A 247,041-nucleotide genomic window follows, 5' to 3' on the forward strand; every position below is an offset into this window, starting at 1 on the left:
ATGGAGGTGTCCGCAGGAGCTCTGCCTCTCCTTCCCTGACTGCTGGTATCTTCACGTGTTCTGTTCATGCGTTCTGAATAGTAGATGTGCAGATGGATAAATAAGAAGAGAAAAAGAACAGTGTGCTTCTGGCCAACATTCACTTCTCACTAGTAAGAATTATGGGAAAAGAATGGAGGCACAAAGGATGAGTAAGTGCGTTAGCGACCCTCACTAGAGGCTATGTTGAAAGTGAACTCTGCAGCTTGTGGTGGGGAGGATGGAAAGGAAAAACTGAGAGAGAGTGAGGGAAGGGGTGACACTGATCCAAAAGAAATGTACCCATTACCTGACTTACATAACTGTAACTTCTCTTTATATCACCTTTGTGTGTGTGTGTGAGAGAGTTATGGGGCTTGAACTCAGCCTGAGTGTTGTCCCTGAGCTCTTCAGCTCAAGGCTACTGCCCTACCTTTGAGTCAAGCCCCACTTCCCCTTTTCTAGAGGTTAATTGGAGATAAGAGTCTCAGGTCCTTTTGTGCCCAGGCTGGCTTTGAACCTCGATCCTCAGATTTCAGCCTCCTGAGTTGCTAGGATTATGGGCATGAGCCACTGTACTTGGTGCGTGAATAATTTAAAAATAATAATTGAAAATACAATTTGTGTTTTTAACCTAGTCTTGGAGCAACGGTCAACCATGGGGACACTGGTCAGAGAGGTAGTGACCACTTTGTATGTTCCTAATGACATCCTACAAGGAGAGCTGAGAAGCCTTGGCAATCAGAAGTGAGTTTAAGCCAGCTGCCTGTGGCTCATGCCTATAATCCTAACTACACAAGAGGCTGAGATCTGAGGATCACAGGTCATCCTGGGTGGGAGAATCCATGAGGCTCTTCGTTACAATTGATTACCAAAAATCTGGAAGTGGAGCTATGGCTCAAGTGGTAGAGTACTGGTCTTGAGCAAAAGAAGCTCAAGGGTGGCCCCTAGGCCCTGAGTTCAAGCCCCAGACCAGCAACACATAAATAAATAAATAAAGTGAGTTCAGTGACATTTATTTTCTCTCTTGTAAGATGGAGGAGAATTTTCCTGACTGTCTTGCTCTAGCCTGCTCGCTTTACCCTGTCTTTTGTCATGTCCAGAGACAGCTCAGCACTCCTCAGATGGAAAGACCCTGGGGTGCTCTTGGCAAAATGAAAGCTGGAAGTAAACCAGTGAGTGGACCATGTCCAGCCAGCGTGTGGGGACAGAGACCCAGCACCTGCTTTTCCTCCCAGCCTCCCAGCAGATACCTTTCAGATATCAGGGTGTTGCTGGAAACTACACCCCCAACCCCCAAAGTGGGCACTGTCTAGATGAGAGGCAGATGCTGTGCCACACTGTAGATACACCAACTTGGAAGCCTAGTGTCATCTAAATGCATGCTTTTGCTCAGAAATCAAATGATCCGGGCACTGGAGGCTGTAATCTTAGCTACTTAGGAGGCTGAGATCAGAGGATCATGATTTGAAGCCAACCCGGGCAGAAAAGTCCATGAGAATTTTATCTCCAATTAACCACCCCAAAACTGGAAGTCAATCTGTGGTTCAAGTGGTAAAGTGCCAGCCTTAAGCAAAGAAAGTTAAGCAAGAGAGAGAGGCACTGAATTCTAGCCCCAGTACTAACAAAGAAAACAAACAACAAAAAAAAAGTGATGTCTTTGGGATGTGACAAGAGGTAGAAGAAAATAGAGCTCCTATTGTCCTTTTCTCTGCAATAACAAGCAAACAAATCCTGTTCTGTGGGGATCTATAAATTCTGAAGGGTTCTCACAGTCCTTTTCCTAAGGGAATCATCGTGAGGAGTGGTAACGTGCACCTGGTTAATTCTGGTTCTTCCATTTGGCAGCTCAGGACACTGACACCCTGGGGTCTACTTATTATTTTTTTAATTTTATATTTTTGCCAGTCCTGGGGCTTGTACTTAGGGCTTGGGCACTGTCCTTGAGCGTTCTCAAGGCTAGTGCTCTACCACTTGAGCCATAGCACCACTTGCAGGCTTTTCTTTGTATGTGGTACCGAGGAATTGAACCCAGGGCTTCATGCATGCTAGGCAACCACTCTACCACTCAGCCATGCTCCTGGCTCCTGGGGTCTGCTTATTGTCTACAGAAGCCAGTTCTCTTGATTCTTGTATTGGTCCTTATCTATTGGAGAGGCAAAGCTCAAAATAAATTTCAAGACCACTATGCACTTGCCCTCACCGTTCACTTCTAAAATGTGTCTTTCCCCAGTGTTCACAAATGTGCGGGCCTTGGTTCCAGTGTCACCTCATACTCATTTCTGTTGACTGCTGTCTGTTGCTGATGTGGTGTCTCTTTCAGAGACAGTGAATTCTTCCAGAACAAACACTGAGTTGCTATGCCTCTGTCTAACGTACTAAGTGACTCAGATACGTGTTTTTTTTTTCCCCCAAAGGGTAGCATAATGAAGACATCAGAGTTACACTTGTCTGTACTATAGGGTGAATGATTGTGTGCCTGAAAATCCGGTGATTGCTTGCGTTGGAGAGGTTGTTGCCCTTGGGGAAGTCACATGTTCCCCAAGATTGGTGACTGGATTTCCCCATGAGCAGTTTTGTGATTGGCATTATTTGGCTCTTGTCATTTCCTTGTTTGAGTTTTAAGGATTTTTCTTGGCAAAATCCTTGAAGGAATTTAGGTCTGCAGTTGGTTTATATCGCACACACACACACACACACACACACACACACAATTGTCTTGAAAGTTTGTTTCATAGGTCTGCAGTTGGTCTGTAGATCTGCAGTTGGTTTATAACACACACACACACACACACACACACACACACACACACACACACAATTGTCTTGAAAGTTTGTTTCATAGATAAAGGCTGAACAAGAAAAAACCCAAATACCAAACCACTAGGGCTTTCTCAAAACTAAACATAAAGTAAAAATAGAGAACAAAACAGGAAATAGTGGTTTGCTAAAAAAGAAAAGCAATACTTGTAGTTGCCCAGCAAAGTCTTTTTCCCTGCTTGGCAGAAGGCAAGTTCAGAGATGTCCCTGTCAGCCTGCCCTGCTGCTGCTACAATGATTCCTTTTTTCCTCTCTTTTATTCTGGCCGGCCCTTGGCCTTGAACTCAGAGCCTGGGCTCTGTCTTTGAGCTTCTTTTGCTCCAGACTAGTGCTCTACCACTGGAGCCACAGTGCCACTTCTCCCATTTTCAGAGACGTTTGTTGGAGAATGGTCTCGTGGATTTTCCTTCCCCGCCCTGACTCTGAATTGCGGTCCTCGGGTCTCAGCCTCCTGAACTGCTAGGATTAAGCACGAGCCACTGGCACCCAGCCTGCATGGATTCTTAACAGTAAACATTTGCCTCGCTTCTGGAGGCCATTGCACTATCCAGGCATCTCACACTCATTCCATGTCAGTGCACTTAGCAGCAGCACCATCTCTTTGCAGCCACCAGAGCTGTGGAGATGTGTGGCCTTTGAAGTCATGTTTCCTTTCTTCCCCAAATCAGCTCCACTGCCAGCTCTCTGCTTTTCTTCTGGCAACCCAGGATGAAATCTTAGGGGTTTATGCAAAGAACCCTGGGGTGCTATCTGCACTCAGCCCACTAATAAGTGATCTCATATAACTCTTCTTGGTCTGCCCCTCCCCATCCAAGGCCAGCTGTGCTCATTTCAGAACCATTGTGAAAAGTATAAGAGGTAGAGTCAGTGAATTTTGGCAGACTTCTTTGGTTTCATGTGATGCCCTCATGTCCACCTTTTTGGAAAGTGGCTACTGACCCATAGATCGAAACATAGATGAAGTTGGATGTGGTGGCTCATACCTATAATCCCAGCTATTTGGAAAGTGATATTGGGAGGATGACAATCCAGGTAAAGATAGGGAAAAGGTTAGGAGATAGGCTAACAACCAGTAAGCTGGGTGTGGCTCCAGCCACACAGGAGGTATAGGTAGGAAGACCACCATCTGAAGTCAGCCTCTGGCAAAAGACATGAGATCCTACTTAGTAAATAACTAAAGGGGAAAAGGCAAAAAAGATGTCACAACAGTTTATAACCCAGCCACAGAGACAGGATGAGTTTGGGTGAATGGCTGTGGATTTATGACCATTTAAAAATAATCCGAAGTTAAACTGACTCCCTGAGTTGCAGACAGCATCATCTTGTGGTTGGGAATGTTGTCACTTGTGTTTGGAGCCAGGATTCCATTGTCTTTTCTGCTGTTCCCTCCTGGTCATTTCATTGTCCTTGAAATGGCACCGGAGTCAGGATAGAGCCTCAATGCCTGGTAAATGCCCTCAAGTGCCCTCCCAACTGCTCCTCAGATAAATGCTCTGGTTTTTGTTTTGTTTTGTGTCAGGACTAATTGTTAGCCTCTCTTCTGCCTGTGAGCGATTTGCCATCTCATTCCGTAAGACTGGCACCTGCCGAGATGCAGACCCCCAGGCCCCCGGGGAAGCGAGGCCGACCCCCACTACACGCCACACCTGGGAAGATGGCTGTTCACAACCGTTATTCAGCTCCCACTGTTCCTTCACCAGCCCTGAAGACCACGAAGAAAAGAGGGCGGAAACCCGGGTACAAGGTACGACTCCATCATCTCCTTCTCCAAAGTGGCACAGGGCTGGGTTTCCCAGGGACTTGGGCAGAATTGCACTACAAACTGCCACGAAGGAGAAGATGGTAAACTCAGAATAATAAAGAAGACTGTCTCCGTAAAGCATAGGACAGACAAGGCCTCACAGTTAGCACAGTGCAAGCTCGTGTGTGTGTGTGTGTGTGTGTGTGTGTGTGTGTGTGTGTGTTGATAAGAGGAGAACGCAAATTAGCCAGCTGGGGAGTTAGGAGAGCAGATTTTAGGGTAACAGTTAGATGCATGTGTCAGACCATGAGCTGTTCCCTGTTTTCACTGGAGTGTTTCTTGGAGCCACTTTCCAGTACTCATTCACCATTTATTTTAGTACAAGCAGATGATGTTCCTGAGACATTAAAATGAATGCTGTGAGCGAACCAGTATCAAAGGATGTAGAAAAGTCTTCAGGGGAGTCAGTCATGAGAAGAATGCCCAGTGTTAATCTGACTTTCCTGCTTATAAATTGGTGTTGATGTCACATTTGGCTACAAAGAGGCATATGAGGCAAGATTTAAATCTTATGACTTTTTTTTTTTGGGCCAGGCCTGGGCCTTAAACTCATGGCCAGAGCACTGTCCTTGGGTTTTCTCAAGGCTAGAGCTCTAGCACTTGAGCCACAGCATCACTTCTGGCTTATTTCTATGTATGTGGTACCGAAGAATCAAACCCGTCTTCGTGCATGCTAGGCAAGCACTCTACCACTAGGCCAAACTCACGCCAAATCTTATGTCTTTAAAAAAAATCTTTTTGTGCTGGCGCTGGAGGTTGAATGAGGGGCTCTATGCTGGCGTTTGGCGTTACTCACTTGAGCCATAGCTCTACTTCCAATATTTTGCCTGTTAATTGGAAATTAAGATTCTTTTTTTGGGGGGGGGTGGGTCATGGGACTTGAACTCTGGGCCTGTGCATTGTCCCTGAGCTCTTCAGTGCAAATGGAAATTTGCACATGGAAATTAAGATTCTTGAGGACTTTTCTCCCCTGAGATTGTGGCTTCAAATCAGGATTCTCAGATCTCAGCCTCCTGAGTGGCTTGAATTACAGGTGTGAGCCACCTGTGCCTTGCTCTGCTAGCCATTTTAAGAATGAATGATTTGGAGAATAAGTAAAGATATGGGTACATAAGCTAACAGGAACCAAGAGCATGACTCCTCCCCGCCCGTTCTGTTTTTTTTTTCCCCCCAGTTCTGGGGCTTTTACTCAGGGCTTGAGCACTGTCCTTGGATACTTTTTGCTCAAGGCTGGCACTCTGCCATTTGATCTACTTCTTGCTTTTTCTGAGAATATGGTACCAAGGAATCGAACCCAGGGCTTCATGCATGCTAGGAGATAACTCTACCACTAGGCTATGCTCCCAGCCCGCTCTTTTTTGTGTGTGCTGGTACTGAGGCTGGAACACAGGGGCTAGGCACCTTTTCTATTCTTTCTTTCTGTTTGTTTTTTGCCAGTCTTGGGGCTCAAACTCAGGGCCTGGGCACTGTCCCTGGTCACTTTTTGCACAAAGCTAGTGCTCTGCCACTTGAGCCACAGAGTCACTTCCAGCTTTTTCTGTGTATGTGGTATACAGAGGGCTTAGTGCATGCCAGGTGAGCATTCTACCACTAGGCTACACTCTTTTGGGCACTTTTTACTGGGCTTCTCTCATTTTTTTGAAGTTCTTACTGGAGAAGAAAGAACACTAAGCATGGCTTCCATGAGCCTTTCAAGTATTAGAAAATGAGTTTTAGACATTTCTTTCCATTTGTTCTTCTTGAAATCAAGGCTGTGTTCCTATCTTGGGACCTGAATACTAAAACCAAATGCAAATTGGCAATTAACTGTCATATATTTAGAAAAATGTATGGAAATTATTTCCAGGTCCGCAAGAAGAACTTCTGGAAGAATTGGTAATGAGTTCAACCTTTTTTCCTTCCATTCTCCCAGTCCTTTCAAATGTTGAAGAAGAAAAGTAGTAGGTGGGGGGGAGGTAGTGGGTTATCCCAAGTTATTTTGGGGTTATTAATTTTAGTTTAGTTTTTTAATGTCTTTATTTGTCTATCCCCCCAAAAAATAATGTTTTCTTCACTGGTTACTTTTCTAAAAAAGGAACCTCCTTTGTAGATGATACCCATCCTTCAGCTTTAGATTGTAATTGTATCTCTCACTGAAGCTGGCCCAGGCAGGTGTCATCCACTTGGGTACCATGCTCTTCCCAACATCTGGGAATTACATCTGGTGGACTGGAGCAGGGAAGCCTTTCTGTTTATAGAGCCAGGGAGCAAGTCCAGTCCCTGAAGAAAACACATTGAAATCTTCCCTCTCCTGCTTGGCTTTCTTCCTGATCCCTGGGGGTCTATGACCCAAGAATGAGAATTAACAACAGACCTAGCATTGCTGGGGCCAGGATGGATGGAAATTCATTCCACGGAAGGAACCTGATTTTGCAATTTTCCTGTCGCCTCAGATGGGCAGTTTTCTTGACATTCAGAACAAAAGCTTTGGGACTGGCTGTCCAATGGTGTGGATCCCTTGTCACACAGAAATGTCTGAGCTTTTTAAGTCCACTTCCCAAATAATTAGGGAAATGTATGGAAATCACTTCAGTCGGAGAGTTCCCCACAGCTTCTCAAGCCATGAGCTTAGTGTTCTAGAACAGTTCCAAACCAGTGCCTATCTGTGACAGCATTCCTGCTATCACAGGGACCACGGGGACAGATGCATAAAAATAAAGGGATTCCACTTAAAACATCACTCATTATTCTCAAGTCTAATTTATTAGCATGCATGAGTCATCCAATTAGGGTTTCCCTGTAACATTTCCCCGGGTGTAAACACCATATCCCCATCAACTTCACGGCTGCTACGACCCTCAACGTGTTTTACTGTTCCATTTTCATAGATGCAAATAACAGACCATATTCATCCCCACTTCTGTTAGCCCCTCCCCACTTTGATACCCAATTCATCTCAGGAGTACTCAGACTCAGTTCTAGGAGTCTGGGGACACCTTTGTGCACATTGTGTCTTGCTGTGTGGCATTTGTTACCTCTGTCTGGTCCAAGAATGGACCCAGACTTCTTCTTTCCAGACCAGACCCAAGCAATGAGCAGCCGTGGCCTCGAGCTGTTTCTTAGTATGGAGGATGGCACGGGTGAATTGCAGACAGTAAAAGAAGGTCAGAGCTGCAGCAAGATGTCAGGCCCTGGAGTTCAGAGGTCAGGCCCCTCCCTGGGACATCTGTGTACCACATTTCAGAGGGGGTTCACTGCTGTGAGGATGACATATTTTATGGCCTCGTTGGCCTTTTGTTACCCTCCACAAAGGAAACAAAACCCTCTGAATCATACTTTCTACCAAGAGTTGCTCCCCCATTCCAGGAGCACTCTTTATTTTCAAATAGAGCCCTTACCAGCCAGCAGTGTGTGTTAGGTCATTAGCTAAGAAACTCTCCAGAGAGATCAAAAGGGAACTTTTCCTTGCATCTCCTGATTGAAGAGCCCACCAAGATGTTTTTTTTTTTTTGCCAGTCCTGGGCTTGAGCTCAGGGCCTGAGCACTGTCCTTGGACTTTCTCAAGGCTAGAGCTCTACCACTTGAGCCTCAGCACCACTTCCGGCTTTTTTTCTATATGTGGTACCGAGGAATCGAACCCGGGTCTTCATGCATGCTAGGCAAGCACTTTAACCACTAGGCCAAACTCCCAGCCCCAAGATTTTTTTTTTAAGAAGACCAAAAGGGTCTTCACCAAAGGCTTTACCCTGGTTTTTATACAGTATGTGCTATAGGTTCAAATAGCTTCCAATGGTGGGATTTCAATCTTTGTGTATGTGTGTGCATGCACCTGTATGCCTGTTCATGTCCATGTGTGTGTGTGTGGGGGGGGGTGCGCGTGCGCGCGTGCGTGTGCCAGTGCTGTGGTTTGAATGGGCATTGTTCCTTAGCTTTTTCACTCAAGACTGGTGCTTCACTATTTGAACCACAGCTCCATTTCTGACTTTTTAGTGGTCAACTGGAGATAAAAGTCCCACAGACTTTCTTATCCTGGCTGGCTTCAAACATTCTCAGATTTCAGCTTCTTGAGTAGCTAAAATGAAAGGCATGAGCCTCTGGCATCTGCCTGGGGCTTTAATCTTGTTTGCCAAGGCTATGAACTGAAGAACAGTTTTTGAAGAAAACAAAAGAGAATTTTGGTTTCTTAGTGCACATACTGGATCTACAAGTGGAAAAGAAAGGTGAGTTGGTCCTGGAGAACCAGCCCCTTTGTTAATCACTCCAGCTGTGGTCCTGACACTGCCTTCTTCTGCCATTTTCCCACCGTGTCTCTTTCAGAAGGCCCACCATCATCCCAGCCATGACCAGGCTGAAGAGTCCCGTACCTGTTTGGGATTTTGAATTTCAGGTGAAAGTTCTCACTGTGCCCATTTGTCTAGGGCTATTGGTTTTGAAGGCTCCTGTATGATACTGCAAGGCATTCTGGACAGCAAGTCTTTCCATCTGGGGCAGCCAAGAAAATGCCTCTTTGTACTTGTCTAATTCATCTCGACAGTTCTTGCTCTTAGTATTTTACACATAAACTCTACTTTAGGCTAGTTGTAGATTCACAGAAGAGTTGCAGAGATAGAGCAAGAATTCTATACTCTCTGACCCCCAGTGTCCCATTGCTAGCATTTTATACCACCAGGTACATTTTTTTTACCTATAACCATGAACCAATGATCGTGTATTAGATTAAATGAAGTTTGTGTTTTATTCAGCTTATTTTAGATATTCTCTTTTCTTTTCCAGGATCCTTTCCAGGATGCCACATTACATTTAGTCATTATGTTTTTCTTGATCCCAAGGCCTCTCCTTACATTATTTCCTAAATTTATTACAATCAGGAATGACCCTATCTTAAGATTTCAACCCAAAGTACAACTCCTCAATTGTCCTCCTCAGGTCTCTTCCTTCTCTACTTTCACTGTAAACTCTTACCTCCTAACATTGCGTCCTTATTTGTTATCAGTCTCCTCCTCACCATTAGAATGCCAGTCCCATGAAGGTTCTGTTTTCTTTTTATTTCAATGTCATAACTTTTCTTGTTAAGTTGCTAATTCTTTTTTTTACCAGTCCTGGTCTTGAGCTCAGTGCCTGAGCACTGTCCTTGAACTTTCTCAAGGCTAGAGCTCTACTACTTGAGCCTTAGCATCACTTTTGGCTTTTTTCTATGTACGTGGTACTGAGGTCTTTGTGCATGCTAGGCAAGCACTCTACCACTAGGCAAAACTCCCGGCCCAAGTTGCTAATTCTTTATCATCATCATCATCATTGCTTCTGATGGACTGAACTGGGAACTGAGGCTCATGTATGCTAGGCAAGTGCTGTGTCGCTTGAGTCACTTCCCCACAGTCAGACAACTTGCTATATCTAATAGCCAATTCAGGCTTCTGTGATCAGAGCATTGGATATGGCTGACACTGTCTCCTCCTGAAACACTTTTTTATATTTGGTTCCCACAATGCACTGCTCTTCTAGTTTCCATTCTTCCCCACTGGACACTGTCTCCTGGCTCATCTGGCTGCTCCTCCTCATTGCTCCAGCTTCTTATGTTGGAGTCTTGCAGGGCTTAATGCTAGGCTCACCACTCTCCAGTTGTCTTAAATATCACCTCTACACTGATGATTCCCAAATACCGATCTCCATTTGGACTGCCTCTAGATCTTCACACTCAACTATTTATTTCACATCTTGATCCAAACTATCCTCATCTTCTCCACCCCACTCCACTTTGCTGCCCCTACCCTTAAGAAGCCTTACTCCCTGTTTGGGTCAACTGTAGCTTCTTTCTCCCATGCCCCATATCCATTGTGTTGGTAAATCCCATTGGTCCCGCCTTCAGCTTCCACCCAGAATCCATGTACCTCCCATCACCCTCATGCGCTCTACATCAGTGGTCCTCCCACTTCATCTTTTCCAGCCTCTTCTCGACATAGGAATCTGAGATTTTGTTGATTTGTTCCTTTACACCTTTGCACAAAATGAACTCAAGACACCCTCTCTTAAAATACCACTCTTAGGCTCCCAGGCCCCTAGGTCCTCTTCATTCCATCATTAGCACTTATTAGCACACCGACACTGATTCGTTCTATTTGCTCTCTGTCTCCCCCTAATAGAATTTCAGTTCTATCAGGATGAAGATACATTTGTTTTGTATTCCTAGCAGCTTGAAGAGTATCAGGCATGAAACAGGCTCACACTACATGTTTTCTGAGTGAATAAACAAATACTAAATGATTGGATAACTAGCAGTGAGGAGATGGTATAATACAGTATCATTTAAATACTGTTTTATCATATAGTTATTTTTATTCTATCCTTAAATCCCAGGAAGAAAAGAAGGTTAGGAGATGGATGGGAGCTTCCTCTCTCTCTCTCTCTCTCTCTCTCTCTCTCTCTCTCTCTCTCTCTCTCTCTCTCTCTCTCTTTCTCCCCCCCTCTCTCTCTCTCATACACACACACACACACACACACACACGTGTGTGCATGTATATGTATGCATGTATGTTAACCATGGAATACACACAAACTTGTTGCTCAGATGTGGGCCTTGAACCAGCAGTCTTAGTCCCTCTTGGGGGCAAATGGGAAATACAGTACTCTGGGTCCCATATAGAACTCCTAGAATTTAATGAAGTCCCCAGAAGGCTGCTCACAAAAGTTAAGAAGCACTGATGTTGAACAGTAGTATTTGCCTTTAATTGTGTGTTATAACCAGTGTATCTTCAGAAAATTCTGGTGCCTGGGTCTCACAGACTGACCCCTCACTTATCTGGAATATGTTCAGATGTCGCAGTGGTGGCATATGTATTCCTTACCCGTGGGGCAGAGAGCTTGTCCCTGTACCAAGCGCGGTGCAGAGTGACTTGTTCATGCTGATAACATCTAGGCGTCAATTCCATCTCAAGCCCAAAAGAGCTCTTTTCAACTTGTTGACTGTGACTGTGCTATAGAAAACACATACCCCGCCCCCTCTTGCCCCCAGGTCCAGCAGGACCAAGTGATCTCTGTGAGCCAAAAGCCTTGCAGAGTGAGGAAGGTTCAGGGTCAGTCTCCAAGCGGATATGGAGAAAGCCTTGTGGATGGGGTTCTGGGGAGCACAGGCAGGCAGGGAGAAAGGATTCTGCTTCAGAGGGCAGAGGAGTTTCAACTCTTGACATCTCCACACCTTCTGCCCCCACTGCCTGCCACTGTCATTCCTGGATGTCTCTGCTGTAAGGAAGTGCCTCCGAGCTGACCTCTGAATGTAACCCCAAATCTGATTCTTGAACATGACCTTGAATTGGAAGATTGTCAAAGCTTCAACATTAGAAAGACATGGAAGCATCGTTCCACTGGTGTAAGTAAAGACTCTGAGACAGGTGTGACTTTCACTGACTACATGGGATCTCTTGCAGCTCAAGCCTCCAGTTCTCATGACTCCGTTAGCCCTCTCGCCTCCCAGGAGCACCCCAGAGCCAGACCTCAGCTCCATCCCCCAGGATGCAGCCACCATACCCAATTTGGTGGTCCCACAGGCTCTCACAGGTAGGTAGGGGAACAGGTAAACAGATGGCCTAGCCTCTGACAGCTGCTGTGTGAGCTGAAGAAGTGCTACTGGGATCTCAAGGGAAAGATGCTCAGCGATCACTCTGTCTTGTAGTTTACATTACTTGAAATTTGGTTTGCAATGCATTTTTGGTTCGGTGGATTGCTTTGGGCTAGGACAAGAGTCTGATTATAAGAGTGATCAGATTGTTTTTTTGTTTTTCAGGGCCAGATTTCTATGGTAACAAGTATGAGCTTGCTGCTTCTGTTCCTGTGTTGTACTTTCAGATTTCCAAAGATTACTGCTGTCTCTGAGTTGTGCCCTAGTAGCTTCCAATCTGGTCAGGGTAGTAAGCAGCTCAAACTGCCTCTTCCAGACAGAGTCCACTCTCCCTCGTCAATCATTTTATCCTAGTGGTAACAGCCACATAACTGCCGGCTATATGCTGAGTACACACACACTGAATGCCCCCCCCCCATCTCAACCCTACTCTTTAGTCTGTTGTGTTTAAGCAAAATCAAACCCATTAATATGGTGGACAGGGCTCTGCAGGCTCCATTCTCCCAGGACCCCTCCGACTGCTCTATTGTCAGTTTCCAGGGCTGGTCAGTGGGTCTCAGCACAGGCTCCTCCTCCATCTAGAATGACTTCTTCTTCTGCTCATCATATCCTTGCATTTCATCTCAGCTCAGGCATTCTACCCTCCAGAAACTGCTCTCTGTCCTCTCTGCCAAGCCACACTCCCCAGAGCTTCCAAGCTGCTTCCTGTGTCTCTCAGTCCCAGCACCTCTGCTCTGTTATCCTGTTACCACACAACTGCATTAGTGCCCCATGCTGGCTCCAAAAGGGAGGAGGACTCTGCCTGGCCATTGGGTACCAAATTCTTTTTCTTTTCTTTCTTTTTTTTAAAAAAAAAAATCAGTCATGGAGATTGAACTCAGGGCCTGGGCACTGGCTCTGAGCATTTTTGCTCAAGGCTAGTACTCTATCACTTGGAACCACAGTGCCATTTCTGATTTTCTGGTGGTTAATTGGAGATAAGAATTTCATAGACTTTCCTCCTTGGGCTAGCTTTGAACCTAGGTCCTCAGAGCTCAGCCTCCTGAGTAGCTAGGATTACAGGTCTGAGCTACTTGTGCCTGGCTTTGAATTCTTGATGTAGTCACAAAAAGGAGTGGTGGTGGGGATTTTAGGATTCATTCAGGTTGAAGCCAAGAGACTTTATTAGCAAAGGACAGTAAAAGAATGCTAGAGAAAGCACAGGCCAGACACAGGTATGGGCACATCTGATCACAGGTGCAAAGTGTACTTCCCAGGCAGGAGTATTTCCACTGGTGAGGAAGCAAGCAGCTTGAGGTTTGGCTCAAAGTCACTGTAGGGTAAGTGTCTCCCTTTGTTCTGACATTTGGTAATAGTCATTCTTGTTGTCACACTGTCTTATCCTTGGGGCTGAGAGACTTCAAGGGTTAGCCTGTTCACTAACCTTGGGTCCCTGATGTCTGGCTTATGCCACATCATCCTTTCAGAACAGGTATCTATCCTTGAGATAAGTATTTTCAAACACAGTTTGTGCCAACAAGAAACATTTTTCCCCTAAGTGGTTTGTATTTTTGTTTTTCGAAGACAAGTTTGTATAAAATATCTTCACTCAGTTCTCAGGGACAGTGATTTTTATTCAGGGAAGCAGATAAGATCAGATGACAAGGTCAGAAGAAGAGAGATGCCTTTCTTCCATTTTTTTTTCTTTTTACTGAACATGGTGGATTATGACTGAGTGTAAGTCTGAAAAGAAAAAAAATAGTGCCTATATGCTTTTATTTTTTTCATATATTTTTATTGTAATTAATAGAAGGGTTACATTATATTTGCCAGATAGAAGGTGCATTAATTCACATACATTGATACCCTTTCTCATGTCTTGGTCCTCATTTCCCTCCCCCGCAAGCCTGCATGCTTTTAGTCAAGCTATTTGTTCCACAGTGTCTCTGAATTCTTGGTTGCTCTCTCCCATGCTTCATTTTCCTCAATCTGACCTGCCTCCTCCCCCAACCCCAACCCCCAGAAGCTGCATCTTCTGCTCCTGTTTTCTCATGACTTACATAAACGTTTTGTGCTTGGAAAAGTAGTTTTGTAGACTTTCTAACATTTTCCTGTGGACTTACATGACAGAAATTTGATCCCTTCCTGTACATATACACAATGCATTAATATAGCAGAAAAGGAAAATATTCCATAAACAAACACAATTTGAGGATATATGCTCAAAACATGTTTATGGAGGAAAACATATTACCTTGAATGTACGGGAACTATTGAATGGGCTCAGCTACATGACTTCTTGAACATTTATTTCCTCTGAGATTCTATTCTCCTTAGAATCTCATTGGGTATCTAGTCTCTTGAGTGGCAAGCATCAGGTCTGTTTTAAAAAGCATTGGTGGGGGCCGGGAGTTTGGCCTAGTGGTTAAAGTGCTTGCCTAGCATGCACGAAGACCCGGGTTCGATTCCTCGGTACCACATACATAGAAAAAAGCCGGAAGTGGTGCTGAGGCTCAAGTGGTAAAGCTCTAACCTTGAGAAAGTCCAAGGACAGTGCTCAGGCCCTGAGCTCAAGCCCAGGACTGGCAAAAAAATAATAATAAAAAATAAAAAGCATTGGTGATACTAGGCTTTGAACTTAGCACTTTATACTTGCTAGGCAGACGCTTTACTGCAGACTGAGCCTTGCCTGCTGCCCTCAATTTATTTATTTATTTATTTATTTTTGGTGAGGGGAGGGGAACAAAGTCTCACCATATAGCCTGGAACTTACTATGTAGTTGGGGCTACACTTAAACTTGATCCTCTTGCCTCTGCCTCCCAAGTGCCAGAAGTACAGGTGTACACCGCTGTTCTAGCCCGCATGTCAAGTTTTTATTCATGGAAGTTTCACAAAGAAATGGCAATCTTTATGTTTCTTTAGAGGGGGAAGAAAAGATTTCCAGCATGGAAATCCAAGTTTGATTCTTTTACCTCTTCTGGCGTCTGAGGTTGGGAAAATTCAGCCTCATATGATCCTAAGGCCAGGATGCCAGGGGCAGGGGGCCGTCTGTGGCATGTTCACTCAGTGTAGGCTTTGTGCTTTCTGTCCTACAGTCTGCCTATACGTCAACAAGCAGGCCAACCCAGGGCCATACCTGGACAGAAGGAAGCTGCAGCAGCTCTCGGAGCGCTTCGGACCCGAGAGGCCGGCGGCTGTGCTGCAGCAGGCCGTCCAGGCGTGCATTGACTGCGCCCACCAACAGAAGCTGGTCTTCTCTCTGATCAAGCAGGGCTACAGCGGGGAGCTGGTGGCAGGTGAGGCCGGGGAAGCTTGGGCCAGCAGGACTACGTGGGGTGTCTGAAGAGGAGAGCAGGGAGAATATTGGGTGCAGGCAGGGCTGTGCTCCATCTATTGGGCTCTGAGGACCTTTGTGGAATCACTGCCTGGAATTTGTTTCTCAGGACTCCAGAATTTGCTTCCAGATTTGGGCAGGAAGACTGGATACTTGGGTGCCCCCCACCCCTTTGAGTCTTCCTGCCTCCTATCCCCCACTTACAACCTCCTTCAGCAAAAGAATCCAGCCACTTTCACCATCTACAACAACCACAGTTTCTCTTTGGAGACTCAAAATTCCAGCATGCCTTTCCAGTGGCTCCCTACATCATCCTGAGTAGAAGCCCTTGGCCTTACATGGGCCCACAGACCTATGTGAGTTGTCCCTGGATGCCTGTTTTGGCTCCAGGTTCACTCTCTTTCATCCCCATCTGTTCTCCTGCCTCAGGGCCTTTGCACCTGTCTTGAAGGCACAGAAAGAGAAGGAGGAAAGGTTAAAGAGTAGTCCAGGGACCGGGAGTTTGGCCTAGTGGTTAAAGTGCTTGCCTAGCATGCATGAAGACCCGGGTTCGATTCCTCGGTACCACATATATAGAAAAAAGCCGGAAGTGGTGCTGAGGCTCAAGTGGTAGAGCTCTAGCCTTGAGAAAGTCCAAGGACAGTGCTCAGGCCCTGAGCTCAAGCCCAGGACTGGCAAAAAAAAAAAAAAAAAAAAGAGTAGTCCAAGTGGACACAGAGGCATGAATCAGGCTGAGGTCCAATCTAATAAATGACTACCAAGTGAGCCTCAGGTTCCTGTAGAGAGAGCCATACAGGTGAGCTAGACCCCTCAGAGGTGCTCTGCTGGACATCTGCCCTTGGGAATTAAAGTGAGATCCATTGCCCCTGCCTGGGTTGTTCATAACACAGCCACCTTTAGAGGCCCCTGATCCCCTGACCCTTTCTGAGCTAGCCAGCAGAGCCACCTGCATGGCACTGTTCGCAGGGTGGGGGAGCGGCCGTGCTGAGTGGCGTCTCTGCCTTTCCAGTGTCTGCGTCCTTTGACGGGAAGCAGCACGTGAGGAGCGTGCAGGTGGTGGACAGCATGCGCTACGTCCTCCGCTTCCTGGCCAAGCTGTGCCGCAGCCTGCGGTGTGACAGCCTCTTCTGCCACCAGCCCTTCCCCGGGAGCCCCGGGGCCTGTGAGAAGGCCCAGGACAGAGAGGACGCCAGGACAGACTCGGGTAGGTCCCCATGACTCACGCCCCCCCCCCCCAATCCAGGCTGGCAAGTGCAGGGCAGCGGCTGTGGGAGGAGCTGGAGAGTCCCTGGAGGCTTGTCTCGGCCTCTCTGAGGACTTGAGAGCTACCTTCTAGCTCTGAGGAGCTATCACCACCCGTGAGTGCCTGTTCTCATTCAGCAACAGAATGGAGACCTCAGCAAGAATCCAGGACTGAAGACTAGATGACGTGAGTGACATTGTCACATCCCTCCCCACGTGAAGAAGCTGGAGGACCCATGTCTGGGAGAGGACACCCATTGGGTTGGGTATCCAGTCAGTCCTCAGTCAAGCGCTGGGGTCTCTCTCTTGGCATGTGAGAGTCAAGCTACTTTTGACAGAAGCCTTGGCAGCACTGAGGATGGAAGGAGGCTGTTGGAACCCAGATGGACAAAGTTTTTCCCCGGGGCTCTGTGCTAACAGGAGGTGCTTCCTCCTGCTTAGAGCCCCGGTCAGCGGAGCATAGAAACTTCCGCCTGTTTTCCTTTCTCTGGAAGCAGAGTTTCTCAATGAAAAGCTCATGGACAGTGGAACTGGGATGGAGTCCTTGCACTCCTCTGTAAATAGTTGTCAAATCTTGTGTGGCGCGCATTGTGAGAAACTCAGTCTTGCATTAGACAAATGCAGGTACATAGGAATGTTTTTTGAAGAATACAGTGATGTTGACAAAGGTTGGGCAGGTCTGTGCTCACAGGGAGCTTAAAACATTAAACAAAAGGATACTCACTGTACAACAAATGGCCTCTGTACAGGCATGGTAGGTAGTACATGCCTTTAACCCCAGCACTAGGGAAGATTGCTAGTATAAAATAGCCAAGCTGGGCTCCTTGGTGAGACGGCTGGGTGGTCAGGGAGCGTGGTTGTAGCCCAGGAGGATGGCAAAGAAGGATCACTTTAGATCCTCATCATAGATTCTCTTGGACACCATCAAAGCTGTGTTTATAATATTGCTCTCATCCCTCTGAGACCTTGGAAACAGAATATTAGTCCTTTGCAAAGGAAGGAGCCTAACTGATAAGGGTTAGAGAACAGACGCTGGATACATCCACCACTCCCTCCAGGTCTGTGCATAAGCTAGACGTCTTCTTTTGCTCAAGCTTAGTGCTCTACCATTTGAGTCATAGAACTACTTGCAACTCTTTTTTGTTTGTTTACGTGGTACTGAGAAATCAAACCCAGGACTTCATGGATGCTAGGCAAACACTCTACCACTAAGCCACATTCCTAGCCCTTCTTCTTGGTCTTGAACATACAATTTTCTCATGTCATCCTTCCAAGCTCCCAAGGGCTGGGATTATATGTCACCATACCTGGCCTTGGAATACACACACACACACACACACACACACACACACACACACATCTATTTTGGCAGAACTGAGGTTTGAACTCAGAACCTCGAGCATGCTAGCTACACTTTGAGCTATGCTTCCCAGAGAAATTTCTTTCTTTCTTTCTTTCTTTCTTTCTTTCTTTCTTTCTTTCTTTCTTTCTTTCTTCCTTTCTCTTTTTGCCAGTCCTGGGGCTTGAACTCAGGTCTTAGGCACTGTCCTTGAGTTTTCTCAAAGCCACTGAGCCACAATACCATTTCAGCTTTTTCTGTATGTGGTATCAAAGAATTGAACCCAGGGCTTCTATATGCTAGGCAAGCACTGTACCAGTAGGACATACTCCCTACCCAAGAAACATATTCCTAAGTGAATTGCTTTTCTAGTAAATCTGACAATGAGACTAGCAAAACAATGTGATTCCACTTCTCAAACCCTTGCCTCGTGTGTAGTTCACACAAGCAGGACAGGACCATACAAACACATAACTCATGTGTCCTTTCAGTAAATTGTGTGGGATTGGTGCTTTGCTGGCTGGGGATGAAATTTAGGATACATCTGGTGATTTTTTTTTTCTGGTGTTCTTTCACATTATGAAATGCAGTCAAAATCAAATCCGCCAGGTCGGTGTGAGGACTGAGGGAGAAATCTCATGGAATTTCCCCTCCCATCTCCCTTGTGCCATTCAGGCCCCTGCCCAAGAGCATGGTGGGCTTGGTCTGTCACCATCCTGTGGGTCCTACCTTCATCTTAATTTCAGAACCAGCGGGTGTGTGTGTGTGTGTGTGTGTGTGTGTGTGTGTAGGGGAAGTCTCACTTGGCAGTCCAGGTATGATTTGGCATCACACTTCCTGATTCGGGCAAGTGTCTTCAGCTGATTGCCTCTGCTGTCTGCTCTCGGCATGCATCTTCTAGCCTACCTGTTTCTCCACCTGCAAAAGCCCGTGCGGACAGGTGCTAGAGGTAGGAGGTCATCTACTGGCACCCACTTGGCTGTCCATCCTTCTTCTTGCTGGGCCTTCATGGTGGTCACTTTGGTATGTATGTGTTGTCGATTGTCACACAGCTGCAGCCAAAACCAAAATGAAGAACTTGAGGCTAACATCTATCCCCCAGAGAATGGCAGCAATGTCTCCAAGCTGCTATGTCCAGCTTGGAGATGAAAAGTAGCTCCCCTTAGAAGCTGCTCTTTCCTGGGAGCCAGGACTCGTTCAGGGCCCCTTCCAGAGGATCTTTATCGCATGTGCTGAGAACACCAGGCTTTGGCTCACCTCGGCTACCTGGAAGCCAGTGTTCTTGGCTTGAGTCCCTTCCCTCCACGTCTGTTTATTGATCTTCAAACACAGCTTGTGAGCTAGAGGGGCCTTCTGACATATGAGAAGAATGGATGCAGACTGATGGATTGGCAATATTGGTCAAAATTCACAAGGTGATTCTGGGGAAAATGATGTGTTACCCTTTGAGTAAGTCTCCATTATAAATATGCGTTAGCTGGTGCTTCCCAAAGAGGAATGTGTACAGGAGCAACCTGGTACCATTCAGGGTCTGCTTCAGCAGGGTTTGGGGGACCTGGGAACCTGCCTTCCCAACAGACTCCAACATGGGTCCTGGCACCACTGGCTGGGCTACACTCTGAGGGGCCAACAGAGTCCAGCTCACACAGGGAAGTCCATTTCAGTTTTTCAGTGTGTCTGCACTGGGGCACTTCCTCATCCTGTGTGCTGGGACAGGGGAAGAGCAGAGTGGCTGAATTGGGTGACACAGGTTTAAACCCAGGTGAGAAACACTTTTGCAGATTCAGGAAGAAGGAAAGAATGATGGCAAATTCCTCAGTGTGACTAACAGCGATGCCCAGTGGGGTCTCTGGTGCCCGTCACCTATCCAGAGCCCCAATCAGATGTCCATCTATTCTCCAATGTGTGTGCCAGTCCTGGGAATTGAACTCAGGGACTGGGTGCTACCCCTGAGCTTTTGTGCTCAAGGCTATCACTCTACTACTTGGGCCACAGATCCAATTGGAGATAAGAGTCTCAGGGACTTTCCTGAGTGGCTGACTTTAAAACATAATCCTCAGCTCTCAGACTCCTGAGGAGCTAGGATTACAGGTGTGAGCCATCAGCTCCCCCTTTAGTCTTGACATATATGTCAGAACTCTGGGTTTATGGCTCCTTCACTCTGCTAGATCCACAGGGAGCCAATCACAGCAGCTTGCTTCACCAGAGTGGCAACGAAGCAGGCTCCCTACCTTATCCACAGGTCTACTTTCCATCCTTCCAGTAATTCAGGCTCAACCATAATCTAAAAATAGTAAATGAGAAATTCCAGAAATAAAGAATTCCGGTGTTTTTATTTGCATATCGCTCTAAGTAGTATGATGAAATCTCACACTGTCCCACTGGGCCTCATTTGGCTCAGTGCATCCACACTGGGCACACAACCTTCTCTTTGGTCACTTAGGAGCCATGTAAGTCATCAGATTCACTGTTGCAGGGTTGCAGGACTGTGTTGTAGAAACCCTTACTTAAGAGCCTACCCTCCATCATAACACCTAGGCCATTCACATACTTCATTGCCCGTTCACATAACCATCAGTACTGTGCAGAGTTTTAAATTTGGGGCAGGTCCTGGGGCTTGAACTCAGGGCATGGGCACTGTCCCTGAGCTTTTTTGCATAAGGCTAAAGCTCTATTACTTGTATCACAATTCCATTTCTGGATTTTTGGTGGTTAATTGGAGATAAGAGCCTTGTAGACTTTCCTGCCCAGGTTGGTTTTGAACTGTGATCTTTGAATCTCAGACTCCTGAGTAGCTAGAATTACAGGTGTGAATCATGGGCACTTGATTCTATTTTTATTATCTGCTACCATGAATTGATTACTACACCTCATTCATAAAGTTTATCACAGGTATGCGTTTGTAGGAAAACATGGTGTGTATAGAACATAGCACCATCCACAATTTCAGGCATCCCCTGGGGATCCTAGGATCAGTGTCTCATTAATAAGAGAAATTACTGTTCTAGAAAGTTCTGTAGGTCTCCCTCCAAGTGAAGATGTCCACTTAGAACTAAAATTTACAAAGTAGTCTCTATTCCAGGGATTCCCAATTTTTTTTGATTGAGGACACTTTTAATTTCCCCAGTTTATGAAAGATGAAAGGACATAGAGGTCATGGAGACAACAGAGGCTTGATGGCAGCAGCTCACCCGCCTTCCCCTTCCTGCAGGCCTGGGGGTAGAGACTGGCAAAGCTACCACTTCATATGGAAGATGGCTATGGAGGACGCTCTCCTCTTGCATTTACTATTTCAAACAGCTGACTTTAGTCAAAATTGTCTTTGGTCCAAGTTTCCAGTGGAGGAAAACCCACTGATGGCTTAGAACAAAGTCTTAGGCAAATCAGAAACACCCGGGACAACGAAGGAAGTTCAGGTGTCAGGCATTAAAAATATGGTTGGTTTCTGTACATACATCTCATTAGGGGAAGAAAAAAAAAGGAACCAGAGGGAAGTCGACATTGATCCTAAAGGCTGAGTGATCCAAGCTAGAGACAGGTTTAAAGAGAAAAATCCATACTGGCCAGAGACCAAGTTAATGGAAAATTTAATTGAAAAGAATGAAATGCTGGCCTCCTCGTTGGTGCAGGCCTGGTGCCCTTTGAACCAGGGAGGCTGGGCCACCGGGCCCCAAGGGCCCTGAGGGAAAACGCCATGGCTTATCAGCAGTGAGCACAGGGGGCGGGGCTGAGCCCCACAGCAGAAAAATCTGCCAGCCTCCACCACAGCCTCCCTGAAAGGCCACAGAGGAAGAAGGAAATCTTCTGTCACCACGAAGTCCCTTGCAGGTCTGCGGCAGGCCCGGGCTCTGTGGCTCAAGCACGTCAGTCTCATGCTGGGACCCAGCAGCTGCCTGAGGAGCTAGCGTGGGTGAGACTGTCTAGTGACAGGGACACCAGAACCCAGGTAGGACATGCGACACTTCATCTGGGCTGCACAGAGAGAGGTGCAGTGCCCCAGGATGCCAGCTCCTGGCTGTCCATTCCTCCTGAACTGCCTCCTGCTTCTTGAAGGACTCCCAGCCTCCATCTGGGAGGGGGCACCTGCCTGAGCTTTGGTGGGCATTCCACAGCTCTCAGGACCTGCCTTTGCCCTCCGCCGCCCGCCCCGTGGGCTTCAGGGCTGAGGCAGGTCAGAAGGACTGCCGCCTCTTGAAGTGGTTGAGCCGGTTGCACTGGAGTTCTCTAGATACTGCCTGGAACCTCGGGGCCTGGTGCTGGCTGGGTAAGCTGACCTGTCAAGGGACAGGCCAGGGATTTTGAGAAAGGCCCTGGCTCCCAGCCTGGGGTAGGTGGCACCGATGGTTCTAGAAAGGGTTTACTCTATGCAGCTGCTCCCTCAACTGGGAAGTAGGGACTGGTGTGGAGGAATAAGGTGGGGTTGAGCTTGTGTGTGTGTGTGTGTGTGTGTGTGTGTGTGTGTGTGTGTGTGTGTGTGTGTGTGTGTGCATGTGCGTGCACGCACGCGCATGCGCATGTGTGCATCTGTCTGTCTGTCTGTGTGGTGTGTGTATATGTGGGGGAAGGAAGTAGATGTCTTAAAGATGGAGAGATGGCATCTACATCTGGAATGTGTGGTGATGGTGGTCTAAATCGGTTTGGGATGAGGATAATCAGGCAGCAGTTATTACTGAGCTCCAGGCTGTTCTTTGGCTAGGAATACTAACAAACCAAATGGCAGTCAAACCAAATGAAATCAATAGTCCCAGCTCCCATAGGTGTGAGTGCCGAGTGCAGAGAGCTAGGCTTGGGTGGGGTATGTCGTTGTACCTCAGCCCTCTCCCCGCCTTGGGACTTTCTCTTCCTCTCCTTGGCTTTTGGCTTTCGCCTTCCTGCCTCTCTTCCTCCTTCCACTTCTCTCTTTGGTGGTTCCCTGAATTCCCGGGGCTCTCCTGTCCTCCACCATCTAGGAGCTCAGCAGGAATAGGTTGGCCCATAGAGGCCCCAGTGCCTATTCCAGGCCCTGGCGGGAAGGAGCAGTGCGTCATGCTTTCCAGGTTTGAGTGGGCTTGAGTGATTTTCTGGATGTGCTCTGCACACACCAATGGGCAGCTTTCTGTGCAGCAGCAGTGGTAAACAGATTAGCAATGCTAAGAGAGAAATGCCAGATGCCCTTCCAAGTTCCTAAGATACCAACCCCTGAAATGGGACCCATGTCTAAGCCTGTGCTTTGGTGTGTTTACCTGTGTCATTTAAGTATGTGGTTGTGATTATTAAGGAAGGAAGGAAGGAAGGAAGGAAGGAAGGAAGGAAGGAAGGAAGAATTCTTTTCCATTTGCTAGAGGAAACGCAATGATTTACCAAGTGTCCTCAGACTTCTCATTCGCCCTGCTTTGCTCAACTGGAAAACAAACCTGTGGTGGATTCGAGGGGCCCGGGTGCAGGCAACTGCTTGCTCAGGGGAAGGAGTTTTGTGAGGGGCCACAAGGTCATGACCTGGAGCAGAGCGCCCCTGTCTGCCAGCCCACGTGGATGCAGGCATCTCCCAAGGGCCCTGGCTCTGGTGCTTCCAGGTCTTCTGGCCCCACCTGCTGTTCACTCGCTAGGCAGCCCCAGAGCCACCTGGGAGGTATGATTGTCTCTCCAAATAAAAAAGTGATTTCTTTGTTTTCGCCAATTTTTCAACAATGGATTTAGATACTAAATTTGTCACAGTGTAATGAAGTTCTTAAGCTACTAGAAATTCTGTTCATCTACCCATGTCAAATAACTCACTGTTGTTGTTTTGAGGATTTAAAAAAATTTTTTTGGTGAGGGTGTGATAAATTGTGCTTGTGGCAAATGCCTTAAAGTGGCTATATCACTCCTTTCTTACTCCATTTTCTAACCATTACACACTGCTTGCGAATGAAAACAGTACTGTCACATATGTTTTTGAATAGCATCAAGAATATGTATCCAACAGTGATCTTTTAAGGAGATATTAGAATTCGATATAAGGGAGAGCTTCCAGGCAGTAAGATTTATTGTGCAATGGCTTAACTGTAAAGGAGGGCAAATCTCTTTAGGAAGCTTTTAAATAAGGCCTGCTGGGCACTGCTAGCTCATGCCTATAACCCTAGCTACTCAGGAGGCTCAGATCTGAGGCTTACAGTTTGAAGCCAGTCTAAACAGGCAAGTCTATCAGATGTTTTTGTCTCTAATGAACCACCAGAAAACTGGAAGTGGTGCTGTGGCTCAAAGTGGTAGAGTGCCAGTCTTGAGCGAAGAAAGCTCAGGGACAATGCCCAGGTCCTGAGTGCAAGCCCCACAACAGACAAAAATAAAATAAAATAAAAAGAATACGAACCTTAGTTTCCCTTGTAGATACCACCCTGCCCTAATGACAAAGTTGGGTCCAGCGCAGTGCACTCTAAATGTTGGTGTGCCTCTTTTACTCTGTCTTGGAACAGTTCCATCAGTGGAACCGTTTACTCAGTGGATTTGACTGTTTACTCCTTTTCCTTTCTTTTTGATTGAACAATGAACTAGGATCTCACACCTGCTGGTCAGACTCTCTACTACGTGAGTTTTTACAACTCAAGCCTTTTTTGACTTAGTTATTTTTCAGATAGGATCTCACACCTTTTATCCAGGCTGGCCTGGATTGTGATATTCAGCTGGAACAACTTTTAACATACTTTACATAGAAATCTCTTATCAGATACATGATTTGTAAATATTGCCTTCTGCTTTGTGAGCTGCCTTCATTCACTGTCTTGTTGATGTTTTGTGCCTTGAGGCACAAAAGGTTTTTTTGTTTTTGTTTTTTCACTTTTGATGAAGTCCAGTTTATTTTCTTTTTCTATTGCTATCTGTGTCTCTGGTATCAAATTGAAGAATACTTCCCCAAATCCAGGGTCATGATGATTCATATCCCAATGGCTGCCTTTCATGTCTTCTGGATGTTTTATAATGGTTCAAGAGACTGCTATGCCAGGTGCTGGTGGCTCACACCTGTAATCCTAGCTACTGAAGAGGGTGAGCTCTGATTTGAAGCCAGCCTGGGCAGGAAAGTTCATGAGACTCTTAGCTCTAATAAAATACTCAGAAAAAGACATAAGTGGTGCTGTGGCTCAAGTGTTAGAGCACAAAGAAGCTCAGGGACAGTACCCAGGCGCTGAGTTCAAGCCCCACGACTGACAAAACAAAATAAAATGAAACAAGTCTCCCTGTGTGTGGGGGGGTTATTTCCAAGTCACCAATAGCAGAGAGAGGCCTGACTGCCAGGTCCTGCAGAGGGAGCAACACCTCAGCCTGCCACCAGTGTTATTCTGGAGCCATGTTGGGTCCTTCCTCCTCCTCTTCCAGCCTCACTAGTAGGTCTGACTGTGTGATCAGTGAATAGTTTGCTGAGAATGGAGCTCAGATCGCTTCCCAAACTGCTGACTGATCTCAGCTTCTCTGCACCCTCTTTCCCGCTTAGCCAAGACAGTAACCACGGAAGAGTGCCTGGCAAGCCCTTTGGGCATGAACCGCTACAGCGTGGACCCCACCACCTCCGCCTTTACCCACCGGGCCTCCCTGACCACCTCCTCCATCTATTGCAAGAGACTGACCTCGGGAGATGGCCGCCTGGGGGGAGGCCCAGCCACCACGTGCAGCGGTCCCCGGGCCAGCCCTGTGTCCTCGGGAGGTCCATCCACACTGCGGCCCCTGGCCTCCAGCCCCAAGCGAAGTGGGACCTCTCTGGAAGGAAACAGATGTGGTAATGTAATGCATGCCAGCCCCTCCCTCACCTACCTGCCCGCCTCTGTCCAGCTGTGTGTCCTCAGGAGGGCCAGCCAATGTCTCTGCGCCCCAGGGATTGCTCCATACCGTGCAGAAACCGCTTCCCAAGAGAAATCCATTGACATCAAGAAACCAAATCTCTTTCAGAGGATGTGACTCACGTCATAATCCCTGGAAGAGACCTAGAAATGGATTTTCTCCCTATGATGCTAATCAAAATAGTGTAAAACCACAGAAGCCAGAGCACACATGAGGCTGCAGCAGGAGAGTAGGGGTGGACCACATGGCGGAACTCCCAGCCTCCTTCCTGCTCATGTGCACACTTACCCAAGGTACAATTACCAAGAGCTTTAAAGAGGTATCGGAAAATGAAGCGTCCAGATTTTGTCTTTAAAATAGAGCATTCCCTAGCACAAGTAAGTTCAAGATTCATGATGAAGAAACAAAAGTAATCTGCCATTGTTATCTCACTGCAAACGATAGATACTTGGATTAAAAAAGACGTACAACGGTCAGTGTCAGGAAGGCTGGGTGTGCAGAGGCAGAGGAAGGGCTTCAGCACTCTGGGAACAAAAGAGGGTCTGCAGAGAAGTAAGGAAAATTTGGGGCCAGTGTCAGAAAGACTCAGCTTTCCTCTGTAATAATTGCAAACCCTCTGCTTCTGGAGAAAGGCACCATTGATGGCTGTGAAATCCAGGAAGACAAAACTTACTGGCCATTTCTGGAATTACATATAAGAAGACGAATAATCACTAGCTTTCCATTAATTTAGTGTTGAATGATTTGCAACAGTAGTCCACTTCATCTACCAGGCAGCCAACCTGGCATTGGTTTTCACGGGAGCTGAAGTCACCCTAGCCAGCCAATGCTTGGGAACACACCAGGCTGGGGGTGTGTTTCAGATCTGAGGGTGGAGGGTGCACCAGGCAGATGTGGGCCCTGTGCTCAGACTGTAACTCCAGGCAGATGTTTGCAAATAGGTGCATATATTTTGTCCCAACTGTCCTTACTGCTAGGGGTGAAAGGTGGGGCATCTGGGAGAGCCTCGGATGGAGAATGGGCTGTGGGGCCTTGGGTGGGAGTCAGGTGAGGCTTCCCACAGAAGGGACAGGGAGCTTCCGGGATGCACAGCAGGAGCTGCTATGGAAAGGAGGGGTGGGTGGAGACTGTGCAGAAGTCATGTTATTTGTCTTTGAGTTTGCTTCCAGCTGAGAAGAAATGTAGCTCAGCTCAGCCTGCCTTTGAGCCCGGGGTCTCTCCTGGTGTCTGGAGCCATGTTCCATCCTTACAGGGCAACTGGGCTTAAATCTAAGGAGTCACCAGGTTTTCTTCTCTTTCTGGTCCCTCTCACCTCGTCGTGAGAGAAATAGTGAGAATAGAAAAAAAATCCAGCACGGTTTTGTAACATCTGATCTCATCCAGATGGTGGGCTAGACTAGGAAAGATGCACTTTACCAGGACCAGGTTTCTCAAGTGAACGTAGATCAGGCCAGCCCTTCCTTCTACCACCCTGTCCCCGTCCAGCCTGCACCAGCTGCCGGAGAGCCTGGGAGGGATTCGGGGCACGAAGCAGACAGAGGAAAGGCACAGAAGGCTCTAGTTGGCCTTTCTGGGCCTCTCTTCAAGGTGCTTCTTGTCAGGCTCCAGCCCTGAGCTGCAGGTTCACCTGAGAAACCATACATGATGTTCACAGTGTCTAGACAAAGGAACAGAAGCCCATAGAGAATGATGGGAACTAGGAAGGAGCTCCAAGCCTGGCTGTGTCTCTTCAACACTGTGCCTTACCGGAACACATGAACCAGGCTTCCAGAGGTGTGACCACAGGAAACTGAGGGGGGGGGTGAGAAAGAAGATATTTCTGACTCCATGCTCATCACCAGCTCCACTCTCCCACACAACTCCATTGTTAGCTACAATTTCCCCTGAATTATGAATGAGCACAAGGCAATTATGGGCGTTCTCCGGGGAATGTGGAAGACAGAGAGAGCTTTGCAGACATGGCACAAGTACCTGTGCTATGGAAGGGGCTGGGCTTGCTTTTCAACTCTTGACTCCCAGCTATTCTATTTCTGCTCAGTGGGAGTTGGGCTGTAGGAACAAGATTTAATTATCCATCCATTTACCACGAGGTTTAGCTTTGCCATGCCTGCCAGCCCCCCGGGGAGGGACAGGACCAAGCCCCGGGATTCCTGCTCAGGACAGCACTGCTGTCTCCTTAGGCAAGCCAGTGCTTTGCCTGTAGTGTCCACATAGGAGTGAGATTTGTTCCATCCATCACAGCTTAGTGTTGACCTGTCACATCTGCCTGCCCTGGTCACGTCAGGCTCAACCCATCCATCTTCCTTTGCCACAGCTGAGGAGTGGGGGTGTTTTATTTTGTCCGTGAGCACAGACTGCAGCAGGCAACCGCTTTGCAAACTTGCTGCTGCTGCTGCCAGAGAGCTCCATTTTTCTTTCTTCCACAGTGAGTGTTATGTGCTTTGGATCAGGTGCCAGTCCTGAGGTATGACACGGGCTTTCTTTATGGCTAGGAGGCCCGGCAGAAAGCCTCCTGAGCCAGCCTGGTTGCTTGCCATCCTGGAAAAGTGAAAAATGCCCACAGCAAGCATGGCGTCCCAGGCACGGGCCCACCTGCCTGTGTGATGCCTCTTGTCCTCCACAGGCAGCTCCTCTTAGGACACCCAGCCCCCTCTGCAAGGCCCACAACAGCTGGTAGGAAACCCTCCCCATGAACTGGCCTGGGGTTTCCCTTTTCCTGCAAACACAGGAAATTAGATTTGACCTCTGCTCTCATCACTCTAAAATCAGTCTTGGACTGAAGACTTCCTGCCTTTGTAGTCAGATTGTCTCCTGCCACCCTGATGAGCGTCTGGGTCCCAGGGGGAGCTCCAAAGACTAATGCATGTTTGGTGACCGGCTCATCCCCATGTTGAATGCAGATGTCCCCAAATAGATTGAAATCATCTTTTCACAAGCACCCTTGAGTGTTCTGATGACTCTGAGGGTGCCCTTGCAGTTTCCTAGCGAGATGTCCCTGGCCAGACCTCCTTTCCAGGTCCAACAAGGAAAAGGCAGGGAACAATCTCAACAGCAGTCCAGTGTTCAAGGAGACCATCACATAGTTACGACGGGCTCAGAAATGCGAGGCTGTGTTGTTTTTTTTTTTCTCAGCACAAAGTGTGCACTGGCTCTTTTCAGGCACACTAAAAAGGTGCAGAGAAAAAGAGAGAGGGAAACTGCAGAAAGCCACAGGCTTCTCCACTGGTAACTTAGCATTCCTCTGCAGGGAGGCTGGCTCTGTGTGTGGCGCTTCGGCCTTTTTCTAGCCTTGAAGTAAGATTAAGGATTGCCATGCAAGGCTTCTGTGTAAATGACCTCAACTGCTTCTGCAGAGTCTATCGATTCATTTCACAGTTAACGATCCCACCTTCCAAGTATATTTACTCCACGAAGAGCCATGACGGGTCAATGTAATGTGTGACCCCTGTAATGAAAGGAACACATTTGGATTTTTCACCAAATACCTGGGATCTAGGACAAAGAAGATATGCTGTATGTGTTTGTGGGATGAACAGGGAAGTCCTTGAGGAATTAAAATCTAACCGGAGGCTGCACGACTAATTGGGTTACAAGGCAGAATGCAGAGATATCCTTGGAGAACAAAGAAAGGTCTGGAGTGAAAGAGAGAGGCAGGTGGCAGCTGAGATGGCAGGAAGGTCAGCAGTGCCTTCCTCAAGGCCTCGTGTGTTCCCGGGGCTTTGATGGATGGTGGGAAGGAGAGAAGAAAGCATAGAGCCAAGAGTGGAGAAAGAAAAGAAAGGAAATTGTGGCCATAATTGGCCCAGGTGAATGCACAGTGTGCAGAGAGCCTTCTAAGGTGGAAAAACTCACAGGGGTCTTGCACTAGCACTTTTCGGTCCCTAGGTCTCTCTACCACCAAAACTCAATTCTGCTCTTCACCACTGAGGCTGAAGACAGGCCCTGGCCTTGAGCTCCAGGGTGTAGGCCAAGGTCTACAGGGGAGTCAGCCCCGGAACTGGGCAGTCAGAGCTGAGACCCAGGGACAGTGGGAGAGAGTGTGCGCTCAAGGGGAGCACGAGGGAATCACTGCAGGGCTCCCCCAGGTGTTCTCCCTCACGCTCAACATCCAGCAGGATTGAAAAGAAAGACTAGGGGGAGAGGGTCCTCCCAAAGGGTAGGTAGTGAAGAAGTAAGGAGGTAGAAGTGGGGAAGCTAGGACAAGAAGCTGCTCTAGAAAAAGAAGATGATCTGGTTTTAGTCATATGTTAAAAAAAGAAAAAAAAGTCGGGGCCAAGAGTTTGGCCTAGTGGTAGAGTGCTTGCCTAGCATGCACACAGACACAGACCCGGGTTCAATTCTTCGGTACCACATACATAGTAAAAAGCCAGAAGTGGTGCTGTGGCGCAAGTGGTAGAGCTCTAGCCTTGAGAAAGCCCAAGGACAGTGCCAGGCCCTGAGTTCAAGGCCTAGGACTGGCAAAAAAGAAAAAAAAGAAAGAAATCAACTGCTACTGGGCCTGGTGTGCTGGGTTATGCTTGTAATCCCAACTACTAGACAGGCAGAGACAGTAGGATCAAGGGTCAGGGCAAACTTGGAAAAAGCAGAAGACTCCCTGAAAGACTAAGGCAAAAAATGGGGTCATGGCTTAGCTGTAAAGCACAGGCCTAAGCAAGGTCCTGAGTTCAAATCCAGTACTAGCACAAAGTCAGTCCCTAAATATTTCCAGGCATTGGACCTGTGACTTCCTCCTTCACCCATGGTGATCACTTTCATGGGAAATTGCCGCCAAGGAGTTATCTACCAAGGACCAGTCAGAGGCCGCATGAGAGTAGGCAGTTGGATGGGGAAGGTCAGTGTGCATGCTCTGACAGCCTTGAGGGTGGAGAAGGTGTTCCGTGTTTACCTGGGCAGCCAGCACAGGGACTCTGTCTTTCCGCAGAATCAGGGCTTCTGAGGAGGAGATAGGTGTTAGCCCTTCCACAGAGACCAAGAACAAAGATCCAAATGCACTTCCTTCTGGCACATCTTCATGATCTCAGGGAAGGCTGGTAGAAGCAGAAAGGGCCTCACACCATTTGCCTCCCAGCCCTGCAAAAGCCCTCCTGGCCACTCATCTTGACCTCTCAGCCTGCTTACCCGAGTGTAAGTCAGCAGAGGCCTCAGGCCACTGAGAGAGAACTCAGCAGAGGGGTCTAGAAAACTGTCACATCAATCTGAATTCAGCCTGTTGAAGGAAACATCTTTTCTGCTGCTCCTGTCCCTGGGAGAGCAGAGTTTCCGCAGAGATAGGGCGATCAAGGCTTTGCCCTGCGCCTTTTGGGGCTACTCACTGCCTTTCCCTGTAGAGAAGGTCATGGACCCACCTCAGCCTCTAGAGCACCGAGAGCCCTTCCAGGGTGACAGCATCAGATGGCACTGAGGCTGGCCTGACTCAGTGGCTCATGATCTCATCTCTCACCCCTCCCAGCCTCCAAGCCTTCTGCAGATGCACGAGATGCCAGGAGACCTCGGAGTCGAAACCCTTCCAGCTGGACAGTGGAGGACGTGGTGTGGTTCGTGAAAGATGCAGATCCACACGCCCTGGGGCCTCATGTGGAGCTCTTCCGAAAGCATGTACGCCATGGAGGGCCTGGGGGGAGGGCTGGGGTGGGGACGTGCCAGGACTTCCTAGATGTTGAGGGACTGCATTAAGCTCCACAAGGCCCCAAAGGGAGCCAGCTCTGAGAGGGACAGATGCAACCACAGGCGTCTCAGCAGCACTGGGCCACTTGGTTTTGTTGTTAAGGGATATTTTTCCCATCTGCTGCCTTGTGTTAGCCGCCATGAGGAATGTCTGCTTTCCTGCCCCTCCATCCATCCTTTGGTGTCTTCAACACTCATTTCAAGACCCCCACATCATGCCAGGCAAACTGACTGTGTTAATTTCTAAACTGCTTTGAGCATAAAATGAGAAGTCTTAGCATAGTGCCTGGATCCTAGTCTTCATTGAACAGATAGTATTCCAATTATGTAGCTCACTCTAAAAAGAGAGCAAGTGAAAAAAATGTTAACAAAATGACTGCTTTACCAAGCTACCTCTGTTTGGGATTACTACTACAACAAAAAGACACAAATATGATGGCTTAAAGCATTGCACATTTCTTATTTTACTCTTCAGGAGGTCAGGAGTCTGACCCTGGGCTGTTTTCCTTTCTGCATGGTCTCCTGAGACCATGCATTTTATCATATTTACTTGTCTTTTCCAGCTTCTAGATCCACTATTGCCCTTTACTATCTCCATCTTTAGAGCCAGTAACATGGAGCAGAAGCCTTTTGTGCTTGTCTGTGGTCCTCCCTTCTAATTCCTTCTTCCACTTTTTTTTTTTTTTTTTTTTTTGGTGCCAGTCCTGTAACTTGAACTCTGGGCTCGCACACTGTCCCTAAGCTGTTTTTCCTCAAGGCTAGTGTTCTACCACTTTGAGCCACAGAAAACCACCTCTGGTTTTCTGGAGGGAGGGGGGTTAATTTGAGGTCAGCATCTCATGGACTTTCCTACCTAGGCCAACTTTGAATCAGGATTCTCAGATCTCAGACCAAAAAAATAAAAATGACTTCTAATTATCACTCTTGAGGTATCACACCTGCAGCAGTCATTCCCCCACCACTCCCCTAACGTGTTGGCCGATTTCTAGGATTGAGATCCTGATGTCTTGCAGAGAGGGGAGACCACATACTTTCCTTTCCTTCCTGTCTCTCACCTCACCTGGGGATTCTGTGAGGAAGCCAGGCTCTCAAACGGGGAGTTCACCCCTAAATCAACACCTGCATTTATTAGGCATATAATATTTGGTTTGTGGCTGTGTCTAAACAGATTTGGGCAGGGGGAGTTGAGGGGAAGAGTTTGGCTCTCTTTCGGTGGTCAGAAATAATGAGAGTCTAATAGGTGGGGTAAAGAAGGAAGATTAGGAAATAAGGCTGCTGGAGGGCTACAGAGAAGCCTTGTCCACTCTGATTTTACCAGGACGTGGAGAGTGAATGAGTGCTCTAGTTGTGTTCATTTTCCCCACCTGAGTGCTTGTGGTAAAGTGCAGCCCGGGTCTTTGTGCATGCTAGGTAATACTCTACCACCAGGCCAAACTTCCAGCCTGGAGTTTACATTTTTTTATTGTAATTAATAAAAGGGTTACATGATATTTGCCAGATAGAAGGTGCATTAATTCACATATATTGATACCCTTTCACATGTCTTGGTCCCCATTACCCTCCCCTCCATGGATTTTACATTTTTATTGTTGTGTTTTTGTGGGCACTGTTCTTGAGCATTTTTTGCTCAAGATTAGTGCTCTAACACTCCATCCACACCTCTACTTCAGGCATTATTATTATTTTTTTTTTCTGGTGGTAAGAATCTTTTGGACTTTCCTTCCTGGTCTGGCTTCAAAACATGATCCTCAGATCTCAGCCTCTTGAATAGTTAGGATTATAGGCGCAAGATACTCAGAACTGAGTTCATTTCACTTTTTGTTTCATTTTCCCTTGGTTGGATGATAAATACCACATGTGGATATTAGTTACATAGGTGGGGATGATATTTCATTTGTTCATTCAGAAATACAAAAGATCCACAGAGAAAATAGGAAGAGGAACATAGATTTCTTTAATTCCGTGTGTGTGTGTGTGTGTGTGTGTGTGTGTGTGTGCACACGCGCGTGCGTGCGTGCCTCTACTGGGACTTGAACACAGGCCCTTGGCTCTTGCTTTGTTTTTCTTTCAAAGCTAGCACTTTACCATTTGAGCCACAACTCCACTTCTGGCATTTTGCTAGTTAATTGGAGATAAGTCTTTTGGACTTTTGTGCCTGGGCTGGCTTTGAACCATGATCTTCAGATTCTGCATCTTGGGTAGCTAGTATTACAGACATGAGCCATAAGTGCTCGGCTTTTCAGTTGAACCCTGGGACGGAGGGAATGTGTCCTTCAAGTAACTCTGTAGGGCTTCTGCATATCCAGCTTTACCTGAATAAAATTGGATCACTCTAACCATTTTCTTGGTTTCCCTCCCTCCCTCCCTCCCTCCCTCCCTCCCTCCCTCCCTCCCTCCCTCCCTCCCTCCCTCCTTCCTGCCTTCCCTCCCTCCTACCTTTCCTGATTCTGTTCCACCAGGAGATTGATGGGAATGCTCTGTTGTTGCTGAGAAGTGATATGATGATGAAGTACTTGGGTCTGAAGCTGGGACCCGCGCTGAAACTCTGCTACCACATCGACAAACTAAAGCAAGCCAAGTTCTAATGTTCTTCAAAAGATAGTAACAAAGTCCAGCACCGCACACCTCACTTAGTCTTCTGCCTTACCAACATCCAGCTGACAACATGAAATAGATTCTCCTCCTCAGATTAACTGGGTCTTAAAAAAAATCATACTATCCGTCTTTGCCTTTAGAACCAATTCAGCATGGCTCTTTTTGACAGAATTGTCTGTGTTAATTGCTTACCAAAAAGTTACAAAAAGATTGTTATTTTTTAACATTCTCGGTATCTTGGTTGCTGTTGGTATGGGTGCCATTTGTATAATGGGAGAGTGGGGAAACGAATGATGTCACCTACACCTACCACCCACTTCCACTCTGACCCAGAACTATTTGCCGGGCCCTGCCAGATTCCACTGGAAGCTGTCTTTTACAAGATGATGGCCTCACCTTGCACTACCTGGGAAACTTGAATTCTTTTTGTTCTCCAGGATTTTTTCTAGTCCTACCTATCTGAAGTTCTGTGTATCGCCGCTAGGGGGCAGACTGCTAATGAAATTTCAGGTCCTGGGAAGGAAGTCAAAATTCAGAGTGCAGAGGTTTTCTGTACAAGCTCTAGCCTGTATAGAAAATAGAGGATTCATTCTATGGTCGGCAACACAGATTGCAACTTGGGAAGAAATAATCATCTAGAGAGTTCTAGTTGCATATCCAGTGTCCTGACTGATGCCCAAGCAGCAAAGACATGAATCTGGAAGTGCACTGAGACCAGATGGGGCCTTCCCTCTGAAGTACTCACCCAAGTGTTGATGTGCTGGCATGCTGACATTTAGCCATGGTGTTTCTTGAAAAAAAAGAAAGAAAAAATAAGGGACAAGAAAGACGTCTCAACAGAGCCTTGCAATGGGAGATGTTGATTTCTAGTTCCACGGCTGCATTCTGTAGTTGTATCTGTGGCTAATTTTTCTAGTCCTCAACAAATACACAGACATGCTATTACTGGGTTTAATTTAATTTACAAATAGGTTCTCTTTCCCACGTCGTGAAGTAATAGAAAAAAATTGATTTTCTACTGCTTTGCAGCTGTGTCTAGAAAAGGACGATGAATCTACTTGCCAAGGAGGGGTGACCCCTTCTCCATGTTCTTTGCACCCTTCTCCTTTCTCTCTCTTTCCCTCTCCTTGTTTTCCTTCTTTTGCTCATGGGACAGGAAATATATCGTTCACACAAAGCCACTTTGGCAAAGGCAAATGCTCTTCCTTGAAGGACCGTCTTTAGAGCTGAAGATGAGGGGAGACTCCGGGGATGGCGAGGGTGGAGAGCTCAGGTCTCCCTTGGCCCAGGATGGATTAGAAAGGGACATGGCCTGTGCAGGTCTCAGCTGGTGTGTGGGGCTGGGTGCGATCTTGTCCCCTGGGCTGAACCACGACCCCCACTGCTCCGGGACAGCCATGGTTAGTCTTTCTGGCGACACCCCGTGCATCAGTTTAGGTGAGGAAATATTCCATGCCGTGCTCTGGCGCTCATTTTCATCATCTGCATTTTAAAAAGCATGCCACAGCCAAAGCCTTTGTTACATACACAGATGGTGGCTGGACACAGTGCGCCCATGCAGATGCTCTCCAACCCCGCCGCTGCCGCTCCCCGTGAAGCCCAGCAGGCCAGCTAAAAAGCCAAAAGTGAAGTTGTGACTCAAGTGCTAAAGCACTAGTCTTAAGCGAAAAGACTAAAGGATAGCACCAAGGCCCCGAGTTTAAGCCCCAGGACCAGCAACTATGCACGCGTGCACACACACACACACACACACACACCTCCATGCTACAAAACTGGGGAGATGTTTTAAATCAAGTAGATGTAAGGATATCAGGAAACAGAGAACCACAGTCTCTCTCACACACACACACACACACACACACACACACAGGCATACAAGCCTCACTATTCCTAAAATGAATGCTGCCAGAGAAAATAAGTTGGGGACCAAGTTCCTCTTGCCTGTTTTTGCACTGAAATGCAGTTAGCAGACCAAGTTATTGGAACAATACTGCAATTAATTTTTCTCCCTTTCAGAAAGCTTGTCAAGCCAGGCAGGTAAATAGCTTCCCAGATGCACAATGCCCGGACCATTTCCCCAAACAGATCTAATAGGGTCAGGCCAGAGACATCAGTCTGCCCTCCTGGAGAGCTGCTAGTGGGGGCGGGACTAGATGTGTATTCGTTATTTTACAGAGATAGCTTTGTTTCAGGTTAGTGTGAATAAGGATATAGCTTCTCATAATTCCAAATTAAAGAGTGTGTGTTTCTGTTCATGTTCTAGCCATTTCCAATTACACTCGTCTGTTAAACACTTGAAAAAAAATCAAGAGATAATTGTTTTACCTAAGGCATCTTTGATATAATTCTGAAGCACATACTTTGCAGAGTGTAGTAGAAGACATGGTGTGTGTGTGTGTGTGTGTGTGTGTGTGTGTGTGTGTGACTGTCTGTGGTTCTCTGTTTCCTGACATTATATCTACTTGATTTAAAATATCTCCCCAGTTTTGTAGCATGGAGGCATACCCCACTCCAGTCCACCTTAAATGCCACTTTTACACTAGCAGGATGTGTCCTAGAAGTAGCTGGCAACCCAGGATGGTTCCAGGGTTCTCTGCCTGGCTCTGCTAGCTAACTGGACATAAAAACCTAGGGTCTTGGAAACTAAGGAGAAGCCTTATGAGGAGTCACAGCTGGGGAACAGGTGTGCCTGGGCCTGGTTTGGTCCCAGCAGAGGCCACATTGGGTTACCTGTGTTCTCTTCCTCCAGGCTGCCAGCCAGTTTCACGGTCTGCAGCAAAGATTCAGAGGAAAACTCAGAAGGGTGTCTGAGATCAACTGGCTAAGTTGGTTTGCTTGAGACAGGAACCATACATTTCCTGGGAAAATAGAAACAGTCTTTGCCCATGATGCACAAGAATTTATTTTTGTATGTATGTGCTATATGGAAGATTTCTTTTGATTAAAATTATTTTTAACATTGTTTTAGCAGACTTCTGTCAAATCTCTGAAAGAAAGTAGATATGTCCAAGGAGTGAGCAGGGACTGGGATTTAGGTGTTGTCTGAAGGTCTTGAAAGATGAAAGTATCGGATTTCTTTCTAAAGAAAGGGATCTTGGTATGCATGAAGAGCAGGTGAGCACCGAAGAGATCTTTTCCAACTTGCCCACTGGGGTGGAACTCACATTTTTAAAATTTAATCCTCAGGTAATAAGGAGGGGATTGTGAGGAATAGAAGATTTGGGTGGGGCAGGGTGGGGGAAGTCAGTAATGGAGTTTGAACTCAGGACCTCGTGGTTGGTAGGCAGGCGCTGCCATTTAAGCTACACATGCTTCCTAAACCTCTTTTGCTTTATTTTTTCAGGTAGGGTCTTAAATATTTGCCCAGGGCTAGTCTCAGACTGTGATCCACTACTTACACTTCCTACATAGTAAATCCAGCTTATGATAGAGATAAAGGGGAATCTCACTAATTCTTTTACCCAGGCTGGCCTTCCACTGTGATCCTTCATATTTCTACTTCCCAAATATCTTACATTACAAGCAGAGCCACTTCACCTGACCACACACACACACACACACACACACACACACACACACACACACGCACATATATATATATATATATATATATATATACATATATATATGCCCTGTACCATTGCAATGTGTTAAGAAGGGATGCAAATCTGTTGGTCTGATTGTCTTTTTTTTTTTTTTAATTTAATATACTGTTAAGAACTGAGCACTTGGTGTGGCTCTCCTGTTGTCTTGCCATGGGCTTAGAGCCCCTGTGACATTCAGAGGACCACACTAAGGGCTTCTGGAGGGTTGGGGGGGGGGCAGAAATCCATCAGATGGTGAGACCTCCAGAGGCATAGGCATCCCCGTTTTCAGTTTGTCATGTTAAACCCTTCAGTAGCACCTGCCCAGCTACCCGCTCCTAGGCCTGCAGCCCCTGCGAGCCTCAAGCCCCGCTCCCTGCTCCCCGCCTGGCCTCACCCAAGAGCAGCCCTTCACAGACAATTGGAAGCTGCAGTTTTTGGCCATGTAGCATTTACTTGAAAGAAACTTGCTTCTTATTTATTTCCACTAGCTGAAGATTATGGAGACAAGTCTGCTAACAATTTGCTTTGTGTAATTTGTCCTAATGCTAATAAGCAACAGCTGGGACACTTCCTGTGGTAAATTCCTCTGTGGTTTGGTTACAGTGGTATCATCCCCTCCAACTCCACCAAAACTCTGTGTGGACAAGAGCTCTAACCGGGGTGCTCCCGGGCTTCAGGAAATTTCCCTCCCCACCCGCTAGAGGATTTGCTCTCCTAAACCTGGACTGCTGACCATGTACTGCATATGAATAGCACGAGCTTTGATTTCCTCCAGGGAAAGGACCCTGGCAGGAAGAGGTTAAGGACACGTGCCCACAGGGGTCCCGCACAGGAATTGACTCTGGGAGGATGAGGCTGGAGGATGGGATTGACTGAGAGGGTGAGGCTGGGAGAATGGGAGCAGAGACATATCCCAGAGCTAAGAGGCCACGAGCTAAGAGGCTAAGAGGCAGTCATCAGATAGATCACTCTTGCTAGATGGCAGAGTCTACGTGTACCACTTGCTGTTCCTGTCATCCTTCCAGGCTCTGCTCCACAGCTCAGCCACATGGACTGTGCCTTAGTCTACGCTTTGCCCAGGATGCTCTCAAATCCTCGCTTCTCCTAGCAGCTAACTTGAATAGAACACCTTGCCAGATGTCATTTGCAAATGACATCCTTCCTTCCCTCCCTCCCTCCCTCCTTCTTCTTTCTCTCTCTTCTTTCCTTCATTCCTTTCTTTGTTCCTTCTCTTCTTCTACTTCTGCCTCACTTCTCTTCCCCTCCCCTCTTCTTCCCTCCTCTCCCCTCTCCTCTCCTTTCCTCCCCCCTCCCCTCAGCTCCTCTGCCAGTGCTCGCTCTCTCTCTCTCTCTCTCTCTCTCTCTCTCTCTCTCTCTCTCTCTCTCTCTCTCTCTCTCTCTCTCTGTCCCTCTCTCACTTGCTTTGTCAATCTTGGGATTTGAACTCAGGGTCTAGGCACTGAGTCACAGCTCCACTTCTGCTTTTGTTTGTTTGTTCATTTGGTTTTTTGACTACTTTATTGGAGATAAGAGTCTCACAGCTCCTGGCCTGGGCTAGTTTTGAACTGAAATTCTCAGCCTCCTGAGTCTTTAGGATTACAGGCATGAGCCAGCAGCACCTGCCCCAAAGGCCACTTTTATCAGCAAGGCAGTGTCCTCAAGTCTCACAAGGCCTACAGCTCCCCACCCAAAGCTGGGTGACTGCCATGCCTGTGGGGAGCTCCTTCCCTTAGGGAGTGGCTGGCTTGCATGGCTCAGCGTCCCTGAGAGGCACAGATGAATCAGATGCAGACATCTGAGATGATGTCAGTTTGGAAATCTTTCTCCTTTCCGTAGAGGTCATCCTGCACTTACCAAACCCCATGGTCCAGACTGATTCTGGCCAGTGGTTCCGGCATTCGTCCCCTGCGTCTTGACGGAGCAGGGCCTGGCTGCTCCGTGTTCAGGTGGAACTCAGGATCACATCCCTCACGCTTGTGATTTTTTTTTCTAATCTCACTCAAAGCCAAGATGGCGGGGAGGGGGGGTGAATGGAAGGATTGTCCGTGCTGTTGTTAATTTGGGTGTGATCCCCTATGCACATGAGCTACGAAAGCTCAGGGGATGAATGGAGAGCATGAACAACTTGGAAAGAAAACCAAGTACTGGGAAGCTGAGCCCTGGCGCCTTCACCATGTAGCTGTGCACTGGTGACAAAGGAAGCTGGGCAGCTCACAAAGCCAAGTCCTGATTCAAGACAGCAAAGCAAAGCAACACGGTCTACTGCGAATTCATGGGAGGGACACGGGCCGAAGCCCTCACCCATGTTAGGCCTGGTGCCCCTGGTGTGGGCCAGCAAACATGTGTATGTGATTACCGAAATGGAGGCGAGAACTGGGGATGGTTAGAGCTGATTGAGCAGGGATGCTTACTTGCTGGAGTGCAGCCTTCCATGAAGAAGAGCTATCTGCTGGGGAACGCTCCCTACTCAGGAGGCTGCGATCTGACAATCATGGTTTGAAGTCAGTCCAAGTAGTCAGTTCAAGGGCCTCTAACTCCAATTAACCAGCTGCAAAGCCAGCCTAGAGATATTGCTCCAGTGATAGAGCGCCAACAACCTCTGAGTTCAAACTCTGGCTCAGGAACATAAAAATTTTTTTAAAACTTTTAAAAAGAAGGAAGGAAGGAATCTATCTAGTCTAAGGCCAGATGTGGTGGCTCAACTCCCATCTCTGATCCAGCTACTTGTGAGTCAAGATAGGAGTGGTTTGAGCCCAATCCAGGCAAAATCTTTTTTTTATTTTATTTTATTGTTGGGTGATGTCCAGAGGGGTTGCAGTTACATTCATTAGGTAGTGGGTGCATTGCTTCTTGAACACTGTTACCCCTTCCCCTGTTCTCTCCCACTTCTCTACCCCCCACACCTCCCACTCATTTTGTGTTTCCTTTTCCTTCCCCTTTTCAAATATACAAAAAATGTATATGCAATACACCAATTACCGAAGTCAGATACAGTAACCACATGAGATAAACTTTAAAGAGAAAAGAAGAAAAATGAAGTAGCTTCACATAGTACACTGAGAACAACAATCACAGAGATAAACCTCCTGTTTCCACATCCTGGAGTTCATTTTGTTTAGCCTCATCCTATACGGACATAGGTACATAGCTTTTGAGCTATTATGAACCTTTGTTAGGAGAATCCTAAACGTATATTTATTGTTACAAATGAGGGAAACTATGGAGTCTATGTTTCTTTGGGTCTGGCTTACTTCATTTAATATGATTTTTTCCAAGTCTTTCCATTTCCTTACAAATGGGGCGATGTCATTCTTTCTGATGGCAGCATAGAATTCTATTGTCTATAAATACCACATCTTCTTGATTCAGTCATCTACTGAGGGGCATCTGGGTTGGTTCCATATCTTCACTATGGTAAATAATGCTGGAATGAACATCATTGTGCTAGTGGATTTAGTATGTCCTTGTTTCTGGATGGTTGGGTAAATGCCCAGGAGTGGGATTGCTGGGTCATAGGGGAGCTCTATGTTTAGTCTTTTGAGGAATCGCCATACTGCTTTCCATAGTGGTTGAACAAGTTTGCACTCCTACTGACAGTGTAGTAGCATTTCTTTTTGGCTACATTCCCACCAGCATTTGTTGATATTAGATTTCTTTCTTTCTTTCTTTCTTTCTTTCTTTCTTTCTTTCTTTCTTTCTTTCTTCCTACTTTCCTTTCTTCCTTCCTTCCTTCCCTCCCTCTTTCTTTCTTTCTTTCTTTCTTTCTTTCTTTCTTTCTTTCTTTCTTTCTTTCTTTCTTTCTTTCTTTCTTTCTTTCTTTCTTTCTTTTTTGTGGGTCCTGGGGCTTGAAAGCCTGGACACTGTCCCTGAGCTCTTCAGCTCAAGGCCATCTACCACCCTGCCCTTGAGTCAAGCCCCACTTCCCATTTTCTAGATCTTAATTGGAGATAAGAGTCTCGGGTCCCTTTGTGCGCCTGCTGGCTTTGAACCTTGATTCTCAGATCTCAGCCTCCTGAGTAGCTAGGATTACAAGCGTGAGCCACAGAGGCCCCACTAGATTCTTGATAATGGCCATTCTAACTGGAGTGAGGTGGAAGATCAAAGTTGTTTTGATTTGCATGGCCAGAGATGTTGAGCATTTCTTCATGTGTCTATAGGCCATTTTAATTTCCTATTCAGAGAAGTCTCTCTTTAAGTCTTTAGCCCATCTTTTAATGGAATGGTTGTTTCTTTGAGGGTTTGTGTTTTGAAGATTTCTTGAGCTTTAGGTATATTTTAAAACTTTTTTTTTTGTCAGTTGTGGGGCTTGAACTCTGGGCCTGGGAGCTGTCCCTGAGCTCTTCAGCTCAAAGAGCTGTAGGTATATTTTAGATATAAGACCCTTGTCTGTTGTATGGCAAGTGAAGATCTTCTCCCACCCTGTGGGCTTTCTATTTATCTTGCTGGCTATGTCCTTTGCTATACAGAAACTCTGCAGTTTACTGCAGTCCCATTTGTTCAAACTTACTTTTATCTGTTGTGTTTCTGGGCCTTTATTAAGAAAGTTTCTACCTGTGCCAAGGAGCCCAAGAGTGTCTCCTATTTCTTTTAAAATTTTCAGGGTATCTGCTTTTCCCTCAAGGTCTTTGATCCATCTGGAGCTGATTCTGGTGCAGAGAGACAGATAAGGATCCAAGTTTAGTTTTCTACATGTGTTTAGCCAGTTCTGCCAGCACCATTTGGTGAAGAACCTGTCTTTCTTCCAGCCATTATTCTTGACTCCTTTATCAGAGATTAGGCGGCCATAGGTCTGTGGGTTGATTTCTGGGTCTTCAATTCTATTCCATTGGTCCTCAGGCCTGTTCTTGCAGGCAAAAGCTTAGTAAGACACTATCTGAAAATACAAACCAGTGGTGGTGGCAACATCTGTGATCCTGGTCACTCAGGAGGCAGATGTAAGAGCCTGGAAAAAAATCATGAGATCCTAGCTGTTTGAAAAATGAATAAAGCAAAAAGGTCTGGAGGCCTGGCTCAAGTGGTACAGACCTTGGATACAGAAGATACTTCACTTCTTCTTCTTCCTCCTCCTCCTTCTTCCTCTTCTTCTTCACAAGCTAGGCCATTGAAGGCCCCTGGGATCTCATCTGGTGAACAGCAGAGACATTACACTGAAGTGTAAAATGCCATGCCTTTATACTCATGTGCAGCTTTTTCTTGGGTGCTTCCTTACTTGGTCCCACGCTCGACATTGACAGCTGCCATTCACTTGTTAACTCTAACAGGTTTCCCACATGCAGCGCTAGGGTGTAGAGGTTACTGGACTGGGCGGTGGTACTTAGACATGTGACACTTAGCACATTTGCTGTGAAGTACTCTCATGGCTCTGTGTGTGGCGCAGTAAACTCAGGAGAATACAGCGATTAGTCCATCTCTCTGAGCCACACAAACCCAGAGCTGGGCAGAAGAAACTTTGGGGAGCGTGTTGTGGATCCTCTCTAGGGTAGAAAATTGGGGAGAGTGGGCCTTTCTCCAACCATTCTCAGAAGTTCCCTGTTCTTCTTTGCGTATGTGGGGTGTGGGGGAGGCGAGCAGGGACAGCATGGGACACAGCAAGTGAAAATCTGTCCAAATCACATCCCCTACCTTCTCTGGGCCCACATAGGACGGGTTGGGTCGCTGGGGGTGATTTTTAAAAGCACTGCTAGTTCCTTTCCTGTCGGTAGAGGCGATGCAGCTTTGCTGTCGCAGCACGTTCTTCTGGTTTAGGATTCTTAACTTCTGTCTGATCCTCGGCTCTCACAAACCCACAGTTCTTCCTCAGAGTCAATCAACACCTCATCCTCATCCTTCCCCTTTAACATTTGCTCTCCAGTTCCTCCTTCTGCCCTCCATGTTTCTCTCTTTTCCCTTCATTATTTTCCTCCATTCAACCAGTCTCCCCTCCCTGGCTCAGCTCATTCCTGTCTGGCATCCATCAAACCCATGGTCATCTTCTCCCAGCATGCCTTGGCTCTCCTCTGCTTCTTGTCCAGTCTCCACTTGCCCTTTCCCTCCTGTACTCCATGCTAAGATCTGAACAAGCACTCTTGCCTTTTGAATGTCCCATTCTGGGACTCACTCTGAGGTCTCACATCAAGCACAAAGCCCAGCCCACTGGGTGTCTCTCCTATCTCAGCCCTGAAGGTCAAGTACCAAAGGCTGGATGAGTTTCTTCATTAGTCTGCAAGGACCCCAGAATCCAGCAGGATTGTGGGACGCCTTTAATTCTATACAGAATACACAAGGCCAGCCCCACTCAGCACTCTGAAATGTCATTTCCACAGCACTTTCTAGAGTAGAAGACAGACTAGCACCTCAGAGTTGGAAAGGAGGGTCCAATATTTGGCTGTCCCAAATACCATGCTAAGTGTGTACAGCATGTTTAGTGTTTAGTGCTGCTACAATTCCTTGCATCTTTAACATTGGTGTGGCAGTTTCAAGCCCAGATTGTAATCTTTAGAGGGGTCCATCTTAACTGGATTGTGCAAACACTGTGACACAGACTCTGAATATCTTTGGTTATTTTTAAAGACTCAAGATTTGTGGATTAAATTTAATGATGGGTACTTTCTTAAGTGAACATTGGCCTAGATTAAGCCAGAAAAAGAGAGGAAGGGAAGGGAGGGAAAGGGAGGGGAGGGGAAAGGAGAAACTTAGGTCATGCCCAAAACATGGGGCAATGACCTAACATCAGAAGTATTCCAGGGTGAGGTTCTGGTTTTAGACATTGACTAGTCTCTTGAGATTGTGAGGTGTTAAGTGGCTTATGTCTGAAGATGATGAGAAAGTTCCCAAAGGGAAATGTGGTTTGGAGGAGGAAGAAAGGCAAAAAAATTGCGGAAAAGGAAGTTGCATTTCTGTTCCTCACCCAACACAATCACCCACCCTAAAGATCTTTCTAGAAGTCAAACTTGTCCTTTCTCAGTACCTCAACGTTTTTCTGTTCAAGTGTGGGAGATTGGGGGATTTTAATTTCCTTTCCTATTCATTGTGTCCTAAGACACAATATTTAATTTTCAGACAATATCCAGTCTTAACTTGGTGACTTGAGGATTTTTTTTTAAAAAATGAATTCTTCTCAGCCTCAAGAAAATTTAAACTATTACTTGCTTTATACAGCAAACATTTCTATTTTATAGTCATTGGTTGATATGATATTTTAAAAAACTATCTCCCTATACCTACCTGGATGTGATTTTATAGTAATAAAATTAACTGATAAAGATTTTCTACTTTAAATGCATTTGAGGATAAACTTACTCTTTATTTTTTTATAAATAAGAAAACCAAATAAATGGATCCAATAAAATCTTTTCATCCATAGTCATCTTTGGTGGCAATTGCTTTTGTTTCACTAACAGTGCAACTCAGATTATTAAATGCCATTGTAACATCCCCAAAGCTTCAGGATGTTGGAAGATGTTTCACTAGTTCTATGATGCGTGTCTGTGACAAGCCTCTGGCTAAACCATGAGCCACGTGAGCAAGTGAAAAGGAGCTGTCCATGCCATGAGTGCAGGGATTGTGACAGAAATGCCAGGTATTTTGTTGGGTAACTTGCAGGGGTTTATTTGTAGATGCTTTCTTCCAACTTAGCCTTAAATTAATCTCTTCTTTATTCCACCTCATCTGCCTCTGTGCCCACTTGCGAAGCTTCCTGATCTCAGGCCCTGGAAGACACAGCTGGTCTGTGGCTTCTTTCATCCTGGAGTGGCCAGAAACCACTGGGACAGAGAGCTCAGGTCTGCCTCTGTCAGAGGGAAACTAGGTTCATTCCATTCCCTTTTTCTACCTACATCGTCATTCCTCTCTTTTAATTAAAGTCTTGAAAAGCGTGTGTGTGTGTGTGTGTGTGTGTGTGTGTGTGTGTGCGCGCGCGCATCTGCATCTGCACATACCTCCGATATACAGCAGACAAAGTTCATCCAACAATGTCATTTAGTTGTGCTGGGCATGCGTGTGTGCAGAGCCATTGCATAGACTGTCACTGCGAGTTCACTTTGCACAGACACAGTGGGATCCTGGAGCCGTAATTCAAATGACATGTTTTTTATTTAGAACCACTTGGGGGAGAGTAGAACTCTTCCATTAGGAAATGATGTGGTTTTAGGTACTAAATGTTTGCTTTTTAATATTAATACATCTAAATTGCAATATAGACAGCAGGGAATCGTTCTCATAATCATGAGCAGTAATTAAAAATTTTATTTTTTTGTGCCCTTACTGAATTCAGGGCCTGGATGCTGTCCCTGAGCTTCTTTGTTCAGGGCTACACTCGGCCACTTGAGCCACAGCTCTACTTCCAGCTTTTTGATAGCTAATTGGAGATAAGACTCTTACAGACTTCCCTGCTCCGGCTGGCTTTGAACCTTCATTCTCAAATCTTACCTTCCTGAGTAGCTAGAACTACAGGCACAAGCCACCGGCAAGTAGCAAGTGATTTTCACTGGAGAGAAAGCGCAGCAAAGCCTGTCACCTGGGGAAAGAGCCTCTGCTTAATTTTTTCTCTTTGCAAGCATTATGCAATCAGTGTTTCTTAATACTAGGACAAACCGCTCACCTTGTGCTGTTCCTATGTAATTGTGTCACATAATGGGAAATTGTAATAGGCAATTTGGTTTTGTAATTCGGTTTGCAAGGCATGCAAACATAAGGTAACTAGGTTAAATGCAAATGGGCATTACACAAAGGTAGAGAAAGCAAGAGGGAAAAGAGATGGTGTCCAAACTCAGAAACAACATGAGAATTCTAGTCCTCCTGTGCCTCAAAATACAAAGTTTATTAAAGTTATTTGTTCTGTATTTTAATTTCATCCTATATCGTCCCTGCAGAAATTTTCATCTGTGTATGAACACGTGTATCGTCAGTGCATATGTTTACAAATTTCTCATTTGTGATAAGCAAGCTGTAAATACACTTGTCCTTTAGGAGTTCTTTATGGACTTGCTTGTTTCTATAACATATAGTGTTTTGGTATAGAGGCTCTGATCAAAAGACACCACATCAAAATGTGCTTTGAATTTTTCTAACCTTGTTGTTCTAGTCTTTTCCTTTAGGCAAATTCATTCATTATTTAGGAATCTGTTTTTGTGAGTTTGGGTGTTTTTATTGGGGGGGAGCATTTTCTTAGACAGTGACTAGTAGGTATGCCACAGTTAGATGTGCAGAATATAATCAAATAAATACTAATCCTAATTTTAATAGCTTAGCGGAGGTTTTTTTGTTTTTGTTTTTTGTTTTTTTTTGCAGGGGGAGTGGTTGTGGGGCTTGAACTCCAGGCCTGGGTGTTGTCCCAGAGCTTTTTCCTCAAAGGTAGCACTCTACCACGTGTGTGTGTGTGTGTGTGTGTGTGTGTGTGTGTGTGTGTGTGTGTGTGTGTATGTGTGTATGTGTGTGAGGGTCAAGGGACTTGAACTCAGCCTGGGCATTGTTCCTGAGCTCTTAGCCCAAGGCTTCCACCTTACCCTTGAGCCAAGCCCCACTTCCTATTTTCTAGAGGTTAACTGGAGGTAAGAGTCTCAGATCCTTTTGTGCCCAGGCTGGCTTTGAACCTTGATCCTCAGGTCTCAGGCTCCTGAGTAGCTAGGATTACAGGCATGAGCCACCTCGCCCTGCAGCGCTCTACCACTTTAAGCCACAACCCCACTGTTGGTTTTCTGGTGGCTAATAAGAGTGACCTGCTTTTTCTGGGTTTGAACTGAAATCTTTAACCTCTGGAGTAGCTAGGATTACAGGCGTGAGCCACCAGCACCCAGATTACTTTTTTTTTTGGTCAGTCTTGGGCTTGAGCTCAGGGCCTGAGCACTGTCCTTGGGCTTTCTCAAGGCTAGCACTCTACCACTTATGCCACATTCCCACTTCTGGCTTTTTTTGTGTATGTGGTACCAAAGAATTGAACCCTGGTCTTTGTGCATGCTAGGCAAGCATCTACCACTAGGCAAAACTCCTTCCCCCCACCTTTTTTTTTTAAATAATGCTTTTTAGTACAATATTGAAGGGCATGGATGTGGCTCAATGTCACAAAAATCTTAAGATTTCAAGATGATGGGTTTTTCCCCTACTTATGCAAAGTATTTCTATGTTTTAAATAATGAATAGTATCTACATGAGCTAGTGTACGTTTTATCTGGTCAATTTCCTGGGTCTCTGCAAACTGGGAGGCTGCTTTACTGGCTGTCTGCTGCTAGAGGCACCAATACTGGCTCACATACAAGCTCCAACCAGCCGGAGGTCTGCTGTGGCATGTCTGTCCTCTGATGCTGACAGGCCCCTTGCAGCCTATGGCCACTTGAGGGCAGCACTACGTAGGGAAGGAAAGTGAAATTTGACTTGGGGGAAGAAGGGGGGACAGGGGAGAGTCAAACATCATTTGGAACTAGTCACCCTTCCAGGATCAGTAATCAAAGGCAAGAAGGCTTCCCTGTGTTCTGGTGAGAAGCTTACAGTGAATTACAGTGCTTGTCACGGTCCTTTGATAACCCATGGACGATAGAATCCTCATCATGTTATTCCACGGTCCTGTAGTTTGGGGTTCATGGTTGCGCAGGTTTTCGATCCAGTGCTAACCTCAACCTGCCAGACTCCTCTTTCCTCTCCCTTGAGCTTAAGCAGTGATCCCGGAGAAGGAAATCCAACGCTCAATGACACATCAGTGGGGGAGGAGAAATCTGCCTCAGCCAGGCCAGTGTTCTCACAGCTGAGGACTGCTGGCAGACAGGCTTAGGGACAGCTCTTGGGGAGCACTGAGGTACAGACCTCAAACCCCCAGACACTCTGCCCTTGGTTTACTTCAAAATTAATCCTGCCGGGAGTTTGGCCTAGCATGAGTCAAGACCCAGGTTCCATTCCTCTGCACCACATACATAGGAAAAAAAGCCAGAAGTGGTGCTGTGGCTCAAGTGGTAGAGCACTAAGCCTGGAGGAAAGCCCAAGGACAGAGCTTAGACCCTGAGTTCAAGTCCCAGGGATGGCAAAAAAAAAAAATCAATCCCTAAAAATATGAGTATTACTACTAGAACTCTACCTCCAACCAAACCATTTCCAAATTTATGTTCTTCCTCTTCCCCCCAGCACAGACCCAACCCAGACAGGTGGCCTTTCTAGTGTATCCACCCCATTACAGGGGACAAACCCCAGGAAAGTCTGCCTGCTGGTGTCCTCTCACTCCAAGCTAACATGCCCTGTCCCAGAGCCTGCTCCCCTTTGGGGCCCACAGCTCGGCAAACCCAGCTTCCATCCATGCAAATGGTAGTTCCCAGCTTACGAAGGAAAAGTTGGGAGGTAACCCCAAAGGTTGCATTTCCTAATATCCTTTTTAATGTCAAATCTGAATGTGATTTGGTTCCCAGAGGTCCTTGAACTCTTGCGGCCTGGAAAGGAAAGAGGATGCTTGATGAAGCAGGGAGGCAGCCTGTTGTGGGAAGAATTGTGAAAGTTGGTGGCTCATGCCTGTGATCCTAGCTATTCAGGAGGTTGAGGTCTGAGGATTGTGGTTCAAAGCCAGCCTGGGCAGGAAAGACCTATGAGATTCTTATTTCCAATTAACCACCAGAAAACCAGCTGTGGAGCTGTGGTTCAAAGTGGTAGAGCCTTGGCTTTGAGTACTAAAACTCAGGGATAGCGCCCAGGCCCTGAGTTCAAGCCCCAGGACTGGTACAATGACAAAAACAACAATTGTAAAGTGTCACTGAAAGAGCTTGGGTTTCCCACTGGCCTTGGGGACTTCACTGATAGAGAGTAGTTAGGCCTTTCCCAAGAAATTGGACTAGACAAAGATCATATTTTCCCAACACTATCTTAGCCCACTCCCAAATCCCCTGGGGCAATGACTTAGCAGCAGAATGGACCATTTCTGAGTAGATGTCCTTTTCATGATCTTAGGAGTCCAGGCAGTAAGATTCACCCTGCCTCTGAAGGGAAGACAGGCACCAGAGCAGAGACTATACCCGATAGCATGCTACAGAGGCCTCTGTCCCAAGAATCTAAGCAGGAGAGTGTTCTTAAGAGCAGAATGGGGTTGATTTTCTTGGATAAGTTACCAAAAAAGAGAATTTCCTGTCTACCATATGAGTGAGTCACTGTGAAAACGCTGTAGCTGCAGTCCAAGGAGTGAATGCCAGCACACACAGCCAGCACGGATGGGTCTTGCCTTCCCATCTCTGCGAACTTCCATTCATTTCAGTGCTCAATGAACTCTCACATTTTCCCATTATGCGTTCATAAAAAAATCATTTTTTAAGTAGAATTGCCTTTCCCCTTGAACTCTTCACCAAGGTCGCTCCACTATCTGCCTAGGAACAGCTCCTTATTGTCAACCTATTAGTGGAAGCAGTCAAAAAAATACTTGAAAGATGAAGGCTATTTGAATGAAAAAGAAATCCCTCTGTCAAATCTCTTGGCTTTGGGGGAGCTGAGGGAGGGCCTGACAGTTGCTCTTTTGCCACTCTGGGAGTCAAGTTTAGCAACCATGTTTTGTTAGCAGCAGTTAATCAGTGAATCCTATTACTTAATAAGGTTATCGCTCTTAGCAAAAGCTGCAAATTACAGTTTCATTCTCTCCAGGCTGAAGATAACATCCTTAACATTTTGCATCTGCAAGTAATATCTCATTAGCAGAAACTGGGTGAGAAGAAGCTGCACGCTGAACACGCCATCCACGCAGCTCACGCTGATGCTTTTAATCTCCAAATCTTGGAATTGTGTTAGCTTGCTCCTTCCTTCCCATCAGTTGGTGCTGGTTTGGACTCTGAGTGAAAAAGGGGAAGGAAGAAGGAGCCAGGTCCACCTGGAGAGCGTTTATATTTACCCAGTCACTCGCCACTCCAGTCCCCTCCACTCCTTGGCCTTGGAACTGACCCTGAAACTAGTTTCAATAAAGCCACTTCCATTCATCCACCCTTATGACTCTTACTGGCCATTTTATTATAGGGCTGGGCACGCCAACGCCAGTGTGTCCCCACCCTCTCCTCTCCTCTCCCCTTCCCATGACTTTGCTGGCCGGTGTGTGAATTCTGTGGCCTCCTGGGCCAGGAGTCTGCCCGTGTCCACGCTCCCCTGCTTGTACTTGTACCATTCACAGGCCTTGCTCTTCCCCAGCGACAGTGGAGCAAGCAGACCCCCCAGAGAAGGACCAGGGGGTGCTAAACTCCACGTGGATGGTGAGCACTGGATGGATGCTGTTGGGAGATAGAGTTCTGAGAACCTGGAGCCCATGTAGAGGCTGAGCTCCCCGGCAGCCGCTGGAGCACAGTCCTTCATGATTTTCGTTGTCTTTCTTTTTCTTTTTTGGCTTGTGCATTTGACACGTTCCCCCTGTGGTGTTTGTGGTGCACATGTGTGAATGCCTTACCTTACCCAAGCTGTGCGTGCAACATTCCCTGCTTGCTGGCCCTCCAGGCCCTTCCCAGGCTGCCTGCTCCTGTCCCCAGCATGCGGGAGTAGGGACACGGTGTTTCGGCCATGTTCCACCGTGCACGCAAGTGTCCAGTGGAGTCCTTTCGCCATCCTCCTTGCTTCCCTCAGCTTGTGAAGCACTTTGTCCCCGTGTTTGTATTTCCTCCTCTTGCCTTCCACTCACACAGAGATGTGAGAACATCTCTGTTCATGGCTTACAGCCTACATTTTCCACCAGAAAACACATTCCGCAGGGCCGGAGTGCCTTGTGAAAATTCCTTCCAAACCTGTCTCTTGGAAACAGGGTGGCAGATGAAAGATTTCCTCCTTAAAATGAAACACTTTAAAGAGGCGTCCAGTAAATGCTCTGGGAAGCCTCGGTGCGCCTCCGCCCGCACCCCAGGGTAGGAGGCTGTGGGGACAGGCTCTGGGCTCAGGGAAAGGGGGAAAGTATAGGACATTGGAAGGTGTGAGGTGAGGGGAATGGCTTGCTGAGAGGTTGCTAGAGGCAGCTGTGTGGGGTGCGCGAGGCTCCCCCCAAACCTGTCATTCTCAGAGAACAGAATTTGATTTATGACTCCAGAAACTGGTCAGGACTCTGGGTGTAAATTCCAAGCTGTGATTTCTCCTCTGGATTCCTGGCGTTTGATTATACAGCTGGGCCATGTCCCTTCTCAAAGCAACTGCATCGCCCTGAGCCAGGGTTAACTGGACTCCCTGAGCACGGTGGAGGCTGGAGGAGACTCCTGGGCAGACCTGGAGAGAAACAGGCCTGGAGCTGGGAGGAGGCAGCAGAACAGAGGCCTGCGGGGAGGGAGCGGGCCTGAGACAAGGCGCCTGCTAACTCCTCACAGACCCTCTGGGGGCTTGGGAAAAAGAGGGCTGGCAGTGGAGGGCGGCTCTGATGGGTCGCAGGGCAAACCAGGGCCACCTGAGGCCCGGTCTGTGAGGCATGTGGTGAACCCGATGACAAAAGGACAGGTTGTCTGGTCTTGGGAGAGGACCGGACTCCTCTCTGTGCAGACATCCTCTGTTCCTGCCTTCACCTTGAGAGCCTGGGGCTGAGGGCATGGCTCTCTCCCATGGCTGTGAGCCAGGCCCGACCCTCCCTAGCACACAGTAGAGCGGTACTAAGGGTGACAGCAGTATGACCTGCATTCCTTCAAGAATCGCACCTCACTCGGCTGGGGAGGTGGCTTAGTGGTAGAGTGCTTGCCTCACATGCACGAAGCCCTGGGTTCTGTTCCTCAGTATCACATAACAGAAAAGGCCCCAGTGGTGCTGTGGCTTGAGTAGTAGAGTGCTAGCCTTGAGAAAAAGAAGCGCAGGGACAGTGCCCAAGCCCTGAGTTTAAGCCCCAGGACTGGCACACACACATATACAAAAGAATTACACCCCAAAGAAGAGTAGCCATCTAACAAAGTCCTCTCACAAACCTCCCTCCCCCTCCTCTGCCCAGTTTTTGAGGCTTTTGTGGAGTCAGTTCACTCACTGGGCTGCCTTCTTCATTTGCAGATGGAATGCACTCTTCAAGACATGTCCTCATGGTAGAGTGGGGTGACAGGCAGGACCCCAGACTCCAGCTTCCTCTTCTCCTGGATCTCCTTATTTTATCCATATTGTGGGAGGTTGCAGACTTCTCTTCTGGAGGTGCCATGACTGAGTCTGCTAAAATACATGGATAAGAAGTTCACAGGAGAAAAGGTGGATGCACTGTTGTGCAGCTTCACAGGCACAACACAAGACAGGAAATGGGCGAAAGGCTCGATGGTTGAGGCTTAGGACAGAAGGGAATAGACAGGGCGCTGCAGCAGCTTTTAGAGACAAAGGTCTGATTTGTGCAGGAGATGGGAGTGTCCAAAGAGCAGACAGTACTTGGGATAAGGCTTGCCTAGGTCTGGAGCTGCTTTTATTCTAGTCTGTGGATGACACACTTCAGTTCCCAGAGGCAGGGGAGCTCTCGGGAAACAGGATTTACAAGGATTTTCTGGAAGGTGTGTCTAGTCTAGCAGAGTGTCAGAGGAAGTCCTTCCCTTTGATTTGGGACAAAAGAGGGTCAAGAAACAGGGTCTTGGGACAGTCAGACACCATCAGCCTGCTTCTCCAGCCTAGTACAGCAGAGAGCCGTGCTTTCATATGTTTGAGTATCTCTGTGTATTTGAAGAAAATGCCTTACTGTTTAGAACTCAGATTTATCATTCTGTCTTTTCAATAATCACATGCTACCTACAAAAAGTATCACTATGGTGATGAGTCATCACCACCACCACCATCATCACTATCATCACCATTATCACCACCACCACCATATCAGCAGTAGCTAAACTTATATTTTATCCAATGAGTTTAGGGAAAGCGAGTATAGAATTATCCAGAACCCTCCTACTCTGTACTTGGAGCACATAGGGAAGGGTCTGAAGGCTGGAGATACAACTCTATCTTAAATCATAAATTATAAATGTTATAAAGTATCTATATATTTATAAAATATATAAATTTTAAATAATCTCAATCTCAAATTATAAATTACATTTATTATAAACTATATATAAAATAGAATCATATATGTCCCAATAATTTGTATATAATGCACAATTATTTATATCTTTTCTATATCCTAATGATGCACACACACACTACTCTTTATCCTTAGCAACAAGAATCTTCAAGCAGACTAAGCTCCAACGTCTAGGAAAACCTTCTATGTGGAGCCCAATGCACCCCTTTCTCATTAATCACCTTCACAGGCGTTCCTCGGGCTCCCTGAAGTGGTCAACCGCATTTTTCACTGTTATCCACAGAAGGCAAATCTTTACCTTTCTAGGCAACACTCAGATCCTCACGAAGAAATGACTTGCCCTCGAACAATGAAGAAGTACGAAGGGCCCCCGATGTCAAATAAACGTCCTGGTGAATGATGTGTTATCATTCTAGGATTCAATGAGTTTACCAGTGACTGGGGAGGTGTGGAGTGATCACTAGAGGCCTTGTGGGTCCCACTGGGGGAGTCCTGGATGAAAGGATCGGCTTTCAGAGCCCATCGTCGCCAAGCCCAGTGGCTTGGCACCAGTGGCAGCCTCACTAATAAGCTTCAGCCTTTTCACCTCCCATGTGAGCATGATGAAGAGGGAGAGTTAGGAAGATAACAGACCCAGCTTCCTGCGCACCCCCAGGCTCCCAGAGGACTCACAGCACCAAGGTCTGAGCTGCGGGCGAAACCAGAAGCCTTTCTGAAAGCCTGTGACCCTGTACAAGTTCCCAGCAAGGAAGTGGGGAGCCACCTGGGAAGGGCTTCCTCCTCGGAATAAAGCTTCAGGCTCTTTTGCTCCTCTGAGCTAGTCCTTGCTGGTTACCCAGGTAACTTCCTGCTTGGTGTGCTCAGACTCAGTGTTATTTCTGGTCTGGATATGAGTTTCCAGAGGAGATTAGCATTTTCGCCAGAGTATAAAAGATGACTGTCTTCATTGTGAAAGGCCGTGATCTAATCTTTTGATGATCTGGTAGCACTCCCCCTCCTCTTTCTCTCTCGCTCTGTGTGTGTGTGTGCCTGAGCTGGCTTTGAACGGTGATCCTCAGATCTTCAGCCTCCTGAGCATCGAGGATGACAGGTGTGAGCCACCAGTGACCCAGCTAGAGCTATTCTACTTTCCTAGTGGGGTTACGAAGAAAGGTTCAGCAAAGGCAGTGCTAGGAGAATCTGTGACACCAGAGGAGCAACTCTGAAAAAGGAGCAAGTAGGTTGCCACATGAGGGATGGGAAGGTGGGCTGGGAACAGCAGTCAATCAGTCAATGTCTCCAGTGGGGGGTGGCATACAGGCCCTTTCTCTCCCTCCACCCAGTCTCCTGAGAAGCATGGCGGCATCTCCAGTGAAGTGTGTCCTCCCGGGTGCAGTGCTTAGATGTGGGAACAGCCCCTCCTCCCTTTCCTCCTCTCCTCCCAGCACCTATTCCTCTCCTTGTTTCTCTCTTCATTTACTCTTTCTTCCTAAAGGCAACAGCTTTCATGCTTCTACATTCTTTAGCAGTAATTTAAAATATGTTCCTTTCTTCTTAAGAACAAATCTTTGCATTTCAAGGACGGAAGGACAACAAATGACAGACAAAATAAGCATGTACTTATAGGCATGTACACAAAAATTCAAGATAAACAATAGCAAACAGAATCTGGCTAAGTACTGGGTTGCTGACATTTGATGTTTTTTACCTACAAGAACACAGTAATTTTATATATTTCAATCTAATTAAGATATGTTATTACCAAATGGGACTTACCCTAGAGAAATAAAGATAGTTTAACATTTTGTATTATCATGTTAACATTTCATGTTAATGTCTCAGTAGATGATAAACTATAATTTGATAATTCAAGATTAAGTTTTTCAACAAATTAGGAATAGAAGGATATGTCATTAAACTGATAACAGATACTTCATCCAAGACTGGGTATGGTGGCTCTTGCCCGTATCCCAATGACATGAAAGGGAGAGGCAGGAAGATCCAAGACTTGGCAGGCAAAGTATGAGACCCTATCTGACCCTATCCTATGAGACCCAGAGAACAGCAGGCTAAGAGTGTGGCCTGTGTGGTAGGACACTTACTTAGCAACCCTAAATCCTTGAGTTCAAATCCCAGTATCACAAAAAAGAGAATGTTTTATCAAACTTAAATAATAGAACAGTAAAACTATTCTTTTAGTAAGTCATTTACGGATGGCAGAAACTACGTTTCTCTCATGAAGGGAGAAGGAAATTGCAGTTAATGGAGGGAAAGCCCAGAATGAGCTATGCAGTTTACATAGCTGAATTGCAATCAGATAGCCATGAAGCAATGGGCGCGATGCATGCACCTAGTGGCCTGGGACTACGTATATTTCTGGCTGTGATTGTGAAGCGGCTTAGAAGCATCCCAGTTCTAATGTCACATACATTACCCAGATTTCTAACTTTCCATTCTTCAATAAAGAGAAGTGGAGCTCTTTGAAAAATGGATTCTCCTGATTTTAAAAGCAGTACAGAAAAAAAATGCAGAAGACCATAGGACATGTTATATGTATAAGGTAAGAAAATGCAAGGGGAAAAAAAAAAGGACAAGAGTACATCAAAGTACAAAAATCAACCTGAAAAAGTGCTAACAGCCAAGATGGACAATTCCAACAAACTTATAAATAATGTAGTACAACCTAAGTGCAAAAAAACACACAAGTCTATGCTGAATAAAGAAATTATTAGTTAGGTGCTGGTGGATCCTGCCTGTAATCCTAGCTTTTCAGGAGGCTGAGATCCAAAGCCAACTCAGGCCGAAAATCCCCAAGAAGCTCTTATCTCCACTCAAAATGGAGAGCACTAGCCTTGGGCAAAAGAGCTCAGGGAGAATGCCCAGGTCCTGAGTGCAAGCCCCATGATAGACAAAGAAAGAAGAAAGAAAGAAGACATTATTTGATAAAAACAAAAAATAGGAAAGAGAGGTCATCTTTAAAGAAGTATTTTAGATAATATATGTAACTGTTCTGCTTTGTAAGAGGTAGAACATGATCCTCTCTCCACCCCTTCATCACACACACACACACACACACACACACACACACACACACACACACACACACGATGGGAAAGAGGAAGCTCTTAAGGAGATAACTCCTAGCAAGCATTGCCTTAAGTGACCAAGGGTAACTTCCTGGGCAGTATGTCATGGTGAGGGATAGGAACCCCTCCCCCACCCCACTCCCAACCCGATGTGGTACCACGAGAGGCCATGTCACCTGCCTGTTAATCTTCTGAAAAACCCATAACCCCAATCTATTTACAAAGGAAACCCAAGTAAGGGACAGTCTACAGAATAGCTTTTTCCTCAGAACGGTCAAGGTCACAGGACAGTGGAGAGACATGATGAAGAAATCCATCCCAGTATGGCATCTTGGGTTAAATCCTGGGGCAGAGAAAGGACATTGGTGGAGAAATGGTGAAATCAGAATAAAGTTTAGTTTCACTAATATTGATATACCAAGGAGGGACGGCTTAAGTTTTTTTTTTTTTTTTTTTTTTTGAGTCATGGAGCTTGAACTCCGCCTGGGCACTGTCCTTGAGCTCTTCAGCTCAAGGCTACCACCCTACCCCTGGGCTTGGACATTGTCTCTGAGCTCTTCAGCTCAAGGCTATGGCCCTACCCTTGAGCCAAGCCCCATTTCTCCTTTTCTAGAGGTTAATTGGAGATAAGACTCCCAGGTCCTGGGCCCGGAGGTTGGCCTAATGGTATAGTGCTTGAAAAGCATGCATGAAGACCCGGGTTCAATTCCTTGGTACCATTTACATAGAAAAAAAGCTGGAAGTGGTGCTGAGGCTCAAATGGTAGAGCTCCAGCCTTGAGAAAGTCCAAGGACAGTGCTCAGGCCCTGAGCTCAAGCCCGGGATTGGCAAAAAAAAAAAAAAAAAAGTCTCAGGTCCTTTTGTGCCCAGGCTGGTTTTGAACCTTTATCCTCAGATCTCAGCCTCCTAAGTAGCTAGGATTACAAGTGTGAGCCACTGTGCCCAGCTCAGCTGGCTTAGTTTTAATACAGGTACTATGTTATATATGATGATAAAAATGGGGAAACTGAGCAAGGAATAAATGGAAATTCTGCATCCTGTCTTTGTAACTTTTTAGAAAGTCTAAAATTATTCCAAAACAAAACATGTATGCATAAAGCAAATCTTTAAAATTAGGAATGCGGGATGGCGCATGTCTGTAATCCTAGCTGCTCAGGAGGCTGAGATCTGAGGATTAAGGTTCAAAGCCAGCCCAGGCAAAAAGGACTTGAGACTCTTATCTCCAATTAACCTCTAGAAAATGGGAAGTGGGGCTTGGCTCAAGGGTAGGGTGGTAGTCTTGAGCTGAAGAGCGCAGGGACAGTGCCCAGGCTGAGTTCAAGCCCCATGACCCACAGAAAGAAAAATTAGGAAAAGTAGAAGGGTGACCTCAAGATGCTAATCAGAACTTCAAGGGAAAAAGCACTGTGTCGGGATCAAAAACAGAAAAACTAAAATGAACATGAATTGGTAAGAGATGATTATTTACAATAAAACCTCAGAATAATAGGCAAATATTTTTGCCTACTTCTCAGCAACAAACAATGAAGATACATAGAAAATACAGAAACTCTTAAAATGCACTGTGATTTCAAGAAAGGTGTATTTTATTTTTTACTTCACTTGTTTGTTTTTGTTGGTCGTGGGACTTGAACTCTGGGTGTGGGGGCTGCCCCTGAGCTCTTCAGCTCAAGGGTACCACCCTACCACTTGAGCCACAGTGCCACTTAAGGTTTTCTAGTAGTTAATTGGAGATAAGAGTCCCATGGTCTTTAGTGCCCCCCTAGGCTGGCTTTGAACGCAATCTTCAGATCTCAGCCAGCTGAGTAAATAGGATTACAGGCATGAGCCACCACACCCAGCTATTTTTTATTTTTGTGTGTACTAGTCCTGAGGCTTGAACTCAGGGCCTGGGTGCCGTCCCTGAGCTTCATTTACTCATGGCTAGAGCTCTACAGTTTAAGTCACAGCTCCATTTCTAGAATTTATTTGAAATGCATCTAACCTAAGTTGCCCAGAGTCTCTTTAGGGAAACTTATTTTTTTTTGTATTAAAAAATCTAATAAATGGACAGGTGCAGGCCGGGAGTTTGGCCTAGTGGTTAAAGTGCTTGCCTAGCATGCATGAAGACCCCGGTTCGATTCCTCGGTACCACATACATAGAAAAAAGCCAGAAGTGGTGCTGAGGCTCAAGTGGTAGAGCTCTAGCCTTGAGAAAGTCCAAGGACAGTGCTCAGGCCCTGAGCTCAAGCCCAGGACTGGCAAAAAAAAAAAAGGACAGATGCACCATGTTCATGGATAGGAAAACAACAATTTCCAGATGAGGTATTTTTACCCTTTTTGCCATCATCCCTGCATGACGGGCCTGTGTCATGGACGCCATCACGGGAAAAGTGGTTGAGCCAGTGAGTCTTGAGTTGGTCCTGTGGTGAGTAAAAATTTTACCACAGCTGAGTTCTATGCTTTTAACAGAACAGCTAAAAAAAAAAAAGTCTTCTTCAGGACCAAAGTCTCTTTTACTCTGGCATCTGGCCAACCAGGACATCATAAATAACACGTCCAGTGGAAAAAACTGCTTTCATTCATTTCTATGAGTTTATAAATCAGTATGTTACTCAGTTATCCCCTGACTTCATCTCATATTTACTCCAGCAGTCTGCTGTTGGGAATAGTGTCCTGCAGGAAAAACTTACATTGTGAGATGTGTAATTCATCCTCTTCCAATATGGAAAAGCAGACTCATCGCATAAGGAAGGACGAGTATCCACCGCCAGCTTTCCACTTGGACACAAGCCATGGCTAAGCATCCAGGAATAATTGGGTTGGAAGATGACTCTATCAGCTTGGATCATAAGTTTATGGCTGGCAGTTCACACAGGAGTCTCTACATGACCTGCTCCAAGAAGAGTCAACCTCGTCCTGCTTCAGGGTCTGTGCCTCTTGTTTGCAAGAGGCTCCATGACACAGCCCCACACCTGAATCTGTGTGTATGTAACACCTTCTAATTTGCAAATCACTCTCTCACTTGAGTCATGTAATACCTCTGTGACTATTGCCATTGAAAAGGGGAGAATGGGGAAAGCAAACCACATAGCTGCTGAGCAGCTAGTAGCAGACCAGCCAAGCCAAAGTGTACTTCCATAAAAAAAACTCAACCCTGCATTATTCTTTCTCTCTATATCCACCCCAACACCTTTGTTTCCTATGGTGCTGTGTCTAAATTCTGCCTGCACTTACCTCTTCAGATGAAGTCTAGGCATGGTTAAGGTGTTCATCAGAAGCTATCTTATTTATCTGAAAGCAAAGAAAGACATGTGGCTAATCCACACACGGGAAGGGGAAGGGTGGGTCTTTTGGTAACTTAATCATTGTGATCCTATTTATAAGAAAAGTTGTCTCTGCAAACTAGGAATTTCAAAATGTAGCCAGCAACCCCCTTCTATGCATATTGAAACACCCATATCACCTGGCCAGCTCACTGCTGACCCCTCGTGGCCGAGAGACAGAGTTTCTGCCCATTTCCAGACACAAAATGACACACAGCCAAGAAGAGGGAGTGCTAGGAACCACCAGCCTTCCTTCTTTCCTTCTGGGGTCCCCTGACAACCTCCTTCTTTCTCAGTGGGTTCTGCTCAGTGGGATCTGTTGAACTTGCTGTGGGATCCAGCTGCCCAGCTTCTGCCAAGCTAGGGTGGTAGTCTTAGGGCCCTCTAGGGGGCATCAGCTGCCCCAGGCAGGAGCCAACACACAGCACTCTCCAAACAACTGAGGGACGCAATAAGGATTTGCTAATAAAACCACAGACACCTGAACAATAGGCCTCCTTGTCTTCTCATCTCTGTTGTCAGTAAGTCTGATGAGCCTCAGAAGGGGATCCAGGACCCCCTCCCAGAAATCAACCATAGAGCACCCGCCTTTTGTGAAAACCACTGAAGCAAATAGCACTTTCCAGAGAGAAATCACCAAGGACCTGGTTCCTGGCAGCAAGAGAGCACCTGGCGTTTGAAGGAGTCACCACTCGCCCTAACGGGCAGGGGGTTCCTGAGGCTTGAATATGACCTGCTTAGTTGTGATACCTAACTGTGGAGAATCCTGGCATTTTTTATATATGGCATGCAATGAATTTAGCTGAAGGGGCTTTTTGTTGTTGTTGTTTTTAAATCCTAGTAGAGTCATCGGTGTGGCTGTGAGTAGCTTATTAATTAATAAGCTTCCTAAAGAATGTGTGGTTCTAGCAGAAGGCAGCATGCTTATCCATTGTACAAGGAATCCAGGAGTCAAGAAGCAGGTCATTTAAGAAGCAAATCATTTAACCTCAAGCCTTCTGTCTTCTCACATAGAATATTAACAATGCTGGATTTGGTACCGTGTGGTTTGTGATCATATGTGCATCGTGATCACACAGTCTAATTAAAAGATGCAGATTACAAAGTCTCTGGCCTGAGGCCTAGGGTTTGCATTTCCATCCAGTTTTCAAGGAATTCTTCTGCTCACATGCTTTAGAATAATGAAGCAAAGTGGTATATACCCACGATTACTGAGGCCTGTTATGTATGAGGAGGCAACTTGAGATCTTTGCCTGAGAGAATTCCACATCCCGGATGAGAACAGAGGTAAGTGAACAAAAAGGTGGAGAGAGCCCATGCTAACAGGGAAAACAGAGGGTGGGTAACTCTGCTGTGGTATCACACAGAAGGCTTCCCCGAGCTGGGGGGCAGGAGTTGAGTCTGGAAAGCTGAGTTTCTCCAGGTACACAGAGTGCCATTGAGAGGGAGGGAGGGGAGGGTCTGCAGACATCACCACTAGCATGTGACATTGTGCTTTCTGTCCCAGGGCTGTTGAAAGCTCTGCCCTGACACAGAAGCCAGCGTCTGTAAGAGGAGAGGGACGAGCTAAGGATTAGCCCATGGTTTCCATTTGATCCAAAAATGGATCCAACACTGGTAATCCCATCATCTCCTTTCCAAAGAAGTAAGAGGTCAGGTGCCTCGGAACGCCCACGGAGTCCTGTGCCACATCACTGCAGCTTGCGTGTGGGAAGGCCAGGGAGCCACTAGTCAGGAACTTCTACAACAGACAGCCTGGAGTTTTGTGTCAGCATAGTACTTTCTCAGTAAAAGTCTTCTAAAAAAAATAATGGCGTTTTTCTTATTTTCTTTACCCTTTTCTTTTCAATTGCTTTAACTTTCTAATATTTAAAACTCTTTTCTATAGCAATTGGGAAACCGTGCCAGTAAAACACTTTTAGTTGTTTATTATAATGGGTTGTAGTCCATGGTTTTAAGTCTGCCAGTGTGAGTTCAGCTCATGCATAGCTTGCATTCAAAATAGCCATCATCCAGCCACGCCTGTGGTGGCTCATGCCTGTAATCCTAGCTACTCAGGAGGCTGAGGATTTCAAGTCAGTCTGGGCAGGAAAGTTTGTGAGACTCTTGTCTCCAATTAACCACCAAGAAGCAAGAAAGCCATGGCTTAAGTGGAAAAGTGTCAGCCTTGAGTGAAAAAGCTCAGGGTCAGTGCTCAGACCCTGAGTTCATGCACTAGTACTGGCTCAAAAAACAACAATAAAGTCATGGAAAATGTTAATAAGGATTAAAGTTAAAAGTCTACCATAACTGTGGCAATATATTGTGAAGGACTCGTCCTTACAGTATGTGAAAACTGTTTTCTGATTTAGAAAAGAATTCTGTATCATTGATAAAGGAGCAAAGTTCCAACCTATGTCTTGATCATTTTATTTCCAACTTATGCATTAACGTATAAAGAAATAACGTTCACCATATGCCAGAACTATCATCCTTCAGTAATCACATACAGTTTCCAGAACTTAGCAAAAAAATCAACAAATGAGTTCAACACCAACAGGCTCTGGAACTTGGAATGAAGAGGTGCATATTCTGTTGTTTCTTGCAAAATGGGCCACTATGACAGTAACATTCGTAACAACTTACATACATATGCGCGCGCGCGCGCACACACACACACACACACACACACACACACACACAATTTCACCTGCAGAGTAAACACTGATCAACATACCATCAATCTTCTCCAAATTTGACATCTGTGGAACAAAGCTCACACACAGGGTAGCAAAATATTGAGTTGGTTTTAATTGCTGCGGGGGCAACTGGAAGGAGCACTAGGTTGAGAGCCCATGAGGAGCCCAGGTTGTCATCTTGACAGTGCCACTCCTGTGCTGTCTGTCAGTGTCAAACCTTTCCTATGCCTTGGCTCCTCTGTGGGCCGGACAATATCAACAAGGCCCTTCTGCCTCTCAAATGTCATGATTTATGCACACATGAGCAGGGAACAATTTTGAAGCTGCACAAGTGTAGACCAAGACTCGGTAGTAGGAATGTGCTAATCTAAGGAAACATCATTGTACGGGGTACAATTCATGGGAGGTAAAATGTCTGGGAGTCCAGATGCCTGGCCATGTTTGAGGGGCATGGAATGGGTGCAGCTGTTGTTTCGATGACCTATATTCACAATCTGAGATAGGAATTTGAGATATGATTTTAAATAGTATACATGTCGTTCTTTTTCTATTTTTCTATTGTATAAAGTCTCAAGTTGAAGAACCCTACTAGAAATGGCATGCTTTAGTGCACAAAGTCATTTGTGATTACACAATGTCATTGTGATTTAAAGGCCCTTTGGTGGCTAGACTTCCTTTTTTTTTGTTGTTGTTGTTGCCAGTCCTGGGGCTTAAACTCAGGGCCATGACACTTTTCTTGGGCTTTCTCAAGGCTAGAGCTCTACCACATGAGCCACGGCATCACTTGCAGCTTTTTCTAGGTATGTGGTACTGAGGAATTGAACCTGGGTCTTTGTGCATGCTAGGCAAGCACTCCACCACTAGGCCAAACTCCTGGCCCACTTTGGTGATTAGATTTTCAATAGTGGTTCCATGAAATGTGGTGGACAAAGGGAAGATAAAAGCCTCAGTTAATACAATGTCTTTATGGGTGGCTTATGCCTGCAATCCTAGCCGCTCAGAAGGCTAAGATCTGAGGACTGAAGTTCAGAGCCAGGCCAGGCACTAAAGACCATGAGACTCTTATCTCCAATTAACCACCAGAAAAATCAGAAGTGGTTCTGTGGCTTAAGTGATAGAGTGCTAGCCTTGAGCTGATGAGCTCAGGAACAGAGCCCAGGCCCAGAGTTCAAGGCCACAACTGACCACACACACACACACACACACACACACACACACACACACACACACACACACAAAGGAAGCAGGCGTCTCTCTCAAACTATGCTGGTTTGAGGTAATATAATTCTGCCTGTGAGGATGTGTGAGATGTACTAAATGCAAGGGCATCACTGCCCTCTGTCCCTTCTCTGTTTCCTCCAGACTCAACCTTTTCTAATGCACACAGCAGCCTCAGGCCTGAGGTCTCACGAGGTAAGAACAGAGCCAGCACCTGAACCTCTCAAATGTGCATGGTACCCCCATAGATAATTAAAACATAGAAAGCCCTGTTAAAGCTCATGGAGTTCCATTGTAGCCTTTACAGTGTCGTACAGGAAATAGTTATGCAGGGAGGGCCCTGAGCCTGGGTAGCTGATTAATTACACTGCACAGGAAGTTTGGGCCTCCATTTCTGCCCAATGGGAAAATCCACTTTCAATTCTGACCTCAATACGGAAGTTACTCTTCCTGCCAAAAGGAGTGAAGTATAGGTCCCCACCCTCACTGCACAGCAGAACCAAAAATCAGAGCCCAGAGAAGGCACCCATGACCAACAAAACTTGGTCTGTGGACAGACAAAGCAGGCAGCTTGATGGGAGAACCTTGGATCCTTGGTATAGGAAAAGAGCTCTTCTCATACACTGGCTGAAATGCAGAGTGAGTCTCGGAAACAAAATCTTGCTAGCAAACACAGAAAAAGGTCCACAGAGTCTAGTAGAGTCTAGACTCACCAGATTGCACTACTAATCAGGTTCTTGGACAACAGGGAAAGCATACAGAAGCCCACTGGACATTTTTCATTCATTTTTCAATCTGAGATATGATTTTCAAATATATAGTTTTGGGGTTGGGATGTAGCTCAATGGCAAAGCACTTGCCTAGCAAGTACAATGTTCTGGGTTCAGTCCCGAGTACCAAAAACCAAAACCCAACCCCCCACTCCCAAAATGTAGTTCTTATTTTTCTAAAGTCCTAAATTGAAGTGTCATTTCCTCTGTGAATGATTTTAGGGTGACAAGTGTCCCCGGGAGTCCTTGGAGCTTAGGGTGAGCAGCCCCTCTCCCTTCCATGCGGGAGGAGGTCAGCTTCCATGTCTGTGCAGCGCTCATCCACTCAGCCAAGGCCCAATTAGGACACAGAAGGCGCACTTTCATGGAGACAACGCAATGAAGGAATTGGCAGTTAATAGCTGAGAAACTGAACAGAGGGCAGAGGGGTAATCTGGAGGGAAGAGGCCACTGGGAAGACTGACACTCCTGGGGTCTTTCCAGCGCAATATGGACACATGAGGAAAAGGAGCTGTTGCTTAGAAGATGTCTGAGCCACAGAGAATAAAGGCAAGAGAGGAAAAGAAGTACCTTTTCCGCAGTTTTCCTTGGACTGAATTTAGCTGGGTTCCATTCCTGCCCCCAGTAAGACATGGTGATCAAGCATCGGAGAGCAAATAGACCCAGGGCCAACAACACTTGCTACCACTTGGTCTGTAACGCCTGCTAAGAATGGATGCTGCAGTCTCCTTCTCATGATGAAGATGAAGCCTCAGAAACATGACAGACCATCAGAGCTAACAGCACAGAGCAGTAAATCGTGGAGCAGAGACAGAAACTTACCTCTTCCATCTGTCCACCCACACTCTGTCCACTCTCCCTGTTTGGCCCCGTAGTAGGGTGAGGGGCAGAGAAGTGTACTGAGACAGCATGACATTTCCAAGCTGGTTCTATGGTGGGCATCTTTAGCCTCCTGTTCCTTCTTGTGCCAGGAGCCAGTCAGGGTGCCACATGGTGCTCTGGCACGAGGGGAGGCCATCATGGGCCAGGACGGCCAGCCAGGGAGGTAGACTTCTGGAGGGTCTTTCCAACCTCCCCCAGCCTCCAACAGAGGCCTCTGCATGCTCTTCTGAAGGACAGAGCAATGGGCCAATACATTGGCAGTGCCAACTAATTATCTAGCTCTCCTTCTGCTCCCTGGAAGGCCCAGCCCTGCTGGACAGGCAGATTCTGTATTCCTGATGTCAGATGGCCTGGCTCCTCTCTCAGTGGAGCTGGTATTTGGTGAATCCTTCGGGCTCCCATTTGGCAAATAAAGCACAAACATCTGCTGGGGTTCTGGTTGGTCTGTGGCAGGCTTCAGTGTGGAGAGGAATGGAGAAAAAGGCAAGCAGAGGAAAAGGTCACAGGTTGGGTGGGGAGCCTTTCTGAGGGAGTTAGACACAGTGTGATGAGGGAGCTTTTATCAAGCTAGAGCTCCAATGGCTTTCCTTCCCCCCACCCACAAAAACGAAATAAAAGAGAAGGCAAAGGAAAAAAAAAAAAGAAGGCAAAGGAAAGACGATGAGTTTTCCCCGCGCTGTGTTGGAAAGCCTGAGGTAGAATCTCTGGATACTTTTTCTCCATTGCTTTGCTCCCTCCAACTGTTCCTTTTTCTCACCAGTTGGCTATTATTTTCCAACGCATTTTGATAATTACTTTATTAATCACAAAAGATAAACAAAAGCCTAAAAATACATGAGTAAGCGAATTCCTAGTGCCAACAGTGCTTGGATTTTTATTTTTATTTTTTTATAAAGATGCTCAGTAAAGTATAAGGGCTCCATCCTCAGTCATTGTCAGCTCAGTGGAGTCACTGCTAGGTTAGGGCCCCCTGCACTCCTGCTCTCCTGAGCAGGGCTGAAAGGGTTTCCATGCATCAAGAAAACACCAGCTAAGTAAAATAACCCCCTGCCCTCTTGCCTAAGGCTGCATCGTTATTATAACCCCCTCCCCGGATTTCCTTATTAAATCAACTGATTATTGACTCAAGAGTTGAGAGAACACTTTTTTTTTTAATCTACCCCCTTTTTAAAAAAGTGATATGCAGAGAGTTTGTATCATTTCAATTGTTTAGAAAGAAAAAGTGCCAGTTACTGAATGAAGGCATCTCATATTTCTGAAACCAGCTGTGGTCTGGTAGTGCTCCATGAGAGACTGGACAGAGTACAGTCCATTCTCCCATGCATCTCACAGAGGAGCCCAGCCTCCAGGCTTGGGGTGAGCCTTGGGGGAGCGCCTGGACCCTGAAGTTACATTGGGGTACCAGCCCAGCTCCTACCTTGATTCTGAGTCCAAGACTTAGGCCTGAAAAGAAGAGAAAAAGTCACGAGGGGAAATGAGCCTAACCACAGGTCTTGTCCCACCTCCCCTCAGTTCTCTCCCCAATTTCTATTGCCCAGAGTAACGGCAGTCCATCCACGTGTGGGAATCCAGTGCGGTTCTTCTCTCCTATCAAGAACAGCACAGAGCAGTTAGCCCTGCTTACAGACTGCCCCCAACAGCCCGTAGCAGGTCCTATAGGGCTCTCAGACCTGAAGGAAACCATCTAATTTATAGCAGCTCACGTAAAAGCCATCAGGAGAGTCATGAAATGATTCTCCATATGGTGCCCAGAAGCTTCCAAAAACTGTATGAAAAAGGCGCTTGGAAGGAGACAAGGAGGGTGGAAGCCAAGTGTTTGTGGCAACCTGGAAAAGACACTCTTCCCCAACCCCTCCCTCCTGGGACCCTGGGGTAGCCTGGAGAATCAGTCTGTGGCCATCCCAGGTCAGGACGCAGGGTCACCGACATTGGCTGCTTCGATGTTTCCATTAACCAAGCTTATGTTTTCTAGCATAAGTGAACTCTACAGTTACATCGTGTGGAGGCTTCAGGACGTGGTTTGCCAAATGGAAAAACATTTGGAGGTTGGGAAAATATCTTGCACATAAATTACCGAAGGCGAAGAGAATCTAAAAGAGGGATGAAACCAGAAGCCAAGGAAAAGCCAGGAGGGTGCCAAAGTCAAAATGGAGTGAGCCGGAGACAGAGAAAACAATGTAATGATCTCTCTTAATGACCTGCCTTCAGACGGAGGAAAGACAAGTTTCTAAGCTGGGTTTGAGTCTTATAAACGCCGGGTGCCTGAGTATTGGGAAATAGATTTTAAATGGCTAGATCAAGCCCATTTTTCATCCTTTGTGAGCAGTGCTCTCCATTGATTATGTTAAGTGCTGGTCACCCTAAGAAACACAAAAAGCTCATTGTCTTTGACTGTGGCAAAGGCCAGTTACACACTTGTTAATTTCCTGATTTATGACACTGAAGGATGAAACTAAGAGGGTGCTTCTCCTCTCTCTCTCTCTCTCTCTCTCTCTCTCTCTCTCTCTCTCTCTCTCTCTCTCTCTCTCTCTCTCTCTCCCTCTCTCTCTCTCCTGTCTCCATCTCTCTCTCTCTCCTGTCTCCATCTCCCCCCCCCCCTCTCTCTCTCCTGTCTCCATCTCTCTCTATCTCCCTCTTGCCCTCTCTTTTTGGTAGTAGTGGTGGAAACTATTAAAACAGAGTCAGACCAGGAAGTTTGTGATAAAGAAAAGCCAGGCTCTCGCCTGACATCCAATCTCTCTCTTGGCTTAAGTAAACTTGCTCCTTCAAGGCCTGCCATCAACAGAGTCCGGCTCACATTTCACCACTAAATCTGAGTCAACAATCTCTAATCTGGACACTGGATTCGGAATCCAGGCTCAGGTTGCACTTGGAAGCTGACAGCAGGGACGAGAACAGAGAAAAATACGGTCTTTGTTTCTGGTTTGATCGTCCCCAACGAGCAAGCTGAGGTCATGTGTCGTTTGCTGTCATCAACAAGATAAAAGTTTGCACCTCTCTGGCCTTGAAATGTCTCTACTGCCATTTATATGAAGGCCGAGAAGCTCTCTGTCTCTGGATTGGAGGGCCAAGTTTGTGGAGAGCTTAGATTTGGAGTCCTTTTCATCTTTCTGACATACGATACCGTGACATAGGCAGTCCTTGCAGGGTTGCTATGCAGATATACAATTTCTGAAAAGTTACACCCGGAAAACGAAAACCCTGGGCTGGATTAGCATTTCACAAAGAACAGGGAGAAAATGTGTAGCAGTTAGGTTAAAAAGCTAAACATAAAAGGGAAAAAAGCAGGGGAGGGGGGCAAGGTGAATTGAAGTTTCATGAAAATGCACTCTTTTTTTAAAGAGTCAATATGTATAAAAGCTTCTAATTCAGCTGCCTCATGTCTGTCTGCCTGAGAAGGGATGCTGGGAGCCTCGTGGTGAAGACAGGGAAGGGAAGCCACTGGGCTGGGGGGGGGGGGGGGTTTCCTGGGGAGTATGACATTAAAAGGGTCCTGCATTAAATGCGTGGCATTCAATGGGATCGTGCTGGTATAAAACAGCTCCTCTTCTACGTTTAACCTACCATTGTTTTAAGTCTTGCAGTAACTCTTCCCTTTAGTTTAACTAAACCTAGAAAGGAGGGAGGAGGCTCCATGCAATTGGTAGGTTCTAATTCCTCTCATGCTTCTTGCCATGTCCCTCTCCCTGCGAAGGTCAGAGTCCTGATTTTCCCCTTTAAACACACACATCTCCCACCCCACACATGCACATGTACACATGCACGCATCTGTATATTTTTATCAAGCATTTCCAACACTATTAAAAAAAATACCAGGTCTCACTATGTAGCACAGGTTGACCTCAAATTCATAGCCTTCCTGCCTTAGCCACTCTAATGCAAGGATTATTAGGGCAAACTACTAGGCCCAGATGGAAGTGAGAAATTTTGTTAGATGGGACATTCAAGTGGAATATTTGCGTTTTTATGAGCTATAGGATGGGGAATAATTTAAGGTTTTTTGTTTTTTAAAAAAATTTCTTTGTGTGTCCATCCTAGTGTTAGAACTCAGAGCCTAGGCTCTCCCTGAGTTTCTGTTTGCTTTGCTTTGCTTTTGCTCAAAGCTAGTGTTCTACCACTTGAGCCACAGCTCCACCTCTGGGTGTTTTGGTGGATCACTGGAGATTAAAGCCACACAGACTTACTTGCTGGCACTGGCTTCAAATGGTGATACTCAGATCTCAGCCTCCTGAGTAGCTAGAACTACATAGGTGACTCACCGGCTCCCGGCTGAGGTTTTCATTTTTATCCCAAAGACAAAGTGTCTTCCCATGGGAGAGGCATATAGGCTGCTTCTCTTGTGTCCTTGTGTGAGCTGGCCTTGTCCACCTGGTAGAGAGTGAGGGACCCTCCACTGCTGCTAAGGACATCAGAAGTTCCGGCACTTCCAACTGTAAGTTGACCTGAAGGAAAAGTCTAGGATAGGACATTGTAAAGGAGATAATTGTGAAGGACAGAAGATAGTGAGGAACACCCGGGAATTCAGTAGCCATTGTTGGAACTGTACAAGGGAGACAGAAGGACCAAGAGATCTGTTCATCAAGCCACTTGGCCCATCCACCTTGACTGTGTTGTGAGTTGGGCCAGGAAAGCAGAGAGGCACGAGCCTGGGTCTTCCCCTGCCAGGAGCTCCCAGCCTGGCTGGAAGAAGGAAGAGAAGTAGAAATAAGCACAGAAAGGAGCTGTGGGAGAGTCCCTAGAACATTCACTGTTGTTAGGCTAGAAAGTTGGGGATGTTTGCCAAGAAGAGTCCTCATTTATGACAGGAATTTATTGGAGCTCTGTTAAGAGAAAGAAGAGGCAGGGAGTTGACTGCTGTACCTTGGGAGATGGGACCATTTCTGTGCTTTATATTGCTTCAGTTACTGTCAAAGGTAAGCTCAGGGACTGGTGGAACAAGGCCTGGTCACATACCCACCCTTTCCACATACGTGGGCATCCACCCTGCCATGGGAGGGTGCAACGTTAGTGCATGGGTGAAGAGTAGCTCTGGTGCCAGTCTATCCCATTCCTCTTGTAGGCTCTGCCACTGAGCCTCCCGCTTAGTTTGCTCATCTGTGAAATGGGAATGGTAGTACTACTTCAATGCTGCAAGACACTAATGCAAAAATGCCGCCAGATACGTGTTAGTAAGATCAACAACTCCCTCTTGGAGGGCTTTGATGTCTGCTGAAGAGAGATCTAATCTGCATGTGAGAGCCAGGGAGGAGGGAGAGCCTAGTCCATCCATCGGCAGAGGTCAGGAAGAAGTAACATCCTCAAGGCTTGTGTTCCATTGGCTGATTCTGGCTTACACTGGGTTGTGAGCTGAACTGAGCTGAGCACTAATCTTTCTGCAGCCATCAAAAGAGCAGTTGACATGGGGCATAGGGCTCCAACCTCCATTCTACAGCTTCCTGAGTGGCCTGTGCCAATCACATACCTGCCCTAAGTTGCCTTTTTTCTTTTCCAGAATCTAAGCTCACACTGCCCAAACTATGCAGTTCTCTGAGAAGGGCCTGAGGTGGTCTGAGTGAATGAGGTGGCATTTGGTAGCTAAGGCTTAACTATTTCGCCCATCTGTCCAGTAATCTGGACTGCTCTTCAGCCAGGGCTCAGAGACACATCCCCAAAGTGACAATGGAACTTAGATTCAGCCCCAGCTCTCCGGGTAATGAGGCCTCAGCAATGCCACCATGCCAACTCTGTAACACCCTCCACCCACAAAACAAATGCCACATAGAAAGGCCAGTTTGTAGCTCAAAAGACCCAGCACAATGGGAAACGGACAAAATCACTGGTCCCATGTGTCCCTTTCTCCATTTGCCAGGAAATGTGATGTGGATGCCAAAGCGCCTCTCATTTTCTTCTCTGTCCTCTGCTCCTCAAACATCACCTGCAGATGAGGTGACAGATGTCTATTTGGTCTTGTACAGAACTAGCCATCATTTTTTTTTAACTTTACAAACATGATAGGAGATCAAAAACGTCTTAGTCTCATGATGTGGGCGCCAAGTAAGGGATGTGACCTCTGCTTTTCAGCCAGAATTGGACCCCATGGAACAGCTCGGCCTGGAGCCCACTGCTACGTTGTGTCTTGGTCAGAAAAACCCTTCACCCTTGTGACTGTTTTGGGGGAGGGGGCTGTGTAATGGGGGTGATGAGGATGAGGATGAGGATGCTTCACTGAGTGATGCCCTAACACTAAGCCATTACCATGGGAAGGCCCTCCCTCACTAGGGGACGACACACAGGAATAACTGTTCTGATCACCCATAGTCAAGAAGAGAGATGAATAGGTACTTTCTAGCTCTGTAGGCTAATCTGCCCTCTACCAAGGTTGAGTCAAGGTTGAAGAATCATGGCTTGGGCTCTTCTGGGTGAAATGTTACAACAGTCCTGTGACCTGGATTTAGTATTCAACAGAGGGACACAGGGGCAGAGACTCATGCCTGTAATCCTAGCTACTCAGGAGGCTGAAATCTGAGGATCAAGGTTCAAAGCCAGCCCAGGCACAAAAGGACCTGAGACTCTTATTTCCTCTAGAAAATAGGAAATGAGGCTTGGTTCAAGAGTAGGTTGGTAGCCTTGAGCTGAAGAGCTCAGGGACAGTGCCCAGGCTGAGTTCAAGCTCCATGACCCACAAAAAAAATAAAATAAAATAAAAGAGGTTTTCAGCAATGGCTATGCATAGCTCATTGTTTCAGGATTTACCTTGCTCTTTCAACACCACACCAGGAACATCAGAGCATCTCAATTCCATCTTCAGTTCCAGGGGTGCCAAATAACAAAGAGGCATAGCTGGGGGGCACAGAGTATGTCTTTGGGGAGCCCCAGCAATATGGGAAGACTGTTTAGTACCGGAAATGGCCTCACTCCATTTAAGCAGAAGGTACAGAACCCAGAGGAGAAGCCATCATTTCCCTAGTGAATCAGGCTTGGTTTTCTGGAGGGGTGGAGCAGGGAGTGGCTTGTTAATATTGACAATGATAATAGTTAATGGTGATCTTTAAATGTGCTGGGCCTTGGAAACAATAAGCAAACACGATACCATCTTAACAACAAAAAAAGATCCCCTCTGCACCCTAGTAAAAGGCAGGACATGGACAGGGCTGCACAGCAGTGTGATGGGCCTTGGAGAAGTCAGCATGGAGGAAGAAATGCCTCCGAAAAGCTGGGCTGCCCAGGGATGAGGAAGACAGAGGCAGCTCCATATACACCAGCACAACATGCAGAGAGAGCAGGCCATCAGGAACCGGTTCCTAATTCCCGTGGTGTGTGGGAGAAGCTGGCTAGCCGGGAGTGGGAGTGGACCAGCCAAGAGGCAGCCAGGGTCAACGTCTCAATAATCGTGGCCTTTGGCTGTGCTCTGCAGACCACGGGGCTGGCAGCTAGGCCCCGCTTGCAGCTCAAGCTGCCCTTCCACACCAGGGAGCATCCCGCAAAGGTGCATGGCTTTGCAAAGCTGTGAAGCTAGCCTCCAGAGGTGTGAGGATACAAGCCCCAGAAAACACCCAGATGAGACCAGGCTAGGGTACGACTTGAGTGTAACTCTTCCTCCTGTGAATCACCAGATACCCACATAGACGCCATGAGCTTTACTCTGCTCTGGTCTCTCCCTTGGCAGAAGACTTGGACCTTGTGCTCTATGTGGCTTTGACAACAGCCAAGACAAACCTGGCCTGATTCAATTCTCAGGAAATGAAGGGTCTTTGGGGCTGCCCCACATCTAATAAGGTGCTTTTTGGCAAAAAGCCTCCCAACACTCACCTTCCAACTTAACCCAAAATGAGGGGTCACTTTAGGATAACACTGACTCACTGCCATGAATTGAATGGAAGTGAAAATGACTCTTCATGAAGATGTCAGCAGCTTTTCTCCGGGTCAGGTGTAAGGCCTGTGGCTGGTCCCAAACCTCTTGGGCTTGCAACTCACCTGGCACGGGGCTCTGGATGGTTACCAGGCTCACTGAACTCTCAGTTCTTTGAATGAAATATAGGGGAAAGGAAAACCTTCTTCATAGGCTGTGAAAATTAAGGGAGACTGCTATGCATATCTGATCTCATACTAGGTTTTGCTTCCAGTTGTTCTACTTCTCTTTACGTGTGGTTTTGATGTCCAAGAGAGTGGCACATTCAGCCATCAGCAGAGGAAAAGGGTGCTGATGGCTAATGAGGTGCTACAGACTCTTTTCTGTGGGAACAAAGATACCTTTTGTTTCCAGTAGCGCCAACATGTTTGCTTGACAATCTTAGACTACAGACAAAAGCAAGACTGATATCCTGGATGACCGTGTCTATGGTCAAGTTCAGATGATCGATGCTATCAGGGACTTTGTACTGGACAGCCACGTGGGGGATGCTGGGCCGCTGGCACACCCTTTCTGGGCCTGCTTCAGCCAGGTTTGCATGGTGTCACTCTCACAAACATGACATGCCCCAGGGAGCCTGTGATAGGAAGAAACTGGGTCTCCAGGCTCTACAGGATGGTCACTTGTAGGGAGCTGCAGGTGGTGTCTAAGTTTTTAATCCATTTGTCCTTTTTTTTTTTTTTTGCCAGTCCTGGGCTTGAGCTCAGGGCCTGAGCACTGTCCTTGGACTTTCTCAAGGCTAGAGCTCTACCACTTGAGCCTCAGCACCACTTCCGGCTTTTTTCTATATGTGGTACCGAGGAATTGAACCCGGGTCTTCATGCATGCTAGGCAAGCACTTTAACCACTAGGCCAAACTCCCGGCCATCCATTTGTCCTTTTTTGACAAATAAAATCACTAAGTTCAGGACTCTGGACAAAGCTGGTCTACTTTTCTAGACTTTAGTTTTTTTTTGGGGGGGGGTGTGTTTCAACTGTAGAAACAGAAGATTGGCCTACATTTGCATGGGTTATAACTGGTATTCGTGTAGGTTCCACTTTAGGAACTTTCTGTTTAAGTCATGTAACAAGCAAGCATGAGCACAGTCCTTCCATGACAAAGGCATCTCCTGGGCCAGGGGGGTGAGGCAGGATTTGAAATGAGTGGGACGTTTAAGGGATGCTTGTATTCATCAGATGGTGCCTTCGGCTGTAAGCATCAGAGCTGAAAAGCCCTGGACACTTAGAAAGGACAATGTTCTTGGGCCTTCTGGCCCAAGAATTCACTGAACACCCTCCACGGGTCGGCAGTGATTGTGGTTGACGAGCTGGCCCCCAGGCACGGATGGGCGGGGTGCTGGTCTAGAGATACATGCCCCAGAGCAGCTGAGGGAGGGTCAGGGTGCCCCTTGCATCTCATCATCTTTTATAGCTTACCAGCTTCATTTCTTAACATGCCTCTGAGAGAGGAAGGAGAGAAATAAGCACTTTCTGTAAGAAGGAAAGTAACAACCATAGTCATAATAATAAGAAAAGCCAAATAAGCACATGTAAGTGCATTTTTTTCTTAGAGATTTATTTTTGTTTGATGAATCTGACACCAGTCAGGGAGAGAGGAGAATGTTGTAGGCCCAGCAGGAAAATGGGCATCCAGAGGGGGGCTGCTGCTTCCTGCACTGGTGAGTTTGGTGATGTTGGGGTTGGTTGTGAATGTTTTTTTCTTTTGTTCATTTTTATAAATCTCTCCCAGGCCTTGCGAGCTTTCCCTCCCTCCCACCTCCCTTCCCCTGCCCCCCCAAATTTCATTTTTAAAAAGCGAGCTCGCTCGCCAGGTGTGTCCCCTAAGCTCTCACAGCTCTAATAAATAAGGAGCACCTGTAAAACAGTAGCTTGACTTGTTAAGTGACTGTACAAAGGAGAAGATAGAAATACAGTATGTACACGCATCCATGACCCATGTGGCACAAGGTCGTTGTGACACCACCAGGGCCCTGCCCTCCCAGGTGAACTGCTCAGGCTCACAGCCTATGGGGTGGGGTATCTGGACCCCTCCAGAGGGAACATTGCTTTTGAGTTAGTAAACAGATACACTGAATCACAAGGTGATTTTTTTTTAAGTTTTCTTCTCTCTCTCTCTCTTTCTCCTTTTTTAATTTTTTTTCTTATTTTTTTTCTTATTTTTTTTTCTCTGTACTCATCAGACTGGGGTACTCCACGACTGTCTCACCAACTCAGTGCCAGTACACATGCTCTAGAGGACTTCTGGACTCGCAGCTACAACTGTACAAGTGCACACAAGTAAATCTACCCTGTTATCCTCCACCCACTGATTGAGGATCCAATTGCACATTTCTCTTAACCATGACAGGAGAAAGCAAACAGTGAAACAGAATCACAGGCAATCTTTCTCACTTTCTCTCGTTTTTCATTGGTTTGTCCATACCATTCTAATTATCACGAAAGGGCTCTGGTAGAGAGAGATTGTCTCACTGACTTCCTGGATCACCGAAAACCATCACGGTTGAAATTTCATCCGAGTCTTTCGTGTCGCCCAGCAAATATTCCCCCCTCGGATTATTTTACACCTTGAGGGTATTTTGGTCTTCAGTTCAACACTCTTGCTCTGTTCCCAAATGGGGCGCTATTTAGGGGAATTTCAAGAGAAAGCTGAGAAGAATAAACATTTACTGAGTTCTCTTGGCATTCAGTCTCTGAACAAACCACAGTATAAACTATCCATGCTGCTTCTTACATCTGTCAAATCGAAAATTAAAAGCCATAAAAGTGTAACACTGAAAATATGGCATCAAAAAGGAGAAAGGTGGCCTTTGTAAAAATAACAAGAAAAGTATATTAGCCAATAAAATATTCTACCTCTTCATTTAAAAGTGCATCCTGGGCTGGACAGAGATGATTCTGAAGTATCAGAACTCCAACACCATCTCTCCCACCATGAAAACATCAACAGCATCGGCCCAAAACCATACAATGCAAATCACAATTCTTAGTGTAGCAGCAAAACCACAGCAGTTTTTAAAAAGATTAAAAAAAGATTTTTCTTTTCCAATCCGTATCATCTTCCAGCCTCGGTCGCTGAGTCTTGAAGATGGGGCGGGGAGAATACCTACATTGGTCCTTGTGGCTTGTTGGTGTTTTGTTGGTTTTTTTTAAAAAAAATTTTTTTTAAACTAGGGCGAAATCCCTTAGTTCCTCTGGGGAGAAGCAGGCTGATGGCAGCAGGAAGGTTGGGCCGGCTTGCTGGGTCCAAGACGTGCTGGCTTCTCTGGGCTGGAGGCCACTGAGGGAGGGCTGCTTCCTCTGAGATGCTTAATGACAGGAAGCGGCTTTATTTGCTTGACTTTTAGCCAGAGGGGGTGGTGAGCTGACCAGCTGGTGTCATTGGATGGTGTGACATGGTTTACTCCGCGCCCTCTCCTTGCAAGGTACCCTGGGAATGCTCATTCCTGGGAAAAGAGAAAGGGCCGTCAGAATGCAATGGGGTAAGTCTTCTATTACCCCGCCCTCCATGCCCTGTCCAGCACAGGAGAACCTAGACTTGAGCCAGGGAGCAGCGTGCCCCCTTCCCCTCACCTAACAAGAGCCCCTACAACAAAGGCAACATAGCATGATTCCAATGTGAGTTTCATTCATGGCCTGCTCTGGACAGTCCTGCTAGCTTTGTGCGAGGAGATGAAACCCGAATCCTCTTTGGAATACTATAATGACAGGCTGTGCCACACCCTGAACAAAGACCACAGCATCCTTTACCACCCAGTCCCCAGGACTGAAGGCTTAACCAGTGCCGAGTCTTTCTAGTTCCCCCAAGGTCACTCCACAGCCAGTCAAGGACACTCCCCTACTCCCACTCCCATGCCTCAGCCCCAGACCATACCCTAGCCCTCCATGTTGCAGATCTGGTCTTCTCTGATATTTTAAAAAGACGCAGACATTCACTTTTTTAGCAAAGGAAAAGTTACAATGGACACCATAGTGTTTTCTTTACATGATTCCTATAGAGGTGATTAAGCTGGGAGAAAGGCTTGCCTCTCTCTGTGGATCTTACCTGTTAAAGGTGAGCCATATTCATCTATTCACAAGCAAATCAAAGAGGAGTACAGGAATAGAGGACAATAAACCACCTAGGCTTCATGGGATCAAGGGAAGAACGTGTGAATAGACTGTTTCAGATCTGTTTCTGGGAGCACTTGTCCTCATGTTCACCACAGACCTGAGGTTCTGCCTTTTTGTCCTTACTGGTTTCTTTGTGACTGGACCCTTGGTCTAAAATATAGCTTCCTTAGGACCCTCAGAGACTCCTAGGAAGCAGCCACTTGGATGTCTGCCCAATGAGCTGTGAGGTCCCTGAAGTCTGGGGCTGGAGGGTCTTGTACATGTCAGAGCATCAGGAGTCTGGCCTGTCACAGGTGCCTGACACATACTGGCAAAATAAATGAGAGCTCTTTTCCATGATGTCCTCAACAGTCCTCCACCTTCTTTCCCTCTTCCTGCCAATAAATGGGGAATCAGAAACAGGAATGGGAGAAAGGTGAGGTGATAACGAAGGACTTATAAACATTGAGAGTTTTGTCAGAACAATGAGCAAATCATTTCAGAAAGGTGATAGATTTAGGACTTGAAAGGGACCCCAGAGACAACAGACTACACTTTCCTCATTTTATGGGGAGAAAAATGGAGACCTCAGAGTGTCTGGAAATTGGCTCAGGATGTTTGTAACAGGAATTTAGCACACGAGAGAGGAGGTCAAATGCCCACTGGGAGGACTAAGTAGAAGCCTGTGTTTTGAACCCTGCTATCCAAATCCTGGTGTTAATGGCAATAATAATAATCATCAGCCAAAGACAAGGTTTGAAAATCTCAATGTGCATGACAGGAAATGCTTGAGTTCCCCAAATCACATTAAATCACCAGATCTGTGTGCATTTAATATGTATATTAAATAACCAATGTGAAAATGCAAAACACCACAAATATGCATTGGGGGTGGAATTACAAGGCCATAGAAACCTTTCCATTTGGCATGGTCAGACTTGGAGATGGGGATATTTATCTCTGAATAAAGAACTAGAGTGCTTTCTCCCTCCCTCCCTCTCTCCCTCTTTCTCTCTCTCCCTCTTTCTCTCTCTCCCTCTTTTGAGAATGATGGACAATGAAGAGATAGAAAAACAAAGCCATCAAGAAACAAAGGATGAAAAAGGGGATGCAGAAATGACAGCTGGGTAGAAGACACAGGGGTAGCTTCTTCTGGAGCTAATTCTGCTACATTTATCCAGCACAGTCTGGAAGTTTCTGTGGAGGAAGGGAATTCAGCTCCGCCTCTGGGCCTGAGACCAAGAGTGACCACATCGTGGAGTCCAGAGGGGCCTCCAAATTCCTTCTTTAAAAGGGAAGGTGGGGGGAAGAAGGTGTTTAACGTTTTCTTCCAGTGACTGGGAAACACTACCATTTTAAATCGCTCACTTAAACATAGCCATTGCTTTTCCAATGAACTTGCTTTAAAAAAAAAAAAAAGTTATACTACCAAAAAGAAAAAGAGAGTATCTCTCAGATAAGTTTCTTTGTATTCAAACCACCTTTGGACAAAGGCCAAACATGCCCAGCATAATCCTGCTCGGAAAAAATTTCCAGGCTTTCATAAGAGGCTGGGAAAATGGGATTATAATAAGAGCCATTCTGGAACCTTAACTACAGCGTTTGCCATCCCAAACACTATAATAATCATTATTATTCTCTGGTATCTATTATTGTCTGGTAAATAATATGTGTTTTCCCCAAAAGTTCTAAAGGGTGCAGCTGCATGCCGCTCTATTTTTTGCAGCCCCACTCCCCAAAGCCTCTTCACACACAGCTTATTTTAAGAGAACCACATTTGTGCCCATCCTCTCCTCTCACTGTAAACTTGCCATGCTTGGGACATCCCCAAAGGCCAGATGGTGGCAGTACAAGTCCCTGTCTGCTGGGAACTTTTGAGGAGGGGGGTAGTTCCGAAGCCAGCCTCCTCAGATCTACTGGTTCTGACTGGTTCAGGGCAGTCTCTTTAGGTGATAGGGACAGAGACTTTGGAATCAGTAACAATGAAGACCAAAGTTGGGGCTATACTTTCCTGATATTTGTTATGAGGTCAATGGAAATCAACAAGACAGATCGGGAGTGACTTTAGGGTTTTAGGAAGTTGGTCTTGGCAGGAAGTTCCAGAGCCCTGAGCATTTGCCACACAAAGGGGCTCCATGGAAGCATCTGTTCTCTCCATCTAAACGTCCTCCAATGAGACAGGCAGGAGTGCGAGGCAAGCATGCCCCAATCTGTGCGCCCATTTCTTGCTGACCCCTCCTTAAGTCTTGAGTCTTGCTCCCTGAAATGTGGGCTTCAGTGAGACTTTCAATTGTATCTTCTGTCTTTCATGCGCTATGGTAGGGGCTCTTCAACAGAAGCCAGTATCAAATATGCAGTATCATTAGCTTGGGCAGCTGGGTAGTAATATGTTGCCAGTGTAGAAAGGAGTCTATTACTGTTCTGGATTTTTGAGTCCAACATTTCACTTTCCTTTTTTTTTCTATTAATCTGACATGAGCACACATATGCTCATGTTCTCTCTCTCTCTCTCTCTCTCTCTCTCTCTCTCTCTCTCTCTCTCTCTCTCTCACACACACACACACACACACACACACACACACACACACACTCACATATCTCTAGGAGAGAATTTTGGAGTGCCCCTGGATGCAAGAAGTTCTGGGAAAATGGCTAACTTGTACCTCAAGGTAGGTTTTCCTCTGAATGTATGCAGGCAGGATAATTCACCTCTGATGCATAACCCTATGTAAAGCCCGTAATTTTTTTTGCCTGTCCTGGGGCTTGAACTCAGGGCCTGAGCACTGTCCTTGGGCTTTTCTCAAGGCTAGAGCAACAGCACCATTTCCAGCTTGTTCCATGTATGTGGTACTGAGGAATCAAACCCCGGGTCTTTGTGCATGCTAGGCAAGCACTCCACCAATAGGCCAAACTCCTGGCCCAAACAAGTACCATGAATGCACCATATATAACACTCATACTACCATTTGGCTTGAACTCTGGGCCTGGGCACTGTCCCTGAGCTCTTCAGCTCAAGGCTATAACCCTATCCCTTAAGCCACATTGCTACTTCCTTTTTTTTGCTAGTGATTAATTGGAGGTTACAGTCTCACAGACTTTTTAGTGCTGGGCTGGCTTTGAATCACAATCCTTGGATCTCAGCCTCCTGAGTAGCTAGAATTACGGGCATGAGCCACCGTGCCCAGCCATGCATGATCTTTATCAAGCACAGGTGGTAAACTGTCTTCAGAATTGCAGGTCTGCCGACCCCTTCAGGCCAGAGGAATGAAATACCCTCTTAAGAAATTATCCACACACAAGAGGATTTTCCTGTTCCATCAGGAAAGCATTTCTAAGAATATGATTTTCTCATTCCGCCTGCTTCATCACAAAGATTGCTCAGAGAACAAAAGTGTTGACTAAAAAAAAATCTTCCCTAAAATATTCAAGTTCCAGCTCCCAAAGCAAATGTAGATCCTGAGAAAATAAATCTCATCCTACAATGCAACCTAGTCTTTCTGTGATGTAAGACACCACTTCTACCCAGAAGCCTGCCTTTGTCAATCTATGTCAATATCCTACCTTTTACTACATTTCTCATTGCATTAGTGATTTCTATCATCAAGATCCAGTAAGTCTGCTGTGTCTCCCACATTTAGAAGGCAAGCTCCCTTGTCTGTCAGTTACTCCCAAGGGTCTAAAATCCGGTGGCATCAACTCTACCAATGCAGGAAATGCCTGTTACCAAGCAAGCTTGCCTTTGTCCAATTACCCCAGTCTTAGCAGAAATCCCCTCACTAGGGCCACGACTGCCCATGCAGCTATTACACGCTGGCCGTGGCAATGCTGTTTATCTGGGACAATAACTAGTCCCTGAGGACAAGACTACTCTCAGGTGGCCACAGCTATTCTGGGATACTTACAAGGGCAGAGCCCTATGGTCACTGAACAGAGCTGCCTGCAGCAGCCGATAAACCCCAAGGGTCATGGCAGATAGTGGTCCTACACCACGTCCATCCAGGACAGCTTTGCCAAAAGGCACTTCTCTCACTTCTTTGTCACCCTCTGCCTTAGGAAGTTTTGAAATGGCTTTTAACAGAACAGAAACATTTTACTTTTGCAGTCAATGGTACCTTTTTGCTTGTTTGTTTAAGTACTGGGTTTGAACTCAAAGCCTGTGCTCATAAGGCAGGTGCTTTATCACTTGAGCCACAACCTCACCTTTGAGTATTTCTGAGAGTCTGGCATTTATGCCCCAGCTTGCCTAGATCTCAGTCCGCCTATTTACATTTCCTAAGTAGCTAAGATGACAGGCATGCTCAATCGTTCCTGACTTGTTCTTGGTTGGATCTCATCTATGTTTTGCCCATCTTCCTGATCACAACCTCCTAAGTAGTTAGAATTATAGGTGTGAGCTACCGCACCTCTTTTCTTACAGTTCATTAACTAATGCAAATGATTGAAGAATAGCCTTTCTTTCCAGTATGCTAGTGATAGGAAATGACCCCTGGTAGTGAGAGGGTGAAGGGCTGAGAGTAAGCTTCCGCTTGGCTTAGGGCAAGGCTCTGTCTGAATTGCAGCTTTGTTTCCATGGAGCCACTCATCCTGTGGCACTGATAAGCCAAGGCTCATACATATTTAAAAACTGTTTAACCAAACAGAAGGCTTTGTTTTCTACTTTTTAAAAAGTTTGTTCCTTTAGCTATTTCTCATTTTTTCTTTAATCACAACCATTTAAGACTTCCCCTCACACTGTTATCACTACCTTTGTTGTTTAACAAATGAAATTTTTGTTTTTCTTTGCTTAATTGGTTCTATATGTTATATGGAGAGGCCTGAATGTCCCAACAAGTGGTCATTGCTATTTCTTAGTGGCCTCTACAAGTTCCTGAGTGACCAAAGAACTTTGGACCACCGGTACTCCTCTTAGCCCTCTACCTGAAATCCTTTTTGGAACCCAATAGTATAGGCAAAGAAAAGGACTCTTTTTCAGGCCCTTTTCTAAAAACATGGAGGGATTTCAGGCAAACAGTGTGTATTTTTTTCCTCCTCCTCCTCCTCCTCCTCCTCCTCCTCCTCCTCCTCCTCCTCCTCCTCCTCCTCCTCCTCTTCTTCTTCTTCTTCTTCTTCTTCTTCTTCTTCTTCTTCTTCTTCCTCTTCTTCCTCTTCTTCCTCTTCTTTTATTTTTGATCATGGGGCTTGAACTCAGCCTGGGCACTGTCCCTGAAGGCTACCACCCTACTCTTGAGCCAAGCTCCACTTCCCATTTTCTAGAGGTTAATTGGAGAAAAGAGTCTCAGGTCCTTCTGTGCCTGGGCTGGCTTTGAACCTTGATCCTCAGATCTCAGCCTCCTGAGTAGCTGGGATTACAGGCATGAGCCATCCCGCCTGGCTAACTGTGTGTTTTTCTTACAAACATACTGCATGACTATGCCCAGTCTCTTAAAAGAAAAACAAGACAAACACTTACATGATAAGTTAATGGGAAGGGAAAAGTCTGCAAGAGGAAGCCGGAGGCCTGTGCCACGGGCTCTCAGGACTAAACACTTCTTCCTGTGGCTGAGAAAGCCGCAGTCTTCAAGCAAGGTGGCAGACATGACACTAGGCATTTTCTGTGCTAATTCCAGTTGAAAACAAGTATATTTTGTACTTATTTCTCACACATGTTTAGTTCACAGAAACAAGGCTACTGAAGTGTTCAGTATTGTCTCCATTTACAGATGAACTCGTTGCCAGAAAGCTCAGATTTGCTAGACGAAGGTCACTAGCTAAAAAGAAGTAAAGGTAGATGGAAATCCAGGTTCCAGGACATCCAAGTCTAAGCTCCTTCTTCAAAAGAGAGCTGTCCCCAGTCCCTATTCATGTCCTCCCTCTTTTGCCTTGACAATAGTCGGAGTTACACAGTCAGAACTGTAAGGAGACCTACAGACCGGCAGAGTGTAGCTCTCTTGCTTTGCACACAAGAATTGACTTTTTTGATTAAAAAAAAAAGAATGCCCATCCACCCCTCTCCTTCCTTCCTCCCTCCCTCCCTCCCTTCCTTGTCTTCCTTCCTGGCAGTATTGGAGTTTGAAATCAAGGACCTCATATTGGCTAGTCAGCTATTCTATCACACCACCAGTTCTTTTTATTTTATCTTTCATAGTCTGGCACTTTTTTTGCCCAGAGCTGGCCTGGACTGTGCTCCTTCTCCCTCAGGTCTCTTGTAGCTTGGATTACAGGCATGCATTACCATGACCTGTCAAAGGAGTATTTTCATTGAAGTCTTATCCAATACACTAACTAGCTGCTGTGTGTTCACATGGTCTGCCAGGCCCCTGCTCCCCACTCCTGCTCTGTCACTGTAACATTAGGTTTTACTGGGCCCTTGCTGGAGTGGCAGAGGCCAAGGTACGAAGAAAATGCCAGGATAATATTATTCTGATTTCTCCCACATCATCTTTCAAGACAAAGTATCCAGATGTTTGGGCTTCTTTCTGTTATCTGATCACAGACGTTCTACATGACAAAGGAAAAAAAACAAACCCAAAGAATCAAAGCAGCTTTGTCTGGCAAGTAGCAGATTTTAAGATTTTATGTGAGGCTTCTAAAAGCAGTCTCTCCCATACTATACTTACTCTTTACAACAACCGATTAGCAGAAAGAAAGCTTCATACTAGTAGAAACACCATTGTAAAAAGTAGCAGCAAGGGCCTAGTGGTTAAAGTGTTTGCCTAGCATGCATGAAGACCCGGGTTCGATTCCTTGGTACCACATACATGGAAAAAAGTCGGAAGTGGTGCTGAGGCTCAAGTGGTAGAGCTCTAGCCTTTAGAAAGTCCAAGGACAGTGCTCAGGCCCTGAGCTCAAGCCCAGGACTGGCAGGAAAAAAAAAAAGTAGCAAGAGTATTGATTTCTCCTCTAAACAGAGGAAACAGATAGGGTGGGTGTTTAAGGGCTGCTTTTGTACAGTTTTTCAATTCCTGAGCCCAGATGTTCAGGTATGCTTATTTCCTCCCTGAAAGATGTAAGACAGACAGGAAGGTTGGCAAAATGTGCCTGCAGTCCTTGGCAGATGAGGCCTTGGGTTCTAATCCTGGCTTTACCACGTAGCAACCCTAAGCATTCACTCTTTCCTGTTGCAGCTCTCCTAGCTGGAATAAAGAATGGAATGAGAGGGTTTTTGGGGGGGGGTGGGGGAGGGGGTTGAATTCAGGGCCTAGACACTGTCCTTGGGCTTTTTCCTCAAGGGTAGTGCTCTGCCACTTGAGCCACAGCACCACTTCTGGCTTTTCTATGTATGTGTTACCAAGGAATCAAACCCGGTCTTTGTGCATGTTAGGCAAGCACTCTACCACTAGGCCAAACTCCCAGCCTAAAGGGGTGTTGTGTGTGTGTGTGTGTGTGGTTATCAATTTCTTTTCTTTTCTTTTTTTTTTTTTTTTCAATTTCTTTAGTCTTTACAAACACAGATCAACTTTTGGGTTCACTGATTTTCCTTCTGTTTTCTTCTCTGATCTTGTTGTTTTCATTCTTCTTGCTAATCAAGTTAAAGTTTAGAATTGTCTTCCTTTATTATTTAATCATTTTAGTTAATTTAATTTTGTCAGTCATGGGGTTCGGACTCAGGGCCTAGGCACTGTCCCTGAGCTCTCTTACTGAAGGCTAGCACTCTACTACTTTGAGCCACATCTCCATTTCTGGTTTTCAAATGGTTAATTTTCTGTTTAGACTGGTTTTGAACCACAATCCTCAGATCTCAGCCTCCTGAGTAGCTAGGATTATAGGTGTGAGCTAGCACTGCCTGGAAAGTTAATTTTTTTAAAAGAATTATTGATCAGAGAGACAGAATTTTGCTTCCTTATCCTGGCTAGCCAGTAACTCTTGAGCGCACGCAATACTCCTAGCTGGGACTCTCTAGTAGCTGTGATTACAGGTACACACCACCAGGCCTGGCTACTTTATACTATGTATGTCCCTCTGAGCAGTTAGGCCACAAAGAGATTTTTTTTTTTTTAATGAGACTTTCTGGGATATAGCTGTGGCTCAACTAGTAGAATCCCTGCCTGACAAGCAAGGAGTGCTTAGTTCCAAGCCTGCTACTGCCACAAACAGCAGTAAGAAGATGCCAGGAGAGATTTTATGAGGGTTTCTGAAATGGCTTCTGTAGTCTTTGAATAGACAACATGTTTCATTACTTTCCCAGAAGCAGTTCTGGGCTGTGGACAATTCTTATAATAGGTACCTGGGTGCCAGGTAGCTCCTAGGCATTTTACCTATTCACACTGGAAATGGAGTTGATGCCTATGTTAGTTGGAGTTATTATCTTCATTCTTTATATACATATATATGTATATATGACATATACAATGGCTTTCTATGGAGATTCTGAGACTACTCATCAAATCACAGCACTGCTGATTACTGGTCACATGACTGGGTAAAATCCTCACCTCTACACGCCTCAGTCTCCTTATTAAGCTGGGTTTATAAATGAAAGCATTGTGATCAGTATATAATATGTGGAACAGTCTACCTATAGAAGGTGTTCTATCAATATTAGTTGTTGTAATTCTCTAATGAATAAGTGCAGGCCGGAGAGTCTATAAACCCCTCCCAACTCCACACATCTGGTTAAAAGAAAAAGTTTTCAAAACCAGGCAGGTCTCACTCCAGCCCCGTGTGCTTCCTAGGGCACTGCCAGTGAGCCGAGCTTTACTTATCCCTTATCCGTCCCTCATGGCAATCTTGTGATGATTCACAACACAGTCATTGGCGCTCAGAGAAGTTGAGTCACTTCCTCCCTCACCTAGTAAATGCCTCTACTGGGATTTAAACCCAGGCCAGCTCCACAGCAGAGCAAACATTCTTTTTCCATGGAACCCTACTTTCACCTCCCTCCTCTACCAGGAGTCCACTGTCACCATAAATGGAACTTCATGAAGTCTACCTAGAAATGAGAAATGATAAATGAACGGCCCTAAGAGTGTCCTTAAAAAATACCAGTAGGTCCTAGGAGGCACAAATTCTGCTTCCCACAAAATGTCTGTGGGAGCCAGAGATAACAAACCACTTGGGCCTTCCTGCTGCGTTTTCATCCTCTGATAGAGCTGAGCATCGTGTGACCTCTTTGCAGCATCTCTGTGTCATTGGTCTGGAAGTCCACAGCTAGGAGACTGGCAGCCTTTGTGGAGCCCCCAACATTCTTGGCTCCCCGCCTCCAAATGAGACAAGGCTATCAGGTAACATTTTGCAGCAAGCTCTTCCCCGCCCCACTGGCCTCACTTGGAACTGTTGGCTGGTCAAGAGGAGGCATCTGTTTCCATGACAACCAGGGCTGCCAGCATCCCTTCATTATGCTGGGAACCATCTGTTGGCTGTGAGGTTTCCTTCCACTGTCAGCTGTGATGTCTCCTTTGCTCATTCTGGGACAAGGAAGTTTTTCTATTGTCCTGCCACGATGGCTTCATACTTAAGACACAGATGAGCTATTAGCCCCTCATCTTTTACCAATAATGTTCTGAAATGTTTATACTCCACTGCTGGTAACTGGCCTGTTCTCAGAATACTATGATCAGCTTTAGCAAAGCTAGTCTTTCTTCACTTCCTGTCTGTGAGCAGCTGCTAAAGTAATTTTCCTCACACACACATTTCATCCTGTCACTCCTCTGCTCCAGGTCACAGTGATGGAGCCCTAATACCTCAAGGACCAATTCCTCCACCTCCTCTCCCCCACCTTGCTCTCCTCCAGCATGCTCTTCTCCCTCTGTAGCCAAGCTCTCTGCTCAATCAAATACAACTGGAAGGTCATCCTAACCTGCCTGTCCTTTGTTGCATCTGTGCCTTGTTTTTGACATCCTGCTGCCTCCCTCATGCCTCTACTCCCGACTGCCAGCCACATCCCTCTTCCAGAAGACCCTCACCTGCTGTAAGGAACACACCAAAGTAATTCCTGCAGAGCTGCTTCTCATTCACTTGCTTGACAAATGCCTGTGTGCATTTAAGAGGCCTGCCAGCCTCTCTTAAAAGACGAATTTGTACCTGCTCCCGCCTTTGTGAGGCCTGTTGTCTGTCATTATCGTAGCAGTTTGCAGCTGCCTCAAGATGCTTCGAAAAGTGACTTTGGGTTTTTCTCAACTCTCCCCTAGTGCCTCAAAATAAGGATTTTTGCAACACTCTCTCCCACTCTCCACACGCGCGCGCGTGCACACACACACACACACACACACACACACACACACACACACACACAGAGGCACTATGGGTCTGGACATTGTCCCTTCAGCTTTTCCCTTCTACCACTTGGGCCACATCTCCATTTCTGGGTTTTTGGTAGTTTATTGGAGGTAAGAGTCTCATAGACTTTTCTGGCCAGGCTGGCTTCGAACGCAAGTCTCAGATTATAGCCTCCCGAGTAGCTAGGATTACAGGCATGAACCATGATACCCAGCACTCTTTCCCTTTTATAATGTTCTCTCTTCTCCATACTCCTCCCTCTCCCTGTCTTACTAATTTAACAACTATGCAAAGTCAGTGTTAGGTATTATTGTAGAATGGGTATATTTTACCAGTTACTGCCTCATCTTATTTAAATTAGGATGAGTTTATTAAGTTTTATGGGTTGTAATATATGAATTAGGTACAAATTAAGGGGTTATAGCTGGATGAGATGGCTCAGACCTGTTAGCTACTTGGGAGGTGAAGGTCATGAGGAGATCAAGGTTCAAGGCCTGCCCAGGAAGTGGTGGAGGGGGTAGAGTTCAAGAGACTTTGTCTCCATTAAGGGCTATATATGGTATGAGTGCCTGTTACCTTTGCAATTTAGAGAAGTACAAACAGGGAGCTTATAATCCAGGCCAGCCTAGGTAAAAGGGCATTTTTGAGACCTTGTCTTAAAATTTACATAGAAAAATGAGCTCAGGAAATGACTCAAGTGGTAGAGCATCTACCAACCAAATGTGAGGCCTGAGTTCAATTCACACTATTGTCACACACACATGCACACACACAAGATGTTTTTAAATCAAGACACAGTATTTACGATATTCACACATACAGAGATGATACAGAACAAAGTGATCAGACAGAGAAGGGTCATTAGAATCAGGGCAAGAACATTATGTGGCAAATGAGCTATGCACCTTGTGGGCAGGGATGGGAGGGGAAACCGAGGCAAAGCAAAGAAGGGGTGACACTGTCCAAAAAGAATTGTATTCATAACCTGACTTATGAAACAGTAACCCCTCTGTACATTACCTTAATAATAACAATAAAAGTACATTTTTTTAAAATCAGACAAGACTTGGAAGTGTGGCCTAGTAATAGAGTGCTTGCTTAGCATGCACAAAGCCCTGGGTTCAATTCCTCAGTACCACATACACAGAAAAAAATCAGAAGTGGTACTGTGCGGTGCAAGTGGTAGAGTATTCACCTTGAGAAAGCTCAAAGATAGTGCCCAGGCCCTGCGTTTAAACCCCAGGACTGACAAAAAAAAAAAAAAAAAAAAAAGATCAGGACAAGAATCTGAACTAGTGATCCTCATCTTCAGTGTGAGGTCGTAATATTTTCCTACCTCCCCCAAATTCTGTTTCTATTAGTATTTTAGATTCATATTTCTCAAACCTTGAAGGAAATGAAAATAGCCTTTGAGGTCCATGATTATGATGTCATTATATTAAATGGTCGGAAGGTGGGGGGGGAGATCTGAGTGTATTTTTGGTTTGGCAAAATCTAGAATTTTGGGGGTTTGGCCAAAACTAAACTTTATTTCGCCAAGCACTTGGCCTTAATTTTGAAACCCATATGATTTTTAAAAGAAATTCAATCTATATGTTTCTGACTCATTTACCCATGAAAACGTTATTTGGTAAGTGTTTTTAGATGTCTGATCAAGTTCCTGAGCCTTTTTACATATCTTCTATCCCCTGGTTCTTACCAAAATGTTGCATTTTGCTAGACATAGAAGGTTTGAGCCCCAAAGGCCTGTAATCAGCTTGAGATTTATAACCTCTGAAGTGTAAATGGATTCTGAGTTTGGAAAGAGTTTTCCCTCTTCTTTTTCATGAGTACATAAACAGGCTCTTATGTACTACGATAAGACAGGCTCTTATGTCTTGAGTTCCAAGATGGCAGAAAGCTGAACAATAAAGAATTTATTTTACACACCAACCAACTGTCCCTAAGATATTCTGGTGGAAAATTATAACACAATAAGTTCACACAGACACAAGACTAAGATAGAATACTCTAATGGGAAGTTTGTTAATTATTCTTAGAATGAAAAGTAGGTGGCTCAAGTTAGAACACTTTAACTTTACGTTCCCAAGGAATTTTTTTTAAAATCAGAGTCGATCAATCCTATTTAAGACTTACTATACATTTTTTAAAAGAAGCTGAATCAACTAAAAGTGACATTTGAATGAAAACCAGAAGAGCGAGGAGAATGTGCTGCCTGCTGCACTGACTTACCCCGTCAGTAAAATGATGCCTTAAAATGATGCTCAGATACCACTCAATTATAGTATTCTAGTGGGAGAGGGCTTTTGGAATAAAGTACTTAAAAATGACTTATAAATATTTAAAGTATAAGCATCTAACAAATCATAATGACAAAGTTTTACATTTAACCACATGGACTCCAAATATCTTGAAATTACTCTAAATAGGGGTTTAAAATATCAAAAGCGCTTGTTGATGGGAAGCAGAAATTCACAGAGAAACTTAAGCCTGATCATTCTTGCTCCCACAACACCCAATCTGCACCAGTTTTAAAGTGTGCATGGGTAGATTTCTCTAGGAAAAAATATCATGTTACAGTCTGAACTTCCAAAACAAGAGTAGAAGGGTGAAATATAAGGCTTCTCCCTTCTCTCACTAAATGCCCTTTAGCCACTTTGCTCCTACATAATTTGTTATTGTAGGTTAGCTCAAATTTAAGACAGTAACATTTTAGTAACACTTAGAGACCTAAGCCAGCTGCAAGGAGGATATCATTACACACTGAGACATATGTTGTATGGGAATGCCACTCATTTTCAATAACGAAAACACTCTAGGAAAACAAGCCATGCAAATGAGGGAGAGATACACGTTTTAATCATGTTTTTAGGACCATAGGTCCAAGTTTTATATCAAATGAATCTATAAAGTGTTTTTCTGTCTATTATGCATTAAACACTATCAGTAACATTCTTACTTCCTTTTTTACCCCCAAACAGCCTGTTGTCCAAGACAGACAGGTGTGGGTGTGTGGGGGGGTAGTGGGTAATGAAACGACCAGCCAAATGTCTGGATGAGAATGAGGCTGGAAGCACAAAGCTTTCATTTGCCATAGCCTTGGCCTTACCTGCATGGAAAAGGCCTTCTGCCTATGTCTCACCATGATTCTGGTGCATGCATGGAACTTCTCTACACAGTTCTTGTTTGCTTATTTTGTTTTGTTTTTAGATTGTGATAATAATTTATCCCCAAGAGTGGCAAACTTAAAGAGATTTCTGAGATATCTTGGCTGGTTTCTAACTTAGGAATAATCAGGTGTACACTCAGTGACTATTTGAAAGCAATCGAGGCCAATCCCAAGGGGTTTCTGTTGCTGATAATGTTCTTATTGTCACCATCATTTGTTTTTGGCCCAATTATTTTCACTAGAATCTTTTAAGTGAACCTTGAAGTAATTTGTGTGCATGCCGTTATTCCTAGTTGATGTGTGTTGGAGTGTGTGTGTGTGTGTGTGTGTGTGTGTGTGTCCATCCCTTCTTTTCTCTCAAGCTTAGCACTCTGGAAATCCCCAAATCTGGAGAAGATCTCTACTTGGTTAGTATCCAGAGCTGGCATCCGACTGGCATTTACTCCTCTTCCTTGACAATGGGACTCCATGAAATATGGCTGGTGCTGGACAGTTTATCTTTTAACCCTGGTTTATTAGTTTCTCCAAGTGACTTCTCTTTATGCCTTTTCAGGTATATAAAAATGCTTAAACACACAGAATGTATTGCCTTAACATCCATCCACATAGAAAGTATTATACAACTACAAGATACAAAGGAATACTGTGCAGGCACAATGAAAGAGAAGGAAGTGCTGCCCCTTCCCTATTTCTTTGGTACCATGTCTTCAATAGGAGAGGTTGAGAAAAGGCAGGACATGGGAGCAGAGGGAAGTGTTCCTCACATGAGGTAAGTGTTCTGTGCTGCTCTAGGTTTGGTCCCTCCGTCGTCTCTGCCCCTCTGCAAGGCCTGTCTGCACGAAAGTAGGTGTAAGTGATGGAACCATGATGCTTGCTCAACGCAGCAAGCAGTAACTCATGGAAAAGCAGTCATGGAGCTGATTTCCAAAGCCCTTCCAGACAATGGCTTATTAATAGCTGGTCAAATGCCTCTCTTCCCCTGTGCACTCTCTCAGGTGAAGACACATTCTGGGGAGAAAGGGTGGATGGGCAGCATTTTTAGACCTCACTCCCTTAGTGCCCCTTACTCATCTGCCAGCTTGACTCTAGCCTGTTTACTCTCAGCCTCACTGACAGAGAAGGCCATAGAGAAGGCCATTTTTTCCACAGACTCAGGCTCTCTCCCCATGCAGAATAAAGTTTAATGCTAGGAAAAATGATTGGGTTTTTTTTTTTGCTTCACTTTTCTTTGTCATCATATGCCCTTTCTAACTTGGTAATTTGAACTTTTTGCATTTTATTCCTAAGGCACAGGTAGCTGCAGTGCTTGTTTTGCAATATTATATCCACAGCAAAAATTGCCCTCCCTTCCAAATAGGATTGAGGGTATTGTTCAGTGATGGAGCACTTACCTAGCAGGCTCAAAGCCCTGGGTTTGAACCCTAGCACTAAGGTGGGGGGGGGGATGGGGAGGAAATTTGCAAAAACTAGATAATGACTTTAAGAGAAATTTACAAGTAATTCAGCTTTCTCAGAAGAACAAGGAAAAATGCCAATTGAGATACTGCTCATTAAAAATGGAAGATAATCCTTTAAAGATGCAGAGTCTACTCTCTCTGAAGCCAAAACCTCCCCTCAAGAAAATGCTTGCATATCTAAAGCACACAATACTTTCCAAGAAATCTGAGAGGAAATTGCTGAAGGCCATTCATGGAGAAACAGCTCTGAGAAGATGCCTTAGAAGGTCTGGCGATTATAGGAAGACCAGCGTTTTGCACTTGCATAGAGCCTGATGGGTCCCTCTTGCAGTTTGTGCACAGAATGCTGCTTCTGCTTCCTCAGAGTCCCATCCCAGCTGAAATTTTAGAAGGTTTTGGCTATGTCTGAAAGCAATAAATATCTGGCGCATGTGTCATTGCAACTACGTTATATGCTTTCACATGATAACTCTTATCAGTGAATGTAGATCCAGAAGCTCACTGAACATGATGATGGTGGGTCTTTCCTCTACTAGACCAAAGAGATCACAGCCAGGTCTATCCTGGGTATACCCCACTCACAAGTGTGCATGATACCAATCTGGTGAATTCTTAGTCGTTCTTTGATGTACTTCTATCTACATCCTGGTAGAGATAGACTAACCTTTAACTTAGAGACTATCACCATGGAACATTTCTAATCATCAAATATGGGAACATTAACTTGCTCAAATCTGGTCTAGGAGCTGAGCACATCCCATGTGTGCAGATTCGCTCTTGGTATTTGCTTTGAAAGAAGACACCTATAAGTGTTGTTTTCGAGTATACAGATTTTGTTTCCAGTCTTCTAGTCAGTCTGGCCTCTTGGGCTTCTCAGCTAAGAAACTAAATTGGCAAAAAAGTTAACTTGTCACCTCCATCCTTTTGGCCTCAATGAAGCAAATCACTTGCCTTGAGACAATTGTTGAAAGGATTGTGACTCCATGACTAGACTAAACTCCAGGAAGCCAAAAATCACAGCTGGCTCCTCCAGTTTTCTCTAAAAACATAAAGTTGAATCTCTACCACTGAGTCCAGAGAAGAATCATTCTATGTAGGTTTCTATGGCTCTAGAAATAAAAAAAAAATTAGAGAGCCACAAGAGTGCGAAGTTGTATGGTCCTAACAGGATGGAGTAAAAGAGTTACTCTGGCACACATTTTTTTTTCCATTGATGATTTAACTTAGAGAGAATATATTATTTCCCTGGAAAATTGAGGAGGGGGAGTATTGTCTTTTGAATATCTTCAAACATTTGCAAATGGTTTCTCTGAACTCCCCAATGTACCATAAACAAGTGTAAACTATAGAAATTCAGAAAATGTACAAATACAAACAGTTATCCCTCAACCTCCCAAGCAAAGACAAAGAGGGAGTATTTCATTTATAAGTGGAATTCTTTGTGGATAGGATAGTGTGGGAAATGTTTATACATTGTTTTTCTTATTATTTGTTTTTTTTTCTAGTAACAGAAGCTGCAGTATTGGTATTTCAAATCTTAAAAGTTAAAGATTAAAGAGAAACTTATAAACTTTTAAAATCTTTAACTAAACTTCATTAGTTATGCATCTGGGTGAAACATCGGTCCATTAAAAACATTTGTAGTCATATCAACAAACAAGAACGAATAAAGCCAGATATCCAGGAAGAGAGCAACATCATGAAATGGAAGAAAGGACTTCAACTTTGCAAAAAACTAAGAAATAAATGACTTCTGTGAAGGCAGCTGTAGCTAGGGTTGCTAATTTCAAGATACAATCAGTATGGATCTATTTTAAATGTTTCCTTCTTTACTAATCACCATACCATATGAAAAAAGTAGACATGGGGAGAAGAATAACAAACACTGACCAGTCTTACTGGAAGACTCACCTATGAGAAATATTACAAAGAATCAGCAAAAGACACACAAGAAATGGTTCACTGATATCTTCTACCACACCTTAGCCTTCTTTCACTTGCCCTCAAAGAATGTGTGCCATTAAAGCAGAGTACAAAGGCATTGCAATCCTTATCTAGTGGATATATTCTGCTTTCTCCAGCCATATGAATGGTTGGATTTCTGAAGGCCTAGAAGAAAAACAGCACCACATATGCCCAGAGAGTAAATGTAGCTTTGGAGTCAGGAAGGGCCAGGGGTTTGAGTGAATTATGGCACACTGAGCTATGCTATGAGCCGACACGGAACTACTGAGGGCAAGAGGAGGTATGATTTACTGGGGAAGAGTTGATTCTTCCCCACTCTTAAATCTCTTGCCCTGTCACCTCCCTGTAGCCAGTAGAGCCTGAGAATTTCTGACTTTAGACAGAAACTGTATTTTCCTGAAGGACCAATCCTAATAAGACATCTCCAGTCTCAAAAGAAATCAGGCGATTTTTATCATGGTATCTTCTAAAATTGGCTGAGGCCAAGTTAATATTTTTAGTAATGATTCTGGCTCACATGCGAGATCCTTACCTGATTATTCAGAAGCACAGATCATCCCAGTAACCATCACAGATCTTATGCTTTTGTAATTGTCTGGTCCCATACTACTTCTAGGCTGCCTTGACTACTCTTGCCCCAACAGTCGTAGTAAAATCTTTCACCCTTCCATTTTTCCTTTAATACTATTTGAATGAGTGATACTAAAAAGTGTTTTGAATGACAATTCTCCATGCTTTCTCACTTGCACAAGGTGCTCACCTTTTTGTCCATACCTTCTCATTACTCAGCTTTATCAACCAGAACAAATTACTCTTGTGAACAAATCAGGGCATTTTCAACTGAAGTGACTATAAGGAAACTGAGGTATCTGTCTTCAGTCAGCAGAAGAGATCAACATAAAATCAAGGATGGTGAAGGCCTTTATTAGTATTCTGCCCCCACTGACCAAGGTATCAGAGGAAAAGAAAACCTCAAACTATGATTCTAAGAAACTCTCCTTGTACCACTCAAATATTCCACTCAAACTTCTTGGGCTATAATTAGGTATCCATGTAAATACACCCACTTAAAGACAAGAGCTGACCATACCACACCACTACTGGCTTTTATGCTCAACCCCCCAAAAGCAATTGCTTCATGAATTCGTGGTGTGCTGTTATAGGTAAAAACAAAACAACAACAAAAAGAATTAAAAATTGAAGAGTTGGGGAAAATAGGTGTTTTAAGAACTTTTCCCAAGGCAAGTGAATTGGATAGAAGAATCTCAGTAATTAAAGCAACCAAGGAAATCTGTTAATGTGTTCTCCTTCCGTGGTTTAAAGAAAACATAGCTGGAGTTAGACCACCTGGATTTGAACCACCGCTCCGCTTCCTAACCTGGGTAATCTGAGCAGGTTGTGTAATATGTCTCTTCTTATCAGTAGAATGAAGAAAACTGTTTTATGAATCCAGCTCCAAATACTATGAAAAACCAGAGCCTGCACACACCAGGAACTTGAGAGGAGTGACTGACTCTTTCTACTTGCCCTAGTCTTCCTTCCTCTCTGTCTTAAGGGCAGTGGCAGTGCCCTAATTCTCCTTTGCTCCCAGTCCCTGGAAGGAGTAGTGTACAAGTTAAATGTTAAATGATTGCTCTTTTCTCTTCTTCTCCTCCATATACAATTGATAAACAACTGAATTTTGGCTCTTCACTGCCCACCTGGGTAGAAGAGAGTTCACTCCAGGACACAGTACACAGGTCTGAACTGAACACAGATTCCCCTGACCTGGGCAGACCTCTAAACTACTTCTTCCTCCTTGGTTATATGTGCCCCATGCCTGTTCCATATAGTTGGCAGGGGGCAAATGAGGCCACATCTGACCTCAGTGGCACACATACACACCCCACCCCCCTACCATGCTTAAGTTTTCGACTCACTCCCAGTGGATGGATTCTCCCCATCAGGTCAGAGATGTGCAGTCCCTAACTGCTTCTCTCCTTCAGTTCCCACACGTCTGTAGTGAGAAACACAGCAGTTGAGCTCCTAAGTCCCCCCACCCCACCCCCAAAAGGGAGAAGGAAAAGATGGCCAGCGATGCATGGAGCCTGCCTGCTGGTTTGAGCAGAGCTAACAGAAGAGCCGCTGATGGTTGTATCACCTTGCCAGGCAGTGGCTCTGCGGCCTGGGTTCAGTCGGCGGCGTCTCCTGGTTATCAGTAACATTTGGTAAGTTGGGACAGCCTTGTCAATGAGCTCTGGGCGGGCCCCAGCTCACAGACCCCCCCGGTCTCCGCTGCCTTGTAACCTCGCGCCTGAACTGAACGGTTAGATTTCCCGAATGACCTCTCCTTCTCCCCCCATCCTCCTATTCTCCAGCTGGGCGCGTTAGAGATGACCCTAACCATAAAAGAAAGACAAAATGTTTCAATGAGGGTTCAGGCGTTCGGGAGGTTTGTCTCGGGTGAGCTGTGGTGAAACGAGAGAGAACGTGTCGGGTCCCACAAGTGCACCGTAAAACACGTATAAGGTTTAAATTTTAAAAAATCGTCTTCACACAGGTCTGGCCTCCGCCCGGAGAGGAGCGAGGCCGGGCGCCCGGGCGGGTGGACATACAAACCTTTTACTTATTCTGATTTCTAATTCGGAGGCACCTCCTTTTGAGCGGCGGCTCCAGGTCCTCGGGCCCGGCGCTGAGCAGGGGCGCGGAGACGATGCAGGGCGCCAGGGCCGTCTTCTCGGCGGGCTTTGGCACTGGCTGGATCACGCAGCCGGTCTTGGGCAGCATGCGCAGGGCGTAGGCGTGGTCCTCGTCCGCGGGGTTATTCAGGTTCGGGTCCGACTTGTCGCCCCCCGCCAGGGCCTCCTCCCCGATCAGCTTCTTGGCGACCTCCCCGTCCAGGTGGCAGTTGGACGCACAGTTGTTCTCCTTGACCGACTCCAGCTCGCTCACCGCGGGCTCCTCGGGCGACGGCAGCTTCCTGGGCGGGGGCCCGGGCGGCGGCGGCGGCGGCGGGGGCGGCGGCTGCTCGGGCGGCGGCTCTGCGCCCTTGGCGCCCTCGGCCGCGGCGCTGCGCGTGCCGTTCACGATGACGTTGCAGGCCGCGGCGGCCTCGGGACCCGCGGGGGCGCCCGGGCCCGGGTCGCCGGCGGCGGGCGGGCTGCAGTGGCCGTCCCGGCAGCCGCCGCAGGTCCTGCGCTCCGCCGCGCCCGGCTCGCGCTCCGCCTTGACGTGCGCGTGCAGCGCGCGGTGGATCACGTTGTGCAGCCGGGCCCGGTGGCCCACCGTCAGGTCGATGACCCCGTCCTGCGGGCCCTGCAGCACGCCCGGGAAGCCGGGCTGGCCGCCCGCGCCCGGGGGGCTGCCTCCGCGCCGGGTCAGGTCCACCACCTCGCTCCGGCCGGGCTCCGCGGGCGCCAGGCTCAGGGCCTGGCCCGAGCAGCCGGGCGGCGAGTCCGAGGACTTGGACGAGCCCTGCTTGGAGTCCCGGGGGGACAGGGAGCGTCCTCCGGCCTTGCCCCCCGCCGACGAGGAGTCGCCCGGGGCGCTGGGAATGAAGCTCTCCCCGTTGCTGGAGAACCCATTGGGGGGCTTGGAATCATTGACGTGAGGGATGGGGATGGGGATGGGGATGGGCACGGGCAGGGGCACGATCACCGGGTATGGCACGAGTAGGGTCGGGGGCGGCACCAGGGGCGCGAGCGACGGCAGCCCGAAGTTCATCATCTGCGGCACGGGCATCGGGCCATTTGGCATCATGCTCACCGGCGGGAAGGGGAGGCTCGGCAAGGGGGCGCCCGGGGGTGGCGGGGGCAGCAGGCCCGGAGGGTTCCCAGGCAGGGTGGGGGTGCTTGGGGGATGGATGTGGGGCGACAGCATGGGTCGGTGCATTGGACTGGAAGTGGGGCCCAGGTTCCGGGGGCCGCCGGGCGGGGGCCCGATGCCGGGAAGCATGGGGTTGGACAGAGGGCTGTTGGGGTTGGAGGCGTGGTGCGGAGGCCCGCGGATGAAGGGCGGGCGGATCTGCTGCATGATCTGCTGCTCCATGAAGATGGGCAGCGGCACCGGGCCGCGGTTGGTCATCACCATGGGAGGGCTGCGAGGGGGGACGCCCAGGGGAGGCCCGATGCCGGCGGGGGGCTGCACGGAGACGGGAGGGAGGTTCGGAGTCTCGCTGATGGGCATAGACTTGGGCCCCGGCGTGGGGATTTTAGTGACAGAGCAGTTGGCGGTGTCAGATGGAGAGACGGTGGTGGACGCGGATGGGCCGGGACCCTGGCTTTGGACGGCGGCAGCCACCGGGGAGGGCGCCTTCCTCCGAGCATCAGTTAGCGGGATATTCCAAGAGTCTGGAGTGAGCAGCTGCACCCCGGTGCCTTCTGCTTTATTTTCCATGGGAGGGTGTAATGTGCTGCACAGCCCAGCTGGAAGGTTGGCCTGTGTCTCTTTGTAGAAAATGTCCATTTTGTATTGATTGAGACATTTTGCACTGCAGAACTGAAGCCTTCTTTCCCCGTCCCCAAAATCCAGGTATTCTTTTGTGTGTCTTATGTGCTTACACCAGTCACATACCTACAACACAAGCAATTAAAAAAAAAACACAACAGGTGAGATAAGCAATTTCCTGGGTAGAAGGGTGTTTCAGGTTTCACATCAATGCTGGGTCACACTTTATCACAATTTCTCAGACAGGGTGAAGTGCTCCCTTCTGAAAGGCAACATTCTGAGATGTCTGTGAAATGACAGACTTGTTTTTATAAATACTAACTCTTCTGAATAGCAATAATCACAATCTCTTTTTCAAAAAATCGAATTGTCCCTTTTAAAGCATGACTTAAAGATGGCTCTGGTTCAGAAGAGAGAGAGGGAGAGAGAGAGGAGAGAGAGAGAGAGAGAGAGAGAGAGAGAGAGAGAGAGAGAGAGAGAGAGAGAGAGAGAATATGAATTGTATATATTTGTGCAGATTCTTGCCTCCACACATTTACTAGTTAGAGGTTCACTGTAAACACAAATCTGAACAGTATGGGAGGAAAGATTTCTCCAGAAAGTTCAATGGGCATGGCACATAACCCCTTAAAATTCTCCTCAGGCAAAATCACTCCACACTGCTGACTCTGTCCAATAATGCAGTTGGAAGGGGTGTGCTGTGTTAACCAATAACACAGAGCACTGAACACCATTATGTCTGGCTTCCAAGAAGAAACTTGGACTTGCTCATGAAGTCTGTGTGAGGTTTAGCTATTCCCAACCTGTGATGTTGCAGCAAACTAGAATTATTTTTTGAGCTGTTTGCCCACTCTTTCTCAGTAGTCAGAATTTTTGGTGACATTTCTTGGCAGGCAGTCTTATTTAACAACTTTTCAAACACCAGAGAACATTTTCCAAAGGTTGTTATGGCTTCCCCCCTCCCCCTTCCTCATATCTATTGCTGGCAAAAGAAAGACATCACCAAATTTACTTTTAAAGTTGGGCTGCAGAACTAATTAAAGGCTGAGAGCTTTTCCCAATTGGAAATCACTAGACATCAAAGTTCAAAAAATAGTCATTCTCGGCTTCAGAACCCATTACTTTGGAGAAATTATTGTGATTTCATTAACACATTAATTTTGCAACACCATCAGCTCTCACAGATGGTGAAGACATGATCTACAATTCAAATATGACTCTTGTTTGCACAAATGTCTTTCCTTCATATGGCATTTTAAACAAGAATTAATATGAGTAATCTTGCCATAGCTATAAACAGATAAACAGATGTCAAAAATTTCAATAGCTCTCTCAGTGCCTTACTTCTTTTGACAGGATTTTACACACACAATCTTTTTTTTCTTTTTCTTATTCTTTTTAAATTTTTTTTGTCATTTTCTTAGTTCTCAAGTCATATAACACCAGAGGAAGAATTGTGAAATACAGTGTAATCATGAGTTTTTTAAACTCCGTATCTCCTACAATAAATCAATGGTACCAATATTGTTCTAAATGGGATCCTGGTTTTCAAGAGAATGTCTGTTCTGTTGTTAGTGGTGGTGATGGTGTGGTGGTGGTGGTGGTGTGTGTGCATGTGTATGTTTGTGTGTGTTTAACCATCATAAAGTGATATAATTAAAATGATAAATTTTAATAATGATTGGTCATATAAACAACATACAAACAACATATGCTGGGCATTTGATTACTCATCTCATTTAACTCTCAGCTTTCCTTGACTGTAAACAGTGGTAGTATTCTAGTTTATGAATGTGGGCCAATATTCTCATGGCAGATGTGGGTCTGTGTGTGTAAATCCACTCTTTCTCTTCTCACTTTTTAAAAAAATCTCACTGATATTTACAGGTAATAAATTTCACAGTGTGAAAATTAGTAAAATATACTTACTGACACCCATTCATTTTCTGTTTCATCTCAAACAAAGTTGCTCTTTCAAAATGTTTCTTAAAATCTTTGAGGAGAGTGATGATTACAAAAATTACTCTTTCAACTTCGTTATCAGTGCTGTTGCAGTCACTAACGTGGTTAAACAAATGGAGAAAGCCAGGCACCTGTGGCTCATACCTGTAATCCTAGCTACTCTGGAGGCTATAATCTGAGGATCATGGTTCAAAGCCAGCCTAGAAGGAAAGTCTGAGATAGACTTATCTCCAATTAACTACAAAAATAGCTGGAAGTCTGGAGGTATGACTCAAGTAGTAAAGTGCTAGATTTGAACACAAGAGGTCAGGAACAGTGTCTATACCCTGAGATTAGCCCCATAAAAAGCATGTATACACACAAAACAGTCATTATTCAGGTGCTCTTATTTGCCTACCTTTCACCATACTTTTGAGTTCCTCCTGAGTTGCCTATGTGGTCTTACATTTCTCACTAGGTGAAGTAAACTAGTAGTGTCATTTTAATAAAGTTAACAAATAATGATATGGCATTTAAATTCCATTGTGAAATAAAGCCACCTACTTTTATTTCAGTATTAGGTATCCATAGAAAAGCTAAACTATAAACATACAAGCTTAAAGTAAAGGATCAAATATAGCTTCTTTAATCATGAGCTAAAAAAGTCATCAATGAAGTAAACTAATTAAAATAAGATGCCAATTTTTCTGGCATATTTCTTTTGGATCTTATTCTTCAACCATAAGGGGGAAGAGTTTTCTGAGATCATTAATTGGCTTTCAAATTGCCAGATTGAATATTTTTGCCTCCAGAGGATTCCTATTTCCTGAAGCTAAATAAATATTTTCATGTGGGGTAAAAATAATAATAATGTAAATATAACTTAAACATTCTCCCTTCCTTTCTATCACTTTCAATAATTTATTGGTGGGTAAGGAATGCTCATGGATGTGTCCCAATTATGAAATGGGAATTCTTCAGTATTTATTACCTATTTCCACATAAAAGTACAGCAAGTATAAAAGTTAGGAGAAAACCCTATTTTCCCATTAAAGCAAAAGCCCAACATTGGTGCTTTTGATTTTTCTGTAGCACCCCAGATTACATGGCACATACCTTGAGCATATCATTTGAGGGTGGTATGTGAGTGTGTATCACCTTGCCTTACTGCATTTCAGTTCACAAGACTGGTCTGAAAATACAGTCAAGCAATCTTCCTGATTAAGCAAAAACTTATTAGAAGGGAAAAAAGCTGTCGCTTAAGAAATAATGAATCAAGTCTGTCATACAGGAGTCATCATTTAAGATGAGGTCAATGAATTTATGGCACAAATGGCTATATCATGTGAGGCAATAAAACATAGTACCATCATTCATTCTCCATCTAACTAATGACACGCTTCTTGTAATTAAAGATTTCATCCTAAGAGCCTGAGCTGATTACTTAAGATGTGATAGTTGGGCAAAACTATACACTGTATCTTTCTTTAATAAAACAATACTTGCATATCATACAAAACACACTAAATGTGTCTGTCTCATGAATGGTGGTTTTCTGGATTGTGGTATTGGGGGTGGGGCTCTCTTTTTCTACTGACAGCTTTACATTTTATTCATTTATTTTTATTTTTCTGCGGCCTGCCTCCCCTTCTTCCCTCCCTTCCCCCCCTCTCATATTGTGGCAAGAAACACCAAATTTCCTCTAGACATTTTCAAAAGCAAAGACGGAGTAGAGAGCTCAGCTTCCCTGCCCTGCGATGTTTCGTTTCTGGTGGAATCTGGCCTCCTTTGGGTCCCCTTCTCTCCCTAACAGGTCCCAGACTGGACCAAGCCTGCTGTTGTTTAACTATGCCAATCTGGGGACCAAGCCATCAGCCAAAGCAGTACCACTGAAGAGGACAGCTGAAATATCACAAATACATAATGTAGCACCAAGAAGACAAAAAGATTACAGAGGAGATAAACAAATGCATGTTCCATTCAACAACCCTAGAACAGCAGTCCTCTAAAAAAAGATTAAATTTACCTTCCTGGGATGTGTCCAATTTTAAACAACAGGATGAACATTTCCTTTAGTCCATTTAGAGTATTTATATTTTAGTGGCTGGCTGCCAGATTAGTACTTATAGGCTCAGTGGCCTGATGGATTCACTCCTTTCCTGCGAAATAAATGTGTGGCAATCTACACCACTAAGCTGCTCAAAAGCCACTGCCTCAGCAGAAATATCACTCATCTTGATACCAGCAAACTCAAAGGCAGGACTTCTGGTTCCTATAACTCTTTCCATCTTGTATTTCCCCTGGAAAGAAAGCAAGCTATTCATGCTGGCAACTGAACCTTCATTTTTTATATAAACATCCAAAGTCAAAGTCAACGTGTGCCATGAGGTTACCCACATGGGCACAATACTTATATACATTCTGTCTGGCTTAAGAGAAGATTCGGGTAACTGGTGGGGGGAGGTAGGGTTTCTAATTAACACATTAATCAGCTGTCAGCTGTGGGAGTAAAGTTCATCCTTTAATGGAACCCACCGCTGCCTTCTGAGCGGTAATCTGGCATCAGGCAATATTTAATTAAGAAAGTCTATTGTGGAATCTTTTCTTCTCTGGACAAAGACTTTCCCAGCAGTGGAACAGTAAAAAGATATTAGCACCTCCTTGAGTGCCATCAGCAATTTGAAAAACAAAAGACAACATCTTCCTAAGCTCTGACTTTCCACTAATACGACAGCCAGGCAACAGTTCAGGAATTGCAGCTCCTTAAATGTAATCACGTTTTATTAGGAGGGTGATGGGAAGGTTAAATGTGGCATTGATCTTGTAGTCCAAGCCAGCTCAAAGAAGCATGAGTGCATTGGAGAAAGGAGTGAGGAAGGACTGAAATATAGAGGTGAAGGTGCCTGGGTTTTGAAGGATTAGTAGACTGCCCTATGTGCAGTCACCTCACAGCAGAAAATGTGAATCCTATAGAAGGACCACACTTGAACCCTTGCCCAGACTCCTCTGAAGTGCCATGGTTCTAGTGGCTAATGTTCTTTTAGATCCTGACACTACCTCTAGAAGGGTCCTAGTTCAGTGTGCCTGGGTGACAAAATATGCTATGGATATCCCATAGGATTTAGAATCCAAAGCTGTTGGTGTAAGTCTGGGCTCCACTACAAGCTTATGAATAGCTGAGGCTCAGTTTTTGCATCTATAAAATGGAGCTAACAGTGACATTGGGAGCCAGGCATTAAGCTAAACTTGTTCTTCCCAGGTTATCTTTCTAATCCCCAGCCTGACTCCTCCACAGTCACTAATACCACGTAAGTCTGTGGGGAGGAGGCTGCTCTGTCAGTGTAAGCAGGGAAAAGAAGATGGCTTTCTTATGAACCTATGTGTCTTTCAGAGAAAAACAGGATGTTTCTTTCCGGACAAACTCATGCTGTGCCTCACAGACAGCAGGTCCCAGTTTCTCAGGAGACTCTGTCTCTTGGGTCACAGGAGGGCTGTGTGCAATGACAAAGAAGCCAGGTGATAGTTTTGTGTGCATCCTACTTCCCACTGTCCTGGGAAGTCTCTGCTCAGTGCCTGCTGAACCTTCTTTCCTTTCGCCCATCACTGTCTAACCCGGGGTAAACTTCACAAGCAGTGTGGCTGCCTGGAGATGAGGGTTATAGCCATTATGATGAGTAATTCCTCTTAGACTCAATTTGTGTTTGAATAGTGAGAGCCATAAACTGTAGTATTCGTGTTTTATTAAAAAACAGAGCTGATGGATGGCTTGCTTGACTCATTACATAGCAGAACTGTCTTCCAAAAGAGGGGCTAGAGCCAAGAAATCAGCTGTCTTTAAGACAGCTGATCCCACCCTGCCGAGTTAGAAGGTAGGTGTAAGAAAAGGCCCTCACAGAGGCAGGAAGGACATCTAAAACTAGAGGTGGGGGTGGTTATGCCCCCAAGCCTAAGTTTTCTTGCAAAGCAGGAACTCTGAGTGAAGGAAGGAAAAAGATCGCTTGCAAAGCCATACATGCAAAACCATACAGAAACCAGAAGGGATATTTAAAAATGGTAAGGGATTTTCTTCAGAAAACCACATTTGTAAAATTTATCTATAAAATAAGAAATTATCCATGGGTTTAGATTCCCAACATGATGATATTAGCTACATGGTTGTGTTTTGTTTTGTGAAGTTTTTACTCTCTTCTCTCTCTCTTTTCTTCCTTCCATCTCTTTCTTTCCACTTCCCTCACTTTTTAAATAAATATTGGAAATCAAGAAGCTAGTTCATTAGAACTGAAAATCTCATTAGGAAACTGCTCTACAAGAGCCTTACCCATGATTCAAGTTCTACTTAGCTTGCAAATTTTCAGCAGGATTCCACAAGGCCCAGTCAGGTTACTGGGGCAGATCCTCCTCTGAAGCAAAATAAAAATGGGCCTGGTTCACAGGATCTCAGTGAATTTTAACCAATAGATCCTGACTGACCCAAGGCTCTGACTCACTGGCCTGAGCAGGACGAATGGATATGAGTGACTTCTGGGCCATCCCGACAGTCACACAGTATGAGTTGGAAGATGCCTTTCCTCTGGTTCTGGGGTCAGATGATTGTCTGTCCATGTGCCATGATCACAGAATGTCCTGCCTTACTGAGGCTATGGAAATACAACTTACATTTCCACAAAGGCAGTCAAACACCAGAAAAGACTGTCGACCCAGAGCCAAATATCTGCCTCTCAGGTACCCAGTCCTCTTGCCAGGAAGAGAACCAGAAAATGGCTGAAAAGAGCATGATGCCATTTGAGCCAGCCCTATAGGAACCTGAGGATGTCTTCATCTTCTCTTCTACCCTCCAGAGATGTATGACTCCTTCTGACTACAGGTGCTTAGCGACAAAATGAATCTATTAGTAGTGACAGAACAGAAGAGGAAGAAAGGAAATCAGCAAGTGACCACAGATAAAGAAAACATGGCACATGGAAGCAGTGAGTAGCATTCTGTTCCATCTCTTATTGTCTTACTACTTGATAAGACATAGTAGGAACCTTTATCTAGGCTGTGCCTCAGGTATTGGGAAACAGAGCTGGCAGGATGAGGTCCCTCACCCTAAGGTAGCATAGAATCTTCTTCAGGAAATAGGAGGGATAATGAAGGATATTTTTTGTTTTATCTTTGCTTTCAGCTAAAATGTAAGAAGAAGCTGGGTGTCTATTTGTATTGTTTTTGTTAAGTTTATGCCAGTTCTGGGGCTTGAACTCAGTCTGGGTGTTGTCCCTGAGCACTTTTGCTCAAGGATAGAGCTCTACCACTTGAGCCACAGTGCCACTTCCATTGTTTTTGTTTTGTTTTGTTTTGGTGTGTGGTTAATTGAAAATAGAGTCTCATAAACTTTGGGGGCTGACTTCAAATTATGATTCTCAAATCTCAGGCATCTGAGTAGTTGGATTACAGGTTTGAGCTACCAGCGCCCAGCTTTGTAATGCTTTTATATATTTCTAAATAAGTACTGAGCTGTGCTGGAACAGACACTGGCTGTAGGATCACTTGAGATATCTGCCCTCCAAGAGTGCAAGTCCAATGACTTACTATAAGTGGGAGAAATGGTCACATTCCTCTCTCCCTGCAGCTCTCTGCTCCTCTGGAAACAGATGTGCCCTAAAATCAAGGTTGAACTAATGGATTCTTTTTTACTTTCTTTTTCTCTTTTTCTTTTCTTTTTCTTTTTTCTTTTTTTCTTTTTTTGGTGATACTTGGATTTGAATTCAAGGCTTCATGCTTGCTTGGCTTGCTTGTTTGATTGGTGCTCTATCACCTGAGCCACATCTTCACCTCTCCTTTTTGCTGGTTATTTTGAAGATGTAGTATCTAGAACTTTTTTTTTTTGCTCAGGCTATCTTTGAATTATAATCCTCCGAATCTCAGATTGTTGGGTAGTATTACTGGCATGAGCCACCAGCTCCCAGATTAAACTAACCATTGTGAGGTTTTTTTTTTTTCCAACCGAAACTTACCCTTATTATTTTACTGACAAAATAAAAAATTCATTTGCTCCTCTAATACAATCTTTGGAAATGTCTTTTTCAAATAACATATCTGATTGTTTTCAGATGAATATTCACCTTGCACTTACATTAACTGTTTACATTAATTAACTTTGTTTTCATTTGGAAAACAAAGAGTCTCTTTTCAAATATATCTTTTGTCTCATTTCTTTTTCTTTCTTTATTATATAAAGATATACTTACATTAGAAATTTCATTATTTATGATACAGGAGCCCCTCCTAGCCTGGAAAATCTATGGATTAGGACTCTGGATATCCTTGCACATAAGGGAGAAATGTGCAGCTGGGACTCATGGTAGTGTGTGTGCTGGGTACAGGTGAAGCTCTGAGTGCAATCCAGGGACTCACCCAAAACCAAGTCAAGTGTATGTACTGGGTGCCTGGCTTCTGTCTCTACTCACCACATTCCTTCCTGTATAAAGGCTTTTGTTTTTTTTAAGAGAATAGTAGCTTTAGCTCCACAACATTAATCATACATCAATAGCTAGACTGTTTGAAGTGAGTGCTGCTTGGACAGATGACATGTGAAGCAGTCTTTTTCCTGGGGTTGTTATATGAATCTGCCTCCCAGCCTCCTCACCACTGAGCTGTACCATGGTAATGGCAGTACCACTGGAATCTGTGAGACAGAGCTGCATGTGGCCTGGGTCAAAGGCACAACTTGGCAGAATTAACACACTCTGGCAAACTTACACTGTGCTACTACTTCAGCCCACTTTCCAAAGCACAGGGGCTACTCTCTTGGTATCATCTCATTCACTCATCAACTATACACAGATGGCTTAGAATCTGCAAGACTCCTGTTTAAGGCTTTTACTCACATTGCTTCATTCAGTCCTCTTTAATGGTTTCTTACACATTGTATTGCTCTATACTCAGCACCAGAGACCAAACCTATGAATGGATGTGCTGCATTCTCCACTTGTGGGGCCTACATTTGCTCATCTACATAAGTCTCCACAACACATTGCTGAAAGTCATGGTTTTTATTATAATGCCCCCTGCTATCCCCAATTTGATGTGATGCTAATAAATAGCTAGCACTATTTAAGCACCAGCAACCATGGTCACTCAGCACACTACGTGAATTACCTCACTTAAGCCCACCTTATCTGGATACCTGGGTTCTAGATAGGTTAAACAACTTGCTCCAGGTTTACACACACAGGTAACTGATGGCAGATCCAAATTCTGTTTAAAATTCCACATCATCCATTTAAAAGAATTGTTCTTTTCTGTTTTATTCCTGCATTTCCATGAAAACTATAGGATTAACACAGTTGACTAATGTTTGACAAAAACAATGTTCTGAAGAATCCCAGGATCATAGGGTATTTACTACTTTAAGGAACGTCACAGGTAGACCCTAATCTATTTTTTTTTGCCAGTCCTGGGCATGGGCTCAGGGCATGATCACTGTCCTTGGGTTTTCTTAAGGCTAGAGCTCTACTGCTTGAGCCATAGTACCTCTTCTGGCTTTTTTCTATGTATGTGGTACTGAGGAATTGAACCTGGGTCTTAGTGCATGCTAGGCAAGCACTTTAACCACTAGGCCAAACTCCCCCCCCCAATCTATTTTTAACAAGCCCATTTTCCCCTACACACAGCCTTCTAGGTGGCACTCAACCACCTACACATCCATTTATAGCCAGCCCCAAAGCCAATGGCTGACTCTATTCTGCACAGACCTTACAGTTGAGATAATGTTTCAGAGTCTTTTACTGCATGAGGTCAACTGTATTGTTGTAGACCAATGATGATTAATAGACAGTTTAGCCACCCTACCACCCTGTCGCTATGTTTCCAAATTCTAGGAAATGTGGCCAGTCATCTCCAGCATTTTGTTCCTCTGCCACTAGGTATTCCAAGGGGAGTGACTATTTCTCTCCATCCACAGGACCCTAGATCAAGCAGAATGGTGGTCTAAGTAGGATCCCCCCAAAATTGCTTTTCCTTCTTCTCATAAATTTCCAGAATTTTCAATTGGCCTGCATGATTTATTTATAACTTTTCAGTGCTTGGGATCATTCCTAGGGTGTTGCTAGCCTGTCATATTAGTTACTTGGGAAATGGAGATCAACAGTATCACAGTCCAGGTAAAAGGTCCACTAGACCCCACGGTAACCACAACAACAAAAGCTGAGCATAGTAACACCCCTGCTACGTAGGAAGAGTCGGTAGGAGAATTGCAGTCCGGTTCTGGCCAGGGTATAAACATGAAACTGTATTTAAGTTTTCTTGATTAGGGGCCCTGTCTCTCAATCCATTCTTCTCAATTTTCAACAACTGCCTCATGCTTTTACCTTACACTGGGGAAGCAATATGATCTAGTGAAGAAAACAGTAGGGCAGGGCTCAGAAGGCCCACATCCTTCCCACCCTGAAACTTTGGGTACTGCTTTTGTGACCTTGGGCCCCCTTCCTATCTTCAAAGTCTGCTGTGATGATCAAAACAAACAGTGCCAACAGATATAAGTACCATATAAATATAGGCTCTCAATTTTATAATTGTAAGTGTACAATAGTAACACTTCATAGATTAAAAAAAATCCAGGGTCAACTGGTTTGCCTGGTACTCTTATTCATTATGCTACTATAAAATCGGTTACAAAAGGAAAAGAAAAATCCACCAGAACAAATTTTCCTATGATGTGTACTTCAAAGCAAAAAGTATGCCACAAAATACAACCCAGAAACCCAAATCAGCGAAACATTTAACCCTCCCCCCACCCATTCTCCACTGTGTTTCCAATGGCTACAGAGTGTTTGACAGCAACATAATTGCACTAATGAGGAGGTTTTTCTGGTCAGAGTATGGTCTTAAGTTCAATGTGGATGTTTTAGCCCTAGGCTCAGCTTCAGGCCAGCACCAGTCACTGGGGCCAGAGTCACCAACGAAATCCCTTATGCTCAGCCACACGCAAATGTGACATTTATGGCATCTGGAGCACTATGCTGCAAGTCCATAATGCTTACATACCTGGGGAGGAGGAAAACCCTAATTAGAACCTGTGTCCTAGTGACTGCTTAGTAATTCAGGAGAGCTGGGCTTTGGATCTACATGTTGATTCCTTTGTCTCTGAAAAGTACCTTGGTTGTTAGTTGACTATTGGTTTGCTTATTTCTCTTTAACCTTTGTCTTAGGAATTTAGCCATTCTGTTTTGCTGAATTCTAAATCCTAAATTTTCAACCAGCCATTCTGCCTGGTTGTGAACTAACATGTCCCAAATGTTAGGGTTCTACACTGAGCATCCCTCTTCTATCTCCAGCTTTACCAGCAAATCCTGAGGTCAGCCCAATCTATCATACCCAGGCTGAATGCCTGACTGACTGAGTGGTGTGAAACAAGATGACCAAGAATACAGACACATGCTTGTCTTATTTATGCAAACCTTTTAGAGCTCCCTTTTTTTCAAAAGGCTTCAAGCAACTCAATAGTCACTATCATAACACTGTTCACCAGAAGTGCATAAAGAGACCTGCCACCAGATCAAGCATATCATGTGTGTGTGTATGTGTGTGTGTCACAGACACGCACACATGCGTGCACTGGTAACAGTGCCTTGAACTCAGGGCTTCACACTCTTGCTTGGATTTCTTCTTCTTCTTCTTCTTCTTCTTCTTCTTCTTCTTCTTCTTCTTCTTCTTCTTCTTCTTCTGCTGCTGCTGCTGCTGCTGCTGCTGCTGCTGCTGCTGCTGCTGCTGCTTCTTCTTCTTCTTCTTCTTCTTCTTCTTCTTCTTCTTCTTCTTCTCTTCTTCTTTGCTCAAGGCTGGCACTATATCATTTGTATTACACCTCTATTACCAACTTTTTGGTGGTTAACTGGAATTAAGAATCTCAAAGACTTTTCTATCTGGGCTGTCTTCAAACTGAAATACTCAGATCTCAGCCTCGTGAGTAGCTAGGTTGCTCAGATAACATACCTTGTTTTAGAGAAGAGTGAATTATGATGAGCAATAGTGATATATTATCAGTATTTGGGTAAAAACCACTATCTCCTAACTTTTGTTATACCAACTCTATTATCCATTGGTTTGTTCTGAAGAAAGAAATGAATTTTTGATTTCTGGGTCAAAAAACGAGCATGACAAGGTTGTCTTATTCTGGGCACCTGTGCACTGGGAGAGATGCACAAGAAAGAAGTACTTGGGACATAATCTAAAAAAGTTAGACTGGGATTTGCTTCAAATGTCTAATATCTAAAAAGTGAAATAAATGGGAGGACTTGTTCTACAATGTCAGATCAAGCTTGACATGCCTTTGATATAGACTGATACATGCAAACATGGGAGGTACATGAAAGGAAAGAAAGAAGGGGAAGCAAAGAGTTACATATTGGCCTAGTGGTAGAGTGCTTGCCCAGCATGTATGAAGACCTGGGTTCAATTCCTCAGTACCACATACACAGAAAAAGCTGAAAGTGGTGCTGTAGCTCAAATGGTTGAGAAAGTCCAAGGACAGTCCTTGGGCATCGAGTTCAAGCCCCAGGACTGGAGGAGGAGGAGGAGGAGGAGGAGGAGGAGGAGGAGGAGGAGGAGGAGGAGGAGGAGGAGGAGGAGGAGGAGGAGTGGTGGAGGAGGAGGAGGAGGAGGAGGAGGAGTGGAGGAAGAAGCAGCAGCAGCAGCAGCAGCTGCTGCTCAAAGATAGCACTTAGGCTCTGAGGTAAAGCCCCAGGACATAAAACAACAATAACAACAAACAACTGAGTGCCTACTCCAGCTAGAGCTTGTGGCCTAATGACCTCCTTGACCACACCTAACTGGACACAAGACACTAATGCAGGCTCTGCCTAAGAGACAAAGAAACTCAATGAATTAACTAGATGTTTGTCTTTGGGAAGTTTGAAATCAAAGTAACACGAAGAGCCAACATGGGTGGAGATGAGCTAGTTGTCATGGGCACAAGGCCAGAGGACCACAGAGGAAAGGCAGTAAGCAGAGACCACAGGCCAGCACAGGTCATAAATCAGAGTGGTCACAGGAGTTCAAAGAGGCTGGAATCAAAGCTTGGGCTCAGCCAAGAAGAATCAAGAATCTCAGGTCAAGAAGATGTTCCAGTCGCTTGGTTATGAACACTACGACACATTCACTGCTAAATCAATTGCCTGAGATCCAGGAGGAAGAGTAGCAGTGGCTATTCCCATCTTCCTGGTTTCTTTTTTCCCCCATTTATCAAAGCAGTTTATAACACAGTATATCTTGATCAACATAATGTCAAGCCTCTATAATTTTAGGAAGAGTAAAAGTCCAAACCAACTTGACATACTTTCCCTGATTTAATCCAGTCAAGTGTTACCTTTTGATTAAAGGCAAGGAAAAACTAGAAAGGGGAAGTGATTTCAAAGACCTGGAATAATCCTATAATACTTCCTCCTTGTAGTTAAGAAGCTCCTTGTAGTACATTACCTTGTTCCCTGCTATTAGTACTCAGGACAGACTCAGCCAGACCCTGTGGCAATTCAGACGTAAGAGTTGGGAAGCCATGTCGTTCTGCAAGCTCAGAAGTAAAAGGGTGATACAGGCCTTGCCTTTTGAGATGCCAGCACTACTGTTTCTGATGATCTCTGCAGCAAAATGTGGATGCTCCATCAAATCCTTACCAGTGCTTAAACTCATTCTACCAGCCCCATCGTCTACAACTGCTCTAATCTCAACTCTCAAATGCTTAGAGCATTTGTTGAGAAACACTAATGATCTGCTCCCTAGAAAGGATGACATGGCTAAAGAAGTTTAAAAGTGGTGTACACCTTGTGCTCCTCTTTGGAGATTCTCAATGCACGCAGCTATGTTTAAACCTCTGAAACTCTGCAGAAAAGAAACCTGCTTCACTTCATTCATCCAGAGTTCCCCAACTGTTCAAAAATAGAACTTTTTCTTCTAGTAAAAAAATACTACTTTCATGATCTGGATATAAAGCTAGGAAATCTTACCACTTTTCCTTTGAGTAAAGCTTTCTCTTGCGGTTCTGGGTCTTTACATGCCCAGAGAACCATGTTACCCACAGTAAGACACACTATGCAACATCAGCTGTCACTGAACTGCAGGAGACAGTGAAGGTGAGCCCCAGGCTTGGCCCTTCTACAAGCTCGAGGACTCTGTCCTGCCAGGAATCAAGGTTACTCATCTGCTTGTGGCACTTTTCTCAGCCTCACAGCTCCTGGCCCCCACACCTCCGATCAGTTTCCCGTGCTCAGAGATCTGGGGCCTATTACATTTCACCCTGTGGTTTCAGCTTCTGCAGTCACTACAAACTCAATTTCTGTCCTCTCAGTTCCAGTTACCCCACATAGCCACACAGCCAGAGTGCCCGACAGGATGTCATGAATATTGTTACCTATGGTGTGACCTTCCAAACCCTGAGGCTCCACCCAAGAGCACTTTAGGTTATACCAGTGCATTTTCTGCATGACAGATGAATTCACAAGGAAACAGCTACAGCATTCGAGCAGGCTCTTCAAGTGCTCTTGAAGCACATTCCCCAAACCACAAATGGCATATCAAAATTTTCATATTTATACATCAAGGACCAGTCTTATCTTTCATGCTGAATAAAAACATAAAATCAAGAAACGCTACCACAATTGGGCTTGCTGGCACACTGATTTTGAAATTTGTCTATAACTGTTGATTCTACTACTCCTATGTATTCAGATCACTTTATCTCTTCTGTTGGCTACTCTCTATCACAGGCCTCTGGGAAAATTCATCCCTTTCAAGAGTAAGAGATTCACATGTCCAAAAGAGCCAGAAGAACTATGCTCCTAAGATGAAATGGAGTGGCCAGCTAACCCTGAATGATGGACCCCCACTTTTTGTAATGCCAGGGATCATAAGTCATCAGGATCATCAGAGCATCATAAATGCCCTGTGCTTTACCACAGAATTACCACCTGCAGTTGTAAAACAACTTTTCTAATCAGACACTTGTACGTTGCAACATACACTTCATGGCCGGACACTCCCAAAGATGCCAGAATATACTTGGAGCTGGAGTTTCTAGGTAGTCCTCTAACTTGCCACGTTCTACCTGTTTTAGTTGGGAGTAAGTGACTCAGATGCTCTTCTAAGCCTGAAAACAAGTAGTTATTTGCTGATCAATTTGATGTAAAAGTACTGTAATAATTATATAATGAATCTTGTCACACTGAGCCGTGGACTAAGGAGGCTCATAGCTAATTGTGCTTTTGCTGAGCCCCAGTGAGATGAGAGAGATAATTTGGATTGGAATTCCATTACGTGTTTTTAATAATTAAACATTACATGTTTGGAATATCATTCTCCTGTATTACTTTTTAAATATTAATCTATTTACATCATATGGACTTCCCGCAGTTTGACACACAGTAAATGGGAGTCACACTGAGATACACAACTGTGCTCTTAGCTTAAGACATCTTTGATGTTCACTGACAATGAAAAATGACACTACCGTGTTTCTCAATATTAAAATGTTTTAAATGAGCACAAATCCAAATTAATTTTATTGTGAGTGTTATCATATCCTTAAAATCATGGGGGTATCCTGCCCTCTTCAGAATCAGGGCAAGAAAATGGGCCCTGGATGTTCCCTTGGATGTTAACGGACTCTGTGATGAGACTACAACACAAAAATTCAAAACCCAGGAACACACATGAGACTCTCACTAAGGGATAACCCTGTTTCACACAGAGCCCTTGGCTGCATGGACTTCTCGGGTGCTCATAGGTGAATTCCTTCTGAGTGAATGTGGTGGTTATCTAGCATATCCTTCTTCTTCCCATTTGATCATCCCTGTCAGACTCCAGCACAAGCGCTGACCTACCAGCAACCTGGTTCTGGCCTCTATTCATTCTGTCCCAGCTCAAACACTCAGCATCCTGAGCGGGCCTGACATGAAGCTTTCGGAAAGCCAGATGCAAATAGTGCTGCTTAAGAAGGCAGCCTGAGGTCAGCCTTAAACGAATACTTAAAGGATAGTAGGCCAGTCCTGACAGTCAACAGCTGGCTAAATTAAGAGACAGAGCTGACACTACCCATGTTCAAGGCTCCAGAGATTCCAGACCCCACTGTTTCTGCAGTCAAGGTCATCGGCAGACCACATCTGCACTTGGCCCCTTGCAGAGAGTTCTATGAACAATCTCCAATTTGGTTTCAATTTAAGAATTTTGTTTCTTTTTAAGACAAAGCTAGCAGCACAGGCCAGCCATGTTATAATGCCGTTTTAAAGAGCAAAACACCATTTTACTTAATGAAAAAAGATGTAGGATTCAAAGTGGAAAATTATATGGGAGCTCCGCCTGTAATAGAAAAAGAGCCTAACCAGCTGCCCACCCCTGTGACCACAGAGGAAGCAGCATGTACCCAAACCCCCAGGGGCCTACACACAAGAATCTCCTCCAGAAGTCAGCATGTCTTTTTATTGTTGTACCTCTCAATGTTCACGGAGGGCTTATGAAAAACATGTCTCAGTGCCACTCTGTTTCTCTGTCAGAAGGAGGCTGTGGACAAACTAGGCAATGCAGGCTCAATCCAAGAAATGCATGCTGCATGCTGGACTAGGAAGGGTCTAACATTATGACTGAGGGCCCCAGGAAGTGGGTGTGAATTTTTCTCCATGGAAAAGTTAGCTGTACTTGACTTTGGAAAGGACAAGCAAGATTCCTAGAGTTGAGAAAATGCTTCAGAGGAAAAGCAAAATCTTGGAGTTTGTGAGAGCTACATGCCATAGCTGGCAATGTCTTTGAACCCAGAGTTTCAAAATCCTTTCTCCCTCTCATCCAATGAGCAGAATTAACTTAATCCACCCCACTTCCTGTCCTCCAGAGGCAGGCCTGACAAACAGGAGAAGGCAGGCCTGTCCAACCCCAGAGCAGGTGGAAACTCTCATTCAGACTTCCCCCTTGGGACACACACTATCCTTTTGAACAATTCTCGATTAAAAAAAAAATTTTTTTTTTAAAGCAAGCGCATACTAACAGTAGATGGAAGCAATTCAGAAGGAGACTGCCCACTGAGCTTTTCACATTTATAAGACAGACTCCAGGCAAGCAGAGAAAGCCAAGGCTCTCCCTAAAGGCTGTGGTTTCCTCAAGGGGATTATCTCAGCCTTTGTCCTTCTGATTTTCAAGTGTCTTGGAAAACAGAGAATAACAATCCCTAGAAAATACCTAAAAGCTTAATAAGTCTATCGGAAGTAGTCTGCTAATATTCAGTCTAAAATCTTTCCTTAATTTTATTCCATTACTCCTACCCTAATTATACCCTTTGGCTTGAACTAAATAAATTCCTTCCTTCCTCAGTGTTTACATCTTTCAGATGTCTGAAGACCAGGATCATGCCAACCACCCAAGCCCTCAGACCTCACTAGTGTGAGCCGTAGGGGATGTGAAGAAGGGTAACACAAAGAGTTCCTAGTGTGGCTCACATGCTAAATTTTTCCTGCTTTGTTAGCACCCAAGATCTTTCCTTATGGAATGGCTCCATTTTGACTCTGAATTTGACATAAAAAAAGGAAATGCCAACAGGTCAGAGCCATGAACTGTCATCAGGAAACACTTAAATAGATGTTCCCACGGAATTTATAATAGTCAGAAAGAAGCACATCCTATGTAGTCATTAATGGAATATTTCAGCAATGATAACTTAGTAGTTTCTTAAAAGGAAAGGCATTCTTTAAACAACTAATAGGATAGGTTCATATCAAAATCCTCTTTGATCCTGGTTTTGCATTCAGCAAATAACAATTTATCAGTTTCTGGAAGCTCAAAGCCATAATGCCTTGGAATTGAACTGACCCTAGAGGGTCATTCCTTTGTACTTGCCAGTCAATGCAGCACTCTGCTACTGTGACATGGCTGGTCACCTGACTCCTCTATGAGGCATCTGCCAACTGAAGTGCACTAGTTCACACTACTGAGAACCACCTTTCTGCAGCCCACCCCACAGCCTGCACTTCTCTCTTTCAGAGCATGACCACACCCTTCTCCATTTGGTGGTTCTTCACACACCTGGCAAGAGAATATGTACTCCCTTAGCCTTTCTGTTCCAAATGAGAGGAACATCCCTATTCACTTTTACTGTCCTTGAGGCATCTTGATATCCAGAGCATCACAGGCCAGGCTGCTCTGCCTCATTCCTCCATGTCATGTTCAACATGTGGCACGAGATGAGACACAAGATGAGACCCTGCATCTCAGGACCACAAGAGCTGAACTCACAGGAGATTAGTTTTGTTTTTTTTTCTTTTTAAGGGATTATACCACTTTGCCTTGACAACATGTGCAAGAAAAAATAAACACAGTTGTTATAATTCTTGTAAGAGAGTTGAATTGGTAGCTTATTTCCACCCCAACCCTGTCCTGTCCACAGGCCAGGCAAGCACTCATTCACTAAGGGAGAGGAAGTTCTCCCAAGCTCCTTTCTTTTCTACTTTTTACCTCTAATGTTCTTTCTACCTGGGATGGTCTCAAACTTCAATCTTCTCTATCTCAAGTAACCAGTGCCAGGTTTATTGTGTATTTTTTTTTCCAGTCCTGGGCTTGAGCTCAGGGCTTGAGTACTGTCCTTAGACTTTCTCAAGGCTACCACTTGAGCCTCAACACCACTTCCAGCTTTTTTTGCTATATATGTGGTACCGAGAAATTGAACTCAGGTCTTCGTGCATGCTAGGCAAGCACTCTACCACTAGCCAAACTCCTGGCCCTATTGTGTATTTTTTAATTAATATTTTATTTCTAGAAGTGAGGGACATATGGCCCAAAGACCATAGAAAACCTTCAAAAATCATTAGGTACAGGAAGGACAGGCACAAATGCCTTTCCTAGGCTTCTCATCGGCCTGCTAGCTTATCTGAATGATTCTGTAAGGCCCAAGAATTTTTATTTTATTTTATTGTTTTGTGGGTCATGGGGCTTGACCTCTGAGCCTGGGTGTAGTCCTTGAACTCTTCAGCTCAAGACTACTGCCCTACCCACCTCCCATTTTCTTTTTTCTTTTTTTTTTTTTTTTTTTGCCAGTTCTGGGCTTGAGTTCAGGGTCTGAGCACTGTCCTTGGACTTTCTCAAGGCTAGAGCTCTACCACTTCTAGCTTTTTTCTATGCATGTGGTACTGAGGAATTGAACCCAGGACTTTATGCATGCTAGGCAAGCCCTCTACCACTAGGCCAAACTCCCGGTCCCCACCTCCCATTTTCTAGTGATTAATTGGAGATAAGAATCTCACGGATGGGCCGGGAGTTTGGCCTAGTGGTTAAAGTGCTTGTCTAGCATGCATGAAGACCCGGGTTCGATTCCCTGGTACCACATACATAGAAAAAAGCCGGAAGTGGTGCTGAGGCTCAAGTGGTAGAGCTCTAGCCTTGAGAAAGTCCAAGGACAGTGCTCAGACCCTGAGCTCAAGCCCAGGACTGGCAAAAAAAAAAAAAAAAGAATCTCACGGCTTTGTAGTGCTCTGGTTGGCTTTGAATCACGATCTTTAGATTTCAGCCTCCTGAGTAGCTAGAAAAACCCAGCTAAGGCCCACGAATATTGTTGCAAATATCTAGATGGCACTAGATAGAAACAACATTTCCCAACTCCTGTCAGCTATCACCCTGAAATATTTTGAGACATTGCCTTTGATGTAATTTTCTTTTGGTCAGTCCTGGGGCTTGAACTCAGGGCCTGAGCATTGTCCTTAGGCTTTTTCCTCAAGGCTAGCTCTCTACCACTTGCCACAGCACCACTTAGAGCTTTTCTATGCATGCAGTATGGAGGAATTGAACCCAGGTCTCTGTGCATGCTAGGCAATTGCTCCACCACGAGGCCAAACTCCTGACTCGAGACATTTTCTTTGAAATAATAATAAGAAGAACTTTGTTTTCTCCTGGACCTCATCTGAGAACCTTTTGGAAATTATAGCTACTGATTGCAGCAGCAGCAGCAATGTAATGCAAGCAGCTGCAGCCTGGCCCCTGGCTGGAATGGAGAAGCTGCAGTAGGCACACAGCTGCCTCTACCTAGTATGAGTTTCTACACAAAGACAGCTCCAGGGCTCTGGGCCAGGGCTTTTTATGCTTGAGTGTGCATGGGTCACCTGCACGCTTGTGTTCAATGCAGCGCAACTTACAACCATCCAGGGAGACAAACCACCCAAGTATCCATCAATAGGATGTGGTTTATCCACATTTTTATACAAGAAATATTATTCAGCTATTTAAAGGAATAAACTACGGATTTATGCTATACTGTGGATGAACCTTGAAGATATTATAAGCGTGACACAAAAGATCCCATGTGATTCTATTCGCATGAAACCTCTAGAGCAGGCAGGAAAATTCTTAGAGACAGAAAGTATATTAGAAGCTACCAGCAGCAAAGGTTGGGGCAAGTGAGGCGTTATTGGTTAATCATCACTGAGTTTCTGTCTGGGATGATGATAAAGTTTTGGCAACAGACAGTGATGATGGCCATACAACATTGGGAATATTACCAAGCTATTACATTTACAATAAGTTCTATGTTGCATTTATTTTTTACCACAACTTAAATAATTTAAACCCACAGATTCCTGGCCCCTCATACCCATTGTTTCTGATTTAGTGGGTGAGGGTGGAGAACAAGAATGTATATTTCTAACCAGCTCCCAGGCTCTGATGCTTTGGAAACTAGGTTTTGACATCATTGCTCTAAGCCTGCAACTAGAAGGCTAAACAAAACCCTTCATACTCTTTTATTGCCTTGCTTTGCTGATTGTTTAGAAGAGCTCAAACTTCTATGCATGAGTAGCAATGCTAATGCAAGCTGCAAAAAAATAAAAAATATCTGGGTTTGTCATTTGCATTCAGGACCACTGGAGCTGTTAGCTTCACCCTGTGGTGGACACCTTCCTCCTTCTCTTTACTGAGTACTGAGCACTGCTGGCCAGCAAGAACGCCAATCACTAACATCTTACCAGGGAAGAGGTATAAATCAGAATGAACAGTGGGTAAGTGGAGAAGTTATCATCCAGGCTTTGTCTTGAGAAGTCTCATCCCCAAATTCAAAGTCCCTTTCTTAAAGTGGATTCTTTCTGAATAGACCTTAGAAAATCTGCTTGCTGCCTGAAGTTTAAAATTGTGTGCCAGGCCTCCTGATATTGATCTGGGCCAGATACTCAGACAGGGCACCGAGGACACAATGCAGATGTCTCATTTGGGGTCTGGAAAACTGCTTCAAAGCTCATGTTTCTGGGATTCTCTTCTTTGACGTTCCTGAGTTCACCTCAAGTTCATTGGTTTTCCCAATGGTATTACTTAACTTCTTCAAATTTAACATATTTTTATTCGTGCTCACTCGAGTGTTATATTTCTACACATGCACGCCTAATTGAGCAGAGCGTGCTGGACATTTTCCCTACAGAGGTAATGCTGTATGGCTTTCCCACCCAGAAAGAACAGCACCCCATCATCACCATTAAGCATCCTGATGTCCATGGCTGACATGTAAATATTCATGACAACACAGGTGACCCACTGCTGGCCAGCTGGACATCACATGGAGCTGATCCTCCCAACAGGCTGAGGGAAGGTGAGAGCTTTAACACAGCATGCAGATAGCATGATTTCCGCCCCCCCCCCATGTGCAGGGCTGTCATGTTCAAATATAAAAACATTGCGTATAGTCAAATGTTAGTGACAGCAGCCTGTGGCGTCTATCACAGTCTGCACTCTTACTCCTACTAAAAATAGGCTTGCTTTCTCTAAATTCCTTTAAATTCCACATCTGCAGGAAGTTTTTTGTTGCTGTTGCAGGCCTTTTTCTTTCTTTCCTAAAGATTACTGTTCTTCAGCTTTCCAGGGCTCCTTTCTTCTGCCCCTCCCCTGGGGAAAATGCCATTCAGAGCAATAATAAACACCCCAGACTCACATGGTCCCACAAAGCCTCACGTGGATTCTCAGTTGTTATCACAGCCTCGACTCTCAAGTCTTTAGTGCAGAGAGAACTAGGCAGCCACAGGAGCGAGAATCATTTGACCTTTAAAAGGAAGGGACTGGAGGTTGGGGCACTGGCTGGGCAGGTTGGGGGGTAAGGATGCAGAATAGGCTCCTGTGCTGGGACTCTCCAGGCAGTACCAGTAAGCAGACAGCCACTTTGTTCCCTGTGCCAGAATCATTTTGTTTTTCAGGTATTAAATTCACACTCAACAAACGGTAACCACGGTAATGATGCATTTATTTAAAAATTACCAGTGGAACAAATGTTCAACTCTTCTCAAAGCAAGGATGCAATTGCTTTTATTAATTCTCTCTCTCCTGCCTATAGTGTATTATACAGTGTGTGTGTGTGTGTGTGTGTAGGCAAGGAGGGACAGAAAAGGGAAAGGTGGAGGAGCAGGGAGGACGGGAGACAGAATCAGATTGTAGCAAATGACAATACTGCTTTGGGCATGTTCAGAACTACTATCTGGGCAATCATGTTTGCCATAGACCTGAGTGCAGTAAATGCACCAATCACTTCCCAACATACACTCACTTGAAAAGCCTTTTTTTTTTTCCTTAGCCCTGTGCCCCCCTCCCCTCAGGATTCTGTGGATGGGGCTGCTTCCATGGCAATCATGTGGAAGCAGTCAGGGCTGCCTAAGAAAATGCCATGAATAAGCACTTAGATCTCAGACTTTCTGTCCTCCCCTCATCCCATCCCCAGCCACTGTCATGGCACTGTTACGGCTCTGTGGGCAGTCCTTTAGGAGTTATCAAGGGATCTGGTAATAAGATTTCTTACAGGGAAAGGTCCAAGAAGGTCCTGAAAGTGAAAGAAGGAACAGCTCTGCAGCCTATACAGGCTGTCTTGCTCAGGAAGATCTGAGACAGCTCTGGACCAAATGAACATTTCAGGAAGGAAAAATAAATCCATCTCCTTCCTCAGCAGCTCTCACCTTCTTCTGAGGGCCTGACACTTGGCAGGTGCTGGCTGGAGAAGGTTTTCTGAAGTGTTGTCTTCTTGTAGTTTCCATGGGATAGGAAACCTACATGGCAGTACAGGCAGCCTTCAACTGGTGGAGGAGATCTGACCAAGAAGTGACTGTGCCTGAGTTCTAGCAGCTACTGGTGGCTCATGCCTGCCTGGAATCCCAGCTGAGGCTGAGTTATGAGGACTGTAGTTCAAGGCCAGGCAGAGTAAGAAGCCAGTCTGTGAGACTTTTATCTTCAATTAACTACCATAAGGGCAGGTGTGGAGCTGTGGCTCCAGTGGTAGAGCAAAATAAAAGCTCAAGGACAATGCTGAGGCTGAGCTCAAGCCTCAGCACTGGCACAAAAAAAACCAAACAACAACAACAAAAAACTGAGTTCTAATGACGTAAGTTCCATCTGAACCCCAATTTGGTCTGTGATAACTGGAAACTGGTATTTATGGTGTGTGTAGGAGGCTGTACTCATGGAGGTGATATTTTTTAAGACTGAGTGAAAGAGTTCGATATCATTGGAGCTGAGGACACTTGAGTAGCTGCAACAGCTTGGGTAAGTGTCTCTAAGTGATTGTATTTAAAGGCTCGGTCCCAAAATGGTGCTGTGAGAGGAGATGGGACCTTTAAGAGGTGAAGACCAATGTGAGGTCAATGTGCCTTTGAAGGACATGGGATTCCCCCACCTCTTCTTCCACTCCTTTTTGCTTCCTGGATGAAGTGAGGGGTTTTACTCTATTACACCCCTGTTTGTAGGAACCTCAAAAACTATGAGTTCAATACACCTTCTGTCTTTATAAGCTAATTATCTCAGGTCTTTCATCATAGTGGTTAAAAAAAACAACAACTCAGTATCCCTTCAAGATCTTGACACCATTGCCCAGTTTAGCTTAGTGATTCCTCCTAGTTTAGTTCTGTTTGGGGCCAGAGACAGTCTTGGGGGAATGGAATTTCCCCGCCCCTCCCTCACCCCAGGCCTTCTCAAATGCTCTGTTCTCTTTGTTCCTGGGATTCTTTATGCCTAATGGTGCTAGGCTACAAGACCACCCAGGCTTCCTTGTTTGAGAGAGATGTTAGATGTTGAGATGTCTCTCACCCCCCCCCCCCATACACACACACTCTCTGAAGTGGTAGTCTTCAAAAAGGACGGAGTAGCACAATGGGTACAAAGATTATCATTGAAGTAAGGGAAGAGAAGAATAGAATGCTTATTTATTGTTAATGTTTTCTGTTTATGTAAGAATTCATGATGTGCCTCAAGGTATTAAACAGCTGTACATATATACAACTTATAAATGCTAGATACTATGGGTTTGTGCTCAAATTCATACTTTTCTGTTGGGGCATGTGATCAAAATTGGGCTGAGATCACAGATCTAAGAGATGCATTCTGACCTCAGTGTTACATACTGAAACAGCAACAGATAAGGATGGGTATGATCATATAGAAAAGCCCTTATGAATGACACTCCCCAGCAGTTTTTGTTTGTTTTTTTAAATGCCCCTTGTTTCTGCCTTAGGCTAAGGAGTTTCTTGATGCCAAATCTAATACAAACCCACTGATTGTCAGTCTTGAATCCCACATGAGCTCTTCTTCGCTGGGACTTCTCTTCACATTTTTTATCCTTTGCTCAAAGCACAGGTCACTATAATTGCTGTGAGGTGAATGTCCTAGGTGTCTCAAGTACAGAGTTTGCCTCTTGACCTATCACCTGAAGACCTTGGGAACGTGGGAAACATAATCAGAGCTTTCATTTTTGAGATATCCCACTCCAAGCACTCTCTGGGCATTTACAATGTTTACCTATCTTTAGATTCCAGAGGCAGCATATTGTTTTATTTCCTAAGTAGTTTTGTTTAGATCTATTTCTGAAATTACTATTTATTATCACTGCCATTTTTTAAAAAAGAAAAAGAAAACAAAAGACACACAGCTAGGGAAGACATGCTATCAGAAGAAAAAGATAGACTTTTCCAAGGACATTCTAAGACCGCACGCCTCCACACAAAGTAGACACAGCATCCCTTTTTTTTCTTGTCACCATGTCCCAGTCCATATGTTACCATTTAGGAAGCTCTGAGATGAAAGGAAGCAACAGTACCAGAATTTCAACCAAATCATGACAGCGCTTTGTTCCTCTCAATGAATGAGGGAGAGACAAGTCCACTGCTGAACAAAACAGTGATGCAGAAGATGTAAGATGTCCTTCCCCAGGCTGTCTTCCTCTTGATTATCTATCCTTCCTTTCAGGGCTCTACTCACAGGCCAATGCAACTCAAAATGTTAATCCTCATTCAGATTGTCTTCCCCTTAGACAGTATTCAAACTAAAAGATAGTGATAGCTGATAGTGGAATTTCACAAGTAGATAGCTCATCTCTTCCACTGAGTATCCCTCAAATCATAGCATATTCGTGAGTATACATTAATCAACCTCTCTCCAAGCCATATAAAGAGGTCCCCTTATGACTTTGGATTGACACAGGGAGTCTCACACCTGATCAGGGATAAAGTCCTCTAGGCAACTCTGTGAAGTGCTGATATGAAATGCTAAAATTCTATCATTTAAACCTAAAACAATGTCATACCTAGAAAAGAGGATTACAATGATGCCATGTCATATGCCAAATCCAGAAAACCTCAGGCCACATACTGCCTGCATGCACACAGAAGTCTGCCAAACTACACAAACTCAGCTTTCTGAGCTCAGAGAACTTATTTTTTTCTAAAGCACGATCAGATTCCCAAGTGCTAGCATATGCTTACTACAATAGGTGCCAAATGCCAAATGTGAAGGAAAAAAAAAGTAGGAAACTCTTAAATGGGAAAAATTGCATTCATTAACTTAATTTTTTTCTGCAACAATGCCAGCATTCGACGTCAACAGCAGAGCCTGAGGGGCCAGCTGGAACCACACCAGTGTTCCCAGGGGGCTAAATGATAACAGACCAGAATATTTCATGTTGGGCCAGCCCCAGAAATTCCAGGTGGCCATAGACATGATCCTTTAAGTTACTGTCCACTTCCTGTTGTGCAACAAATTGTCACCAACTGCTTGAAAAGAATCAGGATACATTATGGGACAATGTGTGTTCTGTTGCGGGTGGGGTATGTAAGGCAGACCAGGAAGTGTAACTGGCATCCCAAGTCATCCTGATGATTTATAGTGACAACATTTAAAACCAGGTGTCCTGGAAAATGTACAGGAGCCATATCGGTATCGTCACTCAGAGCATGTCCCGGGGACTGGGCTTAAGGTCAAATGCGGCACCAGCCTAAATGCCTTGCCACATACACCTTCTTCCTAGCCCTTTTCCCAGGGTGGACAAAAAGACTTTCTTCCAAGAATATATAAACCCCCAGGCCACAGATTTTGCCACATACTAAGTTCCCTTATCTGTTCAATGTACATGGGAGATGGTGGCAAGCCCCAAGCTGAGCACCACCACAGGAAGCTACTGTGAAGCCATGGGACAGAAGTGTTGGACTGACCCTGGTTGCCCTTCCCAAGTGTGTGTGTGTGTGTGTGTGTGTGTGTGTGTGTGTACTCCACAATGATAGAGTTCAATGAAGCTGTCCCAAAGTACGGAAGAATCAACCATCATACCCTAGCCTAGAGCTTCTCAAACTTCAGTGCACCCACGAAAGCCCAAGGGAGCTGGTTATATCTGCCTCCGGAGGGGAGGATGGGGCTCAAGATTCTGCATTCCTCACAAGGGCTCAGGCAGTGTCCATGCTGTGGGTGGGCAAACCACATTTCGAGCAGTGAGGGGTTACTGAAAAAGACAGGAGGAAGTTGTAATATCAGCCAGCAGCCATGGAGACTACATGGTCTAGAAGAATGAATGATCTGTTTACTGGAATCAGACACAGACTTAAGAACCACACCAAGATGCTATGCTTCCTACTTGCTGGGACCTTCTCAGAGATTGAGGTTAGTGGCTTTAAAACTCAGCATCTGAGCACATACTGTTTGTAAGCTGGACCAGCTAGACCTGCTACTGCAATCAAACCACTTGTTTTCTCTCTCAGACCACTGGGGAAAGTGCTAATGCTCTGGTTTTGCATAAGTATGTTTCCTCTTTGTAGTTCCCCCCTTCAGTTAGAAGCCCTTGAGACTAAACTATGATGGACAATCTCTTGGTAGGGCAGAGAAGTTAGCCAGGCCAGAGGCAGTGACCCATCCACTCTCCACTTCTTGGGCATCCTACTTCTGCCCTACTGTGCCAACATGGTCCTGTAACCCAGGCTGCCTGGTCTTTAACATCTAACAACCATGTCAGCCCTCTTCTGAGTTGCTCTATTCTCATCAGCACATTAAAAATGAAATAATGTCACATAGGATATATGAGAACAAAAAGAACACATATACAGACACTACAGAAAGCACAGGCTGTTTAGCTGATGGCTGGTTGATTCCGTTAAGAAGTTAAGGGAAACTTGAGCAAGGGGTTAAGCATTGAGAGAGGAGGGAAGAGGTATGGGAGTGGGAGAAGGGAAAGGGCTCAGAAAAAGCTGAGAAGGGCTGGGAGCTTCAAGGAAATGTAGTCAACGAGAAATTCCTGGGTCCAGGTAGCCAAAGAAATTTTAGGAACTGGAATGTCATGTTTAATTTGTAAGTTTTTCATAGTGCCATGATACAAAGCCCTTCAGCAGAAGTTGCTGTGTGCACATGCACACACACGTGAGGACTTGCACACATGCCAGACTCTGGCTTAGAGATCTAAAATATCAAACTCACAGGCTCCAAAGTGCTGGCACAATTTGTAGGCCTGGGTCCAGACAACTTACTTCAGGGCCAAGTTGGAGGGTGTCATTTTACCACACAGCTCTAGGGGGCGCAACCACAGGCCTGCTGTAGTTCAGCATGTAGTAGAGTAAAAGCGCCATCCCTTATCCATTTCCTTTTTAGTTCCAGAGACAAGAAGGTGGGGGGGGGGGGGTAGATAACAAGAGGAGCAAGAGTAAAGGAGCTGAGTTGAGCTAAAGGTATCAGACCCCACTGTCTTCAAGTGAGACCCCTCCCATCCATAAAGACAATGGCTGCATCTAGTACAATATGAACAGCGAAATAAAATTATACCATAGGACAGGAACTACAACACACAAAACAGAGTTATCCAAATTCTATAGGAATTGTCTCACAAATAGAGGCTTAACAAGCACTTCAAGATGATAAAACCAACAGACAAGCAGGAAAGGAATTCTGCTCAGATAGCTTGATTATTTATTTGTGGATCTTTTGTTTTTTGTTTATGATTTTGTTTTATATGTGCATTATAGATGGCAAAAATGATTGCCAGTTCACACAACAAGGATTAAAAATGTCAATAACTCCTGGTGTCCTCAAAAGACTGACCCTGTTTCCAAATGGTCCATTTGAGGACCATGGATTTATGAAAACAATGAGAAGGTTACACACATCTTTGGACATGTGGTCACTCTGTAGCCAGCAAACCTGTGTCTGCTATGGGTACAATGCTCCTAACAGGGGATGTCCCATATACTCCCCCGAGCATCCCAACCCAGAAAATAAAACGTTCCCAACACTATTTCATGTGGTCAACCCAAATCTATCTCCTTCCCCTCTAGCTTTTCAAAAGGGGATTGGGAAAATCAGGCCCTTTAGAGTAGAGAACACTAAACATCTTCTGCCTTCTTTTCCAGAAACTCTTGAGGTCTCACTCTCTGGAATCTCTGCACAAAGCAGTCTGGTGTGGACACCCTAGCTTGACACACCTCTGCAACCATACAGGCTTGCTTTGTCTATACTGCTTTTTTTTTTTTTTAAAGTCTTCTATTACTTGGTACTTAGAACTGCTTTTGAGACAGCTTTCCACTGTGTTTTAAAAGCCAGTCCTGGCATGTCTGTAAACATCAGTTCATATTCCTGGAATAAATCTTTTTTTGTGTTCCATCCTACTACCCACAGGGGTACAGATGGCATGTTTTATGTGGCAGCTACTATTTACAATTCAGCCCCATGGAGGCCCATGAGATGCCACAAATGGAGCCCACACAAGAAGACAGCCCCTTGGGCACAGACATTTGTCCTGACAGACCAGAAGTGCCAGGAAAGGCCACACCCTAAAAGTACACGGGGTGCCTCTGTCCATGCCACACATCCTCCATTCAGGGCCAGTGGGTCCTAGGCATCTCCAGAAGACACACCGGGAGGCCAACTCTGCCCAAATGACGGGGAATATAAGTAGTGGCTGTAAGCAGGAAAACAACGGACAAAATGCTCAGAATTGGCTGTAGAATTTTAAACATTAACAAAGCAAATCCGTCCCTACCAAAAGGACTCACCACATTCATTTGCATGTTCATGAGCATCTGCTAGCTGAGTATCAATGTCTCCCAGTTTTTATTCTGATGGATAGCCATTAATCACAGTGGTTTGGACCTTCCCAGCATCTTACTGAGTGGACAATGGACGTAAGGGGCTTATTTGTGGCCCAGAAAGGAGGAAAGGGGAGAAGGACCCCTTTGCACTGAAGAATACTCTAAGGAAGCTGCTGCCACCTCTGTCTCACACTAAGACAGCATTTGCTGAAAATGTCAACAGATTGCTTCTTGATTTTGAGCTGTGCAGACATCAAAAGCTTGTTTTAACAGAGCAGTTTGTGTAAAGTCACTCGGTTGGCTTAGGCATTTAGAATGTCTCTGACTGTATGATTTGGTTTAAGAGGTTCTCTGTGGGTTTGACCAGGTTAGCATAAATCAGAACATAACTGAAATAGACCCCTTCCCATAATCAGAGCCTTCATATTATTATTGTAGAGAAATTTGCCCTTTATGTTGTATTTTTGGAGAGGTTTTTTTCTTTCCCTTTCTTTCTTCCTTTTTTTTCTTTTTTTCTTTTTAAACATGGCTTAGTTGCTATGCAGAGGCTTAGTGCTCCTGCGTGGAGATCAGTTCCAGACTTTGGTTTGATTTGAAACAAGCCAAGCAAATTTTCCCTGAATGTGATTTCAAAAGGTTTTCCTATTTCTCTCATCAGGAGATTGAAGGAGGCTGAGAGGCAAGTCACCATTTGTGTTCTGATAATGCTGGCCCGATTTTCTCAAGTATTTGGTATGATTCAGTAGACACAGCTCGGGTGGGCGACCCATGCTTCTCCACAATAGTGCAAGACCTCTCCAAGCAGAACCCAGTCTCCGGAAGTGAATTTCAAAGGCAGATGGCTGGCAAATATAGATAAAGTTTCCTCTTTTCACTTTTACTCGTCTTCCTAGCTTTCCTTTTCACTTCTTCTCTCTGTATCACATTGACTAGATGTGACTCAAAAAGTTAATGGTAATTGCTCTCATCTTAATTTAGGAGAGAGTAAGAGAGAGGGAGAGAGTAAGAAAGAGAGAAATGAGTGTAATTTGCAGAGCTGAGCACAGGTCATTACAGGTGTGTTATATTAGTGTATTCATGAGCCCCCTGGGACAGGCGTGCTGCGCTATCCAATAACTTTCTTAATGTGTAATTACATACCGCTGAACTATAATTGATTAATTGAAAAGAGAATGTAGGCAGATGTGAGGGCAAGACTTCTGCTGCTCATTAAATGAATATGTCCTTGCTTCTCTTTAATAAGTTAAGTGGAACTACTCAAAAGCAATTAAGTCAGCAGTGAAATTCATTAAATTTTAAGTAATTATTGGTATTAAATTCTGTAATAAAATTCAAGATTTTGCATAGTTCTATTTCAGAAAGAAGTATGATAATTCTCTGATGATAATTCGGTGGGGCCAATTTAACAGAATGAGCATTCCAGAGAAAACTGTATCTTGGTCTCACTAATAATCTCGGTGAAAATCATGATTGATGAGGTGGAGGAGAGGTGGAGGGGTTCTGGATGCTCTGCCTGACATTCTAGAATACCAGAATAATTATGTCCCTATATCCTAGGAGTGTAGAAATGTTTCAAAAGTAATTTTGTCATTTAAAATCTTAATCTAAGGTGGGTGCCGATGGCTCATGCTTGTAATCCTAGTTACTCAAGAGGCTGAGATCTGAGTATTGTGGTTTGAAGCCAGCCTGGGTAAGAAAGTCCATGAGACTGTTATCCTCAATTAATCATAGAAAAAGCTGGAAGTGGAGCTATGGCTGTGAGACTCTTCAATTAGCCACACACACACACACACACACACACACACACACACACACACACAAAAAAAAAATCCTGAAAATGGAGCTATAGAACTGTATCTCAAGTGGTAACATACTAGCCTTGAGCAAAAAAGCTGGAGATAGTGCTCAAGCACTTAATTCAAACCTCAGAGTACCCCCTCACACATACACAAAAGAATGCAGCAAATTGAGGACAGTTTTTTTTGGGGGGGTGGATTTTCTAGTCCCTATTCATTTTAGAAAACAATCTGAACTATTGGTTCTGCCCTTACTTTAAGGATGAAGCCACAGTTAGTTCCCAGAGCCCAAGTGCCAAGAGCTCAGAAATGTCAAAGAGGAACTCAACTCAGCCAACGGAGCTTCATTCCAGACATTCCTGATACTCTTTAGACACTGGCGAGACCTTGCCGTCTGAGCCCAGGGTGGAGACTTGCCATACCAGTATGGCCCATTCATTTGTTTAGTATTTCTTTTTTTTTTTTTTGCTAGTCCTGGGCCTTGAACTCAGGGCCTGGGCACTATCCTTGGGCTTTCTCAAGGCTAGAGCTTTGCCACTTCAGCCACAGCACCATTTCTGGCTTTTTTTCCTTGTAGGTGGTACCGAGGAATCGAACCCAGGTCTTTGTGCATGCTAGGCAAGTACTCTACCACTAGACCAAACTCCCAGCTCCCTTTATTAAGTATTTCTTGGGCATCAAAGCATGTATCAAGAGGCATTTATGCATATACACAGTTCAATGATATAACTATATAGTTTCATTTTATATGGTAAATGTATAGTAAAAACTGGGGTGTGGGGCTAGGGAAGCCAGTAAGAAATCTAGTCTGTTTAGTATCTCTCCAAGATGATCTTGTTCCTAGCACAGTAAATTTCCAAGAAAAACTTGCTGACTGAATGACGGAAGGGATCAGTTATATGGACTCTGAAAAGAACATGATACTGTGGGTACTTGAAGAGTGAGTCTATGGAGACTAGACATCATGTCACTCTGTTGGCCAGGATAAGCTGAAAGGATGGCAAGGATGGCAGTTGAGAGTGAAGAACTGATTCCCATGCCTGGGCATCAGCAACAACTATCATTACCCTCAATGCTTTCTTAAAATCCAAAGCCATGAATTTTGGTTATTTCTCTTTGAAGGGTAGATTCAACCAGACACCAAAAATCTATAGTTTAAAATCTACACATAACTTTGTAGGACTTATTTCACAATCTAAAAAGGTAATCCTTGTAGTTTCATTGTTTGGTTAGGGCTCACACTTTGAGATGAAGGGCAAGCCAGTCTACCAGATGCAGGGCTGTAGGCTGCTAGTTCCCAGAGGCACCAGTCATATTGTGCGCTTTCATGAGAGACATCCATACCACAGCCCCGACCTGTCAGAAGAAGACAGACACAGAAGTCACAGTGTGTGTCTTATTATTCCTGTAAGGAGGAGAGAACAACATTTTACATTCTAATTCCTGAGAAAAGGGTTCTGGTCTTTTCCCTGCAGTTCTACAAAATATAACTAAAGCTAAAACTAAATAGGCATATTATATTCAGAAAGAAAAAAAGCCAGGGCAGAGGAAAAGCATCAGGTCTCATGTTCAGTTTGTATGTTTTCCTGTCAGTAAAGGCAACATATTGTCTGCAGTTCATCTTCATATTAAGCATGACCTTGATAATCTGTGCCTGGGCAGCCAAACTGTTACAGATCAGCCCTAATCAATGGAGGCATGCTTCAGTTTTTATTATTTTGGATTTTGTTTCTTTGTTTTTATTCTTATGACTATAACCAAGTCCCAAATATATACCAGACAGACCCAGGAAAATTAATTCTTATTAAAGAGCCTGATGATCTCTTTTATATCAGCATATAAATGAAGAAGATAGCCCCCAAAGTAGACAATTGTGTTCGGTTTTAAAAGAAAAATGGTGGGGCCGGAAGTTTGGCCTAGTGGTAGAGTGCTTGCCTAGCATGCACTAAGACCTGGGTTCGATTCCTCTGTATACATACATAGAAAAAAGCCAGAAGTGGTGCTGAGGGTCAAGTGGTAGAGCTCTAGCCTTGAGAAAGTCTAAGGACAGAGCTCAGGCTCTGAGCTCAAGCCTAGGACTGGCAGAAAGAAAGAAAGAAAGAAAGAAAGAAAGAAAGAAAGAAAGAAAGAAAGAAAGAAAGAAAGAAAGAAGGAAAGAAAGAGAGAAAGAAAGAAAAAAAGAAAGAAAGAAAGAGGGAAAGAAGGAAAGAAAGAAAGAAAAATAGAATTTCAAATAGTAGTATTATAAGATATTTAATTTGGTGGATTAACTAGGAAATTCTTTTTGTGGGTTTTTTAAATTAAACCAATGTAGTCCAATAATTTAGTCTAATATCCTACCATAGTAAACCCAGTCAAACTCAATAAAATGTTTTTCTTTTTGTGAAGGCCTTGAAATTTTTAGGTAGGTTATTGGGTAAATGGAAATTCTCCATTCAGAGTCCTGAACATGTTTAAGGGGTGAGTAACATAAATCCATATAATCAGAAGTTCATCATCATGGAATTCTCTCGTGGATTTTTTTTTAAACCAAGAATTGTAACTACTGGCTGGGCATGGTGGCTCATATGCATACTCCACCTACTCAGGAGGCAGGAATGGACAGGTTTAATGTTTACAGTCAGCCAGGGAAAAACGCTACTGAGATCTCATCTCAACAAATAAGCTGGGGCTGGGCAGGGAGTTTGGCCTAATGGTAGAATGCTTGCCTAGCATGCACAAAGACTCGGTTCGATTCCTTGGTACTACATACATAGAAAAAGCCAGAAGTGGTGCTGTGGCTCAAGTGGCAGAGTGCTAGCTTTGAGGAAAAAGGCAAGGACAGTGGTCAGGCCCTGAGTTCAAGCCCCAGGACTGGCAAAAACAAAAAACAAACAACCCAACAACAAATAAGCTGGGTGTGGTGGTGAACGTATGTGATCCCAACTACACAGGGATCTGTAGGAGGAGTATAGAGATTTGAGGCTAGCCTAGGCAAAAAACTTGAGATCTTTCTAAAAAGTAACTAGAGCATCCAGGCACTGATGGTTTGTGCATGTAATCTTAGCTACTCAGGAAGGTGAGATCTAAGGATAACAGTTCAAAACCATCTGAGTCAGGGAAGCAGGTAAGACTTTTATCTCTAACTTAGCAAAAATCTGGAATTGGAACTGTGTGGCTCAAGTGGCAAAACACCAGCATTGTGTGAAAAAGATAAGGGATAGTGCCCAAACCCTAAGTTCAAACATCACTACCGGCGCGCACATGTGCGCGCGCACACACACACACACACACACACACACACACACACACACACACACGGCATATAAAAACTGACCTCTCAAGCTGGGAATGCGGCTTAATGGTAGAATTAATGCTAGCATGCATGAAGCCCTGGGTTCAATTCCTCAGCACCACATAAACAGAAAAAGCCGGAAGTGGTACTGTGGCTGAAATGGTAGAATGCTAGCTAGCCCTTGAGCAAAAGAAGCTCAGAGACAATGTTCAGGCCCTGAATTCAAACCCCTGGACTGGCACAAAATTAATGACCTCTTCCAGGACACAAAGCCAATAAAACCACAGCTGGGAAGCGGACTCCATTTGTGTTTTTCTGAGGTCTGAGCACGACAAGGTCTCTCTCTATACAGTTTCCAGGGGAAGGAGTTGCTGATTTCCTGTTGGTGGATATTTTACCAATTTAATCCAAAATAGGAACCTGTTTTTCCTTGCTTGTATTTTTACAGTTTATATCACAGTGTTCCCTGAATCATTCTAGATCACAAATATTTTAAAATTGCACACAACTAGTGACTTCATTAAGACTGTTATTCAGATTCTAAATTTACAAGAAAATTGGTTTGAGATGAAAACTTTGCAGTTATTTATATTAAGATGGTCATATGAACTTGATGGCCAGTCATTTGCAGTCTCTTTCTTGCCTTTGCATCTGTGAGAGATCTTTATCCTCATCATAGTAGGCCTAAACTGCTCTAACCAGCTTTTAGAACATTCCTCATCCTCTCTTCCAATCTGGAAAAAACAAGTCATTCATAATAGTACTTCCTGGCTGGGAGAGATACTTCAGATCTCTATACCCTAAAACCTCAAACAGAAAATTAGCTGTGTGGCTCTCATTGGTTTTAACCATCTGAATACCATCTACTGTGTTAATTTTGTTCTCCCGACTCAGAATGACAAGAACCCAGGCATCTCTCCCCATCCCCACCTGCCCACGATGCTCTCATCCCTCACCATCCTTCTATGCCCTTTTCTCTGGCATGCCCCTTCATAGCCATCCATCCTCAGAACCAGCCCAAGTCTCATCTCCCCTGAGGACCTGTTCCTGATAATTCCAGCCCACCATGTCATCACCTTTACAATGCCCTGTACTTCATTACACACAGACACGTCATAGCGTGCATTTTATTCTCTAATCACCTTGCTGTCCAGCCTGGTACTTCACTGCACAATGGAATCAATTGTTCACAGAAGTAGAGTTTGTTTGTAAATTCCTTATGAGAAGAATCCACATTTTATACTTAGCACTGTAAAAAGTGTTTTCAATCCTACACAGGGGTAGCAAAAGGCCTCCTGTAAATGCATATTGATTGAAACCAAATGTCTTTAAAATTTTCTCTCTCTCTCTCTCTCTCTCTCTCTCTCTCTCTCTCTCTCTTACACACATACACACATACACACACAACCTATTCTTATGTTAATTCTATCTCTGAGATGTGTCTGTGACACTAAATACCCAGATTTTTTTTTAAAGGTTTTAAATCTTAACAGGCATTGCATTGCATTATAGACATGGTTTTTATGCCGTGTATACAAAAGAATAAATTAGAGATATAAGAAACTATTCAGAGCAAATAAACCAGGAGACTATATCCCCTGAGAAAAGGTATTTTGGGTTTGAATTATCAAGACCGGCTGTTTCCACTGATGCAGCTCAATTTTCAACTTGGCTGATTTGATGACAGTCAGACACTGTTTAAAAATCAAAATGCATGAAGACTAAGGAAAAATGAAAATAAAAATTTCATTGCAACCTGACTTTTCCATGCTATTTATTTTTATGTATTCATATATGAACATCAAATTAAAAGAGAAAAATATTAGACAAATGTTTGAGATGAGTTAAATGTCACAGTCATAAATACTTGAGTAATGCCTTAGTTTATTTTCATTTTCCTTTATATACATATCCATATTTATTCATGGGATATATAAATTTGCCTTTCTGTATTGTGGTTTATATCTATGCAGTAAATGTTATATACTGTCAAAATTTAAATTATAATAAACATATAAATACTTCTTTAATCTATAAATAGTATTTAGTTCCCTGTGAATGTCTTCACACAATTGTCAGACAAATGAAAATTAAAAGGACCACTGGCTGAAATGGCTATATAGAGAACCACCTAAATATTTCATTTATTTTAGTAATGTGGCTACTTTTTGTACTTAAGTCCTCTCCTGGCCTATGCTCAGTTTTTTTGTTTTTTGTCAATTATGGGGCTTAAACTCAGAGCCCAGGCTCTGTCCCCAAGCTCTTTTACTCAAGTCCACTCTACCACTTTGAATCACAGTTCCACTTCTGTTTTTTTGAGTGGTTAACTGGAGATAAGAATCTCACAGGGACTTTTCTGCCTGGGCTGGCTTCAAACCATGATCTTCAGATCCCAACCCTCTGAGTAGCTAGTATTACAGGTGTGAGTCTGTAATGAGCGAGCCCCTGGCTCACTCGATTTACTCGATTTTCACTTCCCAACTCAGACACAGCCACTTAAAAATGTTACATATAAATATCCGAGTATTTCACACAGCTCATTTTGAATTACTATCTTTAAAGAAGTTTAAAAAAGTGTGCACTAGGGTGGGAAGATAAGAAAGAGCAATAAATTTAGGGGCTGAATATGATCAAAGTGTATCATGAATGCACAGAAATACCACAATAAAACCCCTCATTTTGTATAATTTATATATGAATGAAAAACAAATGTTTTAAAGTTTGAAGTATAATTTTACCATTAGTACAATCAGTTATTCAAAATGTCTATCATAAAATTGTCAAGTATAAGAAATACACTTAAAGGTATTTTGTCTTTTCTGTAGGCTGGGAACTTCTCCAAAACAAATTGGTAATGGTGATGATGAAGAAAGACAAGGGCACCAAATTTATAAAAGTATATGTTATCCAAGTGCAGCCTGTAGAATTCTCTTTTGAGAGAGGCAGAGATCATTGTCCCTACTCCATAATGTCATGAATTTCCAAAAGAATCAGAGTGATAAGCAACTCATAGCATAACACTAGTAATTTTCTAGCTAAATAAGCCCAGATTAGGTAAAGTCTCTCTTAATTGGCTCAACATTTCACCTACAAAAGTGAACACATAGGCAGAGATACAATGGCTCACACCTGTAATCCAAGCTACACATAAGACATAGGCAGGTGGATCTAGTCTGAGGCTACCCTGGCCAAAAGTGTTGAAAGAATGGCTAATGCGGCAGAGTGCCTGCCTAGTAAATGCAAAGCCTTGAATTCAAATCCTAATACTGTTCCAGCCCCCCTAAAAAAAGAAAGAGTAAGGGAATGAGAGGTGCCATCTATCAGTTCCGTGGCTGGTAAAAATGTACAGCAGTAAAATATTCAGCCTAAGTAACCACAAAGGCTAACTCCCAATTCTGTATCATACAGCAGCCAGCCATACAGCAGCCATACAACTTTGGGGGGAGGAGGTTCTTTGGAGAGAGGGTTTTGTAGAGGAGGTTCTTTGGAGAAAGGGTCTTGTACATAGTCCAGGCTGGCCTTGAACTCACTATATAGCCCAGACTGGCCTCCCAGGTGCTGGAATTCAGGAGTCCACCATTGTGCTCAGAACCAAGTTTTAAACATTTCACTTTTAGTTAGACTAAGGAGCTAGGTGATTGCATGCAGTCATTTAACAACTAATCCTTGAGCACCTACCACCTACCTCTACAGTTCATTGAACCTATATCACCACTGGTTGTTAAGATGCCATTATTTTAATAGCACTAGGGAGACAGCACTGCCAATTAAATGATGACAGGTCGTCAATTATAATGTGACTCCCATTTCTGAGTTATAAAATGTTAGGCTGGAGAGCACATCTTAGAAGCTACAAAAATAATGTGTGTGAATCAAGGACTATATCAAGGATCCAGCAGGGAGCAGAAGAGACAGAGCTCCTGACTCAGAGCTCAGAGCCAGGGGAGCCTCTGTGGATTAGAGAATGGGCACTGCCCTCTGGAAGAGGGCTCAGCTCTCATGTGATAGAAGACAACTTCTTCATACTAAGAAGGGGGCTCCCCAGGAAAGATTCCTTTTGTAAGCCAGAGAATCAGAAGTGGATACCCCCAAATAAACAAACAAATAAAAAACCAAGCAGAAAAGACATTTGGAGTCCAAATGCAATGAGAAATTACACTATTATAAAGTCATATTTCCCAGCTTCTTTTCTTGTACTTCTTTCTTTTTCCCTTTTGTGATTTTCAGCTTACTCATGTGCTTCTTTCTTTTTCCCTTTTTAACTTCCTTCTCATCTCCATCACCCTGTACCCTCATATCCAATTTCCTTCTTCCCTGATTACAGCATATGTCACTCTTCTCTACTCCAAATATTTTTTTTTTTTGCCAGTCCTGGGCTTGAGCTCAGGGCCTGAGCACTGTGCTTGGACTTTCTCAAGGCTAGAGCTCTACCACTTGAGCCTCAGCACTACTTCCGGCTTTTTTTTTTGTATGTGTGTGGTACCGAGGAATCGAACCCAGGTCTTTGTGCATGCTAGGCAAGCACTTTAACCACTAGGCCAAACTCCCGGCCCCTCTACTCCAAATATTTTAATATATTTTTACTTCCCCATTTTCTCCCAAGAGAATTACATTAGCTTGTTCTTCTAACTATAAGCCAAAAATATGGCGGAATATGATTAATTTGGTTCTGGCTAGTTACTTGTGCACTTTTACATTGATAATTGACATCCTATCCAATTTCCTGGTTTGGCTTGATACATGACCTATGATTTGCTGGAAGTCATTGGTGATAAACACTCTTCAATATTTTAGGTAATTGTTCAGTTCTAGCAATTAAAAAGAGGAAGCAGAATGTAACAGACACCTGACACCCATATGCTACCTTATGGCCAAAACTCTCAAAGGGAATAAATCAGTTCACCAAGGAATATAACTCTACTGAACCAAAAATAGTTCAATCCTTTTAACAACTTAAATAGACAGCCTACAGATTAGGAGACTTTTGCCAGTTATATATAAAAAAGATGGACTACTGGGCCGGGAGTTTGGCCTAGTGGTTAAAGTGCTAGCCTAGCATGCATGATGACCCGGGGTTAAATTCCTCAGTACCACATACATAGAAAAAAGCTGGAAATGGTGCTGAGGCTCAAGTGGTAGAGCTCTAGCCTTGAGAAAATCCAAGGACAGTGCTCAGGCCCTGAGCTCAAGCCCAGGACTTGCAAAAAAAAAAAGAAGGACTAATATCCAAAATATACAAAGAACTTAAAAGTAAACCCTCAAAGAATCAACAACCCAACTAATGGCATATGAGCTAAACAGAGATTTCGCAGAAGTAAAAATGGCCAATAGACACATGAAGAAATGCACAACACTTCTGGCCGTAAAGGAAATGCAAATCAAATCAACACTGAGATTCCATCTCACCTCAGAATGACAATCAATAATACAAACAACTGGAAAATAGGGGAGAACAAAGGAAAGTGTGACACTTTCCAAGAAGCACTGTACTAATAACCCGATTTATGGAATTGTCATCCTTTTATACAAAAGGGTTACTGCTGGTACAGACGGCTCCCACTGTTGGTGGAAACATGAACTTGCTCAATCACTCTGCAAAGCAATGTGGAGACTCTGCAAAAAAAAAATTGAACTATCTTGTGATCTAGTAATTCTACTTTTGGGCACTTACCCAAAAGATTACAAACTAGGATACAGTAAAGCCACCAGTACAATCATGTTCATTTCAGCACTATTTATCACAGCCAAAGAATGGAAACATGCCAGATGCCCTTCGATAGACAAATGGATCAAGAAAATATGATATATATGCACTCTATACATATATATGTATATACACTAAATATATATATGTATATATATATATTCAATGGAATTTTGCTCCTCTATTCAGAGGAATGGGGTGGACCTGGGGAAAAAAACTTGTTAAGGGAAGTAAGTCAGGTCCAAAAAGACAAAAAACAAACATCTTCTTTCATATGTGAAATCTCGAACTAATTTATAAATGTACTAGTAGCTACTTAGTTGTTGTATCCAAGTGTACACAAATATATTAACTGAAATATGGTATTTTTCTGAGGAGAATTCAAACTATGTAATTCATTAGAAAGGCTTATACAGTTCAACAAAATGATTATTTGAAAAGTGTGTGTGTGGTGGGGTAAGGCCAAGGGGAGAAGGGAGACAAATGAAGAGAGGAGGAGGGGAGAATAGACTCATAAAATTTAATGTATATCCTACAAAATTCATAAAATACAATAGAGGGGTAGAGTGGTGAGAGATGGGGAAGAATGATGAAAGGAGTGACATCAGAATTAAAGATACATATTTTGGTCAGATTCTCCACAATTTATTACACACTGGGAATTGATACCTTAACAGATTTCTTATAGATGTTCTTTGAGGCCTCAAAAGTTGACCAAGAATTCTTATTATAAAGATGATTCCAAACTACTTTCTTAATTATTTCAATCCTATAGCTTGAACTCCTTCTCTGACCATAAGGTAGAAAATAATAATAAATTAGAAGACCCGCCCTAACCTGAGAAGACAATAGCAGTGGTGGGCAGATCTCAGGATTGGGTGTGTGGTCAGCGATGTGGGTCAGACCCCAGCTTTGGACCTGATCACTAGATACCTCCCATCTCTCCAGGCCAGAAGCGTAATATCTCTGCATTTTCATAAAGTGAAAACAAATACCATCTACTTAGCAAATTTAGATGAGAACAAGGCCAACAAAGATTTAGCATGGCACTGATTCACCGGAGATTGCTCACATGGATGGTTTTAAACACACTATCAGGTAGTGCTAATGTAGGGAGATTCTGATATAGTTTACATTTTCCTTTTTTTCATTAACTTCCTTCTTTTCTTCTTCCCTTCCTGGTTTTTTTTTTTTTTTGATTTGGTTTGTTTTTGTTTGTTTGTTTTTGGACAGGTTCTTGTTATATAGTCCAGCTGACCTGAAATTCACTCAGTAGGCCCAGGCTGGTCACAAATCCACCTTCCAAATGTTAGGATTATCGTTATGTACCACTGAAGCCAGCCTTAGTTGGAAATTTCTAAGATAAACAATTTTACTACTACCTGGTTGGGCAGGATGAAGAGATCTGAAATTTTATAGAAGATATTCCTTGAGAGCTTTTTTTTTTTAAGGTTAGCTCCAAGAATTAGCTGTCTTGTGTACTTTGTCTCTATCTTTACTCACAAGGAAATGTGATTTTTGCATGTGAATATACACATGAAAAAACTTCAGCTTATATATTAACTAGTACTATTAACTAGGTAGTCTATAATGTGCCTAGAAGTAAGCAACTTTGGAGTAATAATAATCATAATTGTAGTAACACTGATTAATTGGCAAATGCTCTTTCTAAGCTTTTCACAGGTCCTCATTTATTCACCCATTTATTATTTTTATTTTTGTCAGTTGTGGGGCTTGAACTCAGGACCTGGGTGGTGTCCCTGAGCCTCTTTGTGTTCAAGGCTAACACTCTATTGCTTGAGCCACACTGCCACCATCCATTTTCTGATAGTTAATTGGAGATAGGCGTATCACAGGGACTTTTCTGCCCAAGCTGGCTTCGAATTGCAATCCTCAGATCCCAGCCTCTGAGTAGTTAGGTTTACAGGCATGAGCTAGCCTGCCTCTCTGACCTCATTTATTTAGACCTCACACACCAGCCTACTACTGTTGTCCTCATTCATAGCCAAGGGCACAATAATTTGCCCAAGGCCAAGTAGCCAATGGGTGGAGTAGCAGATTCCAGACTGTGGGCAAAGCAGTCTATTTTAATAGTCTACCTTCTTTTACCATACTAAAGATTCTTTTTTTAAAAAAAAACTGTTTAGACTGCAATTCTTCACAAAACAACATTTGGACTGTAGCCAATAAGCATCTCTCAAGTACCCTGGGCATAAACAGATAAGCAGATAGGTGTTCAAGGGTTTTCCACATTTCTTTCACCTCAATTATAATACTACTACATTTGAATTTTGGAAATATCACATCCAAAACAATTGGAAAGAAACTAAAAATGGGGAATAAAGAGATAGTCTGAGCTTTTACTATATTTCAGGTATATGAAGTGCTTCAGATATATATGACCCTGTTTATTCTCCAAAACAATTTTATGAGATGGTTAGGTACTATATTTATCCTGATATTGATAAAGACATGAGAGCTTAAGGAAAGCAAGAAAGTTGTCTGGGTGAACAGCTGACATGTCTGAAGGGCAAAGGTTAAGACTACTCATCTGCCAAACCACAATGTGTGCTCAGAAAGAACACATAGTCTTAGAGCTCTCTCTAGCTTTAAGAACTCCTGGATATACTGTCAGAAGCCAGCATGAAAAACAAATTATGCCTCAGACTTTTGTGTGCCTGAAACTAGAAAGGCAAAGAATCTTGAACAAAGAAGCCTGCTAGGAACCAAGGGCCTCCAATTGAGTATCTTACCCTCAAAAGCCCCTGTAACAGAACAAACAATTCCCAGGTGACTTTTCCCACAACTAAAGAGTTAAAATAGGGTTTGTGTATGTGGGAGAAAAGAGATGGTCCACTGTAATCCATTGAAAGAGCCTAACCCTAAGACTATGGCAGAAATGGGAGGGGGAGGGAGGGAAGAGGAGAAAGAGAGAGAGGGAGAGAGAGAGTCTGTGAGGGAGGGAGGGAGGGAGGGAGAGAAAAAGAGAGAGAGAGAGAGAGAGAGAGAGAGAGAGAGAGAGAGAGAGAGAGAGAGAGAGAGAGAGAGATTCCTGGAGAACAAAGAGAAGCCATAGCAGATGAACTAGGATAGCTCAAGTGACATCCACACATTTTGCTTGTGTTAATATAAAAATAATTGATGGAGAGCCTAATTATGCCACTTTTATTGGAACAACTAGAAGTGGCATAGTCTAAGACTGATACTTGTATTCCCAGAAAGTTCTATTTGTCTGAAGAAGAAGAAAAAAAAAACAACAGTTCAGATCACTATACAGGAACACAAGAATAGCCACAGACTAAATAAATCTAGAGAGAAGATGACAGATAATGGTGAGAAAAGCCAGCTTTCTCTAGATAGCAATTAGTCCCAGGGGGTTTTTGGATCATTCTACACCTTTGGGGCTATTACACAGTACACGCCACATGCGTATGTCCTCTGATATTTTATTTGATGTGATGAGAGTTCATGTGTGTCGCCATGAATTTGGACTTTTCATGCCTGTGCTGTTCAACTATAACGTCAAAGTAACCGTCTGTATTCCGGTTGAATTTACTGCCTTTGGGTGGAAACACAGTATTAAAGGGAACATATTACACCTATTTTGAAAAGCCTATTAAGTGTCAAATGAAATGTGGCAGTCCTTATTACCCTTTTAGGGTTCTCATTAAATGTCACTATCTAGCAGGAAAGTTCTAGCAATGTCAAATACATAACAGCAATCCAGATAGGCTAACATGTACTGATGGATTAAGCCTGCCTACAAAGAGATCTGGCCTTATATTAAAAATAAATACATACCAAATAAATATAAATAAATAAATAAACAAATAAAAAGAAATAAAAACCAGAGGCCTATGAGACATGAAGATTGGAGCCAACTCAGGCAACTGTTCCCTTCACCGTTAGGGCGTTCTGAATGTAGTCTGGTTATCTGAAATTTATAGACTGAGAGCAGGTTAAGAGTCATTTGTTTTATGAATGTATAGTTCTCCAGCTTCAACTCCCTATTTAGTTGGTATTAATGGAATCTCCAGCTAGAGAAGAGGAAGCTATATTTCCTCTAAATCCTTCCCTTCTAAAAGGAAAAACATATGCTCATAATACTCTATCAAAAGAAGAAGGAGACAGAGAAAAAAAGGGAAGCAATATTAATCTTGAGTTGGTAATTCTTGAAGCTGAGTGAAAGATACGTGGGAGGTACATTCTTACTACTCTAATTTTGTCTATGTTAAAAAAAACACTTTCCACAAACATGCCACCAAATCATACTATTCAGATGCAGACTCAAGAGGATGGAGCAATTATTGGGACCTCAGACAATGGACTTGCCAGCCTGTTGAGCCTTTAGGCACTGTATACTTGGCCAACTAAGAGGCTAACCAGGGTGTGAAGAACCTGGTGTGCAGTTTTTTACCTCTGTGCCTTTGCCCATTGTATTTTCCTCTGCTTGGAATATCTCTTCCCTTACATGCCAGCTGACACTATCAAAGTTTAACTCCTCTAAAGCCTAAGTCAAAGGTATCCTCTTTTCCATCTTCGATGGCTGCATGAAGAAATAATCACATCCTGCTTTTTACATCAGAACTTTGCTCATACTCTTTTGGGATACTACTCACTGAGTAACAACACTCATGATTTTAGGAAGAATAATCACAGTTAATCTGTTCTATGTTAATCTGGCTTACTATGTACCAAATGCTTTAAACATGTCATCATTTTCAATCCTTACAATATCTTCTAAGGTTACTGTCTCTTATCATTTTTTACAGATGATGATCTGAAGCTCAGAGAGGAGCGGTCCAACAGAAATCCAATGTAATGTTAGATAAGATATATCATGAAAATTCTGAAGCCTTTTTTTATTATGATTCTCAACTATATAGTCTAGGTTGGGTAAACTTTTGACCTTTTCACCTGAGAGCTCATGTAAGATTACTAGCATTCTGCATATACTTGTTCTTTCTACATAAGGATTACTACCATTCTGCACATACTTGCTCTTTCTACTAGATTATAAGTTCCTCTGGAAAGTGAGTGTATCTTTTTCTATCGCATGTCCCCATTTATATTGTTCAATAAATGCTTTATGCATAGAAGATTTCTGGTAGTGTTATTAACTGAATACCTCATTAATGTGAAGCATCCCCACTGCTGAAGGAGTATAGCAAGTCTTCTAATTCCACAAAGAAATGAGATGGAAAATGGCCCACAGAACAGCCAAAGCTCTCTCCCCCCCATCATCTCTGTTTACAAGGCCACAGAACGAAAATAGTTTTCATCTTCTCCCTATACTGGCATTGTAAGTGACCAGAAAGAATTCTTTTCTGTTCTATTTTTATTTAGACTCCCAGCTGTGGGCTCCCTCCCACTCTCTCTACAAAACCCTCACCCTATCAGCCCTAGGAAAAGTCATAGGGATTCAGATTTGGGGCAGTAACTTGGAAATTTGAAACTGAAAACAAACTGATTTCTCCTGTTTTTCCCTTCTTTCATTTCTCTCTCACGATTTCCAAGACCTGGCTTGTCATGAGCCAAACATTATACTAGCTGCTGCTATGTTGTGTTTCTAGGCTGAACTTCCTCCCCAACACAGATATTTTCTGGACTGGTTCTAAGAAATTGTGGGAAGTAGGCTCAGTTGTCTTTATTGTCTTCTCCCAAACCTCTTCCTTTTGCTTTAGGTCTTTTCCCTCCAAGGACCTATCTTAGGCCTGCATCTAGGACTCACCCTTAGCAAACTTTCAAGAATTAAGAATGAACTGGCTGATGAGAAGATGTCAACTCAAAATGGGTTTAAGGACCTCCTTTCTCTCTAATTCCTAATCAAATCCTCCCTACTATGAACAATTTATTGAGGAAAACAAGAAGACTTCTAATCCCCAAAGAATGAGGTAATAATGATAAGAGGATTAACAAAGGAGTTAATATAATTTCTACATTTCTAACTAAGGAGTCTTGGCCATCAAGCTACATATCTTGTCACCTGTGTTGTAGATTAAGTGTAAAGGCAAATATCACAGTTTAGTATATCTTACAAGAAAAATACAATAGCATAGCAGATTTTCCTATCAGTCAATGCTTTCTTTGTGGGGACTTTCTGATTGCACACATTCTTGTGCATTCCAGGCATCGATTTTACTTTGCTTTTCTTTAGATTACTTAATATTCCTGCCTCCTCCAAGAAGCAGAGGGAGAGGAGGGCAGAGACATCCAAGAGTCAATAATGAAGTTGAGATAATGTCTTGTCTACCTGGCCAGGACACTGTCTGTCAGTGCCTGAGGCCATGTCTGGAGACATGTGGCTACGTGCTCCAAATCAGCTGGTATCCCAGAAGAATTCTGTGTCCTCAATGCTTTCTTCTTTTTTCCCAACTGGTAACTGCAGTGAGCCATGCTTGAAGATGGCAGAACCACCCTTAAGCTAAAAAGGCACTTTGGAGTGGAGCTTGCAATCCTCTCTGACAGATTCTCTCAAAATCTGCTCTAAGCTGCACTAAGAAAACTCCAAGGACTTCCTATTTTTCTCTTCAGAATGAACAAATCTTTTTTTTTTTCTCACACAGAAGCATATAACTCCTCAAGGCTTCGTAAGAGCCAAATGCCAACACTTTTCTTGTAGCTGAAAAAAACCCTTAAGTTTCTCCTTGGAGAAATAAGCATACTTGTGTTTTGTCTTTATTCTTCTTTTTCTTTTATCACAGGAAAATATGCTGAACAAAATAAAGCACTTTAACAGTGACTAGGAGGGTGAAGATTGTACCAATCTGTCTAAACTATTGCCAACACTATGTTCTGTGTAAGCACAGCACTGATAAAACATCTATTTTCTCTAAAGATAAGTGGAAATGATGTTCACATTTTTTTCACTTCTTCCAGTATAAACTGACCACAACCAGGACTCAAAAACTAGAAATAAATAAATGACTAGAAAAAATCAATTGAAAATAGAAAAAATCAATAGAAAAAAATTAAATATGGCACCTTAGTTTCAACAATTTCTCTTTAAAAGTGAAAGCTACTCCCCAAAAGCATTCTGACTCTCAAAACATAGCATAGCTCTCTGACCTAACCACAATTGTGGAGAGGAACATTAATACTGAAATGAAAAGGGTTTCCCCAGAATAGGCAATGCTTTTGGGGAGTATGAAGAGCCCCTAAAATAAAATACCAGGTGAATTAGCTTTTCACTTAAAAGATGGCATGCATTATAAGCAGCAAATCTGTTGGCGAATTGGTGGGTCTAGGAACTGTTCTTACAAGTAAGTAGCCCTATTGATCCTATGGAGACTGTGGCCAGGAATAGAAGGCTCTTGCTGTCGACATCCAGCTACTGCAGCTAGAAAGGGCAAGACCTGTATTTTTCTCTCTTCTGCTGCTCTTTGGACCCTTTGTTTCTAATGAGCAGTTGGTATTAGAACTGAATCCAAAGGCTGTGACACGTGGGATTTCTTAGTACAGGGGCCTGGCAGAGCTAAACTGTATCTGGCCAAAAAAACGAACAGAAATTAAACCACCTCAGAATGTAACAACTGAGCATCCTCATTCTCTTCCTCTGTTTTCATTTAGTGGAAGCAAATGTTTTGCTTTAAATGCAATTGAAAAGGAAAAGAACATTTAGGGACAACATAGCTAGATTCCTCACAAAGCTTTATTTTTCAAAAGCAGCGCTTGAACCTCTAAATAAATGACAATTCATTCTCTGTTTACTTTAGGTAAACAGAAAATGCATTGCAGAGCACTCATTTTCAAAAGCTAATCAAGAACATTAGGTCCCAACAGATTCATTTAATAGAAATATAATAGGCATTCCTACTCGCTGTTCATCTTGTCTCACTGTCAATGCTGAAATGAACAGCAAATTAACCCTGCGCTGGAACTGAGTTTGTGTCACAGCTGATGCCCTCTTTCTCACGACTTGTAAACAGCTCCCCATTCTGTCATTGCTCTGACTCCTTCTGCAGAGGAGAGACAACCAAGCTTGGCAAGAGATTGGAGCAATACTTGAACTCTAAAGGGAATACTGCGTGTCAAGTCTGCTATTTTTTCTAGCAGAACTAAATATTACAACAGTTGTCTCCTACAATAGTGTACAATTAGGATGTAGGAGGAGGGATGGGGTAAGGTTTTGTCATTTGTTTGTTTGTTTTTCCCATAAGCTACATATATCAAGAGTCTTTATATTTTTAACTCTACTAGCCATTCTCTAAGGGGCTTCTTATAAACTATTATACAAAACAAGCTGATAAATACAGGGCCATTCAAGCTCTATCATCAGAAAAGATTTGCAAACAATTTGAGACCTTATAATTAATATTCAGTGATATCAAAATTAGCATTTAGAACTCTATACAGGAAAAACTATAATATTTCATAAATTATGTAATCACGAACAAACCCTTTCAAAAACTGTTTTCACTGTGCTAAAGTAACATTCTAGACTTGTTGTAAGTACGTTATTCTTACAAGTAGTTCGCAGTTATTCTTGAAGGCAAGCCTTGGAGTTTCCTTAGCATAGTGCTGCTGGGGAAAATTTTCAGCATGTCCATCTTCATCTCTAGCCTGAAGGGAAATATAATGGCCTATTTAGGGACTTACAAATAATGGAAGAAGAAGAAAAAAAGCTAAAAGCATAACAGCTCAGATCATTAAACAAACGGGAATCCAGAAATAACAACATCATTAAGAAGTTTGTTTAAATACGCAGTACGCCTTTTAGATATCAAAATTTTGGATTGGTTTTTTTCTTTGTATTGTTTAGTTTGAATGTGCAAATTCACTTGTGGGGTAATATTTAAAATAACATAGAGCAAACCCAAATCAACTAATTTTGTTGGAAATTACAGCCACTTTAGTCTTCCAGTGCACAACGCACTGTTCGTTGCACATTTAAGATTATATGACATACGTACGTGTTTAAACTTTTTTTTGGCATGCTTAAGCAATCTCTAGATAATGCACTTTTAAGAAATTCTAATAGCAAGGCCATAAGAAAAGCAATTTGCATCATTATATTTTGCATTGTAATACTGTTAGAGATAAACTGATTCCTCTCAATTTTTAAATAAAGATCTGAAAGGAGCGATGATCTAGTAAGAACAATGATTCTTCAATCAAATGCAGTAAAAACTAGATTTAATTAAGAAGCTGCATTAAAGTTACTGGTTATTTTGAGCTACACTGTTAATTAAGAAAGCTGAAGTTTAAATGGAGACATTAACAGAACCCATTAGCAATACCACTGGCATACAGTCTTCTCTTTCTAATCTCCATCCATTTCTGGTTTGGAGTTGGCAAGCAGGCAGAGGTAGGTAGAAGGGGCGTGTCTGCAGCACATTCATTAGACCATTCATTAGAGTGACACTTGCACTCTGGCTCTGCTCTCATCTCTTCTTAGTCCTAACTGCTCTCTCTCCCTCGCTCTCTTTCCTGGCCTCCTGAAATTCACAGCTGAGCTGTCTCCCTCACATATGGCTTGCATATAATTATGCATATTCCATTTTGCACTGCATTAAAATGATGAGCTCCTGGCTCCCTGCCAGCTGATTTTTAAAAGCCCCACTGAAGTTGGAAAAAGGAGAAAAACACAGGGAGAGCCCCACAGGAAGCAGCAGGTAGTTCTGTCTGCTGTCTCTTTAGATAAAATGTATGTCTGGCACCAAGGGAACAGCTGAGAACTACCTGTTGTGATATATGGGCTGAGGGGGCGAAAGACAATGAGCGTAGTTGGTGGCATACGGATGACAATGCTTACGGATTGTTTTTCTTCTGCCCTGATGAGTGGTACTCAGAGCTCTCCAGTCACCCATGGAATGTCATTTTAGAGAGGCATCTATACTTTGTACACATGAGAATGAATTGCTTATTTGTAATAAAGGTCTCTTATAGCAGGGAGGAAACTGGAAAGAATTAGGATGTGGAATGTCATAGGCAGTATAGTTGAATCTGTGCCTTTATTTCAGTTTTCAGATTTATGAACATCTCCAGGACTTGGTGCCTTTTTATTGTGCCCCTTTCCCCTATCAAATCAGGATTGGTGATGTGTGACAAAGAAAAAAAAAAGTGAGTGTTGTGCATGTCCAGTGGCTGTCAAGATGACTGAAACCAACAATGGCTTTTCTCAGAACTAATCTGCAGTTACTTTGGAGTGCAGGTCCACAAGCTCAAAGGAGACCCATTTGAAACCTCAGCTGGTAGAGGGATCAGTGGAGTGTAGAAACAAAAGGAGGTTTTAAGGAAGCTGTAGGCTACATGTAAAAGGGCAGTAACAATATTAGATTCTTCCTAACAAAACTTGAAGCCACTGTGTGAAGTCTAGGTCTCTTAAAGGAAGGGATCTACTTTCCTCACTCAGATTCTACCATGTCTATCCTGTGACTTACTTTTAGCTGGCATTTTACAAACATTTAAGTGAAGGGGGGAAAAATGTCCTAAGTAGATCCTACCATAAACAATTCTGTAGGAAAAATGCCACCTCAATATATGCTAAATTCAGTGGTAAGGTTTATTATATTCCTGATGCACCATGATACATATGCTTGGAAGATCAATTTGCATAGTTTACAAGGGCTACTATTTACATATGTATGTCTATATTCAATATATATATGTATCTTGTGTATAAATATTCATAAGGTAAAATATGTTTATTATGCATGTACTATGTATACACATTCATACACACCAGATGCCTAGGGCTATTTTCAATATTAGTTGCAAAAATACATTCATTCTGCTTACATGTTAAGGTGCTCACAATGCTTTTCATGCATTTAAAGCACAAAAACATCCCATTATCTAAGATTTGAATGTGCTTTTCAGTTTCAGATAAGGCCTCATAACTTCTGAGATTATATTAAGCAACAGTGGAAGAGAAGAGGAGAGGAAGACTGAAGCAGATTGGAAAATAAAGAGAAGAGGCCAGAACCTTGCTTCTTTTTTGAGCTGTTACGTTCACATCTGCATCAAACTTCCATGGCCCTGGGCCCTTTGACATCCAACCTGACTACGGAGTCCAAGAAATTATGTCTTCTCACAGTTGTCTGTTCCCATCAACGGCACAGGAATGGAAAGGACACAAAGTTCAATCAAGGAGCTCAGACCAGCACTGACACACATTTGACTGGTGTAGTCCATTTTCCATTCTGAGGTTTTAAAATGTGAAATTTGGGATCACTATCACAGAATGAAGTATACATTAGAATCACGTGAGATGTTCTCTTTTAACCTATCGGTGCCTGACTCCTCCCTGTCTCCTGCTTTCTCAGGATAATTATTCAATTGGTGCAGAGTAGGGCCTGGGCATGAGTATTTTTTTAAGGTGATTGCAATGGACAAGCAGGACTGGGAGCCACTGATGTAAGGAGAGAAGCTGCAGGTCCTGGACAGAACCACTGTAATGCTAAGAGGACTTGGGATTTGACCTCCAAGGTGGATCTTACCCTAAAGACCTCATCTGACTAGGGACAACATTTCTCATCTTTCTTTTTGTTTCTTAGTATGGGGAATGACAAAGTCTTGAAGAAAGGCCTTCACAAAAGGCCTTCTTGAATCTTTCTAATTAAAACCAGCATGCTCCTCTGTTCTCTCTTGACTTGTCACAGTTACAGTCCTGCAACCCACTGGTGTGATTTCTCTCTCACCCCAAGCTGCAAGCTCAGGGAGGACAGAGCTAGTTATAGTTTTCACCAATGTCTCTAACCATTGCTTGATGTACAGTGGATAACCTCTCAGAAAGAGCTCTAGCATCACTCCACAGCTACTTTGAGGAAGTTCAGAGGGAATTAATAGTGGTTGCCTGCAGTGTGTTGGAAACAACTTTGTGTTTGTCAATGTCTGTCCTCCAGTGAAAAGATACTTAGTAGCTCTGTCCAACCCCAGGTGCCCAAGGGCAATGCTATCCAGAACCCATACAAATCTTGGTATCTTTTTATCCTTTTGGAATGTTTAATCATTTGGAATCATTTGGAATCTTATATATTGAAAACAGTGCCTTGTTCTGCATCTGCCTCCTTTGGGGTGCCAGACAATGACTTAACAGGGAGAGGAGGAGTTACACAGAGGGAGCCAATTCCCCCCGAAGGGAGAGGGATGTGCACGCTGAAACTGTTTAGAATCACTGGCTCATGGTAATAACATAAGGCAGACCAAATTTTAGCCAGTTTTATGATGGTTTTAAAAAAAATAACTCCAGACAATTCATTCTTTAATTGCTTGCCTAGAGTGGACCACCCCACTGGTGGCTCTTGGCACCCAATGGGACCGGGAGAACTGTATTCATGTCTAACTTTGTTCTGGGTAGTGACAAGTTCTGAAAGAAAGACTCTCAAGACACTTCACCATGAACTAACTCTCTCCATGTGTCCTACTCCCAACAGCTTTATCCCAACAAATGTGCTAGATATTTATGCCACTAATGGGAAACACAAATAGAAGACGTTCTTTGTGCATTTGAGAACGAACATGTAATGACAAATATGAGTGTCAGGCCAAAGGTACATTTTTCAACTGTTGGTCTAAGAAAACTTCACTTTTTGCCACAACAGGGAAAAAGTCCATCACTGAAACTATAAGAAAATTTCCCATCTTTGTTGACAGTCATGCATGTGCTTGCCTTGCTTTTGTTTTGGAGACAGGATCATGCTACTCAGCCCAGGCTTGTCTTCACCTCTTGATACGCTTACGTCTTGAATGTTGGGATTACAGGTGTGAGCCACCATACTAAGTTGCATGTATCCATTTCCATGCCATGTCTAGCTTTGATGTAAACATTAGGTTATGTTAGTAACTTAGGCTGTTTCTATTTCATAACCTTCTGTCTTAAACTTTATAGTCACTTCTTTGCCTGTGAATCAATACTTGTCTTGATTTTGACAATCAACTATAATTCTTTGAAAAACCCACATCTTCCTTCTGCTAAAGTCTTGTTGTAATGTGCACAGTGGGGCAAGAGCAGCAATTCTTCTCTGGACAATACCTTTGGAGAAGAAGGAACATTCTAGAATTAGCTCTATTTGCCTAACCCAGAGAAGTGCCATGTCTCTGGCTCAATAGAAGAATTAACACTGTTGTCATATGCTTTCCTGTGATGAATGGGAGTGTACAGTTGAGTGCTATTATGATGTCAAGATTTCATTAGAAAACAGGAATGGTTTTACCTAGAATCAGTCAGGGCAGTGAGGCACAGAGGGTCTCGACTCAGCTTTCCCAAGCTGTAGCAGATACAGCTGTGCCAGCCCACGCTGTTGGTGTCCTTACCAGACTTAGAAACACCAAAGATGGTACATCTCAATGTTGTGGGAACAGGTTTAGAGATGAGGGGTTATACCTGGGTGGGGGGGAAGGGGAAGCAGAATCTTCATAGTTTATAACTAATTTCTGACCTGGTAGTAATATAGTTTCTTTTTGAAATTGAAGGTAAAAGAATAAAATACCACTTTAATGTACTCTTGCAGCTTTGTTTTCTGGCAGTCCATTTCTAGTCTATCCTTCCTTTCTCAAATGCTTACATACATGGTCTTCAGGAAGCTCAGAGAGCAATAAATGCAAGCTACACTTAGTGTTGTGAATACCTTTGTGATAGCAAGGTCAGCTAGTGTCTGTCCTTCAGTGAACACCTCGGACCTCTGTCCAGACAAGGCTGCTCTGGCTGGAATAACTCAGGAGATCCAAGGGTGGCTTCCTGCTCCCCCTTGGCCCGGCTCCTCCTGACTAAATCCACAATTCTGGGTCTCGTGTCCTGCATATCATCATCAGCATTATTATTATTATTACTATTATTATTATTGTATTGGTTAAGCCTCTATTTAGAGTACATTTTCTTTAGGGAGCCCCCCGTGAACATTTCCTCACAGTTCAGATCTGAGCTCTGTGTCCTGAGTCTCAGTCTGTATTCTTATTCTACCTATTGCACTGTACACAGTGCCTATCAGTATTTGTCCCCACTTCCCCCATCCCCCATGAATTAGCAGGGTCAATGAGTGTAGAAACTGGGTTTGGTTCATCTGAAAAGCTTCAGAGCCTGATCTAGCACATGGCATATATCCTAAGAGATCAATGAATAAGTAGCTGAACAAATGAATGGGATGCTATCCTTGAATTCTAATACTAGGCTTTCTACTGAACAGGACTGCACTCAGTCCTGAACCTAGAGAGTTCTTCCCAGACTTGAGTCTCAGCACACTCTCAACTGGACCTTCACTGACTAACCCACCTGTTCCTCCCACTTAGTTAGATGTTAAAGTGTGAGCCTCATTCTTGTACTTGATTTGGACTTTGGACAATAATCATTTTATACCATATCTTTCTCTTCTCACTTCCTCACTGGTTTGACCCTTTAGTCTTTCTTAACCATAAATCCATTCCTGGATAAGATTAACCAAATGCTAGCCTGTTCCCTGTTTCAGATATCTCACTTCTTCCTAGTGCCCCAGGCTAGTCTGAGACACAGCAAGTTGTCTTAAGACTAACCTCTCTACTACAGACTGGAAACTCCTTAAACGCCAGGAGCATATATTATATAGAAAGCCCTAGCCATGTTTATATTAATACACAACCCTAAAAATATACATTGAACAGATTCACTTCATTTTAGTGAATCTGTTGCCTCAAGCCAAGGTCATAGCACTTCATTTTTCTCTATTCTGAACTGCTTACCTCTAGAAGAAGATCCCTGCAGTTTGAATTGGGTGTGCATGCAGCTCCCACAGATAGTCTTCTCCTGGACAAAGTACTCCTACCTGGCATCAGAATCCCCACTCTGGAAAGTCTCCAGAAACTGGGGAATACTCAAAACTGGGCCAAGGCACCTGTTCCGTTTACACTACCACCATCTTTGCACCAGGACCCTGTCTCTCAGCTGCTTGTTGAAGATCGCCTGTGGGGATTGCTTCAACATGGCTGATTGTTTTGTTCTTTTAACAAAATGTATTTAAATTCCTCTTCAATATGTAGCCTGAAGGAGAAGCTGTTTCCCCAGATGACCTTCCTCCTAATTAACCCTCAAATCTTCCTCAACTGGCCATTTCAGCTGGCCAGGCTCAGTCTATACCTCTCCAGCCTCCTGACAGCTCACACACCTCTGATGGATGCAGAGAATTTATTTGCTGTGACTATTTTCACTCCATGCAAACCTTTATATATATCATAAATTTTTAATATCCAATTTGGAGTCTTCAAAGAATAATGGTAACAAATATGCAACATGAAGATAATGGGAGCTGAATCATGTTTATGGCTTCTCTGAACCTCTCCTTAAAGATGTCGGGTCAGAGCCACTCACAGCTGCACACATGTGGGGATGATCCTGAACCTGATTAATGGCTGCCCTTACTCAGGGGCCCTAATGGATTAGACAACAGTTACCACAAAAGATTCTACATCAGCCTGAAATACAGTTGCTATATGAACTAAAATATGTCATGCTTGTCCCAGCACATTAAAACGGTGTCTGGGATAATCAGAGTGGTTCTGAAAAATCTGTTTTACTTTCTATTTTTAAATCCATTTTTCCTTTATTGGACAGCTGGCTCTTCAGCATTTATTTTCCACTGGTCTTTGTCAGGTCACCTGAGTGTCTTTGTTTGCTAGGAATTGTTATTTCAAGGTGTCCATAGGTAAAGCCCAGCAGCTGGAATGTGCAGCTCCCTTTTCTATTCTTCTCTGCTAAAGCCACACCACCATCACACCCTGGCAGCTTCTGATTATTCTAGGACCTTTAATCCACAGTGGATTATCTCAGCTCCTTGATGGCTCCCCTCCCCCTGCCTCTCTTCCCCGCCCACTGCCTGCCTTTTGGCTTCTTCACTATTCATTTGCATCTATTACCCAGGGACCTGTGGGGGAAAACAAAAGGCAGGGAAACACAAATGATTCCACTCTGCTACCGACTGGCACCCATAAAATGCTTAAATAATTGGCCTAATCGAGACATTCAGTTAATGCCTTTTATTCCTGTTTTCTAAAATCACTAGGCAGAGAGGGTTGGGCTCCTAGCTTATATGCAGACCTCATGATGGCCTTGAGAAACAAGAGAAAATATGAAACAAGTAAGAGCTATGAGGGGATTCCAGAACTCCATCTGCAAGGCTAGAAAAGGATCCAGGCATTATGGAGGAGGTTCATCATGTACAGTTGTCCCCACTCAGAAAGAGCCTGGCCTCAAATAGAATTAGGAAATACACTACTAACCAGATTGAGATAGGGGATATTATCAGGAATTAATAATAATAGCTCTCATGTGTGCCCCAGGCATCATTATAAGCACTTTATATATAAATACATTTAATGCACATACTCTTTCCCCATACCTATGAGACACATACTGTCATCTCTCTCTCTCTCTCTCTCTCTATATATATATATATATATATGCATATATCTACACATATGTACATATCTGTGCCATGTATATATAGATATGGCACAGGCTGCTAGTTTTGTTTACACGAACTCACACAACTAACACACGGTAAGACCAGGATTCAAACCCAGGCAGTCTGCCTCCAGAGTCCCATTCTGTCTCCTGATGGTTTACTAGTTAGTTGGATAGTGGATCAGTGTGTGTGGTACCTTGGAAATCCTGGTGGTGTTAAATTTAAAATATATTACTAACAAGGGAGGCTTCCACAATTCTTGGGTTTACATTCCAAGACTGAAGAGACTAAGAAAATTAGGAAAGGAAGGTAATATTGACAAATAGAAGCAGGAGTGGGATCTGCAAAGATCAAGGGGAAATAGCAAGTGTCAGTAAGCCTCCAAGGGAGATGGAACTTTAGAATTCATAAAATTAATCTCTTATCAAACTTCTTTGCCCTGACTCCTTTTGGACAGACTTCAGGTCTTAAACTATGACACCGAAGTCCCTAAATACCACAGAAGACATGTCTATGGAACCCATTCAACTAGTCAGAGCCCCTTAATAATTTCATGAATTTCTAAAAGCATCACCAATATAATTCTTAGAAAAAAAATCCTGTAAGTGATGTTGTGGAGACTCTAAAGGATATTTGTTATTGTATCTCATTCATTTCTGTCAACCTGACATGTAAATCAGACTTGTAAGTTTGTTCAACATGAGTCAGTTCATCAAGACATTGAATACTTTAAGTGAATTAGTGACTTGAGCTTCCAAAGTTGCCTTACTGAGTAGAAGCCTGGTCTGGGGTAACTGTTAAAAGAGGATACAGGAGAATGTAGAAGTTCAGAGAGCTAAAGACCAGCTTCTAGCCTCTGCAAAACCTATTGTCCCTTCCACTACCCAAACAGAGAGACAGCAATGGAGTTCTGAGCATGCTGACAGCTAATTAGCTCAGTGGGTGTGAGTCATATGGTGCAAGAGCCTTGGGTCACGGTCCTGCACAAATTCATTTGTTCTGTGTCATAGTCACAAAACATACCATCATTATGACCCATCACGTCACACATGTACAGGTCCTAGCAAAGGGGAGAGAAGCACTGAGAAACATGTGAGAGGATGAGGATGAATCACTACACGTTTCTCACCTCTTGTGGAAGAAACAACTCAAAAGGACATACCCTGGTGAGGGTGGTCATGGATAGCTGTGACTCATGAAATGAGGCTCAATGGGGTCCCTGAATTCATTTCTAAATCTGAGATCAAGGGCTATCATTTCAGAACTAGCACCAATACTTGTCAAAGGCATGATGTCACAACTGCAATTTGTGATAAGGGCTCAGCACTAAAACCAATTTATTTTCTCCCCAACAGCTACAGAAATGTTATAATTAGGGTCTGGATATGATAAATTCATCTATATCTTTAGGTTCCTAAGCTAAGCCTCAGTCTACCCCAGCCCTGGGTGTCCACCAACCAACACAGCACGCCTGAACAGACGGCCCATCGCTGCACTCCAGTTGCTGATTCCTTACCTGCTGCAGCTTTGAAACCACTTTCCCTCCACAAATCAGCTCTCAAACCACATCCTGAGTGTGGCCCTGCCCCTGGGCCCCCTGATTTGTGTACATGGATTAGCCAGAGCTTGCTGTTTCCTATAGTCACGGCTTTGATTCTATCACTGGTCTGGTATCCCACCCTGCTCACTGCTCTGGCTTGGGACAGTTTTACAGTCAACATCCCATAATCATGCCCAAAGTACAATTTATCTTAAAAAACAAGATTTCCTTAGAAAGAAATATAGTATTGCACAATGAAACCTTAAAATTATTCTGAACACAAAAAATAAAGCCCAGAATGGGGATAAAGTCTTGACTTTTACTGTACATTGTGAACATAAATGTTCTAGCCAGCAAGTAGTAATGCTGTGATTTATGCTAGTGGATATAAGAAAAGGAGAAAGATGGGGTGACACATCCATTGGCATTGCCCCCTGGGTCTTTCAGAGTGTGAAGTCCGGATGTGATTCTGAACATGCTGATCTTCCTGACAGCTTCAATTATGATCCATGTGCCACTTGACCTGTTAATGGGGATGTCATCAGGCTGAAAGAGGGAAAATGCCTAAATTACCCTGTTTCCAAACCCAGGACCAATCATCCCCATTGAGGAGCCAAATATAAAGATGGCGGTAAAGGGGCTTCATAAATAATGACCTCTGCTCAAATGATACTCTCTGGAGTCTTAATTTTAAGTCCCAGCCACTCTGCTGATGATGAATGGAGGTAATAAAAGGTAGAACTGTAGCATGTTTAAATAGGGAACAATCATTTAGCAGAATCTGACTGAGCGTTAGGGATGGGCCTGTTGAAGCCAACTGCTAGTCAGGCTAAGGTCTATTTCTGGGTGACAACTTTAGCTAGTTCTTGAGCCTTTCATCCTCTTTATTATCATTGCTGTTGTTATTACATTTCAAGGAGGTATATTTGGGGATAAAAGCCCAAGAAAGGTACAGAAAGGTAAAAAGGGCCTTGAGTTTCCACATCTTTTATTGGCATAAACTAGGAGTAAGATGTGGCTCTGCCCTGCTTAGTGAGCAGCCCAGCCCCTTGTTGGCCCCATCCTCTTCTTTATCCAACACTTCTGGTGGGCAAAATCCCAATACTAGTGCAATTCCTCGGAGTCCTGGTGTCTCAACTGACCATTTTTCCTCTAGCCAGCACCTACCAGAAAGAAATTCCCATCTCTTAAAGACTGGACCCCACTAGGAAAGTATCACCACTTCCAAAACTTTCCAATTCGATGACTGCTTCATGAGGCTGTCACCAGACAAAGGAAAAACTCAATACAGAAGTTACTTTGACAATAATAATAAGATATCACAAGTTCTCAATGCCCGATACATTTTGTCTTCATTTCAGGAAACTGAAATGTAGAGAAGCTAAGTAATTCGTCCTTTACTCAACAGCTTCAAACAGTAAGCTAGGTATGGCAGCACACACTTGTAATCCCAGCTACCTGAAAGGCAGAGACCAAAGGACTGTGTGTTAGATTATATGTCCCAGCCTGGACAAAGTAAGTAAGATCCTATCTTAAAACAAAATATAAACAAAAGGGCTGGGATATGACTCTAGAAGCAGACCACTTCCTGAGCATGTTTTATCAATGGATTGAATCCTTAGTAAGAAGGGAGAAGAGGGGGAGGAGAAAAAACTCCAAAAGGCAAAGAAAGCTAGGTTCTGAATGCAATGTCGTGATATCAGGTGTAGGCTCCTAAACCGCATATGAATACAGTCAACAGAAGACAGCTTGGTGATGATGAGCAACAGAAAATGCAGTTACTATTACTAGAAGGCAGAGTCATGGCTCAAAGGCTCATGTTCCGGTAGGTCCCTGTGGGAGTAAGAAATTTTGTCCACTGGTCTTTTCCTTTGGTGACTGAGCAATAATGCCCAACACAGTTCAAATAGATGGGTGTCTAGGGAGCCAGCATCTTACCAAGGAGCTTCAGGATAATCTACTAGGCAAAAGAGCCCAGGCCAAAGGGAGAGCAGACAATAGCCTAAGCCACCTCAATGGAGAGAATGGAATACGCTGCACTTCAGGTATAGGGCAGTGATAGAGGAAAGGGGGAGTAAACTATATGGAAAGAGGAGTATCCAAGAGAGCTTTGTGTAAGGACCCCTGAAGAGACCTGAGGAAAAACAGGTTCCTGATGTTGACAGACTGCCCACAGGGAGCCATATGTTGAAATCTTCTCTTTCAGGTTCAAAGATAAGAGTGAGAACCCAAATCTTTTCTCTGGTACTTGGATCAAGACATGAGATTCTAGATTCATCAACCATTTTTCTTTTTTCCTGGGGACTGAACTCAGAGACTGAGCACTGTCCTTAGGCTTTCCTCAAGGCTAGGGCTCAAGCACTTGAACCACAGTATCACTTCTGGCTTTTCTATGTATGTGGTATGGAAGAATTGAATCTGGGTCTTCATGCATGCTAGGCAAGCACTCTACCACTAGGCCAAACTCCCAGCCCTCATCAACCATTTTTTTAAAAGCCTAATCAGAGAATGGAAAACCACTATGTTTTGATGTAGAAACAGTAAAAGGGAGATAAAGAATTATTAAATAAGGAACACAGGCTCAATGGTTTCCCTCATTTGTCATAATCAGTAGAAACCTTGGGCTCTCATAGGCAGAGATTTGCAATAGAGTAAAACCTAGATACATAAGGCCATATAGTATGATGCTAAATGAAAGGATCTCCAGGATATAGAAACAAAAGCCATATGATGAGTGATTGTTGCCCTTAATGTACTATGTTATCTCTCATCTCTTTTGCTGTCCCTTGGTTATCTCATATTGTTACAGTATCTCATTTTGTTATCTGATATATTGGATATATTTTTATTTGGTTATTTGAAATTGGATAGGGAAGGGGGGAAAACAAGATAAGGGGTGGGGGTGCAGGGGAGGGAAATGGGGACCAAGACATGAGAAAGGCTATCAATGTATGTGAATTAATGCACCTTCTATCTGGCGAATATAATGTAACCCTTCTATTAATTACAATAAAAAATATATAAAAGAATTATTAAATAATTACTAATGCTAATTTTCCCTTATTAATAAAAAAGCAGAATTTACATATAATCAAGTATCCAAATATAATAAGAGTATTTTAATTAATTCCTTTGTTGTGTGGATGACAAGCCCTGTTTTTGAATTATTAAAAGTTTTGTGCAATTCCATAAACTGAAGGATACAATACTCCATATTTATATTAAACATTATATATGGCAAGGGAAGCTTGCATGTTTCTCTTGTTTTCCATTCATTCATGGAATTCTTCATGTGTTGTTAATTTATCGAGTACCTACTATGTGCCACCAGGAGTAGGCAACTAGATAACTAGGCACCTAAAACCAACTCTATTCAGTTCATATGTTCACATTTTAATTTGGGGGTGGGATGGGGGAGGGTCATGGGGCTTGAACTCGGCCGGAGCACTGTCCCTGAGCTCTTCAGCTCATGGCTACTGCCCTACCCTTGAGTCAAGCCTCACTTCCCATTTTCTAGAAGTTAATTGGAGATAAAAGTCTCAGATCCTTTTGTGCCTAGGCTGGCTTTGAACCATGATCCTCACATCTCAGTCTCCTGAGTAGCTAGAATTACAGGTGTGAGCCACTGCACCCAGCCACATTTTAATTGTTTAACTTTATGATAATGATGAAACAAATGGTCCCCAGCATTTATATCTATTTATAGCCAATTTAAAACTTAGATTTTTAAATAATTACAGGTTTGTAAAGGTGAAATGAACTGTACATGGTGCCAGCAGATAACATCTTCATAAACAGATAAGAATTATGAGAAAACAAAACAAAACAAGAAAAGCGAGATCAAATTCTTAAGTACCAAGCACCCTATGTGCCACTTGGTTGAATGATACAAAGAGGAATGAAGAACAAAGAAGGTCACTTCATTTCAATCAACTGGAGTTTGATTCCTGGTGCCACCACTGATGGTGCAGGAGGGTGTGGGGGACGGCAGAACCTCAAATATCTGTAAAACAGGGGAGTCGCATCCAGTTCAGATATCTGGCCAGATGCTGGTGGCTCAAGCCCATAATCCTACCTACTTAAGAGGCTGAGATCTGAGGATCGTGGTTTGAAGTCAGCCTGGGCAGGGAAGTCCATGAGTCTCTTATCTCCAATTAACCAGCAAAAATCTGGATGTGGTGCTATGGCTTAAGTTGGTAGAGTACTAGCATCGAGTAGAAAATAGAAAAGAAAAGCTAAGGAACAGTAGCCAAATCCTCAGTCCCAAGTATGAACACAGAGAAAGAGAGGAAGGGAGAGGTGTGTGTGTGTGTGTGTGTGTGTGTGTGTGTGTGTGTGTGTGTGTGTGTGTGTAGACAGAGGGGGGAGAAAAGGGAGAGAGAAATTTGTTACAAGGATTAAGTGAAACAATCTTCACGGGTGCCCTGAGCCCTGGCACAGAGGAAGTAGTTGGTATATGATAGTTACTTAAATCTCACAAATGTGCCTTTTTTTCCTACAGAGAAACTGCAGATTTCAGCATGGCAACAGGGATTCACTATCAGTTCTTATTATTCAAATCTTGATTAAAATAAAGTGGAATACAGCTAGAAGAGAAGTTTAGCAGCCAAAGACAAATGCCAATCAGAAGATAATGGTAATGGCTGAGTAGACATAGACATTACAGTAACACTGTTCTAGCCCTCCACACAATCTGGACATAGTCAATGGTCCCTTATTCATCCCTTCTGTCATCAGACTGTCCATTTTGCTCTATGCAAATAAAGCATCGTTGTTGTTCTTCTCTTCCCATTCTAGGTGTGTCCTGTGTAGCTTCTCAGTCAACAAACATACCCAGCTCCAGACAGCTCCCATGTGAGCAGCCCAGGGGTAGCCTGTACCACAGCTCGGCCAAAGAAGTCGAGCAAAGTTTTACTCATCTTAATCTTCTTGATTTTCAGTCATGACGTCTCTCTTTATTTCGCAATACTCCACGTACTAATGTTACCCAGCATAAGTTCAGTACTTACTAAACAACAGAATCTATCTTCATGGTTAGCAGATTTAAGCACTCAATAGAGGTACGGCACACAGGCAAGGAATTCACAGGCTCTTTCCACGTGGAACAGCATTGTCAATGAACAAAGCCACAGAAAAAATAAAGGGGAGAATGAACTTTTGAACAATTGGCTATTTGGTTCATCAAATAACTTTTTTTTTTTTTTTTTTGGATGCAGGTACTAGGGCATGAACTTACGACCTAGGTGCTATCCCTTAGCTTTTTCAGTCAAGGGTGATGCCCTGCGACTTGAGCCTACAGGCTACTTTTATTTGGGGAGGGGTGGATTAACTGAAAATAAAGAGTCGCATGTATTTTTCTGCCTATGCTGACTTCAAATCTCAACCCTCAGATCTCAGCCTCCTGAGTAGCTTGGATTACAGATATGAGTGGGCTAGCAGATGTGTTCTTATCTAAAAGAACCAGGGTTTTTTTTTTTTTTGGTTTTGTTTTTGTTTTTTTTTAACTAAATGCTGAAGCTTTTATTTGGCCTGTATTCAGTTTAGAATTTGGTTCAAAATTGCTCTCTTGAGGGGGGGGGGCGTTATTTATTTTTAATGTGCTCATCCCTATTGTTCTGACATAGCATTTCTTTTCTTCACAATCCTGAGACACAGCTCGTCAGTTCTGCCCATTTCTCCTGCCTAAGTGAGAGAAGAAGCCCCTCCCATGGTCACCTGATCAATCTGAAAGGCTTTCTGTTATTTTACTATTTTATCTTTTCTTATTAAAATGCCTTCCTGTACCAAACATTTTGAGTTCTACTTCTTCCCACTCTTAGTCTTGTCACAGGAAGCTCTACAGGCACCTTAGAATGTATATGCGCATTTGCCTCTTTATATGACATCCTGTTCTCCTGTGCTCTAGAGTCTGATGTCTGTGAAGATATAATCAAAGTGAAATTGTATTAGTTTAGATTAGCATCGGTGGCAGCAATTCCTATAAATGATACAGACAAGGCAGTAGCTATAATGTCTGTCTTGTTTCAAGGTAAAAATGAAAAATGACATCTTTGATGGAGAAGACTCCATGGAGACCTGAGTAGAAATGAGGCCTGTTCCTTTGCTCACAGACAGCTCTCTTTCCCATCATATGGTTGACAGGTGTGTAATCATGTTCCTTAGTCACAGTTTGTGCTAAAATAACCAATTACCAAATGAATGAGAACTGCGCTCCAACGTGACTATTGCCACCCCTGCAAAGTAACAATGTGTCATCCAAAGCATGGAGAAACTCTGACTGGTTTCTTCTTGGCCACTGATGCTCTCCAAGGCTGTGAGAAGCCCCTCCCACTAGTGAATTCAATAAAATGCAGGATCTTTCTTCCTTCCTTCCTTCCTTCCTTCCTTCCTTCCTTCCTTCCTTCCTTCCTTTCTTTTGGTTGGTTGTGGGGCTTGAACTCTGGGGCCTGGGTGCTGTCCCTGAGCTCTTCAGCTTAAGGTTACTACCCAACTGCTTGAGCCACAGAGCCACTTCTGGTTTTCTGGCAATTAATTGGAGATAAGAGTCTCACTGACTTTAGTGCCATGAGCCACCATGCCTGCTATTATTTCTTCCTCTTCCTCCTCTTCCTCCTCCTCCTCCTTCTTCTTTTGCCAGTCCTGGGGCTTGAACTCAGGACCTGAGCATTGTCCTTGTGCTTTCTCAAGGCTAGAGCTTTACCACTTGAGCCATCGCACCATTTCTGGCTTTCTTTTCTACATATATAGTACCATGGAATAGAATCCAGGTCTTTGTGCATGCAAGGCAAGCACTCTACCACCAGGCCTGGTATTTCTTCTTTACACCTAGCTTTTAGAATGTTAATGGTGGAAGTGGTGCTGTGGCTCAAGGGGTAGGGTTGTAGCCTTGAGCTGAAGGGACAATGCTCAGGCCTAGAGTTCAAGTCCCACGACCAACAAAAAGAAAAGAATGTAGATGGCAATAAACCATGATGGTCAGTAAGCTTCCTGGGCAACTCAACATTACCTCTAGTGTTTTTTGTCTGATTTTTTTTTTTTTTTTGCCAGTCCTGGGCTTGAGCTCAGGGCCTGAGCACTGTCCTTGGACTTTCTCAAGGATAGAGCTCTACTACTTAAACCTCACCACCACTTCCGGCTTTTTTTCTATGTATGTGGTACCGAGGGGTTGAACCCAAGTCTTCGTGCATGCCAGGCAAGCACTCTACCACTAGGCCAAACTCCCGGCCCTTGTCTGATTTTTTTTTTCAGAGCACATCACCCTCAGTTCTCTCTGTCTCTGTCTCTGTCTCTGTCTCTGTCTCTGTCTCTCTCTCTCTCTCTCTCTCTCTCTCTCTGTCTCTCTCTCTCTCTCTGTCTCTCTGTCTCTCTCTCTGTCTCTCTCTCTCTGTCTCTCTCTCTGTCTCTCTCTCTCTCTGTCTCTCTCTCTGTCTCTGTCTCTCTCTCTCTGTCTCTCTCTGTCTCTGTCTCTCTCTCTCTCTCTCTCTCTCTCTCTCTCTCTCTCTCTCTCTCTGTTTGAACTTGGGCTTCATGCTTGCTTGGCTGGTGCCCTGTGTTTGCTCATTAATTGGAGATATAGTCTCATGGACTTTTTCTGCCTGGACTGGCATCGAAACACAATTTTCTAGAGCTCAACCTCTTAAATAGCTAGGATTACAGGGGTGACCTGCTGGCATCACTTCTCATGGAGAACTACTCACTGCCATCTCTCCCAGCCCTGCTTTCCTAGTGAGCAGACAGTATTTGTCATCAGCACGCTCTTTCTTCTGGAGTAAACATAGCCTTCTATTAGACCCCAAAGAGACAAAGGACAAAGATAAAAACCCAAGAACTCTTCCATTCCAAGTATACCTTCCCCATGCAAGGAATTCCCCAGCCCCACTGGTCAGGAAAGATTTGCTAGCACACAACTACTTATGGATCTATGGGAGTCCAGGTGTGGGTATAGTCAAAAACAGTGGTTTCTTTAGCATTCATAAAAAACACAAGCACCAACATCCGATTTTATATTGGGAGTATTTGTTAAGATGCTAGGGAAGGAAGCCTACAAGTAACTCAAAGTCAAGAACCAAGTGGAGATATTGAACAAAGTGGAGCTATTCACATGGACTGATTATAATAGTACTGTCATTCTGCTTATGCGGATCTTCTTCAAATATAGACCAACCTCTTCTCCTTATCAGACACATCTTGTCACATTCTCCTGGGCGGACATGAGCCCTGCCTGCCAGCCTGGAGTTGAAGGGAAAAGGAAGTGGCTGCTCTATGTCTTCATTCTCCTTTCCTAAGGAATGCAAATAGTACCCACTCCTCAGCTGAGTTAGAGGGATTATGGTTATCATGTGACAATAACAATGAGACTCAATAAAAGATTTTAAATTATGTATCCACTGACATCTTTTTGTCAGAGAAAATATGAACATTAAAAGTTCTCAGTAAGGCAGGCAGAAGGGAGTGAAGTTCACATTTTAATCAACATCAAAGTAGAGATTCTCTGGATTGGTTTATTTAGGCTACAGGATGTAGAGGGGAGTAAAAAGTATGATTTTTTAATATCCCTCCCTCCTTTTTCGTCTTAGCATGAATCATTCTTGTTATGAAAGATATTCTACTAGAAGATCAATATTACTACTTCTCTGTTTGGTAAGCTATGCTTTGTGGGAAATGAAGGACAACAAATGTTTAGGGGACAGAGAAACAGTGACTGGTTTTCTCATTCCTGTGTAACTGATGAGTTTTTAATACCAGTCTTGTTATACTCATTAACATACATGTTAATTATTATCCCCTCATCTCTCTTCCTTCACCTTCTCCTGGGACTCTAGGCTTGCCTTAACAATGGCTGGCATAGTGCGCCAAGGCTGTGGGAGGATGGCAGCAGGTCTGTGTATTAGTGGAAAGTAGAAAACTATGTGAGACATGAGCTGAAAAGAGAGACAAGAATGCAGGTGGTAACTGAACACCCAGGTCTCCCACCCAGGTGAGGTGAGGCCCAGGGCTGCATTATATACAGGTTGTCTTTTCTCCACTTATTCACGTGCTTCTGGCAACTTTGGCAGTAGCACCTCGAGTGAAAAGCACACTGCTTAGCACATATGGTGGAAAGAATCTTGTGCATCAGTCGGATGCATACTGTACTACATACACATTCTGTTTTATCTCCAGGCCCAGCCGTGCTGCAAACACTTACAAATTGGGAAACCTTCTGTGCAGTAAAAAAATACGGACAGGAGAAGCTAGACTGTGACTTCTAAGATGCAACACTAGCCAAAAAAAGCCAAAGTAAGAAAAAGTTAAGGCACGTGCTTCATAGGCATTGCAACAAAGGCAGCTCTGCAAGCTGGGGCCTCGGAGCCAGCTTTCATCTTGCCCCCTTCGTCTGTGATTTCAAATCTGGTGGTGGGCCTCTCTTTACTGCATGCCACGCTATATGGAAACCTATGCCTGTATCTGCTGATACTTTTTTAAGTGGTGTTTGGAAATTATATGGACAAACAATTTAGTGAAATTTCTAGATTTATCTTGGTAAGGGGCAGGAAAGATCCTGTTGCCTCTATCCTGGGATTCTGAGGTCTTCAGCCACTGTGGTATAGTAGCATGTCTCTGACCTTACAGAGTCATGGGCATCATTTTCACTTCCTGAGTGTTTCTAAAAGCAAACTCATGCTGCTCACAACCTGGAACTCCTCGAATATTTGGGACATAGAAGGGGCAAAGTGGTACAATGAGCTGACTTTTCTTCCCTTTCCACTCTTCCTTTATCTGTCCTGTTAATTGTGACTAAAAAAAAAAAACAAACAAACTATTCTTTAGATCAGGAGAGTGAAATAAAAATCCTTTTTCAGTGGCTGGGAGTTTGGCCTAGTGGTTGCATGCTTGCCTAGCATGCACAAAGTCCTTGGTACCACATACATAGAAAATGCCAGACATAGTAGAGCTCTAGCCTTGAGAAAGCCCAAGAACAGTGCCCAAGTCCTGAGTTCAAGCCTCAGGACTGGCAAAAAAAAAAAATTCTTTTTCAATTCAGATCATGGATCTTCTTTTCTTTTCTGCTAGACTTATGTTTATTAAGGGAAAAGATCACAGAAGTTTAAAGAATTTTGTTAACACATGGAGACAGAGGCATGAAGAGTTCTAGTGTTCTTTTTTCAGACTTGTGGGAATGATCTTTCCTGTCTTGCATGTGAAGAGACCAAGGTGTAGCCAGGGGAGCTTAGAAAAAGAATTATAATACAGGATTCTTTACAAGATTCAGCCTGGTTAAAACACAAAGAAAAAGGGCAGAGGATAGCCAGAGAAATGCCCAGCAATGTCCAACTACCTGCTGGCAGTTCCATCTCATCCGAGGACATGTCTCTCTCTTTTTCATCTTGTGTCTGCAAGGCTGGAAGTTCTAAAGAAGCAGCAGGCTCAATAGTGCTGAAAGTGTGGGTTGCTCCTAACCTAATTTATTCTGTGTGTGGAATGCATGATTTTATTTTCTATGTTGTTTAGAATCATATCCTCTCACAAACGCTGAAATAATGGAAGTTAACCTCAATCTTAGAGTTGCCTGAGGCATGCTTGGGCTTATTTGAGTCAGTTGCTCATTTTCAATATGGTTTTAGTTTGTGGGATTGCTAGCAACATTAAAATACATATTTAAAAGATGGTGTTTTCTAGACTCCACGGGCCACTTTACCACACTCCCCACTGTTCAGTACTAGCATTCTCTGGGTCTATTTTTCTTTGTTGTGTTTTTCGTGGCTGTTTTATTTTAATGCATTGATGTATACAAAAAAGAATAAAAGTCAGTAACTGGAAATGACTCATGCTACTTAACTATCTGTTCACAATAGTATGTGATAATAATTATTACCAGTATATATGAAATTGTTAATGAAGACTTCTAAGCAGTCTGTATAAGCTAAGAAATATTATAGACTTGGATAAAGTCTCAAGTTCTTAAAAGAGATCTTTAACAAGGTCACAAGGGAACCAGCCAGTTGAGCTTAAATTCCGCCCTTCTTTCCATACACCTATTCTGGACAAGGAATGACAGTCACTGGAGATTCTCAGGGCTACTTTCAGTCTCTTCGATCTCCCTTTGGAATCTCCTTTGCCAGGCCTATCAGTTGAGGATAAACTTTTGGCATCATATTTCATCTTTTCATGAGCAATCACTTATAACATCATGTTCTTTCTGGAGAAATTATTTCCTCAAAGTCTATATTCTTGGGTGTTTCAAGTCCTACTGTTTTATTTTGTTACATCAAAATTCTTGCACATTTTACTAACCCAATTCTAGAACTGGATTGCATTTTTAATGGATAGTTTAGTCAATCTTCAGCCTAGTGTCCTCCTAGAGGAACCTCTTACACTTCATTTCTTAGAGTGTCATCTATGGGAATCATGGAAAAGAGCCACACGTAATCTAGTCCCTTCTCTCAAAGAATTTTCTGTCTGGTTAAGGTCAAACGTATACACATTCAAAGGAAATAAGCAAGTGGCAGCTGCAGGTTTAAATATGTGTCTGCTGGCCAAGGAAATGGGAAAGAGCTAGCTACCCAAATATGCTATAGAAGTCAGAAGAGGATGAGATTCGAGCTGACTTCCCTAGTTGGACTGCAACGGGGATTCTCAGCCAATTTTAGGAACCTGTCCTTCTTTCAATTTTATACTCAAGGGGCAAAACTAAAGAGAAAGAAAAAGAGCTCTAGATTTCAGATCAGAACCACAAATCTGGTTATGGCTTATTAAGTCCTAAACTTCTGCCATCTTCTCAAGGTGCTTGTTGTTCTTTCTCATCTTCTCTGGTCATGGACATTTTCCCTTTCCTCTGTACTATAAAATTAGGAGATGCATGAAAGTGAGTCCTTCTGAAACACAAAAGGCTCAAAGCTTTTGGCCTGCCTTGATGCCTGCCATAGTGCCAGATATATGTGCTCAGTAATATCAGGCAGGGCACTTGAGATATCAATCACTGTGTCTGCTTACCATAGAGCCCCTTCAAACAGACTGGCTAGCCATTTTGTACTACATAACCCAGCCTAAGCTGACTGCACCATAGTTGGCCATCTGACCCAAGAACCACAACTAGATGTGTCCTGATGCAGAATGATGAACCGATTCAATCAAATGCGCTCTCTCAGGAGCAAGAGCTAGTATATACCAAGAGACTGCAACATATGAAGATGGGGGCTGCACGGAAAGGTCACAGTATTGAGATCAAAATAGTTCATGATAGATACAAAATAAAATGATAAAGACCAGGAGCTAAGGAGGAACAAAGAGCTATGCTCTGATGGCAGAAGAACTCAGAGCAAATGGCCAAAGAAAATCTGAGATCTCATGAGAGAAGGAAATGTGGGAAGAAGCTATGTCCTGAACTCTCTCACAGCCTTCTGGGTCTGTCCAACTCCCTTTCTGAAGAACCTGGCTAAAACATAGGCAGCTATTTTTGTCCTCAAATTCACTCCAGGGTCTTCTCTTTGAAGAGTCTGGATGATTACTTGGTTATCTGCTCAGGTGAACAGGGAAAGTGACTACTACAGGTGAGAGGAGCCTCAACCAGTGACAAGTGTGAGGAATTACAACTATCAAGTTTTCATCACAAAACTCCACACTATCTGAGTCAGATGAGCAGGACACTGAACTGAATCTTAGAAAAGAAAGCAGGGGTATGAGGGATTTCTGCTTTGCTGGGGAAGCCTTCAGTATTAACAATCAGAACAAGGCTGGCCATTTTCCTTCATCACCTGAAATCACCACTGAGCACATGGATTCCATAGTGTTGTCTACTCAGTTACCAATGACGCCCAAATGGATTCTATTTTTGATGGAAAATCAGCTGATTAGTTCACAGCCTTTTCCCTTCAGGGTATCTGTCATTTCTAATTTCTAAGAGTGGCAGATGTCAGCAACCTGAGCTGGGGACAATTTTTAAAAGTCTGTTGTACACACAAACTGACACAAACTGAGCTGCAATGTGCTGGGGAAAAGGACAAGATTATGCCTGAGAATGGCTTCAACTGCTTTCCCTGCTCAGGAGGGTGGAATGAGCTGGGTATCTTCCCTCTCCAGTTTGTTCCAGTGTTTGAACCAGTGTTCCTGGTTTAGAACATAATTTCAAAGCTGCAGAGACTGGTCAGCTAATCTGAGCACTCAGATGACATAGTTCACTTTGGCTTTCCAGTCTAGCTGGCTTCCAAGAGTAGGTGTATAATTCTACAGCTTAATAGGACCTCTGTGTGTGTGTGTGTGTGTGTGTGTGTTTGGTTTTTAGTTAATAGCCAAAGTTCTAGCAAGTAGAGAGTCACACCCTAGAGGTGTGCCTCTTTTCTTTGATCTCCATTCAACCACCCCACATCTATCTGGTCCAAGCCTTAGCCTTAGACCCCCAGGAATCTAGAACAAAGTCACTCTATTCATACTCCCTCTCTGTCTCTGTCTCCATCTCTCTCTGTCTCTGTGTTTCTGTGTCTGTCTGTCTGTCTGTCTGTCTGTCTGTCTCTCTCTCTCTCTCTCTCTCTCTCACACACACACACACACACACACACACACACACACACACACACACATACACACACACACACACACACAGAGAATGCTACCATGGCAAGGATAATGTGGCTTTGGCTGAACCAATCCTGAAAAAGAAGTCCTGTGCAGACAGACTGTATAGCAGATCAAAACAAAGAGTACTTCAGTACTGAAAGAGACTCAGGAACCAATGGTTAAGAAGGTCCTATTACTAGTCACCAATTGCTTATTGGCTACCTATTTTGCTTTATGAAATTGGGGATATCTTAATCCTACAAGTTACAACAAGATTTGTACTCCATGACAGCATGAGTTAAAATGTCATAGATATATCAGGATATGTAATCCAAACTAGAGAAAGAGAGGAAAAAAAAAAAAAAACACTGGCTGTCTCAAAATTTGTATTGCAGACATCTAAACCTTCAGCTTTCAAAAGTCCTCTCTTCTTTCCCTCTTTATTTTGATCTGCTGCCCTTTCAGGCAGTGGTGCTGTTTTCTTTAGCAAACCAAAGGCAGTTTGTTTCTGAGTTAAATGTCACTTCAGTATTTCCCCAAGTGAGATGTTTGAACCAGTTTATGGGTTTCCTAAGCAACGGAGAAATGCTGGAAAAATATTTGGTATCTCAGGTCTGCAAGTTGCCTTAAACTTTGGCTCCTCAAAGCAAATGAAACAGATAGATTGGCTATTCTAGTCTCTTAACGGTTTTAAGTTGGAAGTAAAGGATTAGCTTGAAATCACAGAACTCTGAAAACTGGGCTCCCGGAAGCCATACCACTTGGGTTTTGTGCTCCCAGTTTTAATACTCGAATATTTTGGTGGTGGTAAAAGACATGGTCACTGCACAAATTCAGACTCGTGGCACAATGGTCAACAACCAATGTGAGGAGGGACATGAGCCTCCTCCACTAAACAAAATTCTGCAGGAAAATTCCTGCGGGAACCTGGCTTATGCCCTGAAGGCTGAGATTTGATTAACCTTCTTGTAGCATGTGTAATGACAAAATGTTATTGGTCATAAAATTATCCAGCCCTTATTAAAACACAGCTGCAGCTCAGGGCTCAGTGACCTCCTGGGGGAGAGATTTCCATAAGATAGTGATAGACTTCATGGAAGGAGAGAGCCTTCCTAGTATCAGAACTGCAGGAGAGTGTTTGCGTTTTACACTTCAATGAGGAGTTCTTGAAAGAGACCAGACTTCTTCATATTAAAAGCTTTAAGTATAAGGGACAGATTACATTCAATCTGCTACTTAGTGGGCAGCCAATCTAGAGCTCACACAATGGATATAGCTTCCTTTACAGGGAGATACACACACACACACTTACGAGTGTGGAGTCACATTCGCACAGACATACCTATTTTGCATCCAAATATTTCTATTTTCTCTTTTGCTTATATGGCAATAGAAGTTCAGAATTTGAAGGAAATGGTGTCCCGCTGGGTCCGACTACCTATCTGGCTCTATCACTCAGGAGCATGGTATGAAAATGAAAACTACTTCGTTGACTTTAGAAGTATTCCCAAGAGGCTATGCAACAGTCTGTGATGTTATTAAGGGCCTCTATGGACAAATGAGACTGATTTCTTCCCAGTGTGCTCTTTGTGAGGGCATGGCATCTGCTTACCACAGCCCCTTCAAATAGACTAGCTAGCCATTTTGTACTACATAACCTCGCCTAAGCTGACTGCACCACAGTTGGCCATCTGACCCAAGAACCACAACTAGATCAGCAGCCTATGAAGTGTCCTGATGCAGAATGATGAGCGGATTCAAATAGGCTCTACCACTTGAGCTATAGCACTGCTTACAGCTTTTTCTATGTATGTGGTACTGGGGAATCCAACCCAGGTTGTTGTGCATGCTAGGCAAGCCTGGTGAGGCCAAACTCACGGCCCCTAAAATGATTTTCACAATGGTTTCCTCTTTGTGAAATTTTAGATCTGATCCTAGAAATCCTATCCTAAGGTTAGGCTATTTGCCCAGTTTAATTTTTTCCTAAATCAATTAACATATCTGCTGAGAAAGACAAGATGTTCAGAATGACTAAAGTTGTGCATCCTTAAGGGTGTAAAGTTATTATTAAAAAGTTGTCAAATAAGCCAGCCGGTGGCTCACACCTGTAATCCTACCTACTCAGAAGGCTGAGATCTGAGGATCAAGGTTCAAAGCCAGCCTGGGCACAAAAGAACCTGAGACTCTTATCTCCAATTAACTTCTAGAAAAACAGAGAAGTGGGGCTTGGCTCAGGGGTAGTGCGGTAGCCTTGAGCTGAAGAGTTGAGGGACAACACCCAGGCCCAGGGGTAGGGAGGTAGCCTTGAGCTGAAGAGCTCAGGGACAGTGCCCAGGCTGAGCTCAAGCTCCATGACCCATCAAAAAAAAAAATTGTCAGATATATAAATTTCCCAGTGACAATTTTTTCTTCAAATCACGTAAAGCTTTCTTATGAACTTGTTTACATCATCAATTGTTCAGACCACCAAACTCCTATGATTGGTTGTTCTTATTTTTATATTTCTTATACATCAACCTTCTATGAACACTTTCACTGTTAAACTTTTATTGTGAATTTTAAAAATATACAAAAGCAGAGGTACTAGTGAGCTCCCAAATTCTCATCAGTCAGCATTAACAATTATCTAAGTTTTTACTCCACTTACTTTGCCCATTTCCTCCTTTATTTTGTCCTTCCTGAGTAGCCTGAGACATTATCTCATCTCACACAGAGCAGTATGAATTGCATTTCATCCAATTTTTACATTAATTTTATGCTCTTTTACTTTCCTTCTGAATTTTTTAGGCTTGTCCCTCAGGTAAATCATCTCAGAATGTTCAGCTCCTTCAAGGAATCTCAGTATCACAGTATGTCACAGTAGCACTTTATAGTGGGGGCAAGGGAGGGGGATGTATATATATATACATACATATATTTGCCATATACCATGAAATATATCATTCCAGTCATGATTTAAAATATCTTTCATTATGAAAAATATAAAAAGTATTTGGAAAAGACCAGTGAATAAGCTCACTAACCTACCCATCCACATAAAATATATTGTTGTCATAGTCTCAAGGCACTATGTATCAAATGACTTGCTAGCATCTAAAGACAGTATTTTTTAAATTAACCTCTAAAAGGCATCCTTTTAGCGTACCATCATTATATGAAATTCAGTATTTAAGAACCATGGGCCATTAACAGGCAAGCGTGTGATGATTTTGTAACATTTCAGTTAAAAGATTACATGGTTTTAATGATCTCTTTTGAATAACACAGAAATCCCAGACGAAGAAGAAACAGAAACAAATGACACACCATTCAAGGGATCTATTTCTCTCTGTTGTTCTTACTTCTTTTTAAACTATCAAGCTATAATAATTATTCAGTCTAAGCAGCCCCCAGAAAATGAAACAGCCCTTAGACAGCTGTCAAGGCTCAGTCTTCCGGAAGCTTTGATTTTAATGAAACTCATTAAGGAAAGAAATTAACAGAAAATATCATAATTTGTCTTGTTTCAGAAAACTAAACAGAAACAAAGGACTTTTTAACCTGACAAGGAATTTGACCAGCCAAGCTCCTTTATTATATCTGGAGCCTCCTACCAGGCAGTCCTGTACCAACTCAGAAGTAGGAAAGAGAAACAGCCTCTGGATTTGGAAAAAGAGAAGGTGCAGTTGAACAGGCAATAACTTGAGGAAAGAACTGTGGAGACCTTGGAAGGGAGGCCGACAGGATTCCAGCATCATTCTTGGCTGACTTGAAACCTGGGTTCTACATTGTCCTGTAAGGTAGATCCCTAGGAAAATTCTCAAATCCTTCTTGGGCTAGTCCTATTCTTACCACAAGAATCTACACAGGAGAATGCTGCATGTAGCCCATCTATACACCAACTGGGATAGGGAAATCTTAGTTGAGGCTCCTAAAATCCTTAAAAACAGACAGGCAAAGTGAAAGCAGGAGCCTACTAAGCAAGTAGAAACCATGTTAGTCTAGAGAAAAACCATGAAAGGTTCTTCTGGACATCTAGCATTGCTTCTACAGTAAAAAGGTCATTTTGAATTAACCAGTTTTTGACCTTTTCTGGGTTCCACCTGATATAAACTGGGGCATCAGACAGTACCTTTCTCACTGGTGCTCCTTGCCCATGTTAGGTTTAAAACAATGTTAGGCAATGTGCTGACCACAGTTTTTCTTGAAGGAAGGGAGAGACAGACACATAGCACAAACCACTGAATGACAAAAACCTAAGATTTCTAGTTTAGATTACAAGAATTCATTTGCTGTGAGGTCCAAACCACATGCAGATGGTATTAAGAGAAAATAATCAGATCTATGTGCCACCCAAACTTCATTCAAATTCATTTTCTAACACAATATTTTTAAAAAAGAGATGTCATAAGACAATACCACCAAATGGCTGAGCTTTTATTCCTCCTCCTACAAACCTAGGAAGACTAATTAGTTAATCTACAAAGATTCAGTGACAAAGCTGTGTGGATGGATGATCAGGAGATTAAGAACCCTTAATCTGATTGAGGATCTATTTACTATGGACAGGATTATGCATACATTGTAGTCCTTGGTATTTTCTTTTTTGCAACAACTCCCCTTCTTCTCATTGTTCACCTGTTTTATTTTTCTATAGTAAAATTAAACCTTAATTTTAAAATATCTGATCCATTTAGGGTCTTTGTGCTAAAATATTTATGTAATGGGGGAAAAAAAGAAACTGTGACAGGTAGATATTGTAGCCTTTACTTTTCAAGCCCCTCATTTGTTGTATGGATTCCCAGGTTCAAAACTGAACCCACATTTGGTAGAAATAAGGGTACCTACAACCTTACAAGCTAACTTAGAACATTTATCTCATTTGGTAAACAAATTAATATTCCTTTTAGTGATCCATTTCAAAAAGCCAAGTCTCATTTATTCATTTCTACAGTTACCTTGAACCTAGATTTTTCATTCATTCAATGGATAGTTATCAACAATGGGAATATGACAGTGAACCAGACAACAAAATTGCTATTTTATGGGGGTTTATAATGGGGAACACAGCAAAAATGAAGATCTATAAAAGTATATGATATCAATAGAATCATTTTCTATGGAAAAAAGCAGTTGTGTTTATAAAATGATGGAGCTGTTAATTGAAATAGCTACTTGTTAAGTAAAATGAGATGTAATCAAATTCCAGTATCACTAGAGTAACTTTAAAATATTCTTTTGCTTCCCTCTGTGCTATGAATTAGCATGGTAGAACTAACACACTAGGCATGATTTTCAGCAGCTTTACTCATTAACTCTATATTATTTATTAATTTATTTTAGGAAGAGCTTGTGTTAAAGATACTGTGGAGTGCTATGGAGTGCCATAAGCTGCCCTCACCTTTGCCATGAAAGAACTAGATCTTTATGAAAACAGAAACACAAGTTTTTTCCTCTCATCTGAAGTGAATTTCATCAAAACTTTCGATGTGTCAGTAAGTTCTCAGTTCCAAATTTGTTAGGAAGGTCAAATGAAGCTAAAAATCAATACAGGCAGCAACTATTTCTTATTGTCACCAATTTTGTGGAATTCAATTTGGTAAATTTGTTTCCAATATGTCAGTCTCAGAAGTATGTCGGTATTGATCTTGTTAATTAGGAAACTACGTATAAAATGTTTAAATTTAACATTCTTGTCTATATAGAATGAATGTCACCATAATATGGAAATGAGGAATTATTCATAACTTGTGCAGCATCATCCTTCATTGATCTTCCTTGATAAAAATGAATGGGAGGACTTGAAATGACACACAAAACAAAGGATAACCTAAAAACTGCAACGGAACATGTACAATCAAGAATCTCCTCCATGTCAACTCAAGAGTCCCCTCAAGAGCTATGGTTCGGAATGAGGGTGGTGATGAGCAATGCCCTGTGTTGGCATAAAATTCAATCCGTGACTAATCAAGTGTTACGTGTCCAACCTGTGACCAAATGCAGTGAAATCTGTTTGAAACCCACCTGCTCATTGTTCATCTACATGAAAGCTTCCATGATAATTTTCCAAATGTTTGGCCTCTTTTGACCAAGACTGATACACAACTAAAGTATGTCAGGTACATTTTAATTTATGGTCCATTTGGCCCCTTTCAAAATAGTCATCATTAGCTGTTTTCAAATCACAATGTCTTCTGTATCTTTTAGTAATTTGAACAAAAACCGCTATGCCTATGGCAGAAATAGATTTCAGCTTAGACAAAGCAAGCCCATTGTTCACAAACGCACTCATATCTAGATTTGGAGATTAGATAGATAGATAGATAGATAGATACTTGGTTTAACAATCACATCTACCAAAGATATGAATTACTTATGCACATAAAATTTTGTTTTCACTTTCCTATTTGTCTCAAAGGAAAAACTCTAAAATATGAAATATATTTTTCTACATATATTAGTTTTAACTGTTTTTCCTTCCTTCCTTCCTTCCTTCCTTCCTTCCTTCCTTCTTTCCTTCCTTCCTTCCTTCCTTCCTCCCTGTCTTTTTTGCCAGCCCTGGGCTTGAACTCAAGGTCTGAGCACTGTCCTTGGGCTTTCTCAAGGTTAGTGCTCTGCCACTTGAGCCACAGCACCACTTCCAGCTTTTTCTATGTATGTGGTATCGAGGAATCAAACCCGGGTCTTTGTGCATGCTAGGCAAACATTCTACCACTAGGCCAAACTCCTAGCCACAGTATATCTATTTCATTCACAAAGTAGTCATTATGCTAACAAAATGAATGTATAAAAGTGTTGGTAAAGATTGGAGATTATCTGAAACCTAGAGATCTATTAATGCCTTATAAATTATAAATTGTCATTTAAATGTACATTCCTATTGCTGTTATTGATGATATGTTATCAATTAATGTCCTTTGAGACTCATATAATATGTAGGACTTTTAAAATTACCACATGGCTCTCTTTTATCAATCTCCTGATTTTTACAAGTTCCAGCTGGAACTGAGGTTGAAGCCCTGTCTCCCCCAGAAAGAAGGTTCAAACAACTCCAATGTCTATAACTGCTGAAAGATCTATCCAAGCTAATTAGTTACATGTTACCTCTTATATGATTCTCCCGTCTCAAAGTCAAGGAGTATTGATGAGGTTGTGCCACTTGCTTTGTTAGGCACAAATGAAAGTGGTCAAAATATATAATTAACTCATGCCATTTTGCCAAGGCAATTCACAAAGAAAGAACACTGGGAAACTATACCATTACCTTCTGTGATAGCTCCAACTTGTATTCAGTTATTTTCAAGATTGCAGGTGTGATGATCAGAGGGGTCTCCAAAACATGTCTAACGATAGAAATCCTGCTGCTATGAGGTTATCAGGTTCCAGGTAGGCTGGTGTGTGTGTGTGTGTGTGTGTGTGTGTGTGTGTGTGTGTGTGTGTGTGTGTGTGTGGAAGTATGGCGCTGGGATAACAGAAAACCTTATTACATGGGGAGTTGGGAGAGGCCATCATTAAGTCATTCAGCATATCAAGGACAATGCCCTGATTTACTGATTTAGCTTCAGACTGTGCATTTCTGCCTTTTACAAATGACCAACCACTGACTTGAGATCATTAGACACCATCCTTACTCAGGACATCTTCTAACACAGGCTGCTCTATTGTAACATCCCTATTAGTTTAACAAGGAGAGCATATGGTCTGGTTTCTGTAACTTGCCACAGAATTCTAGGGTCAAGTGTAAATGCACATGATAGAGCACCTCCTGGCATGCATTGGTAAAGTCCTCATTAAAAGGTCCCGAAAGTCTTCATTGGTATGCCAGGAAAATGATTCCAAATTCTCTTACCCTCAACATGACATACCTTACTGTTTATTAAATCTCATGTTTTGTAAATCTGATACTGCCTGGTTTATAGAGGAGGAATAGCTTGCAAAACAACCTAAGAAAGCTCTCAAGAAAAGCAAAGCAAAGCAAATCAGGAGACCTCTCTTTCCCAGTAAGAAGACAATTCTAGCATTAGAAGACACAACAGGATTGCTAACCAATTGCAGTTTCTGTTTGGGTCATGCGCTATCCGTAGCAGGAAGAGGCAAGATGGCAGATGCCCTGGGTTATTTTAATTAATTTAATCATGTGACTAATTGGTCTCTGCTGGGTTTCTGTGGTAACTGCTTCCTAAGTGCTGATGGGCAATTGTGTTAAATGTAGCTTGGAATCCGCACGTAGGGCGCAGAGCCTTGGAGAGCAGCGAGGAGAGCTGTGCAGCTGCGCTTGGAAGGTGCCCTGCTGGGGCTCTGATTGTCTGAGTGAGTGCAGAGCGGGTACAGCTGCACGGTCCTCTGAAAAACCTCCCTTTTTGAAGGAACACTGCTTACCTACCTATGGGGACAAGGTCTCACTGTGGACAAATGAAAACATTCTGTGATCAAAGAATATCCAGATTCAGCAAGGAAACATGAATTTAATAGAGAGAAGTCTCTTCTAAAAAGGACACTGGAATAGGCGAGAAGGAAGATTCAGGATACTCTTCAAATAATCTGCAGCCCGAAGCTGTCATGAGTTATGCATGGCTGTCCAAATGATACTAATAAGCCATCCATTTGAATGCCTTGCAGGGTTTATCTTTTTTTTCCCCTTCACTCATTTACAATGCCATCTCCTCCTTGTCACCGAGAAGGTGCGTGGGAGAATGAGTGGGTGGATGGCCAGTTTTAGAGCACAGTCTACTTCAGACAGATGGAAGGAAAATGACTTCCAATTTTCTCATGAACTGGGATATGTTTGTGTTTGCGCAATGCATTCTAGCACCTGTGCAAGGAAAAAAAATGTAAGCACAGATTTTCCTCAGAAGGGATTTAAAAAGGAAAAGGGGGAAAAAGTATATTCACTAACTGCAACACAAAGATGCTGCCTAAGTTGAACGAGCCATTCTATCTGCAGCTCAGGCTCTCATAACAATAGTTTTCTGCCACCCACTCTATCCTGACCCACTGCAAGAAGGAACTGCTAATGCCTGGACCATCCCCAAAACTCAAGTCTATTGGGATGGTGGTACAAGAGATGCTTTTTCTTCCTCAGAGAAAGAGTGGGAGGCAGCAGGATGGTGGTGTTACTTTATTTTACAGATGCCACAGGGCCCCAGAGTAGCCATTCTGCAGCCTGTGTTTTCCAGATATCTGCAAAGCAGCAGCTCCAATGGATGCCACCCCTACTTCTCTCACCAGCTCTCCCAGACAAGAAGAGATGTCCCGGTAAATTAGGCTAAATTGGCTTCATCTGAAATCTTCACATTAGAGATGAACATTTAATGGGCTGACAGTTTAAATTCCTTTCAGGGGTGGCAAAGAGTCCTGTTAAGTATTACAATGCACCTGACAGGACATCCAGGCAGCAGGCATACAATGCAAAAGGAAGAATTGTCCCCATACCATCACCAGTTTTGTGACTTTAATACCATCCATTTCAGGAAATGAATGTCTAAGAACTGAACAAACTGCTGCAAAGGGGTGTCATTTGCTTAAGAAGACCCACACAGGTAGGAGCATCAACCAGCATTCAGAATTTGCTTTTCCTATTCCTGTAAGTTTTATTAATGGATGGTTACTCTAAAAATATGCCTAGGGACACCAAGCTGTATCAGTAATACCTTCTTTTCTCCCTTCTGATCTAGACCAGCTTTCTTTCATGTTGATAGATACAGAGCTCACCTCTACCTTCTCCAAACCTTTACTCCAGGCCACAAAGGTCAGAAGGTCTTCTGTTGTGTTTCTCAGGTATAAGTATAAAAGAGTCCTGTTTCTAAACAAGCAGCTAAGGAGCCAAGTTTTCCCAGTAGTGAAGTCTAGACTCTAGAGGTTCATAAATAGATTTCATAAAGTCCATAAGTCCCATGAAATTATCTGTAAATTTCTTCTGCACATCTATCACCTTAAGAAAAGGGCCAGTTCAACACTTGGCTACAGATGATCAAAAAAGGCTATAAATAAAGTGATGAGAACTGCCACCTAAGACAGTAGTATACATCGTTTATGGCTCTATCCATCCAACCTATAATGTGGCTTTGAGAATCCAATTATTTAAGTGTGAAACTTTTGCACTCTCATTTCTCTACCATCTCAGTTTAAAATAATCATCCATTCTTCTTCTTTGCTAGGCAAAGAAGATGTTAGCCAGTCCTTGGGGAGGATGAGCCTGGGGCCATTATGAGCAGCAGAGATCTACCGCACAGGTCCTAGCATCTCTTTATTTAACCATGGCATGAAGAAGTCCAGTGCAAACATAGCCATGGTCTATCTATTCATTCAGTTCCTCACTACCTTTGGCTCCAAGGTCAGAACTACAGTGCAAAGCTGTTGGGAAAGCTGTTCTGCTTCACTATCTTATTTTCCTCCATCCTCAGGTTTTCTTACCCTTATCCCCTCCTCCCCAAGTCATCTCTGCCTTGTTTAGATAAGAGCTTGACATAACACATTTTCAAAATTGAGCATTATCTTTTATTGTCAGATCCATTAAGATCACACATTTTTTTTAACAAATAAAGAAATAACCTTGGGTATTTTAGAGGATAGATATGATTTTATGAAGAGAGCCCATAATATAAGTTTAGAATAATCAATAAAGCCTTGATTTAACTTGGTGAGATTGCAGTTAAGATTAAGGAGAAGCCAGTAAGTCTCTTTAGTTAGAATTTAAAGCTGAGTCTTAAAAGTGGCACTGTGGCTCAAATGGTAGAATGATAGCCTTGAGCTCAGGGACAGAACCCAAGCCCAGAGTTCAAGCCCCATGACTGACCCCCCCCCAAAAAAAAGAAAGAAAAAAAAGGTTTAAGTAGTGCACCTTCTATTTGGTGAATATAATATAACCTTTCTATTAATTACAATTCTAAAAAAAAAAAAGAAAAAAAAGGATAGGTCTTGACCTTGACCTATTAGAGAGTACCAGTCAGCAACTTTTAATGGACTACAACAAAATAAAACGGAATATCACAGCACATTATATAGAAAAGTTAGTATTATCTCAGCAAACTTTTATTTCAGTTTTAATAAATATGCCCTATATTTTGTGTTCTAAAATCCAAACATTTCTCTCATTTCAGCTCTTTATATTCAGCATTTTATATTCTTGTTAGCCAGGTTATAGTTATGATATCACTGTGTGAAAATCTGTTAACACTGGCAAAACCAAGAAAATGCCAGCATCAAAGTAACTTAAGAGTCTATGAAATAGAATAAATATATATGCATGCATGTATACAAAATTACAAAGCAAAATGCATTTCTTGCTACCTGCTCAGGATAAATTCAAGTTTTGAAGAATGACATACTGAGCCATTTTATCAAGTTCATCTGTATAGTTATTAAACAGTGATAATCCCAGAAGAGTGGATTTCTGCACTCTTGTAACCTTAATTTCAATTCTCCTCTTCTAAGCCAGAAGCACTCATCAGACCTGAGGCTCTTATGTGTCTGTTCCTCTCTGAGTGAATGATCCCTGCAAGTCACTTACTTTTTAGGACCACAGTTTTTCTCATCCATAGCAGAAAGAACTTGAAGTGCTCTAATATCACTTTATATTTTACCCATAGGTATTTAAATCTTCAAAGTCCACTGGACTCAGTGTTTCTGTAACTCTAAACCCTACCTGTCAATCTGTCTACTTCTGCCTTCTTTAGTCATTGAAGGTTTATTCATAAAAACTAAACAAAGACTGATGTCAAAACCAATTTTGAAGCCATGTTAAATTGTTTCAAGTATTCCTATAAAGTTTACAATGCTTCAAAATGTTAAAAAGAAAATGCAATGCACAAATTACACTAAGGGTTTTGCATATTTTTAAGTTTGTTTGTTTGGGTTTTTTTTTTTTTGCCAGTTGTGGGGCTTGAACACAGGGCCTGAGCACTGTCCTTGGACTTTTCTCAATGCTAGAGCTCTACCACTTGAGCCACAGCACCACTTTCAGCTTTTGTCTATGTATGTGGTACCAAGGAATTGAACCCAGGTCTTTGTGAATACTAGACAAGCACTCTACCACTAGGCCAAATTCCCGGCCCCTGTTTTTAAGTTTTTTTTGTTTTTGTTTTGTTTTTTTGTTTTGTTTTGTTTTTAGGTTTTTTAAGGTGTGACATATAGAGCCTTCATTCCTAACTCACTTCCATTTTGGAACTTTGCTGTCCTTAGCTTTTATATACCCAACACATTTCCTGAATTTGCATTTTGGTCTTCATCCTGATATGCATTCACTGGCACATAGGGCCTGCTCCCTTGGGTTGGTCCATGTATGTCCAAGTCCTTATACGCATGCCTCACATCCTACCATTTGCTTGTAGGACTCTCCTATTCAACTATAAGGGCCTTAAGAGGCAAACCCCTCTCCTTATTTAACTTTGAATTTCTACAGACACATTCCTTTTTATGATTGGCATGCTGTGAATGTTCCATGCTTGCTGAACAAATGAGTAAGTGAATAAAAGTAGGGAAGGAGGTCAACTTCCCCATAAGCACAGGAAAGCTCACACGTTCAGACAGACATTCCTAAAGAGTATGCACAATTTTTTGTGTGTAAGTATATATGTAAGTATGCACACATACATATGCATGCGGGTACTGGAGCTTGATCTAAGTGCTTCACACTCTCACATAACTTGCTTCATTATGGCTAGCACTCGACCACTTGGGTCACACCTCTAGTCCCAGACACACATTCTTCAAGCAGAAACAACACAGATTTCATGACTCCACAGTACTCGGCCCTGGAACAATTCTATCGTCTGGAGAGCCCAATGAACAGCTGAGTCATGTATTTATTACAAAGATACTTATATGTACATAAAAATGCATCCTCTGTTTGCTCTCCCCATTCTCCTTCCCTATTCCAGTAGCTTAGTTCAAGTCAAAGAATATGGGCCAAACTATTCCTCACTCTGCCTAGCAGTTATCTCTAGCTGGTTATTCCAGATAGGGTCATTCCAGCCTCTGATTCCAAGAGGGTTTACCCTAAGTAGAAGCAACCTATTTGTTTCATCCTCTCTGACCTTCTAGGAATAGACAGTAGAGTCCCCACCAGTGGGCTGGCTGCAAACGTGTGAGTGGAACCTATTTCTCTACAACTGGTTTGGTGCAACACAGCCATGGTAATCATTGCCAGGCCCTCCAGGGAACAAGGGACAGAGGCCTCGTTGTGGGAGATATTTTATTCAATACAGCAGCCCTTCTTCCTACAAACGTTTATCTTTTTTAAAGGAAACTGAAAATGATTTCACTGATACAAGACTTTTTCTGGTGCCAAAGAGCATAAGGTTGGGGATTTTTCTTTTAAGTCAGTGTTGATTTAAGTTTGTTTTGAAGTTCCATTAGATTTACAGCAGTGCTTTCTGTCTTCTTCACATTTGCTTCACAAATTACTTAGACTCAATGTTCTCTCTCAATGGTAATACCTTAACCAGAAGTAAATCATGGACCTTAGGATGTGAGCCTACCTTCTCTTCCATTTGCCTGAAATAGTAGATACCGCCTTTTTCACAGAAGCAGGTGGCATCCACAAGGCATGGAACATGCTCCCCCACAAGGCTTGTGTGTTAGACATGCAGTGCCCAGGGTGGTGCCATTGTAAAGTGATGAGTCCCATGGTAAGTGAGGCCTGGCAGGAGGTCTTTAGGTTACTGGAGGCATGACCTTCTGAAGAATACCATTAGAACCATGTGCCTGCCTTCCTTTCTCTCTCTCTCTCTCTCTCTTTCTTTCTTCCTCTTTCTGGCCAAAAGGTGAGCAGTTCTGTTCCACTACTCTCCCACTCTGTACTGCTCACCATAGACACACCGACGAAGCATAGATTTATACTGCCAAAACTGTGAGCCAAAATAAATCTCTCCTCATTATAAACTGATTAGCTCAGGCATTTGTTACATGGATGGAAAGCTGACTAACACAAATACAGAGGGAAAAATATTTTTCCAACCCAGAAATACATGGACTTGAACCCTGAAGCATGGCATCTGAATATCTTAACTGCAAGAGCAGACACAGCATGAAACTGCCAACCATGATCATTAGCAACTTGCTTGCATTTCCAAGGCTGCCTCTGTGAATTAATATATGCATTGGACATTAAACCATCTGCCACAGATTTGACCTGGTCTTTCTCTTAAGTGGTCAACTGCAAAGGTTACCCCCTAAGTGGAAGGAGACAGAGCACACACACACAAAAACCATTTATCTTAACCAGGGTTTTAGCTTTATCATTGGTTCTTCTGTGCTCAACACAACATGTCTGCAGCTCTTTGTTTCCTACATTTTTATAGCTTGAAGTTTAATTAAAATATATTTAATCCCTGATGTCAACTCTTATAAAGTTTAGTATTAATCTTTTATAAAAATCAAGTTAAGGAATGAACTACATGTTTACTGTAAAAACAAAAACAGGATGTAGCTTGAGTACCACTATTTTGTTTGACATACTTTTTAATCCACTTTTAAAAATTTTAATGTAGTCAAGCATTTTAAAATTGCTTTTTTTTATACATTTTAGGCAGGCAACACAATGTGCTCCCTACAAACTAGACCAAGTTTCCCTTTCTGGAGACACTGACAGTGTGTGAATGTTAAAACTTTCTACTTCCTGTGATAGTTGACAGCTGAGTGAATGGAACTGCATCTGATATCAGGTTATATTATATTTATATATTGCAGAGCAGGTTAGCTCCTTATATATTTTTCAAATGAGAGCAACTTAAAGTAGTATAGTCCTCTCTTTTCTATAATCTATTTCTAAATAGGCAATCAGTACATTAAGAAACACACTCTTAATATATACCCTTGAGATAGTACACTACCAATTTATCTGTATTCTGAGGAATATCACCCAGTTTCCTTTTTTTTTTTTTTTTTTTGCCAGTCCTGGAGCTTGAACTCAAGGCATGCAGAGCACTGTCCTTGGGCTTTCTCAACGCTAGTGCTTTACCACGTAGGCCATTTCTGGATTTTTCTGTGTATATGGTACCAAGGAATTGAACTCAGGGCTTTGTGCATGCTAGGCAAGCACTCTACCATAAGCTATGCTCCCAGCCCCCTTACCCAGTTTCTAATCCAAGGAAAGGCTTTATTCCTTGTCTTCAGCTGTTTGTTTTCCTCAAGGCTTCCTGTGGAGTAAATCAACCTAACTCTTGGATTTCTGAAAATCCAAACAACTTACCATACTTTTCACAAGGTTATATTGGGCCATTTTTATTTGGGCTTATATTGAAGGCTTACTCAAGACACAAATACTGTTTGTTTGTTTGTTTGTTTGTTTCTCAAATGGTGACCCTGTGATCACTGTCCTGTTCTGTCAATCTCCTGAGATTGGCTCTTCTCAGAATGATGCTAAAGGAAATTCACCAATCTCAGATGCTTTGTGTAAGCAAGGCAGGTGAGCATCCTTGGAGGACTGAATCCATGTTTTCAGGTACCTCCAATGAATTTGAATATTCTCCATCTCAATGATTTCTTAGGTCTCAGATATGCCTACCATCTTAAACAATATGCTAGCAGCATTTATTTCTGATATACACTTGGGATCTTCTGCTTTATGGCACTCATCTTCTTCAATTGGCTTTATCTGGTATTTCTTGGAGACTCAAATCACTTTTGAAAATTGCACATATCTCTCTAAAAATCTGTTCGATCTCAAAACTCGATAGAAGATAGGGAAGCCATACCTGTCCCTGAACATGGCATCTTTCTCCCCCACCTGGAGCCCAGCTTCTGATAGCCAATGCACGTAAATACATTGTCTTCACTCTTTCTACTTGCTTTTTGAAATGTCATCTGTTTGCCCTCTGCATTTCCCATTGGTCTTTAACATGTCTTCTGAGTTTCCTGAGACAGATTTTTCACTTTTCTAAAGGATGCTTTTTTAGCACTAATAAAACTTTCATACTTGTCTGCTTAATCACACCAGCTTTACTGTCCCCTTTTTACTTTTTGTTTTTGGCTCAGAGGTATATGAACCATCTGTGCCTCTAAAACAGTTTGCTTAAATAGCCTCCAGGCAGATTTTATGGTTTTTAAGTTTTTTACTTTAACCTTCAGCCTGCTGTTAGCCATTTTCATCACAGTTTTAAAATCAGCCTCTTTTGGAAACAACTGTCACTATGTGTGGTTTCAGGAGCTCCTGGAACTGGAGATCAGGCTGCCACCTCCAGGTGAACTGGAAGTGCCAGGCTCACAGCCACCTGAGGCAGGTGCAGGTGCATCTTAAAGAGGTGTAGGCACCTCTCATTTAGACTGTCCACTTGCCATTGGATGCTGATGGCTCATGTCTGTAATCCTAGACACCCAGGAGTCTGAGATCAGAGGCAGCCCAGGCAGGAAAGCCCATGAGAGTCCTATCTCAAAAAGCTGATGGTAGAGCTGTGGCTCAAGTGGTTTAACACTAGCATTGAATAAAAAAGCTCAGGGGGCCGGGGGTTTGGCCTAGTGGTAGCGTGCTTGCCTAGCATGCACGAAGACCCGGGTTCGATTCCTCGGTACCACATACATAGAAAAAAGCTGGAAGTGGTGCTGAGGCTTAAGTGGTAGAGCTCTAGCCTTGAGAAAGTCCAGGGACAGGGTTCATGCCCTGAGCTCAAGCCCAGGACTGGCAAAAAAAAAAAAAAAAGCTCAGGGACAGTGCCCATGCCCTTAGTTCAAAACCCCCAGGAATGGCCCCCAAAATAAAATATAAAATAAAATAAAAATATCTACATGCACTTCTCCCACTTTGAACCCAGGGAGATAATATCTGAATTACTTCCTCCCTGCTTATTTGTTCCTATATTCCTATGGAGTTGTTGCATGTTACTAGGCACTAAAATTAGAATCCAGGCTGAAACAAAGAATACAAAGAAAGCAAGGAGAATCTGTACCTTCCCAACATACCACAGTTCCACGAGAACTGCCCTCTGTTATTGTGCCAGTAGACCTGCTGTGCTATTACCATGTGATCACAGTTGTCTGTCTTGGGGACCGGAGTAGCAGTGAGAATTTCTCTGTCCTGGAATGCATCATGGTCAAACTTCCTGTCTACTCACATATTAATACTAATATAGCTCTATAGCTCTCCCTCAATGTGAAAAAAACTACTTCTCTTCTCTAAAACCCATGGGGGAGGGAGGCTGAGCATGTGCCATGAGGGTTTTTTTTCCCCTTCAAAAACCACATTTGTCACACAGTAATTACTGCATACTATTCTCTCTCAAATTAATGCGTGCTAGCTCCATATTTTCTTTATGGTCCTTGTTGCTTTTTTGATCATTGAGAATACTTGAGCTCTTACTGATATTGTTTTTATTATTTATTTACAAAGTGTTTCTACTTCAAGAGTTATGAGGTGTTAATACACTCTTTGAAATGAATTAGCATTAATGTGCAAACATCATGATCCATGGAGCTGAATACAAAGTCAGGAAGGAGAGGCCAGCAGACAGGCAACAATCCCCAAGAGAAGGTAAAGTAAATGAATTTCCAGATAAATGGGTAACTGGGGCTATGATGTGCAGAAATATTTTATTTACTCAGTTATTTTGCTTGAAAGTAAAGTTCCATTTCTTTACAAAACCTTGAAATTAGTAAAGAAGGAGATAATTTCAATGCCAGAATTATAAATCACACTTCTGTCCCCTCAACTCAGTAAGTTCTCCCTTCCTTCTTTCCTATATAACAGTTCTTGAACCTTTAGATCTTAGGTCTACTACCACTTCCTCAGAGAAACTTCCAGACCTCCTGACTAGTCAAATTCCCTGGTTGGAATTCTCCTGACAATGGGTCTATACCATCAGAGTACTTGACTTAGTATCAACTTCATTTTGTGTTAATATTTATGTTTAATACTGTGAAAGCTACAACTCTCAAGACTGTTTTTTTCTTTTGGCTGCCTGAGCTTAAGGCATTTAGCTTCAGAGTAAATCACAGTTCTTTTCTTTCTGCTTAGTACATAGTTTCTGGCTGTACAGAAGAAACTTCCATGGGTGAGACAGTGAGCCCTTGATGAATAATAGCAGCCTCATCTTGTTGAACATCTTCCGAAGTGTTTCCAATATGGTCCTTGGCCAATCTCTTTCAGGCTACTTACATGAATGACAGTACATACAGAGCTGGGCACAGTGGCTCACACCTGTAAGCTACTCAGGAGGCTAGATCTGAGGATCACAGTTCAAAAGAGCTCAGGGACAGCACCCAGGCTCAGAGTTCAAAAAAAAAAAAAAGAAAGAAAGAATGAAAGCACATATAGAGGGAAAAAAATCTAGGAAAGTTTAGGGAAGGGGTGGCATTATCCAAAAAGAAATGTACTCTTTACCTGACTTATGTAACTGTAACCTCTCTGTACCAATAAAAAATTATAATAATAAAAACTATTAATACGAAAAGGAAAGTACACATATACCACACAAGTTTTAACTGTACCATTGTTATTCTCCATAGATAGAGTTATTTAACTACAAATTATTTCAGTTCTGTATAATCCGATATCCTAGAGTCCAAAAAAGTAGACAAGAGTCAATACTATTCTAGTACAAGTAGCCAGTCAAGTATCCCCTGGTATTAGAGCCAACATTCTAAACAGCTCAAACAGTTAGTAGAAGAGGTAGCACAACTAAGCAGCCTAGAATAGGTGCTAAGTACATTTCTATCTTTTAATCTATACTTTCATTCCAGGTTAGTTATGTATAAAAAGGATAAGCATGACATATTCATTATGTTAAAGGTCCAACCTCAAATAACCTTGAGATCACCTCTCTTCTATAGTGAGCCTTGCCAGTACCTATCATCAGCTGTCACTCTCATCACCTCCCTTTTTCCATAGTTCCTAGACTTTAATTCTCATAGTTACCCTTCCCCATGCAGCCCATGGGATTCAGAGGAAAATGGGCTCAACTCCAACATCAGTGTGAAGTCCTCATTGGACTTTCTATTGCTTTGATCATGGTCCCCTATTCAAACATAATTATGAGATCCAAGCACAGACCATAAAGTACAATTCCACGACTCTCTTCGGAAATGCTAGGACAAAGCTTTTATTCCTTTGGATGTGAACAAAGAATCATATCACCCTAACTACTTTTAGAAGCCACCCCATGAACCTTGGAAGCAAGGAAGCTTGCCTTGGAAAACAGCCAACACTACACAAAGATAGAAAGAGAAATGGCACCACTGCACTATACCTACATATATACTAACTCAGGACCTTGTAAGCCTATAAGAGAAAAAAAATCTTTTATTATTAAACCAGTTTGAGTTGGCCATTCTGTTACTTGCATTAGGAATCTTGATACACTTTGTAAGTAATTATCAAACTACGACTAACTTTCGGGTAACATAAACTTCAAAATAATCCTTCCCAAAGATAGTTCCTTCAAAGACACCGTATCCTTTTCAGCACATTATCTCTCGGAGCTTGAAAAGGCCTATACATGCGATAGGTCTCCCACACAAAAGCTGTGTTCTAAGTGAAGCTTGCTTTTAATGCCAACCTCCCTTCTAGGGATAGGCCCCAATCAAGGGAAAGAAATCACTGTTGAAATATTTAACCAACAATGTCCTCCTTAGTTCCTTTCTTCTCATCCCATAACCTCCTACGAAAGAGGGAGAGAGAGGGAGTGGGGGGGAGGGAGGCACTAAACTGGTTCACCACACCTTTGCTACTAAGAAAATTTTTCATAACTACTAATGAATAATTCAGAAAATGAGATATTTTTACTTTTCTATTACCAGACACACATAACTTTGATGGGAATTCTGTCATCGTCCTTACTGTCCCAAAATACTTTATATATAGCATCTTAAATGTTTTACTCCCTTAAAGTTAGTCCAATAAACAATAAATACCATGTAATTTCACCACTTTGCATCACAATCCCAGTAGCTCCCATCACCTTGTAATAAAAGCCAGACGACTGCCTTTCTAGCCTCCAAGATTGAGCACTGTTCAGAGCCTCATGCTCACATGGCTTGCTTATTTAGCTGGTGCACTAATGCTGGAGTCATGTCTTCAGTCCTACTTTTTGCTAATGATTTTGGAGACAGAGTCTTATGGACTTTTCTGTCTGGGATGGCTTCTAAACATGATCCTCTAGATCACAGGTTCCTGAGTGGCTAGGATTACAGTTGTAAATCCATCCTACATGGTTTTCTTTTTAAAGCATGGCTAAAAACAGAGAGGAAAGAGGCATTTATCTTCTATCAGGCAAATTTATCTCATCTTTCATACCAACAGTGCAATATACAGGGGCTCACAGGCAGTATCAATGCCTTCAAAGAGTCTTAGAAAAGAAAATTCACATGCAGTTATTAAATCACTCACCACATTTTAAACACACATTATCCTATCAAAATGGGACTTTGTGAAAGGGCGATAATGATCAAGATACATTGTACTCATAAACTGACATGCTGAAGTGAAATCCCTTTGAGCAGCTACTTTAAAATTTTAAAGTTGGAGTATGAGATAAGATACCATTCATTGGATCCGTACAGAAATCATCATGTTATCACAAAGTATTTGGCAAGAGGCCTGTTTAGAAGATTTTTACTGCCGTACTCCATACCCACCAAGTCCCCAAAATATGCTTATTGCAGTAGAATCTAGCTCTCAAAGCTAATTAGCTAATTAAGAAATTTCAACATTAAGAAATTAAAATAAATAGATAATTTTAATATTTTAAAGAAAAAAGATAACTTTGCAGGATAAAATTTGAAGCGAAATCTCTCATTTATATCACAGATTCTACTATTTCTGTGGGAGAATAATCATTTCAAAGTAAAGGCAGTTGTTTTTCTACAATTAAAAGTGGCTAAATACTTTTAAACACATTCTAACATATTGATGAAGGAATTTTCCTATCTCCAAATCTCTCTCATAAATCACTATAATGTTTCCAAAGTACATTTGGAAGTAAAAAATTCATATCTACTAACTATACTTCCTCTATTTGAAGATGAATTAAGCAAAAATACATTAATATCTGAATTTTTAATAGAGTGGTTAACCCTTACCATAGAAAACTAATGAGGAATATTTTACAATGGAAGCATTAATCAGAGCTCTACAACCCTATGTAATTTGACATTTTAAGGACTTAATAACTAGTGGATTTAATTCCCTTATTCTCTTATTTTCTTTTCAGCATGAGATGACTTGCAAGGGTATCATACATTAGGATAAATGTAATCCTTGAAAGAAACCCTGTTTTGAATAACCTGCCATGGCTTAAAAATACTCCCCACAGAAGTATCACTACTAAGACCATATTACCCTTTGGGCCAAACTCAGTCTTCAAACATTAAGCAAGTATCAACATAGACTTGGTGAGTCTCAGAACCTGAACCTCACCAACCCTCTGTTAGCAATGAGATAATACAAATTCTGGGAGGTTGTGATTACAGGCTATACACTTCCATCCCCAGCCATTGATTATCTCTATCTTTGTTAAAGACTACAGGATTTTCATTTAACTAGAGTGCTCAGTAAATTGCAGCAGAGTCCAGGCATCTTTTATGGATTCATTAAATGATTGATCTGTCTTCTTGGGCTTGAAGCTGTGCCCAGTACTGGCCCAAAGCCTATGTTTACAGAGAATGCAACAGACTGATGCTTGTAACTCCAAAGCCAGTCTGTCAGCAAACATTAGACTCCACTGTGTGCATAGCCACCTTACAAGTAAATTGTAACAGAGGGAATTTCTGGAATCTACAAGCTACTGAGGCAGAAATTCAGCGGTCCTCTACAGCAAGGTTTTCTTTCTTCCACCCTAATCTGTGACAATATGAACTAAAAGCAAATACTCCAAGGAACAAAGAAGTATATATGGCCTCTCCAGTGGATACTTTTGCTTATGTGTGCAAAAGCTATCCAGAGGTGTTGAAAAAGAGGAAAACTGAAAATTAATGGCAGGCATGCTTATAGCCTACATATGGCACTCTTGAGTGCACTAGGTTTTGGAACCAGACATCTCAAACGTGTATGAGAGAGATTTTGGATTCAATCTATTATCTCAAAAATATGTCAAGGCAGCACCTGCCCTCTAATGCATGCACTTATTTGGATATTCAACATTTTAAACACAGCTTGAATTAACAGAATTTAACTCATCACTCCCAGAAAAATGCATAATCATTTTTTTTGTTGTTTTTCTGGACAGTTCATCCAGAACTCCTAAAACCCTCTCCCTCTTCTGGTTCTTAATAAGGTCTCGTGATGCCTTCCTTTTTAAGTCAGGCACAAGAGTAACTGTACAGAAAACAGCCTATCCTGAGAGAAGCATATCAAAACAATCCTTAAGATAATTCTTTCAATGCTACTCTTCATACTGAACAATGTTAGTGGCAAGGTGAGAAATTTGGCAATGCAAGTGACAGAATCAATAAGGAAGAACATACGACTCAAATAAATAGAGCCCTTCCCAATCATTTGTTTACTGAACTGCCGGGTGCCTAAACAGACAGTTAGACTATAGACCCCAAACACGAACATTCATCACTCTGTAGAAGCAGCAGTCACCAGGACACAGTGTCGCTGATGCAATCTGACACTGTGGTTAATGTTAAAAGGGAGCGTGCCTCTGAGATGGATTGGATAATTACCAGCAGTTCAAATGAGAAAAACTTGATTTAAGTGAAGAGCATTAGCTATCACCAGGATGCCTAGAGATTTACCATGTCTGAAATTAACATTCCTATGTACTGATCCCCAAATGAGCGGATTCAGATCAATAAAAGTTTCCCTATTTTATTTCCACTCATTGGAAAGAAATCTTGGCCACACACTGGAACTTGCAGGTAATCAGATTTCTGATCATTTTTCCCCTTTTAATTTAAAATATCTAATATTAAAATATCTAATATCTAAAATTAACATACATTCTGGGTAACAGATTAGAATTACCTCTCTTTTCCCACACACACATACTTGTACAATTTTCCCAATATAGTCCATTAAAAAACCAGAAATGTCTGCTGTTTCTTTTAGTACAAACCCACCTGTCCCATTCTGTTCGTGTTCCAGGTAAGCTCTTAGATTGGTATTCTTCAAGTGGTATTCAAGTGTTTGTAGAAATATGAAGGTCTCATACCCTCAAGTCTGATGGCTTCCCTCATACTGAGTTCCACCCTCTTGCAGAAGTGTAGCCCTCGCTGGCTTTCCCCAAGAATCTGTGCTTTATACTTGAAGCTGACCTACATGTTACTTCACCAGTCAGAACTTTCCTTTACCTTCCCCATTCCTAGTGCATTTCCCAGAGCTAACATTTCCCCTCCTCTGCTATTGCTTTCCACAGAGCCTCATTTATAGAAGCCCAATAATATTCCATTCCATATTTCAAAATATGAGATAACAAGAAAACAATTTGATTTGTTGTTCTTTTCCCAGAACTTCCTAAGAACACCTTTGTGTGCCCCATCTGAAGGGGAACTCAGCCAGTGACCTGCAAACTAAAGCCCTGTCATAAGGAGCCCACATCATATGCAAAGCCTTGGGCAGGCCTATAGCACAATTCCAACAGACCCTGCCGAGCTAAGGCCACCATCCTGTAGGCCAAGGTGTAGGTAGACAGACCCACCAGGCTTCCTGGCACCCAATAAAAGCAAGAAGAACCCTAGGCCCACTGGCCTCATTTACTTTTGTACCAAGAATATGTATAAGCAACTAACAAAGCAAGCCTGCAGCCTGAGCTTCAGGCCATCAGAAGACATTTTTTGCAAGTAATTTCTTAATGTCCTTCTCAAAACCTTCATGAATGAGAGCTATTTTGTAAATTAAATCTTACAAGTATTCAAAGGGAAAAAAAGTAACTGGACTAACATGCCAATTGTTACACTTTTTTTCTGTACCACTAGGTTCTATAATTAAGTTTAAGACCAAAAATCTTTCCTAGGATATATTCAAGTTTAATAAAAAGATAAATAGTCTATGTTTAAATAAAATATAACTCCAAATAATATGATAATACATACTAATTAGCAATGGGATCTTCCAAAAGAGATCTCTTAATAAAGGACTGCTGTTTCCAGGATATAATTGGACAGAAAAAGAAATGCTTATTATAACACATTTCCCTCTTGAATATTTGTGGTTATTACAATTATTTGGAAGGCATCCTTTGCAAACATTGTTTCTGTCTATATAATCTTTCTTTTATGAGCATTCATATCCACATCTGTGTATATTCCTATAAGGAGCTTCCACATGGTCCAATGGGAATAGCGATGTTGTAATACTGAAGATGTATTTCTATTTACTATGGGAAAACTAGAATGAGGAAGCAAAATGTTGATGCTCCTAGGAACTTGTTTATTGCTAAGTAATTAGTGTTATTCATCTTTAAAACATTATAAACTTTAGATATGAGCAAAGAAAGCAATCATCATTTTCCTTGCTTATGTTGGTGATTTTACCTGTTTGGGTTCTGGATATAAGTTTAGACAACAGGATATTTCCCATGCAAAGGAAGAAAATCAAATAGAGTCTAGGCGGAAATGAACATTTGTGGAATTCTTTGTTACACTCATTATAGAGAGGTAATAGTTGCACCTCTACTGTGCAAAGTAAAACTAGTATCAAAAGATTGGGTAGCTTCTGCTTCTCTTGCAAAACACCTAAGACTTTGCAACTTTCTAATTCCTAGTAAGGCTACTCAGTGTGCTAACTGTGTTCTTAATCCTTCTGTACCTCAAAAAAGCAAGTCCTGAAAGGTCTCAAAAAAGGCCTGAGAAAAGAGAAAGGCCCCTAAAATCCTCAGGTGTCTCAAATAATGAGATTGGCATCCTATTGTTCATCCAATGCCCATATTCTTCATAAGCTTTCCCCCTCCACAGACACTGGGTCAAAGCTTTTAAGCCAGCAAGTGAGTCTTATGGCAATCAGAATTCTACCAATTATATTATGCAGTAGCACTATACGGTTCCGAGAGCCAGCATCCTGAAGTGCATGTAAACTTGCAGTTACTTAGATTCCTTGTGAATACAGCTGTGACGTACAGGACTCTCCCAGCAGTTTTCAGCAGAATCAGTTTGCAGAATTCCTATATATATACCTGTAGCAATCTAAATGACTCTTAAGTGAAAATCTAAATTCAGTTTATGAACTATATCTTAATGCCATAAAGGGGTGACCTGGCTTCCACTGATCGCACCTTACTTCATAGTGCCAGCGTTTGTGAGCGACATGACATCTTCAACCTATTCCATTCAACAGAAGAAAGACCACAGAAAAATGAAATTTGAAGAGCTCATTTTAATGGACCTTCATTTTGAGAGTTGGACTATTTTTGTCCTTTTTTGTTTGTTTGTTTGTTTGCAGCAAAGCAATGCCTGACTCTCTATCCAAGCCTCTGTGACGGGAAAGTGCAGGACCACATACACAGCTATTCCATGTACATTCACAAATGCAGGTGTTGTTCAGACACAAAACAGAGGTCCTAATTAGCTACTTTTTCTGCTAGGATTTTCCTTTGTAAAGTTATGCATGCAATTTGAGTTCAACTTAAGAGACCATTTTTTAGATCCCAGCATGCTACCTAGTGACAAATGGGCTGTCATTATAAGCATAATCTGCAGCATAGTTAATTTTACATGTTTTTAAAAGTTGATACAATATCTGAAATAAAATTCTACCCTGCACAGGTACCACTTACTCTATTATCTATCTGGTTTCAATATTTAAAAGTACAGAATTCAAGTAGGAAAAAAACACTTCTTATGTAGAAGAGTGTTTCCTTTTTTCCAAGATTAAGACCACATCTATAATGATGAGGACTAAGGACTTTGTTAAATGATACAAGAAGAGAAGTAGTATTTGCTATTGTCTTCAGTGGGAAACACTTTGGAGCTTATTACTTCAGTGCTTAGAAATGGCAGAGTAGAGGTTGATCTAATATAGGCCATTAAGAAATCTAAGCCCTAAATGAAATGACCACAAAATACTATCAATTAACAGAAATGCAGCAGCTGTACATGTTTATTGTAATACAATGTAAGATAGCAAGATAGCACTCATAAAATTAAAAAATAAAAGAATCCAGCAGGTGATATGACAAGTTTATTTCTGTTTGAAAAGAAAATGAACATAGCATGGCAAAGTGCCGGAAGATGACAGAGAAGACAGCTATTGTATGTGCACTAATAGGCAACAGAAAAGCAGGCAGCCACCAGCTTGACAGAAGACATTTGAAACTCCTAGGCTTTGCAAAAAACTAGAAACCTACCCTAGTAGCTTCTGGCAGAAAGTAAAATTCAATGGCCCTCCTCTCACTGTGATTTTACTATTGTAAGTACTTCAAATACTATTTCTTAACTTGGCTCCGAGTTGTCCATTTTTCAAAAATATATACTATGGAAGTTTAAATTCAGTTTAACCTTAAACTTTATACTGATATTTTTAAGCCTACACATCATATAGTAGTTTAGACTGTCTTTCCAAATAATATAAAGTGTCTTTCTTCAAAAGCTTACTACAAAGTAAAATCATTTTGCAAATTGTAATATGTACTGACAGGGTTGTGACAAATGCATCTTGCTTGATTTTATTCACTACAGGCAGCCCATCAAGATTCAGACCCTTAACCCTTCAGTATTATAGAAAGACAAAAAGCCCTGTTCTAAAGCCATCTTCTGCGATGGAATGCAAACTATTTTGTTGTGGTAAGGAGGGCTTTGAAAAAGAAAGCTCTAGACTCACTCCTAGCATTGTTAGTCCTGTGCTCCACATTCAAAATGGAAGCCTCAGGGTCTTGGAGATCATTTTAATCCCCTCATATTAAAACAAAACGTGCCTCCTGTGTGTCACTCTTCCCACCCTCTCCCCAGCCTCACTGGGCCCTCCTGAGGGAAAGTGAACTATTGACTGTCCTCAAAGAATTCCAGAAACAATTTCCTTACTTGCCTCCCTGTTCCAGTGAAGATTATGAACCTAATGCTTTGAGACTGCTACTAAAATTCCACCCCACTGAATTCTACAGCCTAATTTTTTTGGCATTATAGTTTTTGGCAGGATGAATGTGACCCAAATTTGCAGGAAATAATTGACTGCAACAGTGCTTCTTACAAAGTAGCGAGCCCATGATTAGCATTTTCAGGACTGCAAAAATTAGACTTTAAAATATAATAAGTGTTTACTTCATGAAAAGACACATTTGGATCTTGTATTATTGGGATGGAAATATTCAGCAAAATGTGCATGGATTTTTGAATTAAGGGTGTTTTATAGATCAATGAAATGTAATCAAGGACTAGCAATTTCCTTTAGGAATTAGGTGGCAGAATGCTATAGCAGTTGTTTGAGACCTCAAAATTTAGGGATGTATTGTGTGTACATGTGTATGTACGTTTGTGCATGTATGTGACTGAAAAACATCATACATCCATCATTCATCAATGGTGATTAATACTATTCAAAAAAGGACATTTTCAGACTTTGGCTAACTTAATACAAAAGAAAACAATTCTATAAGTATGGCTGTTCCTGTGTTTACCCACCAAGCTTCTCACAAACACCCAGCCCTGTAGTATTGGTTGGTTGACATCTTTATCATGTCCCCATCACTCAAGTTTTTCTTTTTCTAATTTGGCATTTCTCTGAACTAAAATCTGTGAGGTAGGCTTTGGAAAGAGCATCAGCAGTATTCCCACTGAGAACAAGAATTACACATAAGGGAATAAAGCCTTCTAACCAGGCTTCTACTGCTGATTTCTTGTCTCTTACAAGACATAGCTCCCATTTCTCTGCCATGAGCTCTTTCTTGAGTGTGCCCACTCCTGCTTGGAAAGGCACAGATTGGGACATAGCTGGGATCCTGGTGTCCTCCTCAGATTCACTCACCCTCTCAGAATTCAAACACAAGCCGAGAGAAACAGAAGAACAGGCTACTCGTTAGAAAGGGATTCCTTGCTTCCAAAAGGTTACGCATGACAGAGGAGGAGAACCGACAGAACAAGAGGACAAAGGCACACGTGAAAGGGCGCAGCATCTCAGGCTAGCGGCTACAAGGCGCATGCGCACGCGGCGGGCGGCCACTTGGCCTCTAAGGTGGGCTTACCTTGTTCCTCTTGAAGTAGGCTCGCCGGCAGGCCGCAAAGCACTTCTCACTGCAGAAGCTTTTCACCTCGCTCCCCATACTCAGGGAATAGCGCTTGATTCCCACTTTCTGGCACCAGGCACACATTATCTGTACATTTGACACATCATCTTCTATAATAAAAGTATAAGAAAAATGTTCATATCAGAAGCAAACATTCCCTTGAAACTTAGACACACCCTGAACCTCAGAGCTCCCAGGGTCTGATTGAAGTTTCCAGACCTCACCATTTTCTAGCCAAAATGGATAACCAGCTCTCTGGGTTAAGAGGGGCTGGAGGAGGCCAGGTACTTTTCAAAATTTGTTTCCGTCCTTTTTTCTTACTCTTTCCTTTCTTTTTTCCTTCCTTTTTTCCTTCCTTCCCTCCCTCATTTATTTATTTGGTTCCTAAGATTAAAAAAAAAAAAACAACTTTTAACTTGTAAAACAGAGTTTGACTATAAAGATACAAGTGCTCTTAGGATGTCTCCAACTAGCCAGACTAATCTAGTCCCAGAATAAAACAATGCAACGTGCAAAATAAATGGTCCCTTTCTTCAAAGGTCCTTATGAATATCTACCAGATCTGCACCAGGTGGGACCATCTCTAGAGCACCAACCTACAAATGCGTGAATCTTGACAGCTGGCTGGCCTCCACTGTCCCATGTTCCCCAGTACTGTATAGTGCCAGAGAAGCTGTTTACTTTTACAATGTGATGATTCCCAAGACAAGTGTTTAGACTGAGAAAGAAATCAGTGAATGGCTGGACTCTAGTAGTGGAAAAGGAGCCTGGCTTCCTGAGCAGTCTCCTTTGAAGCAGCCTTCCAATGTTGGTGTCCACAAGGAGAACAGGCCTGATTTCAATTCTCTAGCATATAATGTGGTTCCTAATCCCTGGGTGGAGGGATAGTCATGAGAATGAGAGCGTCACATCACTCTCAGCCAGACTGAGAGATCCTCCCAGCTCCTGCAGAGCTGGTTACCCATGAGGAATGGTGTGCAAAGTGATTTTAGATGGTAAGATAATATTTCTAATTTTTAAAGTGCTGCATTTCATTTCCTCTCTGTGAGATGAAAACAAATTTAGCAGGCACAATGATATCATCCTCATGCCCATAATATCATACTCATTACTATTTAAAACAAAAGTCGGTTTTCAAAGAAAGTCAGTTAATAAAATGCATTGAGTAAATCATGGTGCAGGCAGTAAGGAGTTATGACAAAATTGGGATGGTAATATTTAAATGTCTCAAGTTAGGGAAACATTGGCCTCCTTTAGGAAAAAGAAGCATTTTCTTGCTGCCTTCTAGGGACTTGTGTTGTATCCTGAGTGTTCTCTATCCTCCCAACTGAGGGAGTGTGTGTGTGTGTGTGTGTGTGTGCGTGTTTATTAGTCACAGACTTTCTTCCTTTACAGATTTTTTGCACTAATCCAGATTCATGCTCCAGACATGAATAGTAATCACAAAATCCCCAACAAGCTCTGATTTAGTGTTGTCTGATTTCTGAATAAAATTCTCCAAAGACTAATTGCTAAGCAAAGCCTGGTCCATGAGTTGTTGACATATTCATGGTTCATAGAGTCTGTCATGCAATCACTCCATTCCCAGGGAAAAGATTTGGTTTGAGGCAGTGTGGTCATCAGCCTGCAAAATTAGAAGCAAACTAATTTGTAATGCAGTGATATGGCTCTTTCTCCCTGAGTAGCACCACACAAAACTATATGCAGTGTTTTCTTTACCTTCATGGAATACATACTGTCATTTTTAAATGTTCTTTCCTATTTCACAAATTACATATTTTGATCTATTATCTAATAATAGGGGTAAAATGATCTTCGACATTAGGCATTTTTATGATATAACTTCCTCTAAACAAAATCATGATAGGAATGCAAATATAAAGCAATTAATGTGATAATAACTGTTATAATCAAATAAAGCTTTTCTTTGTATTTTATATAGTTTCAGTGTGGTACCTGTAGATATTTTACATGGTATGAAAAATTGCCAAGCTCTAAAACTCTGCCTTAGAGTATGATGGAGTTTTCTTAAAACACATTACAAACAACACAGTTTAAAATAATTGTCTCTCATTACTAAACTAATTAACCCTAACAGCTTCTATTATTTGCCTTAAAATCTTAAATTCCTAGGGGAAAAAAAAGATGACATAGTAAAATTCTCCCAAGTGATCCAGTGGCAGCAACCTTGATTCTGGTGAAATCTGTAATGAAAAACAAATTATGGGGAAAATCATTTGTTTTGCAGCTTAGTAAGGCCCCCCTTCCCAAGGGACCACGGACAACCTGTATTCTCCCCGTCAATTCTTCCTTTAGAGTCTGGTTTGGGAAACAAAATATGAGATTTTTCTGGTCCTAGATGGTTTGCCTATGAAAGACTAAAACTGAGATGAGAAAGCAAAGCTCTTAGAAGGCCTGAGAGTAAATCCTTGGGCCAAAGGGCAGCTCCCAGTTTCTCAAGCTCTATGCCACTATCTTCTTAAAGAGATGCAAGGGTACTTTGTTACAACACTCCTAACAAGTAAACAGAACAAATGAATAAAAAAAGTAGAATTTTAAAACACAATCATCATATAAATCATTCTTACTGAAAAGTAACAATATGAAAAGATGAAGCAAAGGAATTGTGCACTTTAGTATCTGGTTGGTAAAAAAAATTCTTATGACAGCATAAATCAGCATTTTCATCCATTTTTTTCATAAAATTCTGTTTTATACAGATAAGCACTTTAGAAAGCTACATTACATTTCTCCTTTTCTGCCATCAAACTTATCAACAGCTAATGTCCCCCCTCCCTAAAAAAAAAAACCAAGTTGATAAATGGCTTATTTCAAGAAAGAATTTTCAGATATTGCATGTATTCTGATTTCATGTCATTTACATTAATATTATACTTAAGATACTAGAAGATAATTGTGACCATCTAAACTTTTTTAGATGCTCAAAATTCTGTCAGCCACCAGAGCACAATTCAAATTCTGCCATGGGACAAGGCATGACTGTCTCTAGAAAAATAAACTTTTCATTAGAAATTAAATCCAAAGGAGTAAGTTCAACATCTTCTCTCACTGTTAACTGAAACCTAGTAATAATATGCATGCCTCTTACTGGCAAGATAGAAAACGCTGGCAAATTTAGCTTTTTGAATTTGATGTGCCTTTGAAATTTTTAATGAAAAACCTGATTTACTATCTTATTTTTAGGCTAAAGATCTATGTAATTAGAATCTTGAGCTTAATTCAAGGAAGACTCATAGAACATGGTTTTACATTACATCACCTTAATGGCCACTAGCCTGTATGTTTTTCATATGAGACATTATTAACAACAAAAGAAAAATGTTTATATCATTAAATCACATTCCCAAAGCAATTTATATAATACAATTTCCATATGCCATGATATAAATATGCATCGGTCGAAATATGCATGTTTTAATTAATCATGAAAAGTTTGTACCACCTCTTTAGGATTTAAATCAAGCAGAATACTTAGGGCATTTTGTTTATAATACAATTTTCCAACTACAGAATATTTTTCTATTTTCTATTCCAGAAGGAAAAATGCAGATTAATTACTCTGAGACAAAATCAAAAGTGTATTTATTTATTATAGAGTAGGGATGTATGAGACCAAGAATTGCTGGAATGCCTTGCTGAAGTTGTCTGAGAAATTGCCTTATCTGGTGACTTTTAAAAATAAGGATGGCTATTGGTCAGTGATCTTAGAGCACTTAAATAGCATCTATAAACATACAACTTATTTGACCACAGCCTAAAAATTATTAGGAAAGCTTTAATGGATCTAAGCAATTCAATTCTAAGTTTAAATATAACCTTCATGGGAGTCCAAAACTGAGGGGAAATTCTGAAAGAATTGCTGGTGATATTTATACATTCCAACTTCCTAGAACACGCACATCTAGAACATGTAAAGACCTGAAGCATATTTGAGACAAGTTACAAAATAGTCTCAGGATACTCCTGTATCTTTCCAATGTTATGAAAGGATAAGCTAGGCAGCATTCTGTCACTTGGTTTGTTAGAACAGCTATATGTAACAGAATAAAGGGGCTGGTAAATGGGTCAGTAGTAGGTTTACCTAGCATTCCCTAGTCTCCAGTACTGCAAACAGACCAAAGATAAAATTAACTAGTTAAAATTTGAAGAAAAAAAAAAGCATAAAGACAGGCAAGAAGTTAAGGGATTAAGTTTGCTTCTTTGCAATCTTCCTACAAAGAAAGAAATTCCTTCCTGGAGTAATTCATTTCCAGATATTAAGTCAGTCCAAGTTAGAAATCTCTACAGAAATCTCCAAGATTTTCTGTACAATTCCCTGTGTTCTTGAAGTGAACACACAAGGTGCTCTGGAGTAAAGTTGGCCACTGAACCCAAAGGAAAATCATCATAGACGGCCATCATTCAGTAATTAGTGAATGATACATCCTTGTCATTCACTATCATTTAACCTTAATCACACTCAGACAGGTGCTAATGTTACCCCCAGAGTGCAAGTGGGAAAGTGAGTTTAGAAGCAATATGCTCCAACTCAGTGAGGTCAAACCATGTCTAGCTATCTAACTCCAGAACCAAGCTCTTGGCCCCTGAGTCTTAGAGACAAGGACCTTCTAAGTATGTGAGCTTACATTCCAGCCACAGAATTTCCCTGAGAAAGGCAAAAAGCCATCACAGATTTTGCTATTTACAATGCATCCTACGTAGTAACATGCCAGTAGAACCAGGAAATTGAATAAAAAAGGTCAATATGCCTTTGACAAGACAATTCAAGTATTATTTACAGTTAATTGACTTAAAAAAATACTAAGTTAGGGGCCTAGTGGTAAAGTGCTTGCCTAGCATGCATGAAGACCCCGGTTCAGTTCCTCGGTATCACATATATAGAAAAAACCAGAAGTGGTGCTGAGGCTCAAATGGTAGAGCTCTAGCCTTGAGAAAGCCCAAGGATGGTGCTCAGGCCCTGAGCTCAAGCTCAGGATTGGCAAAACAACAATAATAATCATAATAATCATAATAAGTTAAAGTCCTGTGGTACAAGCCTTAATTCTTTTGACTGTGAAAAGTGGACTTGCTACAAACATCCCACCTGAACTTGCACAAGCCACTGCTACTTAAACATAAAATGATAAAAACAGAATAAATACTATTTGGATCTCAGGAAGCAATTGATATAATCAAAGGCTAGTTTGTTTGTTTTAGTGTGTTTTATTTCTAGAACTAGTATTTGAACTCAGGGCTTTCTACTTGTTAGGTAGGCTGTCTACCTCTGCGTCACACTCTTGACCTTTTTATTATTCATTTATTTGGGCATTGTTATATCTTTGCCAAGCACTGACGTAGGATTGTGATTCTCCTATCCATGCTTCCTGTATAGATGGGATTACAAATCCATACCACTATAGCAGATTTATTAGTTAGGATGGGGTGTCTAGCAAAAATTAGGTAATAGCTTTAAAATCATTCATTATCCTCCTGAGTACCTGAAATTACAGGTATGTGCCACTGCACACCTGTCTTCTCGTCTATAAGAGGGGGCAAATCACAAGATGAACATGAATAAACTTAGTTTTCTATGTGGATGAAGTAGGAAACCACCTACATTACTATCCCTCAATTGCTCACTAAGATTAAATTTTACCATGAGGGGATCATTTTCTTTGTGCGTGCGTGTGTGCGTGCGTGTGTGCGTGTGTGTGTGTGTGTGTGTGTGTGTGTGTGTGTGTTTTCGCATGCACACCCAAACACACCAATCTGAAGGCTTGAACCAGGGTCCTGTGTATGGTTGCTGTGTTTTTTGGCTTAAGACTGGTGACACTTTAGCCACAGAATCACTATCAGCTTTGTAGTGGTTAACTAGAGGTAAGAGTCTCACAGACCTTCTTGCCCAGGCTGGCTTTGAACCATGATCCTCAGACCTTAACCTCCTAAGTAGCTAGAATTACAGGCTAGGATTATCCAGCAGTTATTTCTTATATTCCATTAAAAATCCAAATTTTCTGAAAGCTAGTATACTCAAAACATATTCGCAAAATAATTTTTAGTTAGCAAAACTGCTTCTTTCTGAAGAACAAATGTCTGATGAGAAATCTGGGCATAAGAGGCCTCTGATCACTACTGAGCTAATGTCTAGAGTCCAAAGCTCCCTGAGGGCAGCAAATGGAACCAAAGTGGACAATATCTAATTACAAAGCAGAACAACGTTGACAATTCACAATGCCGTTTTTTTGGTGTCAGTTGTAAGACTTGAACTCTGGGCCTGGGCGTTGTCCCTGAGCTCTTCATCTACTCCTTGAGCCACAGTGCCACTTCCAGTTTTTCTGGTGGTTAATGGGAGGTAAGAGTCTCACAGACTTTTTAGTGCCTGGGCTGGCTTTGAACTGTGGTCCTCAGATCTCAGCCTTCTGAGTAGCTTAGAGGCGTGAGCCACCGTGCCCAGCTCAGTGCCATTTCTGAGTGAATATAAAGCAAAACAGACATTGAACAGGGTGGGGAAGAACAACATAAAGCTAGGGATTGCTGGAAAACAAAACGAACAGCAGATATGCTTAGGAAAATCTAAGGGAGGTGACTTTAAAAAGTAAATAAAAAGTGGTACATTTCTTTGCAAACAGAAGGCTATTCCTTGACTGTACGGCTGAGCACAAAGAAATGCAGACAGACATGGGTTAAGGTGAAACATTATTCATTCTGTACTCTTTCTCTTCATATCTTAAAAACCTTTGTCTCATTAATATTGACATTCTAGTTGGGAGATACAGGAAGTCACTCAACAGCTAACACTTCCCGCCTGTATTACAACTGTAGTGAGGATCAAATGGGAGAAGGTTTATACTTTCTGTATCCAAATAAACCTTCCTTAGAATTGCTACCAAGTAGAGTCATAAGATAGGGTAAATATCTGCTGTGTGCAGTCTGGAGAGGCTTGGTGTCTATGCACTTGACTCTTGAACCATGTCTTTCCTATAGGTGACATCTACGGAACAACCATCCTGAATTAGAGGAACAACCTGGGAACTAGTTAGAGCTCCAATTAAAAGTAAAGTAATTATAATTAACAAAACCTTACCGTTATTCTTTTTTTTTAAAAAAAGTACTTAACTCAGATTAATAGTTGACAAGATGTTGCCAAATATATCACTGCACTGCTAGATATTCTGTAATTAATAGAGGGGATTTTTTTGTAATTATTACATTAATGATCCACACACGGGGGGATCTTCCTAAGAAGTTTGCTCTTTCAGGAGTATCAGAGGAGCAACTAAAAATGGCTACCACGTTGGTAACTGAACTATCAAAAATTCTGAAAAGAAAGAATCTGAAATAACAAAATTTTATTGCACTATTTCTCATTAAAAGGATAGATGTAATTAAATGGTAATGATCTGTACAACTACATGAGTTTTGTATTCCCTAAAATATCCCTAATTTTCTATTAAATATAGGCTTCAATTTCAAGCAATTAAGTAACTCACATCCCTCTATATGGTACATATTCTATTCCCAAATAAAATCTAATATCTATACATAAACTAAAAGTTGGTTGCAATAGACCAAAAAATAAGCATTTACTATCCAACATCGAAGAAAAGCAAAACAATTGAAGTATTTGGTTTTCTTTCTTTTTATTTTTGCCAGCCCTGGGGCTTGAACTCAGAGCCTGAGCACTGTCCTTGGGCTGTCTCACGGCTAGCACCCAACCACTTGGGCCACCGTGCCACTTTTGGCTTTTTCTATGTATGTGTTACTGAGGAATCAAACCCAGAGCTTCATACATGCTAGGCAAGCACTCTCTACAAGGCCATACTCCCAGCCAAATCTTTAGGGGTTTTTGTTTTTGTTTTGCCAGTCTTGGTTTGAACTCAGGGCCTGAGCACTGTCCATGGGCTTTCTCAAGGCTAGAGCTCTATCACTTGAGCCAGAGCACCACTTCCAGCTTTTTCTATTTATGTGATACTGAGGAATCAAAACCAGGGATTCATGCTAGGCAAGCACTCTACCACTAAGCCACACTCTCAGCCCCAGGTGGTGCATTTTTATCCAGTAGGTTATACATAGCTAATGAATGTTCCTCAATAGGACAAGACAAGATTAAAGGTGTACTGAGACCTGACACTTCAATGGGAGGGATAAGAATGACTGAAATCTAGTCCTACATCAGAAATCTCCAAAAGCAACATGGGAACATATGTGTCTTATTAAACCTATGTGTTCAGTGACAACCATGTTCAATAGTGTTCAACCCATGCCAAATGAATAATTGGATATATAAATGGATTAACTAATTAATTAGTTTAATTAATTCAGAGGAAAGGGGATGAGGTCCTGACCCTGCAGAATGACAATAGAAATGAAGAAGGCACATTTAACAATGAAACTGAGACAGTTATAAATATGTGAGGATAAAGCTGACCCAGAAAAAATTTGAATTAGTGAGTTCATCTTCCTGTGTTTCTTGACAAAACAGATCAGAGACAAGTTCAGTCAGTTCTTGGAGAAAACTGACTCTGGAATCAAATTTAGTCAAAATGAAGCTTCTTTATAGACACCATCCCTTCCTCACTTGTTTTCCCCAAACACAAACACAGAAGGGAAATAAAAGAATAAACTAAAACTTAAAAGATAGCATGTAGGTTAAACATCCCTAATATAAAAGTCTGAAAATGATCCAAGAACTGAAGTGTGTGTGTGTGTGTGTGTGTGTGTTTTGTGTGTGTGTGTGTGTGTGTGTGTGTGTGTGTATGTATCATGGGGTTTGAACTCTGGGCCTGGGTACAGTCCCTGAGCTTTTTAGCTCAAGGCTAGTGCTCTACCACTTTAGCCACAGCACAGCACCACTTCTGGTTTTCTGGTAGTTAATTGGAAATTAAGAGTCTCATGGACTTTCATGAACTACGATCCTCAGATCTCAGCTTCCTGAGTAGCTAGTATTACAGGTACCCACCACCAGCACCTGGCTTGAAACTTTCTGATAGACAATATGATTTAAAAATTTCCCTGACAGGTCACAATTAAAACTCAAATATTGAGACTGGGAGTTTGACCTCATGGTAGAGTGCTTGCCTAACATACACAAAGACCTGGGTTTGATTCCTCTATGCCACATACATAGAAAAAGCCAGAAGTGGTACTGTGGCTCGAGGTAGAATTCTAGCCTTGAGAAAGCTCAAGGCTAGTACTCAGGCCCTGAGTTCAAGTCCCAGGATTAGCAAAAAAAAAAAAAACCCTCAAATACAATTAAACTATTGTATAAAATTACATCCAGTTTATGAATATATATGTTAAATATAAATGTATTTCATTTCTAGACCCAGACTTCATCCTTAAGATATCTTATTATTTATATGCAAATATAACCAAATCTGGAAAAAAAACCTCTAAAATGTGTTTGGTCATTTCTGAAGAGGGATACTCAATGTGTAATTCTCTTATGAATATTATATTTATCAATATCATAGACTTGGATTCTTTAACATGACACTAGTAGGTACATGTGGCTCTTGCTTCCTGAAACTAATTTGTAGATCTCTGCATAATTGCACAACTAGCCAATGAGCATGGCTCCTTTTTCAAGTCTCCTTGACCACTAGGCCTCTGCTTGTCTTTTCTTTGCTCTAATGAAGCTGTCTTTCTATGCATTCACCCTAACAATCTTGAGAAAGAAGGGGATAGATTAAACTTTAGAATAAGTTCAATGTGCAATATTTCCCAAAGTACATTCCACAAAACACTAATCACATGAGGTATTTAACCGGCTGTAATTTTTTTAAGTCCCATGGCTAACTGGTAAGGAAACACAAGGCTAACCAAAGGTAAACAACAGGCTTGTTCTTGTAGAACATTTTGGTTCCACCTATATATAATGAAGGATCTTTTAAGAGGGAGATAAAATGTTCTATATTTCACACATTTGACCATGAGCATGTCTTTTCATAGGGACTTCCTAAGACTGAACATCTGACGAAGTCTCACTGGGACTCGCTGCTCCACTGCCCTACATTTACACTGAGGTAAAAACACTTCCATATGGGTCATTAATTATCAAGAAGGTTTCTCCTCTTTTGCCCAGAATTGAATCTTCAGTTGCCAGGAACCTCCTTTTTTGTCTGCATTGGCAGAAAGCCACGTGACCAATGCTGGGTACAATGACCAACACTTACTAGTTCACCAGAGTGACCAATAACACCCATGGTCACCAAGCCTCATGGTGTCTTCTACATGCAACAAATACAGAGCTAGACAACCCTTCACTGTAAAATCCTGGAGCAAAATGGCACAAATCAATAAGAAGGCAAAAGATGCATGTAATGCTTCTCTTAACTGACTAAATAAGCCATATTCACTGGATGGTTGTCACAGATAAGAGGTGAAGTAAAAATCTGTCCCTATTCCTGAGCCTTGGATCTGGGCTAAATGATTTAAATGCTCTGGAACAATGATGCTATAATGATGGGTTTACTCACTACTGAACTTCGAACCTTTCATGATTATGGACAGAGAGTCAAGTAAAAAAATAAAAGTATGTCATTAAGTCTATTGTTGCTAGGAAAACAATTCGGAGCCCCTGTCCTGCTTCAAGGGACACCACCTTCAAAGAAGTACAAATGGAAGTATATTAATACTGAAGAGTCAAGCTACTTTGCATAGAATCTTAGAGCAAGGAAGGCATTGTTAAAAGATCCGAGATGAACTGGCTAGAACATGGAGCAAGAGTAAATTCTCATAGTAGCTTATGAGCTACTATGTCTAAATGCCTCCCAAACGTCTGAGCAGATCATGTCTGAAGATACATACACACTCTTCTCCATAATCAGCCCCTTCACCCCATTTTCCATTTAGGTATCAGGAGCATATATTCTACCCAGAAATCTGCTGGCAGAAATCTGTCTGGTATTCTTCCTGTCTCTTTCCTCTTACCTCTCACACTCTGAATAATCATTGGTCTTCTAAAACAATTGTATAATATACTCAATCACTCAATGTTTACCAAGTCTATTTATGTGCCAAGCACTGTTGTAGAAATAGGCATAATTCACTGAGTTTATTGCTCTTTATCCCAGTAAAACCACCAAAACCTCTTGCTCACATTATCCATGGCCTCCAAACATACTTCTGTCAGTTCGTTCCCTCCCCATTGCACCCAGGAAATTCCAAACATAAACTTGATCACTGCTTCTGCCTGTGCAACACCCTTTGGTATTGAGATACACTACTCTCCTTGCACTGATCTCCATGGATTGTATGGCCTCAAATTAGCCTCTTAACCTATATATTCTCTGGCATGGTCTATTTCTTGCATGTTCTTGAAGCTCCATTCACTTAAAAGCATCTTTAAACTGGACACAGTGGTTCACGCCTGTAATCCTAGCTACTCAGGAGGCTGAGATCTGAGAATCAAGGTTCAAAGCCAAGGTTCAAAAGGACCAGGGACTCTTATCTCCAATTAACCTCTAAAAAATGGGAAGTGGAGCTTGGCTCTAGGGTAGGGCGGTAGCCTTAAGCTAAAGAGCTCAAGGACAGCACCAGGCCCGAGTTCAAGTTCCATGACCCACAAAAAAAGAAAAAAAAAAGAGTCTTTATAGTCTGCCACCACCCCCCAAATTCTTGAGCAATTCATTCCTTTCTATCATACCTTAAACTTTATCCCAGAGAGGCCTTCCGTCATTCCTAAACTAAAGGAATCACATAGCAGGCTGGATTTGATCATCTTCATTCTTAAGTTTATTTCTTTGTTTATATGCTTAACATGGATGGTGCCCTGAAGACTGTGAGGCAGGTAAGAGAGGAATCACAGTCACCTTGTTCACTAGTGAAATGTATGATCCAAGTCCTCAGCCTAAGAAAGAGGAAAGTCACCAAGTGCACCTTGGGTGGATGGATAAGGAGGGTGAGATAGAAGGAGAAAGCCAGGGGCACCATCTTTGGTAATCACTCAAAACCAAGTTGTCTTACAGGGAAGTACCAGTGAAAAGCTCCAGAACAGGATAGGACCACTATTGCCACTCTCCTTGGCCAAGTCCATAGACTAAGTGGTCTCAATTTAACAGAAACTTTGAGAAGTCAGCATTGGGACTATCCCCAGAATAACAAGAATTTCCAGAAATACAGCTACCCTCTAACAAGCAAAGGAAAGCACAGCTGGCATTTCCTCTTATTTTCTTTTAGCATCTTAGTCCTGGGTGACCTGGAACATGATATCCAAAAAGCATTATCCTAACTAGTTCATCAACCCTCCAAAGAGTTCAGATAATGGTAATAGGAGTCTCAGACTTCCTAAGGAATCACTGGTGTGTCATTTAGAATGCATGATTAGATGGTGTTTTCACCTCAAAAGTGGGTTCTGGTCCTGGGTCCACCATTAATGCAACTGGAGGATTTGAGGAAATCATTTAGCCTCTTTAGAGCATATTTTATCATCTGTAGAAGACAGCATTTAGCTAGATGTGCTTGTGTGTTCCTTGTAAATAAAAACTCCAGGATTCTAAGTTTCTGAAAATAACAAGATCCATTTAAAGAAATATAAGCAAAGCATATTCTTTCCCCCTTTATTTATTTTAAATCCATCACTTAATTTGTGTCCTTCTGTATGGCCACAATTAGCCCTTATCTTTACTATAAGAGGCTTAGAAAATTCTTTGGACGACTAGATAATTTGGAATTGGCCCCTTTTGAGCACAGCAATATTTGTACCAGTGCTCTTATTTATTTGTTTTTATTATACATTAATGCTGAACTTTGAGTGGAAAAGGTAAGAAAAAAATCATAAGATTAAAACTTTTAAAATTATTTTCCATTAACTACTGATCTTTTTCCCGGGGCTTCCATGCACATGGCATTTTATCCTGAGTATCTCAGAAAATGTAATCTGAAACAAAGACTTAGAAGTATGTGGTCTGTTGAGCATGTGGTTCCAGTAAATAGGAATGAAGGGTAAGGAGAGTGAACCTGGGGAAGACAAAGAACCAGCAAAAGCATGTACTGTTGGGTTGGCCACTGCAAAGAGAGACCAGTATTCTACCACACAGACAATTCTTCGAAGTTAATGGAATATATTTCTTAACTGTCTTCCTGGAAACAAAAGAAGAATGAAGCCGGGAATGGGGGCTTACACCTATAAACCTAGCTACTCAGGAGGCTGAGATCTGAGGATCAAGGTTCAAAGCCAGCCCGGGGAACTAAAGTCCATGAGACTCTTATCTCCAATTAATCACCAGAAAACTGGAAGTGGCGCTGTGGCTCAAGGGGTAAGGTTGTAGCCTTGGGCTGAAGAGCTCAAGGACAGCGCCCAGATTCCAGGCCCCACAACCAACCACAAAAGAAAGAAAGAAAGAAAGAAGGAAGGAAGGAAGGAAGGAAGGAAGGAAGGAAGGAAGGAAAGAAAGAAAGAAAGAAAGAAAGAAAGAAAGAAAGAAAGAAAGAAAGAAAGAAAGGAAGGAAGGAAGAAAGAAAAGGTTGAATTTATCATTAGCTCTCATCCTCTATCGATCCAGTTTTAACAGATATGGATGACTGGTGATGGCTACACATGGAATGTCCATGCTACCAAGTCAGAAAAGCCTTACAGCAGGGAACTACACACAGCCACACAACTGTGGCAAGGTGTTTTCAGACCGCACATGTAAAAACCAGTCAAAGTACTGCAGTAGAGTAGGAGATGGAGCCAAGGATTTGAGGGGTATGAAAAGTTATCTCACACATAGTGCTGCTATCACTACAGACTACAATTTCTGAAGGACAGCCCTGCTGATATTCTGGGCTGAACAATCTGTCATGGGCTGTCCTATGTATCACAGAATGTTTAGCAGAATCCCTGGATTCTGACCACTAGGTACCAGTAACATTCCCTCTCCCACTTGTGACAGACGTTGCCAAAGGTTTACTGAGGGAGCAAAGTTACCCCCACTAAGAACCCCAGGTGTAGAAGTATGTGCATTCTACTTTGATCACACACCCTCAATTTCTCTCCACTTGCCACCATAGCAAGGTCTCTCTCAAGGAGATCACCATGGGAAACACAAGCCTTATTCCTATAACTAAATGTTCATGCTTCATCGTGATTCATTAGTATTTAGCTAGACAGTAATTCCTCTCTAATGAGAAATGATGAGATTTTGGGATTCTACTCAAGTTGAGATACCTATGAACAGACTAGTATAGGATAAAAATGATAAAATTACATTCTAGGACTTAGTAGCCGCTTGAATTGTAAGCTATGGGAATCTAGGTCTCTAAGTCAGGCATTCTTAACATTTTCTGAGATGAAAATCTTTCTGAGACAAAGGGACCAGCTTTCTACTTAATTTATACAAAAATTATGACATACATACAACTTCACATTCCACTTCAAGGCTCACAGTCAGCTACCTCAGCCACTGTGAGGAGGCCATAGGAGGCTCTATTAACTATTGCTGGTGAAGGTTTGGGTTATTTCTAGGTTTGCACTGTTATAAACAAATAGTATTACAGAGATTCTTGTGTCAAAAACTCATTTTGCTTTGAGTACGTATCATCATATGATAGTGTATATGCATACCAGCAATAATAGACATTGCCAGTCAAGTCTGAGGAGTAATTACATTGATTTTCACTTTACCAGCTATGCAGGAGAATCGCATTTGCTCTGCATCCTCCTCAGCCCTTGGAGTGTCAGCCCTTTTCATTTTCAGTCATTCTATGTGTGAACTGTTTTACTCTGATTTTAAATTTTATACCTCTAGTGATTAGTGAAGTTGAACAATTTTGAACTTATTTTTTGACCCTTAGATTATTTTTTGTGAGAAGTGTTTAGATTTTTTTTGCTCATTGTCCTATTGATTTTCTTTATTTATAATAGATTTTATAGTTTTTTTATGAGTTCTTTGTTAGAATCTGTGTTACAAACATCATCTCCCACACAGTGATTTATTTTTCTATTCTTTCAGAAAAAGAAATAGTAGAGATAAGGTCTCAATAAATAAACCAGGCTGGCCTTGAACTCATAGTCCTCTTTCCTCAGCATGTACCACCAAACCTGGGTCAAAAAATAGTTTTAATAGAAATTATTCATTTTAATATTTTATTTAATTGGCCTTTTCTTTTATGATGAGTACTTTCATTCAAAGTTTAAGAAATAGTGGCCTACCCACAATCATGAATGAATTCTCTTGGGCTTTCATCTAGAAACTCTGTTTCACATACATTTACAGTTAAATTGGGGTGCATAGTAGAAAGTTGAGAACTAACAAGCATTATTTTCTACAAGCATATTTATTGAAAATGTTTTCCTGTTATCATTACTTACAATGTTATTTTTGCTGTCACATACTAAACGTTATGAATCCTAAAATTCTTATGTTGTAACCCTGGCCCCTTACGTAATGATATATGGAAAGGGGGTTTTAAGAGATAACGATAATTCAAAGAGGTCCTGAGAGTAGAGCTCTTTTTTTTTTTTTTTTTTTTTTTTGCCAGTCCTGGGCTTGAGCTCAGGGCCTGAGCACTGTCCTTGGACTTTCTCAAGGCTAGAACTCTACTACTTGAGCCTCAGCACCACTTCCGGCTTTTTCTATATATGTGGTACCAAGGAATCAAACCCGGGTCTTCGTGCATGCTAGGCAAGCACTTTAACCACTAGGCCAAACTCCCAGCCCGAGAGTAGAGCTCTTATAAGGAACTAGAGGCCCTTATAAGAACAGACAACAGATATGGTATTGGAAATACAAACACAACTACATAGACATAAAAATTTATGACTCTATAGACATAATGTTTATTACATAGATCAATGTCATAGATCTATGACATACAAACCCTCAGCCTAATTTTAATTATGTTCTAAAATCTAAGTGCCAGTGATTGTATATAGATTCCCTTCTTGAATACTTGTTTGTTAAACACACCATTTGAAATATGATGTAAAAATTAATGTTAATAAATTAATTTTTAAAAAAAGGACAGCAGAGTTAGGCATGTGGCACACACCTGTAATCTCAGTTACAATTGGTGGTATGCATAGAGGATCAAGGTCAAAGCTAGCCCCAGACAACGATGACAAACCCTATCCAGAAAACGTTAAGGCCAAAAGGGTTAGGTCCTGGCTCATGTGGTAAGTGGTAGAATGCTTACCTAGTAAGTTTACCTGGCATGAGACCCGGAGGCCCCAAAAGGAAAGGCGGTCTCGGTCTATCTCTGTCTCTTTGCCTCTGCCTCTCTCTGTCTTTGTCTCTTGTCTCTGTCTCTTTCTCTCACACTCACACACACACAAAGACCTAGCAAGAAGGTAATCATCTGCAGCACAGAGAGTACTCACCACACACCAATTCAGCTAAGACTTTACTCTTGCACTTCTAATCTCCAGAGTTATGAGAAGACAAATTTTGAGCTACTAAACTTTGTTTAATATCTTTGTAATATCAAAACCTATTTAAATTTGCTTCTGGACTCTTGCTTCAAAATATACATCTATGGGGCTGGGAGTTTGGCCTAGTGGTAGAGTGCTTGCCTAGCCCTGGTTCGATTCCTTGGTACCACCTACATAGAAAAAAGCCAGAAGTAGCTGTGGCTTAAGTGGTAGAGCTCTAGCCTTGAGAAAAGTCCAAGGACAGTACTTAGGCCCTGAGTTCAAGCCCCAGGACTGACAGAACAAAGCAAAAAAACAAACAAACAAACAAAAAACAATAGAAAAATATACATCTATGATTGAATGATTTTTTTTTCAGAATTAATCATTTAGGTCAATTTAGAAAGACCCTGCCTCTTAAATATTCAGTTTCTGGTCTGCAAAATATTCTATTAGATTTTTTTCCTGGGTATTTTAAACACTATTAAAACACTATTTATAATAGTATTTTTTGTTTATGTGGTTTTCATATAGAAGTATAATTGATTTGAGGGTATTGACTTGTATACAAAGAACTATATAAATATACTCATCAATTATAACAGTTTACTTGTAGATTTGGGTTAGGGGATCTATACAAATAATGTGTCCTTACCTTCAAGATTTTTCTTATGGCCGGGTATGGTGGCTCATACCTGTAATCCCAGATGTTCAGGAGGCTGAGATCTTAGGATCAAGGTTCAAAGCCAGCCTGGGCACAAAAGGACCTTGAGACTCTTATCTCCAATTAACCTCTAGAAAATGGGAAGTGGGGCTTGGCCCAAGGATAGGGCAGTATCCTTGAGCTAAAGAGCTCAGGGACAACACCCAGACTGTCCAGTACCAGAGTTCAAGACCCATGACTCCCTGCCCCCTAAGAAAATCTTTCTTATGCTTTATATTGCCTTATTTCATTTACTGTGAAATCCAGTATAAAATTGGATACAAGTGGAGGAAGTGGTTGCCTTTATCTCGTACTTGATCTCAAGGGGAAAGGTTTTAATTTTTCTTTATGAAGTATATTTGCTGTAGCTTTTTTGTGTACTTCTTGTCAGTTAAGGAGGCTCTAGTTTATTCCTGCTTTATCAACAATTTTTTATCATTTACTATGGTAAATGTTCAAATTATTTTGTGCATTTATTGAAGATTTACAAGGTTTTTTATTTTGTTCAGTTAATATGACAAATTATGCTGACAGATATTTGAAATATAAACTAAACCAACCTTGCATTCTTAGAAAAAAAATCAAAATTAGTCATGCTTTATTACCCTTTTCTGTATTTAACTTGCTTGGGTTTATTACAGTTTTGCTTAGGAACTCTTACATCAGTGTTCATGATGAACAGTTTTCAATTTAATGTAACTCAATTAAATTATCATTTCCTTTACTTACAATGCCCTTGGCATGTAATATAATCAATGTTACGACTGTATCATAAAATGCGCATAAGTATTTCTTCTTTTTCTATTTTCTACAAGAGTTTTCCTAAGTTTTATTTTATGTTCCTTGTCTCACAGAATTTAATACTCACTATAGAAAATATTTAATTATTGCTATGTTTTTAGTTGATATAAAATGGACTACTTATGTTTTATATTTCTTTTAGTGCATGGTTTGGTAGGATGAATTAAATATGATTTTTCTATGGCAGAAATTCTAAGAGCCATTTCTGGTTTTCTAGTGGTTAATCAGAGATGGGAGTCTCATGGACTTTCCTGCTCTGTCTGGATTTGAACTGTTATCCTCAAATCTCAGCCTCCTGAGTAGCTAGGATTACAGGTATGAGCCATCCACATCTGGATAGAACATCTTTTAATGATTGTTAATTTTTACTCTGAGCAAGTGAGTAACTTGAAGTGATGGACCTAACATTTTTTTAAAAGATAAAATGCGCTAGAAAGATAAAATGTGAATAAATAGACTATTTTAGATCTAATCATTTATATTTACTCATAACTAATAATCACTGGAAGTGGCTCTGTGGCTCAATGTGGCAGAGCAGTAACTGAGCAAAAATGCTCAGGGATTGCACACAGGCCCCAAGTTCAAGTCTTACAACTGACAAAGAAAAAAAATGTTCTAAGTGGCACAAAACTATCAAAATTTTCACTTCTGGAATTGCACACGAAGGTAAATTTGCAGCCAGATGCTGGTGGCTAGTGCCTGTAATCCAGCTACTCAGGAGGATAAGATCTGAGGATCATGATTCAAAGCCAGCCTGGGCACAAAAGTCCATGAGACTTTTATCTCCAATTAACCAACAGAAAACCAAAAGCAGTGTTGTGGCTCAAGCGGTAGAGTACCAGCCTTGCACAGAAGAGCTCAGGGACAGCACCCTGCCCCAGAGTTCAAGTCCCATGACCGATAAAAAAAAAAAAAAGTAAATTTTCTTTAAACTTAACTCAACCATTTAACAAGTATATATTAAGGCATATTATAGTATACTCTTCCAAATAATAAAATCAGGTAAGTAACTTACAAGTCACAAAAATCACTATTTCATTAATTAAAGAAACTATGGATTGCCAAAATGAACTACATCTGTGTAGATGGGATCAAAGGTTCTAATCCAAAATTATACAGGCAATAAGCAGAATAAGTATGCCATCACAACCTAGGTTAGTAATTCCTGGTTAATTTCTTTTTTTTTTTTTTTTTGCCAGTCCTGGGCTTGAGCTCAGGGTCTGAGCACTGTCCTTGGACTTTCTCAAGGCTAGAGCTCTACCACTTGAGCCTCAGCACCACTTCTGGCTTTTTTCTAGGTATGTGGTACCGAGGAATCGAACCCGGGTCTTCGTGCATGCTAGGCAAGCACTTTAACCACTAGGCCAAACTCCCGGCCCTTCCTGGTTAATTTCTATGTCTTTCCATCATATTATTCAAATTATGCCTTCCTTTCAGAATTAAGAAAAATCAAACATACTCAAATTTGTCTTACAAAACCTGTGATTGTGTAAGAAAAGATGAAGTTGCTATATCATAGCAACTAAGATTTTTAGACTCCATTTACTGTCTTTTTTTTGGTCACAATGAAATTCAAAGGATTATCCTCTTTTCCCATTCAGAGACTTGAACTCAGGATCTCAATTCCTTGGCTTGCTAATTCATAGCTAGCATTCTACCACTTGAGCCACAATTCTAGTCCAGCATTTTTGTTAGTTAATGAGAGGTAGTCTTGGAGATTATTCTGTCTGAGCTAGTTTCCAACTATGGTCCTCAGATCTTACCTTCCTGAGTAGATAGGCCTATATAGTGCCTCAATTAAACAGTTCTTGCTTATCTTTCTAGGAACTTATTGCTACCCTACTTTAATAGGCTTTGTACTCGTATCATTCACACTCCAAATGTAGATAAAGTTATACAGCCCAAAGTCATATTTGAATGACACTAATTATATGGCAAATACATTTAAAGTTCTTGTAGTCAGAGATTGTTGGGGCCTAGCCTCCATCTCTGAGGCCTGATTCTGGCTCAGCTGCAATTAAAGGGCTTTGTCTAGGCATTTGGTCTTTTGCATACCTCTCTTAAGGCATCTCTGTGTACGTGACTCGATTGAACCCCCCCGCAGTTTCGCGGGTCTCGCAGCAGCTCAAGTCTCGAGTGCTTTCCTGCACCTGTCCTGCCCAGTACCTGAAAGCCCCACCCAGACCCTTAGTGGTAGCACAGAGGCCCTCTTCCTATTGGCTAGCTTCCCAGTGCCCACCTGCTCCTACCCTAACAGTATATAACTAATTGTCTGACGCAATAAAGAGCATATGAGAGCATCAGAGATCAGCAGAGATCAGCAGAGAGATCTGATGCGCTTTCATGGTTAACACTGCTTCTGACTCAGCGTGGTTTTTTCTTCCCCGGTGATTGGGGGAGGGCTGGGTCTTCGACACTTACCATCTCGCTCAGCTCCTGGGGGACTACAGGCTGGCCCTGTGTGTCCCTCCCCGTTCCCGTGTTGCTGCCCCGGAGAGGAGCAACAAGAGATGATATATATATATATATATGTATATATATAGACTAGAGTCTAAAAAACATTCAGTGAATAACTAATGGACTGAAAGATTGACATAGTGTTTTGGATAATACATTGGTTGTGAATGTGACAAACCCAGTGCTTAGGTTCAGATATCAGTTCTGCTATATATCATTTGTGTGACCTGAGCCAACTGCTTAGTTTCTCTGTTTCAGTTCCCTCCTCTGTAAAATAAGGTTAGTAATAGCATCTTCAAACAGTTACTATGAAAACTAAATGTATCTAAGCTATCAGCACAATGCCTAGTCAACAAAAATTATTCAAATATTAAGTAAGATTGGATTATTTCATGTTATTATCTACTCCTTTTCCTACCATTCATCACAATTCCTCCTATCCCTGTCCTAAGTGATTTGGAAAACTAAGAGTTCAGTGGGCCTCTTTTTCTTTCTTTATTTTTGAGAAATGTATCTGGTGCCTAAATAGAAGTCATCCAAATCCCATTAACTCTAGGTAATTTTATTTAATAATCATATTCTGAAAGTTGGACAAATAAATAAATGCCAAAGCAATTTTGATTAAATCCTGTTTTCTCAATGGCTATTTGGAACACATCATTCATATGCAAGCCCCAAGAATATTGAATAACAGATAAAATAAATAATGACCATAATGCAAACCACATTCAGATTCCCTGCAAGTAACAACTCCATGTAAGAATTATAAGAGCCAAAAAGTAACATGCTTATTAACTGTGGGTTAGTCCTCTATATACATAGAGCTTAGCATATCACGTGGGTGTTTCCATATTCTTGGTCAAGCTAATGGTTCCTTGGTTCTTATAACCCCAAAGGAATTTCAAGATTTGCCTGAAAAAATAGATCATATTTCCATGACTGTGCCTGAACACAAATTGGGAAAGCTGAGTGAAAATGATTCTGGAGGACAAAAAATGGTCATTGTTTTCAAAGAAAGGCAAGACATTTCTGCATGTAGGAAATCAAGCTGGTCTAAGGAGATTGCTCTCATCTTCCTCCTGCACACAAATCCTTGTATGCCATGTGGACAGCCTCATATCTTACCTCACCCATGGGAATATGGTGGGGAATAAGAATTTCATTTGAGGTAAAAGACATTTTATTCAAAACTGCCACATAAATGCATCAAGAGAAGTGCAATCCTTCCTTTTCCTACACATTTCATTTTATTTTAAAGTATGCAGGGATTTACAGGGATTCTGGACTCAGAGCAGCAAGTTGTAAGACTCCAGGGAAAGCTGTCAGAAGACTTCGATCTACAACATGGTTTCTTAGGGTTTGTTGTAGTAGTGAAACTTTAACTGCGAATTTTTACTTTAGCTTTCCTTTATGAACAAAAATAAGTACACCAACTATACGAATAGTTTCACTGGTTTTTTTTTCAATTACTGTGAGTAAAATGTTATAGACCAAGCCTGAGATTAGGAGGAAAAATTTCCTAGTGTTGGTTTCAATGGGCCGTAATCTTTTATCCTAATTGCTTTGACTAGAGGTCAGCAAGGTGGAGAAGCCCAAATATCCCCAACCATTGCACAAGACTAACATCTAGCAACTGGAGCCAAATGCTATAATGACACTTATGAAATACTAAGAATAATTACAAGATCGTGGTAAAAATGTTTTTATTCAGAAATCTACTCTAAATGCTTTGTTTCCATCATCAACCTTGGGGGAGGAGGCAGGCACAGTGTTTCAGTGGAGACTTACTATATAGCAGGGTCATACCATATGTAACCTTTCAGTCCATCATCTTTTCTGGACACAATGCTCTCTAAAGTGCCAAAGGCCTGAGCACATATTAAAAATTAACACTGGGGCCAGGAGTTTGGCCTAGAGGTAGAGTGCTTGCCTAACATGCAAGAAGCCCTGGGTTCTATTCCTTGGTTACCATATACACAGAAAAAGCCAGAAATGGTGCAATAGCTCAAGTGATAGAGCACTAGCCTCGAGAAAGCTCAGAGACAGTGCCCAGGCCCTGAGCTTGGTCCCAGGAGTGGCAAATTAATTAATTAAATAATTAACATAGCTGGTTGCTGTGGCTCACACCTATAATTCTAGCTATTCAGGAGGCTGAGATCTGAGGATAGAGGTTCAAAACCAGCTCAGGCAGGAAAGTCATGAGACTCTTTTTTTTTTTTTTGCCAGTCCTGGGCTTGAGCTCAGGGCCTGAGCACTGTTCTTGGACTTTCTCAAAGCTCTACCATTTGAGCCTCAGCACCACTTCCAGCTTTTTTCTATGTATGTGGTACCGAGGAATCGAACCCGGGTCTTCATGCATGCTAGGCAAGCACTTTAACCACTAGGCCAAACTCCCGGCCCCAAGTCATGAGACTCTTATATCCAATTAACTACCCAAAAGCTAGAAATGGATCTGTGACTCAAAGTGATACAGTGCTAGCTGTGAGCACAAAGTTCAGGGACAGTGCACAAGCCTTAAGTTCAAGGCCCAGAACCAGGGTGTATACATGCACACACACACACACACACACACACACACACACACACCTCTACAGCAAGGTGACAATGTTATTAACCTGAACAATCTTTCAAAACTCTTCCTAATATTTTTTCTACTCCAGACTCTATTCAGTATGTGAGTTTGAAAATTAGCAAAGAAAGTTTTCATATTTTGAACTAAAAGGATAAAGGCATTTCTGCACCAGAGTTGGTCTGTGTTTTTATTATTTTCTAATATTCTTGTAACTGTTTTTAAATGGCTTCTCTGCTACTTATTCCTGTCACTGCCTACAGTCTGCAGAGAAGTCTGTGGTTATTATTTAAGGATCATAGTAATTCCCTTCACTAAATTGGTGGGGGGCAGGAAGTCTATTACCATAGTAATACCTAAGATGTCACAGATGGTACACCAAGGCCCAAGAGGACATCAATAAGGGCAGCTTAGCCTGAGAAGATGGACATAAACACATAAGGACAAATGCAGAGTTAGTGTTGCGGTAAATAGCAAAACATAGAGAGCTTCCCTGCTCCAGTGAAAAGGGAAGTAGGACCAAAAAAAGCAGTTCTGTGGACCTGGAAGTAAGCTACACCCACACTTCTGTATGCAGCTGTGCAAAAGGAGTGGAAACTCAAGCAAATGTAGTATCACTATGTTCCCAGTCACAAGTATTCCACTGGGCCCACCAGCTGCCAAGCCATGAATGGGATCCAGTAGTGAGTGTGCTATGAGCACATGTAGCACCAGTGCCTGGCCAGATAAAGCCTTTGCACTCTGCAAAAAAAAAGCAATTGTCTAGTGATGGAAAGGAATGGAAAACAAAACTAGGATTTTTCCACTATCAAATCTCATAATGATGTAGAATTTTAAAAATAATCTTTTAGGTTGGGTGTCGGTGGCTTACACCTGTAATTCTAGCTACTCAGGAGGCTGAGATCTAAGGATCACAGTTTGAAATCAGCACAGGCTGGAAAGTCTCTGAAACTCTTTATCTCCAATGAACTACTCAGCAAAGGCTGAAAGTGATGCTGTGAGTCAAGTAGTAGAGCACTAGCCTTGAGCAAAGAAAGTTCAGTGGTAGCACCCAGGTCCTGAGTTCAAGCCCCACGATTGGCACCAAAACAAAACAGAAACTTTTTCAGGAAGAAGCTGTACCTCTTTGTCACCAGGGAACCTAGAATTAGTTTGTTAATAAGCATTATTATTCTGATCCAGGCTAGGAAAGCTTTGTAGGACTATCCTAAAAAAGACAACTTTATATCAAAAGAAGACTTTAGTAATTGTCTTAACTCAAGTACTTAGAAGCCATATGACCTTCAGAAAGCTATTTAACCTGTTTGACCTGCAGTTCTTTATTTAATGAAATGTAAATGCTATTTCCCAGGGCTGAATTAAAGAATGCAAATGAGTTTCAAAACCTATAAAGAATACAATATATAAGGTATAATGTGTACAAACTATATATAAACTATAATATAAGGTATTATCACTAACATATACATGTAGCTTGCAGTACAATATGAATAATTTGGGCCCTAACATAAAAATGCAAAGCACACACACAATCCTAATCTTTCCTTCCCTGAGAAAAGGGCATTAACAAAGATATAGTTGTAAATGATCTAGGAGCTGGGGCCAGGAGTTTGGCCTAGTGGTAGAGTGCTTGCCTAGCATGCACAAAGACCCAGATTCGATTCCTTGGTACCACGTACATAGAAAAGCCGGAACTGGTGCTGTGGCTCAAGTGGTAGAACACTACCCTTGAGGAAAGCCCAAGCACAGTGCTCAGGCCCTCAGTTCAGTCCCCAGGACTGGCAAAAAAAAAAAAAAGAAGAAGAAAGAAAGAGATCAAGGAGTTGATTAGGAGACCATTAGTTTCTGGCCACTATACCCTTTATTAGTTCTCCTTTAAAAAAAATGCACATTACTCTATATAAGGCTAGAAAATTGACAGGAAATGTACCTCCACTTGGTTGCCTTCAAGAACAACAGTTGAAGTTTTAGAGAAGGAAGAGTTAAAATGATTAACTAAAAACTTTTGATAATGACTTATCCACGAATAGTAAGAACAACGGAATCCTCACTGAACAGAATCCTCAAGGAAGCTGTGGTCAAGGTCAGACAATCTGGCATTACTCCAGACAAAACACTTGTATTTTCTCAATGAACAATAAAGCAAACAAAATACTAACATTTCCTCAGTAAATCATTTATATCATGTGTGGAATAAGATTTTAACATCAGTCAGTCATTTATTCAACCAATACTGTGGTACTAAAGAACACTAAAGGACTAGGAGTTTGGCCTAGTGTATGGTGCTTGCCTACCATGCACAAAGACGCAGGTTTGATTCCTCGGTACCAGATATATAGAAAAAGCTGGAAAATGGTGCTGTGGCTCAATTGGAAGAGTGCTAGCCTTGAGAAAGGACAGTGCTCAGGCCCTGAGTTCAAGCACAGGACTGGCAAAACAACAAAAAAAAACACTAAATACCCCAAAAGCACTCTTACCATACTCTTATTTTTTCTTAATTTCTTGGGCCATTACAGAACACCTTACCAAGTGAAATGAGTGACTTTGAAACTCTAGTACCTTTCTTTTACCATGAGACTCAGCTAATGTCATCCTAGCATAAGCATCAAAAAACTATGGGTAAAACCCTACAAGTGCCTTTTTTTGTAAATAAAGTTTCGTTGGAAGATAACCACATCCCTTGGTTTATGGTATATATGGTTGCCATTGTACTACAGCAACAGAGTTCTGTAGCTTCATTAGCGATCATATGGTCTGCAAAGCCCAAGGCACTTTCTGCCCTCTAACTTACATGCATGACTAAATCAAACTTCATCTCTCTGTCAAGTTTACTAACAGAGTAAGTGTCTAGAAAGTAGAAAACGTTTCTGCCTTTGTCTTGTCATGTGAAACCTCATGGTAAAAAAAAAAGTCAAAGTTTTGAGCAGATACAGAAAATTAAAGACGTCCTTTCCTACATTTTGTTTTCCACAGATGAATGCCTTGGAGTTCCACAGAAGACAGCATAAAACCACTGGTGTTCAGTTACTCTGGTTTCTAATTCCTTTGGGTTCCTACAGCTAAGACTTCCAAGGCTCGATTTTTGGCCTCTATCCCTTTGCATATTTATTTCCTGATCTGATGTGGAATTAGAGTTAAATAGGAGCTGTGTGCTTGAATTCTATGTGGCTGGCTCAGCAGGAAACACCAGGGCAGGTTTTTTGGCATGCCAAACTCATGTTTGCTTCAGCTATGCTAATTTCTAAAGCTGTTTGCTTTGCTCAAATAAATCTTAGAGATGAATTTGCATTTGGATGCCCACATTTTTATTCACAAATTATATACCTGATAACTTTAGGGCAGAACTAGGACTGCAAAGAGGAGAAATAAGTATGGTATATGCTATGTGGCTACCATGTGGCAGGTATTATGTGTGGTAATATGCATACATTTCCTCATCTCACTTCCAACAATCCCATTAAGTAGAACTGTGATTCCCATTGTACAGTCCAGAAAACAAATGAGGAACATTGATGCTCAGATCTGGTAAGTAAATAAAACCTGGATTGAAACCCAGTCTTTCTGGATCTGAAGCTAATGTTCTTACTAGTTAGTTATACTATCTTAAATTCCTGCTCATCATCACATTTTACTTAAGCCACAGAACATACAGGTAAACATAAAATCTATATTTACAAAATCAGCTACTTTTTGCCCAAGTTGGCCTATGGAAAAGATATCTTCACTCCTTGGGAGATAAATTTGGGCCCCTTTGAATCACAAAATAAATAATAGAGGCACTGAAAAGACAAACTTTATATACAATACCAATCACTTTAGTAATTAGTAGAGAAACATAATTATAGATGATTTTAATACATGTGAAGACTTTAGTATGGAAGGACATTTTTATATTTTTAATGTAGTAGGACAAGAAGAAAATGTGGCTAGAAGCATAATGGAAAGTGTCACATTCAGAATACAGTGCAAGTATATCTATAATATAACATCCTTATATATAATATAAACCAGTAACTTCTATCTGCAAATGCCTTCACTGTTGATAGAAACATAGCAAAATACCTATCTTCCCTTATAAAACAAGTGTTTGTTTTGGTATGCTAAAATAAGTACTATTATTGTAGTCTGGTATTTATTCTTGTTCAATATGCAGAAAAATAACCAAGTTCACAATTAAGCATCCTATCACAATTCCAACATTTTACAGCAAACAGAGACAACAATGTTAACTTTTCCCTCTGCGTGAAAGGTACCTATATCCTAGCTGACAATATTATATGCTCAGAGCCTATTGCCATCTAGATCTAATGTAGTGCCATCTAATTTTCTGGAAATATAAAAGACCTGATTACATTTTCATGCAAGTGGAATTCAGATCTCCATCTTTTTTAAGCTCTCAAGGACAGCTTTCCAGGAATTAGAAAGAACTCTGTGGAGATGATGCATAATGTAAATTGTTTCTTGAATGGATTTAGAGAAAAACATGTTGAGGAACATGCTTGCCACATGTCCTTGTACAAAATTACCCATTCTCAGAAACCCCAGGAGATCAGGCCCTCCTTACACACCACCCAGCTCAACCAGTAACCTTCTTCTCATCATATATAGAGCTTGTTTTTTTAAAAAAAGAAATATTTCTTTTTTTCCAAAAAAGAATAATAATGAAGGAAAATAACTTTTGCAAGCTGGTAGTAGAAAAGGTTCACCATTATTGGAAAGCCTATGCATAAGTAGAGAATTTTCCTAAATTAGTAATATTTTAAATAATACATGAAGTGACATCTCTTATCTATAGAGTTCCTAACATAATCTTTATCAAATTATTATCTTGGTTATAACAGTTATTCATAAAATAGTTCAAGCAACCATCTAAGAATCATTATCAATGGGAACCCCAGTGGTGCTTACCTGCTGGTGGCTTTATGAAAGGTGGTGGAATTAAAGGTACAATAATGGGCACATTGCCATGATCCTTTGACCCTGCAGGTGAGTCACTGAGTCCATTTCCAGTGGCAAGCCCTGAATAGCCTGTGTTTATATTGTATGGTGAAATAACACTGTCCTCAGGTAATTTTGGTTTGGGCAAAGAATTTTCTGTAAGAGGAAAAAATTATATGCTATATCACAAAATTATTTAGCAGACTGAAGATTTTTCCTTAGTCTCTTGAGTGAAATGATTGTCTAACAGAAAAAATATCCTTGTAAACCTTTAAACAGCTTACCACAACTCTATAGTCAGCTCAGGAACTTTTTTGTCTTGTTACCAAGTTTCCAATGAATTCCTTTATAATTTGCTCTACTGTAATAGTTAACATTTTAGTTGAATCATGGTGATGAATTTTAACACTATATTCTCACAGGAACTTAAAAGGCAATTAACCTTTTCTATGTATAAAGTGATACACAGTTAAGAACCACTTTCTAGCTTCCAGGATAAAAGCCTAAAGCCAGCATTGTAAATCCCACTATATTACAAATTTGGATTATAATATAATCAAAGATGATGACCTAGAAGAAAACTGTCATTGTACTAGGTATTGATAATACCCACTAAAATTAACAAAAACGAAAATAAAAAAACATTGTGCAGATTATTCTTATAAGTAAATGATAGCTAAAAAAAAAACCTCATCCACAAAAAACATGGCAGTCGTTCTTTCCATGTTCTCCAGAGCCAAAGATAATTAACTACCTAGGTTATTGGTTTATAAAATATATACTCATGACTTGCATTTTCCTTTTACAGTGAAATTGATGATACTATTTTCATAGCATGATGTGTTCAATTTCATAGCAAACTTAACATAACATCTGTCAGGTACATTCAGTTCCACATGCCTGCAGGACAGCTCATTTACATTGTGTTGCACATATAAGAAAAAAGGTACTACTGGGCCGGGAGTTTGGCCTAGTGGTTAAAGTGCTTGCCTAGCATGCATGAAGACCCAGGTTCGATTCCTCCGTACCACATACATAGAAAAAAGCTGGAAGTGGTGCTGAGGCTCAAGTGGTAGAGCTCTAGACTTGAGAAAGTCCAAGGACAGTGCTCAGGCCCTGAGCTCAAGCCCAGGACTGGCAAAAAAAAAAAAGCACTATTTTAAAGTCTGGAAACAAAATGCTTGAACAGGTATTGTGCCAATAAATTTGGATGTAATATAAATACTGAGCAAATTGCCAATGGTGATGCACAATTAGTTTTACCCACATTTTATTAAAATTCCCCAAATGAACTGCTTCTTCACATGTTTCTTCTCTTTACTCTTCCAAACAAATGCTCATTCCAAATTTAGGTTCATTAATTCAATATTCATACACACTTTTGCATTAGATATTAGAGAATGCTGTCTACTGGTAGAATCAATGTAAATTCTGCTCTGTCCTTCCTCTCTAGGTTCCACTCTTTAGCTGGGCTTTCATATAGTCATATAGAAAAGTCTTATAGGGAAAGAGTGAAAACTTCAAATACTAAAGGAAAATAGAGCTTCCTTTCAAATTTCCCACCCCAAGACAAGGGAGAAGGACCACCCAAACAACAATGATCCTTTCTGGCCCTCTGAAAATGCACACCTAACACTGGCACCTAAGTGAAAGTCCCATCTCCCAGCAATTGATCACATGTCAAAAAGATAAAGGAAATTGGAAGTCAGCAAACACTACCTCTTTTTATGAACTTGTGGGCAGATCACAGCATTAAGGTTCTAAGCCTCTGTTTAGACTTTCCACTGCTGGAAGGAGATGAAGTTATATATATTTTTGTTTATGTTTCACTCTCATATTGTGTGGAATGTACATTTAAACCAACCATAGGCATAATCAACAAAATGAGTCCCAAAGCAAATCTATTCTGGAAGGTTGAGATAGTTAATTCTACTTTGCAGGAACAAAGGGACATTAAATGTCATTACCTTTGAGAACAGAAATGTGCTGCCGGCTCTCCCCATCTGTAGGATAACTCCTGAATTCTATATCTTCACCATCTTTTAATTCAACCTTATCATAGCCATACCAGCCAAGGAGTTCATTCATGGTATTTTCTGCAAAATTCTGAAAGAGAAGCATAAACTATGACTTACTTCTATAATCAATAATTATTTGAAAAGAATGCATAAATGGAATTCTGTGTGCCTTTCCCCATTTAGTGCCATCCCTGTTCCATTTTCCCTAGAGTAGTGTTCATTTTACAAATCATGTTCAAAATTGCAATACATTTAAATCACAGAATGACTCATCCAATTATGACAGGCCTTCAGAGACTTGCAATTTAATGATAATAAGTACAAGGTATTTGCCAGTTTTGCTTGCAAATAAAAAGTCTTATTTTAGCATATTCTTCTGCACAGCCTGTTTCCCACACCAACAAAAATACTAAAAGGAAAATCATAAAAACAGCTAAGAAAAAATTGAAAATGTAAACAACTTTTTTATATTTCAGATTAAATTAGACATATTTTCTGATTCAAGTGTTATTTATTAACATGACTCAACTCTAATAAAGCAAAAACTTAACAAAGAAAAACAATTCATCAGTTGACAACCACCACCCCATACAGAAAGCTGAATAGGTTACAAATTTCCTCTTACAATTTTCCCTTTGTGAAAGTATTCTTAATTAATGTTTAAATGCTTTATAAATTTTACATCAAAGGTCGCTTGATTGTCTTTTAACAAGACTAGCCAGCCTAAATTTTAGATAATGCATGAAATCACTTTACGAACTATAAATGTAGGATAGTACATTTATTATAGATATCCAAGTTTGAAAATGATAGTTGGAGAGAGTTGATACTTTATACCCAGGGATCATTTTTATTAACTTATCTAGAAGCAAAACATAGACCTGTATGTATTACTGATTTCATCACATTGATGCTCCAGTGTGCCTTAAACATCTTCTTGGCAGGGTGCCATGAACCTCCTAGACTGAACTAGGAAAACTATATATTCTAACCATTTCTGTGGCTCAGAGCATCTTTTATTGCTCGTCTTAGAACCTGTCATTTCTGAATTACACTGGGATGTGTAATTTATATACCTGAACAAAATGGTAAGTCTCTGTGCCAAACTGTGCACAGACTCAATGTGTTGAGTTCCATGCTTTCTTGAATTTCATGACTTTAATTTCAGCAGGGATTGCAAATAAATAAATAAATAATATTGCACTACTGGCTGCACAAAAACAAAGTTGGCATTTTAAACAACCAAAAGGATGCTATTTTATTTATTGCTTTACTGTCTACATAAGATCTAAGCTACAACTGAGTCAATCTGTGTTGGTATTGTATAGTAGCAATTTTTTTTTAATCCAGTGAGATTGATTCAGTGTCATCATTCACAAGGCCAAGTCAGCCATATCAAGCTTTAGTGAGGCATTTATTCTCTCTGATGACTGGTCATGTCCACATTAAATAGACATTCATGAATGCCTACAGATGATATGATCAATATGAATAATTAGCTCAGCAACTTCAGGAATACCACTACAGAGGACTGGGCTAAATGCAGTTCCACTCAATCAAAAGAGATCCCTTTAATGAGGCATCGCTTTCTGCTAATGCCTAATTTCTTTCACTAAGCTCAGTGCCTGACTACAGAATGACAGTCCTAAAGCATACAAATCAAGATCTTCTATCAGTGGTCTGGCAGCAGAAATCTGTAAGGGTGAAGCTTATGTTGCATGCATGAAACAACTCCCAACAGTATTTAAAGGCCAAGTGCACCAAGCATGTGGCTCATGTCTGTAACCCTAGCTATTCAGGAGCCTGGGATCTGAAGATCACAGTTCAAAATCAGCCCAGGTAGAAAAATCTGTGAGATGCTTATCGCCAATAAACTACTCAGAAAAGCCAGAAGAGGTGCTATAGCTCAAGTGGTAGTGCCCTAACTTGATCACAAAGTGGCTCAAGACAGCTCCCAAGCCTGGAGTTCAACCCTACAGGAACCAACCAACAAACAAAAAAGCCAGTGCAAGCCATCCTTTTGATCCATGTACTATTTTGCTATTTCTAAAAGAACTCTGCCATCAAGACAGATAATCTTTTACTGCCTATTACACCCAGTTTTGTATATTATTTCTTTTTTTTTTTTCCGACAGTCATGGGGCTGGAACTCGGGGCCTGAGCACTGTCCTTGGGCTTTCTCAAGGCTAGAGCTCTACCACTTGAGCCACAACACCACTTCTGGCTTTTTCTATGTATGTGGTGCCGAGGAATCGAACCTCGCATGCATGCGAGGCAAGCACTCTACCACTACACCAAACTCCCGGCCCCTGTATATTATTTCTATCCCGACACCACTTTCTCCAGGTCTAACTTGTGAAGCCACACAAAGGTTACATATGTACAACTCATTCAACAACTTTCCAGCTTTGTCTTAGTCCAGCTGCAAATGTATTCATCCTCTCAGAATCAATCTTAGGATGATATTCAGAATTTTCAGATATTTGAAGAAAAATTGAAACCTCAACTGGATAATTAATACCAAATTCATACCATTTGGGTATCTTAACTGATCAGTTCATTTTATGGTTTCTGTTGCAAATTCAGAGGCTTCATGGAGCAATCAATATGAATTGGATTTATGTCACGCATACTGAGTGTCAGGGGAAAAACTTTAGAACATTTGCTTTCTTGTCATTTAAAATAAACATTTTGCCATTTTGATATGTGACTGCAAATGCAGAAAACAAGAGGTTCATAAAGGCACAAGTCAATCATAAGTCTTAAATCTTTCATGAAGAAAACAAATGCTGAAGTTTGCTGTGATATAGATACAGAAAGACTATAACATTTGCCATATACATTGTATTATGTGTACAATGTATACATTGAAGAAATAGTAACAAACTTTTTGCAACATTACTTATCCTAGCTAAGACATGGAACCAACCCTGATGTCCTTCAGCAGATGAATGGATCAAGATGGGGTATTTATAAACAATGGAATTCTGTGCTGCCATCAGAAAGAGTGACATCACCCCATTCATAAGGAAATGGAAAGACTTGGAAAAAATCATACTGAGTGGAACATAGGCTCAATTATTTCCTTCATTTGTAATAATTAGTATACATCTAGGACTCTCCTAGCAGAGGATTACAATAGCTCAAAACCTATTTACATAAGGTCATATAGGACGAGACTAAGTGAAATGAACTCTAGGATATGAAAACAAGAAGTGTATCTTGTGTGATTGTTGTTCTTAACGTACTATGTTATTTCTCTTCTTTTTTTTGCCCTTACGATTAATCTCATGTTACTATATCTGACTTTGTTACCAGGTATATTATATATATATATATGTTTATTTGTTTATTCAAAATAGGGAAGGGAAGGGGGAAAACAAGATGATTGGGAGGGAGTAGGGGAAGAATAGGGGACAAAAACATGAGAAGGGGTATCAATGTGGGAGAAGTAATGCACCTACTACATGACAAATGTAACTGTAACCCCTCTATTCATTACCCTGAAAATGAAAATAAAAAGAAGTAACAAACTTTATTTAATCTATATGTGTCAGCTTCTTGCAACAAGAATTTCACAACCTGACTTAACCACCACCTACCTTCCATTACACAACTGTCAGAGAAACATGAAGCCTCTTAAATACTGGTGGTAACTTCTGCAACCTTACTGAGTATTCATCTGTGAGAATCTCTTGCAGCTCCTCGAAGGAGGGAGCTTGTTGACACTTTCCTGTCACTGTGCTAGCCTTGACATCAATAATAATTGATGTCAAATATATTAATGTCAAAAATAAGTCATATCAGTTTATGAGAATGTGTCTTGACAAATGTCCTCCCCAAAAGAATTATATATTTAAAGGTCATTCCTTTAAGTTTTTATTTTTTAAGTAAAAAAGCAATTAATTAAAGTCCAGAAAGATTTTTAAGGTACAAATGCTTTATGATAACAGAAGCTACTAGCCTGGCTCTAGTGGATCACACCTATAATTCTAGCTACTCAGGAGTCTGAGATTTGAGAATTAAGATTTGAAGCAACCTGGGCAGAAAAATCGCACTTTTTGTTAACCAGCAAAAAGACAAATGTGGAGGTGGGGCTTAGTAGTAGAGCACCAGCTGTGAGTGGAAAAGACTAAGAAAGTATAAATCCCTGAGTTCAAGCCCTACAAATAAGATAAGAATGCAACTATATGGAGGGGGATTAAAAATGAACTTCCTCCAAAATCTTAAAGAGAATTGCTGGGTGAAGAAACAAAACAATCTCTTTAAAGTTCCTCCCAGTTTTAGAATTCTATGAACTTCTCTTTATATGAAAAATAAAGTAACTTTTACCAAAAAAAAATCAAAATTTATACTGATCATACATCATGAATTTAACTGAGGAGTCATTATTTCAAATATTTTATCATTGCTCCTATTAACCATTAAAATATGCCAGAAACTACAATATTTTGGCATCCAACTTACAATTTGCAGACTGCTTCTTGCCCTTGGAAGTGACACAAAAATCCTCTCATATCATGTGGTCCAATTTGGGTTTGGAAAAAAGGTCACTAAAATTATAATGATAATATCTAACATTCTTAAAGCACTTGCAGTCTTTCCACATCCTTTAATTTTCTTGTTCCTTCCAGTAACCCTGTGTTAGGTGTTTGGTCACTTATGTGGCATCCTTGTTTTACAATAGAAAATGAAGAAGGTAAGTAAGTATCAAGAAGGTAAAGGATAGGCATGCCACATTCTCCAAGAAATGTCATAACTACATTAAGTATCTTATTCTTAGTCCTATAGCAGGTCTTTTTCTACTGCAAATGCTGTACAGGTCCATGTGTCAGTAACTCTAAGCAATCTCCCTAGACCAAAGAATTGCAAAGAAATCATACCACAAAGCCAGGCATGGTGGCTCACGCCTGTAATCCTAACTACTCAGAAGGCTGAGATCTAAGGATCACAGTTCAAAACCAGCCTGGGCACTAAGGTACATGAGCCTTCTGGTTTTCTAGTGGTTAACTGGAGATAAGAGTCTCACATTTTTAGATTAGGCCAGCCACTGGTGGGTCACACCGGAAGTCCTAGCTGAGCACAGGTGGTTCATGCCTCTAATCCTACCTACTCAGGAGGCTGAAATCTGAGAATTCATGATTCAAACCAACCCAGGTAAGAAAGACTGTGAAACTCTCTTATCTTCAATTAAACGTCAGAAAGCTGGAAGCAGCTGTGGCTCACAGTTGTAGAGCATGAGCCTTGAGCAGAAAAGCTCAGCGATAACAGGCCCTGAGTTCAAGCCTCATAACGAACAACAACAACAAAAGTTTTACCCGACTTCCTTGCCTGAGCTGGTTTTGAATCACAAATCATCAGATCTCACTCTCTTGAATAGCTAGCACTTCCGGTGTGACCCACCAGTGGCTGGCCTAATCCAAATTATTTTTAAATGAGCATTTCACCAGATAAATAACAGTTGAGTTTAAGAACTGTGAAAGCAACAATTCAGAAATACCTTTAAAACCTAAGTATTTCAAGATCTTGAAAGGGACTTGGGATTTTATTTATCCTAAAAATATTATAACATAGGTACATGCTAATGATTATTTTCTTTCTTGCTTGCTTTTTTTTTGTGTGTGTGGGTCATGGGGCTTGAACTCTGCCTGGGTGCTGTCCCTGAGCTCTTCAGCTCAAGGCTATTGCCCCACCCTTGAGCCAAGCCCTACTTCCCTTATCTAGATAAGAGAGAAGAGTTTCAGGTCCTCTTGTGCTCGGGATGCCTTTGACCCTGATCCTTAGATCTCAGCTTCCCGAGTATCTAGGATTACAAGCATGAGCGACCACTTCTGGCTTAGTGATTATTTTCTTATCAGGCCAATGTTTGCAAACTTATGTCATATCCAGAAAAGCAGGGAATAGTCAAGGAGCTCCCAATCACTTACCCAAATGAGGAAAAGTTTGCCCTTCCTCTCCCTATAACCGTATGTTTTACTCCAAGTTGACTTTTTGTAAATAAAGTATGTGATCGACATCTACTCAAATATACTTTATGTTACTTAAGGATAAAAGAAAATTTTCCTTTCTTTTGTTTTGTTTTTTAAACTCAAGGCCTGGGCACTGTCCTGAGTTGTTTTTTTGTTTGTTTACTCTCCCAAAGTTAGCTCTTTATCATTTGAGTCATTGCTCCATTTCCAGCTTTCTGCTGGTTAACTGAAAATAAAAGTGTGACAGGCATCCCTTCCCTAATTCACTTTGAACCATCTTTAGGTCTCAACCTCCAGAGAAGCTAGGATTACAGTGTCCAGCTCTTATTTCATCTTAATCCTTATCTAGCATAACATCTGACACTTAAGAATGTACGCTCTACAGATCTCTACAGATGTGTTGATTTGTTTGGATACATTCATAAATACAAAAAATATGTAAACACAGAGAAACGACCTAATGAAATTCAGAAAAATCTTATTTCAAAAATAAATATATGAAAACTTAAAAAAGTATAATAAGTAATATCGGTGAGCTCTGGCATACTATTGAGAACTTGATATGACTTTTAGCAAAGGTAATATGACTAAGTGCATTAAATTTGAAATTTACATGCCATTTGATCAGTGACTTTATTTCTAGGCATTTTTAAGAACTATCCTAAGGAAATAAGTACAGAAATACACAGAGGCTATTTGTCTCAGTGTTTTCCTAGAAACAAACTAAATGTCAAACAATAGGAACTTGGTTAAATAAATTACAGTTTAGTCATATAACAGAATACTCTTTAGTCACTAAAATATGTACTATAGATTTTTTTAAAAATTAGTGGGGCTGGGAGTGTGGTCTAGCATGCATGAAGACCTGGGTTCAAGTCTTCTGTACCACATACACAGAAAAAGCCAGAAGTGGTGTTGTGGCTCAAGAGGTAGAGCTCTAGCCTTGAGAAAGCCCAAGGACAGTGCCTGGGCCCTGAGCCCAATCCCCAGGACTGGCAAAAAAAAAAAAAATAGTGCCATGGAGGGCCGGGAGTTTGGCCTAGTGGTTAAAGTGCTTGCCTAGCATGCATGAAGACCCGGGTTCGATTCCTCTGTACCACATACATAGAAAAAAGCTGGAAGTGGTGCTGAGGCTCAAGTGGTAGAGCTCTAGCCTTGAGAAAGTCCAAGGACAGTGCTCAGGCCCGGAGCTCAAGCCCAGGACTGGCAATAAATAAATAAATAAATAGTGCCATAGAAAGCTATTGACAACATTAGGTTTTAGCTGGGCACTGGTGGCTCATGCCTATAATACTAGCTACTAAGGAGGCTGAGATCTGAGGGTCTCAGTTCAAAGCCAGCCCAGGCACTAAAGTCCATGAAACTCTTATCTCCAATTAACCACCAGAAAACTGGAAGTGGTACTGTGGCTCAAAGTGGTAGCCTTGAACTGAAGAACTCAGGGATATTGCCCAAGCCCTAAGTTCAAGCCCCACATTGGACAAAAAAAAAAAGGTTTAAATGAAAAGTTAGTATACTATCAGATCATTTTGTTTTTTAGAGCTCTGTGTTATACATGGAAGACATACATAAGAATGTTCACAGTAATTGCTTCTGGGTGGGAAAACTATAGACTTTGTTTCCTTTCTGCTATTTCTATTGCTTATTCTGCTATTTATGTCATGTTTGTGTATTAGTTTTGTAAAAATAAGAAACTAGTTTTAATTAAAAATTAATTAAAGGGGCCAGGAGTTTGGCCTAGTGGTAGAGTGCTTGCCTAGCATGCATGAAGACCCAGGCTTGATTCCTTAGTACCACATACATAGAAAAAAAGCCGGAAGTGGTGCTATGGATCAAGTGGACGAGCTATAGCCTTGAGAAAGTCCAAGGACAATGCTCAGGCCTTGAGCTCAAGCCAAGTACTGGCAAAAAAAAATCAATTAAAATAGTCTCAGCTACATCAGTCAGTATATTCCCAATTCTAATGACAATAGAAAGAATCTGCCAATTATTTAACTTCAAAACATTCTGACATACACTACCCAACATGTAGAATACGTGAGAAATACTTTCAAACAGAAAGGAAACTCCTAACTGGAACAATTCACAAGGTAGGAAAAGGAAAAACTACTAGCATCTCTGTTTGTTAAAGTTAAAAATAATGGAATGGTGATTTATTTCATTTAAATTTTTTCTCTACCTTGTCATGTCTGTGCATTCTAATTCTGTAGCAAGCTTCTTTACTGGATTCACAAAGAACAATAAGAAAAGGAAATACACAGAAGAGAGGCAAAGCCTTGTCCAAGTCCTAAAGTGAAGCTAACAATTGAACTTGGTTAGAAGTCAGTGTCTAGTTCTGTTCCTAGGCCTGGCCCAGTGCTAAGTCCACATTTTCTCCTCTAACACAGACTGAGTAGACCAATTTTGTTTTATGGTGATGCCAATAAAAAAGTCATGAAGTAAAATTTAGAGAGTGCAAAAGAAATATTTGAAGAGGCCTTCACAGATTACAAAGTTCATCCACCTTTATGTTCCCACTAGATCAGATGGTATAGTTAGAGCAAGCCACTCCCCAAAAATGACCCATGAGGAGGTCCATCCCTGCATGCATGGAATAATAAGGGTGGCTAAACTCACAGACTTCATGCTTTTGCTTGCTATTGTTACCTGACGATGGCTACCTGGCTTGAAATCCCTTGGGGATGATCATGTTGTTTGGTTTTGGGTTATTTTACAGCATTGTCATTAGCTATAATGCAATGATTTTAATGCAGGACTGAAAGCAAAGGATGTACTATCCCCAAATGGAACAGGCCTGAGAAAAGTATTGTTTTGAGTGATAGATTCCAAATTCAATGGCTAAATAATTGGCCTGTGAAATCAAAATCACATGCTTCTACATTAAAAAAAAATCTATCTTGTTGTGACACAGAGCACACAATCATGTGCCCACATTTTAATTGACTGCCAAGATTGTCCTAAAGGAGTCAAAGGAATGGTATGAAATTATGGGTTCTAGGCCTCAGCCAACAAGATGGTAAGGCATGGCAGGTGTACAGCTGTGTGCAGCTGTGTCCTTTCACAGCTGCAGCACTGCCCTAAAAAAATCACCAAGACATAGTTTTCCTGTCAGCACTACTGCCCTGAAAGTTGTTCAGAATTCTCTTTTAGTTATATAAGAGACATTAATTCCCATCAGTCTACAGATCCTAAAGTATACATTCAGCAAATCTCACATAGCACAAGCATTCAAGTCTGTTTATATGTTTCAATTAATACTACCAAGATAAAGTATTCTATTTTCCTCTCTTCTGCCCTGAAATATCCTTTCTCTTTCAGAAAAATATTCACTAATTTCATTAGCTTAAGAATACAAATGTGTCTTGTACCAGTGGCTCATCTTTAACTAAAGAGGTTAAGGTTACCAAGATTGTGGTTTGAAGTCAACCTGGGCAAAAAGTCCAGAAGAATCTTATCTACAATTAACCACAAAAAAATGCCAGAAGTGGTAGAGCTCTAGTCTTGAATAAAAATGCTCAGGGACAGCAAACAGGCCAAAAATTCAAGCTCCAGAGCTGGCATAAAAGAAGGAGGTAAAGGAGGAGGAAGAAAGGATGAGAAGGAAGAAGAGGAGGAAGAGGAGGAGCCCGGACAAGACTCAACAAAGAGTGATATTTCCTTAGAAGACAAAGTGGGGGTCTGGGAGTTTGTGGTGGAAAGCTTGCCTAGCATGCACAAAGACCCCAGTTCATTTCTTCAGCACCACATACATAGAAAATGCCAGAAGTAGTGCTGTAGCTCAAGTGGCAGGGGCCTAGCCTTGAGGAAAAAGCCCAAGGACATGCTCAGACCCTGAGTTTAAGCTCGAGGGCTGGCAAAAAAAATAGAAGATAGATAGAAGATAGAGAGACAGACAGACAGACAGATAAATAGTTTGGTCACACTAGCAGGACATAATCTTTTCTTAGGAGTCTCCTTTTTAGAAAGCCACTGACAGACCTCAGTGTTCCTTTTTGAGGCCCAGATTTTAACTTTGAGTTAAAATCTCTGTTACCTCTTGGTTTCTATAAGTCTGTCTTTCACACAAGGAGAGTAGGGCTTGGCTCCTCAGAGCAGGCTTGGCAAGCACAGAGGCAGGAAACACAGAAGGGAACGAGTCTGTCAGACTCATTTTCTTCTAGTTCAAATGTTTATTTCAGATTTGGTAGGAAGTGGAGAAGTTCCTTTCCATTTCCTCGTCTCTGGAACCTGCAAGAGAGAATGGTGCTCTATGGCACATCAGACTCAGAGGTCACAGATGGAGAAAGAGACTCTACCCAGAAACCTCTGTTGGAATAGAGCACAATGCATAGCTCTCCAAGTCCTCTCAGGACTCTTATGGGTTTAGCCTGAGGTGGACAATGGATGGCCATTACAAGAGCCCAGGGAAATCCCATACCCGCTGCGAAAGAGTAAGGTCCTTGTCCTGATTTCATTAGCCCCTAACCCTGCCATGTTGTGCAGCTGAAGCTACCATTCGGTAAGAAGGGTCTGACATGGTTTGTGGATGTCTCAGTGGGAATGTGCTCCCAGGCCTGCTTTCTAAGTTCTTTACTGCATTTAACATAACGGGATGGCATTTCAGCAGTAAATCTTAAAATATACCTGATTTAATAATGAGCTCATTTCAATCTTAAACATGCTGACTTTTCCAATCCACACCCTGATCTCTCTCACTCTTTTTAAACATCAAGCTACTTAACTCACTGCAGTTGCCTTATTGTCTATGCAATTAACATAGGTCATTTTTAATGCCAAATGGAGACCATCAGTAGACCAAACTAGAAAATCTTGTGGTAAGTTTCCTAGTAAGCTTTACCAGATGTGCCTGCCTCCAACTGCAGGCAACAGGACCAAAGCATAAATTTAGTTACAAATTACTTACTGAGAATATTTGTAGACAGGAACCTTGTCTACTAAAGGTGAGACTCTGTGATATTTAACATAGACTATCCTGTAGATTAGCAGTGGATAAAGAAGCCAAATATGGTAAGTACATTAATTATGATTTGTTTAGGAAAGTTTCCAGGACAGTGTACTTGATCTAATCACATTAGATTTGTCAGAGTTTAAAAAGGTAAAAAACCTGACTCATTATTCTACTCACAGTTGACATTTTTTGAGTTATGTTATTGTTTGGGAGATACTGATGACAGTTTAGTAAGGTCTATGTGAACAAAATACAACTAGCATTTATACTTAAACATACATTCACACATTCACTAATACAAACAAGTTTATATATTATGTCTACCATGCTCTAGAAGAACTCCTGAAAGTCATTAACACTTCCCTATGCTGGGATTCCTCTCTGACATACATTTATTGTGACACATATGGGCTGACATAATACATTAGATATAATCCCAATACTTATATTAGAAACCAAAAACAGCCCAAATGTAAATTACATTGCCATTTGATGTTCTAAAATCCTCTCTACTAGCCACTAATTAAATAAGATATACTACTTGTAAGTACAGCAAAACAATCAGTTTTTTTAATCAAGAAAAATCAGAAAGAAAAGAAGAAAGATTCAGACACAGTGTAAAGGTCATAATGAGACAAACATTTCTACTTCAAGATACTGTCACTGAAGTACACCAGAAGTAAGCAATGCCAAGTCATGTGCTTTCCACACACAAAATTATATTGTATCAAATTTAAATTTGTTACAACTGCCATGTACATTATACCAGTGATAACGAAAATGTAACTCAATATCTGATCTAGTGAAACAGCAACCAACATTAGCTGCCAGCCACATGAAGACTATCTGCAATGCCATTACCGATGTCAGCTAAACTTCAGCCAGTTTGTCTTCTCCTTTACATAAATATGTGACTATCTCAATTAGGAAATCTTGAAGGAAGTATCTGAGATGAGGCAAATTTGTTGCTCATTCTCAGTGCTTTGGTTTGCTGTACTTAAAATAGATACTTGTACCAATGTCCTTTCTGTTACCAGAAGGAGAAAAAAAAAATCACATACACTCCAGTCTTTTTTCTTTCAGCTCACAGAGAAGCAACTGGATCCAACCAGTGTTGAAACCTGAGTAGGTCACTGTACACCACGATAAAATTCCCTAATCCCTGAGCCAAATCTCCCTAAGGGAGGCCTCCTCCTGATCCTTCACTTCCCAGGCTGACTTTTCCATTCCCTCTCTCCTCTTTCCCCCTTTCATTTCCCCTACCTTCAAGCCTTGATATGTGATCCGAGGTACGGGCTCAGGTTTCCGTTTTTACAGCTTAGGCCTTGCTAGCTGTATACATTCCTTTCTTTCTGCCGGGCAATGATTACTTACCAGGGCTTAGTTTACACTGGTCCAGATGAAAGCCGTTCAGATGAAGGCAAACACAGCCAGGCAGCTCCAGAAGCAACGATAGGAAGCTGCACAAGGCTACATTGTACTCTGGGTGACATTTTGTTGCACACATTTTTATACAGGGCAACCAACTTGTTATGTTACCCTACACTTCATGTTCAGGGAGGTAGAGGGATAATAATAGAATGAAGTGAAGGGAAGAGTTTTGCTTCTGTAATTATTAATATCAGAAGTAGAAAAATATAATGAGTTTAAAATAACTGCTTTGACTTTGGGAAAATACAGTAAATACGGCTTCTTGGTGCTATTATATTAGAGGATTCCAACAAAAGAGTTCCACTAGACACACTGGCATGACTGCAGGAACATGACTGAAAATTCTGGCCAAGGGTCTCTCACATTGTTCTAAACCAGAGAGATATACTGGTCCTATAGGTGGTTGAGTTATTTCCTGTGCAAAACTCTTCTTGTTTAATGCTACACTGCATCAAAATGATGAGGATTAAAACTTCAAATAGTAAGTAGTGATTTGGAAGAAATATAACATTATTTTCCTCAAGAGGAAATTCTGCACACCAAGGTTAATTCCATACTTAGTCCAGAGAGTATTGGCTAAAAATCGTGTAATTTTTCCCCTTCATACAATGTTGTTTTTGTTTCTTCCTCACCAGTTCAGACAAACATCTGTTATACTGTAGAAGGACAACTATCTCCCAAACCACGGAGTACTGCCTGCAGCCAAAGTCAACAACACGAGCCCCAAGCATGGAGCACAGTCAGCCATTATATCCAGCCAGGATAACATTTCACATGTTTTGATTAAAATTAGCTAATTTGTAACTTTAGAACCTATGAAACTTAAAAGCTGCCATCCATATAGATCACATTAGGCGGTGTTTTAAAGGGCCAGTGCATGCTGTGATTGCCTAGTGGCCTTCACCTCTCTCCTCTTCTCCTATACCCTCAATTTAAAGCGACATGGAAAAGTAATCTGGAAACGCAGGACGGGAGGGAAGGAAGGGCAAGGGAGGGAAACTGGTTGTTGTAGACTGAATTCCACCCTCGTGGAAAGAAAAGAACTTTTTACTAGTCTTTTGGGTCTTTTTTTTTAATTTTTATTTTAAATCAATGGTGGTTTCCATTACTTTCCAAGGCAAATCTTCCTTATTTCTCTTCTGGACCCATCCTGCACCTTATGCTAAAAAAAAAAAAAGGCATTAAGTTCTTCGCCCCGAAAGACAAACTCGAATTCCATAAATTAGCATGCTCCTGACATTTCTAGGCGGAAGGTAAGACTACACATACGCACCCAGGTAGAGAAACACGGATGTACACCCATCTGTCCCCTTTGAAGTGTGAGCTTCATACAAGGCATCTCAGTCACAGAAGATGTTAAAAGAAGAGAGAGAGAGGGAGAGACAGACGGGGGAGGGGGGGTCGTAGCTTGACGTTTTAACACCAGTTCGTCTTTTCAGTAGAAACTTCCCCAAACCTGGCGCGATCGCTGGCAGCACGCGGGCGGGCTGTGTTCCGAGGACGAGGAACACCGAGCAGACCGAAAACCCGCTACTTTTTTTTTTCAACTCGCCGAAAGAAAAACGGACAAATAAGATTAAAAAAAAAAATCAAGAGAAGCCTGTGACATGGACAGAGAATAAAACCGTCGCCCAGGCAAACCCTCGCAAGTCTGCAGAATCTAATGAAAGAGCGGGGGTGCTGGGGAGTCCGGAGGTGAGCGGGGCGTCTCGGGCAATCGCTTCCGAACACGCACAGCTGCTGCGCGGGGCTGCGCTCGCCACCTCTGGGGCACCACTGGCCTGGCGCGGAGCCCGGCCTCGGCCGGCTGGGAGGACAATGGGCCGGCGCTGGCGAAGGCCGCCCCTCCGACGGACACCGCGCCTGCTCATCGGGGGCGGAGGGGGCGCGGGGGAGGCTGCGGCCGGGGGAAGCTGGGAGGGCCGAGCCAGCCCGGCGGGCGCGGGCGGGCGCGGCGAGCCGGGCGGCTAGGACCGTCCCAGACCCGCGCCGCTCAGGCCGCCACTGGCGGCCACTGACAACCGCTACACGGTCACCGCTGGCGACTTGGGACGAAGCGACACCATCAAGCAGGGGGATGTCCTAGGGAGAGGGGTGGCATCGGGCTCTCCCCGAGGGCGCCTCGGCCGGGCGGCTCTCAACTTTGGAAGGGTCTGAAGGATGATAGGAAAGCCTCCTCGTCCTACCCACCCGCCCTGGCGCCCTCTCCCCGAAACAAATCAGTGCCAACCCGGGGTCCGCACGCTTACATAGTATGTGGTCTCCCCCTCACCCCCCCCCCCGCCCTCATCAGATCCGAGCTTGGCACATTTCGGGGATGCAACCCGTGAGTTGGCTTCTGCTCCGCACCTGGAGGAGGAGCCGAGGCGTTCCGGGCATCCCACGGAAACTGACAAGCGCGCCCCTGGATCCCCCCCAAATCCACACAACAGCCCAAGAGGAGCGGGCCGGAGAAAGAGCTCCGTCTCCTCAACCCCCGAGGTCCAAAAATACCTTCATTTCCTCATTGATCTCCCTTTTGACTGGGTGAGCCGGTTTCCTGCTCCTTTTATTTTCCGGAGGTCTCCCTTCTTTCTCCATTTCTGCCATGTTTTTGTGTCTGGTTTCTGTGGAGATGAAATGGCTGCTGCCGCCGCCGGCGGTGGTGGTGGCGGTGGTGGTGGTGGTGGTGGCGGTGGTGGAGGTGGTGCTGATGGTGGCAAAGCTGGCGGAGGTAGCGGTGCTGGCGGGGCCGAGCCGGGCCGGGCCGGGAGGGAGGGGAGAGGCGGGCGCCGGAGACGCGGGGTCTCTTCTAGCGGCGGAGACCGTCAGTGGCTGTCAGAGGGAAAGGTACCTCGGGGAGTCTCGGGGATGCCGCCGCCGCCGCTCCGGCTCCTGCTGCCGCCGCCGCCGCCGCCAACACCGCCGCTGCCGCCGCTGCCCGCTCCGCCGCCGCCGCTGCTTCTGCCGCTCCAGCCGCCGCCGCCGCTGCCGCCGCCGCCGCCGGGCTGCATCCTCGGGGCCCCACGGAGTCGTCAGCCATCTTCCGTCGCTCTGTCCGTCTGCATGGGCGAGGGGAACGCGGGCTCGACGCGGAGAGAGCGGCTCTGGGCGTGCGTGCGTGGATGTGTGTGTGCGCCCGGCAGAGCGCGCCAGCCCCGGCGCCCTGCGCCTCCCGCGAGCCGAGCCGGGGGCGGGCCGGGGGCCGGCGCGGGTGGGGGGGAGGGGAGGGGCGGGCCGGGGCCGGGGGGAGGATGGGGGCTAGCACAGCCCCCCGCTCCCGGGCGGGCGTGGCTTCCACCGTCACTGGGTACGCGGATGCTGCGCGGCTCCGGGGGCTGCTCTCGGCCGCCTGCTCATCCGCGGCGGGCAGCGGCGGTTCGCGGCGCCCCTCGCGGCCACCACCTCTCCGCGACGTCCTCCGCGCGTCGCCGTCCCCGCGGGTTCCGACCCCGGCTCTTTCTCCTTAACTCTGGGATGTGGGCTCCGGGGGAGGGGCTCGAGTAGGAGTTGAGTTTCGAGCCTGTCCTAGTCACGGCTAAAGGAAAAATGAATGGGAGGTGAATGGAGAAGGTCGAGCCCTGAAAGGGCGCGGGGACCCGAGGTCACCACGCGAGAGGCCCGCTGCGGGGACGGACGGCCGGGCTCGCTGCCTCCAGATGGCAGCGCCAGGGGCTCAGGAAAAGGAAAGCACAGGTTTGACCCAGCCTTCAGATGTCAGGATCGAGTGTCCCTTTCCTGGGGCCACAGCCTGGGCTGGGAGCCCCTTAGGAGAGGGCCCCGACCTGCCGAGGTGGCCCTGGACGCGGCGCGCCCTCCCGCTGCCCAGCCAGAACGCGCTGGCCTTTGAGAGAACCACTTACAAGGAGGACAGCTCGGCCTTCAGCGCCTCTCTCTCTCTCTCTCTCTCTCTCTCTCTCTCTCTCTCTCTCTCTCTCTCTCTCTCTCCTTCTCCCCCCCTTCCCCCATGCCACACACACACTCGTGTGCCCCGCTACAAGTAACATCTTTACCCCGTGACACCGCGCGCCCTCTTAGGAAGGTGCCCGAGCCTTAACCCGAAAGATGGGGCTTAGTGGGGGGGGGGGGGGGAGGCGCGGTCGGGAGCGCGGGGTGCCGCGGAGATCCTCTCCGTAGGAGTCGGGGGCCCTTCTCCCCACCCGATTCCACTCTCCCCGCGACTCGGGCCTCCCCGCTCAGGACCGGTACGAGTCCTCTGCGCGTCTCCGCGTCCCCTCGGTCCACGCCCGGGGCCAACGCCTGGTTGCATCCGTCCCAGCGTCTGGGTTGAAACATGGACGTGAAGCTTTCCCGGGAGGCTCGGGTGAGACCCGCGGCCCGGAGAGCTCCTGCGCGCGGCGCGGGGGACACACGGGTGTCCCTAGCCCAGCTTTCCCGCGCCGCGACACTTCGTAATTACCTGACATAATGTGCTATGGGGGTGTCCATTGTTCCACTGCTTGTCATTGCCCAGTGTTCTTTATGACAGTGGTGGAACTTAAAATTACACATTTCCCCCCCAGAGAATGAACTTGGAGTGTGTATAGGGGAGGGACGGGTAAGCTTTCCATTAAAAATCTCGGATCGGCCTGTCATACGAGGCTCAGGAGGTATCGCCTTGCCTCGTTTGCGTAGGAGGGTTGTTGGTTTCTTACTCGTCTTAATTCGGGGTGTTTGGGAGCGCGGTCAGCGGGGCTGAGCAGCTCCACGTTGCCTGTTTCGCATTTTAGCATCGTTTGGTTTGCATGGACGCCCAACTCCGAATCTTTGGGAGTATCCTCGGAGAGGCTGAGCACCTCCTCTGGCCTCTTTTTTTCCTTTCCCGGTGCCAGGGGAGCGAGAGGAAGCCGCTCCACCCCACCCCGGCTCCGCGTGGCTGAGTACATCCTAGGCAAGCCAGGAGGCCTGAGCAGAGCCCGCTCGCGCCAGCACCGAGTTGCTGAGAAACTTGAGTCCAGGAAAAGTTAAAATCCCTCTAAGCAAGCAAAGATGTACAAGAACTGAGAGAATAGGATGGAGACTTAGAAGGGCCTTGCAGTACAGTGATTTCCCAGGAGCATCTGGGGGCCTACACAGGAACACCAGATAGAGAGCCCCAAGTCCTCTGCCTGGTCTCACGACCCGCCTATGGGGGGCCAGGGGGAAGACCGGAGGTGAAGCCAAGCCGAAGCATGTTTGCATCACTACCGCCTCCTCTCTGGATCTCCTTGGTGGACAGAGGCCATTTTGGGAGATGAAGACTATCTTCCTTAACACAATTGCTGGGAGGGGAAGAGGAAGGATAAATACTAGGTGAGTTGGAGTATTTGTCCTCTTAGACTTAGGGAAATAGAAGACTTTTTAGATTTATGAATATTTTTATTTATTTACTTTATTGCCCGTCCTAAGGCTTGAACTCAGGGCCTGGGCACTGTCCTTGAGCCATAGCACCACTTCCAGCATTTTTTGTTCATGTGGTACCAAGAATTGAACCCAGTACTTCGTGCATGCTAGGCAAGCACTCTACCACTAGGCCACGCTCCCTGCCCGGATATATGACTTTTTTTTTTTTTGCCAGTCCTGGGCTTGGGCTCAGGGCCTGAGCACTGTCCTTAGACTTTCTCACTTAGCACTCTACCACTTGAGCCTCAGCACCACTTCCAGCTTTTTTTTTTTTCTATGTATGTGGTGCCGAGGAATCGAACCGGGGTCTTCGTCCATGCTAGGCAAGCACTCTACCACCAGGCCAAACTCCTGGCCCAATATTTTTAAACTGTAGCTGAACCAAAACGAAAGGGGTTTTGTGGTAGCTGTTGGTACTGGGGAGGGGACTGTTTTTGTATTTTTCTTTTGGAAACATGGAAGTCCCTCTGTTTCTTTTGGGGCCAGAACTATTACAATTGATTCACTGTTGTTCAGCTGATATCACATAACAAGTTTTATACCCCAAGTTTTAGGATACCGTTTCACAAAAATAAAGTAAACAAAAAATGTGAACTATAGCCCAGAGTTATATTTTGAGGCAACTATGCTTCCTTTGAAGAAGCTGACTGGAGAAAATGATTCAGGTACTTCAGAATTGAATTTAAAAAGTATATTAATCAGCCACCTGTTCCTTTGTAGACACATCTTCTCCAGAAAACTCTGGCAAAAGGGTTGTATTTGGATACAGAATGCTTATTTTTAGTGACAAGGAAACTAAGTATATATGACAGAAACTTGCAGAATGAACTTCAGAATTTAGGATTGTTGCAATGTCAATGGCTGAACTCTTTTCAGATGAACTACTGATGAAGAAAATTTTAGTAAGAGTTGCCGCTTTATGAATTTGAAATTTCAAGCCAAATTGTGTGTGTGCACGCACATGCACATGTGTACATTCTTCAAGGCTGTTCTTGATTAGCATTTTAGCCTGATTCACCTAGAAAACATGAGAAAACAGAGGGGAAGTCTCTGGGGTTATCTGTTTTGACCAGATCCACCTCTAGATGTGCTTCTCTGTTATCTCCAAGAACTAGTTACTACACTCTAAAATACTTTCCTGCTGGGTGCTGGTGTCTCATGTCTGTAATCCTAGCTACCCAGGATGCTGAGATCTGAGAAACAAAG

General features: G+C 42.7%; 2 protein-coding genes across 4 annotated transcripts; one reads left to right on the plus strand and one right to left on the minus strand.

Annotated features, from left to right (window-relative positions):
• The first annotated feature begins 4,367 nt into the window (after positions 1-4,367).
• On the plus strand, positions 4,368-35,055 carry Scml4 (Scm polycomb group protein like 4). 2 transcript variants are annotated; one of them, XM_090338331.1, is made up of 7 exons: positions 4,368-4,582; positions 12,040-12,169; positions 15,306-15,506; positions 16,554-16,748; positions 25,570-25,851; positions 31,363-31,508; positions 34,037-35,055. In XM_090338331.1, exons 1-7 carry the CDS (start codon positions 4,430-4,432, stop codon positions 34,160-34,162), a joined length of 1,233 nt encoding a protein of 410 aa, XP_090194457.1. In that variant the 5' UTR covers positions 4,368-4,429; the 3' UTR covers positions 34,163-35,055. The 2 variants fall into 2 exon arrangements, with proteins under 2 accessions (XP_090194457.1, XP_090194456.1); XM_090338330.1 differs by lacking the exons at positions 4,368-4,582; positions 12,040-12,169; positions 15,306-15,506; positions 16,554-16,748 and adding an exon at positions 21,851-22,071.
• Positions 35,056-75,031: 39,976 nt separating this feature from the next.
• Sobp (sine oculis binding protein homolog) lies at positions 75,032-243,255 on the minus strand. Of its 2 annotated transcripts, XM_090338332.1 has the most exons (7): positions 242,968-243,251; positions 228,076-228,214; positions 226,079-226,264; positions 198,266-198,417; positions 147,264-147,359; positions 96,966-98,918; positions 75,032-76,936 (listed from the first exon to the last, which is right to left on the minus strand). In XM_090338332.1, exons 1-6 carry the CDS (start codon positions 243,061-243,063, stop codon positions 96,969-96,971), a joined length of 2,619 nt encoding a protein of 872 aa, XP_090194458.1. In that variant the 5' UTR covers positions 243,064-243,251; the 3' UTR covers positions 75,032-76,936; positions 96,966-96,968. The 2 variants fall into 2 exon arrangements, with proteins under 2 accessions (XP_090194458.1, XP_090194459.1); XM_090338333.1 differs by lacking the exon at positions 147,264-147,359 and having other exon boundaries at positions 242,968-243,255.
• Between the last annotated feature and the right edge of the window lie 3,786 nt (positions 243,256-247,041).

The sequence above is a fragment of the Megascapheus bottae genome, chromosome 8 (genome assembly GCF_031878675.1).
Source record: "Megascapheus bottae isolate mThoBot1 chromosome 8, mThoBot2.hap1, whole genome shotgun sequence".
NCBI classification, from domain to species: Eukaryota; Metazoa; Chordata; class Mammalia; order Rodentia; family Geomyidae; genus Megascapheus; species Megascapheus bottae.

Bases quoted from the DNA above. Each gene is read 5' to 3' on its own strand.
- Sobp (XM_090338332.1), bottom strand. From the start codon at position 243,063: ATGGCAGAAATGGAGAAAGAAGGGAGACCTCCGGAAAATAAAAGGAGC. The intron at 226,265-228,075 runs GTAATGACATTT...TTCCTCTTACAG, and splicing joins GCACATTTCTGTTCTCAAAG to AAAATTCTTTGCCCAAACCA. The intron at 98,919-147,263 runs GTAAGAATAACG...CTTGTGTTGTAG, and splicing joins AGAATAACTGCGAACTACTT to GTATGTGACTGGTGTAAGCA.
- Scml4 (XM_090338331.1), top strand. From the start codon at position 4,430: ATGCAGACCCCCAGGCCCCCGGGGAAGCGAGGCCGACCCCCACTACAC. The intron at 25,852-31,362 runs GTAATGTAATGC...CACCCCTCCCAG, and splicing joins TCTGGAAGGAAACAGATGTG to CCTCCAAGCCTTCTGCAGAT. The intron at 31,509-34,036 runs GTACGCCATGGA...CTGTTCCACCAG, and splicing joins TGGAGCTCTTCCGAAAGCAT to GAGATTGATGGGAATGCTCT.